Here is a 288,358-nt window from a genome sequence, read left to right on the forward strand (position 1 = left end):
TAACTTTTAAGCAGGATTGGTCAGCATGGCAAAAAGTCAGCCAACAGACAATTCAAAATTGCATCAAGGAAGCTGCAGGTTTGGAACCAGTCATCTCTGTCGTGAAGGATCAGATCTGGTGGTTCACTCATCAACAGTTCTCGAAGAAATGTTGAAAATGAACTTTCAAAACATTGCGACATTACTAAAAGACACTTGAAGCTTTAAATTTCATTTTTCAATTTTGTGGAAATGGACAAGTTCACTACAAACTTGCAGCACCTTGATTGATACTAAAATTATAGAAGAAAATGTATGGCCGATAAGTTAACCAATAATTTCATTAACATGTAGTAAAATATAATATTTATAATATTCATCAATCAAATTTTTCACTATTTTTGGCACGTTTTTCCTTTCTTATTAAAAAAACACTTTTTCAAAAACTCTCAATCTCAAAATTTTTTCGGTCCCATCAGTTTCGAGATAGAGAGGTTTGACTGCATATTTTTTATGGGCAACATTTTTCAGCCATCTCGTTGGGCATTGTGGCTTTTGTGTTTGATTTGCATTTTATTTTTCTCTGTTTTCTGTGAAAGGGGTTTGATGAGGGTTTCTTAACGTTTTGTATTATATGGACAATTTATGCAATAAGTCTGTGCCCTCCTGTTCCAATAAAATGAAAATAAAAATGAATACGCAGACCCAGTTACAAAATAATATTCTGTACATAGGCAATACAAAAAAATGAGTTATTACTCATCATATGAGATACAATACAAAAATTGTTTTCTCATCCAAGCACACAGACCCCTAGTTAAGAACCATTGCTTTTGACAAAGCCAATTTCCTTTTTTGGCTCCCTCAGCGTGAATAGGACGGATTGAATAACAATTACAAGCAATGGGGGGAAAAGAGAACTAGGGCAGGTGATCCAAAGTAGTAAAATTTAAGGATGCAAAGCAAAAGCTAATTATATTAAAAAAAAGCTTTGATATGGAACTATGAAATTTCATGAGTGAGGGAGGGGGGACTTCAGGATTTCAGAGATGCTTTGGTGGGGCATGGGCTAAAAAAGTTTGGGAGCCACTGGCCTAGATATATATATACAATAGTTGGATAAATTACAAAAATAAAGAGAAAGCAAGATTATTTTCTGTAAAAAATTCTGTAATTTTTGATTTTTGATACCCCATAATTATTTTTTTTGATTGAAGTGAGTCTTGCGCGAATAATGTCCCTGGAATTTTAAGAATGCTGAAAAATTGGAAGGCTTCCAGAAAAATCTGAAGCATTGGCACCTATGCAAATACTTCATGGTAAACTAGGGATCACATTAAAACCTTTGGCCAATCTGCAAAAAGTGTTTGTAACGAAAATAATCTGAGCCATGATGAGTACACCAGTATGTGGCCTATCTGGTCTGTAAACTGAGAAGATTGTGCAGACCTATGTTGAATGGACACAATGTTATTGGTTAACTTAATGTGCTTCAAAATACATCAATATCAGTATTTTTTTTAAAATTGCAATTTATGCAATACATTTTGAAATAATTTCCTTGAATTATGTACACCACACCTCAGATTTCTCACTGGGAGAATAAATGTTTTTTATTTCTTTTAAATTAATCTTATACCCAAAAACTCTGACTTAAGGAAAACATTTTAACACTAAAATAGTATTGAAGGTTCTGGAGCAGAGAAAACTTCGACTTAAACCAATATTTGACTTATCGAGAACAAATTGTATATATATATATATATATATATGTATAAATGTTTCCTAAGCTCATATTTTCATGATATTTCCACACTGGAAATTTTTAAAATTGTGTAGAAAAATGTTTAAAAAATTATTAAAGTGAACAAAGAACTGAATCACGAGTACATATCAACAAAATCCACATTTTGACAATTAGCTTCTAATTTCATTTGCTGTATTATTAAAAACATGTTTGTCCTATAAACACAAACAGATGCGACACATACTGTATTATACATCTTCCTTTTTTAAATCTTATTTTCGAATTTAACAAAAAATAGTATTGTAAAACTTTTAATTTTTTTTGTTTAGCTTCAAAAATTTTAAGAAAACGAAACTAATTCCAATTTCAAACTTGATAATTTCGAAATTAAATCATCATGAGATACCTACAAAAAATCACAGGTAAATAATAAAACTCTTAACTACAATCACTCAATAACGATAAACATGGAAAAGATTTGAATGATTCATCTCAATAAAACAATTTTATATTTCTAGTGTAAATAGTAGATGTATTTGAAATAAGAACCAATCAAAAATTTTTACATCAACATTTTCGAAACAAAATGTTATGGATTTTTTCCCCATCACAGTACTAAGATGTTGCAAGTTTTTCTTCTATACACAAATAAATTCAAAAGAAATAACACGTATACCAACCAATATCAAATTGAAAGCTTAGAAATCTATATAATCATAAACACGCTAATATGTGGCTTTGGTTGCGATAATCCACTGGAAAAAAATAGACAACTAGATTTATGTCATTGCATTTATCAATAGGGCAATGATATAACAAAAATACATAATTTTTCTCAATTTTGACTAGCATATAAATTGAGGCTTTGAACACAGTGTAAAATAAAACAACAACAAATCAAAGGGAATCAAAACAAAATTATTTTCCAAACTGCAGAACCCCTCACGCATGTTGGGGGAAGAAAAATAATTTTTGCAATCTAAAAGTTCAGAAAATTTTCTCAATTATGTGACAGTTGTGACCTGCTCTTCTTTTCTGCCTCCCGAGACATTTTTTTAAAATTTGAAACATTTATACAGTTTTGGTTCTTTTTAATATACAGACACAAACATTCTTCAACAATCTGTACAGCAGAAAATTTGAGCCAGAGGGGAGACGATGAAGTCAGATACAAATGTTTTCATTTGTGTTATTACATAAAAAAATTTGCAATTACATCAGATTTGAAATTCTATGCTTCCTTTTTTTTCTCTCAAAATATTTTTGTAAATTTGAAACATTTATACAGTTTTTATTCTTTAATATACAGATACAAATATTTTTTAACGATCTGCACAGCGGAAATTTCAAGTGGGAGAAAGAGGATAAAGTTGGATATAAACATTTTCTGTAATTACATAACATGATTCTATCCTAACAAGACCCGTCTCATTCGACTACTTGGCACATAGCTATCATCATCTGAGCTAGCAGAATCTGATCCAGTTGCTAGTGGTTGCAAGCTACAGTTTGGAGAACAGAGGTATTGCAGTAATGGCAGTCTATACTTGCCACAGAAATCCACAAATTTTATATGTTCAACACGGGCATCAAAGTAAACTCCTGAAGAAAAAAAAACTTTAATAGGTTAGAAAAACTGCAAAATAAAAAGTATGATAAATTTTCTCTATAGGAAAATGCTTTCAAATCGAGAAATAATATAAGAAAAACTTCGGTTTTTGTTATGTGACTCCCTCATCAATTTTCTCACACTTTGTTCCTGGTCTGGAAAAGCTAGACCAGTCTTCCAAACTTTTCTATCTAATAATGCCTCTTCTATAGAAAAAAAAGGCCTCTAATTGCCCTTTCATCTGAGCTAGCCCATAGGATATCATGTTATATCTATATATCCTATCCCCTTGAGGGACAGTATCGGCTATTTTGGATAAAACACTGAGCTAAACTTAATTTCTCTAATAATGATAAAGTACAAATCAAATATCTTGATAACTTATGCCAAAAAAAAAGAAGAAATATTAAATGAAGAGCTATCCTTACCAGATGCAGTATGAAACTAATCATGAATGCCTCTTCATAAAAGAAATGATTTTTACTAAGCCCTTATACTATTTAGATTTTTATAGTTGAAGTGCACACAGCCACCTTGTTTACACGATTATTAATTAAATAAATTACAGATTATTTCTATTCCTGTAAGATACCAAAACCATGAGCTCTGTGCAGCAGTTCGTGTTGCACACCTCAGAAGGAGGAAGAAGGGGGAATCTAAACTCTAATTGCATGCATACTGAGCATTTCCTATCCTAATTCTGTAGGTTTGAATTGGGTGGTTAAAAATAGAACACATAGGTATCAATTCTCTGACTTGAAAAAGCTGCAGTTGGTTACATGATTAAATATTTTGCACCAAAGAAAGCATTTCACACAAATAAAAGGAATAAACCAAGTATTTTTGGGGGATAGCATAGAGCAGCGGTTCTAAAACTTTTTTGACTTGCGCGGAGCCCTTTTAAGTAATATAATTCTATGGCGGAGCCCCGTAGGTCAATTTTTTAATTATTTATCAGTTACTGATTTATTTTTACTATTTAAAAATATTTATAATTATTTTTTATAACTTTACTGTTTTTTATTTTATTTTCCATGGAGCCCCTGGAGAGTGCAGTGCACAAGGAATAAAGGAGCCCCAAGGGCTCCGCGGAGCACCAGTTGAGAACCGCTGGCATAGAGTGATCATATGATGTTGTCCCAGGATAATTCCATATTTTTTGTCGTTCAGATTTCTCCCCTATAAAAATGGCCAGTTTTTGTTTTCAATGAAGCATACTTGGATTTTTCATGATTCACTGAAATCAAAGATTAAAATTTTGCTACCTTATAAATGAAAATTATGACAAAATATGGATATTATACCTCAGATTTTTGTCCTATTAAACATTTTTTCCCTAGATTTTATTTGTTTATATACATTTCAACAGGCAAGTACTGCCCAATTATAAAGATGGACAAGAGAAGAGGAAATAAAATACAAATACATAAACAAGCGGAATGATGACTAAAAACATGAACCGAAAAATATATAAAAACCTGATGTGGAAATCCAAGACAGATTGTGATTCATAGATGCAGGTAAATAATAGTGATGTTCAAGAGAAGAGAAATTCAGTAAAAAAAAGTGTATATATATATATATACACACACGTAAACAAGTGGAATGATGATTGAAAACACGATACGAAAAATACATAATAACATGTTACAGAAATTTAGGGCAGAAAAGATTCATAGATGCATTAAAGTTATAGAGATGAAAGTACAAGAGAAGAGGGATGCAATAAAATACAAATACACAAAGATTAGTGGAATGATAATTAAACCACGATACGAAAAATGCATAATAACATGATATGGAATTACAGACAAAAATGATTCATAGATGCAGCTAAAAAATTAGAAAAGAAATCGTGACAAGTATAGCCCTACATGCAATATATAGGTAGTATGAAGAAAGAAAAAGCAAAATTATAATATTAAAGTATGAAACATGTTTACACACTGCATGAATACTAATAATGATAAGCTTATATTCAAATGTTCAATAGTCACATATCATGTTTTAGAAATTCTCTTATACCTGAATTAAACATATCGGGTTTCAGAGAGAATTGATTAAATATATTACACATCTCAAAAATAGAGGACTGTCTCAAAATATTTGTTAGAGGTTTAGGCAAAGGAAAAGTCTGCCAAACTGACCTATTTCTAACTGGCCCAGAAAACTCTACAAGTTGAAGAAGATTGCAGAGTCAATAATTACACTATTTATAATTTTGTACAAAAAGTGAAGGTAACTTCTTCTTCGGCATTCTAATGACTGAAAATGAAAAAAATATTGCAGTTCACTAGTACTCATGTCATTAATGTAAACGTGGAATTGCCTATAGAAAATGTAATGTAGAAACCTGTTTTGGACTCGTCTAGCATCCGTGAGTATAGACTATCATGTCAGCTCCATACATAATAGTGCAATATTTCAGTTTCAGGAACACATAAGTCCTGAAAAGTGTTGCAATGGATTTGAAATTGTTGCTATTCCTCATGACAAATATCAAAAATTTTAAGCACTTATTGGTGAGATCGTATATATGGTTGGCAAATGTAAACTTGGAGTCAAAGAAAACACCAAGGTCTTAGGTAACGGGAACACGACCGATTGAGACCCCATCAATAGTGTAGTCAAATTTGTTTGATGGCAATTTTTGTATGACGTGGCATTTACAACTATTGAGCTGGAAGAAATTGGCACTACACCAATCATGGAGAGACTCTAGGTCTCTTTGTAGAGCCATGCAATCTTCCAGACTCTCAACCTTGCAATAAATTTTCACGTCAGCAGCATACATCGTAACTAAGATGCACTGAAGCACCAAGGAAGGTGATTCATGAATAATATTAAAAAAAGTAATGGTTCAAGATTTGAACCCTGGGGAACACCTGATCCACTGACATAGTTTGTTGAAATTGTGTTATGAAATACAACTTGATATGTTCTCAAATTTAAGTAGCTGTGAACCACATGATAGAGTTCCTGAACACATTAAGAGAACAAAGTTTGTAGTGTCTGGTGATTTATTTGGTCGAAAATGCCTTAATGAAATTCATATAAATGACATCTGTCTGCTTGTTGCCGTCGATTGACTTGGCAAGACCATGAGTGAGATGAACAAGATTTGTTTAAGTAGAGTGACTCAGCAAAAACCCATGTTGAGACAAAGATAGTTTCAGATGGATATAGATGTACACCCCCAAAGCAGAATATGCCGAAATCTGTGATGTACGTCGCAGAACAATCAGTGCTACTGCAGAACAATCTGGAAGAATTTTAAGAAAAATGTACAAAACACGATTATGGGAACTGCAGAACATTTCCAATCAGCCGAGGGCTCGTTGCAGAACAATGAAAAACATTCTGCTTTGGGGGTTGTACAATGTGATTTTAATCCACTGTGATTTGTGGTAGCACTTCATTTCTTGCCATTGGTGATTTAATGGCAGTTTTGGAAACTTTGTTTACTTATGGCATTAAGTTTAGAGACCGCCAATTTCCCATACATTTCCTGAGAAAACGTGGGCAGCCCGAAATTACAAGGACTGATAGAGTATTTTCTATAGGAATTTTTTATTAAACTAAAGCACAATTTGAGGATTTATAAGGATTTTTCTATAAAGATGTGAAAAATTAGAAAAATCTGGTTTCAGACCGGAAGATTTTAAGACTGAAAAGGTGGAAGGCTTCAAATCAGAAGCATTGGTACCCATGCAAATACTTAATGGTAAACCAGGATCATCAAAACCTCTGGCCAACCTGCAAAGAATGTTTGTAAAGAAAATCATCTAATCCAAGTGACAAGTATTATGTACACCAGTATGGGACCTATCTGGTCTATGGACTGAAAAAGGTTGTGCAGCCCTATGTTAAATGAACACAGTTATTGGTTACCTTGTGTGCTTTTTAAATGCATCAATCAATGGCTGAATCAATTTTTGTTTTGTTCTTTTTAAATTAAAGTTATGTGATACATTTCAAAAGCTACATGAACAACGGAATTAAAAATATCAAAAGGGTACTTATAAACAGCTTTCGTTCACAGACTTACCTTTGCATTTTGGATTAACACAACGGCAAGCAGTTTGTAAGTAGGCAGATAGATTTCCTGGTATTTCTTTTTCATTGTAGGGTACTTTGAACAGCTTTATGCTTCTTGCTGCTAATTCTCGAAGAGATGGAGGATCATATGTCATTTCCTGAATGAACCTCACAACTAAGGGATTGTCTCTTAAACTCAACTGCAGCCACAAGAAAATAAAACGAAAACTATATAGATAACACATTTAAACAGGAAATCATTAAAACAAATGTTCTTTTACAATTAATACTGCAGAGACCCCCAAAGCAGAACATGCAAAAATCTGCAAAGTACGCCACAGAGCAATCAGTTCTACGAGGTACAGCAGAACAGTTTGGAAAAATTTTAAGACAAGTGTAGAAAACACTATTAAGGGAATTTTTACTGCAGAATATTTCCAGTCAGCCAAGGGCTCATTGCAGAACAATGCAAAACATTCTGCTTTGGGGCTGCAGACCTGTCAATCATCAGAATGTAAAAATCCTGTAACTTCCTTACAAAAGATCCTCCAGAAATCCCACAAACATAATTTTGCATGCCAGATTTTTTTATGGCACATATTTACCTTATTAACACACATAAGGTAACCACATTGCTCATTTTTACAGGAGATTCTTGTAAGGGATAAGAAGTTACCGCCTAGCAAGTGTTTTAGAAAAGTGACACATTTTTGTTTGTGCTAGAGATGTTTTGAGTTCACCTAGTCATTTGATCATGTTTATCTTTGCTACATTTCAGAATGGGTAAATGATAGCATAAATGTTTAATGATAACTGAGTTAAGAGAATTACATCGAAGAAAATACGGGATGACACAGATAAAGAAATCAATGTAGAAGATATTCTTTTTAAGATATAAGAATATAATCATACAACATTTGCAAAGCTTTAGAATTTGTGATTTTTTTCGAACATTGTAAGCGGGAATAGCAAAAAATTCAAATGTTGTACTCTGTCACAAAGCTGGGCTGGAAGAGATCTCGACAATGGGATAAGTCCAGAGGCAAAAGTTCTGGCATTCATTTATTCAGTTATCACATTTTTGAGACCACAGGCTAATATCCAAAACAGTATACTTCTATGCAGTCTGGCAGCGACTAGACGGTCTGAAAATGACAACATGTTGAAGGATTTTTTATAGATTAGTTTATTAACCTCATATAGACCTACTACATTTAAAATTTTTTTTTAAAAGCCATGAGCCTAATACAGTGATAACTCGGCTAACAAATGCCTCAGCTTCGTGTGTGCGTAAAATAAAAAGACCTTCAATATCTTTCCTTAAAAATATAATCTTCAATATATCTTCCTGTAGATTCTCGTTTATCCAATTTTGAAGCTGTTCATTTTATTCTTCACTGTTTTTTTTTAATAGCACTCCTTAATGTTTAAAAAAATTATTTTTTAAATTTTGGACACTGAACCTGGAACGAATCAAACTTTTTTCCATAGAAACCTATGGGGAATCACGTATTCGCTTGCAAACATTTTGGCTAACACACACAATTCCAGAATGAATTAGACGAGGTATCACTGTATTCTAAGTTTAACTTGAAAAGAAAAAAAATTACAAGTTTAGTTGTCAAAATTACCATTGATACACATTTTTGCAAACCAGTATGTATGAGCAATTTTGATAGTAGCCTGACACCCCGAACCAGAATATACTGACAACTGTGATTTACATTGCAGAACAATCGATACTGCGGCAAAACCATCCCGGGAAAATGAAAAATTTAGAAAACACTATTATGAGAATTTTTACCAAAGAACATTTTTAGTCAGCTGAGGGCTTATCAGTTTTGCAGAACAATGCAAAAAATTCTGCTTTGGAAGCCTGGCATTCCTACTTGTAATTAGGCTTTTCTTTCAAACTGCGCACAACTCAGATCTATCGCCATGGGCAATTTACTACCTAGTGAGTTGTGGTGCCGGAAGTTTAAGTGCTTATACCTAACAGTCAGAGTGTGTATCTAGTGTTGTTTGATTTTTTCAGTGCCACCATCTATATTTCAGAAGTGAAGTGAGCGAAGTGTAATGATTGGATATTTTTAGTTTGTAGACCTGTTACTCTATGTGGCGAAACTTTTCAATGGGGAGATTAGCTTGTATTTGCACCTCAAAGTTGGGAACCACAGAAAGCCAACTTCAGCCAACCACCATGTGGCTGTGGTGAGAGTGGGGTTCAAACCCGGGACCTCACTATGCCAATTCATCACTATGACCAGTCGACCACAACAGCCACTAATTAATGTGATTAGGCCTAAGATTCAAATGAATTTTTTTTTAAATGCTCCCAGGTATACAAGGCTAGTTTTTTTTCATAGCCAATCAGGAGTTCTGTCAATAACCAACCAGTATTTAAAAAGAAAAGTACCTCCACTAAGCCTCTCAAAGTTACGATTTCAGGAGGCAAAGTAGTTAATTGATTCTTGTGCAGCAAAAGTGACTTCAGTTTCCTAAGACAAGAGATAGAGGAAGGCAAACTCAGCAATTGATTCTCGCACAGAACCAATGATCTCAGTAGATGAAGTCGTCCCATTTCAGCAGGAATTTCTTTGAGGTTGTTGCCTCCTAGATACAAAACCTCCAACCTTCGAATAGAGCAAAAATAAAAAGTTTAATGTTACACATCTGAATCGATACAGTTAAAAAAAAAAAAGCCAATTATAATATTCATATTTTTTTAGCATTAATAAGTTAAAGTTTTAGGTTTATCTATGTATATCGGCAAAGAGCATCAGATGTATGAACATTGACAAGGAGTAATTTTGAAACCCGTCCCTATGAACTGAGTCTTTATAATAGGACTTTGCAAATCCCAGGTGGCCATGTCAACTGAAAATTGAGATTTTTGTGATCTTTCCAGATCTATAATATCGCTGTTATTTGCTAGATAACAGAAACATCAGTGAGTAGCGAAAAAGTAGCCCACTCTTCAGTTTTACTCACTTCAGAAGAGCAAGCTGTGAGTTTGCAATGTCAACATACAGAGCAAATATACTGAGAAATTGAATTTTCTGGATGTTATGCCGAAACTGATATTCGGAAAGAAAAGTGATTTGTCTCCTCCGGGAATCGAACCCTTGCATACCAGGCAAGTGAGCTAACCAATACACCAGAGACACACTTTTTGATTCCTTGTAACACGTATTAGTAGCGTGAAGTGCTGAATGGAGACATAGCCTCCCTTAGCTACAGCAATTGTTGCACCAGTTGGCATGTCTCCACTCAGCACTTGATGCTACTAATATGCGCTATAAGAAATTGAACAGTGTCTCTGGTGTATTGGTTAACGCACTTGCCCGGTATGCAAAGGGATCCAGTTCAATTCCTGGAGGAGATAAATCCTTTTACTTTCCAAATATGTTTCACCATAACATCCAGAAATTCAATTTCTCAGTATATTTCAGGACGAAAAAAATACCATCTCTTCATACAGAGCAAATTTGATAGCAGCAAGTAAAACCTGAAACAAGTTGCTGATAAACTTGCCCTATGTGACCCAATGTAATTGAGCCATATATTTGATTGAGAACTTTGAAATTTACATTTTAATGGTTGAACATGGTGAGTGTTAACTTAGCAACTCACTTCCTCCACCAAATTTGACCGAATCAGTATTTGATAGTTTTGGCAACTCTATCAACTGTATACTTTAATTTTTTTGTTTTATTATTGCACAGTTTCCCGCATATTTCAATTAATTCTTGCATATTACCGTTTTTTGATAGATTCTTGTAATAAATCACATTTTTTGGTGTAATTGTATGTGCTCTTCGTCTGCCATTTTGAATCGACTGCCACAAAAGCGGCAATTGCTTGGCGTGAAAACAGGTAACCTTGGCGCTGACGGCAGTAATGGAAAATTAACCATTTTAACTAGATATCAAAAACGACTTGAAATAAATGAAAATAAATTACTTCTCTAATTTCACAATGTCTCGAGGTATATTTTGGATCTCATTTCCACCGAGATACAAACACTTCAATCCCCTAATCTCCACGATCTCTGGCGGCAGGGATTTGAAACAGTTACCACTCAGATTCAGCTCTTCGAGATTCTCCAGCAAGTGAAGCTTCTTCGGCAAAGAATAATCTCCTAGAAAATTATTTCGGGCAACGAGGTTTTTGAGGTGCTTCAACGCAAATATGGCATCCCCGATCTCAGTCAAGTTGTTGTAGCTCAAATCTAGGTGCATCAACTTCCTGAAATTGCCAACGTTGAAGGGAATGAAATCAATGCGGTTGTGCTGTAGGAACAAAGAATTCGCGAATCTGGCCGAATTTTCGATCTGTGTGGTTACAGTCTCGATTTTCTCGTGAAGTTCGAGACCATCCAGGTCCACGTACGAGAAATCCACAGTAACGCTACACGGCGGTTCTTCCTCGCCGGACTCGGACCTGCGGTAGTGGTGGCGATGATGACCAACACCCGATTCAGGGACCTGACCAAGGACTTTGCCATCGTTACTTGGGATGGATTTACCGTAACCTTCTGCCATCGCCGATTGAATTTTTTGGTTTTATTGGACAGAGATATTTCAAATTTTAACCTTAACTAAAGTGTACGGTTAGTTAAAACATTAACAAGAGATTGTTAAATCTTCAGCATCTTTGGATATTGTAAACAAACCATCCAAGCACTTCAAGAAAAGGAAGGTCTGAGGGTAAAGTTTTTTCATTTATATGAACTTCTATTAGCTCATCATACACTGCTTGACCACATTTTCTCGAGAAAAATACGGGAAATTAGGATTTCAAATACGGGACATAGCCGATTATCCCCAAAAATGATGCCAAAGCATGGGCGGAGATACGGGGGCGCATGGGAGCATCGCCCCCCAAAGCGTCAAAGGTGGAGTCGACTGGTCAGTAATCTCTAATGTATATATGAATTGGCGTCATTATCATCATCTTGCCCCCAAACTTCCATGTCTATCTCCGCCTATGTGCCAAAGCGGGAAAAATTGGCAGTTATATTGCTAAATCCCGAAAAAAAAAGCTGCCAATCCTAGGTTTTGTAGCACATGCATATAGAAATGTCCTCTCCACTCTGTCCTCTCGTTAGTACAAGATTTATTAAAAGACTGGCTGTTTGTGGAGATGAAGATTACAAGAAAGAAAATTCATCATTGCCCCCACGGAGACTCGAATCCCGGACAAGTGTTCTACTATCGAAGCTATGGAGGCAATAGAATGTTTCAGCCTTGGAGCGTAAATATATGTGTTGAAAGGCTGCGTACATGGACGACGGCAGCAACCAACTAATATATGTTGAAAGGCTCCTGGCCTATGTCATTCACGAGCTATTAGCCGTATATTTCTTCTCAATGGGTACGACTGTTTCCCTACCACTGAGCTATAGACACTGACCTCTCCTTATAGCTCATCAGTGTTTCTCGGAGTGCAACACGCCTGAAGAAATCGCTTTACGTAGGGCGAGACTAGCCGACTGCTTCTGGAGGAGTCAAATGCGTCGAGCGAAGCGCGTCTTGCCAAAATCTTTTGTGCACTTTTGTCGTGATTTCTTTCCCCTTTCTTTCTGTCTCTCCCTTTTTGTTTTCATTATGCAAAATGTCAAAAATTAGTCGAACAGCTAATGCGCCACGCTAGGAAAACACAAACGCGTAGCGTGACAAAATTTAAACGTTTCTGCCGACGCGAAATGGGAGCATTCACGCTGTGTACAAAAACCTGCTCCTAGGAAAACCCGGCTTTAACATCATCTAATGGCCTCCGTGTGGCGGCAGCAGAGACAGATGATGGTTGCTGCTGGGCCAAGATACATGAAAAATCAAGAGATTTTCAAGTTTCTAAAACAATTTCATTATTATTTACTTCTCATATTTCACAATACTTCTCTGTAGATTGTGGATTCTCTCAATCACCATTCATCAGGTTACGCAACAAGCCGTTGTAGCATCTCACTCTAGGAATGAAAAATTTGGTCAAAGTCGTCTTGATTTACCCATAGAGTTATCAATAGTTTTTTTCTTCCGTGTGTTTTACCGCTTATTCGGTATTGTTTGTTTTTGTAGTTCGTGTCTAAAACGATCCTCTAATTTATATTTATGGTTATATGAAATTACACTCAAAATTCGCAATGATCAGCTGTACGGAATCAGGTGAGTTGTTTGTACATATTTTTTTGAATGATTGTGTATATTCATTGTTTTTTTATATTTTATTCATCATGGGGTGATCTACATCAGGGCCGCAACTTGATGCTTGGTGACCCGGGGCAAGTGTGCATTTTGGCGCCCCTTTGTAATGTTGCAGGTAAATTTTGATAATAAAATTTGCCCTTCCCCCCCCCCATCTAGTCCGGGGCACGAGAACCGCCTGCTTCCCCCCCCCCCCAGTTGCGGCCCTGATCTACATACAGACCTCGATATAATGTCACCACTGGAGACCGAACAAAAATGACTATTCATAAGCAGGGTGACAATAAAAATAGTCCCAATTCACTAAATATTCTGACAGAGAACCAATAAAAAGTGACGCTATAGGCCGGACGACGTTAGAAGCGATTGCGTTATACCGAGGTCTTAATCTATTTGCGGTGTTATGATTGATATAACTTCAAATAAATTTGCTATGAAATGCCTTGCGGCTAAAGTGTTAAGTTATTCATTCATGTTAAGGCCTGTTTACACGCATTCGTTAGTTTTCTTGTGACTACTCTTTACTCGAATTTGCTACCCTGTGCTATAACCTGCACCCCCTCCCAATTACAAGTACACCTGTGTCATCCAAAGTAGTGATTGCTTTCATTGATCGGGGATAATTATTTATTATATATTTAATGCTTAAACACTGTCATTCACCTTATAATTCATAAATCACATATCAAATTTCCTATTTCATTTGGTCTTGTCTCAAAAATAATCCAACACGACTGTCATTACTACGTTGGCGTTTGCAGTGACGATAATGCTCACCGTGCATGTGCTGAAATGTGATCCACCCTGCTGGATTGTTAAGATTGGAGGTCAAGTTTCAGGCTCGAAAAATTGTCCCAGGATCTCGATTCGGGGGCTACTACTAACTACTAAACCATACGTGTACCTTGTCCATATTCCTCTGTGGAACCTCTGGTGAATTGGTACATGTTGGAATATACGTGCGTGTCCGTGTTGTGAACCTAACGGGAAGCTTGTTACATTGCTGCCATCTACTATATATTTTATGAACTATGAGTGAACAGTGAATACCATTTTTGTATTGAAACACAGTTTGGAACCTTGATTATGTTCTGAAACACGACTGTGAATATGGGCATAAGTCTGTGGTTCTCAACCGGTGCTCTGAAGAGCCCTAAGGGCTCCATGGCTTTTTGACAAATAATAAAAAGATATACTAAAATATATATATATATATATATAAATATTTAAATTAAAAAATAGGGGCCTATGGGGCTCCGTCGTAGAGATTGTATACCAAAAAAAGGGCAGCGTGAGTCAAGAAAGGTTGAGAACTGCTGCTCTAAGTCATGCTTTTATCTCTTCCATACTGTTTTGGTCACTCACATGATTATGCACTGGGTAAATTCCCAATATACGGTATACCACGATTTGGCAACTATTTTATCGGCAAACCCGCTTTGGCACTAGGGTTACTGCTTGAATACCCAAAAACGATTAAAATCAAGTGGAAATAAAATTATATATTAATAATAATTATTTAATCAAATAAAAATCAATAAACACCTGTAGGCCATACTTTGTAAAGCTCATGCCTGTGACACTCAAATAGCTTTGCCACCCTCGTGAACGGTCATGCTTGGTACCCTCGAACGTCACTTCGTGCTGATAAAGAGAGTCCTGTCCCCGGACCTGAAAATATCTACCTCAGACCACTGCAAATGCTATGGCAAGGCGCTAGTGTTAATGCCCGAACACAGGCCCATCTTCATACAGAAGTCGATAATGCTTCTCAGCCCTTTGAATTGTATCCGGTGCAGATACATTAAATCTATGCAATCAGCCATAATGGCAAAAAAAAACAAAAACAAAAAAACAGGAAATAGTGTGAAAAAATGGCCCGGAAAAAGCAAAACCAGCTTTGAGCAAAACGGATAAGTAAAACGAAATGGCAAGAATAAGCTGGAAAAGAAAATCGGGCACAGTGTTGCCATCTATGTTTTAGAACCTAGATGAATTATGTTGGCTACATGTCACTGTTTTGGTGCGTACGGAAATTTGGCGACAAAACGGTGTACAGTATATTGGGAATCGGCCCTATTAATTTTCTTCGGCACTCATTTCTCAAATTTGACGCTATCCTGGGTTATAGCTCGCTAACTAGGGATGGGACAAATAGTGATTTGGATGAATACCAAGTATATTTTTAAATAAATTTCCTTAAAATTCATTGCAATTATAAATAAAACAGACATTTTTAATTGAAGCTAAAACTATTGGTAATTTCAAATGATTGATATTGCATTTTAAATATGTAATTCATTAGTTAAATAAATATTAAAAAACTGGTAATTGAAAGATTTTTATTGCACACGATACTGATGATGAAATTTAACGATGATATATTGTAGTTTAATATTACAGTGATACTTTGGCTGACAAAGATGATTCATCCCAGAATTACGTTCCTTAACCAAAAACTTTGTGAATCCAAAATGATTGATTTCCCATAAGGTTTTATGGAAAATTGTTTGATTCGTTCTAGCTGAAATGAACAGTTTAAAAATTGGGTGAATGAGAATATAGGCCTGCGGGAAGATCAGAGAGAGATATTGAGAATCTTTTTATTTTCCGGTATGTACTCAACCAACACCAGCTTTAGTAGACCAAGCTGGTATTGACACAACCCAGTCGAGTTTGTAGCCGCTGTGGTGGTTGAGTGGTCATAGTGACGGACTCGCATCATGAGGTCCTGGGTTCGAACCCTTTAAAAAGTCTCGCCACAGAGAGCAATAGACCTACAAATAATATAAATGTAATTCAATCATAACACATCACTCGCTTCACCTCTGAAATATAGATGGTTACACTGAAAAATCAAACACAACACTATATACACACACAGTTACACTTCCGGTACAACTCACTAGGTAGTAAATCACCCATAGATGGTGATAGACCTGAGTTGTTGGCTTGGTTTGAAAGAAAAAGTCAAGTTTGTAGGTGTCCCCGTTCATTTGTGATTTGGTCAGCTACATGCAGATGGAAAACATAATCTTCTAGAATGTCTAGACTGTTCAACTTGATGCAGTGTCTTGGGCCTGTATTACACTATGAAAGTTTTATAAAAGATCTTTCACAAAAATGAAAAAAATAGAAATAATCCTATTGAAAATGTTACAAATATGCGTTTTGGTTGCATACATTTTTTTTTTTTTTGATTTGTCCAGCCCTGACCTAAATTACCAAAGGATGTTTAGAGGTGGTGGCAGATTCGATACCTGAGTCTTCCTTGTCAGAAACGTACCCCCTGACAAGGATGTGCAATAGATGCAGCGACAACATGGCCATGGGAGAAAATGTTACTACCGCAGGTTAGTGCACTAACCTATCAGTGAGTATATTTTAAAAAAGGCAGAAATGTGAAATGCTGCTGTTCGGAGTCTGCAACAAATTATAGGTCCCGGTCTAATTAGCCCTCGTAAGCAGAAGATATGGTGCAACAAAAATAATCCAAGTCACATGAATTTTTTTTTTCCAATACTGAATTTCGTAGCTTGTTGTTTCTCAAAAATGTGAAATGGTTAAATTTTTTAAATTGTTTTTATGCAGTTCATTAATTGTGTTTTATTTATTCAATTTTAACTTTTTTCCCTCTGTAATTTAAGGTGTGGTTACAGAAAACAACCAAGTTTTTACGGTTAAAGCCACTGGTCTTTGTGGTTCTCAAATGTTAACATTCATAGATGCAAAGATACATGATAAAGGTGCATTTGGAGTTGTATATCAAGCGCAACTAGCTGAAACCGGAGAAGAAGTAGCTATCAAGAAAGTACTTCAGGACAAGAATTATAAGGTACTGTAGTTTTAAAGCGTTCTATCATGTGAGTCCCCCAAAGCAGAACATTTCACATTGTTTGGCAATGAGCCCTCAGCTGACTGAAAATGTTCTTAAGTAAAAAATTCCAGGATTGTTTTTAGGAATTTTCCAGAAATTTTAAGGATTCAGGTTCGAAGCCTGGCGACGGCACATTGGTGGTCGACTGTAGTTAATTTTCTGCATTTTTTCAACTTTGAGGCACAAATTGAGCTGGTATCTCACATTTGATGAAGTCTTTCTGCAGAGAGCACGCATACCTTCAATAAGATACTTACATAACATGAAAATTCCAGCATTTGCCATCTTTACTTCAAAATATTGAAGGCACAAGGCAAAGCACCAGGGGAGTTCAAACAGTCTGAAAAATTCAAGGGTAAATAACATTGTGATATATGGCCACCGCTTATAAAAATCACTGGTTACAAGAATCAACTGCTTATAAGAATCAAATCCACAAAGCGAAGGCCAAATTCTGTTTTAACATGCGCTTGAAATCTGATCATAATAATCAGATTTCCTCCAACATAATATATTATTATAATTATATGTAAATTAATATATACAGGGTGTCCTGTAAGTGCTAGCATGGCCGTTCTATCATCAACCATCCGTCGTAGAGGTATTATTCCAGTTTAAAAAATGTTTCAACAGGCGTTCAAAAATTACCCTGTACCAGTTTCGAGAGTGAAAATACAGTGTGCAAAAAAAAAAAAAAATTTTATATGGTCCCCCTGTACTCTAACTTCTAATTAGAAAGTTGTTGCCCTGCATCTCCTAAGGCCAACAGAAAAAATTTCATGTTTTAAGTGCATTATTCACAGAGATATTAAAATTAGATGTTAAATGTGGATAAAATGGTTTTACACATCGTATTTTCACTCTCAAAACTGATACAGGGTAATTTTTGAATGTCTGTTGAGCATGTTTTAAACTGGAATCATACCTTTACTACGGACGGTTCATGTGAAAAAGTTCTATCAATTACAGGACACTCTGTATAATATTATATATTAATTGATATAATATAGGTATTGTACCAACATAAGTACTGTTTGACTTGAAATTTTAATATGAAAAAGTCTAAAAAGTTTGCTCGTTTTTTAATTAAACCATAACTCATTAAATCTGTGAAAGAATAAAAATGTGTAAATTATTAAGCAACACCATGCAAGTCAGAAACATCATAATAAATGCATGTATCAATTGCGCAAGAAACAATCTTGTCAGTAGAATATGTTTATCCTTTAGTTGATGCTGAATGACCCATTGGTTGTACATCAAGTGAATCGAAAAACCTGCATCCATATGTGATACTGAATTGCCACTTGGGATTCACTTTAAAGAGTAGGGTAGCACCCTTATGAATATAAAAGCACTTCTCTGCGCAAGAGAAATATTAATTTGGACTCAATGACCTTTCATGTTACACGAACACAGAATTTTGGTGGTGATATTTTTTGCTTGCAGTTCGTTTGTTTATTGTCAATTTGTACTTTATTCATTGAGGCCGAATTAAATTTGAGAAATTAGGTGAAAAAATAGGTAGGTGATATGAAAATATGCATTCTTAAATTATTAACAAAATTTATTTTAAATAAGCAGTCAGTTAATTTTAATAAAAAAAATCTGATTTGAATTCAAAAAACTCTGATTTTTTTAATGCAAGATTTAAGATTATTGGTAACCAGGGCTGGACAAATCACAAAAAAATCTAGGCACCAAAAAATTTTTACCTGGAGATAAAGGGGCGGAATATAATGCGCGCGCGCTTCTTTTGATTTTTTTTCTGGGCCTAGTGACTCTCTTTCATGTTGGCAGATATGCTGTTATGAATTCCAAACATTTATGCTGCTCTCAGCCTACAATTTCGTAACTACACAAACAAACTTTTAGGTGCCAATACCAATTTTTTAGTTGCCATTGCATCTGAGATTGGTCTCAGATGCTGTTGGTAACATTCATGCAAATGATGCTAGTAATTTCATTGAGGGCATGTGCTCGAAAGTGGCACATGCTAAAAAATAGCATGTGTATCACAGGCGTAAAAACACCAGATTACTGGATAGGCCAATTAGCACATGGCCAGATTAGCAAGAGTCTACTGTACTGTATTGTATGTTTGAAGAACATATTAATCATAAGAGTAAAGATTTGTTATTTCTTTTTATTTTAAAGAACATCTTATTTCTATATTTTTTGCAAATTTCTCATCATTACTGAATGCGTTATGGGATAGGCAATTCATGTGAGCATGATTTTCTTTTTTTTCCTTCCTTGCACAGGCTCGAGAACTTCGAATCCTGAAGACACTTAATCATGGTAATGTGATAAAGCTCAAGTATTACTTCATGACAGGAAACCAAGAGGTAGTAGCTATAAATTTAATAATTTTTATAATTTAATTATTTTTCCATTTTCATCTTTTAATCTGAAATAGAACATCATTTAAAGAACAGATATTACTTTATGAGTATTTTGATGTTTCATTTGCCAGAAGGGTGCACATCATGGTAACAATATTTGCTGAGAGTGCTGCAGCAAATCTTGCACTTTCAGATTAATTTTTTGTTATTCCAAAAAAAAGAAAGTTAGCAGACGAGGGTAAAGAATGACAAAAACATAATATTCTTGAGAATTTATTATAATTATTATTAATATTACTTTAGCTACAACAACAATTAATCTTTAAATTTCAAATTTCAGTTCAAAAAATTTAATAATCTCTATGCAACAGTTAGGAAAATTTTGCATTAATAAAAACGAGTGAAATATCGCAGTCTGGAAATATAGTCAACCTGACCCACCAAACAGATCTGAAAAAAGCCATTTTGCAAAAGCCAAGCAAAATTTTTTGGCTTGGTGGCTTGCACTACTAGTGAAGAGCAAGGCATGCCTTGCACAATGCCATGTTTTTCCCAAAGACGGAAAAAACTCTATGATTTTAGTTGATTTGTGAAAAATCCATACTTTTTAAAATGTCCCTTTTATATTTGTTTTTATATAGAATTTGAATCAACAAAAAAATTTCCCTAATTCTCATTCTTCGATGTTGGAAACTATGTGTTTGTGCAAATTAAGCAAAGAAAAAACATAATAGCAGAACAAGAAAATAAAAATTCAACCCTGCAAATAGCATGATATCTTGAAACTGATGCTGTTATCCTTTAATTTTTATTTATTTTTGCTATTACTATGTTTGAAAATATTGTGTTGGAAGGAAATACTTTAATAGTGTTTTTTCTTTTTACAGGGTAATACTTTTCTGTATTTGGTATTTGATTTCTTTGATGATAATGTCTACAGAATAATCAGACACTACAGCAGGTGGAAAATGCCAGTACCGATACCGCTGGTTAAGGTGAGTAATTTAATGTGCAAATACTCTTAATTATTTGTAAAATATTCTGTAAAGAATCTTAAATGTTGGCAATTCAAAAATTTTCTAAATGTCACTTGGAGAGAGACAATGAAGTAATTCATTTACACAAATTTATCTTTTTTTAATATTGCAATGATGCAATCAGTTTCAAAGTTCATCTCATTAGAACCAGGGTTTAAGCTACGGTCACATTTTTTGCAAAATGCAAAAGAAAATCTTAGAATGCGAATGAAGTAAAAGCTACTTTTGCAAAAATGCATACAGGAGGTACAAAACGAGTAGACACATCCAACCATATGTCATTAGCATTGTAGTATTTTGCACAAGTTCCCCCCCCCCCCCATTTTCACTTTTTTGCTAAAGGAATTTTTTATCTAGCTTAAACCCTGATTGGAACACTGGTTCCTAACCAAGTGTTTGTGAAGGCAATCTTGAGGTGTGAAAAAGTGAATACAGTAGAGTCTCGATTATTGGAGTCGCAAAAGTTTGAAATCCCACATAATCTGAAGTGAATTTTTTTATATTTCCTTCTAAAAACCTCTCTGTGTTTTTCTCAAGAATATATTCTATTTCTTTTTTTCCTGCACAAATGTTAGCGATTTCGGTTTGAAGATATTAATACTCTCATAAATACAGTGGAACTTCAGTTAATGAGCAGTTCACGTAACAAGTAAAAATTTTGATCGAATTTTGATTAGGTTAGTGATCGAAGAGATTGTGTCCTTGGGGAAGAATATGGGACTGGCATTGGACATCAGGACGACGTTCAAGAACTAGTAGTATAACATGACCAGGAGGACATAGAGCAATTCCCTGTATTGCAAGCATTTTAACAAAGTGAAAAAATTTAATGATTTTGACACCCAGCGATTGTGTAGACTTTGTAGACGTAGCAGACAAGACAATCTATGCAAAGGCGTTATTTTTACAAAAGATATCAAACTTATTCACAGGCTTATTATTATTATGCTGAAAAGAACCCTTAATTCATATATTGTTTGAGGAACTAACTTCCTTGGTGAAAAAATTCTCTGAGGATTTTTAATCAGCAACACTTTTCTAGATAAAAATCGCAGCTAGTTGAAGGAAATTGATCTGTGTAAAAGTGAAAATCAGTTGAAAAAACCTGAAGTTGAGAGAGATACTTTCAGGGAATAGCAAACTGGAGTAACCCAGAAAAGAATGAGTTCTTTTTAGGAGCTCAAGCTTTTTATATCTCTTGTACTGAACACCTTTTGAAATTTTTGCCACTGAGTAACAAGTTTCTGATGTGGCTGAAATGCCTGCATCCTTTGTTCAGGTACGAGGCATCATCCTTGACATGTGTTAGGCATTTGGTGTCATCTGTACCCACTGTCATAGAACCCAGTAGTTCACCAAGCACAGTAGATTAATGGGTCATCTACCAATTGGATCCTGAAACCAACGAATCAAGTTCTCAAAGAATTGATAGATATTGTCAGAAATATTTTAGTCATGAAGGTACATTGGATAATCCTAAATACAAACATTTGCCAATTTTAGTCAAAGCTCTACAGTAAAGTCACATTTATTCGACCTTCATTTATCTGACATCCCGTATTACCCAACATCCCACCACAAAAAAAAACGACCACACAAAAACAAGCAAAAATTTATCATTGATCGGCAACAAGAACTGCAAGTTGTGAGCGTGAGTGTAGTCTATTTTTTGTTGCTCCAGACTCTACTGCAGCTAATTAGTTACCTGACTGTACAATGGCACATCCGTCTAGACCATGACTATAATGATCAGTATGAAATTACTGATGAAGAAGTTGTCACTATTGTCAATTGCGATGACAACGAAATTGAAGATCAAGATCAAATACCAACAGTTGAGCCTCTCTGAATTTCACACAATGACTAAGGCTCTAAAAACTGTGATTAAATACATTGAGCAACAAGAAGAAGCGACAGAAATCGACATAATAATGCTTCAAAGATGGTAAGACTTGGCAGTGAAAAACAGCACTTGTCAGGAAAGCAGATTATGATCAAAAATTTCTTTAAATGATCACAGGACTTTTAAGTATACTATATTTAACTTCAGAATATTCTGTAACCGTTAATTTTCTGTAACCAGTCAGTTTTTTCTGTTCTTTTGTTCTAAAACATTATTATTAGGTTCATAATGTGTAAAATTTTAACATAGTCTGACTTTTGATAAGCTTTTTCTTAACACCTCCCTATTATGCAACATTTTTGCTTATCCAATGTTCTGCCTTCCCATTTATGTCAGATAAGCAAGATTACTGTATTAACATTAGCCCATTGAAATGCGGATTGTGAACGAGGCTTCTCAATGTGAACAATAACAGCTTGCAATCCAGAAGCGCCATTAATGTAGTAGCAGTATTAGCAGTATTAATGGGATTAGAAAACTCAAATGTGTGACTAAGAAGTGTGGGGAAATTTCCTTAAATAAAAATGTCATGGCGATGCTAAGAAGAAAGAACAAAGTCCAAAGAAAACAAAAAAAAAAGATGAGTAGGACTGACCAAAAATTGGCAGGCTTAAAGAAAAAGAATTGAATAGAAGGTTGAAGACCACACAAATTTTGCTAAAAAAGGCTATGCAATCCATAAGTGATAGACTGAAAAGGAAATCTTTTGTGGATATAAGAATGTGGAGGAGTGAGTTTTGTGTTATCTGATTGTAATAAAAAAAATTGCTAAAATAACAATATAATTACGAACCCATGGAATCCTATCCCTAAACCATTCCATCGCCCACCAGGCCTGTCTTGCTTCGAAAAAAAGCAAAAATGAGCAAATCAAAAGACAGTTGTTTTATTTTGAGAAGAAACTTTCCTGACACAAGGGTACAATAGAAACGGCGACATGACCACAGAAAAATATATCTACTGCAGGGAGTCCCACACCCAGGGATTATCATACCAATCTTTCAGTGAGTATAAAAGGCTGCCGTTCAGAATCGACAATAAATTGTAGATCCCAATCTAATTAGCCCTTGTGTGCAAAAAATCACCATGCTGCAAAAAAAATGATCAGTTGATATTTTGAGGGGAGGAGTTAACGAAAATATTCTTGTAAGTTAATTTCGCTTCTCCATTTTATAAATACCCGCTCTGAACCCTATGTTTTGCTGCTCGGAAATGGACTTCATCACTTCCCACTCCTAGATATTGTATGGGGGTGGGATAGGAAGTGAGCATTTATCCGGCCTATCCAGCTCTTTTGTTATCTGGCCTGCCTTTCTACCACATAAGGCTGAATACTTGAGAGTCTACTGCATTTATTTCTGACCAGAAAGCTTTTATATTTTCTGCTTCAATAAGAAAAAAATACAATATTTGTGAAGGGTTTTTTTTTTTCTTTCTCCAGCTCTTTATGTACCAGTTATTCAGAGGTCTTGCATATATTCATTTGCTTGGCATATGCCACAGAGACATAAAACCTCAGAATTTGCTGATAAATAAGGAGGCAGGCATTCTCAAGATATGCGATTTTGGCAGGTAATAATTTGTATGTATTAATATGTGTAAGTTTTTAATGAATAGATGTCATGAACTCTGAGTCATGAAATGACAGTGTTTTTACAAAAAAAGATGAATTTTTTTTTTCTCAATTTATTTTCACAAATGAAGGTGGGAAGGAAAAAGTCATGACTAGGGATAGAATTTTTTTTTATATATTGACACAGCAATTTAATTAGGGTGTATTTTTTGAAGGTAAAATATACAATTTGTCTTTATTTTACCATCATTTATAAACTGATGAAATCTTATTTAGCAAAGTTGACTAGTTTTTATCTTGAATTTTATTTTCAATCCTCTAAGTTTTGTGTGATTTTATAAATCTCCGGACATGTAAAATTTCAGCAGCTCTCAAAAAATTACACTCACAAAGAATCTACTCTTTCTAAGTAAGAAAGTATCATACTTATGTAGCTGTATTTTGTACTGGAAGTGACACTAAAAAGATGTACTTTTTAAAATGGCAAAAAAATTGATAAAATTAATCGGTATTGTGGGTTTTGTGACATTGCATTTACAGTTCAGATATACATGGGGAAATATAGGGGGTTTAAAAAAATTGGGACAGCGAAAAATATAGGAACATTTGGAGAAAACTGGTCTTATGCAATCCTAAAAATTCCCAGTTTTCTCTGATTTGTGACATGTTTTCTTTGGTGCGAAATATTTCATCATTCAATAAACTACAGACTTTTCAAGTCTAGGAATTGGCATCTAGGCATGTAATTATTGACTTCACATTTGTTTATTAAAGTAAAATTTTTCTGATTCCTTCTCTTCAGTGCAAAGCAGCTTGTAAGAGATGAAACACATGTCTCTTATATATGTGCCCGTCATTACCGTGCTCCAGAATTGATATTTGGCTCAACAAATTACACCAAGTCAATAGGTAAGTTGTTGAACTTGTATTTGTTTTAATCTTGCATATGTTTTCAGTGTGAATGAATGTGAACAGATTCATAAATTTTTTAAATGGTCTGTGGTATTCTGATATGTTGGAATTTTTAACATTAAAATTTTTTTCCCTATGAAGATCTATGGTCTGCTGGATGTGTTGTTGCTGAAGTGCTTCTTGGTGAAATCATGTTTTTTAGCCGCAGAGATCCTTATAATACTGTTGACCAAATGGTTAGCATCATAAAAGTGCTTGGCACGCCAACTCCTGAACAAATAAAAGAGATGAACCCTGTTTATTGTCAGTTCAACTTTCCTCAGATAGTGGCTCCTCCTTTCAAACAGGTTAGAATTTTATTATTATTACAGTCCAACCTTTTAAAGTGAAACTGAAAGCATAATATCTACTTGAGTGGTTCATTCAGTTGTGAGAATATAGTGAAATCACTTCATTATATTTGTTTGTTCTTGATACAATGAAATTATATATTCACTGTAGTTGTACACAATAGATGCACAATGCAAAGAGTTTCACTATTTAGTATTCTGTAGCTGTGTCTATCAATATATACTAGCATCATATGAGTGAGAGACGAGTGTCCAAGTGGCGCAGTGGTAAAGATACTTGTCTGTCTTCTACTATGAAGGTCACCATCAAGGTCCATGGGTTCGAATCCGGGCATAGAACATCAGAAGCATGTTCTTTACCTAGAACATGCCTAGGGCGACCACCGATGGATGGAGCCTTCATTTCCCACCCAACTCCACTGGTTGGAAATTGCCGTATGGAGTTGGTGTGCAGTAAAGTAGTATCATATGAGCAGCATAATTGCTGCCTTGCAGTAAGCGAAGTTTACTTAGACCTTTTTAAAAAAGAGGATAATTAAGACTTTTAAACTGATGGTGAAACAAAGAAAGTACTAATACCACCATGCAGCAAGGGATAGAAGTTGGTTCCACATTACCAAAAAAGCTACATCAGTTCAAATAGAGCTGAAACAATGTAGTGCAACTTCTTTGATATTCACAGACCTGCCAACTCTCCGGATTTAGGCGGGAGATTCCGGGTTTTTCATCCTTCCTCCCGCTCTCCAGATTTTTGCGAGCTTTCGCGTTGTCGTGAAAGTCAATGAGTCAAATGAGTCAATTAAAGTAGTCGTCGTTAGGGAAAACACCCATAGAAGACAGCCGTGGTCATTTCCATCGAGCAGCCGTATAAAAAAGTCTTGGTGACCGCATTTAAGCAACTGGTAAAGACTTTAAGTAGCGTTTATTGGCAATCATTTATCAGGGGCATGACCTTGGTTGCCGAAATTCCTGTATAATCGTTATTGTATTCCATTAACAGCCATGCGGTAAACACAAGTTTTTTCGTCAGCAGCTTTGTATTTTGAAGTTTTTTAATTGTTTCCTTCGATTAAATATGTCTTCAGAAAGAAAATATAAAACTTTAAGCTATATACAGCTAAATATAAAGGTTTTGAGAGTTGATATACTCAAGATTATCAATCACTGATAGCATCCACGAAAAGAAACTTAAGTTTTATGAACAGTATACGTAAACGTGATTTCTCTATTCTGCACGGAAAGGCTGACATGGAATTATATTCTGCTCGGGGGGGGGGGGCAGCAATGGAACTTTTTCATAATTTATTTTAAAAAATGTTTTCGAAAAAAAAAATTTGTGATTTTTTTTTGATCGAGTCTATGAGTGCCGGGGATGGGGGGGGGGGTACCCCCCTTCGGAAGAATCTCCGGATTTCTGAATTCCAAAAGTTGGCACGTCTGTATTCAACAGGGACATACTTGTTTGGTTATGTTTTTCAAGGACAAGTTGAGAAACTCTGTTATCTGACCATGAGTATCATGTTTTATGTTTTCAAACGAAGTCTGTCTCTTATCGATTCACTCTGAAAATCAGCCTAGTTTCAATTGAATCATTAATTGAAAGCCACATTCTTTAGGGTGTGCATAGATGGGACAGGCTACCTTGGATTAACAAAAAAACTTGAATTATCTGAAAAATTCTGATTATTGCACCAGTTAACCATTATAGGGCTGGGGGGGGGGGCACCTTGTCTCTTTCAAACTGAAATTACTGTATAATACATATTTACTACATACTATTCCTGAAAAAAATAAAATAAAGAAGTGGGAGGTTCTTGGAGGGTCAAAATAGAAAACAAATGTGGGTCTCAACAAGGAAATTCTGAAACTTTCAGTGCCTCGTATTATATAGAAACTCAAACTTTCTGGGCTCAGATTTTTGAGACTCTATTGTATCTGAGACAAATATTTATAGTCATAATTATCAGCCTGACTTCAGTGAAGAATAAAAATTCTAATTGGCTTTGTCGAAAATATAGGAAGAAACTGGACAACTTTTAGTTAAAAAAAAAGTCGGGAGGACTGAAAATACAGGAATGTCCTGGGAAAACAATGTTACTGCAAAAAATGTCCACTCCCCCCCCCCCCCATTTTATTTGTTTGACATGTTTTCTTCAGCAGCGAAATGTTTCATCATGAAACATTTTAACTACGGATTTTTTGAAACTGGGAACTGGTACCTATACAAATAATAATGTCATGATCATCTTATTTGCCTTGAAATGAAATATTGGCTTTGGTTTTTCTTATTATTAACACTTTAGGGTCTAAGTCTGAGCCTGACTCAGAATGCTGTTTTTGTTCAAGGGAACTAAGCCAGAGTCTGACTCTGGTTTAACTTATAACTCTAGCAGCTATAAAATAGCTGAATATATATATATTCCCAGTGTTTTTAAACATAACTATAAATCTTCTAGTTCCAAATAAATATATATAGATGTCAGCAGCCAACCGATGAAGTTTTTAGCTTTATGAAATGATGTAGAAGTAAGTGTAGTGGAAACACATTTGTCTTCCTAGGTAAGGTAGCCATGTTTGTTGATGACAAGATGATTTTTTAAATAAAAACCATTTTCAGATATTTTTACAAAACTTGGATAAGTTTTTATTCAGAATTGTTTGAAATTTTATGCTAAAAAATGGTTTCTTATGCGGAACTTTTTTAAAACTCTAAAACATACTTTTTTTAATTATTTCTCATTAAATATTAATTATTAGTACCTTTAAATAGTTGCTATATTATGAAAGAAAAGTTTGAAATTTCTAGCTAACTGTTGAGATGTATATATTCTAAGTATTTTTAAAGAAATCATGAAAAGTGCCAAAAACCCTCAGGCCACAAGGACAAACATAGTCGAAATAGCTCAGACCCAAAAGTGTTAAAGTCTTTCAGCCTCCTAGCTGAGAATTTAGGTTGGAAATTGTTTTTTGATAATTTTGGCCTCAGAATGGTTCCCCTCCCCCTCTAATAGAGTATACCTGTCAACTATAGCAGCATTTTCGCTTCGTTTAGTCATTCATTTGCTAAACAAACATTAAGCCATGGAATGGCTTAAATGTTTTCTGGAAGAGAAATAGAGATGCACCTGGTAAGTCATTCTGAGTCAGATATGCATAATCTGGTTCAAAAGACACTAATTTTAGTGATGATTGCACAAAAATTCAGTTCACATATGATCTGAATTTCCGTGAGTAATCATTGTTATGTGAACATGTGCATCTGTGTCAGCTAAAATGTTCATTAGCTGAGGTGGAAATATTTATTAAAAAACTTCAATAGCGGAAAAATTCATTAGCCAAGAAACCACTGCAGTATAAGGGAAAATTATTGTAACTTCGTGACTATAATTCGCACATACATACAAATTTATAGTTATTGGTCATGCTTTTTTTTCTTCAGAAATGTTTATTCTTCTATTCGCAAATATGTGCATCATCTAAAAATCATTTTATTTGTGAACTAAAAATATATGTTGTTTTTTTATTCTAACCTCTCAGAAGAAAAAGTTAATAATGCATAATATAATCTGCACCAAAAAATTTATTGTAATACCCACTAAATTACTAGCAATATGGTGCGAATATCTTATGTTCAGAGAATTTGGTTCATATCAAATGAAAATGGATCAGGAGCCACACATGCAGAATGAAATTAATAGTTTGTTTCATGCAGCACCCTGCACTGTTTGAGTGAACAATTTAGGCCAAACAACCTGGCCTGTTGTCCTCCGGAGTGATTTTGCTGCATGGAAATGCACGGCCACGTGTGGCTGCTCTTACACAGATCACGTTGGTAAAGTTTCTATGGGAAATATTGAAAAACCCACCACACACATAAAGCCCGGTTCTATCGCCATGTGACTTTTACATTTTTGGTCTGTTGAAAAAAGTGTCAAAGTGTTGGTTGCCATTTTTACTCAGACAGCAAAGTCATGGACAATGTTTGAAACTGGTTTCAATCTGAGCAAAAGGATTTCTACGAGCAGGGTATTAACCTTTTGTTTCACCTCTTGGTGGAAACAGTATAAATACAAATACAACGCCACAACAGGCAAAATGCCCAACGAGGTGGCTGAGAAAAACATGCCCATAAAAATATGGATGTCATATATTTCAAAAATATAGCCACCCAATTAAAATTGCAATTAACAAAAATTGTAAACAATATATACACATGATAAAATATTATACAATGCCCATAAAGAATACTTATGTTTGTCTTTTATTCTAAGTATGGATAGCTTCTCGATTTACCCCAACATCTTTATCGTATTTCTTTTTAAACGTGTCAATTGTTACAATTTACTACCCCCGGGGGTAAGCTATTCCATTTATTAACAACCCCATTAGAGAAAAATTCCCTGCGACACCATAGCCTTGCATTGTCCCTCACCAATCGATACTGGTGTCCCCTTGTAAAAGCAGTCGATTCCCGGTGTACTAAAAGTTCATGGTCCATCCTATCCATCCCATTGAAAATTTTGAACACTTCGATCATATCTCCTCGACACCTGCATTCATCCAATGTAAACATATTCAAAAAATAAAGTCTCTCTTCATAACTCAAGCCCCGTGTGCCAATAAGGGCACGCATAGCTCTTCTCTGCACCCCTTCAGCCAAGTCTATGTCCCTCTGTAGGTATGGGTCTCCAAAACCTTACAGCATACTCCAGTCCAGGACAAACTAAGCCTCAAAAAAGCGGAAGAATGACTTTAGGAGAACGCAAAGAGACCTTCTTGAAAATGAGACAGAGCATTCTATTCGATTTTTTGACGCTGAACAATGTTCAGAAAACCTAAGCCGCTCGTCAATGAGAATTCTTAAATCTGTGACCCTAGTTGCATCCGGGATAGTGTCACCATTCAACTCATAAGAGAACCGTGGGTTGTTCGAACCAAAATGGACGACCATGCACTTATCAACGTTAAACGTCATGCTCCATTCATTTGCCCATGCTGCAATCCTGTTTAAGTTGGTCTGGAGCAACTCCCTATCCTTTTGATTCCTGATTACCCCCATTAGCTTCACATCATCTATGAATTTTCTAGTAATCCCATCGATACCCTGATAGAGTTTGTCGATAAAAAGTGAAAAAAGTATGGGGCCAAGGACACTTCCCTGAGGAACCCCACTTGTGACGTCTGTCCAACCAGAGAATTCCCCGTTCACCATAACTCGTTGCGACCTATCTCTTAACCACGATTCTATCCAATTCAGCAAGTTGCCCCCTATTCCAATCTCATGTAAACGCTTCAAGAGTTTGCCATGTTGGACCCGATCGAATGCCTTGAAATCAAAGTAAACAACGTCGACATTTTTGCTCTTACCCAAAGCCTTAGTCACGTAATCATAGAAGCAAAGGAGGTTAGTTACACATGACTTCCCCTTCCTGAACCCATGCTGATTATCCGACAATACATTATTCTCGTCTATCCACTTCACAAACTGTCTTTTGATGATAATTTCCAAAATTTTCGAGAGGGAGCTCGTCAAACTCACTGGACGATAATTAGACACCACTTCTCTACTACCCTTCTTAAATATCGGAACAACGTTAGCCAGTTTCCAATCTCTCGGGACGATACCCTCAGCAACACTACTCCTGAATATCTGTGCGACTGGCCCCAACAATTCATTAGCACATTCCCTGAGGACCCTGGGATAGATATCATCTGGTCTTGGTGCTTTGCTTCCATATACATTTCTTAGAAGATTTAGGACTTCCACATCGTCTACTTGAATATCGTTGAGGGTTTTATTAGTCCATGCAACACCCGTATATCGAATATCATTATCTCCATTAAAAATCGAGGTGAAAAAGTCATTGAAAGCACTACACATGCCTACATTGCTCTCTAACCTAGAGCCTCCTATCGAGAGGTATGTCAAGTGCTTGTGTAGCTTACTTTTGAAATAAACTGTTTCATTTCATTCTGTGATTCCTGTTCCATTTTCATTTGATCCACCCTTAAATTATATGTACATATCTATTAGTTTTTCGTGCTCTTTGATGGCATTTTAATGAAATATCTCTTTGATTGAAACGAAAATAGGCTTTTCCTTCTAATGTTCCATCTGAAGCGCTTGATCTGGTATCTAAGCTACTCCAGTACAAACCATCATCTCGTTTAACACCTCTTCAGGCTTGTACGCATACTTTCTTCGATGAACTCAGAGATCCTACCTTTAAACTCTCGAACGCCAAGAATTTGCCTCCATTGTTCAATTTCACAGAAGAAGGCAAGCTCTTTTTTTTAATATTAACTTTTATTAATATTTGATCTATAACCTCTTGTTTCCCTTTTTTGTTATTAAACCATGCAAATGTGATAAATGGGCATGTATTTTTAATAACTAATTTATAGATGGCTATCAAATTTCTATATATCATCACCTTATAATGAAAACCTCATACATCAAAAACTCCCAACTTTATAGGAAGAGCAAAAAAGGATGAGACGTCTCATTATTCAACTCACAAACAAGGATTTTTTTTTCAACCATCTGCACGCTCTATATAGAGAGTAGATGGTTGCAATTTTTTTTTAACAGCAGTTATAGGTGAGATAAGGTGAAAAAAAAATTTTGAGCTTTTCATTACACGGTGATGATATAACTTATTTATATGAATAAAAGTCCTTTCATTTGAGAAAATGCTAAAGGAAAGACGGTAGGACCTTGAATATCCAAGCAAATTTTGACATGGCCTACCTTGGATAATATATGAATCTAATCTTGAGATAATATAAGCCTACCTTGGATAATACAACACAATTTTGAGATTAAATGAATAATATCATAATTTTTTTTTGAATATAAAGTGCTGTAATGTATTTACAATTCCCAGCATTTCAAAGATTACATGCAAAACTTTGAAAATTAAAATTTTAATGTCTTCTCTCATTGAGTGCTCTTAAAATACTTCAGGGAACACTTGGGAGCAACAGGTTTTGATGGTACAGTATAACCTTAATTATCCGAACTAATAGTGGGGAAGGTGAGCACACAGATAACACTGGTCTATAAGGAAACATTTTCTTATATGGAAATATCTGTTTCTGAAAGATTATTGGTGTGGGAAATTCAAATCTGAAAATAGAAATCTGCTATCAGGCACAGTTATTCAGTTTTGAAGCCTATCTGAATGGCTTAGTTCATGATTTAGGTCTAAGGAAATGCACAAAGTGTCAATCGCCGATTTTGACAAAAGGGGTATTGTTGGGAATTCCTTGTCATGGGTAGTAAAAAAGTAACTGGCTGTTTTCAAGATGAGGGCCAACTTATCTCACCCGTTTATTTTGGTTACGCCCAATTTAAATGTTAAGTTGTCATCTTGAAATTGTACAAAATAACTGAAAAACAATAACTTATTAGACTATCTATTTTTGCATGAAATTTAAACAAAAACAAAAAAAAATTTGTCAATCTGACTTTTTTTTTACTTTGTGAACTGATGAATTGATTGTATTGTCATTGCAATATTTTCATGTGCATTTTGTAATGAATATGTATTTATATTTTGTAATGGTTTTTATGTCTAAGTTACATAAATTCTGTTTAATGCAACACAATAAAAATGAAAAATAATCTCAAAAACAGTGCAAATCTGACAGGTTGCGGTTTTCTCAAGACAGGCAACTGTTCCTAAAGGACAAGGACCAGTGTATTAGTTGTTACATTACCTCACAGGCATTTTCATTTTCTTCTTATAGGAAGCAGCACATCTCATACTGTATATGACCACCAGGCTTAATATTGAATTCTTTTTTACACATTTTCAACATTACCCCCAGTTATATGACACGACACCTGGCTGCCATGCTCACCTGACAGGTGAACGCTGCTATAACCCTTGCAAATTTTGGCCTTAGGGATACAACATACATTTCCGAAATGTTATGTGCAGTGGTTGGACTGCAAACTTTGGTGAATTGAAAGCACTCAGACCACATAACAAAACAAAACTCATATGTACAAAAAAGAACTACCACACAGTTTCATTGCCCATCACATTCACATCATTACCATGACGTAGGCCCACTCTGATCTGTTGTTGAACAAGCACTTTTGTTCTTCCATCTCACAGCCAGAACATGGTGGACAACATAGTTAACGTTTCTTGTGTAAGTTGTAGTTGTTTGTTTAAATGACTTCATTTTTGTGATGCTTCTATGAATTATTAAATCATGCCACGCTAATAGCATAATCATTTTGTCTTGACTGGCTATCATATCCATTCTGCGAGAAAATTTCCCATGTGCTGGATGAGTACAGCATCATCTATTTTACATTTTAAAATATTTTCCCCCCCTACGCCATATAAAACTACATTGCCTCAGGAACATTCATGCAAATTTTCAAGTCATTCTGACCTTTATATTTTACAGTGTTTTAAAATCAGAACTTTAGTTATAACCACCCTGCATATTGTAAATCATTGGTAATTAATCTTTGTATTAATTATGCTTCATTAAACACATTGTATTTGCCTAGTTTTTATCATAATTTTTTCAAAATAATGTCCTAATTAAGTGTATTGAGTGAGTGAGAGAGAGAGAGTAACTGGGGAAAACTTTATTATAGGGTTAAGAATATAAGAATTATATTAAACAAAATATTTCCTTGAGCTACACTATAACATAACTAAATTGCAAAAGTTGGTTTTTATTAAAATGCAAGAAATATTTATAGATTAATTAATATGGAATTGTGTTAATATTACAATAATAAACATTTTATTTTAATTAATTATTAGAAGTTTGAATGATTTTTCAAAAATTATGTTATTTTTAATGCAAATGCTATTAAAACCAAAAAACCGTGTTTTTTGGTTTTAATAAACTTTTTTTACCAACCTTTGTACCAACTTTACCTTCTGATATTGAGAAAGTAATGCCTTCTGTCCTAGTTGTCTATTCAAATATGACTAAAGGGTTGTACGATATTTCGACAAATATGCTCGAATTAATGAAATACAATGAGCATGAATAGAAAATATGCTGTGATTTGAAAGCAGTTTCTAGGGCATTGTGTATGCAACACGGCTAGGCCAAATATGGTTGATTTCAGTGTGACAGAAATCTCCCTTTACAAAAGAAAGATTTTGTCTAAAAATTAATAAAAAGTGGGAGGAAGAAAAATACACAATGAGAAATTGGCAGCCAGTGACAATGTCCTGCTGCCCCCTATTGCTGGAACAGTATTCGAGAAGGCAAAAATATCACAAGAGAGGAAAATAATTCTTGGGAAAAAACATGAATTTGTTGATACTTTCTTTTAATTTTTATTTTGTTCTGTTCAGAATGTTCCTATACTATTTTAAAAGTGACTAGAATAATGATTATTACATATTTTGCCCATATAGATACACAGCATGGAAAAAGGGAAAAAATTGAAACTGCCTCCAAATTAAAAACTATGCTTGACACAGAGAAACAGATTACAGATTTGAATTCAGGAGGCAGATTTCCATAAAAATCACGGCTGTTATCCCTAAAAAATTGTTTTTCATTTTTATTTGTATAACAGTGTAATAGAAAAACACGGTGAGTTAAACCACCGCGAGTAAAAAGCTTCCTGCTATTGTTTGTAATTATTTATTTCTTGTAAGTGACTCAAGCTAATTTTATTTTATTTTGCTCTCTCTTGATTAAACCAAAAATATGTAGAGCATGTGTATGCAGTGTGTGTATCATAATTTTTCTCTTCTTCACAGAGTTGAAAATTGAGCCTCATTTGAACTCTATTCTGATTCCTCCTCACGAGCTTGGCAGATCACCCGCCGTAAGTGATAACAGGACCTGGGAACCAGAGACCAGTAAAGCAGTTGTTGGTGGAACTAGTTCTGTAAAAATCTGTCCATCTCATGAACCCAATTCTACAGTTTTCACTGTTACATTATGATGTTATGTATAGGAAGATGGGTATTGTTTTATGACGAAAGAGCTTACATCGAAATAATTGCTGTGTTTTCGACGATGCCGTACTAGAAATATTCATCTGGTAAATGGATTACTAATTGTCTTGTCTTGTGTAGTTTCTCATTTATTTATTATTATTATTTTTGCGACTTATTTTCGTTATAGGTATTTTAGATTCTGTTTGGAAGTTTCAAGTGAAATTCCTTCTCTCTCTCTCTTTTTTCTATTTTTCTGTGTTTTTTACAAATATTCAAGCTGCAAGCAATTCTTTTTGGAAAGACTGAAAAGGTATTGAACAACAAATGAAAAAAAAATCCCTTCAAGATTTTGCATTTTGTTCTTGCAAAAGTTCCAGAAATTGTTATGCAGTTGATGCTTCATTTTACGAACTGACTTGTTTTCACAAAATTTTCATTTCTTTGAATGTTTATCCAATTCATTAACTTTTGATATCACGACCCATTGTTTAAGTCTGTTTGAGTTCATTAAAATGAATGTCCGCTGCATTTACTGGATATAGATAATATTGATAAGCTTTATTAAATATTGTCAAAGCAATACCTTTTTTGTAAATATGAAAGGCAATATGTTCAGCAGTGAGCAGATGGTTACTGCAGTTTTCATTATAATGAATGATCATCACCACTTTTAAAATTGTTAGTCTGTGTATACAGTGGTTGGTACCTTAGTACTCATGAGTAATTTTTCCAGAACTTGTTCATACACAGTCAGTTTTCCAGACTATTTGATGAGCATAATTTAAAATGCCTTGAGAAGTTTATTTTTTTGTGAATGGGGTAATGCAAGCTGGCAGTGGTGATACTTCCTATTCTTGTCAAATTGTGACTGAATGAGTTTTAAATTTGTCAAAATCCCAAAATTATAGAGTACTGAGGTATGACTGTATTTCATAGCTACCAAGTCTCCTAAATTTTCTGGGAGTCTCCCGAATTTTAGCTTCATCTTTCGACCTCCAGATAAGCTCTTAAATCTCCGGAATTTTTATGAAAATCACAAAAAATCTCTTATTGTCCGTAAAAATTTCCTTCTTCATTTAAAAAGAATCCCTGCTTCTGAAAACAATCTATAAGGAATTTCTACTCTGTTTTTTTCCCCTTTTGAAATGACGTCACACGTAAATAGGGGAATAGTGGGAAATTTCTTTTTTAAGGAAGTTTTACAAACCATTAAAATTACATTACAAATAGTTACATTACAAATTTTTGTTTTACTGGACAAGTGTCTAATTATAGCCTCTCATCATGATTTCATGCTATTCTTTTGAAAAAAAAAATTGTTTCAAGTATCATCTGCATGCCAGGGACATGTATGTTCAAAACTTCCTTTTTTTATCCACTGGTTTTAACCGCTTTTTTAAATTAATTTTACTATCTAAGGTTTGCCTGAAACATGAATGTGTGTATCCCTATTGAAACACGTCTTACAAAACATTTTAGGAAAATGACTTCCATAGAGTCACATGGGTAGAGTAAAAATTTAAACTTCATTTCCCACATTCATTTTTTTCCAACAACATTGCACATTCATGCTTCTGGCATGAGGGGGTTTGATATATGTTACAGTAAATGTGATAAATCTGGTGATTATGCATAATCACAGACCATTTTGGTAAGTTTGATAAATTATGTGAATTTATCTCATTTACCAATGATTATGTATTGTATTCAGAAATGCCACTGTACTGTAATTTACATGGGTCCGCATTGGCCAAATCTGGGTCCTTTTTGATAGAATTTGGGTCCCTCTCGAAAAAAAATTAAAAGTATGGCATCACTTTATCAATGGCCCCCCATCATTCACTGGCATCCTTGCGAATCGAATAAGCAATGCATTTCTAATGAAAAAGATGAATTTACCAGCTTATAACTAGATTCTTTTACTTTCATTGTCTACTACTAGAGAATGGGATGTGTTAACCACATTTTTATGCATCCCTTTCCGAAGTTTCAGGTATTTGACATGCTATTGTGCATCAGCAACATCTCTGGTATTATATAGATTGTATTGGTAACTAATATGATATATCGCAAATGAATTACTCAAATTTACCAGAGATTTTGCTCTAACTTCAGCCTAGGATGATGGATACAATTGGTGACATTGATTATGTTCAGAAATGTGAAGCAAGCTAACATTACAAGGCCGATAATAATTTATACTTTTTTATCCTCACCAAATTCATTTGGGAATTAGGCATAAACACCAGTAAAAGTAATAAATGTAGGAAAATTTACCAAACTTAGCAAGATGTGTGGTAATTATGCAAAATTAACCAGCAACTATTTATAATCATCTATTTATCATGTTTATCACAACATAATACCATATATACTGGTGCATAAGCCAAGTTTTTTTTTTGTTTAAAAATTCCTTCCTCAATTTGGGGTAGGGGGTGCTCAGTTTGTATATTTATCAGTATTTGATGACATTAAATTCAGCCTAGCTGCGGGCGGGGTAGCCCAGGTCGATAAGATACTTGCCTTGTCAGAAAACTTTCCTGACATAGAGATAAAACAGAAACGGCGACATGACCACAGAAAAAATTGCTACCACAGGGAGTCCCTCATCGAGGGGTTAGCATACCAACCTCTCGATGAGTATAAAAAACAAGACTGCCGTTCGGAATCGGCAATAAATTGTAGGTCCCAGTCTAATTAGCCCTTGTATGCAGAAAATGACTATGGTGCGACAAAAATGATCAAATGATCAGCATAGCTGCGCTGTTTCCAGCTCACAAAGTTTGTTCCACTCTACCTATATACAAAATTAGAGCAATCTTTTGCAGCATCATTGCACCCCCTTTCCCACAAGTAGGTCACAATCGATGGTGACTGCTGTGCAAGGTCATCTAAGGCTCCTAATGCATCGAGAGACCCAGTTTAGTCCATGCATCAATATGGCCCTGCATGAAGTGTATTTAAAAAATATATAAATGCATGCAACATTATAATTACACCAATTTGCAACCTGCGAATGGTAGCCATTTGGCATATCTGGCCAGCTGACAGAAAATATGTACACCCATGCATTTCTTGCCCATGTGGTGACAATTGATAGAAGAGAAAAATGTGTTGTTGCTGTCTCATGAAGGGTGGGCTGAATAAATGAAATGAGGAAAATGATTTTGAAGGTTTTGCTTATTTATCGATGGTAAGTTTTACATCTAAGGGGAAAAAACATATTTTCTTTCTCTAAAATATGCCTAATTTTTTATTTTTTTTTGGGGGGTGGGGGTCGACTTATACACTGGTTTCCAATTTTCTGCAGTTTTTATGGTCTTCAAGCTGGGCAATAGGCTTATACATGAGTATGTACGGTATATAAATTTGTTGCAGCATTATCTACATTTTTTCAATTTGCCAATTTTTGACAGGATTTGATATCAATCCGTTGTTTGCAATTGAGCAGTCATGCTTCAAACTATTTCAGAGCTTTTGTTGCTGACTATACCATTCCATAATACAGCAACTCTCGATTTTTTTTCTCATGTATAGGTAATAAAATCAGTCCTGGAACACATTTGGAGCAGACCACAAAATTTGTGTGTGAATTCATGAAATTTGTTTTGCAAATCTGTCAAGTTTTTTTGTTCATCCCTTTGGGAAAGAGCACAAACCATCCCAAGATTGTCTCTCTGGGCAGTCAGCGGTCATGTCTGTCAAGTTTTTTTTTTCATGAGTTTTAGAGCTTGGTTTTTGTATTGCCAATATAGTAATACCTCAGTATAGTGTCACCACTTTAAACATTGTCCAGCCTATAATGACTTTTTTTATTAGTCACTACTAGCATATTAAATGAATTGGGATTACTCATTATTAAGTCAACCCACTCATGAAGTAATTTTTATTCTATCTCTAGGGGTGACATTGATTTGAGGTCTAACTAATGAAAAAAAATGATTACCAACTGTAAAAAATGACACGACTATAATTTATGGATAATAAATGAGAATATAATCATGATACATATCACTGCACAATGCATATTGTGATTGCTAACTTTTACATTGATGTATTTCTTGGATATGGTGAAAATTTCTTAGTTTAGGAAAATTGAAAAAAAGTGCCTCAAGAGTTTATAAGATGTATACTGTACATAAAGCATATTGTGATTGCAAACTTTATAGTATTGATGTCAAGGTATTGATACATTCTTCCATTTAGTGGAAGTTTGTTGTTTTAAGAAAATTAAAAAGTGCCTTAAGAGTTAGTAACATGCTATAACTGCCAAGTCTTCCAAATTTTTACCGTCTCCCAAAAAATTCTTATATCTCCGAGTTTTTGGCAGTAATTACAAAAAAATCTCTGTTTTTTGCAAGAGTGGGACCCCCAAAATCACATCGCATGTTATTTTTCACCATCATGCCTAATCACAACAGAATGTTGATTTGTTTGTTTGTTTGTTAATTGTTTCCTTTGGCAAGAAAAATAAGAAATTTCCCAAACAGTTAATGCAGATTCCCTACCCGCACAGTTCATGTTCAATCAACAAGGTGACTTGTGTTAGATGGTCATACAACCCATTTTTATGAGTCTGTCCCACTTTTAATCCTGATGCCCATTTTGGTCATTATTTCACCTGAGATGGCAGGGGCAAAAAAATCCCTATAATTTTACTTTCATCTATGAAAATATTTCTATTGTTTACAAAAATCCTTTTTTGTCCCTTAAGTTTTGTATCCATGCAAAGATCTGCCTAATTTTTATTACACAGGGTTGGCAGCTATGGCACGACATACTGTACACAATACGTATTGAGAATGCTAACTTATATTGATGTCAAGGCATTCATATATTTTCGATAAAATTAGTTCAGGAAAATTGAAAAAGTGCCTTAAAAGTTTATAACATGTACATAAGATATTTTTTTGACTACTTTAATTGTGCCAATTGATTTAACACGATAAATGTCCATCATTTTCTATTACTGAATTATAATGCACCATTGGATTTGTATGCTATTAGAAACTAAAGACATTTGGAAAAAAAGTTTGTAGCTATGAGGATGTGTTGTCAGATCTTTTTTTTATTTTTATTTTTGGTATTATCTTTGAGGATTATATTTTTTATGAATGATGACATGTATATATAGGAGAAATATTGACTCTGAATAGCTATTAGATTTAATACTAATTGTGAAGCTATCCTTTTTCTTGGGTTATATGTTGTTATGAAGGTGAAGAATTTCTGTTACAGTAAAATGTGATCAAACTCGTGTTCATTTGTCATGAAAATTAAAAAATAAATATATTTTCATCAATTTTTATTTTGTTATATTTCTTTGTTTTTCCGAATGATTTCGCTGAAAAGTTAAGGCTTTGTCAAACAGAAAAAAAAAAACTATTTCACAGACAACTTTTAAAATGAGAAGTTCATACAGAATAAGATATTTAACATTTCCAATACCATCATATTTGTATGTACAGTATCTTCATGTGCTTTATTATATCATGTTCTAAATTAGCCAAAAGTTTGATTATCTGCCTGCCATGAAATATCTGGTATCGAAGTAGTACACACTGCATTATTTGTGGCTGGACCATAATTTGTATCATTTTCCTGTGAAAAATTAAATCATGAATTATTAATAATGAGTAGAACTTCAAAGTATTTCGGTGCTCTGTTTTTGTATTGCAGTTTGAATTAGTACATCGAAAGAGCAAGAAGGCCAGGTTTATTACAAAGAAAGAAATTTTCTGGATATTAGTGTCGAGATGAACATTGAAAAGACAGGTTTTTTCCACTGGGGAAGCAGGGAAAATATATTATATTATATATTTAATATAAATATATTATATATTTATATGGGAAAATATACACCAAACTATTCTGGGCAGGTGAAAAACTTTGAAAACCCACTGCTCTAAGTATTGGATAGCATGCTTGCTCGACTGCAAGAGGAATCCCTGCTCCTCTTGCAGTCGAGCAAGCATGCTATCCAATACTTAGAGCAGTGGGTTTTCAAAGTTTTTCACCTGCCCAGAATAGTTTGGTGTATATTTTCCCATATAAAAGAACCACTTCAAAGAATAAACAGGCACACAACTCAATATCTCCAGCTTGCCCGAAACCTTGACAAAGGTGTTAGTGACGCCCACTTTGAAAAACACCTCTCACAAAGTAAACACAAATAGTAGTGAAGTATAAAAGACTGGTTACCAAGCGAGATGAAGATAAAGCTGAGAAAGAAAATTCACTATCTCTTTGGGGAATCAGACCATCAACCCTCACAGTTTGGACTAGTGCTCTACTGTTAAGCTACAGAGAACTGACTTTTTTCCCCCTTAGAGCATATATGAGCGCTGAATGGGTCTGCCCGTGGACATCCTCCAGACTCAGCTAATATTTACCATCTTTAATAGGTAACCAGTCTTTTGTACCTTGTATAACAATAGTCTAGAGAATGACATTGTTTCTCTCTGTAAATATACCATCTGGGGGCATGGGCGGAGGTATGAGCCCCCCCCCCCCCCCCCCAGCGTCAAAGGTGAAGTTGACTAATCTAATGTATATATGAAAACTCATATCATCATCATGTCTCCCCCCAGACTTCCAAGTCTATCTCCTCCTATGTCTGGAGGATATTGTCATAAGAGCTATTAGCTGAGTCTGGGTGCTGTCCATGCATAGTCCTACTCAGCACTCACATATAGGAAAGATAGTGCTAGTCCTCTGTAGCTTAATGGTAGAGCACTCACCCAGACTATGAGAAGTTGTTGGTTTGATTCTCCACAGAGGCATTGCAAATTTTCTTTCCAAAGTTCATCTCCTTGGTAAGCAGTCTGTTGTACTTTGTATAACAGTGGAGATTGACATTTTTTCTCTATGCATAGCATTGGGACGTGCTGAATGTAGATGTTGCAGTTCTCTCCCCTTCAACTTCAGCAAACATGCTCCAGATGGCAAGAGCAAAGAAAAATGTAACTTTTCCAACCTGCAACATATCATTGCCAGTGTAGGCAAACGACTTTTCTTTCCGAAGTTCGTCTCTGCTTTAATATCCAAAAAACTCTCTATTTGATAACATCAACAAAAGAGATTTTTTTATATTAACTTATAAAATATTATAAATATATAATAAATAATTATGATGATAATATTGTGTGTTACTATAATATAAAATAATTCTGGTCTATAATATAGCATCTTTCTCTAATGGCCCATTGAAGTATTACGTCAGCATCGATGGGGTGGGGGGAGGGATATTTCGGATTTTCTCACTGGATGACAACAAGGGAGGGGAGTTTGACTGATGCTTACGTCTTCAACCACCTGTTATAAATTTGTGAAGTATTCTTAACACTTAACTGGTGTCGTGGGGTCATTTTGACTCCAGGATAAATTTCAAAAATCAACATAAAAGCAATGGATTTTTTCACATGCCTTCATTCATCTGTCAATTAATTCACTAAATAATTTTCCAAATTTCTTTAATTATTTTCCGAAAAATGGTCTTATTATGACATACATTCGAAAAAAAAAATGGAGGGATACGTGACTTGAAATTTTTTTAAATTATGTATATTAAATTTTTTGAACACAATTTTTTCATGATTAAAAAATGAACAGATATGATTGAAATATACTCAGAAAATAAAATTTACAAATTAAAATAATATTTACTATATTTCACAAGCACCAAAATCAGTCTTATTCTAAGTCGGTAACACAGTACAGTGTAACTTCGGTTAACGAGTGGTTCAGTTAGCAAGCAGTTCGCATAAAGAGCAAAAATTTTGCGTTTTGTTTATTTATTGTCACGTTTTTACAACGAAGGTGATGGTTTTTCGCTTTCTTGCACACGTACTGTGGAATTGATTGTACGTAATATTCTCCCCCCACAGTGTGTCCGGTCAGCGTGCCTCACTGGAAAACTTGAGTGTGACTACTATACGAAACTAAATGTCGCATTGTAATCTCGCGTATGTGCGCTTGTATTTTATATAAATTCTGCTTGGCCAGGAACTGATGGACCTCCATTGCATGCAACAGCAAGAGCTTATATTTTCTGAGGAAGAGAGAAGTCCCTCACTTTTCAAATGTGATTAGAGAGATGTGTAAAATATGGGTATCTGTACAAAATTCTGTAGAAAAGTACCAATGAAATAGAAGCACAGTAAAGCATGCAATAAATCTGTCCAACGACAATGCAATTTCCCATTTCCGAGAAATCCTAAAAAGAGGCAAAATGCAAGTGTCATTGGATACTTTCTTTTTGAAATCACACAAAAAGAATAAGAATGCAAACACCAGTGAGTCCGTAAGTTGTCTGACACGAGAGAATCCTCTTCTCTCTCGTTGTTTAGAGTAAGTTAATTTGTGTACATTATGGTATCTCATGTTTGTTTACGGCGTTATTAAATTATATATATATTATTATAATTATATATATTATAATTATTGCATTGTATTATTGATTAAATGCCGTTCTTATTAGTCATTTTTTGTGAATGAATAATTGTGGAACGAATTATTCGTGTTTCCATTATTTCCTATGGGGGAGTTTGATTCGAATAACGAGCACGTTCGCGGAACGAATTAGCTAGTTAACCGAATTTCCGCTGTACTTGTAAACAACACAGATCCCAACTTGGAGTTCCGAGGCTACAAAAAAGTGGAAAATCACCCTCCCCCAAGGCATGAAGAAGTATTTTCGACCAAAAAAAAATGAAACGAAGAAGAAATATGCGGGAGAGAAAATGTGAAAATCTTTTAACTGGCCCACCCACGGTCGATTTCGAAAAATTAGATTGTAATAACACACAATGCGAATCGTAGTCGACTTAAGCGGGGTTTAACTATCTTGTGTCGAGTTAAAGAGGTTTCTTTCCATGAATTAAGTATTATACCAACTTGCAGGGCCGAATTAACCATTAAGAAAAATAAGCACGTGCTTAGGGGATCAGGAAAAAAGGGGCACCACAAAAACTCAAAATGCGTTTTTCTGTTATGCACAATTTTTTTTCTAGCATCAAGCATCTGGCAGAAAATCATTTTCGATTGATTGATAGTTGAAGACCTTCATCAAAAGGATGACTTAAATGCAGAAAAACTAATAATATTGCAAATTAGAGATACGTCAATGCTGAGTTTATGGAATAAGATTTCGTGAAATTTCTATAAAGTAATCTTGAGTCTTTTTATTTATTTATTTATATATTTATACAATATTGTTTTGGCCAAGGAGTATTTGACATAGGCGATTGATGCTACATACAAAATCAGAGATTGAAGTACAGTCTACAGAATTTGATGGAAGGTTGTTCTAGTCAATAATTGTACGGGGGGGGGGGGGGGGAATTAAATTTAAAGCAATCTGTGTATGCCAAAAAAGGTTTCAATTTTTTGAAGTGATTGAGTCTATCAGAAAAATGTGAAGATTTGATTAGAATGTGGTTATATTGTATCGTAATTTTTAATGATTAAGTATTGTAGGGCCCCACTTAGCTAAAAATACCTGTCTATCAATTTGCATACTAACTGTCGCAAATTGCAAACAGATCACATTAAGAGTACGCCAAGTTCTACAAAATAAGGACGTGAACTTAAAAATGCTCACATCTTTATGAGTCATTGGTGGATCGACTGCGTGGTTTCAGGGGAGTTATCTTATCGTTAATTGTTATTACCTGCTTGAGACAGTTTCGGCGCTCATCTGGCGTATAAGCCGCACCAGTAAAACAACCCCGAAAACTCGCTGCTGTGTTCCTAGCCAGATTATATGCGTCAAAAATCACGGTTTTCTCTGCGAATCGTTCAGTCCAGTACGCTCATACACAGCTTAGAGCTGCTCTTTCGTGGTTCGATCGAGAACTAAAATATAGGTATAAAGACGCTTTTTAGTTCGATCCACCGCAGAAGTAAAAGAAACGTTAAAACAGATTAAACTCAAAAATGTATCGGAAAGAGCAGGTTCCCAATGACTGGGGTTCACCAAAAATAAGGTACCCGTGAGTAATGTCGGCCATGCTAAGACTCAGTGGTTGTTTTTGAAGCTGGTTTATGAAATCCTAACAAAGCAGTCGATGGGAGAAAATATCTTTAAATGTTTTTAAAAGATGTTGAAAAAAAAAATCTAAAAATCTAAGATCTGTCTTTTTGGGAAACACGAAAGGAAAAAACAGAAATGAATTACCTTTTGGGTGAGATAATACTAGGGAAAGACCAACGTGTGTGTAGACCCAAAATTGCATTGAAATAAAAATGGCGAAAAATACAACATGCGAAAAAATACAATATACGACCCGTTGACGTCAAAAATAGAAATGAATGCAATTTTGGGTCAACACACGTTAGTCTTTCCCTAGTAATGAAAGAAATATTCCAAAAACAAAAGAAATATTCCAAAAGAGATATTTTCAAAAACTGCAAGAGTAGAAAAGAAAGGGAGAAAAAGAGAGACTTTCAATGTCCGTGCTTCAAAATATTCAAATCATAATTCTGCCCTAGTTACTTCTGAAATATAAAATTTCATTTATATATTCAATATCGAGTAAAATATACTTGTTGGTACAGGGGGAAAGGGGGGGGGGGTACCAAAACCATTCAAGTGCTTAAGGCCTCCAAACGTCTTAATCCGGTCCTGTAGTCATGAGAATAATAAATGTCTAGTTATCCGTCTAGTCGAGTTATCGAGGTTCTACTGTACTTACCTGCACCATCCACCTGTAGAAATTTCGAGAACATGACCAGTGAGTTGTTGGATAATTGGAAAAATCCCTTTCCAGATAAGCTATCGGTGTACCCGGTGGTGCGGCTAACGTAGCTTGCAATTGTCGAATGTACTTAATCGCAAATCTGAAAGTGAAAATTAGTTTTGTGTCAAACAATGAAATATGAACGTCGAGATTCTATTATACAATGCACGCCGCGAAATGTGTCACTTCGGGAGACAGACTTTCTGATAACAATAACTGAGTGAACTATGTCATAAAAGTCTAGTACTATGACCATTTTTCCCGCTTGGTCCAACGGGACAACTCAGTTTTTCTTTCCCTTACCATCGGTTTCAAAATGTTGAATCGTGCTTTTTTTCCTACATGATATTTTTTTTTCTTTAACTAAAATCCTTTTTTTAAATTCAGAAATCGTGAGGATTCAGAATGAGACCGTCTAATGTGCATCACAAATTACGATACTTTCTATAATACAGTACATGGTATGTAACGTAGATACCATACGTTCCATAGATTTCCTTGGTGAAAGTCTTCCCACCGAGGAACTATGAACGTAGTCAGTTGAAAGAAACTGACCAAGAACTGAGGGAAAGGCATTTATTATAGGAAAAGAATTGCAAAAGAAGCGGTACATGTACGTGAATCAGAGCGGCTATTATACAGCCCAATCATCAAGATATTGTGTGAACCGAGCACGGAAATTTTTATCAAAAAAGAAGCCTTCTGACCTTCTACATATGAGAACTGCAGGTTGATGATAATAATGGGGAAAAATGAGTCTGGTTCAACCTTAGATTCAAAATATGCAAAAAAGAAAAAACTGTCGACAAAAAAAATAAAATATAATAATAACATGAACCGAAGTACTTGTAATTATAAACGAATTTTTTCCCATGTTTATGATATTGGTCCGTTTCGTACTTTGCGAAAAAGATAGCAATACATGAAAGATAACATTATCCGTGAGTCTAATAAGCGGCGCCGACTGTAATAAGTTGCGCTATGCAGTATATTTCAAATTAGTACTGTACCGAATATGTATAGACGATCTATCTTTGGATACGTGCGTGAAAATGATTATTGACAATTCGATTATAACGAGTTCAGTATTTAACAGATTTGAAACTTGCATTAGTGCTATACGAGTCTTTATGGTCGGAGTTATTTATTTACTTATTTAGCAAAAGAAATTTACAACACATTATAAAAGGGTCACACTACAGGAGTTTGATAAAAGATCTTTTATAAAACTTGGAAAAACAAACCAATAAGTGTATCGGTTAGATACGCTTATTGGCTGCATTTTTTCCTTTCATAAAATAATAATTATAAAACTTTTATAGTGCAATACGAGCCTACGAAAATTTTTATGTGACTTATTCCAAGTATCAGCAGGCCCTATCACTTTTGAAACTATGTGATATGGTACAAGCATAATTCAAACAATGAACTGGCGGGAATTAATTATAAAAATGTATTGATTAATTTTGTTAAAGTATTTCTTTAACCGGATTACACACTAAAAGTTATTTTATAAAACTTGAAAAAACAACAACCAATAATCCAATTTGTTACATACAAGGAATGTAACCGATACGCTTATTGATTGCATTTGCTAGGTTTTATGAAAGAAATTTTATGAAACTTTTATAGTGTAATCCCGGCCTTAGAAGCAGTTTATCTAAGTGCATTTTCATTCACTCCGCCAATGGAAGCCTGACAGGACTCTAGCATGGGTGTCTGAATGTTTCTCTTAATTTTGTAGTGAAATAAAATTAAGGGGAAAAAACTTAATTGAGAATAAATGTCAGGAGCAGGTTAAAAGAATTCACCTGGAGATCCACTTAAAATTCTTGACTAGGGATTCGCTGCTGGATGTGGATGGTCATGTTTTTGAAATTATAAATTGTCAAATTAATCGAAAAATGAGGCATTTTTCCCGTTTTCAAGTACGGGCAGGTGCCGTCTTAAGTCGGGTCCACATCAGACGCACGTCGCCACTCTGAACTGCGCAAAACCGGTTTTGGAGGGGTGGCTACGCAAAATCTACCATTAAAATAGCTAGTGTTGTGCTATCTACACCTCAGAATAGTTTTTTCCACGGAGTTGAAGCTACTAAGCTCTTTGGGCCAGTGCAGTCGTAAAGGCATGGGTCCACCCGGGCACGGCCCGGGGGGCTTCAAGAGAAAAGGCCTCACAAAAACGAGATCTGGTTGAAGTTTTCAAGAATTTGCCTGGTAAGGCCTCAGAAAAATCACTTGGCCCGGTGGTCCATTATGCTCTTAAGACGGCCCTGCTGTAGGCGTGGATACTTCTTCAATAGTATCATGGGAGGACACTGGGCAAGTGATTTTTCTCAGGCCCCTAGTTGGCTACCAATTTGCATAACTAGTCAACAATTTTTACCAGCTCTCATTTTTACAAAGCCCCCAGGCAGTGCCCGGGTGGACCCCTGCTTTAAGATGGCAGTGATTAGGGGAAAAATTGGCGTGATATCATTTAATCCCAGGGAGAAAGTTAATTATTACGAAAAGAAAATAACAATTTATTTTGTCTTTTTTTTAGTAGTGTTGGTGGGATTGTTCGTAATGCATTCGCGTAACAACAGGTGGTGACATTTTCCTGTATGTCACCGAGGACCACGCCAAACCATCTGCTAGTGATGAATAGGAAGAGACTCATCAATGGAAACGTTAAATTTGCTGGCGGTGAAAGATATGAAGCAAACAATAGGTTGAGAAATTGGATGATGGAGGGTGTGGATTGAAGACACGTTCGCAAAAATGATAATAAATACATACATCGGCCTCTCTGTTTTATTTTTTTACGTTAAAAACATTCAGAAAACCAATTCACATTGACGTGAGCTATCGAAAACTCGTGGCTGAAAATGCCATCAACTTTTTAATTCTGCCGTGAAGCTGTTATGAATCGAAGAGGAAAAATTACGCTTTAAAGAGCAGGGGGTATTCAACCTTTCAGACACTGAGGACCATATTGAAGCTTCTTACGAAGCCCGCGGGCCATCAACTCGTAATTTAGTGACATATTAGAAAGGGCCGTTGGGGCCCCGTGTTAAACCACCACTGCCTATATTAAAGTTAGAAGGTCGCGTGGTTAAACAGGGATAAAAATAATTGAAGACTTATTTTCTTATTTTTTCTGAAATTATTTCTTGTATTAATAATCAATTTCGATTGGCTTGAAACAATTTGATTTTCCCTATTTCTGAAAAAGTTTTTTATTAATTGCTGAATTAAATTAATTCATTCTGTGATATTAGTTCTAATTTAAAATCACTTTAAATTATTGTTTAATTATTCTACACTCATGTCCATAAATTAAGGATAATGCCAGCTCCGGCAAATAAAGGTTCAGAAACAAAACAAACGTTATTTATTCATAAAACCCATTTATTAAACAAAAGATAAAGAACAAAAACAATGGTGTATTTTTGATACCATTCATAAAAACTACGATTTTTGCTCCCTGGAGCAATTGTAATAAATATCTCCTTTGCAAAAACTTACTATTACATGGTTGGTATGATGGTTAATACATTGTATGTCTCCCATGCGATGAAATACAGTCCGTACAACGCCTAGGCATGCTGAGCATCAAATTATCGATCTGATCTTGGGGAAGATCCCTCCACTCAGCAAGCAATGCTCTCCAAAGTTCCGGTACACATGTAGGAGGTGGTTGACGGGCTGCAACTCGTCGGCCAAGCATGTCCCACACATACTCTATCGGATTCAAGTCAGGTGAGAATGCTGGCCATTCCATACGGGTTATATCCTCAGATTCAAGGCATTCGTTTACGATGTTTGCTCGGTGAGGACGGGCGTTGTCATCCATAAACACAAATTCTGCGCCCATGGCACCTCTAAACAAACGTACAGGTTGTTCCAGAATGATGGCCCGATAAATTTGGGCTTTCATGGTTCCGGTTTGAACATGCAGATCTGTTCTGCCCCAAACGAGCAAATTCCACCCCAAACGAGCAATGCTGCACCACCGTAACGGTGTCGTTCAATGATGTCTTGGTGGTAACGGGTACCTGGCGTTCTCCATATAATAGTCCGACGTGAATCAGACTGCAAGCTAAACCTGGACTCGTCGGAAAACATCACACAAGCCCACTGTGACGATGTCCACATTGCATGTAACTCCAGGCTAATCACTGCCGACAGTGAGTTGCCGTGAGCGGAACACATCTGACAGGCCTGCGAGCATATAGACCAATATCTCCCAAACGTCTGTACACGGTTTGCCTTGAAACTGTGGTACCTGTGGCTGCAGATAGCTGACGAGACAGGTCGGATGCTGTGCTCCGTCTGCTTCTTTTGGCAGTTACTGCCAAATACCGGTCTTCATTCGGCGTTGTAACTCGGGGGCGACCTGTACTGTAACGTCTACTGACATTTCCGTTATCTTGGAATCGTTGCCAAAGCCTAGAGATGACACTTTGGGCAATTCCAAGTTCCTCGGATACTTCCATCTGAGTACGCCCACATTCCAGGCGGCCGATAATTCTACCACGTAAAAAATCATCCACATGCGTCCTCTGTGGCATAACTATTCGCTTATGGCACTGAGTGCCTTACAGAACTCTTGTGAACAATTTTACTTCTTTGCCACCATTCCTTATATACCCCCCCCCCCCTCTTACACTCTCGTCATTGTGACGTACTATCGGCATCATCTGGTGGCTTCCCGAAATTTGCATATCATTCTTGCAGATGTGTGTGATAATTCTACAGGTGAAATTTTTACTTTAGATTTCCATTTCCGTGTGATTCTGAATTATCCTTAATTTATGGACATGAGTGTACTTCGGTAATTCCGAAATTATTTTCCTTCTCAATATATCTCGTAATTTTTTCTTTCATTAATTAAGCATCTACTCTTTTATTGATTGTGCAATAATTTCTATCAGAAATTACGAAATTATTTCTCTCATCGATTTATAAGTTATTTTTTCATTAAGTCTGAAATTATTTTGTTTCGAAAATTCAGAAATTATTTCTTTCATCAATTCTAGAATTAATTGTTTTTTAATGTTTTCAACTATTTTCTGCAAATGATCGGTGGGCCATGACAAAAAGCTCGAAGGGCAAAATGTGGCCCGCGGGCCATGCGTTGAAGACCCTGCTTTAGATCAGAGCTTTTCAACCGGCATGCCGCGAAAAATTTCAAAATCAAATATTTTCCCCTGAAAAATGCCAAAAATTGAATGTCCAAACAAAAATTAAGACACTACACGAGTGATATAATGTATGAGTTACTTACCCCGACCCGTATGTATGTCATAATTTAAAAAAATCTGAAGAATGTTTCTGCAAAAAGAAGTGTCAAAAAAGTACCCGAGTTGAAATACAATTCCTATGCAAGACTACTGAAATTGTTGGAGAGAAAGGGTTAAAATAGGGCCGCACTTACCAGACGGATGATAGGCATATTTGTGCCTATCATCCATCTATGGATGATATCTATTCTATCAGAAGAAGAGTATCTATTTGATCTCTCAGGGTTTTTGTTTCAACTCAGAACTCTTTTGTTCAACTTGATTAGCTCAATCCCAAATCGCAATTTGAATGGAATGTCGGTTATGCATACATTCACAGCGTGCATAAATATTGAGCACTCTCAGCGGTTGCTCAACTAGTCAACACAGTATTCGCGAGCAACATGTTAAAGAATGCTAGTCAGAGTGGCACTTAAGCGATCCCAGCACATTTCTAAATCACTTAAGTGACCCGCGGTATACCTCCAGTTCACTTAACAAGCTCGTGGTACGTTTTCTGATTACTCAAGTGCCTTGTGTGCCCATTCCCAGATCACTCAAGTGACCCGTGGCACACTCTCAGATTACCTGAGTAACTCGCGGTACATTTGCAGATGACTCAAGTGGCCCTCAACACGTTTCTAAACCAGTGAAGTGGCCCTCACTCTCCATAAGGTTGAGCAATCAAAATTTAATGGGTTTTTTATTGTAAAGAGAGGGATAGTTTTTTTTAAATGAAAAACAGAAGTGACCTCTATTAAGAAGAAAAAATTACCTAAAATTTGAAGGAGTATTTCCACTCAATTAAATTTGGAGGATTAAAATTTAATTTTGATACGTGAATCACGCATCGATAAAAAATATGTATATATAGACGCATATTGGGGCATGCCTCCCCCCTCCTCCCAAGGTTGAGGCTGACAGGGTTCCAGCCCTGAGGGCCAGAGACGATTCTCATCATGTTTGTTTTTTCACGCTATAAATTGGCTATTGAGGGGGCTCTTGAAAAGTCTGCCCTGGGGATCGCCGAAGATCCTAACCTGCAGAATGTGGTGGGCCATGCGTATCGGTAAACATTGGGTTGAAGCAACCCTACAATAAGTTAATATGAAGGTTAAATTGCGTGGTTTCCGAAGTACCTAAATTAAAAGTGTATAATATTATTTCACCTAAGTGACTCAATTTTGGACAATTTTTTTCCAGGTGGTTTACAGCAAGGAAGTTTTTGCCTGAGCAAGTCGAAGGCTCTGTTCATGTCCCGCATTCGACTCCTCTCTCGATCGCAAGCGCTCTTTTTCTGTTCTTCTCTGGACATGCCGCCGTAGCATCTTCTCTCACCTATGACCGACGAAAAAAAAAAAATAACCATGGTTATTTATAAATTTGTATATTTCCGGAATCACACTATAAAAATTTAATAAAAGTTATTTTATAAAACTTGACGAAAGAAACCAATAACATTATCCGTTGCATTTGTTCGAATGTGACCGATAATCTTATTGGTTGCATTTTTCAGGTTTTATACAAGAACTTTTATTGTGTAATCCCGGCTTATAAGAAATAGTTCTTACATTGGTGGTGGAGTAACGCAGCACCTCCTAAAGATAGATCTCTATCTCTGGTAGGTGCTGAGTATAAGGCCGGTATTGTATACACTGCGAGAGTTTTTTTACAGTTCTTTTAATAAAACTTGAAAAATGCAATCAATAAGCTTATCGTTTGCATTCGTTCGAATGTAACCGATGAGTTTCATATATTGGTAGCATTTTTAAAGTTTTATATAAGTCCAAAAAATTGGTTGTACTTGACAAATACATTATAACCAATAAGCTTATTTCGGTTCATTTACTCAAATTCAAGTTTTAAAAAGGACTTTTACAAAACGTTTATAGTGTACGCCGGGTTTTACACTATAGAAAGTTTGATAAAAGATCTTGTACAAAATTGAGTAAAAAAGCAGCCAATAAGCCTGTTGATTACATTCGCACGAATGTAATCTATGCGCTTATTGGTTGCGTTTTTTCAGTTTCATAAATGAATTTTTTAAAAGTATTTATAGTGTAATCTCGGCCAAGACCGGGATTACACTATAAAAGTTTTGTAAAAACTCTTTGATAAAACTCGAAAAATTCAACCAATATATATAAGGTCACCGGTTGCATTTGCTCGAAAGTAACCGATGCGCTTATTGATTGAATTTTTCCAGTTTTGTAAAAGATCTTTTATCAAAATTTTATAATGTAATCCCGGCAATTAAACTCAAAATTATATGATTGAAAAAAGTATGGAATTCTTTTATATTAATGCTTGTTTTGCTGCATTTAAGGCCTGTGTGTGTGTATCACACTATAAAAGTTTTAGAAACGATTGTATACAAAACTTGAAAAAAAAAGATCAATAGGCTTAAAAAACGAACTTGGTTACATTCGTTCTTCGTTTCATTTTTCAAGTTCTATAAATAAATTTTTATCAAACTTTTATAGTGTAATCCCTGCCTTAACATGTATCACGCTGAAGAGTATTTCAGAAACAAGCACACCACGTTTGCTACACGTACATCCCATTGAGTTTGTCGCACCATAGTCATTTTATACTTCATATAAGCTGTTAAAACTGGGACAGAGTTTTCAGATCGAATGACTATGAAAATAACCATGTGCTTAAACTTGGACCCCGAGCACCGTTAGGGTTTTTCATGAGGCGTATTCCCAGTTATTTTACCCGTGATAGAGATGCGGTCGTGTCAAGGTGGTGAAACGGCTTTATCAGGGCCGGAACAAGGGGGGGGGGCAACACCCAAGGTGGCAAATTTAAAGGGAATAAAAAACACTATTAAAATCATTAAATTTAATAATGGAGGAGCGACAAAATCACGTTTGCTTCCCCCCTCCCCCAACAACAACAATCGTGATTATGAACCTGGCTTTAGTAATCTTATTTTTCTTATTAGTGCCCATATTTTGACGCATTGTCATTGAAACTGACTATTTATTATATACTGTTTATTCATGAAGATGGGAGTTATGCGTAGTATAGTATTTACTGTAAAGCAGTCGTAGTATACTGTATGTAAAGCAGTGGTTCCCAATCTTTTGAAGCGCGACCCCCTTTTGACCAAAATTTTTTTTATTGTGGCAACCCCCCCCCCTCCTCCACATTAACTGACCATACATCCCAGTTTTTCGAAACATTCTGATTTTTTTCTAGTAAATGTGCTGTCCCGAAAACACTTTTCGGAACGCTTGTTTCAGTTTTAATTAGGCGATATTGACGTTTAACGATACTCAACTTTTTTTAAAAAATATTATTGTATATAAATATTTATTTTGTTTTTTGATGTACTTAGTGTTTCTTATGCAAGATGGAAGTGTAGCGAGAGGTGTATGGTCTTTGATTTTCGTATACAGGATGATTAAAAAAGAATTATCTTATTTGAAAATGATTCTGCACTTGAAATCGACCATGAACAAAAAAAATTGTTCATAAAACGTAGACTCATTTTCCTCCTTATATTCACATATATCACTTTTATCAATAGAGCCGGGAAATTTAGGCACTTAAAAACGGTCGAAATAGGCAGACAAGAAGTCAGTAAAAGTGTGTAAAATAGGCATTAAAAAAAGTTTACTGTTAATGGAAAAAAATGAAAAGTAACTAAAAGCTGTGTCTATTACTTTTTAATGATTGATTATAATTGGTGCGGAAATAGAGCAAGTATAGAAAATATATATATATAGGAAAATAATACACAACACAAATAGGAATGCCGATGAAAATGGTACAAGAAATCTACAATTCGGAATTAGTTCATAATCACGAGCCAGAAGATAATTTCGAGACAAATATAATGCAGTCGATCCGACTTGTAATGTTTTTCAAAAAAGAAAAAAATGAATAAAAGAGCTGTGAGAGAAAACGTTTTAAATGGGAAATTTCGATGAGTAATAGTGAAAGTTGGGCAACGAAAATAAGTCGTACTAAGCGGGGAAAACGTACAGTGGGAACTTTATAAGCGGGATCCACTGTATACAAATGACTTGGACCAGGACTCCACGTGACGCAAACATGACATCGATTTGTCGTTGTACGGTCTACACGACTATAACTTGTGACATCCAACGAATGCGGACAGACCGCCACCAACGGAACTTTGATTATCAAGTAGGTATCGTAGGTATCGTTTATGTATCTTGTACAACGTGCCAAGGATGCTATAATATCAATTTAGATTTCGATTCTTAGATCACGATTCATCATAATTATTCCGTTGATTTATACTCCTGTAATTGGACTTGTTATTCTGTTATACAAATTCATACAGATATATCTATATATATACATATACTCATTTTTTAATAAAATTCCGGATGCACCCATCTTTCGGGAATGCTTCGATATCTCCTTGAGACGGGAAGCGCTGTGTGTCCGGTCCTTCAATGTTCAATGTATACAAATGACTCCAAAAGAAAGCGCGGGAAATCTTTGGAAAATCACAAGTAGAAATCAATGCCTCTCGTCATTCCGAAAATATCAGCGTTAAAGATTTTGGAATATACAGTGCTTTTAGAAAATTTATGTATCGAACTAAGTGAATGTATTGGCATATAAAAAACTGTATGTCCCCGGTCGAAATTTTTACATGCCATGGGCATGTCGGGCAATTTACCCAGCCCTGTTTCCTACACATTCAAACTCTAGAAATACATTACAATGGCACCAAGTTTTTAACGCTATTTTAATGGTTCAAGCTCATGAAAGCAGAGGAAACATCGTATTAACAGATATTTCACTGTATCCGATTATTTTATAAGTGGGTAGTAGATTGATCTGAAAAAGTATAATAAATTATTTTGTAAATTAAATTCAGAAATTGGTTTCTCGGATGTAAGAAAAGGAAAGTTTTCTGACAAGGACAAACCGGGTATCGAACTCGCGACACCTCTAAACACCCTTTGGTACTATTAGGTGAGTATCTTATCGACCTGGGCTACCACACCCCCTTTTCGTGAATTGGTCAAAGCTTGTTTGAAGGGAAGTATCGTAGAAATAGATCATGCAGTTGCAGAAGATGATCAAACTTATTAAGACCAACGTTATTATCATCATGAAAATCAATTCTAAATATTTATTCAGAATGAAGACCGTATATTCAGTCGGTATTATGTGCGTTCTATAGAGCTAAGAGAAGTATAATGGATTTCCAAAGTATTTTTATTTTGCTAATAACTTTTGAAGTAACACGTGAATTAATAATTATTATCGAATTCTTAATTAATAATTGATAAGACATTCTATATTAATGTGTTTCAGAAAAATTGGAAAAAATAAGAATGTTATTTTGAAATTTTTTCGTCTACTGGGGGATTTTATAGCATCAATAATGTCAAAATTAATTCCTGTAGGATTATTGCAGATATTTATCACACATACTGCTCGAAATATTTCTACGTTAATCCGGGGGTTTTTTTTGTGTATAATTACTACTTACACATATAACATTTTTATTCCCCCTTTCTTACCATAATAATGTAAAAAAAAAGTTTTGGCATAATAAAGTGTTTATAATAATAATTACTAATACAGTTGTGTTCAAAATTAATCACATCGGTATATTAGGTCTATATTTTTGCTCACAGTCTCGACATTCTTATATTTTTCATACTAGCTCATTATCAAGCACGCTGTAGTCACGTTAGAGGCACTGTTTGAAAAAAAAACAAAAAACTACTCAAATATGATATTCCTATACATAGGGTAACCCACATATATTTGAATTTTTAAACTATATACGAATTTAATTCAGTCAATTTTTATTAAATTTTAAACTATTTCCGTAAAAATTGAAGGAATTTGTATATTTGAATGCGGTTTGCGAAAAACTTATTTCAACGAAAGGGAGTCTTTTTTTTTTTTTGGTGCAGAAAAAACAAAAAAACAGAAGTGCTAGAAAATTTTTGTCGAAAGAGGGAAACCAGCCCCGCAGGAGTACATTGGACCTGAACCTTTCTTAACCAAGTGCTAATGTATCCAACAATGTCACAAGTGCAGATCTGTAGGGGGCGATCATTCCTCCCAAGAGCGGATGATATGGAGTAAATTTGTCTGATCCTTAAAATACGGGAAGATCCAACATTACATAATAAGTCGATTCCCCGGCTCATCACCCTGCATCATGCCTGTCTCCGCTCCATTCGCAGCTAAAGATGTCTACCTTGACTTCATTCGCAGCTGAAGATATCTGCCTCTGGCCCAGGCACGGATCCAGTGCGGGGGGGGGGCACAATTGTCCTCCCCAAGAGCCGAATAATATGGGGAAAATTTGCCTGCCCCATAAAATACGGGATGATTCAAAGAACTTACACAATTCATCCCTCCCGACACATCACCTGTATCAGCACCTGCAATGTTAACATCACAATGAAAACATTAAGCAAGCGTCAGTAACAGGAAAATTCAGAAATGAGCAGTAAATTATGCACCCTGCACTTTATGGGACTATGATTTGCATATTACCAGTGATTTGCTTTCGTGCATAGCCTTCTATTGACAAAAGTTTGAGCTACATTTTTTCTGCAACATCATAAAGTATACCAATTCCTTCGATTTTTACGAAATTTTTTTTTCAAACTATTTACCAATTAATGGGACTATTTAAAAATTTTTGCCCAACTTCGGTTCAACCGTAGTAGATATATAAAATATTCGAATATGACTCGAAAACAAGAAACATAATCGGGTGATTAAAAACGTACCTCGATAAGCTCTGCGACACCGCATTCTTCTATCGAGCCGGTAAGCGTAACTTTCGTTTAATGCATAGTGACATGACCAACGAAAAGTTTATTAATGAATGTCCAGACAAGTTTTAAAGCAGTTTAGACAGAATGGAAAAGAATCATATACTGAATGGCGTAATATTAAATAAACCGTTTTTCATGTGTTTCAGTGGTGGTATACCACAAGCAAAGCACACCTGCGCCAACATCTGGTGCAGGCCAGAGACCATGTTGCAGTGAGAGAAAAAAATTCATGTATCGAGAGAGAGAGAGAGAGAGAGAGAGAGATAAAAAAAACACACACACACACACACACAGGAGTCTAAAACCTGCGAATTCAGTGTCCAGAGAACTTCGGGTAGTTGCCACTTTTATTCGACAGCTTTTTCAAAGGATACCATGCACGAGCCATATGTGAGCTGCAACACGCGTTCGCCACGTGTCGCGATATACCTCGAGCGTGACGGAATTGATACATACCAATCAAACTGTCTGAAAGAAGAATACGCTACACAACTAGTAGTACATTGTGTGGGAAAAGTGATTGAAATGCCTCTCGAGGTTTATGGATCAAGTAATAAGTGAAACTGATCTCTTATACGAATGCCATAACCTATGGTACTCTGCTCGGTAATTTAGGCTGGGAGAGAACCGTTTCTCTCTCTCTCTCTCTCTCTCTCTCTCACACACACACACACACACACTGCTGATTGCGGACCCGTGGTCCGAGAGAATTTCCCTACCGGTCTGCAAAGCATTATACTTCTTTTAACTACTTTACATCTTTACATACAAGGTTTTGGCAAGAAATTTGGATTATCTCTTCTCTATTTAATGAATCGGTGATGAATATGGTAACCTTGTCTTAACCTAATTGCATGTTGGAAAAAAGAAGATGGTGGTGGGGGGTGGGGGGGGGGGGGGTAAAGGGGAGGAAAAATATAAAAGGAAATAGCATAACATATAATAAAGTCAATTCCTGTTTTAACGAATACCGTTATGACATGAATGTCGCTCTCCACTTGTTAATACAAGATATACAGAAGACTGGATGTTGTGAAGATATTTATTACTTGAGATGTTAATTTTTTAAGGAAGGAAAAAACTCATCTCTGCCTCTACCGGGAGTCAAACCCGGGTCCCTCGATTGACCCGGGTTCGACTCCCGGTAGAGGCAGAGATGAGTTTTTTCCTTCCTTAAAAAATTAACATCTCAAGTAATAAATATCTTCACAACATCCAGTCTTCTGTATATCTTGAATACCGTTATAGCGAAAATCTCGTTTTAACGAAAACTTTTCCAATTCCCCAGATAAGTTAACATAGGAACAATGTAAAAATCTGGAATTCCTTTATAACGAAATTTCGTCATTAAGATTTGTCAGTTGAATTGGAGTTCGTTATAACCGGATTCAACTGTATATAGATAAAGTTTTATTTTTTGAGTCCTCTTTTCACCCCCACTCTACGTGTTCTCTTTCGCTCTTACATGTATATAGTAGGAAGATTCATTATAAAGAAAGAAGGGAAAGAAAAATCGATTTTCGTAGAAAATAGAAAATCCTGATAATAGGGTTGCTTTAAAGCTCTGCAATGATGAAGAAAGAGGAAAGAAAATGCAGAGAACTTATTTGTTGTTTGAATTTATTCCACTGGTGTTTGAACATAATATTACGCCCGTGATCATAAAGAGCTTAATTAAATATTATCTCTATATTGGTTTTAATTTCTGTCTTAGTTACCAGTAGGTCTGTGAACTAATTATGCGTCCCATATATATACTATTTATTTATGAGTGTACTCATTTTGAACATTTTGTAGATTTACTGAGACAAACTATTATATTGTTTAGGGGCTAGGTATATGAAAGTTTGCATAAAATGTTTTTATGAGGTTTAGGGTTCACTGATATCTGGTTTGGTCTCCTTGGATTAATCACTGTGTACGTTTTTCACACATAAACAGTTAGACATATTTTATAGAAATGCATTTTTTTTTGCCGTACCGCAAATTATTTCTCCTATTTACGGTATTTTTTTGCTGATCCATAAATTATATTTTTCCTGTATATTTCTTTTTTGCTGGCCCATAAATTATTTATCGCATTTATTTTTTCACCTGTTTGTTTTTCGCGCGGTCCACAAAATTTCATTATTTTCAACTGCATCCACCAGTTCAACTACGTACCTTCACCGGTTCCCAGTTGTAGAAAGGTGCCGCTGTGATGGTCGAGTGCTCACAGTGGTGGTCAGCTGAAGTTTGTTTTCTGTTGTTCTTCCAACTTCGAGGAGCGAATGCGAGCCGTTGAAAAGTCTCGTCACAGAGAGCAACATGCATACAATGATACAAATATTCAATCGCTGCACTTCACTCACAATTTGATATATAGATGGCAGAACTGAAATATCAGACACTAGATACGCACTCAGACTGTTAGATACACACACACTTTATTCCAGACTCTGCCATAAAGCTGAGCTGGAAGAGACCTCCGCAACGGGATAAGTCTGGTGGTAGAATCCTGGCGTTCATTCATTCAGTTATAGAAAGGCTGAAGAACACAGTTCTAAAACACCTATGCGATATTTGTCTGAACAATGTAATGAATTGACGGAGCAAACTCGGAAACACCCACAGATCTCCCGTTCAACTACAGTATTGCTTGTTCAAAATTACACAGACCCAATCCAAATTTGGTTATTGATTAGTATCTGTCAAAAAAAACCCATCATAGTGCGTGTACGATTCCAAGCATTATTCTATACTAGTGTTTCCCTAAGTGGACAATATCGCCGCTCCCTGGAGGCGGTAATATGGTCTCGGAGGGGTAGCAACTGTGGGTGTTATGCAGGATCTTATGAGTTAGATTGAGTTGGAAAATGATGGGGGAGAAAAACTTAGAGAGAAAGAAGTAGAATTTTTGTTTTTTTAGAAACTAGTGTTCTATATATTATCGCAATAATTCCCAAACTTTTCACATCACGGAGCACTTTTTAAAGAGAAAATTCCATCACGGAGCTTTAATTTTAAAAGCTCTGAAACGATCTTTGGTACATTAAAGTGCCACAGAGAATTATGAATAGATATCTCAAATTTGAACGATATATAATTGGAGTAACAGCGATAAATCTCTGAAACCAGTACCTTTATTTAACATTTAGGAAATCAAGGGGAATAAAAGATAAGAGGAGGCAGGCTTTTCATTGCCTCCTTAGTCCCTATTCTCTCATATATATACAGGATGTTATTTTAATGGACCGACAACTCAGACGGTTGTTAGTAGGCATCAAGAGGAACAAAAATTGCAATGGAACATGGTGTCGCAAACCACGTTGAGAGGGTGAAAAACGCATGCAGGTTTCGACGTCACGCTGGAACGACAAAAGAACAATAATAACTACAAAAAGATTCATTTGATTAATTATTACAAGAGTTGTTGGAAGTGGCGGCCGCTGACGTCATTGCGCAGTCTACAACGATGTAAAAACGATTCCCTGACGCACTCGAAGATACCAAGTATGCTTTTGATGTCTGCAGCAGCGACGACAATCCGCGATATGAGATCGTCCGGTTTGTCTACAGGCATCGCATAAACGAGTGGTTTAAGGCGATCCCACAGGAAAAAGTTACACGGATTGAGATCCGGTGAACGTGGAGGCCAAGCAACGGGTCCCGCGCGTCCAATCCACTTCCTTGGGTATACAACATCGAGCATGCGATTTTCGCGATTTTCACCCTCTCAACGTTGTTTGCGACATGTTCCATTGCAATTTTTTTTCCTCTTGATGCGTATTAATAACCCTCTGAGTTTGTCGGTCCATTAACAGAACACTCTGTGTATATATGTATACTGTATATTCCCCCGTTTGACCAATAAAATGTCTCGATGAAGGAAGAACAGAGAAAGGAAGGCTCGAATATACTTCTACCATCTTCTCTCGGCTTAGATATCTCACTCTTGTTCGGAAAGAGATTTAGAGAGTGTCCAAAATTAATTAAATTGTAGTTACAAATGGAAAAATAACTGCTTCTATTTAGTTGTAATAGTAGTATTACGCGTCTAAAAATTCATAATTTGGAGGAACTTGAAAATCAATGATTTTATGCGATTTATATAGTCAAAAAATGCTGATTGGTTAAATTTGCAACTCTCAATTTTATGCCGGAAGAAATTCATCCCGTTGCATTAAAAAAAAAAAAATACTTTCGAGATATGCATGGTTGAAAGTAGTAGTAAAGGATGATGTAAAATGAGAACAAATTTGACAGTCAGTGTACGCAATCTGAGTAAGCTTTAAATATTATCGTCTCATCAAACAGAATTTCACAAATTTGACTTATAATTTTGTTCAAAACCCATTAATTTGTCAAGTCAAGGTAAAAAAGTTCAAGAATTTTCCACCAGGTGGCTTTTGTCTTGTTATTACCGTGTAGCGCATGGCCAATTTAATATGCCTGGATACTTCTTCCATCGCTCTATCTTCATTCATTCAAAAGTTATGACTACTTGAAGATCTCGTGTATAGTGACATGCATGCCTCTGACAATCATTTTGGGATGTCCGGGAGCAATAAAAGATAAATATTTGGGAGGGAAGGGGGAGAAATAAATAACATTGAAAATTTCACATTATCTTGAATAATTCCTGAAATGTGGCAGATAGAATCATGAAAGTAGCTTAGTGGTAGCGCAATATGAGTACGTGCCAAATGATGAGAGGTTAGAACACCACCTGGTGAAAAAATTAGGAACTTTTTATGCTATCTTGAAATCTAAGCAAGATAGATGAAACATTTCAACAACTCTAGGTCGTAGGAAGGCATTCAGTTAATGGAAAACACACTTGGTTATGAACGATGTTTATGAAGACATAAGAGCGAAAAAATAGCGTACCTAAGTCAGGAGCGATCAAAACTCGGTATTTTGCTGCTCATGAGTAATTAAGCCTTTGCAAGTTGTTGTTATATAAGTGAAGTATCATGCTATAGGTCTGCCTCCTCTCTGTGGAGAGAAGGGGTCGAGGTAATCCACAATCTCCTACCAAAAAATAAATCTCAAAAATGACGCAAAGCAAATGCTTACATACAAAGTACGGCGATCCCAGATCCAGCAAGCGTACGAGGTCATTCTATTTTTTCAATTGTGACAAAAAAGCAGGCCCCACTATATAATATATTCCCTACAAACTTTTTACTTTCTTTTTTTTTTGCCAAATGAATAGGGATCTTAATGGCGAGGGATTTGTAGACGCACAGATGGAAATAGACTCGTCTGGATGGAGAAGTCTGGGTGGGGGGGGGGGGGGGGTTATGTGATGATGATTATGCCAATTCATATATATATACACATATAGTCAGTCCGCTCCTTCTTTGACGCTGGGGGAGGGGGCGATGCCCCCATGCCCTCTCCGTATCTCGGCCCATGTATATAGACGTAAACGTAGCGGCCCATGGGCTAAATGACATCATGAACAGTACTTCAGTTGAGGAGCTCCAAAATGCTTGCAGGAAGTGATTGGGAAAAAATTAAGGTGCATTGATGCTAGTACGTATGTGTGAAATGCTTCGGAAAAAAGTTAAATCTTCCTGAATACATACACAAGAATTTAAAAGAGAAAAAATTAAAGGCCGTGTCAAAGAGTTCGGAGAAGCACCAAGAAGTGTTTTATGTGAAGGAATCTTTTTCGTATTTTTGCTCTACTGAACCATTCATGCACCTCGTCCATATTCCTCGCGGAACTTCTGACAAATTGGTACATGTTGGAATGTGCGGGTCCTTGTTGTGATCCTAACGGGGTTTGTTTCTGTATATAATGCTGCCAAACAAATTTTCTAACTATGTTGAAGTGTAATGATTGAAAATTTTTATCACTGTGTAGGCCTGTTGCTCTCTGTAGCGAGACTTTTTAACGGGGAGATAAGCTCGTATTCATGCCTTGAAGTTGGGAATCACAGAAAACTAATTTCAGCCGATCACCACTGTGGCGGCGGTGGGGTTCGAACCCCGATCTTCGTGATGGAGTCCGTCATTATGACCACTCGACCACCAAAGCGGCCATATTTTGCTGTGTGCTTCATACGAACATATTGAGGTTTGAAAAAATGCTCTGCCATTCAAGCACCAATATCTTCACGGAGCACCAAAAAATCTTTGGCGGAGCAAGCACAGTTTGAGAATCACTGTTCTATAGCATTATTTTTTCGAAATCGCATAAACGATGGAAATTTGGATGCATCTGGTCTTTCAGGTTCACAGGTATAGCATTAATTCCAATACAGATTTTTAAAAAATCATCTGATGTCAGAAATTTGTTTTTTTTTCCGTGGTTTTGAATAATCGTCCCCACTAAGAAATTTCTTGAATCTTCACAGTCGAGCCAACAATGAAAATTCATGAAAGAGCTCTTGTATTTTGATCTAACATGTTCAGGCCAAATGGACATTCCTGTATGGCTATAGGGGTGAGGTTAGAGAGATCTCAACGCAAGGGTCCACTTGGGCACTGCCCGGGGAAGCCTCAAGCGCAGAAAGGCCTCATGGAAATTAGACCTGGTCAAATTTTCGACAGTGAGTAGGTAAATTGGATAGCAAGTATTTCTATCCAGGTAAAGGAAGGTGCCTAGAAAAATTCCTTTTGGTCCTGTTGGGTTGATGCTGTTTAAATGGCCTTGAGTGAGACAGATCAATAAGACATTATAGCCTAACTTACGAAAGAATATTCCTGATGTTTCTTAAGTTCAAAACCGGCTCAGTCCTGTTGAGATTATTCCCTGAACAGAGTACTACTTTGAGGAAGAGAGATGGAGCCAAGATGATCGCACAAGCATAAACTTATTTACTGTGGAAAGTCCATACACTCTAAGCTAGAGGTCTTCAACCTTTTTCTAGTTGCGAGCACTACCTGTACCAGAAGAAGAGCACCATTACGGCAAGTTTGACATACGAATGCATGCCTTGAGTGCAGTTTGTACAAGGTGTTTAACTGTAACGTTGAACAAGTGCTCGCGAGCACAAAATCGGACACGAGCATTGAGCACTCTAGGTACATAAGGGAGCACCGTGGTGAAGATGCCGACTCTAAGCAGTAAAAACAGGGCCAAATATTGAATCCCGTGAATTACGCAGACGCAGAAAGCACGCCAATTGAAGGGCTCGATTTTTTAGGGCGCCAACTGGAGAGGGTGGGGGGGGGGGATTTTTTATCACCGAAATATTAATCGCTCACATTTGAAAAATGTCTAGGACCAGCCCTGAGTAACAGGATCAATTCGATTGGTCGCAATCGCTTTAAATTGAAGAACCCGTAACTTGCATAGAATGTCCATGAAACGACAAAAATTCTCAATGCAGAAAATTCTCGAATAAGGAGCTACATGAAAGTGTTCCGTCAAGTCTTAAACTTCAAAAACTTCAGGATGGACATTCTGAACCACCCATAGACTCCATCAGTGGTTTAATCGTTCCTTCCAAAACCATGCTAACCTACGGGCACTAAGGCACCATTAGTACTAGTCTCAGTACATAAAAGGCGAGTACTTAATTTCCCTTGTCGCACTCTACTGGCCCACCGGTGATCCTAGAGAACAGTTTCCCAAATTTTTTGTTCTCCCCTTCAGAAATTATTTTTTTTCTCTCATCGTCCCCCGACTCAAATGAACTCATAGGATCTTATGTTATACTCTTAGTTTTTATCGCCCCACTGGACAATTCCATCGCCCACGAGGGGCAATATTGCCCACTTCGGGAAACACTGTCCCAGAGGCATATTACCAGTAGAGAAAATTATCCAAATGACGTATATATATATATATATATATGGAACTCAGTTGTACGTCATTCATGTCGCAAGGGGTTGTATAGTTATCCAAACAAAAACAAAAAAAAACTTTTATACTGACACACTCTTCTCAAAAACACAGTTAAAAAGTTGTTCCCCCTGTCTCTCCTAAGGCCGAAAAAAAATCCATCTTTTCTAAGTGTAATATTCGCAGAGATATTGGAATTCGAAAATCCAAGGGAAGATGGGGAAAAAACAACAAACACACAAACTAACGGACAACGCTTCTTTCCCTGATTCATGCTGTTCTTTCCCAAATTTCCTACGGTTTTTGAATTCAGATATCTCTGTGAATATTGCACTCAGGAGAGACAGGGAAGCGAATTTTTAATTTGGCTTTAAAGAGGACACGGTATCCGTATCAAAAGTTAATTTCCATATTTTAATGACTATACAAGCCCTTGCAACACAAATGACGTATCTGCGTTCTACACGTTATTTGGATACTTTTTTCAACTGGAAGTATATCTCTGGAATCAACGGCTCGCCAGTAAAATGCGGCAAGGGGTCAATGGCAACCTATCAAACAGCAGTCACGATGCGGTAATAATTTCTATCTCTCCAAAATTTGGCAGAAAAACTATAGTAAAACTATATGTTTATATAATTATTTTTATAATTTTTTCTCTCAAATTTCACTTCTTTTTTTTCTCGTCACATGCAAAAAACTGCTACCGCAGGGAGTCCCCCATCGAGGGGTTAGCGCACCAACCTCTCGATGAGTATAAAAAACAAGCCTGTCGTTCGGAATCGACAATAAATTGTATGTCCCAGTCTAATTAGCCCTCGTGTGCAGAAAATGACCGTGGTGCGACAAAAATTATCAATGATCAGATGGAGCTAGTCCAATACAGCTGCTATATACAGACATGTATCACACGCTGACGATTAAAAAAAATTGGGTTTGGCTCCTACAGGGCCGTCCTACATCGAACTTTGGCCAGGACATAGGTGGATAGACTTGGAAGTCTTGGAGGAGGGGGCATGGTCATTATTACTGGGGGTCACGATGATGATGATGTCAATTCCTATATACGTATATGCATTAGATCTGTCGGCTCCTCCTTTGACGCTGGAGGGGGGGGGGGGCGTCACCGTATCTCCACCCATGGGCCAGGAATCTCCGGCCACAACGCGAAATGGTCGGCCAAAGTCCAAATCATTTCTGCGATTCAAACTTTGGCCAAACCTCTTGGCTGATTCGTGACGGGGCCGGCCACTTCTCGGATTGGTCAAAGTCATACTTCGGGCTTTGGCAGTAACATATACATTCTCACTTCCACACAAGTGCCTACGATCTAATACATGCCGATTTCATTCTTTGGAGGCTTATTCAAGGGTAAATTGTGTAATTATATGAACATACAGAAAGGCTTGAAAAGGTTTCGGCAAGAACTTCAAGACGTTAGTCGACAATTTGAGTAATCCATCATTTTCAGCACACTATTATGAATGTTTCCGGTTTTGCGCCGTTGAAGATAAAGGTATATAAAGTTATATATTTTTTTTAGTTCGGGGAATTCCTTCTGTATAATTGACGAATACAGTCTACAATACATATGACTAGGAATAGGAATAATTCACTCACCCCTCTCCCTATATCCAGATCGTTTGCTGTGTCCGTAGCCACTCTTCGTCCGAAGATTGCACCGCATTAGTGAATTTTGATAGCCTGTGCTGGTCCCGGAAGTCGATCCGTAATCTCCGAAACCCGATGAAATTGTGTCGAAGGTCGTGGCAAGGAATGGACTCAGAGCTGCCGTCGCTGTAATGGCTTGTTGTTGCTGCTGCTGATGTTGCGAGGAACACGTCATCGATGGACTGGGCCACCATGCTCTTAGTTCGATGTAGTTCGGCTTTGCATCCTCGAGCTGGAATGAACCGCTCTGATCTTCGTGTTTCCAGATGCTGGATACAGAAGCGTGACAACCTTCATCTATGGTGAGTGGCGCATAGTAATTATGATAGGAATTCTCGCCCCGGCTGTCCGCTGATTCGAAGACAATGCATTCGGAATATTTCCCAGGATCTTGCGAGTACGTAGAAGTTTCGGTTTTCGTAGTGTCTTGAAGATCACAACAGGGAATCGACGAAACATTAACCACGGATTCTCGATCGTCTACGGGTCGTACCATCTCGAAGTGAATGAGATCGTCGCCTTTACTGAAGTTCATTGTCGATGTGATATTAAAATATACAATAAAAATTATTAGTGAATTTGTTCAAGGATATTTATGATAGGCTCCAGTTCAGTGCGAAATTCCATTGCAATTGCACTCGAGATGATACACTTAAAGCAACAATATCGACCTTGTTGTAGGGAAGTGTTTGAAGAGACTTTAAATGAAAATTATCATAATAACGATCAAATAAGTTAACTGATGGTGGCTGTCATCGGAACATAATATTCAAGTAAAACATTTTTCCAAACAAATTTCCCAAAGAAGTCCGGAAAAAACTCCTCTCTTGTTTTTTACATCTCTCATTGAGAGAGATAAAGGGAGAGAGTTTTTTTTACGCTTATTTTTCCATTTATTTTACCTCATTATCATTTTTTTTACTCTAAGAGGGAGGAGTTAGTGCACCAGAAAAGGCACTTATGTAACCAACCACCTGTTTTGATGCGGTGTATTTCAACGAATGAACGATCACAGGATGATATTTCACCAAAGAAGACTATTTTCATCTCACTCAGATTGGATGAATTTTAATGCGATTGGTTTATACAAATTTTATGAATTTTGGAACTTGCACTGAGTTGAAATTTTGTTAATCGATATCTGCATTTTTACATAATTATTTTTTTTTTGTTGGGTTCAGGTTTTGGCTTCTTGAAAATCCTTAGACACATGCATTTCGAAAAGGAGCGTATCGTGCGTTTGAACAGCTGATTTCGAAAAAATTCTACAGCTTGCAAAATTGATTCGCATGTGCCAGGGGTATATGCAGGATCGACTTTTGGTGGGGGATACTCCTTTTTTGTTGGAGGAACCCTTCCAGAGAAATTTAAGTTATTTACTAACAAAAGAAGTTAAATTAACAAAAACTAATTAGAAAAGAATACTGAGGTGTTTTCTTTTGTTTTATTTTAACTTTTTTAAGCAAGTATTTTTAGTTTTTGATCATCGTGCTGTGGGGGGGGGGGGATTCGCATACGCCTCTGTCCAGTACCGCAAATAGGAGGAAGCGGGCAGGTCTTTTGCCCAGAGTGCTGGACTGGAAGTAATGCCAAATGAACCCTTTAATTGCTCTTGATACATTTCACAGGTGCGATAAAATGCATTGCTTGCCCCGGCTGACAATGGCGAAGGAGAGGCTAAAAGGGGATATCACTAAAATTCATTTTCGAAAATCTGAAATTTCACAGTGTATAAGCCCAGTTTCCAAATGGGAACAATTCGTTATATGGGAAAATAAGAACATTAATCTTTACCAAGGCGATCCTTGGCACTGGTCTTTTCTGGGAAGGAACTTCAGAAAAGCAACTTGAGAAAATAATATTCGAAAAAGAAATTGAGACATGGTCGCATTTACAGAATTTTGTAAATAACGAACAAAATTTTTGTGTTAATGCAAATTTAATTTCAATGTTTCTATGACTCGAGAACAAATTTTGCACGTGGTGTTGATCTGGAGTAATTACATCGTGTCTCCTAAATTCTTACATATAAGTAAGTTTAAAAATTCATAAAAATTGAAGGAATCGGACAGGTTTTAAAAAAAGTTATTCTCACGAATGGGAATTTTTTTTTGTTGTTGTTGCAGGAAACCTGAGTAGCACACCGGAGTATAGAGCGATGTAAATATTTCGATTCCGTTCGACGTAGAAATGGCATACATTTGTCGACGTAGTTCGACATAGAAATGTTTGGATTATTTCAAAAGGGATCAATTATCGTACAAGATATTCCCCTTCGAAACGAAATGATGCAAATTTATGAGTAAAACTACTTTAGAGAAAAAAAAGATGTTTCGGAGTTTATTGAGTAAATAAATTTTTGCTTTATCGCTCGATATCGGACACCTAAAAATTTCCGACCTCTTTCCAGGGCCGTCTTAAGAGCATCATGGGGCCACCAGGCCAATTATTTTTTCTGAGGCCCTACCTGGAAAATTCTCGAAAACTTCAATTAGTTTTCATTTTTGTCAGGCCCCTCTTCTTTTGGGGCCCGGGTTGGCCCATGCGTTAAGACGGCACAGCCTCTTTCCGACGTTCGGTATTCATTCGACATTCCAACGACGTCGGACCGGTATCGTTACGGTATCCTAACGATATCGTGGCTACTGGAGAAAAGAGTTACTTCAATTTTTTTTGTTGTTGTTCGAGAGCACTGCATAAAAATAAATAATTGGAAATATGTAAATCAGAGTTCTAAGAAGTGCAGGGTGTACGATCATAGTGACTCATTGTGAAGCACCATTGTAAGTTTTGCTCTATGGGCGAAAAGTTGAACAAATCGTTTCCTCTACCAAAAGAAATCCTCCTTAATGAGAACGACTATTCTCAAACCACGGTCAAATTAACTAATTCCTTAAACTTGAATTGTTTTACTATTTAAGAATTAATGAGGCACCCTTCAAAACGTTGGAAAAAAAAATTGAAATTCTTCGAATTTACATTTAGATTAAAAAAAAAAAAGCTTTGCATTAAATTTTTATTTCTATAATTTAAATTTCATCATTGAGTTGACCAACACAAAAATGTGCGAGCATGTTTGGAGGGAAAAATAAAAAAAATCACATTGATACAGATTTCCCAGTTTGAAATTGGCGCCTACAATTTCAATTTCTTCCGCTGATCAGAACCTGTGCTGTCACCTAGTGACATAATTGCTAAACACGAGTGTTTCGATTCGTTATTAGATGGCAGTAGAAGCGTTGCATGACGAAAATAATGTCTATTGATATGCAGTTTTCTGATTAAATAAGCTATTAAAAAAGAAATTTTATAATTAATTTAAGCAAGTAATGAAAAAAAATCATACTGAATTCCAAATCGGGCATCTCATCACTGACACTGAGTTATAGCTAGGCTGACCATATTTCCTCGAGAGAAATACAGGAAATTGGCATTCCAAATACAGGAAAGTACAGGACATCGCAAATTATCGCAAAGAACAACGCCAAAAAAAGTAGAAAGTTGCCAAATATTGCTGAAATTACGGAAAAATTGCAATAGCGGGAAACGAAGCGTTACTGGAAATTGCAGTGGATTAAAATGAATTCCACGAAATTAAACGTTAAACATGACAAATGTAGGAGAAAAATATTTATAGTTGTAATTATCATAATAAAATTGATGAATTGAAAAATAATTTAAATCTTTGACTTCAATGAAGAATAAAAAACCAAATAGGTTTCGTGTAAAATACAGGAACAACCGCGACACTTTTGCCAAAAAGTCGGGACGGCCAGAAAAAGAAAGTAAACCGGGACTGTCCGTAAAATACGGGACGTATGGTGACTTTACTTATAGCTCAGTGATCACTCATACCAAACGATGACTATAAGTACGCCTGGATAACCAAGCGGAGATCGAGATGTTGTTCGGAAAGAAAATTCACATTCCTCTGTGGGGAATCGAACCACCAATCTCTCACTGTCCGGGCGAGTGTTCTAACCATTAAACTACAGAGGACAGACATTTTCAATCCTTAGAGCATATGTATGAATGCTGAACGGGACTGCGCATGGACAGCCTCCAAGCTCAGCTAATAGCCCTTACGACGTTAGCCCCCACAGAGGAATGTGAATTTTCTTTCCGAACAACATCTCGACCTCCGCTTGGTTATCCAGGCTTTCGTACTTCGTATGAAAAGCGGAGAGTGACATCGTTTCTCTCTATATAAGTACATAGTCACAAAAAGTTCCTCGGCCGAAAATTATGCAGTCCGAACATTATTTCTGATAAATGAATTTAGAAATTCTTTCAATGGTAAAAAATGGGGAATTTTACAATAAGGGAAATAATTATCAAGACTAGAAGAATATATTCTTCTAGTCAGTAATATTTATCAGCCACCTCGTTGGGCATTTTGCCTGTTGTGGCGTTGTATTTGTATATTCGAAAATAGTTTAAATCAAAGCGTATCAATAATACGTCTTTAATACGCTTTGGTTTAAATATACACGTGACATTTTTCTTTATAAGGTGGGAAGACCTCTCTGCAGCGGAAGGTCCGAATCGGTGAAGCTATGTGATTATTCAGTGAAAATGAATTCTGTTTACATCTTGTTTGTAGTCGTCAATTTTTTTAGTTTACGTGAGTTTTGTTTTCTCATTTTTGTGCAAATAATATTTCACAGCAACGAATTGTTAATTAAAAACAATTTGTTTGTTGTTTACATCGAGGGTAAATGTGAGAAATCACCTTTAAGTTAATTTCCAGCATTTACACCTCTATGTAAAATGGACATGATAAAAAATGTCTTTTTTAATGGCTTATCATTGAAACTAAAATGTGATTATTAATTATAAAATAACAATTATATTTATGCTGCTATAAATAAGTCTCGCAATTATTTTGTGCAACTATTAGCGCATTATTGTCCGGCGAGATATTGCGCAGCGGAGATTTTCATGATGACATATTGGTGAAACGTTTAAACATGAGTGGATTTTCTGGGGACGGAGAAACTGATCAACAACTGATATCATGTGTAGCCCACCCCCCCTTCAAGTCTTATCTTCATTTTTGTTTTCAACCCACAGAAATTGAAGTAAACAAGGAGGAAAAAAAATTGCAACATCAACAACCTTGGTTGATGTGGGGAGCGGGGGCTACCAGCACCAGCAAAAACAGGGTTTTACAACTGCAACTCGGTTGCAACATAAATATCTTAGGATGATGGGCAGAGACGGGGGGGGGGGGCATACTCCCCCAGCATCAAAGGTGGAGTCGACTGATCTAATGTATATATGAATTGACATTGTGCCCTCCAGCAATAATGACCGTGCTCCCCTCAGACTTCCAAGTCTATTTCCGCCTATGCTTAGGATCAAGCATACACATCCTAACTGAACGATGACCCAATCTTTATTCCAAGGAGTTTCTAATTGAAAGGTCACCACCAGAGTATGAGATCTATCTTCCCTGCTCAAAGAACAGCCACCATAAGATGCCAAAAGCCAATAAAGGGCTGCACCCCCCCCCCCCCCGCAGCCTACCAAACACAAACTGTCAGCTTGACCACAAGCACTCCAGAGTGCCTTTGAATCACAGGATCATTTATTATGCTAGAGAAAATAAGGACGAGCAAGACTAGGCTGTGGTGGTGGTGGTGTGGGGGGCGGTGAATAAGGCCCTTCAGAGGTCCTGAGAGATGATTTTGTTTGATGACAATTAGAGAAAAGAAAAAATAGAGAAACATAGCTGCACATTAATATCGAAGCATAGTTAACCTTGGAGAAAATTGCAACTGTGCCATTAAAATGTTGATAAAAGCATCCCATTTGTCCTTGCTATAGGCAGGTTGTGAGTTGTCCATGCATACACAGGTGAACCCCATAATACCCCCCACCTTCATGCATGCCAAACCCACGTGGCACCAGAAATTTTCAGTGAAAAAAATCTTCTATCTCTAGGCTTGACACATGTTAAACTACAATTCTATATGACATCAAACTAAGTTTTTGTAAACCCCCCCCCCTGTATTTTTGGGCTTCTTCACTATATACGCATAGGTTACATGATGATTTTATTCAACTTTTGCCTTTCCCAAAGTGTAAGGGACTATAACACAAAAACTTCCAGTTGAAAATCGTTTCTGAAAGACTGAAAAAATTGTGCTAAAAAACGCTCCAATTAGTGAAAAAATGTAGGCGAGTCCATGTAGCCCTGGAAGTGAGCAGTGATGCAATTAACTCAGACATTTGATTCTTCAGTTGGTCGATTGAATTGCTTTGATGATATGAAATTCTGTCCAAAAATGTCTGAGAGAATCAACTGCTGTGGGACCAAAAATCAATTTCATGACTAGAGATCTGTTCATTTGTTAATATTAGAAAGAAACGATCTTAAAGACATTTTAATGCCAATAAAGTAGCAATTTTCAACAATTTTATAACCTTTCAGAGCAAAATATGGAAATTTGCTTGTAACGAGGTCTGTTATAATGTTAATTTTCCTTGTGATTGTGAATTGTCATTATAATCAACTTTTACTGTACATATATATTTAAATATGGAAATTTCTTATTTTAATACATATTCTATGTGTTAGTTACTGATGCTGATCGTACGAGACTCAAGATATATGAAGAGATACAGAGTGATATATTCTGCTTCAGGCGGATGAATTCCCAGGGACAAATTGGTTGCGCTTGTAAGCAAATCTTTATATTCTCTAATATACTGTGAAAAATGGACCTCTTCCTTGTTCATTTATCATAGTTTTTTGTCTTAGCTGTTTAGACTATTGATTGCTTTTCATCGAGGCTTTGTTTGGGGATTCCTTATGGAGATTTTAACTGACTGACGTATTTTTCCGATATTTTCACATCTATACAAGTGTTTAATCAGGAAGATTAAGCCACTTAAGTTTGCCAGATGTCACGTGAGGTGACTTTTTGCAAGCAAAAATGATACTAATTCACTTGATCTATGGTAAAATTTTATTTGGGTGCTGTCGATCAGGAAATTTACTACTGTATTAAAATGATATTCAGTGATAACCCTGACTTAGTAACCCTATATTTATCTATAGTCATCTCGTCCTAAAAATGTTTTTTTTTAGATCTAGTGCATTTTGTGCAAGCTTGCAGACTTATGACATTGTGTTCTTAAAGAGTAATGTTTCCCAAATGGGGAGTCCCATCCAAAAGGAAAAACAAAAATGAGTAGAGAAAATATTCAAATTTACCTCCCGTATCCTCCTGAGGAGGGAGGAACATCAGCATTGAAAATTTTACCTAGACTTGTGTCTTACTGTAGATGTTCCGAAGTTTTGTAAGTTTGAAATTGGCGCAGTCATTAGAATATTTTGGGATGTAGAGGCATCACTATTACTTGTAGGAGAGATCTCTCTTCCACAAGTAGATGGTGTGTGGCAAGATGGCAACACGAACGTATGGCTACTTTGAAAAAAATCCTCACATTGAGTGACAAAATGTAAATTTGGGAGATGGAATAAAGGCTGTTCAGAATTGCTTTAAACTGTTCAGGTTTAAGTTGCCTTTAAATGCCCAAAATAAAATTGAGTCGAAAGCAATTAATTGAAATTTCATTAAAAAGTTAAAACATTGAAATAAGATTTATGCTTTTTTTAATGGTATTTATTCATATCGTGACTTCATTCATTTTCCAAATTTAGCTCACAGGAATGGTAATATCGGAGTAATTCAAGTCGTTGATAATGAGAATGAACTGCAGAGTCTTATATCAAGTCCACCCAGGCCATCCTTTGTTGTTGCACTTCCAGTGCATCTGTTTAACATGTGAGTTGTTTATGTTTACTATTACCTATATAATAATCCACATTTAAAAAGTACACACAAGTTAATGTACATTACCCATATAATAATGTAATATTGCACAATATTTATGGCAATGTGTAACTAGAATTCTGCTGCATGTATATGTTATGGCCAAAGCCTGAAATTGGTGAGTTCACGAACTGGTAGATAGATACTGTATTATATTATGCTAACCATAAATATAAATGGCCAGTTGATCTGGCCAGTGTCTGAAATTCTATGAAATTTTGGGCATTGGCCAAAAGTGTGGGTGGACAATCCTATTATATCAATATCAATCTCCTTAGATATTAATATTACGATTCCTTTGATTGTTAGGATTGTCATAGATAACCATAACTATAAATGGCCATAATTATCTCGGTATTATCAAGGAATACACGAATTTGGCAATGACCCCGAATCATGTTTATTTCTGTAGCCAGGGTTTTCTAGTCTCTTTAAAGTGTCGATAGGGTACTCTCCCAGGAAATAGAAGAATTAGAAGACGAAGAATACGACAGAGGGAGAGCAATCGGAGAGAGAAGAAGCGGTCGAAATATGGGAAGACTCTGACTCTGACTTCAAATAGGATGATCCAGTGAAAGAGTAACCAAGAAACAAAGTTCCAATGATCAGTGTTTAAACTGTGAAGCACCCAACCAAAAGCTGAGGAGCTTTTGAATAATCGAACAACCCCCTCCCCTCATGCTGAAAGGACCTGGCACCTGGTCGGACCAATGTGACACGAAGGGCTCACACTGGCCAACAAGCCAACGAGGGAAGACATGCTCCAGGACCTGGCCTGGCCACAGCGGAGGGCTCACCCGAGCCAACAAGCCAACGAGGGAAGACGCGTGGTCCAGGACCTGGCCTGGACACGGCGGAGAGCTCACCCGAGCCAACAAGCCAATGAGGAAAAACATGGTTCAGGACCTGGCGCTTGGCCACAGAGAGGAACAGGGGGCTCTGGCTCAATAAAGCTGGAAAGGACATCAGAAGAGCTCATCGGAATAAATTGTATATTGTATAATAGAAATATTTAAATCTGTATATACTTTTTTTTTTAATAATGTGTTTTTATATTCAGTGTTCATGCATTTTATATTTTATATGCATAATAAAGCACCCGACATCGCCCAGCCCCCTCATCCGGGCAATGGCTAAAATTGACAATGGTCGATAGAGCCTGGGCGGTGCACGGAATGAAATGAAATGAAAGTCTCTTTACAAAAAAAAGTCTCTTTACAAACAGGCTGGTAAAGCCCAAAATTCGGACATTGGCCAGTTCACGAACTGGCTGATTTCAGGCTTTGGCAATAATATATACAATGGTCAGTCAAAAATTGACTGAAAAACCTTTATTATGATGGGAGTCACAAGATTTTAATGTGGGTATATAATGTTAGAGCCCCAAAACAGAATCCTTTGGCTGACTGGAAATGTTCTGCAGTAATCACCATAATAGTGTTTTCTACACTTTTCTTAAAATTCCTCCAGATCGTTCTTTGATGTACGTCACAGATTTCGGCATGTTCTGCTTTGTGGGTTAGAAGAAAAAGTTCAAAGAAAGATGGTAGTTATTACCAAGGCCTAAAAAAAATCCCAGGTTGCCATGGCATTTAAAAAATTAGTATTGGAACCTGAAATTTTCTATGTGACTATCAAATCGGTGTCTCAGGGCAAGACAAAATTTTTATTAGGGACCCCGTTTTATACTAGCGGACACAGTCTTCAAAAAAGCCAACAGAAAATTAGCAGTTACAAAAAAAAAGTATCTTGATTGGGGCAGTAATTAATAATTTCTTCTCCTTCATTGCTTTTTGACAGAGATTAGCACAAAATCATAGCTTAATATCTGTAAATGCTTTGCATTTCACATTTTGCTGACTCAAGAAACATTTGCAGTAAAATCTCCTAACAATGGCCACTAACAGGACCATGAAAATGTGGCCATTATTGGGAATTGCCATTTTATTTCTGAAAAAAAAACTAAAATTTGCGATCTATGTAACATTTAAAACTATAATCTGTTCTGTACTTGATTATGATAATATGAGACATGCTCAACCCATGGCGTCATCTGATGTGGTTCGTGATTTCAAACCTAATTTTTAAGAATGAACTAAGAGGCACATTCTCTGATCACATCAGTGATCTGTAGCACATTTATAGTGCACTTAAGTGACCCACAGTGCATTTAAATATCACTTGCATGGCCCACCTATAGATCACTTAAGTCATTCCTTTTCACTGCTTTCAATATACCCATCTAGCATTTGTACCCAGGAAAAGAAAGCATACACAATCCCCCAATAGAATTTGGGGTGAAAAACTCCCTTGAAAATTATTTTTCTCGTAGTGATATGCATTTTTTTTTGACTCAATGTACAAAGTGGCTGTTATTTAGAGGTTGCCTATAATGTCAATAATTGTCTCTAATATTAAGTCTATGAAACACTTTCGGTTCCAACAAAATGTGGCCATTGTTTGGAGATATTCTGAGGTTGTCGTTAGAAGAGGTTTCACTTTAATACCCAAAGTGGAAATTTTTTTTTTTACAGAGGTTTTTTAAAATGCAAGAACTCAGAAATACATTGTTCAACTGTATTGTGCCATAATATGCACATGGTAATGTTGCAATATGAACATGTCAGTGAATTATTACTATGATTTAATTTACCCTTATTATGATTTATTTTACCTCTTACTTTGTTGTCTTCATTCTGTTAGAGTTCACATTCTTTAATAATTGATCATGATAAAATCAGCTTTTTTGTGATGTACAGCTTTTTTCAAAATACTCAATCATTTTCAAGTTATCGGCAATAATTAGTTTAGTTTGATTAGTGGAACTGATTAGTTTTTCGTTCTGTATCTTGCTTTGAATTTCATTTAATCATATTGTGCAAGTTTCTGCTACACAAAAGTATGTTGAAACCTCTCTTTTGTGGAATGGGACAAAAAAATTTTGTCCGTGAAAGAGGAGTGGCCATCAATCGGGGGTTTGAAAAGCATACTCTTATACAAATACAACGCCACAACAGGCAAATTGCCCAACGAGGTGGCTGACTTAAGAACATCATGGATCCCCGAGCTATTTTTCGGAGGCCCTACCTACTACTGCTACACCACACATGCACCCCCCCCCCCCCCGCGGAACCCCCAACAAATCGGTACGTGCGGGAATGTGTGTACGTGTAGTGAAACCTGACGTGAAGTTTTTTTGTTTCTCTGTAATGCTTGTTATGTGTAGTGCTGCCATCTGCCACCAGTTTTTCAAACTATGAGTGAAGTGTTATGATTGAATGATTTATCGTTGTACGACTGTTGCTGTCTGTGGCGAGACTTTTTAACGGGGAGATCGGCTCGCATTTGCGCTTTGAAGTTGGGAACCACAGAAAACCAACTTCAGCCGACCACACCAACTTCAGCCAACTACATGTGGAAATTTTATTATTTAACCATAAAAGGGGTGACCATATATGTGAAATGTCTTTTAAGAGGCGTTTTACTGCATAAAGACTCAAAAGATTTAAGAGGGAGAATTGAAGATATTTTTTTTTTTTTTTTAAATTGAGTAATCAAGAATTGGAAATATTTTCATTGAAAAATTTTTATATATTGTACTGAAAGTCTACGATTAAAGCTGTTTCATTTTTTTAAAATTGACAGTGTAATATTATTTTAAATTTAGGGGGAATATGTCCCTCCTGAATGGAAGCAATGGAATTCAAGGGGTCATTATACTTTATGACAAGAAGAAAGAACAAAAGCCACCGAAGAACTTCTCTCCTGAGCAGTCCTGTCCAAACAGAGATTTTGGTGAGTTATTTTTGTTCTACACTTGATTAAAGATTGAGTTGTGCTGCGACACAAACCGATCATGCGTCAATACTCATCTGATTATTTAAACAAAGTTTCCAAAATACTATAATTTTTATGTGATTCCACATATAAAAAATATGGAGAACTATTTTGAGAAATGAGATTAATGAAGAACTATTTATCAAATCCTAACCATATCTCAAGGATATTTTTGCTAAGACAAATGGATGTCCTGAAAAACAGAATTAAAATTATAATTAATCTTTTAGAATTTCGAGGTAGTGCTGGTGGAAAAAATGCCATTTTAATGAGCACAATTTGTAGAATCTTTGAGATAGATATTTTTCAAAATTTTTCTATGGTAAAGGGTGGAAGGAATAAGATTTATGAATTACATGAATGAATGTAGAATGTTTTGATTCATATATATATATATATATATATATATATATATATATATTCATTGAATGTAAATAGTGTTGTACTGATAAGGGTTTTTCTTTAAAAGACAGTGCTCAAATAAATGACTATAACAAATAAAACTGGAATTTCATTGATTACATTTTAGAAGCAGAAAGAAAATTATCTCATGATTTTTTTTACAACACCATTTTTGAAATTTATTGGACTATTTATGTAATTAATCATTTTTTTTTAGGATTTTACACTGAATCACTGAATCCAAAATATGCTTCCTGTAAGAGTGTCGAGTGGAATAAGCTAGATGGTAATCCTGCACTTGGCATGATGTACGTGGACTGGGGTGTGCCAATATTTGTGATCACGAATGAATCCAGCATAATCAGTATTCGAGAGGTATGGTGAGAAATATGTATATGCTTTTCTGTTTTAGTGAACTGTTTGTACTTAAATAACTTGGTTCATAATAACTTATGATGTAATGTTATAAACAAAAATTTTCATACATCATGAGAGATTTCCAAGTGGATTTAAGGATGAAAAACTCTTTTTCTAGATTAATAAATTATTTTGCATCATTTAATCTTCAATAATGGCTCAATATTTTATCATCTAGTCATTTTCCTTCTTGCATCACTTGATCATTACGAGAAGAAAACTTCCTTTAAACGTGTTAAAAGTATATTGAATTATTGAGATTAATATGAATCTCAATTCATCATGTTCATATCTATTATCTTATATGATCACTTTTAGAAATGTTATGACAAATTTAACAAACCAATCAATGGCACTCCAAGAACATGGCCTCTGTGTTCGGTTCAGCTCAACAGTGTTATGCTTGGTGCTAAAGACAGTGATACTTGCATGCGCAGGAGCAAAGTTGTGGCAAATTTAAATCAAGGTAACATCTATATGTTTTGCTTACAAATAAATCATTGGTTTAAATTACTGTTTGCTGCATTATGGTTTATCATTAAAATATTTTCGTTATAAATGCTTCATCAAATATAATGACTTCAAATCCTTAAAAATGTAATTTTTTTATTGTTATATAATTTTTGAAGATTACACAATATCTATTCATATTTTTTCTTTTAGTCAAAACATGTGATCCTCTGAGTGACAAAAATGTCATTACAACATTGTTTCCTACAAACAAATCTGAAGGGATGCCAGAAAGATCAGTTATTTTGGTTGGGTGCAGAGTAAGTTGAATTTCAGTTTTTATACAAATGAAAAACTCATCCATTAGTTGGCCCAGTAAATTGTTGGGGAGGGGGGAATGAAACCTTTCTTCTTTTTTATAAATTTTTTTGTCATGAGCTAACATTTTAGCGATGCACTTATAAAAAAATTTCAAGCCTAATTCAAGGTGATGCATAAAATTATCTTGAATATAAGTTCATTTTGTTGCTGACAGTCATTCTCATTCTTATTTTTTGACTGGTCTATGTATAACTTTTTTTAGTTCTTTCTCTTTATCGAAACAATACTTATTGTGCTCAAATAAATATTTTAAATTTTACTTTAGAATAACAATCATGCTCAATCTATATATCTTTTTTTCCCATTCATCTCTGCAATCAAAAGTTTTGATTGTTTCTAAAAAGCTAGTAGAAGCAGATTGCAACTTTTTTATTAAATGATTTTTTTTTTCAGCTGGATGCTTTCTCAATGTTTGACCGTCTAGCACCTGGAGCACATTCTACTGTGACCGGCCTTGTTACCCTCCTTTCAGTAGCAAGTACTATGGCTTCAGCTAGAGATGAAATCCTTTCCAAAATGGGTGAAAATAAAAGGAATGTATTATTTGCCATTTTCAATGGAGTAAGTTATTTTTTTTTTCTCTACAAATGTTTATCATATCACCCAGTGATCTTACTTTTAACCCTCTTACTGTAGAAATGGTTCAGGGTTCCCAGTGACCTGGAAAGTGAGGGAAAATGTAAAATATTTCTCAAAAGTCACAGGAAAATTATGCAAATAAATTGATTTGATAAAAGTCAAGTGAAAATTCTGTGAAGGAAAATTTTTTTTTTCAAAATTTGAAGGTTAAGATTTAAAATTATGTTTCTTCCAGAGTTTTGGTTTTGAGATTTTGTCAGGGAAAATAATTGAGCAGATTTTGCTGGGAACCCTGAGATTTAACACTCCACGCATAAGTGCTAATGTTTCTGATGAAGCCGTCAGATTTTTTAGCCTTATTAAAATCTTCCGGTTGGAAACATGATTCTTTGTATCGTTATAGAAATTTTTTAATATAATTCCCGAATTGCACTCAACATAATGAAATATCTCAAAAGAAAATCCCTGTCCTGTCTGACTGATACATTGATCATATTTCCTTGAAAAATATATGGGAAATTGGGATTCTAAAAATGGAAATAGCAAAAAATGATTTCAAAAGTGAATGAAGTTGCCAGTTATTGCTAAAATTACTGGAAAAAATAGACAATGGCCAGAAAAGAAGTATCATCGCAAGTCATAGTAGATTGAAATTGATCCTATGAAAAAAAAAACTTTTAGCATGCACAAGATATTGCATATATGAGATAAATATTGATATTATATAGACATGATTATCATAATGCAATTTATGAGTTGGCAAAAATAATTTTAATGTTTGATTTCAGTAAAGAATAAAAATTCAAATCAGGCTTCATGCCAAAAACAGGAAATTTTTTATTAAAAGTCGGGACAGCGAAAATACAGAAAAATACAGATCATATGGTCATCCCCATGCAATCTTCAGAAAAAATGTAATTTTATTTTTTTGGTTTTGCATGACATTCTTTCTTTACCACCAAAACATTTTGTCATGTGACAAACCACCCATTTTTCAAGTGCGAGAATTGTCACCTATACCCACACGCACAAGAAGAAATTTCTCTCTGTTCTTCAGAAGTGGTTTAGTGCTTTTATTTTTTCTCCAAAGAGAGATAGACAGCTTCCACATGAAAATGAAAGGTTTGATAAAGCTTTAACCTGCGAAAGCAAACAATTTTTTGAATACATTGAGTTGCAAAAGAACAAAACGTGAGGATGACTAGAAAATATCCACATTTCATCTATATCAGAGGTGTAGACATGAAGAAAACATTGGGAGAGGGAACTGATCCCATCATCATATATACAACACTCAAGTGCTTATGCAGGAGAGGGAAAGTTTTGTATTGTTTTTTCAGAAATTATTGGGGGAGCTCAAATGGCCTCAACCGCTAGGTTCCGGCTCCTATGATCTATATGTTAATTATTTGAACTTTAAAGCATCTACATTTAATCAGATTGTCATGAAAGTAAGCAAAGTTGCCCATTATTGCTAAAATTGCTAAAGAATCTTCAATGGCTAGGAATGAAGTCTATTGTTAATCACAGCAAATTAAAATGAATTTTATGGAAAAAAAACTTAAATGAGACAAATGTGAGATACAACACTCACAAGTCATCATAGTCATAATTTTCTTTTGTAAGTTGACAAAATAGTTTTAATCCTTGATTTTAGTGAAGGATTAAAAATTCAGGAAGGCTTTGTTGAAAAAACAGGATATAAAAGAAATGGGATAACAATTAATATGCGAAACGTCTCAGAAAAACATCATATTGTCACCCCATGAAATCACCAAAAATTTCCCAGTTTTCTCTTATCTATGGCATGTTTTATTTGGTGCCAAATATTTCATTAAATGATAAACTACAGATTTTTCAAGTCTGGTAATTGGCATCTATAGTATATAAACACGTAATATCCACATATAAACATGCATAATTAAGAAAAGAAATCTAATTGTTGTGTAGTCCAAAGGACCATATGTTTAACTTTCAAGGAGTTAGATGAAATAGATTTTTTGTAATAGTTTTCTCTTGGAAATGTAGGAACTGTCTTTTTCCACCTCAAAATGACATCACAATGACAATGGAACAAAAGAAAAAATAAAAGTACTTAATAAATAAAATTTGACTGATGTTATTAGATTATTTTTTGTAGACCTACTGGAAGGACACCCTATTCTCTTGGGGTCACAGAGTGAATATTCCTAATTCATGTATTTTTTGTTTTTCTTTTTGTCAAGTTTGTCTTTTTGTACCAGTTGTAAGTTTTTGTTGAATAATAAAAAAAAAACAAACTTTGTAATTTTTTTTTTATAACACTGATTTTGTTATTTATAATCACATATTTCAGTTTTTGTGTAATAAACAAAGTGGTTCTGTGAATTCCTTCAAATGTAGATCTATATAGAGTATGGTTCCAATTTTGACTCTCGAGAATTTTTGTGTGAACTTCACATAATGCCTTGCGAAGTGATGTTATATGTTCGAGAACTGAATCCTTATTTAACAATAACTGCAGTGTGTTTGAACAGTATGTGATAGTACAGGATTTGTTGAGCTAAATTAGTACAGTAATACATCAAATCATCTTCACTTACCTTATCTCACATTTATTTTGTCTTCCCCTAAAAATGATTTTTTGCAATTAGAAGTACATTAAGCAAATCTTATAAGCTTTAGACACCATATCCTCAGAAGAGAAATGTTTACCCATAAGAGTTGCATGGAAAAGACAAATAAATAAAGAAAAATCTACACATTTAACGTCTCTTCTCTTTCTCTCTTAAGGAGAGAGAGACATATCAATGGGAAGTTTTTTGGCACAATCCACCTGCATCATTAGTTTTGGAACAAATTCCTGATGTAAATCATGTGCTATATAAGCTTTCTAAAAACAGCATTAATGTTGAATACTTAGTCCTAAATCTTGTATGTGTATGAAAAAAAAATGGAAAACACAGTAAGCAATCTATACTTGATTTTGTTGCAGGAAGCTTTTGATTACATTGGATCTAGTCGAATTGTATTTGACATGATGAAAGGCGAATTCCCTATTGTGCCTAGAGGTGAATTACATGATCAACCAGCTGCATTAAATCTTAGCCACATATCACACTTCATCGAGCTGAGTCAGCTGGCTCCCTTAGAAAGTGAACCAGAATATTGGGTACACACAGATCCGGTTTCAACTTCAGCCAACAAGTCGGTAGATGACGAGGTAATTGATAATTTTCTTTCTTCTCATAACAATACAATATAGGGTTAATTCACAGAATTAAAACCCAGGAAAAGTTTATATTTTTAGATAATAATACAGGGTTAGCATAAATGACACAATTTTAAAAGTTCATATTTTGAAAACTTACACATAATTATGAAACATAGTACATAAAAATAAAAAACATTTTTTTTTTCAGTTACAAAATGTTTGATACGTGAACTGATCATAACATGACAAACATCTAACCTGTAATTAAGTTCATTCCACACATTTTCCAGTTTTACACCGTCAATGGTTTAAAAAATGATTCAATATGCAGCACTGATGCGCTCTTCAAATTGCAATGGCGATTGTTTATAAACCACCATTGCTAAAACACTCAGTGAACTAAAGAACGCATCAGTGCTGCATTTTGAACCATTTTTTAAACCATTGATTGTGTAAAACTACAAAATGTGTAGAATGAGCATGATTACAGATTAAATTGAATGTTTTTCTTTATTTTTATCTATCACTGATTTATACTATGTATAATTGTTTTGAAAATATCAATTTTTAAAATTGTTTCATTCATATATGCTAATTCCTTGTATCAAAACATATTTAATGATTTTAATATGCAGTGTTATTTCATTTTAATGTGCTATTTCTATGAGTATATAAATGTGTTTAACGCAACACATTTGTAAAGTTTTGACTCCTGTGCATACCTTATTGGTGGTATTAATCAATGAATTTAGGAGGTATCTTACATATTAATATTTATAATTTTCTGTTTAAAGGTCACAAGGCTTTTTGACCTATTGAAGAAGTCAGTAGAGCAAAGCAGCATGATAAGTGTGGACAGAGTGGACAAGGGACAACCTCTACCACCAGCTTCATTCCAAAGTTTTTTGAGACATGATAGCAGCATACCGGGAATTGTAATAGCTGACCATAAAGACAAATACTTGAACAAGTATTGACAACACCTTTGATTATTTTGATTACGTAGGAGTAAATTTTTGAAACAAAATGTTTACGAGAATACGTTGTTTTACTTTCATTGTATATGTTTACAAAATTGTGAATGGAAATTTTATTTCTTGCACCTGTTTTATGGACCTAACCTATAAATCATTATACCTTGACCTACCACAGTATAAGAATTTTTTTTTTAAATTATTGTCTTGGAAAATGGTCCCAGTTAAAGTTTAAAAAAAAAATTGGTATTTGACACTTGTTTTTATGAACTTGAACAATTAGTTTCCAAATGGGGATGAATGTTAAATATATGGCATTGTTCGAGACCAGAGGACTAGTTTGCAAAAATGTGTCATTTCATGAATTGAAGGTTCATTAAATCGAGCGATGACTGTATTTAGCATAATATCTGGCTTAGGCAGAAACAAATATTGTTCTCAATACAACACATCCAGTAAGGAAATTATCATGCTCACAGAAACTGACATGACTGTAGTCTGGTAAATTCTAATAACATGAATTGCAGTATATTACATAAAAAATTGATGACAGATGGCAGCACTACACATAACAAACATTAAACAGAAACAAACTTCACTAAAGGTTCACTACAGGCACACTCACACATTTCAACATATACCAATTTGTTAGAAGTGCCACAGAGGAATATGGATGCAGTGCATATATGGTTTAGTAGTATATTATATGGAAAGTCTTTACAATTATGAAAAAACAAAATATCTGTCTGAAACCTGAAAATTTTCAAAATTTATTTATAATTTCACATCTAGGAAATACTTATTACTATTCGCCTAATGATGGTTGTGCCCAGTTTAAACTGTATATAGTATTTTATTTATGCATGGAACTTTTTCACTCATCATGAGCTGAAAGTGCACAACACATACTTTTACAAAAATAATGTATGTATTTTTAATTTTACATAATTTTTCTTAAAGGTATTATAACAGCATGTTTGATACCGATGAAACATTGGTTTCTGACAGTATGCCATCAAGGTTGGCTAATCTTACTTCAGCTGTTTCTAATGTCTTGTATGAATTGCTGACAGGCAAAGCGCCAGAAAATAGCCTGATTGGAAATGAGACACTGGTATGTTATTTCTACTTGATTGAGCTATTGATTATATAGCATGACTGACATTTGTATTTCTGTGTCAAAGGTGTTGCATTATATTAGGATGAAAATCTTTTTCTCCAGTTTATGTGGTTGAAATATAATCATTACAGCATTCTATGTTAAATTTTAGTGGCTGAAATTTTGGTGAAATGGTTCAGCAGTCAGACAAAACAAAAAAAAATATAGTACCATGTACATATATATCTTTACCACTTTTTTTATTACAGTATGGTCTTGCTTATTCAACATAAACAGGCTGGCGGAATGTCGGATAATAGAAGTGTTACGAAAAAGCCTATTAAATGTCAAACTGTTATAGTTTTACACATTACAGACCTAATAATTGTGTTTTACAACAAAACAACAGAAAAAATTAACTGAAATGAACTTAGTTACAGAATATTCTGAAGTTAAACACAGTACTTGAAAAGTTCAATACTGTGATGATTTGAAGAAATTTTTGATTGTAGTCTACTTTCCTGATGACTGTTATTTCTGTGCTGCCAAGTCTTGCTATCTTTGTCGCATCATTATGTTGATTCCTGTAGCTTTTTGTTGCTCAATGTATTTAATTTCACGCTCGCAACTTGCAGTTCTTGTTACAGATCAATGTATTTTTTTGTTTTCTCTTTTGCGGTAGGAGATCAGATAATATGGAATGTCGAATAAGCGAGACTCTGCTGTATGTCAATATACAAAAATTATTAAAGTTGTGTCTACTGTTTCTCTGCATGAAACTTGTTTGATTATGTCAGCAGAGAACTATAAAAATATTTTAAGTGTAATGATTGTGCATTTTGTTGTACCAATATGTGTATGTATATATATTATTATTATTTTTTTTTGTTAGATTCAAGGACTTCTTGAGTGTTATTTACGAAACGCAACATGTGATTTGTTTAGAGAGATCGCTGATCCTTCAATGATTGAAAGATTACGTATGTATTTTTTTTACAATTTTTTATTTGATATTTTCATCATATATATTCCTTCTTATTTTTTTCGTTTTTATTTTCTTAATTCGTCAAAATTATTTGTAGTAAAGTAAGTGCTGCTTTTTTATTGGAATCAATGATAATATCATTTGGTATTGTCATCACTTTCACAAAGTACAGAACGTACATCGCAACATGGGAAAACTTCCTTGATAGTTGTCAGGATTTCAATTTATATTGCCTTTTTTTTCCTCTTTCCTATTTCTTTTTTACTTCCTTCCTGCTATAAGTTATTAATTGAAGCCAGCAGATTATTTAGGAAATAAGTGAAATATAACGTAATAGTCCCCCTTCAGCTCTTGGTCAATCCAGGTGACCAGATCCACAGTTCCTCAGCTGAAAGACTTTCTCAAGGGATCTGTGGTATGCATGTATATAAAAAATAAGCCCTTTGTGATCCAGAGGTTTTTGGTACTTCATGCAGTCAATGCTTGTTATAATGACCCCACGTTAGTGACCATTCCATTAACCGATAGGTTAAGTCACAAATTTTCATATAACAAATAACCTGTATGAAAACAAATTACCTTTTGGGTGAGATAGTATACACAGACATGCAAACATTGGCTTGAATCTTGTCCATAGTGATGAATGTTTAGCTTTGCCAAGGGTCCCCCAGGAGAATACAATCATAGTACGATTAAAAAACACTCAAAATTTATTAAATTTTTTTTTGTGTATATAATTAATTTATTCGAATACAGCTTCTCATAGGCACTGGAACTTAGAGGGCGCAGGCCATATGAGTCCTCTACCCTTTCTGAAGCAACTTTTCGAGGTGGCTGAGTCCCTCAGTAATTCATGAATATTCAATGCAATTCCAACTTGCATTGTGGGCCATAAATATGGACATATAGCTACCCTAAATCCCCTTCCCCGTTTTGTTTTCTTTGTATCAGAGCTTCTGCGGTGAAATATTCTTTCTGACACAAGTTCTGCGAGCTTGACCATGCACATGAAGCCGGGTGCAGATCCACTGTGCTGAACCATTCAAAAATCAGTTTTTAGCCCATAGCATAGAGATTCTGACAAAAAACAGGTTCTTGGGTGTTCTGGAATCGAGTAGAGCCAACACCATCTATAGCTAGAGGCATCTATAGTTATAGGAGGTGTTGGTAGAGCGGCGGTTTGGACTGAGCTTTGCAGATTGACTTCTGCACACAGAAAAAATAGATTAGCTCCGAATTTCTTTTCTCTCATATGTGTATACCAATTCATTGTTATGGTACAGATCAATGCTATTTTAAAAGAATAATGAAAATAAGTAAAATACCGCAAGAAACTCAAAGACCTGATTTTTTAAAAACTGATTTTGTTAGTATTAAGAGTATCGCTCATAGCTCCGTAGTTTATTGCGAATGTCCGTAGAAACATGGAATGTAAAATGGAATGAAACGACATGGAATGTCCGTAGAAACTATGGAAAATCCATAGCAGTTGGCACCTCTGTGTACATAGGGAAGCAACGTCAGTACGCCCAAAATATGATTCTCGTATTTTGGGTTTACTGACGTTGTTTCCCTGTGAATAACTTTTTGATATAATGATCCTTGAATATAACATCCATATTGGATGATATGATAGGGGTTGTTATAACGAGCATCGAATGTAGTTTGCACTTTCTGGCCCCCCACAATCATGATTATTCAAAGGTCCTTGAATTTTAGCTTTTACACTTTTTTGGATGGTGTATGAGTTTTGCTAAGAAGCAGAATTCACAGGGGCTTTCTTTGTAATCTTAATATTATAGCTATAACAATGAAATACTGTTTTTTCCTATGTTGATTCCACAAAGGTTTGAAGTAATCCACAGTAAGCAGTTCTATCCCAATTCCTCACAATGGATTTCCAAGCTTGAAAGAGAAATTGCATTCTCACATTTTAGAATAGTATAAGTTGCCAAAAAAAAGAGCCAGTGAAATGTTTTCTCTAAGAAAAAAAATGGTTGTTTCCTGTTTTTCACCTGAAACAGGAGGTATGATAATTTAATACATCTGGGGGTTTTTTTTACATAGTTTTTCATCGATTATTGTTATAAATCTCCTCCCCATTGATGTGATCACATTAAGCGAAGTGCACTGTATATATATATTGATTGCCATTTGGTTTGAATCATTCTTGTTTGGGTGGCGATTTTTAAAAATTATGTTTGAGAGGTTAACATATTTTTTATATTATAACAGGTGTCGAGCCATATCCAATGTATATTAGTGTTCACACCGGTGGAAATCTGAAGGCCAATGCTATTACATTATATACGAGATACATGCTGGCATATCTTACTGGAAGCATATTGCCAGATCGCACAAGGGAGAACTGCACTAGCGTGAACAAAACATATGACTTGGTATGAAATTCTTCCTGGTCATTGGATTGCATTCCTATGTTTTACATAAAAGATTCGAGACTAAATTTTTATTAGTAATACACAGTGGAAGAAATAATCTTCTTCCACTGTGAGCTGAGAGCTTCATATGTAGTGTACATATTTACATAGACTGATGATAGAGAGCTTCTCCTATACTTATACATTCTACTTTTCTTGCATTTTTACCGCTGTGATTTTATTATTTTTCAGATTTACAGTTATGATTGGATGACAGGACCTGAAGTCAACTCTTCTGGTATATGTGTGAAATCTACAGTAACATATACAAAAGCAGAATCGCCGGCTAGTGAATTAGATGGTAAGTTTTCACAAACTTTTTTTGTGAAAAACATTCAAGACACAAGATAAAGAAAGCATTGTTGAAACTTTTTTTTCCCCAAGTGAGGAGCACAAAATTTTGATGCTGTTCACTGTCGCGTTTCTTGAGCCAGTGAAGGGTTATATGCCCTGAGTTTGGGTGGTTCTTTTTTCATTTTATGGAGCATCTTCAATTGGGGGAGTTCTAATGTTTTCTGTGTTGTTGATTCCTTTCTGCCCACCTCAATCTCTCATTTTGATCTGAATGAAGTCAAATGCATGTTAATGAGTTTTATTGAACTTTGTCTAATTACTCATTTGTAGTACAAAATGATGGCAATAAAATTTGTCTAATGTATTAGTGTTACCATAGCTGCCAACTTTGGAGGATGAGAATTAAGGATGTTTTCACATGGATCTAAGTTCTGATTAAAAATCAATATAAAAGGTTTTTGAAAACAATGTAAGGATTTTTTCATTGATTAAAGTAAAATTGTCGGAATTCTTCTCCTTTTTAAAAACGTGACATGGTACAAGCCATCGCTGATTAACGCCAAGTCACCAATCAGTGCCAGCCAATAGGTTTAACCTGCGCTCAGATGGCAAAATGTTAGTCACTTTTTTGAAATTTCACCATGCGATATTGTCACTTTTTGACTTATTAAGATTTGCCTTCATTGTTTCCTCGTAAACTGGAAGATAAAGACAATTTTGCCACCTCTGGAATGCAAACTCCAATTTTTTGGGAAAAGTTAGTTATAGCATTTATTTCATCTTGAGCACTGAAATTACCTTTCATTACTACTCTCAAATCAAATTGTGCCAACAGAAAAAAATCTTCATTGGGTCCGAAACGAGACACACAGATTTAATGGGTCAAAGCAGATATGTCATCTCGTGAATTTTGGAGGTCGAATTGACGCTGGCTGTTTGGCAAATTTTGTCTTTTCCCCCATGAAAATGAAATAGTTTTGTGATTTAACACAATGTGTGGCAGCAATTTACATTAAGCTTGCAACATCATTTTGGGGATTAAAATGAAAGCAACTTTTTTTTCTGGATAAATTGTTTGGGACTATTGCTTTTTTCTCAACAGTAGGGAATTTTTATAATCACTGTCGAAATTCTGGAGATATAACAGTTTTTTGGGAGCCAGAGTAGAAATTTTTTCAGGAGTCCTCCGGCGAATCTGGGAGACTTGGCAGCTATGTCATACATATGTGTATTTTTAAATTAAATAGCAGGAATTGAATTTCATTTTTAATTATTGGTCAAATTGGTGTAATGATTTCGGAAAAAGGAATTTTGATAAATTTTTACCTGTTGCTACTTTCAGATTGGAAATCAACAGAATACTCAACGTGGACAGAAAGTGTGTGGTTTGAAACATCAGCGAGAATATTTCTGCAACCGAGCAGAGAGCAAGAAATAGGGACTCTCCTCGCAGGAATATTCATCTTCTTGTTCTCCATTGGTTGTGTCTATTTCACGAACAAGCGTTCCTCAATCATTTTCAATACGAAACCGTTGATTAGTTGCTAGGAACTCGCCACAAATCACATAGCTTTGGCTGATCTGGCGGGAGGTGATTTACCTCCCCCAGCTAACCTTTGAGTATATCGCTTAATACATTTTTAGTACCTTTGTGATAGAGCACTTCATAGTATTTTCGGTACTTAATTATTAATATAAATATCCCCCCCCCTCACGTTGTAGATAAAATTTTATAGATATATATTTTAGTGTAAGTCTATATAAATTTTCTACACTGTGAATAGGTTAAAAAAGGACCTGTAGATTGTGATTTTTCTACAAGTTGTATAATTGAGAAATAACAATCCACAAGTGCAAAATCCAAAAATAAGTTTTTCTCCCCAAAAGTTGCAAAATAAATGTGAAACCATAATTATTAAAACACTTGGTAGAATTTTAATGATAAAATCAAATTAATTTTATCACTGAAACTATACATGTTATTATAATGTATCTAGTCACCATTTTATTTCATTCTATTCAGTCCAGTCTGAAGGGACCATATCTAGTAGTTCTGTCATTATTATTATTTTTTTCATGTCACGCTCAAATAATATCTCGTCTGTACTCATTCACAGAGGTACTAAAACTGTGTTTAAAATTTTACCAACCGGAATGCATTTTGTAAATGGATGACGCAATCACAGGATTCAATCATTTCAAAACTAAAGCTTGGGAGAATAAAGATGCAATTTTTTCATGACTTCAGTTGAAAAAAAAAAAAGAACACAATTACCATTTTAGGACCCATTTACAAGATATAGTTTGATGATTATTTCATTATGGAGTTTCATTCGGTATTTGAAGGGAAGAAGTTTGAAAGTTTTGTAAATTCCATGAATCCAAGTTTAGCATTTTTAGTGCTATATTCAAAACATGATTTTTTAATGAGAAGGGTATATAGGGTCTAGAGGCAATCAGTTTCTTTTGTAATCCAAAATTGCTAAGAGACCTTTTTTGTGGATGTTTTTTTTTGCAACTCAATATAGATTAATTTTTCTTGATTGCCTCAAATTATTAGGTTGTAACACTGTATTTCAAATTTAATTATATGATTAATTATGCTGTTCCAACACCTGTTTGAAGTGCTATGAGTTAGATTAGTGTAAAAAAAAACCACTTTGCATCTTTATAGTTTGAATGAAGTGTGAAATGTTTTAGTGTTCACTATATGTTGTTGTAGCACTATCACATTTCTTGACTTCATCAAATTTTTCTCCTGCATTCCTGTTAGTAAAAAGAAAAATCCTCCAAGTTTAGCTTGGGTTAAATATTTGTATGCTCACATTTTGTTCTTGCTTTCCTTGCTATCTGACTGCAGAAGTAAAGCCTCAACTGCCTCAGGGTTTTTTTTTTCTGCCATTGCCTCGCAGTTGAGGTTAGGGCTGCCTATACGCGATGAGAGATTTCTAGCTTTTGTGTAGTGGTAAATTCTCTTGCAGTCTATAGGCAGTCCTGAATATTGAAATGAATGGATGTGTTAGTATACAGGTTAACGACCCTTGATCCCAAAGCTTTGTGATTTGTGTGGGAATTGAAAATATTTTTTTTTTGTTTTTATTTTTAATTATTTTTTTACACAATTTGATATTTCGTGTATGTGTTATATTGTCTTCATTATGTTTCCTAAGTTATTTAATTTCGTGAATAAATATTTTTTTCTAAGTAATTAATGCTTTTCACTTTGAAGAAAAATCTTCATATAGGGAAATACATTTCTAAACATGATACTTGCTGGAAATAACATGTACATGTAGTTGTTGACTTATGACTTTTCAGTTTAATGACTGACTGACTTAGAAAATAGAGGGGAGGTTGGACAAAAAATTTCACTAAGGAAATAGTTTTTAATTTTTACTTTAGATGTCAATCATCATTTGTTAGTCCCTTGAATTGATCGATCATTACAACTTTTTTGAAAGGCTTCTGTCAGCTGAACATACATTGTCAACATTCAAGATATGTTAACAATACTTCTACTTCATACATGCACCTCGTAAACATTCCTTGGGGAAATTTTGAATGAATTGGTGCATGCCAAAAAGTGGTGTATGTGTGGCCTTGATGTATTTGTGATGTCAGTATTATGAATGTTTCATGATCAAAAAATGCTGCTACCTATTTTTCACAGAAGTGAAAGTTGTAAATATCAGAATTTTTGTGCTTGAGTGAGTATGATGTTGAAGATCTACCTGCTTTCTGTGGTGAGAAACTTTTTCAAATGTTTGAGACATGTATTGAAAAGCACTACTAAAATGTGTTTTTAATTTTGTGTCAGTATTTCATTTCTTTTGTATTAATTATTTGAACCAAGTGTATTGATATGAAGTGACACTGAATGCAAAATATATATTCAAAGAATTTCAATTATGATATAGATGACAGTTGTAAGTCAACGATTACCTGTATATGTGAATAAAATTTTAGAAATGGTATAGCTATGAGACAAAAAGCTCATTTTAATCATATATGCTAGTGGGTGCACAACCTCCAGCCAGCAGGATTAACGTTCAGCTCACATGAGCTGAATTTTTATTCAATCATCAGAATTGCGGTCATTCTAGCAATTAATGTCTATCCTTAAATTTCACTATAGCTAGATTAATTGATATCCTAATATAAATCATTTTCCAGCAGGGTTGTAGTGATTTAAATCAACTGATTCAAAAAAAAAAAATTGCTGATTTAAATCAATTTATTTCAGATATGAAAAATATCTGTTTTAATGAAATAAAATTATTTATGCAGCTTTGAAAAGTGATTTAATTTTTTATTAAATTATAATTATTATATATTTTTAAATATTATTTATAGTATTATAATATATATTAAATATCAGAGATGCCATAGTCTTACCAATTTGGCTGACAAAGGGTTGCTCAAGATTTACAATGGTGAAGTTATGGAATGTAAAGTTGACTTAGAAAATCACAGTTTGCATGGCGATGGATGAACATCCATAATCAACCAATTGTGTATGCATTATCAAACAGTGTGGTAAAGTCATCCATATTGACACATCTGGCTCATCACATACCGGAAATTATTTATCAAATTTGGTTTTTAGTTCAATGAAATCAACAGAAGAAAAATTCAAATGTAAAATATTAAATTTTGTTACAGACAATAACTGTAAATATGATTTCTTTTAGAAGGACTGGATGAAGAGCTTGGCTTTTCAGGACTTGCATATGGGTGCAGTGCCCACATTTTAAACCTGCTAGCCAAAGATTTGGTTAAAACTGATGTAACAAAGCATGTTACAAGTACAGTACAGTCAAACCTCATTAATGAGTTACTCTTGGGAGAGCAAAAATATGACTTAGTAAGCGGAGTGACTCGTTAAACGGAGTAAGCCATAGCTGTGCCAATTCCTGCCTGAGGACAATTGGGACTTCCAAAAAGTGACCCATTAAATGGAGTGACGTATTAATCGGGTGATGCACTAACAAGGTTTGACTATATATTTTCATAATCACATCTCTCAAAAGCATGGTATCATACGAAAGGTGGAAGTGCATTGATACTTCCTGTAGAGGCAAGATGTAATACTTATTGTCATTCTTTTGAATCTTATGTTAAAATTGGTTAGTTGTTACCAAAGTTTGTGAAGACCGCAGATCTGACATCTCCAGTAAAATCGTAAATATTGGTTTAAACGAAATGTCAAGGACATGATTGCAATTCTGAAATCAATAGCCCAAACTATTGATTTTGTACAAAGGAACAGCTGCTCCCTAGCTGAATGGGTAGTCCTAACTAGCATGGAAAAAGCTTCAATTGAAGATAAAAGAAGCATCAACATCAAACAATAAAAAGGTCTCATCTTCATCATAGAAAAATAAATATGAACAATCATATTAACACTTTGCAGCATTTATTCTAAGCTAATCAGTGTTAATTTCCAACATGGGAATTGATGTCACAAAAGAAGAGAATAAGGGTCTTGAATTTATCAAACAAAACTGTGGCTCTAGGTTTCTGGCAATTTAAAATTTGTTTGGCATTAAAATTTTTGGGGGAGCTGGAACCATTTCATGCTGAAAATAATTTTTTTTTACTCTAAGGTGGTTGATACAATGCCTGATTTTGTGTGGGTGAATAGTTTTTATGTATAATGTTTTGGGTAAAGATTATGGAGAGAGTAATATGAAATTTTTTGGAACCTGCTAACCACATTGCATTGACCGCCTGTGCTGAAAGGATCTCTTCAACATTTGATGTAGTTCATTCCAGATAGCGAAACAGATTAGTAGGCAAAGCTAGTGTTTCAAATAAAGCAAATGAACAATTATTGAGGATAAAATTATTCAATACGATATATGTAAAATATCTATTCAAGAAGTGCAAGCTTTTTTCCCTCTTAATAAAATGTTCTGATATAACTCACAAGTATATGATTATCTTTAGTTTGCAAATATTTTTTAAATAGTCGTTACTTTTATAAATTGAAATTTTTCCTTAATTGTATATTCTAAGAAAATATAGATTAATGACTAGTGTGTTAGTAATATATATATATTGAAATAAAAAAAAATCAACCCTGCTTTTCAAAAAGTTTCTCTGCCATTTAACATAAAATTAAAGATTAAGCCAAAAAAAAAAAAAAAAAATGCATAAAAAGAGCCTAGATACTTGAATGTTTCAGAGCAAGACTCTTAGCATTGAATTAGAAAGTCTTGATGTTCTAGATTTTTTTTTATACGATGTAACCATTGAGCTTATTACTAAAGGGAGCATCCAGCCGCCGCGACATCGAATGCGAGGAAATCATGTGACTGGGTGAAAACACAGTTCCTGTCTGGAAATTTCTCCATTGAAATGTACAGTTCAGTCTCTAAATATTGTTTTTTAAAAAAGGATAGGTAACTCATCTAAAGATGAAAAAAATTTCATTAATTCTGGAATAATTTCCTTTATTTCTTTCATTAATTCTGGAATAATTTCCTTTATTTCTTTCATTAATTCTGGAATAATTTCCTTTATTTCTTTCATTAATTCTGTAATTATCTTTCATTAATGCTGGAATAATTCCTTTCATTAATCGTGGAATTATATTTTTCCTTAATACTGAAATTATCTGTTTCATTAATTCTGGAAGCATCTTTTGTTAATGCTGAAATTATATCTCTCATTAATCTTGGAATTATTTTTTATTAATGCTGAATTAGCGCTTTCATTTATTGTTTTAAACTCCTATTTATGCCATAAGAAAATAACATGGTTGTGTGGGTTTCCACTGAGTCACACGATCTTCCGATGAATGATGTTGCAGACAACATTCTCAGCACTGCCAAAGTAAAGACTTCTGACGTCATACTCCCTCCAGTAATATAATCTCTATGGATGTAACAGAGAAATAAGCTGACCACATATTTTGGGGAATGAACCTAACTAGGTTATGTACATAGGTTGATTTTTTAGTAGTGGCAATAATGCTGTAGTGATGCCATGAAACGGAGCCAGGCAAGGTCGTTCATACCACAGGTAAGTTAAATGCCTAACCTCCCTCAGAGCAAAAGAAATCTTCCACCACTATGCACTTGTGCAGTAATAACGGGAAAAAAAGAGCAGTTGTGAAAAAGGTGTCGCAACGCTTTTAAAGGGAGAGCAGACCTGGTTAGAAATTTATTGTGCTAGAGGTTGTAGTTATTTTTGACTTACCACCGCGCCTGAGTGACGCAGTGGTAAGATTACTCATCTTAACATTGAAAGTTACAGTCAAGGTCCATGGGTTCGAATCTGGGCATAGAATGTCAGAAACAAGTTCTTTACCTACCGATAAATGGCGCCTTCATTTCCCACCCAACTCCGCTGGTTGGAAATTGCCATATGGTGATATATGACCGGGAGTCTGTGTGCTAAAGTAGAAATCACAATGTGTGACTGTCACCAAAGGCTACTGTTCATTGCGGCCTCTGGCACATTTTTTAATTAGCTCCTCTGCTCTTGTTTCGAAAACATTGAGAGTATTCCGACTGGTTTGCCCACAACTGCTATTTCTGTTAACACTGTGCGTGTGGGAGCGAAAGCAAGTTCACTTGCTCAGGGAGGGTAGGCATTTAACTTGTATAAATGACATGGTCTGGCCGTTTTTCACTACAGCACTGTTGCCACTATTAAATCAACTCGTGTACATTAGCTTCCAAGTGCCCCCAGATTTCTACATCTCCCAAATTTTGATTGCGATTGAAAAATCCCTACTTATTGGGGGGAATTAATCCCAAAGAATTTACACAAAAATAGTTGGTCACCTCTAATTTTCTCCCTCACTCCTTCAAAAGACTCAGCTTGTTCTCCATTGTATCAAATTGCAAAGGACAATTTTGCCAAGAAAAAGAGAAGTTACCAAAAAGAAAGCATCTCTGACTGTAGAGACAAGACTTTGTTTAGCCTGAGATTTTTTATCACGATTTCGGTTTGAGTTTAGTAATGACCAGTAATTCAACCTCACGGGAAGAATATAAATTATATACCTACTCTAAGAATTCAATCAGCTGTTGGGCAATTTTGTGCTTTTTTGTGATGTCACATTTTTCCCAAAATAAAATAAATCCAGTTTGTTTTTAAAAAATATATATTGCATTTGTCTTGTGTATGGTTTCTGTTAGGAATTCAGATCGACATAAAAAAATCCCTCTAATTCTCGTCCTTCATGGTTGGCAGCTATGATAGTGTAAAATAAAAAGATCCTTTGAATTCTTCATCCACTACTGAAGTTAAATTTTTTTTTTGAAGTGTATCTTCGTGTTTTATAAAATTTATCTTAAAACTGGGGCTGTACCTGGAGTGAACTAAATTTTCCATAGAATTTCCTATGGGGAAATAGTTTCAGCTGATAAATGTGATCAAATTATATTTGTTAGTTGACAACTGTATAATTAAATCTGTAATACAATGGATACTGTTAATTTCACACGGATAAATCCCAATTTATTTTCATCTTATATACAAATACAAATACAACGCCACAACAGGCAAATTGCCCAACGAGGTGGCTGACTTAAGAACATCATGGATCCCCGAGCCCCTACCTACTACTGCTACACCACACATGCACCCCCTTTCCCCGCGGAACCCCCCAACGAATCGGTACATGAGGGAATGTGCATGTACGTGTAGTGCAACCTGACGTAAAGTTTGTTTCTGTGTGATGCTTGTTATGTGTAGTGCTGTCATCTGCCCCCAGTTTTACTAACTATGAGTGAAGTGTTATGGTTGAATGATTTACCGTTGTAGGACTGTTGCTCTCTGTGGCGAGACTTTTTAACGGGGAGATCGGCTCGCATTTGCGCCTTGAAGTTGGGAACCACAGAAAACCAACTTCAGCCGACCACACCAACTTCAGCCTCCAACATTAAACACCACAATCATTTTAAATATGTGATACCTGAAATTGCAGAACACACAACTCGTCCCAACACAAGATAATGCCTGCCTTAAAAGTTCAATCACAATTCCATGGGCAAAACCCTTCTGACTAGGGAGAGGTAGAATATAAATTTAATTCCCGAACTGTAGGATCAAACTCTGCATCAAAATCAAACCTTGCAAAGGATTCACTCAATGAAATTCAGAGTCATGATCAAAACTTTTTTTAATTCAATTAAATTTGAAAATTTTCATTATAAAAAGTTAAATTTTTCAAAACTTAAATCATGATTACAATTTAGATAAAAAATGTCTTGATCATGAAATATAAAATTTTAATATACAAAAATATTGTCAGATAATATTCCATAAATATATTTCAATGCTGTTGATGAAGCTGCTAGAGTTCCTCAAAGAAAATTTTTGCCTGAAAGAGAATTTTTCAAATGAATTAAATTGTTATAAATTTTTAAGAATGGTCAAAGTTTATAAGACATGGAACAGTATGAATTTGAATCTCTAACATGATGTTAGTAAATTGGTGTCTCAATATTTGGGAAAAAAAGAAGGCTAACGTCAAGGGAGACAGAACTTTATCCCAAGGAACATAAATGTGTGAATTCATTTTGCATGGAGTTGATTTTAGATTTCCTCGTCAAGAAAAAAAATATGCTTCATATTTTTCAAAAACAAGTTCAAAACTGTTTCCTAAATTTTAATGATTTATAATTAGAATTGACTTTAGCTGTAACATTATTCCACTGTTTTGGAATCAGGATCACTACAGGACCATGTTCAACTCCTGATCTATAGAAATAGTTCATAATCATCCATTACAAAACTTTTTCAATTTTGTTTATCAATTGCTTATGCTATCAGGGAAATATACTTTCATTAATATATTACGATCTGAACTTTCCGTATTCTTAATGACAAAAAGATTCAGATTAAGTAGTACACGTTCTCGAGCTGATCAATATATGTTAAAATGGATGTTAAATTATCAAAGAAAGGTTGTAGAGAAAAACAGAATTTTTAAACTTTTGTGTTTTTGAATATTTGTTATTTAACAAATTGATCAAGAAAATCAAAATCTGACTTCTAGAATTTTTATAAACTAAACTTGCTCATACAAAAACTCAGATTTTTTCCCACCTTAACTTTAAATTATCCACAAACTGTGAATTAAACAAGAAATTTTAACATTAAATTAGAAAACTCAAGATTCAGGGAAATTTGTAAAAGTTTGAATTAACTAAGTTCTACTGTAATAGAAAAAGGGAGAAAAATAATAAAAAGCATGGAGGAGAAATACTGTGTTGGAGGTAAAGCATTTATCAGCTGCACAAAATCGAAAAAAAAAAACTTGAAAAAGGTGGTATTTTACAGAGTTTTGTGATTTCTATTGTGGCAGTTATAATATGAATCGGGAAATTGTAAAAACTGCTTAAAGGGTTAAGTATTTTAATTGCTGTTTGTGTCAAGAATAGGTGTGTGCAGGAAAATTTTGAAAGTCATAATGAAGTAATTACCTATTGTTTTTTAATTCTTAAATTCTTCCTAAACTTTTCAATTTCGACAACATCTCATCAACAGATTCAACCTTTGTACCAGCCTCTCTAACAGGAGGATCTTCCACGCTGATTACTTCTATCCGTGGCGATATATCAACTTTTAAGTCTGATGGCTTCTTCGTTGCCATGGGTTTCTTCTTGGCTTTCTGGAATGTGAATAATATAAAATTAATAAACAGCTTTCCTGGGTATATACATTTCAGCATATATTTTTATAATGTAAATAAAATTCTAGTAAAGAAGCTATATCCTCTTTTTTTTAAGATTTTGAAAAATTTCTGACGGTGAAAATCCTAATTATAGAAGTAAAAAAAATTACACATTTTTGACAGATATTGTGTTTGCACAATGTATAGTTAAAAAAATATATAAGTAATTTTCATGCAACATTTTGTATTGAATGAAAAAGTTTTGGAAATTAAAAGGTGATGGTGGTCATCTGTCTTATATAAAAAATATATACTTTGGTTACGAATTGGAAGAGTGGTCAAAAATGGGTTGAAATGCATAAATATATAAATTATTCCATTATTAATCAATACCATGATGTTAGGAAGGGTGGCATATCTGGGTTCATTAAGACGAAGATCAGCGCTGATTACAGCCGGAATCGTGACTTCTATGTCCTCCAATCCACCATCTATTTCTCTTTTCACTTTCAGCTTCCCATCTGCTTTTTCAATATTAGAAGCAAAAGTAGCCTGTTTTTTTAAAAAAAGAAATACAGTTTCAATTCAGGAAGTTCAAACACACATGCACAAGTATTCATTATTACATGTTCCCAATATAGGTATATTTGAAAACTTAATCATGAATATAATATTATCATTTTGTGATATTATGAACACAAAATAACTACAATAATTATAAAATATTACAAAATTTCTATTTTTCAAGGTGGTTGCATCATCTAGCTTATGTAGTTAAGCTCAGATTGAATGGGTTCAATTTTCTCATAAGCTTATATTTTCTTGATGACTCTCCATTCATGTTTGGGGGATCTTCTATGGGGAGATGTTAGTGTCTTTTTTTTAGGTCTTGAGAGAAAATTACACATGGCTTTTACAAAGTTGCGTCATTTCTACAAAAATTTCTTTTTGTCCGCTTTTCTTAGTGAGACGCTTATACATATCTCAACAGCCCATTCACCTGAAATTACTGTATTTTCGCAGCACTGCTCATTTTACAGAAAGAGAGACATTAATATTTATTACAAGAATAATAATGAAATGAATGAAGTAATTTTAAAGGCTGGCAAATAATCATAAACTTAAGAAGGACGGGAATGTTATAGTAAAATCACCCATAACGGCCACTTCAGATTAACCCATATTTTCTTGGAACAGAATGTATCCCATTGAATTAACAGTAAGGTTAACATCCGAACAAGGATTTAAAAAAAAAAACCACTTTTGGAAGTTAAAATGGAAGAAAAATTACGCATTTTATCACATGAGAAAAATAGCCCCCAAAATTTGTTTTGAAGGAGTTTTTTCCTTCTTTGAGCCCTTTAAACCTAAAAATAACTATGGGTTCTTCAAATGGGTCTACAGGTTTTCAAAATGTGGTCTGCAGATCTGGGAGGGGTTCCTGAAATATATGCTAACAGTTGCGCTAGACACATTTAGCAAGTGGGATACATATACCAGGGAGTTCTTGTTTTCCTTGCTGTTTGATCAAGAGTGCTTGGGTAAGCATTAATTGAAAATACTGTAAAAACAAAAAATAGTTGGTGGCATTGTCTGTCACTATGACCACTCGACCACCACAGCGCACCCTTCTACAACAAAATTTGAGGAATAATTTCTAGACCAGTGAGGATGGGAGAATTTGCAGACTGGCTTAAAATAAATGTGAAAAATAATCTACAGACCTCCAAAATGTAAATGGAAGAAATAGTTAGATCGGCAAAAGCACCGTAAATATGAGAAATGATTTGTGGTCTGGCTAAAAATGAACACTAGGGAAAAATAAATGGGAGAACTCTGGAAACTACCACTACTCTCTGGTGCCAGTGGGGTTCGAACCCGGGTCCTCATGATGAGAGTCTGTCTCTATGACAACTCGCCCACCACAGTGGCAAATTCTTAGGGCTGGAGAATTTTTTTTTTCCAAATTGGAGACATACAGATTAGAAATTAGCACAGAAAAAAATACATGAAACTGCAAAATTCTTAAGAAACAAAAAACTAGATAAAAATCCCCTCTGAAATAAATTAGAAAATATAAATTGATATGGACATATGGGAACTTACCTGTGGCCAGTCTAAATTCGCAGCAGTCATTTGTGCTGTTTGATTTGCATCATCATCTATTGCCTACAAATATATAATTTTCAATTTTACATTACTTTTGAATTTAAAAAATTTTGTGTGGATAAATGTTTTTTCTATCCAATCCCAAAACATTCTCACTGCATACAAATTCAGAATGATCAATAGTCACCATTAAATTTTATGAACCAACCCCTTTTTAAGCTAGCCCTCTGGTCCCGATCAATAGGCTATGCAGTGGTATATTTACGGGGGGGGGGGAGATTTAGCAGGTTATAGCCCAGGGCGGCAAATTTGACAAATGATTGACCAAAAAAATAGAATGGGGAAAGGGCGGCAAAATTTGTATATCCCTCAATAATGCCCAGGTAGCAAGGTCAGTGAGTGACTAAGAAAGTGACCGAGGGAGTTTGCACGAACGACAGTAAGTAAAGGAGTGACTTGGAGCATGAGCAAGCATGTGAATGACCAAAACAGTGACCTAGAGTGCGTACAAACATGTGAATGATCAAAAGAGTGACCCAGAAGGAACCATGTCAGTGAGCAATCAAAAGAATGACCTAGAGCGGGTGCAAGCACGTGAGTGACTAACATAATGTGCAAGCACGTGAGTGACGAAAAGAGTGATTCAGCGCAGTCAAGAAAATTAGACTAGAATGGGAGAAGGGCAGCAAAACCATAAATGTCCCTTTGAAGCTGTGCCATATTTTTAGAATGTCTTTCTCATTCATAAATATTTAATTTTACGAACTAATTTTTAGAGTTCATAAAAAAATGAGCCAAAAAAATTTAAGAATCACATATTACCTGCTTTCCCACAATAACTAAGTCGACCTTTTCTTCTTTAGCTAATGCAGCAAGTATCTTTGAAACATGAATAGGTTGTAGATTCTCATAATCTGCTCCGTCCACTTGAACATGGATGCCCCTATCGGCTCCCATTGCCAGAGCGGTCCGTAGTGTTTCCTGTTGATTAGAATTGTAATTTACAGGTGATTGAAATCAAAGTATTGCAGCCAAGAAAAGCAATGCAATTTAAAAAATTAGAGGTATCACCCCTCCCAAAGCATAACTCAAGCCTTAGGCTGAATAACAGTTTATGCTATGTTACATTTTCGCGAAATTTGTTCTTTGACTGAAAAGCATTCCATATAGCTGCCGGTAAACATCCCTCAAGTAAGTTCTTGCAAAAAACGAACAGACGGCATTGCTATGCCATTTCATCAGCTGCAATCCTGGCAAAAAAGGTGTTTCCCTAATTCAGGGATGGCTTCAATTGTGTCTCCTTTAATATTTTGTAAAAAACGAATATAGCGTTTGGCCGAACACTTCAATTTTGTAATCCAGAAAATGAACCAACAAAAATGAATTTTAATGGCACAGCAGTCACTTTCTGCACACAAAGAGCATTTAGACTGGAGTTAACAGTTTAAAGTCTGAACAGCTTTTCAATCTTTGAGCGATCATTTTTATAACAGTGGAACTTTGGTTAGGGAGCAATTCAATTAACAAGTGATGATTCGCATTACGAGCAAAAATTCTGTCTCATTTATTTATTTTTACGTTTTCACAACTGATCCGATGGCTTTTTGCTCTCTCTTACACACTCAATGTGGAATTGTGGGGGAATATTCTCTCCTACATTTGATCATTTTTGTTGCACCACGGTCATTTTCTGCACACGAGGGCTAATTAGACCGGGACCTACAATTTATTGCAGATTCCGAAAGGCAGGCTTGTTTTTTTATACTCATCGAGAGGTTGGTGCACCAACCCCTCGATGTGGGACTCCCTGTGGTAGCAATTTTTTCTGTGGTCATGTCGCAGTTTCTGTTGTACCCCTGTGTCAGGAAAGTTTCCTGATAAGGCGAACCGGGTATCAAACTCGTGACACCCCTAAGCATTCTTTGGTTTTTAGGCGAGTATCTTATCAACCGGGCTACTGCGCCCCATTCTCCCCTACAGTCTCCGGTAAGCATGCTTCACTCAAAAAGTGAACACACAAGGCAAGCTTGATTGTCTAAAATACAAAACAAGATGAAAATTGTAACCACGGGTATGTGCACTAACTTTTTTAAAATTCTGCTCAAGAAAACCATGGGCAAGTTGTATTATGAAACGTTACTTTGAGAGGCTAGCTCATGAACAGGAGCCACCAGTTGTTGAACAGATTATGTGCTTGGGGAACACATGGAACTGGAGGTGAATGAAGACAACGTTCAACAACTAGTGAAGAACAAGAGTTGACCACAGAAGAACTGATGGATCTCCATTGTGTGCAATAGCAAGAGCTTATGGGCGGAATTTCATCTGAGGAGGATGAAGAGAGAAAAAAGGAAGTATCCTCTCATAAAATGAGATCATGAAAGTGTCTAAAATGTGGGAATCTGTGCAAAACTTTTCAGAAAAGAACCACCCAAATAAAACTATAGCAGTGTGCGAGCAATGAATCTATCCAACAGCACGCAATGCAATTTGCCATTTCCGAGAAATCCTAAAAGGAAGGCAAAAGCAAGTGTCATTGAATAGGTTCTTTTTCAAAGTCACACAAAAAGAATAAGTTCGCATATAACGGCGAGTACGTAAGTCATCCTAAATGATAGCTCCTCCTTCTCTCTCTTGTTGTTTAGAGTAAGTTAATTTGTAATCATCGTTCTACTACACCTTTACTTTGTGGTGCTCTATTGGAATTGGTTATAATATTATTGTAATGAATTATTAATGTTATTATTTTGTGTTGTATTATTCCTTAAATACCGTTTTTATTGGTCATTTTATATGAATGAATGATTGTGGAACAAATTATTATCAGACTCAAATTAAATTATTTCCTATGGGAAACTTTGATTCAATATACAAGTGATTCGGATAGCGAGCATGTTCACGCAACGAATTGAGGTGGCTAACCAAAGTTCCACCTCTGCACTTGTGTTTTATGATGTAACAATATATAAAATTTGACTTTTAATATGCTATAAAAATAAATTCGTCACAAGCAGCACAATTTATTGCCACACTTGCGAACAGCATAGAGTCTATGACAGCCACAATAAAAACCTACAAAATTTCATTTAGACTGAATGTTGAAATAACGAAATATACCTGGCATGCTTGAGGTCCACAAGAAACAGCAATGATTTCGCTGCAAAGTTTTTTTTCTTTCATCCTCACAGCTTCTTCAACAGCTATTTCATCGAATGGATTCAGACTATGCTTCACACCTTCTGTGACGACACCACTTTTATCTGGTTTGACTCGAATCTTGAACAAAAATATATATTAATAATGCTAACAAACATTAAATCTTATTTATATTTAAAAAAAATTAAGAGCATGCGGTGGACAACATTTTTGGTAACTTTTTCACTTGTTACTAACTTGAATGTTAGGAAATTTTAGCAAAATTTCCCCCATTAAGAAAAAAAAATTGTCAACACATTGCCAAAACAGGATAATACCATGGCTGTTAAAAAACATCAACGACAATAAGAAAACATTCTTATAGAGATAAGAGATAATAAGAGATCAAAATTAAAAATAAATTATAGGCTAAATCTTAGACCAGATATGAGATTGAAAATAATAAAAAAAACCAGGACTATTTTTTTAATACATTGGTCAGCTCCCGGGGTTTCGCTGAAAACAGTCTCTGGGTTCAGGCTCGTCATTTGTGGGGGGGGGGGGAAGAGATTGCTCCCTGACTATAAAAAATACACTAACTAGAAATGGTATAGGCCTATATGTTACTGTCAAAGCCCAGTTGACCCAGCCAATGCCCGAAATTCGGGCTTTTGCCAGCCCCTATATACATCTATCCCTATGATTCGGGGTCATTGTCTATAAGGGTAAGCTAAAGCACAGCAAAAGCCTGAATTTCGGATACTGGCTGGTCAACTGGGCTGGCCTGGGCTTTAGCAGTAACACATATATATACAAATATATATTATACACATATGCGCATTGAGTGTATGTTCTTTGTCCCCCAGAAAAAATTGAAATGATGGGACTGTCTGGGTTCAATAAAAATCACGATTGCTGGATTAAAATATAACTGCTAGTATGCAAAAAAATTAATAAAAATGGAAATATGAGAAATGCAACCTGATGAAACAAATTCAAAATGAGACATTCCAACTAAGGTATAGATAGGCTTTTTTGAAAATTTCCAAATGATATCAAGCTAATGGGGGTAGTTGGGAATCAAAGCGCTAGAAAATTGCTTTCAACCAACCTAAACAAGACTGTAACGAGGGCAAATAAAGGGAGCACGTCTTTTAGTGTTGACAATGGCATGGTTGCTCATTCTGGTTTGAACAATCCACGTTTCACTTACGAGATGAATGCTATTACTATCCTGGATGCAACAAGGGCCACCGATTTGGGAATTCTCATTGATGAGTGGTTTAGGTTTTCTGAACATTGTCCTGCAGTGGTAAAAAAAAGAGTAATCAGTTTCATTCTCAAAAAGGTCAAAAAGGTCTCTTCGCATTCACTCAAAGTCATTCTTCCACTTTTCTGAGGCTTAGTTCATCTTGGACTGGAGTATGCTATAAAGTTTTGGAGACCATACCTACAGAGGGAAATTGACTTGATTGAGGGGGTGCAGAGGAGCTACGCATGATCTTGTCCGTACACTGGGGCTTGAGTTATGAAGAGAGATTTCATTTTTTTGGAGATTTTTACATTCAAAGAACGCAGGTGTTGGGAAGATATGATCGAAGTGTTCAAAATTTTTGACAGGATGGACCATGAGTTATTAATACACCACCAATCAACTGGTTCGACAAGGGAACACTGATATCGATTGGTAAGGGGCAATTCAAGGTTGTGGTGTCACAGAGTTTTTCTCTAATAGGGTCATTGGTGTTATGCAAAAGGGGGGGGGGGGGAAGAGGAGTTCTAACCCCTCCTCAAGCCAAGATTACAGTCATTTTACAGGAAAAAAATGTAAAACTCTGAAAAAAAAACCCTTTTCGAAACCTTCCCCCCCCCTCCCTTTCGAGAAAAGTCTGCGTATGCCTACGAATAGGGTTGTTAATAAATGGAATAGCTTACTCCCGGGGTGAAATGCAACAATTCATATGTTCAAAAAGAAGTACGATAAACATGGTGGAATAAATGCAGAAGCTACCCATACTTGGATTAAGACAACCATAATATTTTTTATGAGCAGTGCATTACATAGTATCAATTAGTAGCTTTTTTTTCCGTGATATATGCTTTTATATTGGGTTGCTGTATTGTGATTACACTAGACATCTATATTTTTTAGCTTGAGCAATTAGCCTGTTGTGGCTCTTGTATTTGTTTCACATGAGTGAATGATAGATCTAAACCAGTGATTCCCAACGTGGGCGTTAATGCCCCCTGGGGGGCGATGGAATGTTCTAGGGGGGCGCTAGAAGCTACAGGTTTAACATAGAATCCTATGGGTTAGATTGCGTTGGGGGGCGATGGGACAAAAAAGGTTGGGAAACTATGATCTAAACTTATAAATCAACCCCCCCCCCCCAGTCACTGATATTCACTATGGATGAAATAATTAAACTGTTAACGAAAGTATTTTGAGTAGAGATAATATCAGTTTGTGATGGATAAGGGAAAGCTTGAAAATCGCTTTAACGAGCAACTTACCCGAACTGCATAATCAATCACTCTTTTACATCCAACCAGAACCCGCAAAGCCATAGTATCAGCCTAGAAATGAATAGTCAGTGAATTTTTAAAAGTCCTAACAAATTGAAACTAACTATTCAGCCAAAGGTGGAAATCTTTAGGGGATAATTTTATTGTTGTTGATATCTAAATATTGGCCGACCTATCACATGTCTGCACTGCCATCTATTGACAAGCTTCACCAACACCAAAGCCGCTTGAAAGGTAGTCTTAATGCAGCTTTGACCAACACTGAACTATTTCATGGAGAGAATTTCAAGTTGAAATAATATAAATAATTTAATGAATATTAATGAAAAAAATACTTTTTTTCTATCAAAAAAAAAAAATTTGTTTTCATAAAATCTGTTTCCGTTATTTTACTGTATATTGAAAAATTTGTAAAAGAAAGAATGGCAACATGGTATTTATTATTGTTTTGGCGGGAAATCGCGCGCCTCCTCATTGTGTGATCACGTGTTAAAGTTAATCGTAGAAAACAATGCTTTTTTTTCACCTATTCATGTAAATCTTCATGTGAGTATGTTGAAGAATGTTTTATAATCATGTGAAAAAAATTTACATAATAACTTTAATTAAGTCTGACTAGTATTAGTAAATATTGTGTTGTCATTGGTCATGTGCATTTAATCATTGTTTCAAGGCTTTTGACATTTGTTTGTCAAGGTTTTGTTCGGCTGCCAATGAGTACTTGTCAGTGATGAAAAGGACTGCTTTGTTCCGTCTTGCTGTGAAGCAAATACTTAATCCCAATCAAAGCATAGGCGGAATAGACATCAACGATTGTGTGTGTGTTTGAGGGGGGGGGGAAATGATGATGACAATTGATAGACATGCATCTACATTAGATGAGTCCAGTTAGTCATTGATGTTGGGGAGACAATACCCTTCCTCGCTTTTCCACCCATGAATCAAAGGCAGATTTATGGTTTTACATGTTTTCCCACACGTCTCCCGTTTTAGTCTAATTTTCTTGACAATTCATAAAATTTACCGTTTATTGCAAAGGGTGACTCCCAACCCTGTCAATTGGATCTCTGTCTCAAAGTCACTTGTTGGTACACTCTCTTGGTCAATCCTTTTATCACACCTTCTAGGCATAGGCTCTAGAATCTAGGGGCTGAGGTCATTTGAGCCACTCCCCTTATAAATTTTGTTAGAAGGTTGAGCCGCTCAATACTTTTTGATAAAACAATGCAATGCACTCCTCTTCTCCTGCATATATAGAAAAGCAACTTCCAGCCGCCCCCCCCCCCAATGTTTTCTTCGAAGAATACGACACAGAGGGAGAGCAATCGGAGAGAGAAGAAGCGGTCGAAATATGGGAAGACTCTGACTCTGACTTCAAATAGAATGATCCAGTGAAAGAGTAATCAAGAAACAAAGTCCCAATGATCAGTGTTTAAACTGTGAAGCATCCACTGTGAAGGTTGGACCAATGTGACACGAAGGGCTCACACTAGCCAACAAGCCAACGAGGGAAGACATGGGTCCAGGACCTGGCGCTTGGCCACAGAGAGGAACAGGGGGCTCGGGCTCAATAAAGCTGGAAAGGACATCAGAACAGCTCATCGGAATAAATTGTATAATAGAAATATTTAAATCTGTATATACATTTTTTTTTTTTTTAAATAATGTGTTTTTATATTCAATGTTCATGTATTTTATATTTTATATGCATAATAAAGCACCCGACATCGCCCAGCCCCTCATCCGGGCAATGGCTAAAATTGACAATGGTCGATAGAGCCTGGGCGGTGCACGGAATGAAATGAAAAAATGAAAATGTTTTCTTCATGTTGGACCTTCTGCTTCTAGGTCACTTTCCCCCAAAGCAGAATATGCCAAAATATGGGACGTACGCTTTCAAACTGAGCACAATTCGGGTATATCACCATCTATGGGCAATTTACTACTTAGTGAGTTATGCTGGAAGTGTAACTGTGTGTGTGTACCTAACAGTTTGAGTGCGTATGTAGTGTTGTGTTTTGATCTTTCAGTGCTGCCATCTATATTTCAGAAGTGAAGTGACTGATGTGTTATGATTGAATTACATTTGTACTGTTTGTAGGTCTGTTACTCTCTGTGGCGAGACTTTTTAAAGGGGAGATCGACCTGCACTCACGTTTTGAAGTTGGGAACCACAGATAGACAACTTCAGCCGATCACCACTGTTGGACGGTCGGGTTCGAACTCGGGACATCGCAACGAGATGGGACATACACTGCAGTACTATACAAAAGAGTTATGAAAAGTGTCGAAAACACTATTACGGTGATCTTTACTGCAGAACATTTCCAGTCAGCAGAGGGTATGTTACAAAATAAAGCAAAACATTCTGCTTTGGAGCTCACTGACATGCTTGCACACTTTCTGGGTCACTCTTTCCACCACTCACTGACCTGGTTCTTTGCTCTCTAGGTCACTCTTTTGACCAATCATTGACCTAGACTTCCGCTCTCTAGGCTGACATGGATTCATTGTTTTATCCCCCGTGGGTCGTACAAATTTTGCCATTTTTCCCTCACTAGAGTCTAGTTTTCTTGACCATTCATTCCTTAATAAGCCCCACTCCCCCTTCCGTAAATATGCCTTTAATTCCAATAGTGTTTTAATGCAATGGCTTGTAGTGAAAAAAATAGCGAAATGTTGAAATGAACAAAATGTGATAAGAAACAAATGACAAAAACAAAATTATCAGACTAAATAAGGAATTAACATTCAAAATAAAACATTCTTGTCCAGATATGGGATTGAAAGTAATAAACACTAGGGCATTTTATCAAGAGAAGAAAAACAGGTCTCTCCTGATATAGGCCTATAAATAAATATTCTCTGGAGTAGAAATAAAAACCTGGACTCTATTTTTTTTAAATAATATAACGGAGTAAACAAGGATCTCTATGTTCAATAAAAACCATTGTTGGCCACTTTTTGCCATAGTGGAAAAAACTGCAGTGAAAAAATAGTTTTATCCATGTTTTTTCCAGTGGCAAAAATTGAAAGAATTCAAAATTTGTACTTTTACTTTCATGAAGTGAGTTCTGAGAATCTTAACTTACTTCACGGAGGTGAAATATTTAAAGCTTTTTTTTTCACCTCTGCCATCGGCTGTTTTCCTTTCTATTGGACAAAAGTATTGTAGATAAATATGAATTAAAAACCATTTTTACCAAGGAAAAGAAGCTCTTCATAAAGCACATGCCTTTTCTTATAATAAAACCTAACAACATGAATGTGATACAAGTTGTATCACAGAAATGCGAGTGTAGAAAATTGTTTTTCATTTCATTCGTTTTGATAAGGGTCTGTGAAGTTAGTGCCAATATTTATACTTTGGAATGCTACAAAGTTGCATTCCAAAGTATTAAATAGGTCACCATCACATGGACTAAGCACATAGTATTTTAATTTTCGACCTATATGTTAAGATGTTTGGCATCTCTTAAATTAAAAGCAAACGTTACAATAGCTTGCTATTTTAACATTAGATGATGCAAGAACTATTTCAAAGAATTATGGAAAGAAATGGTAAAATGGTCTATGCATATCTCTTGGGGATGACGTCATCTTCAGATAATAACCAAAAGTAAAAAAAAGTGAATAGTAAATAGCAACCCAGAAGCCTTAGAGACTAATAATAATAGTTTATAGAAAAAAAAACATGCACATGAAAGAGAGTGGCAACCATCGCCGACCAGGAAGGAAAGTACCAACATGCTAGAAAGAATATAGTCAAAGAAAAAGGGATAATACTTTTTCAGTGCTCCTTTGCATTAAATCAGGACTGGACAAATCCCAGGCACCAGGTCTTCATGGTGACTATAAAATTGGTATTGGTACCTAAAATTTTCTAAATGCGGTTGCTAAATTGATGTAAATTTCTAAATTTGATTCTAAGGATGACACAAAATTTTCTGATTTCATTACTCTACCTATTTTTATCATGAGAAAAGTGAAAGAAAGAATTATTTAGGACCATTTTTCTTGAACAAAATACCATACCAGGGCTAGGCTCCTTAAAAATTGGGCTGGCGCCTATATATTTTTTCCATTTGTCAAGCCATGCATTAAACCTCTATTCTGAAAAAGGAAAAAATGATGATAATCACATCAGGTCCCCAAAGCAGAATGTGCCAAAATCTACGACATATGTTGCAGAACAATTATGCAGAACAATTTGGAAGAAATTTAAGAAAAAGTGCAAAAAACCTTTACATGTATAGGGGGTTTTTACCGCATAACATTTCCAGTCAGCTGAGGGCCCGTCGCAGAACAGTGCTAAACATTCTGCTTTGTGGGATAGGGTCATGTTCTAACAATATGTTTTTTGGGATGATGATGTCATAGATCAGGAGTTCTCAAACTGTGCGCTGCCAACTTTTGTAAAGGGTGGTGCAAAACGGTGGCCCTGACAAAGGATTTTCAAAGGGATTCTTTGCTAAACTGCTCTGGAGTGGGACAGATAAGCATTGATCGGGGAAAAGGGCTTCACGGGTGGAAAAATTTAAGAACCTCTTCCATAGGCTATTGTTCCACTGTGAAGTACTCTAGATCAGTGTTGACACAAAATGGAAATGAGCACTATTTATATCTGGTATTAGAATAACACCCTGTGTAGTGTGACACATATAAAGATGGACGAGGCATAAACAAAGTGCATAAGCAAATAACATTTAATCACGTAGAACAAAACAATTGCACATATTCATAAGAAATAAAAAGAATAGAAATGTAACAGCATGCACACACTGGCATGACCAACAGTACCATCTCGTTTTTCCTCACTTTCAGACATCGCATCTCCTGCAGCACCATTTCTTTCAGCTAAAACATTAGTTTTTATGAACTGTATTGTGCTAAACTCCAACATGATACTTAGGCCTACATAACAGGAAAAATCAAACATTTACCATCTTTACTGGTTGCTTTGCCTTAATATACATACAGATTACAGATTTGTGCTAAAATGGCTGTGATGTTGCTAGCAATGTTTCCATAGACACAACAATGTTATCTTTTGCCATTTCTTTCATTCCTGTTGAAACACGGTGGCAACGAAAAAAGTTTCAGATACATAAAATAGGCTGCGAAGTTTTCAACCAAGCCACTAAATTCCATTGACTCCTTTATAAAGATTCATTATAGGCCTACTACACTGAAATGGAAACTGATGTTGGCCTATTTAAACTTAAAATCATGTTTCTTAATTCAGCTACTGTGAAGAGTTATAATATTTTAATCTGGATTATGATATTCTTTAATATACATACATATCATAGATCCGTTGAGAGTATTTCTTTTGAGGAATTATGAAATTTTCAAAAAAAAATGTGGTGACAAAAAATTTGCCAAAACACAGTAGGCTAATCGCTGTATATCGGGAATTTCTCCTATTGCATAATTTCTTACTGTGCGTTGGATGATAGTCATTCAATTTTGAGTTCTAATAGCTTGGATGAGCATTTTAATAAAATGTGAATGTTTGTTTATTTTTCCAGGTTATCTGTCATTAAATAATCATATTTTATTGATAAGAATCTAAAATGGTTCGTGAATTTGTGGACGGGTGGGACATAGTTCAAGTTCTTGGAGAAGGAGCTTATGGCGAGTAAGTTTTGCCTTGGTGTTTGGATTTATAAGTTTTGATAAAAATGAATGTTCACAGATTTTTGTGCGTTATTTTAATTTTGTATCAAAATATTCTGTTTTGCTATCCAAAAAAAATACAGGGTGTTACTGATGGTCAATCAACAGACGAATGAAGCGGTAGCTGCAAAAGCGTTAGAATTAACTCAAGCATCTGATATGCTGGCAAATGTTAAAAAAGAAGTAAGTTCAGCATAATTAGAATAATCACAAATGATTTTATAACACTATCAACACAACTTCATCAACGTCTTATTGTTAATTATACAGTAAAACCTGTATAAAATGGAACGTCAAGAGACTGAAAAAATATTCTGTTTTATGCCGATTTAGATTTTGTAAAGGTGCATATCAAAGCACTAATCATTGAACAGACTACTACTACTTAACTGTACATGCATCTGGTACACACATTCCTCTTCAGAATTTCTAACAAATTGGCACGTGCCAGAATGTGTGGCCTTTATGTATTTATGTAGAGTTGTACTTGTTTCATGTTCATGCTGCCATCTGTCTTCCATTTTCTGAAGTGAAGATGGAAATGTTTGAATTTTTATGTTTTGTCAGTATCACGTTGCAGGTCTGCCTGCTCTCTGCGGAGACACCTCTTTGAGTGGAGGCTGACTCGCCTTCACACCTTGAAGCTCATTGAACAGACTGTATTTTGATTCTGTTTAAGACAGGGTTCTGTCTAATACAGTGTCCGCCTTAGACAGGTTTCACTGTATTTCTTTAAATCTATCCTCCTATTCAAAAATCAATTTTCATTACTTTCGAATACATATCGATCCTCAAATCGACAATTTCTGGTCACTACCATTAGTTCATAAAACACTTTTGAAAAAGCATTGTAGCTATGGGGCCATTCAAGTATTACGTAAGCAGATTTTTAGCCATTTTTGACCTCCCCCCCCCAATGTCAGCAAAAGTCAGCAAAACCCTGATCGCCTCCCCCCCTACTTGTCAGCAAAATTTCGTCAGCAGCTTAGAATATTTCATATCCTAAAAAAGGGTGGTTGATGAAGTAAGCAACCTTCAAGCCCCCTCCCCCCCTGTCATCAAAAGTCAGCAAATCCAAACCCCCCCCCCCCCCCCGATGCTGACGTAATACTTGAATGACCCCTATCCCAAAATTCTACAGTATATTACCACCAAGGTGCAAATGCAAGCCGATCTCCCCATTAAAAAGTTTCGCCACAGAGAGAACAGGCCTACAACAGTAAAATCTTCAATCATTACACTCCACTCATAGTTTGAAAAATAGGAGGCAGATGGCAGCACTATAAAGAGCAGTACACAGAAAAAAGCTTCACATTAGGTTCACAACATGGACACACATTCCAACGTGTACCAATTTGTTTGAGGTTCTGCAGAGGAACAGGGATGAGGTGCATATATGGTTTAGTAGTAGTAGTATATTACCACCAGAAATCACTCACAATACTAACTTATCCTATAAAAATCTTCAAACAGTACTTATTCTCAGTTGATGGCATAGAAAATTTGTTTTAATATTTCTCTGTTGCTCATATAATTTTTTTATACCATAATACAATTAGCCCTCTGTACTTGCATATTTAGTATTCCCTGTCTTCTCATTTATAAGAAAACACTGTTTCTGCATTTTTTCTGGTATTGGAACAAAATATAAAGTATATGTGTTAACACTCCAATGTGGCTTTCCAAGCCTTTCTAGTGCTTCTGGAAATTTTTCTGAAAAAAAAAAACCGAAAACTTTTTGAAAATTTTGATACATTGACTGTGCTTAACAAAACTAAGTTGATTGCGTATCATTGAGGTGTCAATATATCTACAGTGCAGGATGTCCTCTAAATGTCTTATAAATATAACACAACATATCCAGTCTCTTGATCAGGATATGATGCGAGCAGTTAAGACTCACTATAAATGTTGCTTAATTGTGATGATGGTGCATCCAATCAAAGAATATGAAACATCTGAAGTTATAAATGAATTATACTATTGCTAATGTTATTCATGTGTCTGCTGTAGCTGTGGGAGCTATAAATATGGAAACTGTCAATTCATGTTGGAAAAACTTCTTTAATTTGTGCCTGAGAACACTTCCATTTATATAGAACCTATTGAAATGATTATAAAAGACATGGGCACGTTAGGTTGATGAAGGATGGATTGAGATGATATGGACATGAAAGAAATCTGGTAATTAATTAAATAGCAGTCTAGATACATTGACAGAGGCGGAATTATTTGAGATGACTGCTTCTGAAACTGAAGTCATCCTCGTGAAGTGGGAGACACAAGTTCACTATGAGCAACATAATCAATGGGTTTTACAAGTTTAAATCGTTAATGGATTTAAACTTGTAAATGTTAAATTACATTGACAAAGAAACAACACAGTAATACTAATTCTTCACTTGTAGATGAAGTATTGCCAATATATTCCAACGTATTCAATTAAATGGGGAAGAAATAACAAGACATTACTGAAATCATCACCTAAAATCATCCCCCCCCTATGTTTCTGTATACTACCTCAGGTATAACCTACTCTTTTTATTATATGCCTACAAAACATAATTTTCTGTTTTTGGTTATTCGCAGGGACTCTCAGAACGTAAACTCCACGAATACCAAGGACAGACTGCAAATAAATTTCTTTGCATGCTGCATTTTGTTTTTGTTTTTATTCCAAAGTTGGTAGCTATGTCATAGTAACCTGGATTCTCATTGAGACGTAGTTGCACTGACAGCAATAAGATAAATGCCAAGCAACAAGTTTTTCATGCCCCATTAATGCCTAATTTAATTAGTACAAACAAACAATGTACAAAATTCGAGATAGATATTCAATTATAGAACATATTGAACTAGATAATATATGGTTGTGTCACTGGGGTAAAAAGTTGTGTACTAGCACTTAAATTGAAGCAGTGACTTATCCATAGATAACATAAATATGACTCACGATAATTGCTTAAATTCCAGAAAAAGGCTAAATATGAAGTTTATGAATTTAAAGAGAGAGATATGACACATTACGCACATAAAAAGAAGTGAGTACATATGAACACATAGAAAATAACATCTTGACTCTACCAGAAACGAAAGCCTTCTCTCTCTTGAACAGCAAAAAGAGAGGTAAAGAAAAGGCGCACGTACGAAAACTATGTGTTGACAGATATATGGAGATATATAAATATAATGCTATTAGGAAAGCCAACACCTGCACACTCTTGCCTACAGCACCGCCACAAATATATCACAGTGGCAGTACATCAGTGCTGGACAAATCCCAGGTGCCGTGTAGCCATGGTGACTTAAAAAATTGGTATTGGTGCCTAAAATTGTCTTTGTGTAGTTACTAAATTGCAAGCTGAAAGCAGCACAAAGTATTTAGAATTTATAGCAGCATATCTTCTGGCATGAAAGAGGGTTGTTATGCCCTGAAAAGTATAAAACAACATCTTTTTTCATTGGGTAAAAATTATTTCTGACACCTAGATTTTTTTTTTTTGCAATTTGTCCAGCTCTGCATTACATTGAAGTTTAAAATCAAAGTTTTAATCAGAGGGATCTCACTGATTTACACAAAAACGCTCCACAGACATTGTAGCAGTGAACCAAGTAAAATTCCATCATGTGTTTTCAGGGCAAGACTGCATCTTTACCTGTTTTGCACCTATTAGAAAATAATGGAGATTATAAAACTTTTTTAGTCTTGTGTTGATAATTTTTTATTAAAATTTCATTGCTCTTTTTTCACTTCATAGATATATATTCATCGTTTACTAAAGCATGAGAACATTATTAAATTCATTGGTCATCGGGAAGAAGAAACTGTTCATTTCATTTTTCTTGAATATGCTCCTGGAGGTGAACTTTTCGATAGAATTGGTAATTTTTAAAATCTTTGTTTATGATTTTGAAAGGTTATTGATGTTTTATTTGTTGTGAAATTTGTTCTCAGTGTAAGCAAAAAAAAAGTTTATGAATTAATGTAAACATAAATTGTGCTAAATTGTTTCTTCTAAAAATTTGTACTTTGAATAGTAGCCTATGCACAGTACAATCTTGATTTTTGGTCAGGAGTCACCTCAGTTGACAGAAAAAGAGCCCTGAAAATTTAAAAACTAACAGCCTGCCAATCATCTGCAAATTTATTTTATTTGATGATAGCTTTCCTCTGGACATAATATCCATAATTTCATACATGCCACTTAAATTTGAACTAACTTTGGTTTGCTGTTAACAACTCGTTGCTATTCAGTCTTTTATTAATCATAATCTTTTTATGTGAAATTCAACGTATGCTTTCAACTGTTTTTGTCAAGAAAATGCTGAAATTGACTGCAGATTTGTTATTGTCACCCCATAAAATTCAAGAAATGATAGATTGCTCATGTATATTGCAGTATACATATTGAAATTTTTGAATTAAATTTTTTTCCTCTAAATTAAAATGTATAATTTTAGACAACATAAATTATTCATCATTAGATTTCTTTTTTTTTTTTTTTCTAGAACCTGATTATGGTATGCCTGAAGCTCAAGCTCATAGATATTTTTGTCAAATAATATCTGCAGTGGTAAGTCAGGGTAGATTAATTAAAATTGAATTGAGTGCCACAATGTGTTTTTTTATCTTTCAAATTTTTAGTATCTGAAGTGAATTGCTTTAAGAGTAGAAAATTAATGCTTGTGATAGAAATTTAAAAAAAGATTTTACTAAAAATCTTTGTTTAAAAGCCTTCTTTTATTGAAAGAACATCACTATATCAAATTACTATCTATTCTACAAAATTTTTGTTACTGATATTTGGGTGGCTGCTGTCAAAAATAATTCTTATTTTTAGAAGTTTGATGTTAGCTTCAGTACAATCAGTAATTCAAAATGAGCTAACAGAAATGGAAGTTATTTTCTTAAAAAAGGCAAAGACTTCCTTCGTTGCAGCAAAACCTTTTGTCTTATGATTTGAATGATGACTACTGTGTCTGTCACTGTAAGCATTATTGTGTCTACCACAAACTAATAAAAGCTGTAAACTATCTGTGAAGAAGCTTCAATTCAGTTCTGTAAGAGTAAAAAGCAGCTGCATGTCTTAAAATTTAGAGTCTGTTAAGTTTAGTCAGTTTTCTAATAAATCACGCTTTAATTGCAGTTATTTATTTCAGTTAGTATATAATGCAGTAACTATGTTATGTCTGTCTTACATATTCACAGGAATATATACACTCGCTTGGAATTGCTCATAGAGATTTAAAGCCTGAAAATGTTTTGCTTGACGAGCATGGTAAGTAAGGAAGTAAACATTTTTTATGCTCATTATTTTTTAATAATTGGGTTTTGTTAAAAAATTTTCTGAAAAAAAAAGTACTTTGGTATAGTATGTTTTGAAGATTTTTTTTTCATTTTGATTATTCTGTTGTATATTACCAATAATCACTTGATTATTCTATGTATTTTCTAAGCTGTTACATTGTGGTTCGGAGGTTAAAATGTAGTAAAGCAACATAGCAAAATACTGATTGGTGTACTTTTCCACCAATGTGTGCTCAAGTTTTTCAACCTTTTTTTTGAAATTTCAGTTTTTTCTCTTTTCTTTTTCACTTTTATTCCATCTGATAATTGCGCATGATAATGGGGCCATTGATACATGCTTTTATGGCTATTTGAGGATGAAACCATTATGCGACAACATGATTACAGAAAAAGATTGTTACCACAGGGAGTCCCACTGAGGGGTTAGCGCACCAACCTCTCTGTGAGTATAAAACAAAAGGCAAAATGTCGAGCACTGCTGTTTGAAGTGGACAGTAAATTGTTGGTCCCAGTCTAGTTTGCCCTCGTGTGCAGAAAATGACAGTGGTGCGACAAAATGATCATATATGAAACTATTGCCTTTTTTTAAGCTTGATTGATATTGTCGAAATTTGAATTTTTTCCAGTTTCTGTCCAAGCTCTTATTCTCTGGCCATTGTTCTCCAATATTATCGGCATTTTTCTCAATATGTGACATCAGAGTTTGAGAAATTATTTTTGAGAAAAGTATTTCCAAAAGAAAAGTTGTCAAAATTATTTTAAGTGGAAAACTTGCCTCTGCAGGAGAAATTTTGGCTTATTCTTATCAGTGATGTATTTGCTTATCTGTTATTTGATTAAGGTGGGCCCAAGTGTATGTTTCTACATTTTTTCAGAACCAGTGCTGCTCTACTTATAGAAAAAACAAATGATTTGAAAACCAGGAGCTTGGAGTTCTGTTTGAAATTAACTTGATCCCACAATAAAATATTAAATTATTCTAAATAAATGATTTAGTGTTCAATTCATGATTATAATTTAATTTGTTTTCTGCAGATAATGTAAAGATTTCAGACTTTGGATTTGCCACACTATTTCGCCACAATGGAAAAGAAAGATTGTTGAATAAAAGATGTGGTACGTTACCTTATGTTTCACCAGAAGTGTTCACACGTGCTTATAGAGCTGAGCCAGCTGATGTATGGAGTTGTGGCATCATACTTGTTGCCATGTTAGCTGGAGGTATTGCTGTTTATATTCACAAATAATAATAAAAGTGATTAAAAAAAAGTTTGGCATATTATTTGAATGCTTAAACTTTTCAGACTTGAGCATTCATTTTTTTGGAATTTTTAAAATTTTTGTCTTTTTGATATTCAAAAAATGCATTGAAAGCATAAATATCAGCAGCTCTTTATTTTTTTTAGAAATTTTCAATTTTTATTTATTTTTGTTTTTTGTGAAGAAATAATTCACTTCATTCAATTTTTTTCAGCCAAGATGATGCACGGTATATTTATTTTGACATAAAATATTTTTTCCAGAATTTTATTGCTAAATTTTATGTAATAAGTCACACTTTTTCCAGAGGCACTTACTCCTGAAAGCCATCTTAAAAATCCCATCTAAGTTCATCTTGAAGTGCTGCCCTCTGATGAAAGCACCTAATGTTCATAATCAAATCACCATATTTCTAGATCAAAGCTTACACAATCCTTTAAGTCAGTGCTTAACTCCCTGATGTCAAAAGAAAAAATGTGAGAAAAAGCAACCCGCATATTTGTTCACGCAAGGTCTGAAAGAGTTATTTGTAATATTTCTTTCATGGTTTACTACAGTAAAACCTCTCTTTTGCAGACACCGGTGGAACAGAAAATTCCATGAAAGAGAGGTGACCATTAATCAGGCGTTTGAAAAGCACACTGTTATTATACACTGGGAAATTATTATTTGGCTGCAAAACTGGGGTGACGGCATCTGAGGTGTGTCCGTTAAGAGGGATTTTACTGTATTAGCAAGGCTAAACAAATTGCAAAAAAAAAAAAATCTAGGCACCAGAAATTTTTTTTTTACCTGGTGAAAAATGTCAAAAATAATGTTTCCTTTGACTTTTTCGAGGCATAGTGAGCCTCTTTCATGTTGGCAGATATGCTGCTACAAATTCCAAACATTTTGTGCTGCTCTCAGCTTGCAATTCACTAACTACACAAAGAACATTTTAGGTGCCAATACCAACTTTTTTTGTGGCCATGGTGACCTGTTACCTGGGATTTGTCCAGCCCTGCTATTAGTATACTTTTATATGAATAACTTCGTTGAAGTGATTATGAAAAAAATCTTCAAGTGCAAATCCCTATTACATAAGTGTGATTAATTAGTGTGATAACATATTTGGAAGTAATTAATATTTGTGATTCATTTTCAGAATTGCCTTGGGATAAGCCCTTGATTGAATGTAAAGAATATGAAATGTGGAAAGATGGCAGGTTTTCAGTTTCGCCATGGACAAAAATTGAGAGTTTAGCATTAGGTGAATTTCAAATATCTTTTTACACCTTTTTTTAGAGCTTTAAGTTTTTTACAGAGTAACCAGTTATTTATTATAGGGGAAAAAGAAAACAAAACTGCCTGTGTGTCCATTGAATGCTGCATGAGTTTTATTGCTCCTGATTGATTAGTAACTTCAAGTTTATTTTTCATCCCCAAAAGTGTGTGTCAAAAATGGCATAAACATGGTTAACGCTCTTGTGGCATCAGCCTTTATTTAAGTGTATGTATTGAAAACATAGAAGAGGCTACCAGGGACTATGATCATAAAATTGATTATTAAAATCAATAAGTTTATAGAATTCTGGATTTTCAGATTTTTTTTTCTTGCATTATGTGTGTGCTTGTACTGGAAACAGATAGATTTGATCAAATTTCACTGTCTGATCACTTATATATAATGGTTCTTGCAGCTTTTGTTAAGAAGATTCTAAATCATTCTCCTGCCAAAAGACCCACTATTGATCAAATAAAAAGTCATATATGGTACAGAAAACTTCATAAAATTAAAGGTAGTTAAAACTTTTTTTTCAATAGACTAGTTTTTTGAAAAAGAAAATTTATTAATTTGTGTATTTTTGTTAATCCAATTGAGTTTCTAAATTTCTGAATTATTTTTCTTCAACATTATAATTAGGTTTCACTAGATGGGAAGGTGAGAGTATTCCTTACAAGCGGCAATGTTCTGATATCGAACAATCAATGGGCTTTGATAGGTAATCCCATGGCTAGTTGTCTTTTGATAATGGAAAATTTTAAATACAAGTATTACTTATGTGTGTCAAATTTCTGGAGTTACTAAAAATAAGAATTTTGTTTTTCTCCTTATGTTTCTATGATTTCAAACAGTGAGAGTTCTCATTTTTTTTGTCTCTGTAATGTAGGGAAGCAAAGGTGGAAAAAATTTCTTGTTCACAACCTGATCCAATTATGAGAAGAGATAATGGGTCTGTAGACATTGCATCTGAAAGTCTTGATGTATTATCTCATGGTGTTAGTTTCTCGCAACCAGCTCATCCAGAACACATGATCCTCTGCAGTCAGCTTACGTCAACACCTGATAGCTCACAAGTAAACTTTTTTTTGAAAAAAAAAAAATTTAAGTAATGTGCATGAAATTATTGTTAAACATAAAATAATTAAAAATAATTTTTAGTCATTTTTTATAGTAGATTAAGTAGGTATCTCATACAGATAATAAACTTTCTATAAGTATTTTAAGCCAAAGCCATGAACATAGTTAATGTTTCTAATGGAAAAAGCCTGAATTTTGGGCATTGCTATTAAAAAAAAATTAAGTTATTTGTCCTTCATTAGATACATCTCAGCCTTTTAATCTGATTCTCTGGAACTGATTCATGTATCCAACCATGTACCCATAATTTCATGGCTACATTATACTGTTGGTATCTCTCAAGTCCAAAACATTTTTACTGAAGCATCTTTCACATGCTGGTGGAATATAAAAATCTGCTATTGATAAATGTATTCATTGTTACTTATATATTTTGCATTGCAATTTTTTAATAAGAGAGTTAAATTTAAATGTGCAAGGAAAATATGGTTTTATATGCCACACGGCTAAAATTTTTACACTTGAAGAAACAGATTTATATCAGTTATATGTATAGTAGATTTGATTAATATGGAGTTGTTGGGTAATATGGAAAAAAAATAGGTTTTCTTTACCCTCAGGTATGGCCTCCAAGTGGAACAGTGATAAACCATTTCAAAATGTCCCCATGATAGTATAGAGTCTGTATCACTTGGTTGTCATCATCATGGCTGCTATAGGAGCAGATTTGTTTATCTGCTTTCAGAAATTTACTTGGCCAAGTTTTCAAAAGTGTTTATTAGTTATTGGAAATGTGCCTAATAATTTGAAACTAAGCACAATGTACATCACAATATTGTATTTTATTGTGCTGTGCTCCTTTTTTTAGGGCGCAGTAGCCCAGGTCGATAAGATACTCACCTAAAGTACCAAAGGATGTTTAGAGGTATCACGGGTTCGATACCCAGTCCATCTTTGTCAGAAAACTTTCCAGACACAGGGGTACAACAGAAACAGCGACATGACCACAGAAAAAATTGTTACAGCTGAGAGCGCCCCATTGAGTGGTTAGCGCACCAACCTCTCGAGATGAGTATAAAAACCAAGCTTGCCGTTTGTAATCGGCAATAAATTGTAGGTCCCGGTCTAATTAGCCCTCGTGTGCAGAAAATGACTGTGGTGTGACAAAAATGATCAAAATGATGCTAATTTTTAATTTTGATTCTTCCCGGTTATATGAGACACTATTTTTTCAGAGATGGTGCGTCAGGTAATATGGAATATTATAAGTATTTTCTGAGTTGAGCTAGAATATCATTTCAAGATAGAAAGCTTAGTAAGATAGAAGAGAAAGGGTTAAAAAATAATGTGTGTCCTGTTCTCTGTGGGCCTACCTTGACGGTTTTTGCGGCAGACTAGGAAGATTACATTTGTGACTCTTGTAGATAGATTATGAAATCGCAGCATCTCCAACTACAAAAACAACAGAATTTATATTTTTTCATTAATCTTGGTTCTGACCAATTCAAATTAGTTTTCTTAATTGTGAACCGTTATTCCATATTACCTGACTATATTCCATTTTATCCCATGCAAATGATTTTTTTAAATGCCTTCTTTCTTAGTTATAATATTTATTTTTAAATATAATATACTTGTCAGTGCAAAAACAAAAAGCAAATTTTTGTAGAAATACAAGTTCTAGATTTATTTATTAAAATTCAAATTGGAATAATTGAAAAAAATAAATGTGGTATTCCATATTACCTGAATGTACTATATATCAAAGATTAAAAAAATTTCTTGAAAACTTTTTCCCAGTAATGGAAATTTGAAACATGAGGGAAAGGTTTCAATTTCTGAAAAATAGGGAGGAAACGTTTTTGGTTATTCACTCCTGATTTTGTAGATCGTAAAATAGAATGTATTTCTATAAGCATATCTGAAAACCTATTTCTAATAAGTTGTTTGTTGAAAGATATTTTCAGTTTCTTTTACAAATACAAATACAACGCATATACAAAATATATATATATTTACATAATATAAAAGTATGTTGATCTGACCCGGTTCACTGAAAATCATTAATTCTCTTGACAGACTTCTCAATCATCAAGTGCAACCATGATAATAACCATATTTTATGTTTTAGAGCTCAATGGATAAATTGATTGTGAAACGTATGACAAGATTCTTTGTAAACATGAAACCCGAAGTTGCGGTTGATGCACTCAAATCAACACTAAAGGATATGAATTATTCTTGGAGGAAAAGTGGACCAGGACAGGTAATATGCACATTTCAAAAAAAATTGAACACTTAATAAACTTGTAAACACTGTTCATAAAATGATAAAGTTATAAATTTAGTAATAGAGTTTGATTTGTCTCTATGATTATGAATGGCACATGGAACAAAATACATGTTTGAAAAACCCAATCTATTACCGGCTTTGATCAAGTTTTACTGCATGGCTCACAGACCTCATTAAAATGTCAAATGTAGGCTACACATTGTTAACGGTTAAAGGTGCCTGGCCTAGAATGAGTGTGAGTTAGAAAAATAGGAAGAAAACTGAACGAAAAGTTGTGGAAGTAGTCAATGTTTAAAGATCATTGCAAAAAACATTTCTAGGAAATAACAGTTTTATTGTAATTAAGGTGCAATCAAAATACATGTGACCATTAGAATAGATAACAATAACATATTATGTGGAATTTTTGTACCGAGAGTAGGGAATTATAATTATAGCATATTCAGCACGTTATTCTTTTTTTTTGTTATTAGATTATCAAAGATTATTCCATGTTCTCTAATTTAGACTTTTCTTGCTAGGTTATGGTGACATGCTTGGATCGGAGGAAGAAGCAGTTGGTGTTTAAAGCCACACTTTTGGAGATGCAAGAGAACATACTTCTTGACTTCAGGTTATCCCGAGTAAGTTTTGCAAAACTAGTTATAAAAATATTTAAAGCAAGTAGAGAGGTCATCTATCTTTTTCAAAGGAAAGGAAAGTTTTACAAGTATCACTCTTACTTTTTTCTTCCCAACACCAATTTCTGGTTACAAAAGATTCTTCTTTTACAGCTAAGCTGATCTTCACGTCAGGTTTCACTACACGTACACGCACATGTACCGATTCGTTGGGGGTTCCGCGGTGGGGGGGGGGGGGTGTAGCAGTAGTAGGTAGGGCCTCCAAAAAATGACTCGGGGATCCATGATGTTCTTAAGTTAGCCACCTTGTTGGGCAATTTGCCTGTTGTGGTGTTGTATTTGTATGTATTATGGCAGTATAAGATGTCCGATTGAAACCCTTATATCTTTCAATCTTTCAAGCCTCTGTGAGAAATTTTTTTTCCATAATTGTTTTTCATCAATAAATGTATTAAACTGCCATATTCCTGAAAAGCAGTTTCTTTAATTTTCTATACGTTTTCTATAAATGATATGTTATGCATTGTCCCCCTCATGCCAGAAGCATGAATTTGCTATGTCCTTGGAAAAAAAAGAACATGAGAAATGACATTTGAATGTTTACTCTACCCATGTTCTATGGAAGTTATTTCCTAAAATATTTTCCAACATGTGTTTCAACAGGGATACACATTCATATTTCAGGCAAAACATAGATAGCAAAAAATAAGATATCCAACTAGCTGAAATGAATCCAACTAGCTAGGCAAGGGATGATATATTTAAATTAGGGTGTCTAAATAGAATATTATTTTTAAGACTGAATGCATTTGTTGATCTGGTTTTCTTTTTCAGGGTGATGGTTTGGAATTCAAAAGGCATTTCGTAGCTATTCGAAATAACATGGCTCACATGATTGTCAAAGGTCCAATCATCTGGCCTCTGAAATTAATGAAAACTTGTGTCGTAAAGTGATTAGTTTTTTAATATTTGTTCCTGTTGAAGATGAAAATCGTGTAATAATCAAGGTGTCAAAACTTTTAAGATAATTTGTTGCTGAATGATGAACATTTATGATCATTTTATTTAGCCAAAGACGTGAGCCATATTTCATCACACATTTTTTTAAAATCTATAATGTGCCTTTTTAGCTCGATCAAACTTTTTTATACATGTATTAATGTTTTTTTTAACTGTATAGTATACTAAACATTTTGTGTTTGTTAAATTTTGAATAAACCAAATCTTTTTGTGCGTGTTTTTAAAAAAAATATTAGTGAGCTTATTGGCTGCTATTCCCTATAATCATGATGACAGATAAATTATATCACATTGTATTTGGTTTTATTTTTATTGTAGTAATAAATGTTTTAAAATCCAGAATTTTTTTATATATACTCAATGAAATGACAAACATTCTATGCTTATTACAAAAAAAAAAAGGTAGATCAGTGATGTTTTTAACCTCTTGGATGTTCTGCTTGAGTGCTAATGGTGAGGTGAAATGAATATCAGCCAACAGAAAAAAGTTGCTATGAATCTATAACTGAGTACTCAGAGTTTTTTTTATTGGCTATCTATGGCAGGCATGTCAAACTTTAGTTTTCTGGGTCATATAAGAAGAAAAAAGAAGGTACCATTTTTTTTCTAGCGTCTGTGGGAGGAAAGCCTTGTTTTGGGTTTATGCTGAAAATGCACATAAATTAAGGTGGGGTGCACACTGAAGTTATTGTGATACAACTTGCAACTAAACATTGAACATTGAAGGACCAGACACACCCCGCTTCCCACCTCAAGGAGATATCAAAGTGTTCCCAAAAGATGGGTGCATCCAGAATTTTATTAAATATGTATATATATCTATATAAATTTGTATAACAGAATAACAAGTCCAATTACAGGAGTATAAATCAACAAAATAATTATGATAAATCATGATCTAAGAATCAAAATCTAAATTGATATTGTAGCGTCCTTGGGGCACGTCCGGACTCGATAATCAAATTCCGTTGGTGGCGGTCCGTTCACGTTCGTTGGATGTCACTAGTCGCGTAGGCCGTACAACAACGAATCGATGTCATGTTTGCGTCACATGTCCTTGTCCAAGTCAGCCAATGTTTGGACACCCAGATGTTTTAGCTCATTCTAGGCACGCATTCCTGTTCCATAAGCATCCTACGTCTTAATTCTCCTGGGCAATTAGGAGATTTTTATCATTCCCGAAGCTACATCGGAAGGCTAGCTGGATTATGGGTGACATTGGTTCACAACGTTAACATGTTAAGTGTTTATAGTTTCTCCAATAAAGTTCGCCGTTCAACGACGTATCCGTTTCGTGAATTTCCAGTACCCCTACGTGGCCGCAAGTTGTAGACTCTCCCTGGTATCAGCTTTACTGGTCTGGAAGGCTGAAATTCATCCTGCTTCTTCCGTAGTCCACCCTTCTTGTCGTGCAGCAAATATAGGTTGCGGTCTAAAAATTGAATCAAATTTTGAATGCGTGAGAAGTTCATCAGACTTTTTAGTATTATTCTTTTTGCAACTAGACATAAATAACCGGAAATTCAGGTTTTTACCAATCCTTGTCAAGTTGCAAGGGTTCCTGAACATTTGGAAGCGAAATTTACCATTCTAAGAGGAAAAACTGACAACTCTTATTTCGATTTTGGTTGCAAAATACACTCAAAATCTACTTGAAACAGTATTAATATATTATAACAATATATGGAGGGCTCCGAAGCTAATCAGTATGTCAATAAATGTTAAAATGAGATAAAAGGATCTTTTTATATTGTTCCGGATAATTTTCCACAAGACTTCGAGATTACAAAACAAGAAGCAGTTCGACGGGCAAACACAGATTTATTTACAGAACAGCAATTTGCACGTATATACAACGTAATCAGAGAGCTAACAACTTTCTCTCAACGCTCAATCGCGACTGACTTTTCATTGAGTTTGTCTCTATTTGAGCCTCCTTGAGCCTGCCATCTTGTGAGCGCCGCACTATTTATAACCCTGGAGAAACTTTGAAAAAAAGAACATTCCACAAAATTCTATCTTACAGTTTCCTAGTCGGCGGTGCCACTGTATGGTCTGTTTGGGGGGGGGTGGACGGGGGTTGAACCATTCTCCGGAAGGGCGGGGCTTTCTAGAATGTTCTTCTAGTCCTCCGCCAATCGGACCTTTTTCCGTTTAACCGAAAGAGAGCAATCAATCAAATTCGAAATCTATCGCCTACAGATCGTAACAATATTGTGGTCAATATAAGTGGTGCTATCTGCTTTTGCAATATAAAAGTAGCTATTTGAGTGCTTTGGCAACTGAAATTTGTAACAGTGAAGTGGCACTTGCAATGCGGAAGCCATTTTCAGAAAATTGACTTAAGGTGCCTACACATTACTCTGAGATGATGTGGTGAATTCTGATTCAAAAGAATTCTGTGACGTGGGAATGTTATTCCTAAGTGATGTTATCACTTGACATCAGAGTAGTGTGCAAGAATTTTTACACTGATTGGCTTCTGAGACACCCTTATATTTATGTGAGTTCGAAGTGAGCATTAATGTAAACACCCTTGATCTATATAGTAGAATATAATATTTATAGGTGCACACTAATGCTTTCGATTTACCCAGAAGCCTTCCAACTTTTTTCAGCCTTATTAAAATCTTCCGGTCAGAAATCAGATTCTTTCAATTTTTTGTTTCGTCATAGAAAAATCCCTAAAAGTCCTCAAATTGTTCTTTGTTTAATGGAAAATCATTAAAGAGAATACTCTTTCAGTCCTTACAATTTCTGGCTGACTGCATTTCCTCCTTACGAAAAATCGGTAATTGTCACTAAATATGATACCAAAAGCAAGCAAAGTGGGTAATTAGTGCTAAAAAATCAGGACAGCGAAAAATGCATCCCAGGAAAGGGGGATGTATAAATGGTCACTTGTCACAATTTCAAAAAAAGTCCCCTGGTTTTCACTTTTTATTTGTGTGTCAGGTTTTCTTTGATGCAGAATGTGCCATCACTTGATAAACTACATATTTTTTGTCTGTGAATTGGCACCTGTGAATATTTAACAGCCACAACAGGTCAATGGCCCTGCTAAATGGTTGTATTGAAAGGTTTTTTCTCCCACCCTCCTCAAAATTTTGAAGAAAAATTAAATATTCCATAATCTTTTCCTTTTTTCACCATTCTTTCACCAATTGTATAAAGACTGCCCTCTTCTGTTGCCTCTCATGCGATTATCATATGTTGTTTTGAATGTATTTTTTGACTGGCAATCGATCTCATCAGATGGCAAACTATTCCAATCATTGACCACCCTGTTTGAGAAATACTTTCTATGACGCCAGAATCTAACCTTATTTTTCGTTAGTCTTAAATGATGCCCCCCCCTCCCCCCATTTGATGATTTCTTGGGTATAAGGTTCAGGTATCTTTTTGCACATGTTTTAGGGACTTGTACTGGAGTAGACAGCAGTAAGAAAAATACACACTTAGTGATGAAAAATGTTTTTTTCTCTCGTGTAAGCATAGTTATGCCAGAGATATTACAGTCGAGACGCCATATTGTGTGCTTGTTTTCTCTGGAAATAGTGTAGCATCTAAATGATTAATATTCCTTATTCAATCATACTATCATTAAATAATATTTCTTTAAGTACATATCTTTTATTTGTAAAGTGCAAGGAAAAACTTTCTACAACTTGCATTTACACATAATAAAATAAGTGAAACCTCTTTGTTGAACAATTCTAAATCATTCAATGGAACTGTAAATTTTCCGATAAAAATTGTGATGAAAAAAATATCAAGGTCAAATAGAGATCTTAGAAAATTCTGTCTCGCTTTTCATTCCTCCAAAAAAGCATAGATGATTGTGATAGGTAAGAGAAGTAAACAAGATAGGCTTCATATATAGGTACAGTTTTGGGCATTGGGACGTAATAACGAAATAATTCAGTTGTTCCTAAGTAAACTTATCTGAGGGGAATTAAAAAATTTTCGTTGAAACGAGATTTTCGCTAAAACGGTATTCGTTAAAACGGGAATAGATTGTATTAGAAAACTAATGGGTGATGTCTCAAGTAAGTGGGAGTGGGGTTCATACATCCAGATATATATATATATACTCATATTTAGCGAGTTGAAAAGATCAACTCAAGGGGTGACATAATTTTGCTCTCTGAGTTCACATATTGGCTAGTATGATACGTAGAGATACGCAAATTTTGCCAATACAAAATCAAAATTACTCAAAAAAAATCCGAAATTATAAATTTCGCCTATATTTGTGAAATATCAGAAATGTTGCATTTATTGTTAAAAAACAAATGGAACAATTTTTCAAAGTTTAAGTTACAGTAATTTGTTAAAAGCTAAAATTGTAGGGGGTGTACATATATATATATTCTCTTCCAATTTCTTCCAAATTCTCTTCCGTCGTTATTACTGTGTCTTTGCCTTCTGTCTATAATAACACTGCGTTATATAGATACTAAAATATCTTCTAACATTCACGCTGTTAGGGACTGTGAAGGTTATGAATAAAAAAGCTTGCAAAGTTCAAGTACCAGCATTTCTTTGCTCTTAAAGCCTGCATGACATAGTGGAAAGTCTCTTAGTTCACTAGTGGAAGTAGCTGCCTGTTGAGAGAAATGATTGTATCAATCCCGTGGCACGTCTTTGAAAAAATCTGGGGAAATTTTCCAACAATAAATTTGGGTGCAGAGATGATGTAAAAGTTGTCATCAGATGGACAAAATACCCATGAGTTGGTAGACTTCATTCGTTCCGTTCGATGTCATGTGTAGAGTCAATTTATTCGAACAATTATATCTGCTACTGTCTAATACAATATTGTGCTGCTTTTCTATATCACCATTCTAATTTTCTGTCTTTTCAAAATTGCCATTGACTTAGGAAGTCTAGAGAAGACTATACTTCATAAAACTTACACTCAACTTCACAAATTATCGATTAATTCTGTAATTTTCTTACAGAACTTAAAAAACGAAAGTCGACTGAACTCGTATTATAGAGTTAGAACTTCATTTTCTGATGACAATCTGGAGGAAGGTTACCTGAACTAGGCACATATTTTGCGAAATTTTCACGTACGGTGATCTAGAGAAGGGAATATTGGCTTTAAAGTATAGCACACACGGCAAAGTATCAAGCAAAATTTTACGACCTTTAAAAAGTGTAAATTATCGAGACACTGGAAAACACTAGTAAATATCAAATTTCCACATTCATTCGTCAAAATTTGCGAATTTCGCATTTGTTCGTGAAAATTTGCAAATTTGGCATTATCGCATTTATTTCGTAAATCCGAAAATTACGTATCCCTAATGATATAGTTTGCCAAATCTTGCGTTATTTGCAATGAATAGTCAAACTTGTGAAGATGACCTTTATTGAGAGAGAAAGAGAAGCAAGTTGACTCGAGCACTCTATTGCATAGGAACACTGAAAGTAAATGAGCAAGAATATTTTACAAATCAGAATTCATTGATGAACGAAAATGCGTACTTCATCTTAATCCGTTGGCTTATATTGCCACGCTATATTGTTGCTATATAATTGGATACTTCATCTTATATAATTAGTGGTCATCTTGTAATTACAAATGAGGCAAAAAATGGCTGACTCTGATGTTTAATTTTGTCATCATGGTTTGAATGAATTCCTTGGTTAAGAGCATATCTATAATATAACTCAGTCTTATATGTCTGGTAAAGAGGGGAATTCCTGCAAAACACAGCACTCCATGGATCCACTTCAGCATGCATAAGGAAACTCATGCATGTGTTGTGTGCTAACAGAGAATGCTTCACAGACAAAGAGATATCATACTGATTTTTCTTCATTAATAAATTCTGATTAAAAAAAAATTGTTCATTTACTTCCAGTATGACTGTTGTACTATTTTGAGTCCACAACTCTTGTGTAACTATACAGAAAATGAGTGCAGACCACCAGATAATTGCTGGAAGTGTGATAAACAAAAAAAAAAAAATGGGTAATTTTTTTTTTAACTTCGTTTACAGAAGATTTGATTATGACTTGCTGAGAAAAGAAGGAAGATGAGATAAACAGACTTTGCTCTTATCTCACAAAATTGATTATCGTTTCAAAACTGAAACTGCTGAAGATATTTATTATTTGCCTTCACATTATCAACACGTCTTCAGGAAAGAGGCGAGGAACTGATAAAATTTGGATCACCCCTGAATTTGTAGTAAACACAGATAAACACTCTTTAGGAAAATTAAACCCAAAACAGTGACAGTTTTTTTTGTTTTTGGGAAAATATTTTTATTGCAATATACGTATCAGGACTTGTCAGAATTTATGCGAACAAAATCTAGTCGCCAACCAAGTATTTTAGGAGCCAAGCATATTTCTTTTGCCCGAGCGACTTAAGTCGCCAATATCAATTCTTTAGTCACCATGGCAACCTGGCTCCTAGGATTTGTCAAGCCCGGAAATATATATTCTGAATTTTGGTGGTGACCAAAAACCTTCTGTCGCCCCCGACTCTTCCAACATTTGAACGTTTAAGTGTGCCACTCATCTAAAATTATTGCTCTTATTTTGACAGCAAGCCATCCTGTATAAACGCGAATGTTCCGCATTTAAAATAAATTTCCCAGTGTCACGAAAAATTTTAATTAAAATTATTTGTTAAATCTTTATTTTGTGACAAACCCTCGCTCGTCATTCATATCGTGCCATGTAACGTTTGCCAAATGTTGGTCACCCCCTGATCTACGCAATGAATTGATTTTGTCGTGCCTGATATAGGATCTGAAATGAGTCAATATCATCATCTTGGTATTCAAGATGACGATTATCTGATACATTGGTGAGTGACTTGGACATATTATTTAATTTTCAAGCCAAGGGTGCTCCACCAAAGGAGGCCAATCTTCACCATTTGAGAATTTTATCCGGATCACAAGCAATTTTAGAAATACTTTATTCATTTGAATTTTACGATATAGGGCGGGAAGTTTAATGCAGTGTGAGTATGTTGTCGAAATTGTTCAATCGATTCAACAATTTCGGCAGTATTAAATTTCTGATTTCGATGTGATGATAGTTGTGCTTCAACCACAGGGCTGGACTTTAACATTCAGCGGCCCGGTGAGGCAACAGCTTTGCGGCTCTCTTCAGTAATATGAGAGAGATGTGGATATAGGGGTCAGACCCAGGGATTAACTCATTTTTGTTCGAAACATCCACCGAAATTAGATTTCGTGGGTTCGCTAAAACTCTTGGAGTTAGGATAAGTAAAATAAATTTCCAGGAGGTTCCAGAAAACAGGACAAGGACAGTCTTAATGGATGGGCATACCGTATTGTACAGGTGGGTAAGGAGTTTTATGTCAACGGAGACACACATGCAAAACAAAATAATGTTTGACACATGAAATAAGATTTTGGATTGGGCTGATACTGTCACTTAAAGTCTGATTTTGTGACGGGCACAGAGAATCCCTTTTCTCGAGGGCTCACAGTACTATTAAGGCCATAGCCGCCGCCCCCCCCCCCCCGCATGGTGAAGGCTGACAGGGCTCTGGGGGTGTCTTAGTTTTTTATATCGATCTTTCGATCTTACATTTTTCCAATATTCAAAACTATAAACTTTCTTGAAAATCAGTATTATTATGAGTTAGGTAAAAATCTTGTTCAAGGATGAGACACAGATTCACTATCATATTCATGTCTGTTAATAAAGCCAAACATTTTTCATCACTACAATCAATGGAACTTCCAGTAGTGACTTTTTAAAGCAGTTAAGCTAAAATATACAGCGTGTATTACACGTAATCAATATGCAGTAGAACCTCTCTTAACGGACACTCCTCAGAGCAATCACCCCTCTTTTACGGCCAAATAATAATTTCCCTCGTATAATAAGAGAGAGAGAGAGAGTGAGTGTGCATTTTCAACCCCTGATTATCGACCACTCCTCTTTTACGGACGAATTTTTTTGTCTCGCCTTTGACCACAAAAGAGAGGCTTTACCATAGTAAAATCCAGTTTTACGGCCCTGTGCGATCGTGCCCTTCTTAAGTCCGGCCCTGTTTAACTAAAACAAGCATTTCACTGTGAAATCCATTTATATTTGCCTCCCAAGTCAGCTTTTCTAAAATATGCCCGATGAGTTTGTGCACTCCGTCTCCTGTTCGATTGTACTTTTTTATGTACAGGGCATCCATAATTAAAAGACCCTATTTTAAAGTAGCCTACAGGCGAATTCAGTCTTCAGAAAATTGTGAAATTTTATGAAGGACTTCATGAAGTGATGGAAATTTGTTTCAGGGGGGAAAAAATTAGTTCATGTCACCTCCAGAGGGCGTTTAATAAGAAATGACACATTTAGGCAAACGTTTACAATTTTAATAATTGTTAAACACTTTTACAATTGTTTACTGCACCACACCATGTTCCACACGATGGCCATCATTTTCAGACACCACACATGATTTTGGGTTCGAACATGTACCGGAATTTCTCCAGCTCTTCTTCTGATAATACATGAAAGCGGTGACTACTTGTAAAAGGTTGAAAACTCCCACGAAACAGCACCGAGTGACAGATGCGCAATGGACGGCATGGAGCTCAATGGTAAATAAAAATTCTTCCATCACTCATCGATGCCACTGTTAACGGAGATTATCGCGTTACCTGAAAATCTTTTCTCTAGCTATTGTAAAGTTTTTTTCCTACTCCCATTCTTTATTAAAAGTTTAACTATTGAGGTAGCGATTTTTTTCCGATGTTCGGTTTGGTGTTCGAACTGAAATTTCGAGCGAAACAAATTCTGTGTGGGAAAAGTGAAAATCGCCAACCGAAATCTACACGAGGAAATAGAAATACGATGAGCCCCTATTTACGTTGCACTAGAAGGAAAATGCCCAAGCGCGCAAAGTTACCGCTGAAAGTGCGTCACCGTACCAACTGGCCGAAGCCGAAGGAACTTTCCAAGAAACCTAAGGAATTGAAAAGAACACCCCTCGCAGCGGCTGTGAAGGACGGACAGTTGAGCAAGGTAAAAACGTTGATTTCAGTTGGATGGGACGTCAACGTGAAGCTCCTTGGCGGACTATTCGAAACCCTTTTGGCCACTGCTGTCTATGGTCGTCAGTCGGAAATAGTAGAGACTCTAGTGAGAGCGGGAGCCGATGTAAATGCTCGTGATACCGGTTGCGACTCCATCTTGTTGCTAGCCACCAAATCATTTGCGAACTTCAACATAGTGAAAGTCCTCGTTAATGCAGGGGCCGATGTCGATGCAAGAGACGAATATGGTTTGATGCCACTTCATCAGGCAGCCTTCAACGAACACGTAAATGTCATGTATCTCCTGATCGAAGCCGGTGCCGACGTCAACGCGAAGACTAGCGCCGGCGAGGCACCCTTGCACATGATCGCTTATGGTGGGTACCTGAACGACGTTGCACCTTCCGGATTAAGGCTTTTATGGTTGGCTGGTAGTGACTTCACTTCCAGAAACAACGCCGGAAATCAACCCGTAGACATAACGTTTCAAAGAAAAGCAGGCGCGTCTCCAGAACTCACTGAAGAGATGGTGAAGCTCACCGTGCTGTACGGTATGTCCAAGCCATGTTGTATTGCCCTCAAAGGCGGCGAATTCGACGAATACTGGGAGAAGTGCGAGATGGAGGTGGAAGTTCTGCGTCGGACGATGTTTGGCACGAGCACTGTATCCATACTTGATTTCCTGCGAGAGAGAGATGGATCGAAAACGGTCCACAAAATGTTGCTAAAATCCGGCTATCCTAATAATCTGACTGCGGCCCATTTGTCGAAGGGTTTCCCTACGTACGCCACATTGATAACAGAGAAAATTATATTCGTGAGGAGATGGGAAAGCTCACTGGAAAAATGCAGAATAGTAATGCAACACAGCGATTTAGCCGAACTGCCGTCGGAGATACGGGAGATGATTATTAATCATCTAGAAGACAGGGTCTTACTGAAAATTGTGAAAGCAGCAATGAGCTGTTTTATCACCATTTGATGATTTTGTGACTCGAAATAATGCAAAAAAAGAAATCCAGATGCGTGATTTGTTTTAATGTTGATAACACAATCATTATTTTTTTGGTTTGAGCTGTTTATTGAAAGCTTACGTTGTTTCATAATACATTTATGTGTTGCAGATTATGTGGCTCACTGTTGTTTCACTGTTTTAACTAGATACATGCAGTGAAACCTCTATAACGGGCATCTCCGGTTATCGGTTTGTTTTGAAGTCTGTGAAACAGGGCTTCAGTGTATATTTCGCCATTTATTAACCAACACCCCCTTCCCCCGTTAACGGACAAAAACTCCGGTCCCATAGTGTTCGTTATGGAAAGGTTCCGTCGTAATTTGAAAAATTTATCCGATTTTCAACTCGGTACAGACACTCACGACTAAAGCTAGGGGCCACATTCACGTGCCATTCGTTTATCCAGACAGGTTCAAAATTAGTCATTGGCAAATATTTGCTCCCCTGCTGCAACGAAGTACCAGCTGGGTTAGACCGGCTACACTCTGGCCTAGCCTGGCCCGATGTTCCGCGGCGAATATTTGTTTCCAGATCACTCTTCAAAGATACTAATACACTTACGTGCATTGTGATCGTTGGCGTTCTTCGACTAATATGTGGCCAGATGGATTGGAAGATTGGGAAGGAATGTGGCTCCTTTGACTTTGAAGGTGGGGGGGGGGGGTTCTGGAAGGTTCTGGTCGTTCTTCGACCAATCTTCCAATACCTTCCAGCCTTCAGTGTGGTGGAGCAGCCACACTACTTGCCCCCGACCAACCTTGGAACGTAATGGGCCAGGCTGGACACGAGTGTGGCTTCGGCTTAATCATATTTCATTGAGATTGGAATTGGACATCCAGAAGCAGGATTTTCACGATACGTATGTAAACTTGCTATTAGCCAATTTATATTGGAACCAGGGGTGGCTCGAGCTCACCTCCCGCTGCCCCCTAAAGACGATCCTGGAGGGAGGCTGAATGGACTTTAGCCTAGGGGACTCTGGGACAAACCTAATTTTTATCCAACAAAATGTATTTGACCGTACGTCATGCTTTTAAACAAACTAGCCCGTTTTATGGTCCAGAGTAATTTCAAATAATAATTACAATTACTCCGTATTCCCAAGAGACTCGTGCAATGCCGTCTTATCGCATGGGCCCACCCGAGCAGGGTCCGGGGGGCCTCAAACAAAGAGAGAGGCCTCACAAAAATGAGGTATAGTTAAAATTTTCGAGGAGCATACATGCAAATTTGTATGGTAGGGCCTCCAAAAAATTCCTTGGTCCGGGGTCCACAGTGTTCTTAAGATGGCCCGGGGTTCATTTATCAATTATGCCAGATAACTATTTTCACATTATAGGTCTCGTTGATGAGCTATTATATTTTTCTTCTAATCTTTTGTGGTTGAAGTTTTTAATTAATCTCATATATCCAATAGGGAGTTGAACTTTGTTATCGTAGAATATCTACTCTGAGCGGTTCCCTAGGCAGAAACTAGGGGCGTGTGAGGCAGTGCCGTCTTAATGCATGGGTTAACCTGGGCACGGCCCTGAGGCCACAAAAAAAAAAAAAAAAAAGCGAAGTAAAATTTTTTGAGAATTTGCCAGGTAGGAAAAATCGGAAAAATCAATTGGCCTGGGTGCCCATTATGCTCTTAAGACGACCTTGGTGTGAGGGGATTTTGGTGTGCTATGAACAAGAGAGAACTCGAATTAGTTCTTTACCTTTATTGACAATAATCACCACTTGCCCCTCAACAGCACAAAAATTCACATTCGCCTCTCGTGATAGAGTCCATTTTTGTTTCTAGTATTATCGCCCAGTCCCTATCTGTTCCCTCAAGTTTTCTTAACATCTTCATGGTCAAGGTATAGCTCATTAGAGTGACAGCGCAGGTGTCGTATAAATTTTTTAAATTTTGAATAATAAAAATTCACAAGTCTAAACGAAAGACCAGGCCGTCACCTTTGCAGCGTGCCGCCCGGGTGCACCAGACCTCTTGCATCCTTGCTTAAGCAGCCCGTGATTGAAACGATCAAACGCGTTTTCAGCTATAAATTTATTTGGAACCAAATCGGCATGTTCAGTAATCACCATGTTGATAATGAAGTTTTTCCTTGAGTTAAATGGTAATTTTAGAATAATCAGAGTGTGTGAAATGCATACAGTGTGATTCAAAACTCATTGGTAAAACATTAAGGAGTAATTGAACACATTTGAACAAGCGATTTTCATCGTACAATGCATGAACGTAAGGCAAGCGGCGAACCCACTGGGAGGCGCTGTCATCAAGTGTTTAAAGCGCAGGTTTGGCACTTATCATTTCCATCGCAAATGGATTGCAAAAGGGATGACTGGTTTCACGAATCATAAATTTCTTATATGGTGCTCCGGATGGAAATGCTGTGGAAGAACAAAGGCTGCACAGCAAGGGTGCTCAACCTTTATTAGGATAGGCCGGGCCACTTTATTGGTTTGAAAACGTGCCACGAGTCACTTGAGTGATCTGTAACAGCACCGCGGGTCACTTAAGAGATCTGTAACAGCACCGCGGGTCACTTAAGTGATCTGGACAGCACTGCGTGTCACTTGAGTGATCTTTAAATGTGCTGCGGGCCACTCAAGTGATGTGGAAATGCACCGCGGGTTACTCAAGTGATGTAGAAATGCACCGCGGGTCACTTAAGTGATCTGGAAATGTGATGCTTAGTTCATTTTTACGAAATTAGGTTAGACTACGAGGGCCACATTTATCCCGCGGGTGATCGGTTGAGTATGTATGCGCTGTACAGGGAGTGTTTTGAGACGTGATGCGTGTCAGATTGTTGATTCGTCCTTTGTCAGCGGAATACAGGACACGGGACGTATCACAAGTTTAAAGGAACCACTAGCATTAACGGAGATAGATTTGAAGGGCGGGGGGGGGGAGAAGATGAAAGCCCAAAGGCTGTACAGCAAGGGTGCTGTACTATATATATATATATATATATATATATATATATATATAAGGTTACTGCGATGTCAATACATGAACACATAATAAAGATCATCTGTACACATCTTTGGTGCTGGGGAGGGGGGGGAGGGGGGAAGGGGGGGGGCTTGTATCTCCGCCCATGGCCATTGGAAGTCCATTTCGCACAGACAACGATACAATTGAAACGATATAATTCAAAGGTTTTTCGATCTGACACACAAGTCTTGTCGTAAAACACTTCCGATGCAGTCTTTCCGGGTTATCCCGTCCACAGCCCCATACACGTGAAATGCATGTTCTATTTTTTCCTAATTCGGGAAACCAGCCACCCCTTCTGCAATCCATTGCAAAACTGGCAAATTATGCAGTCAATAATGACAGCTCCTTCTAGTGGTTCACCGCCACAAAAGTCTCTGCAAGAAACAGATAGACTTTACATGGACATGAAAATTCAAGCATTTACCATCTTCACTTAAAAATATGAAAGACAGGTGGCAGCACCAGCGATAACACTGACACACACAAGCACAACTCTGACAAGAAAGATCAATATACACATAAGGGCCACACATAGATATACAAACAAAACGTTCTGGCGTGTAACCAATTCGTTAGAAGTTCCGCAGAGGAATGTGTATGAGGTTCATATACGTTAAGAAGTAGTAAGCGATTCAGCTTGAGGAACAATCAACCAGATTGTAGAAACTAGACGTTTTTTACTCTATGACAGATGGTAATTTTTTTCCGAATTTCTAGTAGTTTCTTTAAATACAGTATTTCTGAAATTCGGAAAATAAAGATAATAAAGATTTAATAGATAATATAAAGTTTTTTTTGTTTTTAAGCATTTGCAATGCATCTTAAAAAACTCAGTGAGATTCTAGAGCGTGTACTAAAAAACAGTTGGTGTGTATGAATAGGCGTGGTTTTCATTTGAATTTGATGAGGGAACTTTAATTGTAAAGGTAAATTGATGATATTTTTGTATTTATAACTTAATAAGGTAAAAAAAGCAATAACTGAAGAAAAAGATGAAATAATGGGAAAATTTTAAGGGCATATTTTAATGTTTTTTAAGGCCATAAACGTTTGTATATTTTTGAGATTTTTAGGTCATAAAAATCCGAGCTCTAGTTATCATACATTTTTTTGTACGACGAAAATTACTTGTTTAAATGCTTTCTATCACTCTTGAAAGTTTTGCTCATGAGTTCTGAATCCCCACTGTATGCAAAAGAAAAAATATAGTCTGGAAGATTGGCTTTCGTGCAAGAACTACATTTTATTTACTCTGTTCTTAAAATGTGTTATTACAATCAGTGAACAACAATAAAAGCTTTTGCAACGATGAAAAACCAAGAATAAATGATTACATAATCTTTGCAACTTGCATACACAGAAAAAAAGTTTTGATTGGATAGATACTTACACAAATGAAAAACAAAATAAAACATGGAATATATATATTCCATATATTTATTTATTTAATTTATTTATTTACAGACAAACATTATGCATATGATATTTAGTAATCTTCAATTAACTTTGAAAAAGTGTACCAAAGACAAGGCTCGTTTACACGCGTTAAGTGATTTAGTAGTTAACTAAATTTCCAGACCAGACCAGAGTTTAAGCTTACCGCTGATTCCTTGCCTTTTCGGGGCAAACCGCCAGCTTAAAGGCTGCCCTTGTGGGCCTATGAAGAGAGCGAAGACAAGACTATGCCTGAATTTGTAATGTGAAAAGTGCATGTCTGTGTAAGGAAAGGAAAAATTTGGACAAAATTGGGCATATAGAACAACTCAACAAAATCGGGCGGAAATCTTCACAGGGAGTATCTTCCTCATATTACATCAAAGGGCCCATTCGGCCTTTAGGCATGAAAAACATGCCCTTCCTCAGATACATGTCCGTCTGCACCCACCTCCGAAACCAAAATAACACGCAATGAGTTTACTTAATTAAAATTAAATAAAAAAAAGAATTATCACATCATGAAAAATTCTTTGACAACTTTACGGAAATTCCTAAATCAAAAATCATAAAATTAAAACTTAAAAATTAAAATTAAATTAAAATTAAAATTAAATTTTAAGTCGTCAAGTGCTCATAAAAGTGACCACACGTTTAAGTGATTTAGTAAACGCTGATTGGTTGATTTCCATTGGAGGCCAACTGGCGCATGCGCATAGGTCTACTTAACCGAAAAAATAGAATAGGGTTTATTTACTAAACAATTAAATCACTTAACAACTTAACAACTGAACGGCGTGTAAACGACCCTCACCCTTTGCATATATTTTATAGTACTTGACAACTTAAAATTTATTTAACTATTATGGATTATTTAATCACTCAGCATGTGTAAACGGGCCTACAGTATTTGAACTGTGTCCCATCACTAATAACATTCATGTTAACTACATTTTATTATCACATTTATTACATTATTAGCGTAGAAACTAATCTATAATAACATAGATAAGACGCATTATAGATACCATGTACGTCACACTGCTGACGATTATATACAGACTGTCCCAAATCGTTTGCACAGTGGATATCTCTGCAACCGTTGACTTTGAAAACATACTTTCGATCAAGAAAAGTTTTTCAAATGACGTGCAGTTACTCAAAATGTCTTGAATTTTCCAAGAGGTCGAACATACTTAACAAAAAATAGAGAAATTAACTTTTTATGCAGACTCTGTGTGCTAATATTCTCTAGTAATGAAATGTAAATGAGACAGAAGCCGTTCACAAAAATCGATAATGATTGAGGATGTGGTTCGCAAACTGTTAACATAAACCGTGTTCAAAGTTGTTAAAATTCTGTGGCTGTCAAAAAATGGTTGAGTTCATTCTATTTGGTGTACAGTCTCTAAAACGGGCAACCTTTTCTCCAATGAAAACTTGCCTACACAGTGATGAGTTGCCAAAACATAGTGATTTCGTACATTTAATATCTCCCGATAGAGTGTATTTAAAAATATGAAATTTTTTGCAAATGACTTTTAAAGTCGGGATCTATATTTCAATAAATAAAACTTTTAGCACACGGGGACTGCATAAAGATGCTAATTTCTTTTTTTTATGTGTAAAATCCTTCAAACAAATTTTGAGATTTCAACTAACCACACGTCATTTCAAAACTTTAATTGAAAGTATCTTTCTAAAGTCAACGGTTGTATAGAGATATCTGCTGTGCAAACAATTTGAGACAGCTTGTATGCATTATAATAGGAGGGGATTGAAGTCAGAGTGGTGCGAGCCACATTTTCAGAAATGCGATCAAGAAGTGCTAAGCTGTTGGAAGAACAGTCTCAGCTTCAGTTCGCCACAAGATTGCGAAATAACAAAATTTTTAATGTCCCTTTCAGACCCGAGAATTCATTTTTTGAAATTTTCAAAATGGTTTTGTGTGCATTTTTGATACTCAAAACAAAAAAAAAACAAAAAAAAAGTAAAAAGAAGAGCATTTAAAACAAAGTCAGAAAATCTTTATTTTTTTCAATTTTTTTTTCAAGATTTCAATTTTTCTGTTTTTTGTGAAGAAATAATTCACTTCGTTCAAATGTTTCCAACCAAGATGATGCAAGGCATATTCATCTCCGCATACAATTTTTTTTTCTAGAATTTTATTGTTGAATTTTACGTAACAAATTACACTTTCCCCGGAGACACTTTCTCGTTTAAGCCATGTCAAAAAAAATCCTTGAAAGTTCAATGTTAAGTGCTGCCCTCTGACTTTAAGCCCCGGAAGTTCACATCCACCATATTTTTAACTCAAAACTTATACAATTCTTAAAGTCAGGGCTTAACTCCCTGAGGTCAAAAGATAAAATTGTACAGTGAGAAAAATCAACCACCAACCACATTTGTGGTACCAGGGACTACTACTGAACCATACGTGCACCTCGTCCATATTCCTCTGCGGAACTTCTAACGAATTGGTACATGTTGGAATGTGCGTGTACCTGTAGTGAAACCTGGCGTGAAGATTGTTTCTGTATAATGCTTGTTGTGTGTAGTGCTTCCACCTGCCATCAATTTTTCTAACTATGAGTGAAGTGTAATGGTTGAATAATTGTATTGTTGTAGGAATGTTACTCTCTGTGGCGAGAATTTTTAAAGGGAAGATCGGCTCGCATTCGTGCCACGAAGTTGGGAACCACAGAAAACCAACCTCAGCCGACCACCACTATGACGGAAATAGGGGTTCGAACCCGGATAGCACCAGGGACTGAAATCGATGTGGGAACCTTTGACAAAAATGCTAGTATAGTGAAACCTGTCTATAACGATACTGTAGGGACTATATTGTTATAGACAGGTTATCGTTGTTGACAGTTTGAGCATTTGCGCTATTCTCTATTGAATAGGAATTCCGCCGGGACCAAAGAAAATATCGTTATAGGCAAGTATATATTGTTGTAGAGAGTATCGTTACACACAAGTTCATAGTATAAACGTTTTTCTCTAAATGAGGATTGTTCGACTTACACCACTCTGACTTTAACCACCTCATATATAACAGTAAATATTAATTTGAAGAACTATAACGTGATTGGATTTATACGGTTAATAGGTTGACCATATCACGAGAAAAATACGAGAATGTTGAATTTCAGATATATGGGGGAAATTTTCAATTGCTGCTAAAAACGATGCTAAAGCCGAACAAAGTTGGCCAATAATTATAGTTAATTATAGCAAAATTCAATATTCGCCAATAACAGGATAAAATTCGCTAATGGTGGGAAATGAAGCCCTACTGTGAATAAAAAAATATCCCACGAAAATTTTAACATAAAAAAAGCATGTGATATGAATATTTAAAGTCATAATTATAATATAATTAATAAGTTGGAAAAATAATTTCAATCCTTGATTTTACTGAAGTTGTGTTTCGTTCAAAACATGGAAAAAGAAATACAAAAAAGAACACAAGACATGTTTATAAAAAAATTCGGGACGGCCAGAATTACGGGATTACTCCGGTAAATACGGGTCATACAATTACCCAAGTTAAAAACTAATATTTTTCCGGAAACACAAAAACTTAGTTTGTAATTTTGTCATTGAACTCAAACGAAACCGCTTTCCTATTAAAGTCCAAGAAACATCAAATTTAAAACGACAACCGTCAACCAATCACATCGCAATTGATAAGACTTCATAGGAACTAACTTCTACAGGTGTCTACAGGTTACAAAAAAGCTTGTCCATTGCTGTACATCGAAGGCGAAGCCACTATCATAACTACTATATATTGGCAAGAAGAAGAAGGAGATCAATTGGTTGTAGCCTTGTTTTTTTTTTTTGCTGTTGTTTCCGATCGACCGCATTCATTCCGTTTGACGAATGGGGAGTTCCGTTCAATGGGCGACTATGCGCTTGATGGCGTTGCTGAGTCGGAACGCTTCGAGACACAAGCTGTCAGCGACTGCCTGTAACTTTTGTGGGGAATCCAGGACCTGCACCGATTGAGTGATCGGATCGTAACGAACGTCGTAGCTTCTGGAGAGGTGCTGGATCACATATTGCCTGTATAGATATTGAGGAAGGAATAAGAAAATTTATATTCGAAACTGTGATTATTGTTATCAACGATATTAATGGTTTTAGTTTACTTTCACCCACATAAGATTAGTTACATGATCACTTTAAACATATACAAGCTGTCTGCAAACAGGGCTGCAACTGGGGATGGGAGAGCAAGCGGGTCTGGTGCCCTGGGCACTGGAATAGAGGGGGGGGCGAATTCCCCCCCTTTAATTGTTCTTCCTACATTACATGAAGTCACCAAAATGCATGCTTGCCTTGGGTGGCGAAGTTTCTAGTTGCGGTCCTGTGTGCAAATGATTGGATCGGTTTCAAGATTTTATCGTCGGCATATGTGATTTCGATTACATACTGGATCAAGATGTGATCTCGAATTTCACAATTAAATCGAAAGACTCGTTTTTTTTTTGGTACTGCTCCAGTTATCGAAACGCCTGTAAATTGGCTATGAAAAAATCAGTCAATCCTTATAAGGGATTGGTTTAAAGGTTATAAAAAGTCACCGCGCAAATCAAATCACAAGCACAAATAGGAACGCCAGGATATAATCAGAAGCATTCCAATTTGCGCCAATGTGAAAAAAAAAAATCGCTCAATGGTCGTCTCGATAACCAACTTGTATACTTGATGCTATAATCATACTACTACCGCTTCACCGTACACACACCTCGTGCACATTCCTCTGCGGAATTTCTAATTAATGCGGCTAACGCGATATGTATGTGTGAATATACGTGACCCTGAAGTGTTTTTGCTGCCAGAGTTGTACTGATTTCATGTTTTTGCTAGTGCTGCCATCTGTCTGTGGTTTTAAAGTGAAGATGGTAAACTTGAGTTTTCATGCTATGCAAGTATAATGTTGGAGGACTGCCTACTCTCTGTGGCCTTTTCGAATGGGCAATTATCATGCTGTAGGTGCCCGATAAGTGGCCCTTCATAGATTCTGTGATGAATTTACAGCCACACGTGATGTGACATAGCCCTAGGGAATTCGACGAAAAACATAGGATGATTAAAGTCCGCAGTTCTGGTAGTCACAAACACATAGCTCAACATTGAAAGAAAAGCACGGGGACAGTTGTTGCCGTATTTGTAACAGAAATTGGTGATCCTAACTCTCGAAATGACTTCCAAATGTTTTTCTGTAATCAGGTGTTCAAGTATTCAGGAACATCGCGATAGAATTGGATGGAGCATCTTTCTGTATGTCAAGTCCAGTTGGATGAGTCGGTTCTTTTCAACATTTCTAGATAAAAGTGCAATTTCCCGATTGTAAGACAATCGTCGCCCTTTTTTATAGCCAAAAAGCACCGAAAGAAAAGGAAGTATTTTTCTTCTGACACCAAATTCTATCTCCAATATTGCAGACATTAAAAAAAAGAATCTAGAAATCACTTCAATCATTTGTACACACCCTGAATTACATATAAGCTTAACCTGACACGCTGTGCTAAATCTAATATAAACGTCTATGTGGTTGATGATTATTGATTGATGAAATTGAATATCTCAACTCGTGAAAGATCGGCAATACCAGATTATCTAAAAGTCGAAGTGTATCGTGGCTTGGTTTCACGCTAAAAATATTTATTGTTATTTAGAATTTAACTTACAGTGTTCAATAAAAAATTTTAAACAGTTTTAATTTCATTATGATTCATGAAAGGTTATTATTTTAGTGACTAGCACTGATCACGACGTTAAAGGCAGGAACACGCTATTCTGACGTGACGTGGAACCACGCCACGTCAGAGTAGTGCGTAGGCACCTTTAGCATCCCGTTTTTGTATTACAAACCCAAACCATCACCTGAATTTTTCCTTAGCATCATCGAAAGATTCAGCGACATAATAAACGTCTTGATAATCTTGATCCTGGTAAGGTTGTATTGCCGTGAGTTTCGGATCAAATGGACGATGATCTGGTTTATCGGATAAAGCATGCTGCATGAAAATAATATTATATTATAATACCCAGAGAGTAAAAAAGCAAAATAACATAAATACAAATTGTAACATTTCACGAGTTATCTAGCTAAAATCAAGTTACAAAGGTTTTTAACAGCTGGCTGATGCAAAGATATATATTCTTGGAAATAGAGGAAATTCAACTGCCCCTGCGTTGAATCGCACCCACGTCCTTTCACTTTCTGGGTGAACGCCTTAGATCACTAGACTACGAAGGAACGAATAGCACAATCTTTCCTTGGAGTTCGTGTGCACTGAACGGGATCGTACATGGACGGTCGGATACAATTCAGGCCAAAGTTCACAATTGCTGACGATGCCACCAGATGGCGAGTTATCCGAGGATGACGTCACTTTGCGCTATCCACACACACACACACACACAAAGGTTTTTAACAGCTCGCTGATGCGAAGATATATTTTATGAATGACAGTAACGTCATCCTCGGATATAAGCCGTCTTTCCAAAAACATATCTTCGCATCAGGCAGCTGTTAAAAACCTTTGCGCGCGCGGGTAGCGGAGAGTGACGTCATCCTAGGATAAAATCAAATTACGATTTATTTAAAACAATTTAATTGACATTTTCATGAATCCTACACATGAATACATGATATTTGTTATTTAATAATTATATTCTTTCCTTATTCGAATTATTCAAACAATTGCAATTTCCGTACCCTTCGACATTAGTCACAGGATTAGCGTTGGTGATTATTATTATTTTTAGTTGGTAATACTTAGCTGATTCTTTTCTTAAACGAAATGTTAAGCTGATTATAGCTTGGATTCCGTTAACGAAAAGCGATTTTAATTAAAAAGTCGAATGGACTTTTTCCCGTTTCTAACCCCTTTTGTGATTTTCCACGGGACTGAAAATAGCACACGATCTAATCATTTAAAAAAGGTTTTTCCCCCTTACATTGTTCAAACTGAAGAAAAAACACTTCCGATCCGGCTTATCTTTTTTTTTGTACTGTGTACGTACAATGTATAAAATTTTAGTTTATTCAGAAATTTTTGAGAACCGAAGCTGAATCGATATGTTGTTGCCGGTTTTCACTGAATAGACGATTATGCTTGATTGAAATGGGATAATTTTACTGATTACAATGCGTTCGAAGTATTTTTAATGATTAAACAGTACTAATAATTAGCTATACCTGTAGTTCCCCGTATGAAGATAATAAACCAGCGCCATATGCTTTCTTTACTCCATCCTGGAGGCATATACCAAACTCAACGGTAAACCAATAAAGCTGAATGAAGTAAAAAAAAAAAACACATTCAGTTTTATCTGGCATCGATAATAATTGGGAAAACTGAACACTTCCTTACTATATCATGAACCGGGGTTGCCTTGGACCCAAAAAGTTAACATTTTTGTACATTTATTACCAAAGGATAACCTTAAAAACATGAGTTATGCTGATTACCTAATTTTTACTGCTTTTATGATATTTTTCTAAGATTCTAGGCATTTTTTTCTTCAAACCAAAATTATAATTTTATGTACATGTTACGGTAAATGAGATTGATAAGGGTATTATGCATAACCACCGAGCATTTTGTTAAGTTTGATAAATTTCCCTAAATTAATCACTTTTACCAGCGATCATACATAGTACCTAAGAATTGTTGGTAAATTTAATAAGTAATAAAAATTATTACTTTTACTGGAGATTACGCATAATCGTCGTTGATAAACATGATAAATTGTACTATATGATATACTATTCGTGATAATTCATATATGTATTGTATCATTATATCAGGGTCCGACTATATTCGTCACACTTGCTAGAGTCTCATTTGGAATTTTTTAACTTTTATCAAATTCAGCAATTACACTAGGCTGTTATGGATGAACACAGATGAAGGCGATAAATTTCAAGTATTAATTAAATTTACCAACGACATTTAGCTACTATGCATAATCGCCGGTAAAAGTGATAATGTTTTCAGTATTTGTCAGATTTACCAACGACTATTGTGTATTATGCATATTTTCTGGTAAAAGTGATAAATTTATCAAACATACCAATACGATTGGCAAGTATGCATAATAACCGTCTTATCACATTTACCGTAACATGTATATAGTGGATTATTGAAATTTAGGTTCAAGTAACCCCGAGTTTTGGGTTACTTGAACACAAGCTACATTTCTTATGAAATAAACAAGTTGAATCAAGTTAGGACCTGGGATCTGGCAATATAACCCCAGCCAACAACCATAATTTTGATTTAAGAATTTTTATGTAATTTGATAGTAAATTTCAAAATGCATCATAAATTCTGTAATGGTGAATTAAATATTTTATCACCATTTTTCATATCTGTTCTACTTAGTCCTGCTAAAAGTGATTAACGTATGAAAAAGCTTACTTTACATTGTAACTCAAAACAACCTCCATTTTATTAACTTTGATGGACTAATTTTCTTTTTTATATCACACTTCTCTACTAGTTGTTTTTAGTCGTTTTTTCTTCACTAGTAAAAACGATTGGATGTCCAGGTATGTGTTTAATAAACCACTCTCGAATCTACTTTTTATAGTAGATCTACTTATTTTAAAGTGGGCTGATGTGTCTTTCTGAGACGTTTCTCCTGATCTTACAGCATTTAAACACTCTTCTAATTTTTCAGCTGTTAAATTCGCTTACTTTCTGCTACCAGGAGTAGCAGCTCTTGTAATTTTCGGAGGTATTTTTGGTTTCAGATCTGCAAATAAATGTATATGAACAGCGCGGCTAAGCCAGTTAATGAAAGAAAATTGACAAAAAATGATGATATCAACATTAATTTTTACGGTGAAATTCGAAAGTGTGTAATTAAACATATAGCTAGGGGTTGCTTGGAAACACTTGCTGGATATGGGTGCAAGTAACCCCATCTTTAGTTGTTTTTTTGCATACTATTCATTACAGTACTTACAAGTTTTACTGCGTTAAGTTGTTCTCTGTCAAGCTTAAACTATTGTTATTTTCTTAAGGACTACATTTGGAATGTAAATTTCTCTTTGCTCTGCGTGTGACTACAAGGTGCAAAAAAATGAAGGTAAAAGTTTTCGGGTCACAAAAATTTGTGTTTTGATCACAAAGTAACGTGACCTGAACTAAGAAAAAGCGGGAATTGTGGGAACGTAGTTTAGCACCTCAGGCACTAGCAAGTGATGCTACCTGTTGAAGAGATCCAGAATCAGGCCTATATTTGCATAACAGCAGACCCCAGGAGTGATTTAAAACATTTTTTTTTGTCTTGTGTTCAAGTAACCCCAGTTTAAAGTAATCGAATTATTGTGCCGTTCTTATGAAAGATGGATGCTATACGATGATCTACCATTATAACGAGCAGTTGTGTGGCCGTGTGGAAATCGTGAAGGCTCACAGGCGGCTCAGTGGTGGACATCTGATGTTGAATTTCTGTGTGGTTTTCCCATCTTTGAGATGCAAATGGGGGAGGGGGGAGGTGTCATTTAAAAAAAAAATCTCTCAAAGAGCAATCCGGTTAACAAAGTTTATAATTCACGCAAAATCATGAAACAGCAATTGTAAATCGCGTTTCACTTACCGTAGCGAATTTCTCAATTTCTTCATCCGAAGCTCCAAGAGACGCTAATCCGATCTCTTGTGAAAACAATGCAAACACAGGGTCAGCTAACATCGGAATGTGACCAAGTAATTCATGGATGCAGTCCCTGAAGCAATACGAGAAGATTTATGACACCAATGGGTACAATGATAGTGTAATATACAAATTAGAAAAGAAACACATTAAATTAGGAAAATCCTCGAAATTGACAAGTAATTTTCGTAATAATTTATTTAAATTCCGAGCTTTATGAAAGATCTTTTAATGAGGTGATGATTTAATCCTCTAATATATAAAAATTTTAACAGTTTATAGAAAATTACGCAATCATTTTTATTACACTAATTTCTGTTTTGCTTGATTTACTTACGGTTCTGGAGAGTGGTGAGGCGAAGAACTATGTCTTACATACTGCGTTGACTGAAACACTCGGAAAGCCAGACTTGCCAAAAAATCTCTTGCAGTCAGGAGACCTGCAGCAGGGCGGACTTGAAATCCAGTGCGTTCTACATGCATGAGATCGTGACGTGAAAGCGATTGATAGAAATGTTCATTTAATGAGAAACGAAACACAAGAAAGTGCTCCATAAGTCATTAAAAACGTACTGCATAAGGAATGTGAACCCAAAATTAAATTAAAATATGAGAATACAGTGATACCTCGGCTAACGGAAGTCATTCGTTCCGGAATCATGTTCGTGAGTCAAAACGCGATTCCCCATACGTTTTTATGGAAAATCGTTCATTTCGTCCCAGGCGCTGCTCAAAATTTAAAGACAAGTCTTTTAACCCTCCAGTCGCGGGTGGTTTTTTTGAGTTTTTCTGCTCAAAATCACGAGGTGTTTTTATCCACTACTGCTTACACCAGCTCTGGTCATATATCGCCATTCGGCAATTTCCAACCAGTGGAGTTTGGTGGGAAATGAAGGCGCCATCTATCAGTGGTCGCCCCAGGATAGGCAGGTAAAGAACTTGTATCTCAGGATTTAGGCCCGGATTCGAAACCGTGGACCTCGACGGTAACCTTCATAGTGGAAGACGAGCATCTTACCCCTGTGCCACTCGGGCGCTTGTTTTCGTTCACAGTGTATGAGTTACTTACCCCGACCCGGCGAATGTGATTCGCCATATATAGAACGTATATAGAACGCGACACACGCGAAATTTTACAGAATACATTAAACGTGAAATAGTACGGGGTAAAAGTATCGTATAATATGGGAGAAGCTCATATTTTACTGATCGACATTTTTTTTAATGAGGCGCGCATAAATTATCCATTTTTTTAAATGTTTTTCCAATAATTTTCTTACGGAAGCGTTTTTACGTAGCTGGATTCTCCTATTTTTACTTTTTGTTTTTTCATATTTTACGATACGTCCTTACGTCCGATACGTACGATTTTATCTTAGAATAAACAGTAGAATTTTCCCCCTTTTTTTGACATTTTTCCTGAAACCATGCATGTACAGTGAAACCTCGATGTGACGATACTCTACGTACCAAAAAAATATCGGTGTACAGGCAACCCCAATTGGAAACGGCTACAATAGAGAATAGGCAATTCCCCCAAACAGGGTTTGAAAAAATATTGTTGTGTAGTGATTCATCGTTATATCGAATATTGTTGTAGCGAGGGGTTTCACTGTATATACTATTGGCAAAATATTAGTCAGCTGAACAGGTTTCAGAAAAATGCAAAAAATAAAAATAAAATAAAATAAAATACAATAAAATAAATAAATAAATAAAATATTGTCTATTATATAAACTGCAGCTCCAAGAACTTGTACAATAATTATAAAATTAACTCAACAATAGACCTTACTTTTGAGGAACCTGGAAACATCTTCCAGCTGAGGAATATTATCTTCTCTGTAACCACATTCCTTTTCCAGTATCTCAAATACATCATTATACTGCTTGCAAGCGTGCGTTTTCAGCAACGATTTAACCTCTTTATAAACGACTCCCCTAAAAAACAGTAATATTTTCATGAAGATTGATATCAAAGAAACAAATATTGATTTTTAAAAAAAAATACAGTACAATAAGTCTAACAGTTCACGATCACTTAGAAAATTGTCATCATAACGGACTCCTCGTTGTAAGTGAATATCATTATTTTGCTCTGTGAGGTTGTAAAATTGTAGAAAATTGCTGCTTTATCTGAATTAAAACGCCTTTTAGATCCTTTTGTTGCAATATCAACGAATGAACAGAACGCCTAGAAGCTAAACAATAAGCTCATGCTGTCAAATGTGGAATAGTGACAATTATCCTACTATATAGAAACACATATAATTTTATTTATATATGTTATGTAGGAGTATTTTACGATATCTACATAGCACTGAAAATTTTTCAAAAATTTTCTCACCACGTCCGAGTTTCCTCTGATGTATAAATGACTGTCGGTATAATATCGCCACTAGAAATTGGACGAAAAATTAATAAATATGTATAATTATGGTACTTGAAAAAACTAATATTAAGTACTTACTAGAAATATAAATTAATATTAAACTGTAGTTTTTTATATATATATATACTAGAAATTGTGATACTAAATTGCTCTTACTAGAAATTATTATTTGACATAAAATAAAATGCACATTTGTTCAGATTCATGTTAATTTGTCTTCTCAACGTCTTTCGGCCTCTCCGCTAAAATTTTAAAAAATTTAGGTCCTGCACAACTCTGATATCCATATTTACTACGAACACTTTTTCTATTTCCTGCCATATGGCTGAATAATTTGATATTCAAATTCGCATGTATTTGTATTATAAACATCTTATTTTAAAATATATTTTAGTAAACGTTTCGAGTTTTCTTTGAGAATTTAACAGTATGGATTGATCAGATATCTTAATACAGGCTGTCTTATAAATTTGGATGGATCGTAAAAACATCAACAAATTGACATACCGGGAATCGGTTTGAGCCCTTAAACTTTTCAAAAAGTTAATTTTTTTTTTGGCGTGAGAAAAAGAAATAATTTAAATTCTCACAGATATATAGCGCTAAGTTAATAAAGTACATGAAATGCATCTAGATCATGCAGCCAGTTTTCGTTTGAGAAGTAAAAACAACATAAATGTTTGGTGTGTGCCCATCTCCATAATACCTGAAAATCATTATGGATTGAAATAATATTGTCTAAAATTAATCATTAAACGACTTGCGTAACAGTATGTCGTAGTCTATAGTAGAGATCTCACGGTGTATGACATCTTTCAACTCAGACAAGGTGGATGGACTTCAACCTTTTTCAGCTCATGGCCCCCGATGGTTCACATTTTTTTTCTCGTTGCCCCCTGTCCTATCAAGGGGCCCCCATCTACCCTCATCCAAGAGTGTGGTACTTTCTATTTTTTTATTATGAATGAAATTTTAATAAATCAGGTCAATCTCTAGAATCCTGGCTAGGCACAGATGCAAAAATGGTGGATTATCATCCCTCCCAGGAGTTAAATTATATGGTAAAAACGGATCTGTGTAAAATACGGGACGATCCAACGAACATGCATAATAAATCGAACCTCCCAACACATCAACCGTTGCTCTGGCGGCCCTCCATACTAAGCTGGTACTAGATCTGGTACTATGATTTTCACATGTAAGCTGTTCTTTCATATGAAAATCATAGTACCAGATCCCATATAGTGCAGTCCCTCTCCCTCCATTATAGACATGAAGACCAGGGTGACATTGATAATGAGCAAGGGTTAAGATGCTCCTGGTTCTATGGACGGATCTGATGAATTCTGAAAGTAGTAATATTTTTTAACCATGTTTCCCTTTTAAAGCTTTTTTCTCTTCACAGCTCTCTATGACTCCTTTCACTACCTGTCGTGGATCACCTTTCTTCTGATTTTCTCCCGTGACCCCCCCCCCCCGCACAAGAATATCCCAGGACTGCAAGGGAGCCATATGGCCCCAGGTTGAGAACCACTGATCTATGCCATGCTATCGACAATGACATGCTGCACGCAAGTGTAAATGGTTTTCTAACGCGATGTCTTGCGTATTTTCTCGCATATGATGGTGGACACATTGAACATTTGTGTCGTTCAATATCGTTCCCAAGTAGTGTTTTCAACAACCAAAAAGTCTCTAACTGGATTCTTCATTGAAAACAACTAGAAACCGTGCTTAAAACAACCAGAATTGATTTTAATCATTGTATAGATGACCATAAAACGAACCTCCCGTGTTTTCACGAAATTTACTAATAGACACTATAAAACAGTATTTGTTTTTTTTAAAAAGACTAGAAAATAACTAGCAACTAGATGGGTATTTTTTTCACCCAAAATGGCTAAAAAAAAAAAAAAAAAGACCAGATCTAGTTGGAAAATAACTACAAAGCAATACGCTGTTCCTATGTGAAAACGAATGCTTGCTTCATAATCCAGATGCATTTCATGTATTTTGTTAACGTGGTGCTATAGGTGAGACTTTTGATTATTTCTTTATATGTCAAAAAAAAAAACACTCTTTGACAAGTTTAAGGACTCGAACCGCTTTCTGGTACGCCAATTGGATGATTTTTTGTGGTTTTTTTTAGAATCCGTCCAAATTTATCGAACAGCCTGCGTGTATTATCTTTTCCATCAAAAATTCTTTTATCATCTTAGATTTAAAAAAAAGTCAAATCTTTTCACGCGTATTTATGATAAGATTATGACCCTAAAAAAGTAAATAAAGAGTGTGGCTTACGTTTTCATCATGCGAGCAATAGGTTTCGGATAGAAGTGATAAAGATAATACAGAAATAGCTGAGTGCCATCAGATAGAGTTCACGGCGACACACATAGATAACTTCTTTAGATATCAACCACGTTTCTGTCCTGGTGTCGATCGATATTTAGCGATTAAAATAAATATTTTCGAATATAGGAATGCTCGTGGGTTTTGATTTTTAATGAAATGAATAAATTTTGAAAAAAATCCCATTTAACGGGTATCTTCCGGAAGTCGGGATAGATGTACAGTCGGGCCCGGCTTTTTGGGTAACGCGGATACCCCGCTTATACGGTTAAAATCCTCTGGAATCGAACACCAACTATCGAGCAACAATGAAAAGTAAATCTTTTCCCCAAGTCATGATGGGGAAGACAGGTAACGAGACAATCCTAGAAGCGGCCACCCGACAACTTCAAACAATATATCCAGATGTCCCAGTCTCTTCAACCCAATCCACACAAGATTCTCATAAGGTAGCAGCACATCCCGACTCTCCTAGATATCGTGATAGACCAATTTCCAAATCAGAGATAAGAAGGATTATAGACAATTTAGACAATAACAAGGCGCCTGGATTGGATAGAGTGAATAATCGAATGACCAAGGCAATCAACAGATCCTTTCCAGATCTACTGCACACCTTATTCAACAAGTGCTACTCGATCGAATGTTTCCCAAGTCATTTTAAAATCGGAAAGATCCTCTTATTTCTTAAAAGAGGCCGTAACCCCAATGACTTGAGGTCATATAGGCCAATATCTTTACTCTCCTCTGTTGGTAAAATATTGGAGCGAATTATAGTTCAGCGCATCATGTATTACACGGAAAGGGTTGACTGGTGGCACATTCATCAGTATGGGTTCCGACAAGGCAAATCAGCTGAGATGGCTTTGGAAGATATGATGGTAGAAATTAAGTCTCAGCGAGACAAAGGAAACGATGTAGCCGTCATATCTTTAGACATTGAAAGTGCCTTTGATAACATAAGGTACGAATCTATCCTTCGCCGAATCGTGGAAATGCCTGTCCCTCCACAGCTCAAGGCAATTTTGTGTGACATTCTTCACGATCGACAAGCTGCGATTGTGACTGACGCGGGATCGACTACTAAATATCTGCAAAAGGGAGCACCACAAGGGTCGTGCTCGGGTCCTCTTTTATGGAATCTAGTTCTCGACGAGCTGTTGAAAATGGAGTGGCCAGCCAATATCCGTGTCCAGGCCTTTGCCGATGATATACTTGTTATTGCGTCTCACCAGACGATCAAAGGAACTGCAGAGCTAGCGGAAAAGGCGCTCCAATCCATCACAAATTGGTTATTATCCCATAGCCTTTGCCTGTCGGCGAGCAAAACGAGATTTCTCTGGATCTCAAAGAAGCGCCCCCCATCGATTTGGATGATGGGAAAGACAATAAAAAGAACTACGGTATTGCAGTATCTAGGAGTTTCCATTAGCCAAGATCTCAAATGGGAGTCCCATATCCAGAAAATGAAGGATAAAGTTGCTGCTACCCTGCAGAAGATGCGACTTATGGCCGGAGCAAAGTGGGGCATTAATCAAGAAATGCGCAGAATCCTCTATTTGACGGTGGCAGAGCGAACTATGGCTTACGGTGCGTCAATCTGGTGTGCATCGCCTCAGGTACAGCTTTCAAACAGACTGAACTCAATTCAGAGAGGATACCTGTTGTACACCTCAGGAGCTTATAGTACAACCCCGACAAATGCTCTCCAGACTATCTTGGGCCTCCCTCCGTTGAGCCTTAAAATGGAGTTTCTAGCTAAGTCGGCTCGCCTACTCCAGCTCCGCAAGACAGTCTCAACGACGGAAAATACATTGGATCCTCAGGCATATGAACGAAAAATAAAGGGTTGGTCATCCCACCCGTCAGTCGGGCTGCGGAACAGCCAAATACGTTTTGACGAACCAGAAAACGAAGGTGAGCTGCTTCAGTCATCCACACTTATATACTACACGGATGGATCAAAGTCGGAAAAAGGGACTGGAGCAGCATACGTTAAGACTAAAGGTAAACAAGTAATAGCCCGATGGTCGGTCAAGCTAAAGGATGATAACTCAGTGTTTCAGGCTGAGCTTTTCGCCATCTACAACGCAGTCTTAGATGCTTCTTTACATCGAAAAGCTGCCCTAATTAGATCTGACAGTCGCTCTAGCATACTGGCGGTCTCTAATCCTCAGTCTAGTCATGAAATGGCTAGGACAATAAGACAGCTTCTCTGCAATCACACCAGAATAAGCCTCTCTTGGGTAAAAGCACATATAGGCCAATGGGGTAATGAATTGGCGGATACCACGGCGAAGGAAGCTACCGAATGCGAAATCATTACAGGTGATCTGCTGCTTCCCGCATCACACGCCAAAGCAATCCTATGGAAGGATCTAATGAATAAATGGCAACAGAGGTGGGATGACAACGCAGAGCCCGGTCGATCAACTCATAGGATCCTGCGACATGTAATGCCTCGGAACCATAAATGGTCACGTGAGATGATTATGTTCGTAACGGGCCATGGTCCATTTCCGGCTAACCTTCATAGGTTCAAATCAATCCCCAGTGATAAATGCTCATGTTTGGCCATAGGCACGCCTCTTCACTACGCAACTCTATGCCCCAAGACAACGGCTTTCCACTTCAGAGAGCCAGCTGAACATCTGCGAATACCTTGGCTTGAGTGCATCCTGAAGCGGGAAGATTCGAAAAGTAAAATACGTAAACTGGTCCGCTTTCTAGAGCAGCACCCTGAGGATATCAGAACTACAGTCCCGGAGCCAGAACCAGATAGAGAGCCACCTATGCCAGTTAGGAGATCCACTAGACTACGACGTCAACTACACCCAGACAGCGATCTCGTACATCTGTTTAGAGAAGAGGAAGAAGAAGAGGAGCCTGAGTAAGTCGAGAATAGTTTGATCCACGCTGGCTTATCGAAAAGCTGGATACAGGCAGCAATTACTGACGAATGTCTTTGGACTAAATCAAACTACACGGTGCAGTGATTAGATCAACCCAGCAGTAGATTGACAGCTTTCATTGATGTGATAGTTACTGATCCAATGGAAATCCCTGAAGAGAAGCAGATCAAATTTTATCAAGAACTATTCCCGATTATGACGATTATTATGAGATTTATAACCTGTGATTTACAATTGTGATTTATTTACAGAATCACCATTTTTCGATTACAAATTTTATACTTGTTTACTGGCGAGGTGCGTAATGGCACCTGCCCATGTATGTAATATATCTTTCTCAAGATCAATAAATGGTTAGGTTTCCCCGGAGGCACCCGAGTCCCCAGGGACAATGTGCTTATATCACTGAGTGTGACAGAGCCTGGGTGTCTCTCGGTTCCTATCACTATCACTGTTGCATGAAGCTATAGCGTTTGCGCAGATATAGTTAAATTTTAACTTTTCGTTAGTGCCCTTTAGAGGCAAAAATTAGGATTCCCGTGCAAATTCTCGGGAAAGTCAATTTCGGGAAGAAACGGATTACTTTGTCTGACACGGGCATGTCAGGTAATTGTTCAATAGGGCAATTTCAGCACCTTCTCCCCGCGATCGTTGAACATTACGCAGAGCGCCGAGCTCAAAAGAGCCCTATTTTCCTTCATATTGGAGTAACACAATATTGCATTGGCATAAAATATGGCACAAAATGATAATATTTGAAGGGGCTAAAAGAGAAAAGAAAATAATGTTTAGTTGCGGAAAATTGCCTTATCCATCAATTCGTGAGCATCATGATTGGAGATCTCTCTCAGATGTTGGTGACACGAGCTTTCTTGTTTCTTGAAGTAGTCTCAGCTAGTTTCTTGATGTGGGAATCTCGGATGGATATGAGAGGGAATCGAATCCATAACCTTCGTTATGTGCGTCTAATGATCTAACGGCTGCACCAATTGCGGATGTGGGCTTCTGGTAAAATTATGTATGTCTATTATTAAAAGTCACAGGAAATATGTTGGCACCAACCAACAGTCACCAGAGAAACGTACGTCAATCACGCGCATGCGTATTTTGACAATGTTCAAAGTGTTCAACACTGCAGTGAGCCGCTTCTCAAAAATGCGTTCACCAATGGTGCGGCTGCCATGATCACGCATGCACGCACTCACACAAAGGAGAGAATCGCCGAAGGTTTTGAAAAGTGTGAAAATTTCTGCTTCAAAAAGCTGGTTGCACAGATGGCAGTAAAGTAACAACATGATGTTTAAGGCACTACAAGCTATGCAGAGGGTGATTCAGAGAATATGGGAAAAACTTTAAGAGGTGATAGTACACACCAATACAAACAATTATCATCAACAGAATGCATGGTCTAACATGAAACGCAAACGCGCTAGCGCGTTTCGAAACGGTCGCTCCGCAAACGTTAAAACGGCATTCCTGTTGAAATTCATCGGGAGAAAAAGAACACCATGCATGCAAATGTAACCTGGGGAAGAAGAAACAACCATATCCAAATCTGCGTCCCAGTGACTAAAAGGCGCTGACGCCAGCCAGCTCTGTGAATTTATTCCAGCATGCAACCGTTCTAACAGTTGTAACGCACGGGATAATGGCGAACATTAGTAATACTGAAAAAGCAGACATACATTTCATTTACGGAGCTGCAAATGGAAGTACCACAGAGACAGCACGAATGTACGGTAAGCGTTTTCCCCACAGACGGGGGTTGCCCAATCCGAAAACATTTGCGTCGGCAGCTGTGCTAAACGGGATCCTTTCTTGCTTCCCGGTCCAATGCAGGTACGCACCTTTTATTCACTGTGACACACTTTTGCATACGGTTTCTTCTTTTTTTCCCAGGTTACATTTGCATACATGGTGTTCTTTTTCTCCCGATAAATTTCATCAGGAATGTCGTTTTAACGTTTGCGGAGCGGCAGTTTCGAAACGTGCTAGCGCGTTGGCGTTTCATGATAGACCATGCATTCTTTGATGACAATTGTTTGTATTGGTGTGTACTATCACCTCTTAAAGTTTCCCCCCAACTTTTCTGAAACACCCTGTGTAAGACTTTTTATAAACTATATTAACGGTATGAAACGGCAATTGAATTATTCCCGATAATCGTATACCCCATTTAATCGGATATTATTTGACACAACCGTTGATATCTCCGTTTAAGTGGGGCCGACTGTAGATATCAGAAGATACGATAGATATTTTCAAATTTTAATATTAGACGAATGGAATCATCATGACAATTGAACGGACTGTACACTGAAAGATCAATGCATATACGTAATTTAATTGAACAAGAAAACGTCAATAATTCGTGATGATCTTCAAAAGGAACTTACTATTTGTATTCGAAAGCTATTTGTGCGATTTCTTTTCTCCGAGCTCGATAGACTTTGTCACAGAAACCCTAATAGAGAATTAAGCCAAAGAAGACACATGAACAGCTTTTCTTACCACGGAAAATAATCATCTGACATCACTGTTATTTTTTAATTACTATTGGAAATACGAGGGCTGTTTGGAAAGTAGTGATACGTAACGTATAGGCAAAAAAGTAATTTTTTATTGCTTACTTTTGCAACGTTAAGTTTGACCATGATTCTTCAGCTTTTCTCCTCGTGGTCTTTTGCCATTGCTACGCTGTCTTGTTCGGATAGTAAGTGACGCGAACAGCGGTGATGAGAATTGGGAAGTGCGTCTGGCATACATTTTTCTAAAATGTGAGCGCTCGTCAGATATTCACAAAGAAATTATCAATGTTTATGGTAACTGAATCGAAAAAATGTAATGATGGCGTGCTGGTATTTCTTTGGAGGAAGGACTGAGTAGCAATCATCAGCAATCGTGCCATACACATTCATCAAAAATCAAGAAGCTCAGAACCTTGATTTCAGAAGAAGAAAATCACTTCTGGAACAGTGACGGCATTTTTCGGATTTGCTTCATGCCTCCCAGAATCACAATAACTTTGGTCTCAGTGACTTCCATTTCTTCTGAACGAAGGGAATCTTAAGAAACAGACAGCATATAAAGGAGGACGATTTTTTATCGAAAAAATGAATTTAAAACGTGGTTCCGGTAGTAAGCGACAGATTTCTACCGGGCACCGGGTACACAAAGTGGTGACCCAGACCAAATTAGTGTTGGGACAATGGTGGAAATTATGCAGTTAAATATCGCATAAACTAACGAATAATTTGAAGTAGATGTTTTGTCAAACAAAAATGTTTTGAATAAACACTAGCAGTCGTATCTTTACTTTCCAAACACCCCTCGTATATTAAGGTATGCAGGGCTAAAAAGAAATTCGGAGTAAGTGGAATCAAATATATTTTGTAAAATTCAGTTACCTTTATGGAATCGTTTCTGGTGGAAACTATTCCTTTTCTTTTTTACTCACGCTATTTTTCAGTAAAAATGTGCTTAGTGTACTGATTGTGTTCGTACAAAGTTACAAGATTTCATTTTGAAAAGTTACTTTTTTTGATCACGTTACTACCTGTGCTCTTTCCGTTGCAACTATTCCTGAAGGTATGAACCAGCCTGATATCGGTTTTTCAAAGTCATATCCATCCGTTCTAGTTTTTTACATTGCAATATAATTATGATATTTCTTAAAAGAAAGCAGGTAAGGTGAGGGTGAAAAGAAACCCAACTTTGTACCTACATTCTTATCACCTTATCTATTACACTATCTTACTCTTTTATTTGTGTTCTTTTACTTTTTTTTCTAACGTCCGGTTAGGTTAGGACAAGGTTACTACATTTACTGCCGATTCGTCAAACAAACAGCATTCAAATTTCTTGCTAATTTGCTTGTAAGCGAAGGAGTTAAAACACAATCAGCCGTAGGTTCCACTTACCCCACTTAGTCAAGATAAGTGAAACCCATTGTTCCAACAAAACGTTAATCTCTTGAAAATAGGAAATCGCAAAAAATAAATTCTTAACATTAGCCCTAAAAAGAGCACAACTTCTACTTATATTTTGCAGAAGTTTTGTTGACATGTTCAATGTAGACGCTAGATTGAATTAGCACTAATGAAATTGAGGGTTTCACCTACCCCGATGTACTACTTTATACATTCGAAAGATATACATAATTACCGGATGATCACTATCCAGTTCGGGTTCAAATTTGGTCATAATATGAGTGCAGTAGTCCAAATCGCTTATATGACGTGGGAACCATGGATCTGAAATTATACAAGATAGAAACTGATGTCATTTACACGCTTATTTCTTGTCGAAATTTACTATGGTTTATATCAGTGTTTCTCAAATTGGGACCATATGTCCCGCTTGCTGCCCTGAGCTATAGTCCTCTAACCACGAGATGAGACTTGGCTATGTCATGTCATTTGACGTCGAATGATTTTATTCAATTATTTTGGTAAAACCATTGTGCAATCGAGAATAGCTCGTCAACGACTGAGCATTCACTACTAGCTTGTCTTAGAAGGGAATAGAATCATCCGATATGACATGCGTGCCGTAGCCAAGTCTCAATTCGTAGTTGGAGGATTATACTCCGGGAAGGGGTCTACGGGGAAAAATCAAGTTGAAGGGAAGCCATGACAGGCTGTTAAATGGGGGAGGGGGGGAGGGGCACAAAGCGCTGTGAAAAAAAAAAATGCAGATGTAAAGAAATGAATCTTTAAGTGAAATATAGTGAGAAAACATGCGACTACTTTCAGAATGAAGCGAAACTGCCCATAGAGCGAGGACCGCCTTAACAAATGCACTCAACCGGACACTGTCCGTGACCCTTAAGTGCGAAGAAGGCCCCCCCCCACTATAATGAGATTCGATATATATATTTGATACCACTTTTTTTTTCGAGAATGAGTATGTAAATTTTTACACAGGCACTCGCAGCCAGGTGGGACCCCCCTGGTGCTGCTAAAATGACCTTGCATAGAAACGGGGCAACCTTAACACATGGGCTCGGCTCATCCAGGCACGACCCCGAGCCTAATGCCAATAGGGGGGTGGGGAGAGTTAGTACATGATGAGATCTGGTATACTATCATTTGCGAGAGTAAGCAAATACGTAAGCTGTTGCTTCCACCTAGAGAGAGGGGTTCCAGAATAATTTCGGTTTGGCGGAAATACCTGCGATTAGCGGAGAACTAGTGGGAACATTCTAGAAGGTCTCGCCCCTTCAGCACCTCCGTACGGAGCGCCGCCAACTTGGAAACTGTAAAGTAGAATTTTGTAGAATGTTCCTTTTCTCGAAGTTTCGACAGACCTATAAATAGTAGGGAGAATGAGAATAAGGGATGCCAGATTCCAGAATAGAGAGAGATTGCATGAAACGTCAGTTGTGATTTAACTTTGCGAGAAAGTTGTTAGCTCTCTGATTAGGTTGTAAATACGTGTAAATTTCTGTTCTGTAAATTAATCTGTGTTTGTCCGTCGAACCGCTTCTTGTTTTGCAATCTCGAAGTCAAGAACAATATATTTTTACCAGAAGGCTTATGGTGTTGAGACGGCACTGTATAACCCTCCCCCCCCTCGCCTCACGAAAACCATCACTGAATAAGGGGTCGTCGACCTTACTCATGAAATTTTTCTTCAATATCAATTTGCTAAAAAAATCAATTAAACAATTAAGAATGGTCTCACTCCTTTATGGTGTAAGGAAGCCCCTGGATAAGATAAGGGGAGGAGTACGAAAATAAATATAGTACAAAGGGGGAAGGGAGGGCCCTGAACGAAAAAATATTAAGAAACACTGGTCAATAAATACTGCTCAATGTCAAATACAATCAAATGTCAGGATAATGAATCGAATCGCGAAATATATTGATTGGAATTTTAATTGCTTGCCTTTGATGCTTATTTTCTCATCTCGTAGGATGCTCACTTCTTGAATACTATTAGCCTTCAATGTCTTGATCAGGTTGAGCAGTTTCTCCTTTGGAGCTTCGATCTGAACGAAGACGTCAAAGGGAATTCCCTTCTTTGGAGAGCTCCTTGTCTCCAAGTGAGTTACTCTGCCGTGGCAAGACTACAGATATTTTGGAAGAAAGAAAAAACTCGTTCAGTTTTGCCCACATGTCTACTCCTACTAATACTGAATATTTGTTGTTACTACTACTACTCAGTCGTACATGTACCTCATCTAGTTTACATTCCTCTAGCATTTCTAACCAATCGGTGCATGCTGGAATGTGTGTTCTGAGTGTTGGCCTATGTGTGACCCACCTCCCCCGCAACGTATTTAAGTCGTCAGAGTTGAGCTTTTTTCGTGTTAACACCTAATGCTGCCACCTGTTTCACTTATTTTGAATTGAAGATGGTAAATGCTTGGATTTCTGAAGGTCTGACTGCTCCCTGCGGAAAGACTTTTTCAAATGCAAGACAGTCTCTCATTCGTTCCTCGAAGCTGGAAAACGTCGAGTAGTGCTGCATCTACTGAATTATTACTGATACAGATCCAGTAATGCACATTCCAACATGTACCAATTCGTTAGACAGAGGAATAGGGATGAGAGGTGCATGCGTGATTTAGTAGTAGTAGGGTGTTCCACGAAGAGTTTCCGAAACGAATAAAAATTTTACAGTTGATTCCAAAATTAAAATTAAACATGGAAAATAAAAAATTTCAATCATCGGTATCTCGTTCAATTTTTATCAAAACACATCCCGAGGTTGATGTTCTGAGTACAGTAAAAGAAAGTGCGAAATTTATTAATTGAAGTCTTTTTGATTGAGGGTCGTGCATTTCTTCCCCCCCCCCCAATAATTATTTTCTGGAGATTATATTATTGCAACTAATTTTCATCCATTTTTCGAATAATTTTTCATACAATTTAAGGGGGGTTGGTGCACGTAAATTTTGCAAAAAAATCATTTTCGAATTTTTCAGTTTTTAAATAAATGAAATTTACTGAGTCTGTGTTAAAGTTTCTGTTTCACTTTTACTAGAAATATTTTAAAATATTTTAATACAAACATCTGGCAGGCATTATATATGCCAATATTTTCCACCACATAAAATGCTCTTTTCTCAAAATTACGGTTTTTGTTAGATAAGGAAAATTTTTTCGAACACCACTCATTCAAATGTCTTAGAAATTTGTGTGTGTCTCTCACCACTATGGCGTTATATACCTTTAATACGAATATTTTTTAGTGAAATTACTTAAAAAAATTTTGTAGCACAAAATATGGGTAAATTTTGGTGATTTTTTTAAAAAGTTGCATGTTGTTGAAGTAAAAATTCGAGAAAAAAAGACAAACAACTAAATCCTAAAATCTCATGTTAAACTGTATAAAAATATTCATAACATTAGAGAAAAAAAAATTGAGTGCCTAATGTGAATAGAAAAATTTTGAATGTTCCTTAAAGGAAAGAGATTTTTCCCATAGGAAAGCAGCCAAGGAGAGAATGGAATCTATGGGAAGCCAAGATCGTGCAACACACAACCCCCCCTTAAAATTTAGATCCAACCATAGAATTTCTAGTTCTCTCCGTGTATGTGCCATCCGTATACGTGCTTTAAAATCACTGTATTTATGTAATTACATAATTATTTTGATATAGTCAAAATAAAGACGTAGAACAGTAAGTACCTCGATGATTTTGATGGCTTTTGGAAGTGCACTCAGTCCTTCTTTGAGGGATAATATCAGTATAATTTTTTCCAAAACGGTTTCACTCTCCTCAGGTATGTCGCTGACGAGGAAGACCTTCATTTGAATAAAGATACAAATGCATTCAAAAACACCCAAATATTATAGTCACTTAAAACAAAAGATCGTAAAGATTAAACTTAATTTATTTAAACAAAATAGCTAGATGATAACGGAAAAAGATGGTGATCAATGTCATTCGGTTATGGAAATGCTATTTAAATCTTATATATAAATGTGAAAGTATGTATGTATGTATGTATGTATGTATGCTCTTTATACAAATCTACAGTTTTAGACCGATCGTCGCCAGATTTTGCATATATACCAAACAGGACCGGGATTGAGCCGTAGGCTACTTTAAAAGTTCGTCAGAGCTGGGCAAATGCCCGAAATGGGCGAAAAACTGTCGGGCAACAATGGTTTTGGGGGCCTCAACAATCACTTTCGGAACGTTTACTTTGGTTACCGTGGTTCCCAACAATGCGTTTCAGACGTGTATATGTCTTTACAATGGTTTGCCACATCTTTAACGCTGCCATCATTACAGTTTATTCCTTTATAATGGTTTGGCTCTTTTCCAATCCTCCCAGTAATTGAAGAAAACCCGGGAAGCGCCGGGTATTATGGCTAGCCTATATACAGGTTGTCCTGTAATCCTGTAAGTGATAATGCGGCCTTTATCTCATCAACCGCCCATCGTATAGGTATAGTTTCAATTTAAAAAATGCGTAAAAGGCGTTTGAATAATATTCGCTGCACAAGTTGGACGTATGACGTCACTAACAACAGAGAACAACAACTACGCTGACAAAACTGGGAATAAAAATGTTCAACGCCAACTAATGAACTCAATGCTTGCCTCAAATCATCAACACACTGGCACGAAGTTAAAAAATTATCATTATCCACCAACATGCGAGTTCAACTGCAAAATGACTCAGCACTGCTATCATTTTCACATCAGTTGACCAACCAGTAGACCCAAGCACTGGACCGATTACGTTCCCAAATGGATATTGCCAGTTGTTAAACTCAGTTCAAGAACTTGCAGACAAAGTCTTCCCAAACATTCAACAAAATGATCAACAAAAACCATGAGTGGCTTTCTGAGAGCGATTCTGGCACCGAAAAATGACAGTGTGAACAAGATCAACGAAAAAATCCTAAAAATAATTTCCAGGAGACTCCACATCTTACAAATTGGTTGACACTGTCACAGACACAGCGCAGACATTTAGTTCTGTATCCTGCAGAATTTCTGAACTCCTTTGGATATTCCGGGTGTGACACCACACAATTTGACCCTCAAAGTCGGAGCACCTATAATGCTTTTAAGAAATTTGGACACACCGAGACTCTGCAATGGCACCAGACTCTGCGTGAAGAAATTGCACAATTGCATCATTGAAGCGACGATTCTAACTGGACGTGCCAAAGGAGAGAAGACGTCTTCGTTCCATGTATCCCAATTATCACTGAAGAAATGCCATTCACTTTAAAGCGATTACAGTTCCCGATTCGTTTAGCTTTTGCCATGACAATCAACAAAGCGCAAGGCCAGTCGTTAGCAGTGGCAGGTATCAACTTACTTGAGCCCTGTTTTTCACACGGACACCTTTTCGTCACCTGTTCACGTGTTGGTAATAGCAAAAATTTGTACATCTACACACCAGATGGACAAACAAAAATATTGTGTATCCACAAGCGATTGCCTGAAGATTTTAATTAAAATATTTAAAAATAAAAGTAATTTTTTCTTACTTGATGCAGAAATTTTTTTGAGTAAGAAATAATTAATAAGCTATACATATATAAATTTTTTACGGGGCGGGCAACGTCGCCGGGTATCAGCTAGTGTACAATAATCAGGACCCGGATGTTGATGACGTATGAATTTTTTTTTATCTTTTGCATTTTACGCTTTTTTTTTCATTGTTCGGAGCATTTTTTTCAGATTTGGGGGATTTCTTGGCATTTTCACGATATTTTTACTTTCTGAATTTTTTCAAAATGGAAAAGATTGATTAAAAAATTATGTGAACACTGATTGCATTGAGCACTTATGAAAAGATGTTTTTTGGCTTCTTAACCATAGGCATACGCAGGATTTTCTCGTAAGCGGGGGTTCATTTCTCATTTTTTATTGCAAACCCCCCCCCCCCATTTTTCTCTCCCTCCCAATCTCCCAATACGCCAGTCATGGTCCTCACATCTGACAACAGGGTCCCCTGATCAGATACTTCACGGGCCTCTCAATACCGAATTCCTTGTGAAAACAAAAAAAAAGATAAGAATCGTCTCAGGCCCCCAAGCTGGAGAACTGTCAGGCCCCACCATTGTCGGGACCATAACATCAATGTGTTCCTAATCGATTCATGAATTATAACTCGTTTATTAGAAAAATTAGCATTTTCGATGAAATCCAAATGAGGGAGAAAACGTTTTTTTATATGATTTTTTTTTGATTATGTAAAAACTTCTTCCTACTTTCGAGCACAACCGATTTTTGAAGAAAACTTTGTTTTATTATTTTGATTGTATTTTTTTTTCAATTTTTAGGGCAGTTTTTCAAGTGTTTAAGGCATTTGTTAGTCATTTTTCACGACTTTTTAGGGCAACAACAACCAGGCCTTGATAGTAATCAATAATCATAGTTAATGAGCGTACTAACCTCCTCTTCGGATAACTCCTCATCTTCGGATTTCTTTCTCTGTTCAGAGATCCAACTGGCTTTGGCTTCTTTGTTTTTTATTGTCTCAAATTTAGCATCGCCAACGAGAGACCTTCGTCTTGAAGGATACCCATGCTGAAAAGAGAATGAATTAACAAAAAGAAAACATTAAATTCAAAACACTGCTTAAGAAAGAAAGATGGGAATCAAATTAATTAAGGAAGATTAAAATGATATTTACTAAGAAAGACTAAAAAAATTGAAGAGAAGCAAAAATTATCTAGAGCATACACGTCCAACCTCTGTCCCGCAGGCCAAATGTGGCCCGGCTCCGGTGTCATCTGATGCGGCCCTCGGCCTTAATAACTAAGGTGCAAACCTAATTTTGTAAAAACGAATTAGGCGACACATTTACCGATCACTCAAGCAACCCATCCGCGGCACACAGATGTAGGAGGGAATACGTCCATCTCTCTCAGTAAGATAAGAGCGCCCTCTGACGGTGTGTACGGAGCTGAGAGACGCAGACGTCGACGTATACGTGGGTGAGACCAGACGTGGCCTCCCATACTGATGCTTTTGTTTTATTATTATGTTTCATATTTGTAATCAAGATCAACAGAATAAACTATCTTAGTATCCCGTTAAATGTGTTCAAGTGATAATTCCCCACATTTGGGGGCTCGCCTTTTCAACCCAACTATCCCCTAGATAAATGACGAGTGCAGTGGAAGTTCGTAGATGAGACAAGAAACCGTCCAACGTGAGTACTGTACTGTACTGTGTGTGTGTGCATCTGGATTATTTAGCCGCTTTTTGTTTCATCAGACGGGGTGAGTTCTTTTTCTTCATAATGGAGATTTCTCTCGGAGAAATTCCATCCATTGCTGAAACTCTAAAATTTGCGAAATCATCAGTCATAAAGCTCTTAAACGACATTATTTTTGATAAACCCTTCGATCGAAGCAGCAGTAAAAAGCTTCGAGCTTTCAAAGGATTTCCTTGGAATGTTGATGTTCCAGAAAGAAAAAAAAATAATTCTTGAATCATTTAATTTGTCCCAGTTAATTTCAGTCGGAAATGCCCAGCATTTGGAAATCCCAGAAACAAAGGAACAGATTTGCGACGAAATTTTTAATTTTTTGTAAAAAACATATTAACAACAAACATACTGCGGAGGCAGTATGTTTGTGACGTCAGTAAGTAGCCCATTTTCCCACAGAATATTCAGGGGAAAAAACTCCCTGCTCGTGCCAGTTATCATCGTCGTGAGGAAAAGAAATGATCGGGCTCAGAATTGGCGATTTCTATGCCCCACATCCAATCACTATGCGGTATTTGTGAGCCAATCAGGAAGATTCTACGCCAAAATAAGAAGAAACGAAATAGGATGTTGTGTTTAATGTGGTAAACTTACTAGATAGTCTGAATGACGTTTGTGGCACTCAGTGCAGAGACCTATCTCTAGGAGGTGCTGGTTCACCCCACGCGATTCCCTGCATGTAACCAAAAGTGCTGCAGTGACGACGATTTCGGACCCTCCTGTCGAAAACCATCGTAGCTGTCAAGACGGAAGTTTTTTGCTGGTTTTGAACGACTTAAAAGAGACGACGAGGTCTTTCTCGAGGAAAGACACATATGGTGTGAATGCTTTCATTGGGGACGTGGAGGAGAATTTTTCGCTTTTTCCTTCCCTAAACGAACGGAAAATGCGCCCATCAGAAACCCTTTCCGAATATTTTATAGCTATTCGAGAATTAGCTAGCCATGGCAATGGTATTATCGATGATGCGTCGATTATAGAGTATTGTATAAACGGTATTTTTGATTTACCGGCAAATAAATTTCTACTCTATGGGTGCCAGACGATTGCCGAATTAAAAAAAAAATTAATGATGTATGAAAAAGTCTTTAATGAAACAAGCCATAGCCGATCCTCAACTGGATTTCATCATCCACTTTCATCATCAGCTCTTGACGTAAACAATCGGTTCCACAAGCGTGACCCGAAATTAAGCAGTCAAAAGCCAAACCCGAATTTCGAAAACTTTCATACACCTAGGCAATCAAAGCAGATGATATGTTTTAATTGCAATGGAAATGGTCATATTGTTCATCAGGAACAATTCTTTGATACGCTTGGAGACAATATTGATGATGAGAAAGAGATGAGTCCTGTGTTTGATAAACTGGTTGTACATATGATCAACACCGATGACGAGAATGTGGTGAAGCATTCAACGGCGTCCGGCGTCATGGAATATGAACCCGATAACAACACTGATGATGAAGGTTGTTGCTGTTTCTTTTCTTTAGTTGCCGAATTGATGCATTGGACAGATGTGAAAGAAAGTGCTATAGTGTTTGTGTTGGTGTTACTCCTTCTATTATCTCTAAAATAAGTGTTGCAGCATACCTCTTCTTTGCAGTTTTGGCCGTCACTATGTCTTTTCGGACATCCAACAAAGTTCATCAAGCTGTTCGGAAACCTAATATAAAGAATGCCAAACCAAGTAGTTTGCATCCTCATCAAAAAGACGATACCCCCTTTGAACACCTACAATACCAATCACCTTGGACGTCTGCCGACGTCCAACAAAAACTTCAAACATATGTCAAAAGTTAGAAAGACGTATAACTATCGTAGAAGACCTCCACTCAAATACAAACTGAACCAACGTTGTCACAATAACATGAATATTCGACTTTTTGATTTTATTGTATCAATCGGTTATTGTTACCTCAAATCGGGAGCCCTGATGTGGTCACATTGAGCGGCGTGCACTGTATCAGCAAGAATTATCACTTTTTGTTTGATCATACCAAAAAATAATCTTAAATTCGAATTAAATAAATTTAAAGAGACAATTTAGAATAAGTGGAATTATTGAAATATTAAAGGTGGGAAAAAGAGAAAGAGATATTCAATTACTTGAGTAAAACGAAACTTCTCATGGTAATGTATAGTTGTTCGAGCACTCCCAAGAGGGTCTCCAAGAGCAATACTTTCCCAACTGCTGCTCTTTCCATCACAGATTACTTGTGCTAGAAAATAACTGCTGAACCGTTACGAGTCGGACCATAAAGTTTCCTCGTAACTTATTTTCCATAAAGTGAGATTCCCCTTTGGTGGGAGAAAAACAGCAAACATGGAAATTCTTTCATCCCGTCCAAACTATTAAGTTGATTGGACTTTTGCTCTTTTACCTCGTATCTATATTTCATTGCAATACTTATACGGAAGATTTCAGAGAGCGAGGTATTTTGGTCATTTTGAACAGAAATAATTTTATCTATACTGAATTTTAAATTTCGTTTTAATTATCAGCTATGAATTTCTAGGTTTTAAATCATCCATTTTTGACGTGATTGCGTCGTATACTTTAAATCATCACGATGTTTGAGCGTAACGGAAATAGGTCAGACTTTGAATCCAAATTACTTCTGGACAACACTTGCGAAGACAATTTTTAATATCTCGTTGAAAAGGTGAAGTTCTGAAGTTTTTAATGATAAAGAATTTGATCTCGGTATGACGTCATCAGATAGCACAATAGTGTCGCAAATAGGAAGTTGAAAACAAACGCTCATGTCCAAAAGTTATTGAGTTTCTCAAAATAACGTGGGATATAACTAATGAATTGTTTTTGAAATATAAAAAACAATTTGAAAAGATAGAGAAATTTGTGGGAGGTATTAAAAAAATTCAGATTTGCTCCTGCTTTACTAATTAACATATTCACGTTAAAAACTTGCAGCCGTGTCTCAACACACAGCCTACCCTAATTTTTTTCTATGGGAAAGCTCTAAGACGCAGAACCTCCAGCCCGTGAAATGTTTTTCGTTTCATCATTTCCGTGTGTTGGTTGGTGATGAAACGATACGATGGTGACGTTAATTATCGAATCAACAGGCGCGGATCTATAGGGGGTGACCATCCCCGCTCAAGAGAAATGTGAATATGATAATTTTGCAATTGACAAATCCGTTGAAAATTATTTGTATCAATGTTTTTGATTAAATAACAAATTGAAGAAAAATTCGACCAAAAGAATAGAAGAAAAGCCCGAGTACTTTTTTCAAAAAAAAAAAGGTCAGAAAAAAGAATAAACCATGAGACTGCTCCAGAAAATACGGGACAATGCGGGACATATGGTCACCGTACTCACATTGTCAAAATTTTATTCCTTCCAACAGCGAGCTCTGGATCCGACTCTGATTAGAAACGGATCAAGACAAAACATATGGCTATGTTACACGATCAACTAACACGTCACACCCCGGCGCGTCGTGCTAATGCGCAAATGCAAGCGGCGAGGACAGCGCTATCTCTTGACATTTACAGCAAACGTAGTTTAAACATAGCGAATGTATTTTCTAATAGGAAAGTATAAATATATATACACAAGACAATATACAGGGTGCATAGGAACGTTTCTTTAATAGGGAATAACTCGTGAACCTTTAATCCTAGAAGCATACTTCCAAATGGGAAAAGTATCCAAATTAGTATCATAGTTAAAGTAGGCCACAGATACATCATTAACTATTACTGGATGGAGTTTTATAGTTATTAAAAAATAAAATTAACTTTTTATTTGGTCATCCTATCCTAAAAAAACCCAATTACATAATAGAAAGTTGTTGCCCTGTCTTTCCTGAGCCCAACAGAAAAATATCACGTATATAAGTGCAATATTCGCTGCGATATTTGAATTCAAAAATCACTTATATATAAAATGAGCGAAAGAACAGCATGTGAAGCGTAGAGTGAGATTGTCTGTTAGTTTATGCGATCCCCCCCCCCCATTTTTTAGGTCATTTTAATTTAAATATCTAAGCGAATATTTCACTAGAAATGCAATTGTTTTTGGTTTGGCTCAGGAGAGACAGGCAATAACTTTTTAATTGGTTTTTTAGGACCAGTATAAAAAGTTAATTTCTCATTTCAAGAACTGTACAACCTCTTGCAATATGAATGGCGTATATGAGTCTACACGTTATTTGGATGCTCTTTAACTGAAAATATGCCTCTAGGATCGACGGTTCGCAAGCTATTCCAGGATAGAGGGACTTTCCTATTTACCCTGTATATCTAGGCCGACTATATTTACTCGATTAATATGTTAGGTATGTGAAAATCGATAACCGGAAAATACGAGACATCGCCAATCACCGCCAAAAAAGTTGTCAAACGTAAGGAAAGTTTCCATTTGTCACTGAAAAATCGGCAGTGGCGGGAAATGATCGCTACTGCAAATCGCGGTTAGCTAAAAAAAATTCACAAAAAAAATACAGTTTTGTTCGACAGACATATGAAACGAATGTTAATATGACTATAATTAATTATAAAAAATTATGATCATCATTACCATAATATAATTCATAAGTTATGAAAATAATCTTAATCTTTGATATCAATAAACAGCGAGTTATAGTAGCGTTGTTGAAAGTCCGGGGGAAAAAACATTTTTATTTTAAAGGATCGGAACGGCCAAAATTACGGGAACGTTCCATAAAATATGGGTTATTTACATACGGCTTTCTTAATATACCCATATCTGGCCCGCGGACTGAGAAGTTTGTGCACACTCTTGCTCTAAGGCTTTTATTTATCCATACGAAGTGATCCAAGAGTCAATTTTATTGAACGTTCTATTTCTATCTGTGACAGTCTTGCGTTGGCGAGAACTTTTCTTATACTTGATTCTGGTACTTGACCACAGCGTTTCCGCTAGAAGAAGAACTTGTGGCTAACGATTTCCTGATCCATAGAACTCAGGAGGAGGAAAAAATGGCTTTCCGGAATCTCTGAAGTATTTACTTCAGATTGCTGCTATTTCATCGGAATGAAAAGAACGTCTATATCGAGTGTATCGCTTATATTGTACGTCGTATATAACGTGAAAGATAAAAGTTAAGTTTTCTTGTGGTGTATAAAGATAATGGAAATAATTTAAAATTCTTACTAGAATAGCAGATCTTTATGCAGATCAGCCGAGACGGTGCTGAAAAAAGAATGAATGTAATGCTGCTCAAATTTGTATTTTTAAGTAGTTATGAAGTCTTACAAATTGATGCTTTTCGTGAATCAACAATTCGAAGGATAAGTGAAGTTTAAGATCTTTATTCAATAAGGATCGAAGTGTAGTTACAGTAGAAAATCAATGTAGAAACCGGAAAAAAAAGAACGAAATTTGGCAGAATTTAAAAATTCTTAAAATTGTATTTCCTAAACATTTCGTGAAAGTGATCGGAAGAAAACTCCGTGAACAATATTCATTGTCACATCTTCTGAAACGCGGAGAGAGTGAGAAAGATAATTTTTTTTATTTTTATAATCAAATTATTTGTCTTATTATTAATTATTAAATATTTGATTAAAAAAATTGAATATTAAATTTAAGAAAATTAAATATTATGTTAAAATAAATTAAATATTATGTTAAAATAAATTAAATATTATGTTAAAATAAATTAAATATTATGTTAAAATAAATTAAATATTATGTTAAAATAAATTAAATATTATGTTAAAATAAATTAAATATTATGTTAAAATAAATTAAATATTATGTTAAAATAAATTAAATATTATGTTAAAATAAATTAAATATTATGTTAAAATAAATTAAATATTATGTTAAAATAAATTAAATATTATGTTTAAAAAAATTAAATATTAAAGGAAATTCTTTACGTGGAAAATAATTCTCTGGAACAATGCTGTCAAAATACATACAGATGAAAAATTCCCAAATTCGTAAATCTACAAGAATGAAATTTGAAAACTCAAAAATTTGAATTAGGTAAAAAAAAAGTACGTCTACGAATAAAGATCTAGAAATATTCTCACATAAAAAAACTTTCAAGAAAAACGTTAAGACTTTTGAAAATACCCATCCAATGCAATTTTTCGGATCACATGTCCATTTAACGGAATAGTCTTTTTATAGAGAATTCGGGGTTTTTTCCCTATTTGTTTTCACTATGATGACATTTTAAAGTCCATTAAAAATGTCATTATAATCCCATTAAATTTTAATTTTCATTACGATTCTGTCATCAATATTCACGTGATAAAACTTTCATTAAAAAGCCGTATTGTGTTTAATTAGTATTCTATGAAGTACTGTTTATGTACAACTACACTGCATTATAATTTATATGGATATTTCGACGAGTCAGTTTCTATGCCAGTAAACTGTAGGTAAAAGTTGGTCTTGGAGGATAAGACGAATTAATATTACGTGACATGTAGCCTTGATGAATGATGAAAGATTTACACCAAATGCTTATCACTTTACCCAGCGATTGCTTCCAGTTACGGGAAAAGTTGCGCTATTGATCGAATTCATGTTTATCCTTGCGATATATCAGATAAACCTACTTCAATTTATCATTTGATACCTACAGAATTGTTCACACTTAGTTTGTGTAAATATCGTTATAGTTGATGTAGTATACGTCAATCTTCAGGCATTAATAAGTGCGCAGTAAATTTCATAATTTTTTTTTGTTAAATTAAAGGAAAAAAAAAATGAAAAGAAACGAAAAATGTCTTGCCATAATTTTCTACGGATTTGCATATTTAATGCTTTGAAGTTAACATATGATTCGAAAATCTTTGAACTGCAATGGGAAATGCTGTCTAATGCTTATTATAAGTCGAACTGTTCAGTTCATAAAATGGTGGAAAGATTAAGATTTCGTTGATTCAATCTTATTAAAAACTTATTATGTTTTCAATTTTAAAATGAAAAAAAAAATTGAATATATTTTTCTGTAACACAAGTATTTGCAAATGAATCTCAAATCTTTTTCGTCATTTTATGAACCGAACGATTTCTTTTATTTTGAATCAAAATTTTTTTTTTTTTTTTTTACAATTAGATTGATATCATGCTATTTTATCATAAGATGTTAATAATGTGTTTTTTTTGAATTTGAAAAATAAAATGAAATGAGTAACTTAGAGCAGGTCCGTAACTAGAGGGAGGCAGAGGTGGCCCCCGGGCGGAAAAATTTAGAAGGCGGCAATTTTATGTGGGAACAAAGAACACCGTTATAAAATTATCGAATTTTAAAGTTGTGGCGGCAAAAATCCTAATTACGGCTCTGGCTTAGAGTTATGTACGTAAAACATTCTATTGGCATAGAATAGCGTATGCAAACAAAATTATATGAACCACATTTGATGTAAATCAATGGTTAAATATTATTTTTAATGATATTTCTATTGGACCATAGTTTTTCGTGTCAGAGGATGACGTCAGTCTCCTCTATCCTTACGAAGGTTTTAACAGCTGGTTGATGCGAAGAGATGAATTTAGAAGAGAATAAAAGTTCAACCGCCCTTGTGAAGAATCGAAGTCACCTGTTCCCAGTTGTCGGGTGAGCACCCAAGCCACTAGACTACAAAGGCAACGAATTTTAATCTTTTCTTAGAGCTCGTGTGCACTGAAGGAGATCGTACATGGACGGTCGGACCTACCTCAAGCTAAAGATCACAATTGCTGACACTACTGGCGCTCACTCTCACTTGCCGGGTGGAAGGGCACTCACACGGCAAATGAGAAGACGTGGGTTCGATTCCCTGCAAGGACAATTGAATTTTCATTCTTTCCTAAATTCATCTTTGCATACCCCAGCTATTAAAAACCTTCTCTCATAGTTTTTCACTATATTAAAAGGCAGTGAAACCCCTTTATATAGATTTGAAGTTATTCTTAACTCTAATTTTCGCGATTGAATCTTTTATCATATTTATTGAGATGAAATCGTTGTTATCGTACGAAAATTTAGCTGAAAGTAGAATAAATCTGCTTTTTATCTATGCAAATATTCCTAAACATAAGCAGTGAAGTTGAAGATTTAAGAAGAAATAATATGTAATGTTCTTACATAACATTGTACAATAAATGTGTCTAAAGAATAAAGGATGTTTCGTCTGAGAGAAGATGAGTAATGGTCCGGTTTAATGTGAAGCGGGGCATTCAAGTTTTCCTCCCAGTCGCGCGACTACACATACGCATAATATTCACAGTGAGCGGTCAGTTAACTGTTTATGTCGGGGAAATCACTAAATCTTTATGGGAAAAAGCACATTTCATATGGCTTCCCGTGGTGTCATTGAAGATGCCCATTACCAGACGTTCAAAGCTTTTATGAGACCCTGTGAAACTTATTAAAGGGGGGGGGAAGTGTATTTTTCTCTTAGTCGAAACCTGCCAGATACCGTGATTTTGATTATACCAGTATATTATACAGTAAAATCTTATTAATACGTCTCTCAGTTATACGACTTTCACATTCATACGATATTCGGCTTTGGCCAAAATTGGTTCCTATACATATTAATGTTAAAATAATTTAACCGCAATAATTAATAATAATAATTAATAATAATAATTAATATCCGCAATTTTTTGCAGATAATGAAACCGCGTTGCTGAAACAGTTCTTCTTACATATTGTGAAAGCAAAAGCCATAAATTTCAAGGTGATCGTTGGCATATACGAAAACAGCCATTGAGCTGGCTGATATAACCATTTAGAATGTACTTAATATTTAACTTTTTATTGCTTGTTGCTGAGAATACGCAGACGCGGCGAGCCCCAAAATAATGGGCTTCAATTGTTTTAAAGAGGGCCATATATGCCCTTTTAGTATTTTTTCCTACCAATGTTTCATGCGTTATCCTCAGGGATGGGGGGGGGGGAAGAAGTCTATTGCAAGCAATTGGTTAAGCCAATGAAAATGAATATGATGCATATAATGTTGCTGGGAAATGAGAATCAAAGTGTTCAAAGAGGGATGTTGCTGGTTTGAAATTTGAAAACTTGGGAAATAAAGAAAAGTGGGTCCATAATCCGGAAGATCCCATTAATCTGGAATCACCTCACAAATTTTATTCATCAACACAAATTAAATATAAAAAAAGACATATCAACCGATAACTAACTGCATCACATTTCTCTAATTAAAGAGAATAATAAAGTTAATTGACTTAACTGTAACAAATTTTATCAAAATAATAACTCACAATATGAATATATCTAAAAAAACAGATAAATATATCGCTAAAATATGCATCGATTCAGAAACTGGTGTGTTCTAAGTCAACAGCAGATGACGCTAACAAATGTTTCTTTTTTCTTTGTAATGCACACGCAATAATTGAAACTGAAATGGTTGAAGTTGAAAAGTCAATACAGAAGACAATATTATAGGAAAGCCCTCACATATACTACCAGGTAGCATTTTCTCCGGTCTTATCATGTGGCACCTACCCCATTTTTAAACCACAAAATCACTCTCATGGCTGTATTTACCACATTTTGAGTTTATGCGGAATTCTCATGCTCTATATTCATCTTTTTGGTCTTGGGCATCCCTAAATGATTTGGAGAAGTATGAAATGACTGTGAGAGGCTGCGCACAAATCACTATATGGGAAACCTTCAAATATTCATAACTTGAGAATGGATAGAGATAGAGCTATGGAACAAAGCTGTATCTGTATTAAATCAGACATGCACTGCAAAACCAGAGCAAGAAACGCCTCCTGGTGGAGAACTCTAGAACTTTTTTCTTTTATCTCGACAAAAAAGTAAGCCCTGAACGAAATTCCAACGTTAATGGAGTTTTCTGTTTATTGAAGAAACCGAAAAAAACAAGGTTCACTCGGTACGTGCACACTGATGTTAAAAAAAGTCGATGGCTTCTTGATGTTTATAATCAGTCAAGTGTAGAGCAGATTCCTGATAGTGTAGGAAGCTGCTCTTTTCTGCAATGCTGCACAATAAATAGGCAACATGCTAGAGGTGAAGGTAAGATTTTGCCTGACACAGATGATTGTAGATGTTCCAGATTGAGAACCTGGAACTAACTGATTCCGAAGGAAATATTTGTCCCGCGGAACGTGGGTTGAACATGTAGGCGCTAGACCATACTAATACAGTAAAAGTCCGATACAGCGAGTACGGCTTATAACGAGAGTCTCGCTATAACGAGTGATTCCCAAATGATAAGACAACGCAGTTCGAACAACAACTAACATTGACAATAGCCTTTTGATACCTGCCAGTGACCACTTCTCAATCCTCCGAGAAGTGATGCACCGCCGCTGGCAGGATCACTGGAATAACCAGATAAATAATATATAAATTACATGCCATAAAGCCCCCCCCTTGGCCATTGGCATTCGAGCTTGAACTTGAACTACCAGACAGATACCCAAATGGCATTCGAGCTGCAGGACCAACCGAAAGGAGGAAGTCTTGCTCGCCTGGTAGCGCATAGGACATAGTCGCCTCACACAATCATATCTTTTACTACGACAGAGTCAACCGGAGTGCCCGGCATAGTGCATTTCTATTAAAGAATGGACACAGAAAAGTCAAATTTTTTGACCACCCCCTCCTAGTTTTGAACTTCCTCACTATACACACAGAGGGTATGTGATGATTTTATTCGACTTTTGTCTCCTCCATTGACTATGAGAAAACGGGGCCAAATCTTACACATTTCCAAATGTCGAGTAAAAAATCATAATAAAAGAAAGATCTTTCGGTTTGCGGAAAAATGTAGTCATGAAGAGGGCAATGATATAATAATTGAGAACTTTAATTGTTTAGTTGGTCGATGAATAGCTTTCATCGAAATTCCTTTCAAAAAATGACTTGGAGAATCAAAAGCTGTGTGACCAAAAATCAGTTTCATGACTGAGTTCTGTTCATTCGCCGGGCATTAGAACAAAATGACCTAAAAGACTTCTCAATGCAAATAAAACTGCAATTTTCTACAATTTTATAACCTGACAGAGCAAAAAAAATGGATCTTCACTTACAACGAAAATTTTATTCGTGGTAGTGAACTGTCATTATAACGAACTTTTACTGCATTTACCACAAAAGGGGATGATATATTCTGGGTGATGGGTTAAATCCCCCTTCAAAATATTTACACTGATAAGTTTTTCTAACTTATCAGTGCTACACAGCTGTCTCCTTATACTTATTTGACATCAAGGCGATTTTGTGAGAAATATCACGCATATCGTTGTAGGTGTTTCCAAATTTCCTCAAAAAATATCATTATAGAGGGATCTATCGTTATATCGAAGGTAGTTGCGAGGTTTCGTCGCATTTATTTCAGTGAAATACGGACGAAAGTAGTTATATAATGGGGATAACATCAGAAAAATCTATTCCGACGGATTCTGCATTTCTTAAAAGCTGAACAAAATTTCCGACGTCATTAAAATTATATTACCTTGTTATCAGACTCGGGAATGCCATCTTCATTTTATGTATTATTCCAGTTGTCGGTTGCGACGTATTACATTTCCGAGAAGGGAGGTATTACGTCGAGTGCTATTTTCAGCGACTACTTTTATTATTCCTTAATAGATGCAGATCAAGTACACGATTATCTTCATTTCCGATTATGTTATAGGTTAAATCCACCTTCAAAATATTCACTTTTCTGCTTTTCCAACTTATCAGGGATATACACAGCTGTCTTCTTATACTTATTTGAAATCGATTGCTATCTCAAATTGCCAATTGGACGTAATTTTTTTCATTTTTAGCTGTTTTTTATAACCGCTGAACATTTTAAGAGGAGAGATATGTGGCAAGACTCAAAATAGGACAGATATTCAAGTATCATTAATTAACTCGACTGAAAGACCAGCCATTAACAAGGCATATTTTTTTTTATTCTTGCCACATATCTCCCCTCTTAAAATGGTCAGCGGCTCGCTGTAACTGCTTAGAACGACTCCTCGTCAGAGGTCCAGGAAGATTATGAATACTTGCTGAAAGTCGGCTTGCATTGGCTTGTGTAAGGCTCTGCTTCTCGGGATGTGGATCTTCTTATACAAAATCCCATCCCGTATCTGGAAATTTCGGTAACTACCAATTTCTTCAAGCTTCTTTCGGATAACTTGTAACTGACAGTCCTTTAATTGTTCGTCTTTAAAATTCGAAATGGCATTGAGAAATGGGATGTCGTCAGCTATTTCTTCTTCTTTTGCTTCAAGTACTGGGTGCCTAGAAAGACAGTCAGCATCGCTATGTTTCTTCCCACTTTTGAAAACAACCGTTACGTCATACTCTTGCAGACGTAATGCCCATATCGCTAGTCGTCCAGAAGGATCCTTTAGATTGGCGAGCCAACATAAAGAGTGGTGATCGGATACGGTTGTGAAAGGGCGTCCGAACAGGTATGACCGAAACTTGTTTATAGTCCATACAACGGCCAAGCATTCCTTCTCGGTTATTGAATAATTCTTTTGTGCTGTTGAAAGTGATCGAGAAGCGTATGCGATCGGCTTTTCATTTCTATCTTGAAATTGTACAAGAACCGCACCTACGCCATATCCACTTGCGTCCGTATGTATATGGGTTTCTGCTTCGGGCTTGAAGTGGCCAAGGACTGGGTGTTTCGTGAGACATGATTCCAATTGATCGAATGATGATTGTTGCTCCTCTTTCCAAATGAATTTTGCATTTTTCTTCAACAACCGATGTAATGGTGCAGCTATGACACAGAAATCCTTGATAAAGCGCCTGTAGTAGTAACAAATTCCCGAAAATCCCCTCACGTCAGAAATGTTTTTCGGGATTGGAAATCTTTCGATGGCTTCTATCTTGGCTGGATCTGGATGAATTCCATCTTTATCCATTAGGTGACCAAGAATCTTGAGTTTCTTCTGTCCGAAACAGAATTTCTTATGGTTTAAAGTTAATCCATCTCTTTTTATACATTTCATTACCAGTCTCAAAAGTGAAAGATGTTCTTCAAAAGTTGATCCATAAACTATTACGTCATCCAGATAACATAGACAAATATGCCATTTCAGTCCTTTGAGTAAACTGTCCATCATTCTCTCGAATGTAGCGGGTGCGTTGCAGAGCCCAAAAAGCATGACTTTAAACTGGTAAAGACCATCGGGAGATGTTCCGATATGTTTTTGTGTTCTTGTTGGATTGTGACTCTGTTTGTAATTGCTCTGTAACGAATCTATATATATAAATGGCATGAATATATATATATAAAATTGATTTAAAATTTTATCTTATATATAAATGTGAAAGTATGTATGTATGTATGCTCTTTATACAAATCTACAGTTTTAGACCGATCGTCGCCAGATTTTGCATATATACCAAACAGGTCCGGGATTGAACCGTAGGCTACTTTAAAAGTTCGTCAGAGCTGGGCAAATGCCCGAAATGGGCGAAAAACTGCCGGGCAACAATGGTTTTGGGGCCTCAACAATTACTTTCGGAACGTTTACTTTGGTTACCGTGGTTCCCTAGGAATGCGTTTAACACGTGTATATGACAATGGTTTGTCATTTCTTCAACGCTCTCAGTATATGTATAATATTTATGTCTTTATAATGGTTTGCCACATTTTCAATATTCCCAGCAATGAGGTTTTATGAATGGCGTCGTAATCATCATCAGCATCGCTTTGACGGTCAGGAAAAGGGTGATCCTCATAGAAATCAGTGTTAAAATTGCCGATTTTAATATAGAAATGCGGAAATTTGGTGGGGTTTTCTGTCACATCAATAATTTTAAAAATTGTATAGAATTCTCGATTTTTGAAATATTGAGTTCGCTTAGAGATATACGAAGCCCAGGAGATTAAATATGAAGCAATTAGCCTAGGACCTGCTTTCTAGTTGGATATCCAGGCAATAACATTGATTTCAAATGTTTATTAATATCTTCTCAAGCATGAAAATTAATGTCTCCGTATTGTCTTTTAATATTCAACTGCATAAATTCATATAGTTCAGGTTGTTTTAAAATTAACTAAAAATTCCACAGCTTTAATTAAGCATTTTTTGAAGCAGAAACAGGCAGAGATGGATAACTTGAAGTTCAAAGGGGGGGGGGGATCGAAATACCTAGCACCCTTTAAAAAAAGAGACAATATATATATTTATTTTTACGTTTCTTTTTAAATCTAGATTTGTTTCTTTCATGAAGTCGCGCAGGAAGTCGCCATATTGGTTAACTTAGACACGGTTTGCATGTCCCTCAAAGAAAGAGGGAGATATCACCTGATCCAAACAGTCTCATTGAAGAAAAACCGGGCAACGCCGGGTATTATAGCTAGCATTTAATAAAACTACGCGACAATATTAAACACACTCGAAAGAACAAACACCGATGAGGAACTTCAAAATACATGTAATTAGAAGGCGAATTTTACGGGAAATATATAAAGTATATAGTTGTAGGTGTTTCTGAATATCCTGAAAAATATCATTATAGAGGGATCTATCGTTATATAGAGTGTAGTTGTTGCGAGGTTTAGAAAATTATGTTACCGCGCTATCAGACTCGGGAAAGCCATCTTCATTTTATGTAACCAGCTGTCGGTTGCGCTATATTACATTTCCAAGAAGGGAAGTATTACGTCGAGTGTTATTTTCTATGACTACTTTTATTATTCCTTAATAGATGCAAATCAAGTGCACAAGCGTCCCTCATTCCCGATCATGTGATGCGTTAAATCCACCTTCAAAATATTCACTTTTCTGCTTTTCCAACTTATCAGGGCTACACAGCTGTCCCCTTATACTTATTTGAAATCAATTGCTATCTCAAATTTCCAATTCCAATTGGTAAAAAATTAAAACGTAATTTTTTTTATAATTATTTTTTAGCTGTTTTTTATATCACAATTATGTGTCATAATTAAATATACAATAAGGTTTTGAATTTTCATGACCACTTCAATGATTTGGAATTTTTTCTTTTAAAAACCATATTCAAAATTCTGCCAAGTAATGATTTAAAGCAGCGGTTCCTAAATACTTTTCGTCATGGATTCCGTCCAGAAATCCGGGTGTCTGCTATGGACCCCGATTTATACCAGCAGAAACTAGAAACATCTACCAGCGAAAATGTTCTCAACAAATGGAGGGCATTTTATCCAGTATGTATTAGTAAATCTGATGTTAAAGCACTGGACTAAATTACTGGACTGCAAAAGGAATAAAACTTCCAAATCATAACAATATTACTGGTGCAGTCTACTAATGTGGCATCGGTGCTTTTGCGCGTTAATTTAATTAAAATTTTTCTTTTTTTAGCAATTTATTTATTTTTTCAACTTAATATTAGATTATTTCTATAATTCTTCAATTGGCCAGTGGAGGGTCCAGGCACCCCATTTGAGAACCACTGGTTTAGAGGAGCAATAACTCAATTATTTTATGAACTTGGAAAACTTTTCAGGATTTTGATTCAATTGTTTCATTCAAAGTTACTGAAGTTTTTCAAATATTTTGAAACAACAATATATTCGTTCTTTTGTTTTCATACTTTTTCAGGTCAAAAATTTAAATATCAAATAGGCAGCTTTATCTGGAACAATTTTATAAAGTGGTTTATCACGCAATCATTTGCTGATAACCTGCATGTTTAGTTCCAGGTGCTTCAGTTTAGTTCCAAGGTATATATCAAGCTGTTTTCATCCTTTTCGCTTAAAAACATTTGTATTTGATTTATTTGTATCTATCCACACATATTTTCGTATCTAATTCAACACCAGGGCCATCTTAACGAGTTCAGAAACCCGTGCCCTTGTCGCGGTAGAGAGAAAAGGGGTCGAAAATAGATATAATTTATTTATTTATAAAATATTGTTGTCCTTGTAGGCCTATACAAGCGATTGCTGTTGAATATGACATAGATATTGTTTGTTATAGTACAAAGAATTAGTGATAGTGGGAGAGTCGACAATATAGCTGGGGAATTTGTTCCATTCACCAATGGTATAAGGAAAGAAGCTGTATTTAAAGCAATCAGTAGAAATTATCCAATATATAGCCAATCACTAAAAATAAAACGGATCAGCCATGTCATCTCAACAAGTGGGTCTAGAATTCCGAATCTCAAATAGGGACCTGCGTCCCAGAAATTTAAAAAAAATGTTTATCCTTTCTGAACTTCTGGTAGTTTTTTTGACTTTTCAAACTTTATTTTATTGTTGAAAAAATTATGTTTTATCTCTGAAAAAAAAAGTTAAATTTTTAACAGAAGTTGAAAAGAACCTGTCAGTAATGTTGAGGGTGTGAGGATCCGGTGTATTATTGCTAGAAAGCATGTTTTGGCCCAATGTCGCGGTAGAGAGAAAAGGGGTGGATGATGTTGACAAATATATTGAAATCTCTCCGCGAACATAATAAAATATTTATTTGAACAATCATTTTACCACCAAGACAAGAAAGGGTAATGATACATCGAGAACATACGAGCGAGCTGTCGCTGGTCGTGTCAGCCATTGAGAAGAAATATAAGATATTATTATATAATTATTATTATTATTATATAATTCAATAAATACTATATTATTTCTCCTCTAAGGTGTCAACCACATGGCTTCGTATGAAAACTCTCTAGCTCTATTGTACAGCTACAGGTTATTCGGCTCTCTGGTCCAAAACATGCTTTTTAGCAATAATACACCGGATCCCCACAGTACTCCCCACTGAGACCGTAAGCCGGTTAGGTTGACAGATTTCGTTTTCCTGTGGGGATCCGGTGTATTATTTCTAAAAAGAATGTTTTGGCCAGAGAGCCGAATGGCCTGTATAATAGAGCTAGAGAGTTTTCATACGAAGCCACGTGGCTGACACGGCCAGCGGCAGCTTCTCGTATGTTCTCGATGTATCATTAGTAATGATACATCGAGGACATACGAGCGTCGTAATAATTGTTCAAATAAATATTTTATTATGTTCGCGGAGAGATTTCAATACATTTGTCAACATCATCCACCCCTTTTCTCTCTACCGCGACATTGGGCCAAAACATGCTTTTTAGCAATAATACACCGGATCCCCACACCCTCAACATTACTGACAGGTTCTTTTCAACTTCTGTTAAAAATTTAACTTTTTTTTCAGAGATAAAACATAATTTTTTCAACAATAAAATTAAGTTTGAAAAGTCAAAAAAACTACCAGAAGTTCAGAAAGGATAAACATTTTTTGAAAATTTCTGGGACGCAGGTCCCTATTTGAGATTCGGAATTCTAGACCCACTTGTTGAGATGACATGGCTGATCCGTTTTATTTTTAGTGATTGGCTATATATTGGATAATTTCTACTGATTGCTTTAAATACAGCTTCTTTCCTTATACCATTGGTGTTCCATTCACCAATGGTATAAGGAAAGAAGCTGTATTTAAAGCAATCAGTAGAAATTATCCAATATATAGCCAATCACTAAAAATTATTAGAAATTATCCCCCAGCTATATTGTCGACTCTCCCGCTATCACTAGTTCTTTGTACAATAACAAACAATATCTATGTCATATTCAACAGCAATCTCTTGTATAGGCTACAAGGACAACAATATTTTATAAATAAATAAATTATATCTGAAAACTAAGCCTATAAATGTATTTTCCGAGTCATGTGAAACTTATTATATTCCTCATTCGAAATACAACTATACAATCATACAATAATGCCAATTTACCATGATTAATTTATGCAGTCACACTGACTAATTATAACAGGATATATAATATCGATTGATACCAATTTCAGACGGGTATACAAACATACGTGTATCAAAGTTGATCAGATTTGAATAACCCTTTCAGACTCGAGCATTCATTTTTTGGAATTTTCAAGATGTTTTTATATTTTTATACTCAAAAAACATGTAAAAAACATAAATGTTAGCAAATATTTTTTTTCAGAATTTTGAATATTTTTTTTATTTAGTTATTTTCTTATGAAGAAATATAATAGATGATGCAGGGTATATTCATCTTCACATACAATTTTTTCCATAATTTTATTACTAAATTTTATGTGATGAATCACAACTTTTCCGGAGGCACTTTCTCCTGGAAGCGATCCTAAAAACCCCATGGAAATTCAACTTTTGAGTGATGCCCTCCGATGGAAGCCAACAAAGTTTTTGTTCACCATATTTCTAACTTAAACCATATGCAATCCTGTAAGTCAGGGCTGAACTCCCTTGGGGTTAAAAAAAATTTCTACGGTGGAGAAAGGAGAAAAGCACCCACTACATTTGTGCATCCAGGGTCGCAATTTACAAAAATACTCTATTACTATCAAGATATTAGGGTACAGAATTGTTTTAAAAATACAAGTGATCCCGTTTTCCCCCAACAATCAGATTTCTTTAAAAAAAATTTTATTAGTGAAAACTTTTAAAAAATTTCATTTGAACATATTTTTTTTATGTTTGCGAATTTTATTTTTAGATCATTAATTTAGAATTCAATAATAATTCGCCGCTCGATTAATTAAATTGACTGATGATAAGAGTTAGGGGCCATTCAAGTATTACGTAAGCAAATTTTTAGACATTTTTGACATCCCCCCCCCCCCGCCGTCAGCAAAAATCAGCAAAACTCTGACCCCCTCCTCCCCCTTGCCAGCAAAATTTCGTCATCAGCTCTGCCCCTCCGAATCCTGACGCATATTGGTGGGATCAGAGACGACGTGCACGGGGGAATAGAGGGGCTCGTGCCCCCCCCCCGACGATTAAAAATGAACTTTTTCAATGCAAGAAATATTTTTTTAAATTAAAATTTCAAAAGAAAATACTTTGATATGTCATTATAACCAATTTCTGTTAATTTCAATGTTATTTAAAGGCTATGAACTCAAAATTTATCTTTAATAAATTCATTGCGACCCATCCTTTAAGCCATATAATGACAAATCGCATAAAGGCAATTGGCTCGCGGACCAAATACGACTGGGAGTTATCTGATGCGGCCTGCTCTCCTGAAACCTAATTTTGTAAAAATGAACTAAGCGGCACATTTACAAATCGCCCAAGTGTCCCGTGGTACATTTCCAGCGCATTTAAACGATCCGTGACACATTTAGAGATCTCTTGAGGGACATGCGACGTAGTTTTACAGCACTTAAGTGGCCCCCAGTGCGGTTCTACATCACTCAAGCTATCCGTGGCACATTCTCAGATTATTTAAGTGATCCACGGCATATAATTACGGAGCACTTGAGTGATGAGTGGTGCAGTTCCAGAGCACTTAAGCGGCCCGGACACATGTCCAGATCTATTGTATCCATGAAACATTTAGAGATCACTAAAGTGGCTCTGTAGGGCACTTATCAATAGTGGGGGAATGTTACTTCAAGGGCCCACAAACTATCGAAATTTTTCTAGTTTTAGGCGCACCGAGTAAGATGCCAGTAAAAAGAGTTCATATTTTCATAAAGGGGGGTTGATGACTTAAAGCATTATCCAAACCCCCTCCCCCGTTGTCATCAGCAAATCGGAAACCCCCTCCTCCCCATAGATGCTGACGTAATACTTGAATGGCCCCTTATGAGACTCATAATTACGTATAAAAAATTCCAATAAAAATTATTTAGAAAAAAAGTAATTTTTAGGATATTTATTTTCAGTAGAATTTGTTTGGAGTAGATTTAATTTATTTTTAGTGGAATATTTATTAGAATTATTTCTATAGAACATCTAAAAAAAGTTTCTAAAAGTCAATTCGCTAAAAAAAAAAGATAATTATACGTATCGTCCCTCATGCCAGAAGCATTAATGCACAAATTTGCACTTTTTGTATTTATCAACTGGTTGGATCCCTTATATTTGGCGATGTAAGTTCTGTCAGAAACGCGAATATTTAACGCCTTTTAAAACTCGGGATTTTAGGGAAATGCCACTCGTAACATGTGAGCGTCATTTCCCACGTCTTGGAAATTCGCACATTCAAGCTTCTGGAATGAGGGACGATATATATATATATAATAATTATATATATATATATCATTTGACATATATTGTATAATTACAAATTTTTGAAATCAAATAATTCCGACTATGTGAATATAATTAGGTAAAAAACATAGCAATTATTTCAGAATAAAGACTGAATCTATACACTTATTGAATTTCAAAATTAATTTATTTCCAAAATAACATCTTGAAAGTGAGTAGAAATTTAACAAAAAAAATGAATATAAATAACTGTATAAATTGAATATAAATTCAAAAATTAAGTCATAATTACCTCAATACTGTAACTTTTGATGGAAACAAGACGCTTACGAGGAGCCACAGTTGCCACACTCATGTTTTCTTATATATGTATTTTTTTCCTTTCTTCTTGAGATCAAGGTTCCGAGATGTTGAAAGAATGTTTGGAGAGATTCGGAAGAGCTGAGATATCTTAAGAAGAGCAAAAACTATTTAAGACGAAGGAGCAACAGATTCCCTTGAAGAGAAAAAGAGAAGTAGGAGGAGCCTAATCAAGTGGCGATGGCCAATCACATTTCAATCTCCCTGATCTTCCATATCCAACCTGTTAGATTAAAGATCAATCTGAGGCGGGGATCACACTCACGTCAACATAGGCGTAAGTAGAATATTTCTCGGGGGGGGGGGGGTTGTTAATATTTATTTTTTCATCTAAAACATGTTTTTATCATAGGTGTCTTTGGGGGAGAGGGGACTGGTCCCAAGGCCATAGTGTGCTTTCTCGGGCCCAGGGTCAGACTTTTCTTTGGGGGCTCCTCTTTATACAAATACAAATACAACGCCACAACAGGCAAATTGCCCAACGAGGTGGCTGACTTAAGAACATCATGGATCCCCTGAGCCATTTTTTGGAGGCCCTACCTACTACTGCTACACCACACATGCACCCCGCCCACCCCCCCCCCCGCGGAACCCCCAACGAATCGGTACATGCGGGAATGTAAAAAATTTTGAATAAATACTTAACGGGGAGGGTACTTACTTGAAAGGGTTATTATTATGCAAAACAAATGTAAACCTTTTTGGGGCCCCCATTCGGCTTGGGGCCCCGGTTTCCCCAGCCTAGTTACGGGTCTGCAGGCCCCCTCTCCCAAGATGATAAAAATAAATTCTGTTGTGTTCTTCCGGTACCCTTTTCCTTTACAAAAAATTTAAAATATTTTTTAAATTTTTTGTAAAGGAAAAGAGTACCGGAAGAACACAACAGAATTCATTTCGTCGTTTCCCAGCCCAATGAGGCTTTCTGACGACTTACAAATTACCTTTCTCAGGTGTTGTGAAGAAGAAAGACAAGTTTGTGGTATGTGTAAAGCATGAGTGTGTGGGCGTGTTTGCGCAGAGGAAACAACCGATGCACTCCGAAAGATCACAATTAGGGGAAAAACGTATAATATACAGAGGTAACACATACAACACATATAAGATATAGAGGTAACACATATACGGATATAAGAATGAGTATGATATACTAGTGGCAAAGTATAGATAAAATAGGATATAAAAGGATATAAATTATTCACACACAGAACAATCGAAATAGAAATGCGCAATATAAGTATAAATTTTTTCCACTATATCTTTTTTCTATTTATTTATTATTATTTTTTATAATTCTCTTTTTTTTACATATTCCTTTTTTTAATTTGTCTCAAAAACGACTCTAACAAAAACAATAATAGAATACATAATTCACTTTATAAGATCAGTAGAGTGCCCAGTCAGTATGCGATACTGACTGGGTTTCTAGTTTGTAGGTAGCTCCTTGATGAAGTCCAGTATAAGGGGTACACCCAGGTCTTTCCTGATGTCAGCTCCATGTAAAAATTTAGGTGCCCTCACAAGAGACCTTAGGATCTTGTTTCACTGAGATTGTAGCTTTTGCATGTTGCTATGACTTGCGTAGGCCCAGACGGGGGCTGCATATGCCATATTTGGTCGAAGTGTAGATTTATATATTATGACTTTATTCTTTAAAGAGAGATGAGCTTCAGGAAATGTGATTTTAGAGAGCATGCCTAGGGCTTGGGTGGCCTTGTTCCTGACATAGTCAATCTGCGGACCAAAAGTCATTGGCCGGTCCAGAATACAGCCTAGGTATTTTACTTTTCTTACTGGTTTCATGGCCTTGCCACCGATGTAGATGGGAGCGTTTCCTGGGTCCGCTTTTCTCGTGAACCAAATAAATTGGCACTTGTTGTGGTTCAGTTCAATGGCGTTGATGCCACACCAATCCTCAATATCCTCTACGATTTCTTGAAGATTTTTACGGCATTTCTTAGATTTCCCATGATTGGTGAGTATGATGACATCGTCCGCAAAAAGTGCTATGATCCCTACCTGAGGAGCAGGAATGCCAATAATATAAAATATAAAGAGCTTCGGTGCCTAAACAAGACCCTTGTGGAACCGAGGCTCTCACTGGGTGCACACTTGATGTTTTCCCATTTTTGACTCTGAAAGTTCTTTCTGAAAGATAGCTGTGGAAGATTAATATAAAATGCTCCGGGAAGCCCAGGTCGATAAATTTGACCAGTAGTGGTTTCTGCGTGTACTCGCGTGTATTAGACGTCACCCAGATGCGACAGTTATGGATATTAATTGTATGTTTAAGCCATGAAGACTGTTAAGCCACTAACTGTTTAAGCCATGAAGTGAAAAATGAGATTCATTTGTCAACAAGATGTTAAAGACTCGGGTGGGATTCTGTTCGATTTTGGAGAAAGTCCACCTCGCAAATGCTTCCCTCCATACAGTATCCGCTGGTAAAAGTACATGACACGACTACTACTACTACCACTGAACCAAACATGCACCTCGCCCACGTTCCTTTGTGGAACTTCTAACGAATCGATACATCTTGGAATGTGTATGTATGTGTAAAGAAAAAACTTTAAGTCCACATACATCTAATAAAAAATAGAGTATCGTATCGTATTGTATTATAGTATCGTATCGTAAGTATTCACACTCGCAACGTGTGCTAATTTTCCAAGTGAGGAATGCTTACCGGAGGCTGTGGGGGAGAATATTACCCACAATTCCATAACACATGTGTGGGCGAAATCATTAGCTCAGTTAAATAAATAAACAAAGCGCATCAAAACTTTTGCTCGTTAATCAAACCGCTCGTTAACCGAAGTTCCACTGCACTGGGTAAAATGCCGTGCATTTGTTGAGAACATTTTCGCTGATAGATAGTTGTAGTTTCTGCTGCTATAAATGGGGGTCTATAGCAGACACCCAGATTTCTAGAGGGAATCTCCGACGAAAAGTATTTGGGAACCGCTGCTCTAAATAATTACTTGGCAGAATTTTGAATATGGCTTTTAAATGAAAAAATTCCAAATCATTGATGTGGTCATGAAAATTCAAAACTTTATTACATATTTAATCATGACAGACATGAAAGAAACAGCTAAAAATAATTATAAAAAAGTTACGTCTAATTGAAAATTTGAGATAGCAATTGATTTCAAATAAGTATAAGGAGACAGCTGTGTAGCCCTGATAAGTTGGAAAAGCAGAAAAGTGAATATTTTGAAGGTGGATTTAACCTATAACATGATCGGAAATGAAGAACGCTCGTGTATTTGATCTACATCTATTAAGGAATAATAAAAGTAGTCATAGAAAATAACACTCGACGTAATAGTTCGCTTCTCGGAAATGTTAAATAGCGCAATCGACAGCTGGTTACATAAAATAAAAATGGCTTTCCCGAGTCTGATAGCGCGGTAACATAATTTTCTAAACCTCGCAACCACTACACTCGATATAACGATAGATCCCTCTATAATGATATTTTTCAGGATATTCAGAAACACCTACAACTATATACTTTATATATTTCCCGCAAAATTCGCCTTCTAATTACATGTATTTTGAAGTTCCTCATCGGTGTTTGTTCTTTCGATTGTGTTTAATATAAACATCGCTATTTTGAAATATTTATCCTCCGCAAGCGTTAAAGAAGTTGCCATCCATGTAGTGTTTTATCCCCATTTTTCCACCCAAGTGTAGTGTTGAACTGGTCTGTATGTTGAAATGGTTGTGTCATGTGTGATGAACTGTTCGTTGAGGATGGCATTGTGAGGTTGTGGCAGCACTGTTCTCTAGTCTGACGACCTAAATTGGACTGTACTCATCTTCTCACTCATTACACTTCCACACTAATTAACAGTAAATACAGTGTCTCACATTTCTCCTCTTCATAGACCTTCCTGGTTATTCGCATACCGACCGTCGGCCCTGCAGGGCTGGTTATCGGTTAGAAATTCAATGTGGTCTGGCTAGTAAAGAAGTTGCCGTGAAGCTACTTTCTTCGTTGTACCAAAAATTGAAATGTTGTGCAAAAACTACTTTACACATTGGAACCACCAGCTGAATTTTATTCATCAACTAATACAAATACAAAGGCCACAACAGGCAAATTGGCCAACGAGGTTACTGAAAAAAAGATGCCCGTAAAAAATATGGATGCCAAATATAACCAAAACACAGCATCCCAATATAAAAGCATATATCTAAAAAGTAATTAATAGTATATACTAATCTGCCCATAGCAAAATTATGGTCGACTTATCTAAGTATGTATAGTTTCCCGATTTATCCACTATGTTTATCTTACTTCTTTTTTAAACTGTTTATTGTGTTAGAATTCACGACACCCGGAGGTAAGGTATTCCATTTATTAACAACCCTTAGTGGGAAAAATTCCCACTTACACCTCAACCTGGAATTTTCCCTTACTAAACGATACTGGTGTCCCCTTGTCGAAGCAGTTGATTCACGGTGTATTAACAACTCATGGTCCATCCTATCCATCCTGTTGAAAATTTTGAACACCTCGATCTTATCCCCCTACCGGTAAATTTTTTTTTTTTTATACCGAGCACAACTCAGGTCTATTGCCATAGGCAATTTACTACCTAGCGAGTTGTGCCGGAATTGTAAGTGTGTGTACCTAACAGTCTGAGTGAGTATCTAGTGTTGTGTATGATTTTTCAGTGCTGCCATTTATATCTCAGAAGTGAAGTGAGTGATGTGTAGTGACTGTATATTTGTACTGTTTGTAGGCCTGTTGCTCTCTGTGGCGAGACTTTTTAACGGGGAGATCGACTCGCATTTGCTCCTCGAAGTTGGGAACCACAGAAAACCAACTTCAGCGGACCACCACTGTGGCGACGGTGGGGCCCGAACCCGGGTCCCCGCGATGCGAGTCCGTCACTATGACCACTCGACCACCACAGCGGCCCCTACCGGTAAGTGCATTCCTCCAATGCAAACGTACTCAAGAAATCAAGTCTTTCTTTATAGTTCAAGCGTTGTGTGCCAACAAGAGCACGCGCGTGGCTCTTCTCTACTACTACTACTACTACTTGACCGTACATGCATCTCGCATATATTCCTCTACGGAATTTCTAATGGACTTGTAGATGTTGGAATGTGCTTGCACGTGTTGTGAACCTAACGAGAAATTTGTTTCTGTGTAATGCTTTGTTATGTGTAGTGCTTCCATCTGCCATCAATTTTGCTAACCACGAGTGAAGTGTAATGATTGAATGAATGTATCGTAGTAGGCCTGTTGCTCTCTGGGGCGAGCCTTTTTAACGGGAAGATTGGCTCTCATTCTTCATGGCACGACTGCAATCTGTATGGGTACAGATCAACAATCCCATGAAGAATAATGCGTACCGAGGATGGTGGAAAGCCCAAGCGTTCGGCAGCTTCACGAGCACTGCTGACTCCTGCAGCTGAGTCGGACGATAACGCTTCCATTTCGGCTGCAACACGCGGCGAACGTGCCTTTCTTAAACGTGGTCGTCCGGCTATTACACGATCCTCTAGCCGTTCCAGTTTACTCAAACCGCTAAGCAAGCTTTATGAGGCCTATCGCTATTAAAGGTCCTTTTCCAGTCCTCACATTCTTTTGAACTCGGAATTTACGCAAGGCAATTTTTGTCTGATTCCTGGTTCACGTAAAACAACTTCGCTAACTAAGCTTTATCCTTCGTACTCAGCATCCTTGTTCATATACACTGTTTACAACGTTGAACTGGCTGTGGATTAGGAGCGCAAGTTCTTATAACCGTCTCATTTGCATACTTCCATTGAAGTCGCTCGTACCAGCTTCATCTATCGGCTGTTTTTTGAGTTATTCTTTTTTCCTGTCTTAAAAAAATTCCCGTGACCTAGTGATGCTAACCCTGCAAACCGTTTTTTTAATTTGGGTAATTTTTCCGGTTTTTATTCATTTTTAAAGTATCTACGGACTTTTTTGTATCCATCCTGTATTCATTTTATGTCTGTGTCTGTAGGTAATATATTAAACTACTGTTTAAATCTACTGTAGGTAATATATTAAAATATGATCGAAGGATTTCGCTCTAAATGAGGGAATGTTCCCGTTAGTTTTATCAGTGATATTTATATCAGTTAGCTCTTATTTCCCTAGATTTTTCATTTTTATGACAAATGGAAGGATACACACGTAGATAATAGTAAAAGTTATGCTCTTTGGGGGGGGGGGGTGGGAAGAATGCTGTAATCATGACCGAAATCATCCTTTAATCTCAGCTGATAAAAGTTTTCACAAAATCACCAGATGAAATCTTATATATAAATGTGAAAGTATGTATGTATGTATGTATGCTCTTTATACAAATCTACAGTTTTAGACCGATCGTCGCCAGATTTTGCATATATACCAAACAGGTCCGGGATTGAGCCGTAGGCTACTTTAAAAGTTCGTCAGAGCTGGGCAAATGCCCGAAATGGGCGAAAAACTGTCGGGCAACAATGGTTTTGGGGGCCTCAACAATCACTTTCGGAACGTTTACTTTGGTTACCGTGGTTTCCACCAATGCATTTCAGACATGTATATGCCTTTACAATAGTTTGTCACATCTTTAACGCTACCATCATAACAGTTTATTCCTTTATAATGGTTTGTCACTTTTCCAATCCTCCCAGTAATTAAAAAAAACCCGGGAAGCGCCAGATATTTTTGCTTGCATGTATACAGGGTGTCCTGTAAGTGCTAATGTGGCCTTTATCTCATCAACCACCCATCGTTGAGGTATAGTTTCAATTTAAAAAGTGCTTAAAAGGAGTTTAAATAATATCCGCTGCAGAAGCTGGACATATGAGGTCACTAACAACAGAGAACAACAACTACGACGATAAAACAGGGAATAAAAATGTTCAACGCCAGCTGATGAACTCAATGCTTGCCTCAAATCATCAGCACTCTACTTCACCAAACACCAACTCTGGCCATATCGCTACATTGCAATTTACTGCCATTAGTGAGATGGGTTTGAAGTGAAGGTGCTGTCTATCGGTGGTCGCCTCGAGTTCGTTAGGACATCAACACTCTGGCACGAAGCTAAAAAATTATCATTATCCACCAACATGCGAGTTCAACTGCAAAATGACTCGGCACTGCTATTATTTTCACATCAGTTGATCAAACTTGGCAATGGAAGAATTCCCGTAGACCCAAGAAGGCAAGGGCGTAGCGAGGGGGGGGGGGTCTTGGGGGTCTGGTCCCCCCCTCCGAAATGTGAGAAAATTACCGAAAAAAGGGGAAAAGATGGCCAAATCCATTGTTCTGTCACTTTGGTCCCCCCCCCCCTGAAATGAAAGTGGTCCCACCCCCCGAACGAAATTTCTGGCTACGCTCCTGCAAGAAGGACTGATTACGTTCCCAAATGGATTTTACCAGTTTTTAAACTCAGTTCAAGAACTTGGAGACAAAGTCTTCCCAAACATTCAACAAAATCACCAAAACCATGAGTGACTGTGAGAGAGTAATTCTGGCACCGGAAAATGAGTGTGAACAAGATCAACGAAAAAATTCTAAAAATTATTCCAGGAGACTCCACATCTTACAAATCGGTTGACACTGTCACAGACTCAGCGCAGACAGTTCTATATCTTGCAGAATTTCTGAACTCTTTGGATATTCCGGGTGTGCCACCTCACAACTTGACCCTCAAAGTCGGAGTACCTATAATGCTTTCAAGAAATTTCGAGACACCGAGACTCTGCAATGGCACCAGACTCTGCTTGAAAAAATTGCACAATTACATCCTTGAAGCAACGATTCTAACTGTATGTGCCAAAGGAGAAGACGTCTTCATTCCACGCATCCCAATTATCACTGAAGAAATGCCATTCACTTTCAAGTGATTAGTTCCCGATTCTTTTAGCTTTTGCTATGGCAATCAACAAAGCGCGAGGCCAGTCGTTAGCAGTGGCAGGTATCAACCTACTTGAGCCCTGTTTTTCACACGGACACCTGTTCGCGTGTTGGTAATAGCAAAAATTTGTACATCTACACACCAGATGGAAAAAGAAAAAATATTGTGTATCCACAAGCGATTGCCTGAAGATTTTCATTAAAATATTTAAAAATAAAAGTAATTTTCTCTTACTTGATGCAGAAATTTTTTTGATTAAGAAATAATTAGTAAGCTATACATATATAAATTTTTTACGGGGCGGGCAACGTCGCCGGGTATCAGCTATTCAATTTAAAAAGTGCTTAAAAGGAGTTTGAATAATATTCGCTGCAGAAGCTGGGCATATGACGTCACTAACAACAGAGAACAACAACTACGAAGATAAAACAACCTACTTGAGCTCAGTTTTTTACACGGACAGCTTTACGTCGCCTGTTCGCGTGTTGGTAATCCTAAAAATTTGTACATCTACACACCAGATGGACAAACAAAAATATTGTGTATCCCCAAGCGATTGCCTGAAGTTTTTAATTAAAATATTTAAAAATGAAAGTAATTTTTTCTTACTTAATGCAGAAATATTTTGATTAAGAAATAATTAATAAGCTATATATATGCACATTTTTTACAGGGCGGGCAACATCGCCGGGTATCAGCTAGTCTTATATATAAATGTGAAAGTATGTATGCTCTTTATACAAATCTACAGTTTTACACCGATCGTCGCCAGATTTTGCATATATACCAAACAGGACAGGGATTGAACCGTAGGCTACTTTAAAACTTCGTCAGAGCTGGGCAAATGCCCGAAATGGGCAAAAAACTGTCGGGCAACAATGGTTTTGGGGGCCTCAACAATCACTTTCGGAACGTTTACTTTGGTTACCGTGGTTTCCACCAATGCATTTCAGACATGTATATATGCCTTTACAATGGTTTGTCACACCTTTAATTCTGTTAGTATATGCATATGTATAATAGTTTATGCCTTTATAATGGTTTGTCACATTTTCATTACTCTCAGTAATGAAGGTTTTTGAATAGATGTCATAATCATCATCAGCATCGCTTTGAGGGTCAAGATAAGGGTGATCCTCATAGAAATCAGTGTTAAAATTGCCGCTTTTACTGTAGAAATGCTGAAATTTGGTGGGGTTTTCTGTCACATCAATAATTTCAAAAATTGTATTGAATACTCGATTTTTGAGTTCGCTTAGAGATATACGAAGCCCAGAAAATTAAATATGAAGTAATTATCCGGATCTACTTTTGAGTTGGATATTCCTGCAATAACATTGATTTCAACTTTTTATTTATATCTTCTCAAGCATGAAAATTAAGTTCCCCGTATTGTCTTTTGATATTCAACTGCATAAACTGATATAGTTTAGGTTGTTTTAAAATCAATCATTGGTCCGTAAAGTACATCGAAGAAATTCCACAGCTTTAATAAAGCATTGCTGGAAGCACAAACAGGCAGAAATTGATAACTTGAAGTTCGGGAGGGGGATCGAAATACCTAGCGCCTCTTAAAAAGGGGGGAAAAATTTGTTTCTATGTTTCTTTAAATCTAGATTTGTTTATTTCATGAAGTCGCTATATTGGTCAACGGTTTGCATGTCCCTCAAAGAAAGAGGGAGATATCACGTGATTCAAACAGCCTCATTGAAGAAATCCCGGGCAGCGCCGGGTATTATAGCTAGTACAGAATAAATACGCGTGGTCCGTAAAACAGTGTCAAGTTCATTACTGCTCATTTTTGAAGTGTTCATGGCACTAGCTAACAGTTATTCCCGCAGGCCGACTTTACATCGCCATCTCGGAACACATAGCGATTGTCTAGAACAGTGATTCCCAACGTGGGCGGTAACGCCCCTTGGGGGCGATGGAATGTCCAGGTGGGGGGGGGGGGGCAGTAAAGCTACGGGTATAACATAGGATCCTATGGGTTAGATTTCGTTGGGGCGATGGGCGCAAAACTTTTCTGAAGAAAAGGGGATGGGACAAAAAAGGTTGGGAAACACTGGTCTAGAAGAATACGTATGGGACATTCCAATCAAGCCATATATTTTAAGAGTGCAGTTTAGAAAACATATGCTTGCCACTGATATTCTTCTTGTGTTCCGGATCTTCAAGTATTACAAAAATAGAATTCTCGTTACATTTTTGAAACATTCCGAAAATTTTGATGTGTCAGTAGATGAAAGTGCTACCTACGAATACGTTCAAAATTTCAATTCTTTCTTTCCCATTTTCAAATTACAACAGAGGTTAGCAAAAGAAGTTCAACGTTTAATACAAAGAAGTTCGCCTCAACCATTCGGTGTAAACGACGATTATTTTCTCGACCGTTTGAACGGATTTTTGATCTGTTCGTCAAGTATATTCAGCTGCCAGGTGTTATCGTGATCCTGTTAATGATGTGGATAAATGTCAAGTTTTCAAGATTTCCGTTTTCGAAGAGATGCACTTAAATAAATATATATATATAATTGATTTTCTGTCTGTCTGCGTGTCTTGGTGTATGTGTGTGTGTATGTTCTCTATACAAATCTAGAAGTTTAGATCGATCGTCGCCAAAATGTGCGTATATACCAAATGGGGCCGGACTTGAACGATACGTTACTTTAAAAGTTCGTCGGAGCAGGGTAAATGCCCGAAATGGGCAAAAAAACTATCGCCTCACAAGTAGCATTTGGGAGGAGTTTCCAGGAAAACAAGCAAAACAGTATAATCGAAAGTAGTTTCGAAATCAGTAAATAATAATCAAAAATAACCGATTTTTTTCAAAAAACGACAAGATCGAAATGAAGAAATCACAGGTTTAGGCGGGCAGTCCCTATTTTTCAATATATTCCTATATTTGTTTACATCTACCTAAATAGGCAAACCATTATAAAGGCATAAATACACTGGTGAAATAAATTAAGAGAATTTGCATATTTTATCGAATTTCATGAAAAGAACTGAACTGAAAATAAAACCACTGCTTCTAGAAAAAAATGCAAATCTTGTACGTCAAATACGTAAGCGTACACGTGTGTGTAGGCGGAGCCAGTGGAGAAACAGGCTTTATAAGCGCGCGTAAGTTAAGACGCATTTCGTTCGCTAGCACACCTCGGCGAATTTCTTGGTGTTATTTTGCAGCAATCGGTTAATTTCAAATTGTAACAGTAAAAATGGGTAACCACCAACGTTTAGATGATGGAATAAGGTGGCGAATTGTGGGGAGGCTAGAAGCAGGCCAATCTCAAGTCCCGATTTGTAGAGAGTTCAATTTAACGCCCAGCGTCGTGTGTCACTTATGGAAACACTTCCAGGATACAGGATCCATAGAGAGAAAGCCTGGGCAAGGTCGTCCAAGAGCCACGACGGCCAGAGAAGATCGCCATTTGTCGATTATAGCGAGGCGTAACAGTAGTGCTACAGCTTCTCAGCTCTCTCGTGACTTGTATACAGCCAGGAACCCGTGTATCAAGGGTGACTGTTTCCAAAAGACTTCATGAGAGAGGGTTGTTTGCAAGAAGACCTGCTGTTTGCGTCCCGCTCACTTCTACGGACAGGAGAATCCGTTTATCATGGAGCAGAGAGCATAGAGATTGGAGTATGGATCAATGGGCGACCGTTCTCTTCACTGATGAGTCCCGGTTCAGCCTAAGCACCGATTCTCGCCGTACGTTCATATGGAGAGAACCAGGGATCCGCTACCTACCCTCCAATGTCCGCGAAATCGACCATTATAGCGGAGGAGGTTTAATGGTGTGAGCAGGCATCATGTTGGATGGCCGCACACCTCTCCATGTCTTTGAAAGAGGCACTGTGACTGGTGTGAGGTCTTGGAGTCTTATGTTCGCCTTTTCAGGGGTGCAGTTGGCCCTGAGTTCATTTTAATGGACGATAACGTGAGGCCACATAGAGCTCCTCTGCTCGACGATTTTCTAGAAAGTGAGGATATTCGTAGGATGGATTGGCCAGTCAGATCTCCAGACCTTAACCCTATACAGCATGTCTGGGGAGGGCAATTGCAACTCGCAAGCCCCCTCCGGGAACCATCCAGGGAATGAAAACAGCGTTGCTGAACGAGTGGGACCAATTGCCACAGGAAATGATAAACTGTCTTATTTCAAGTATGAAATCACGCTGCGAGACTTGTATATCTGTAAGAGGGGACCATACCCCCTATTAACCCATCTATTAACCCATTTTTTTGTTTATTCTGCAACCGCTGTTTCATACCTTCCGACTTCAACGAGTGTTACACACGATCATGCGTGTGTATTACAATTATTGAATGGTTATTTGTTTTGTATTGTATCAATGTATGTACATATCAAATTTCATTAAAATCGGTACAGTAGTTCTAGAGATAATCGACCAAGTCTGCAAATTCTCTTAATTTCTTACACCAGTGTATTATTTAGTCACAAAAATATTCGATTAAAATTCGATTTATCGGTCGATTAATTGATTAAAAAATTTTTATTAACCAGTTAAAAATTTTAATCGATTCCCAGCCATAACAAAAATTAAATTAAATTAAAAGCAGTGTGAAGAACATAAAAACATTCATAACAACATTATTAGTCTTATATTGTTGGTTTTTTTTCACACGCATCAACACGCACAAACAACATCAACATTGCGAATTCGCAATCCTGGACCATAGTTATATGCTCAGTTAATTTAATACTTAATTAACGATTTATCATATTTACCGAAACGAAATTAGGGTTTATGCATAATCTTCGTTGAATATAATAAATATGTATCTCTCGGTTTGTAATAGAAAATCATCACACTATCAAAAAATTAGAGTTTGCCTAATTTTACTGACCCATAACACCAAACATGGCCCCCCCCGCTCTGTCCCTTGTGAAATATAAGCGGATTACGGGCCCGGCGAACATCCCCGACTCGCAAGCCACCTGGTCCACCCCCGCCGGGTCCCCCACTCCATTCCAAGCAGCAACATCTGCACTCCAGGAAGCTCTTGGAAACCCCCGTCGGCTAAGGAGCACACGTGGACCGTCCGCCAGCATCGCACCACCAAATCTCCGACCCAGCAAAAGCATCCCGGCGGCCCTCGGCTCCACCAGCCCACGAAAGAACACCCCCGTCCGCCACTCATCTCCCAAAGGAGCAACAGAATGGAACCAAACGTTCGAAACCCTTCCTGCAGCTCGTGTCTGTTCATGTCATCGTTGCCAATTTTACTTACCCGTATCAAGAGTATCGACTAACGGGGGGGGGGGGGGAGTTAAATACATTAAAGCCCTATAATATAAGCCCTATTTCACGGGACCGGGGATCAGAAAAATCTCCGTTAACGGGAGGTGTCCGTTAGCGGAGGTTCCATCATATCATCGTCTTTGTCTTTGGAATAGCTAACAAACGACACCAATCTATACATATGAAATACCATGTCCTAATTGGTTCATTGACTGACCGGGCGATTCATCATCGCCAAGCAGAAACCGCTGAAGCTATAAACATGGAATTAGGTCAGTAGTTATATTTCGTGACGAAAAAGGGTTTTTTTTCGAAATTTGACCCCCGTCATAAGCCCCGTTCACATGTGCAATAAAACATCCCGGGGGAAGTTCCCGGTAACGGGGATTTTCGCTACAAACCATTCACATGACGTTTAGTTTATGCCGGTAATCCCCCTCTTCTTTCCGGAAGTCGTCACTGGTTACGTGGGTTTAACGGAAGTGGTTGATTCAAGATGGCTGACGAAGGAGCTTTCTCGAAAGTGTCATTTCTCTACACCGGGAATTGAACCCAGGACCTCTTGTATACCGGGCAAGTCGATATGCAAGAGGTCCTGGGCTCGATTCGTGGTGGAGAAAAATGACGCTTTTTTTCCTGTTCACCTTGGCACAATATCCAGAAATCCTAATCCATTTCAAATAAGGGGTTTTTTTTTTCGAAATTCGACACATAAAGGGGTCATAAAAGGATTCAAAGGTCGTACAGAGAAATCCCGTCGAGTCAAAACCGCTGAAGTGAAAAATATGAAATTTGGTCAGTATTTTTATTTTGTGATGTACAGACGCACTAAAAAAATCGAAATTCCACCCCTAAGGGGGGGGGGGGTTCAGTGGTTATGTGGAGCAATCACCGCTGAAGCTATAAATATGAAATTTAGTCAGTTGTTTTATTATATGGTGTGAAGACTCATTAAGGATCGACTTTTCACATTTCAACCTCTAAGGCGGGAGGGGGGGGGGGTCATAAGGTGGTTCAAAGGGGCACTCATGGTGCCGAGCTGAAACTGTTGAATTTATAAATATGAAATTTGGTTAATATTATATTTCATAATGTAGACACCCACTAAGACAGGCTTTCTGAAAATTCAACCCCCAAGCTGATGGATCATGATAGTTTCAAATGTTGTATTGGGGGGGGGGGGGGGGAATCACCACCGAGAAATTTTCAGATTATCAAATTCACGCGAGCGAAGCCGTGGATAACAGTTAGTGTTGTATATTTTCGTTGTGAACTGCTCGAGATATAGCGGATTTTTTTTTATTACGAATCAGGGCAGCACCCTCTAGAGAAAGGAGGAATCTGCACTGTTTGCCATAAACGTCATTCAGACTACCAAGCAAGAGTTTGCCCCATTTTGGAACACAGCATCCTATTTCGTTTCTTCTTATTTTGGCGTAGAATCTTCCTGATTGGCTCACAAATACCGCATAGTGATTGGATGTGGGGCATAGAAATCGCCAATTCTGAGCCCGATCATTTCTATTCCTCAAAAAGACGGTACTAGCACGAGCAGGGAATTTTTTTCCCCTGAATATTCTGAGGGGAAACGGACTACTTACTGACGTCACAAGCAGACTGCGGAGGTCTTCTATCTCTTAGGAGGTGCTGGCCTAGTGCCTAGATGGGAAGAAATATTGAAACCGGAGTGATTTCATTGGATGCACTTTCGCCACGTGCATTTGCCGATACTATTGCTTTTTGACTTGGGTGAGGTACTTCCTGAAATATGAGACTTTAATGAATTTCGCCACGCAACTTTTTGCGAATGCTTCCAGTATTGCCGGGCGGACTGCGTAAAGGACTTGCGTAATTTTTTGTGCTCCACTCGGATGTTAATGCGGTTGGGGGGAGGGGGTACGTACGTCAATGCATGTCAAAGTTGAATCGAAAAAAATAGAAAGTCACTACAGAACGTCAGGATGGGAAAATACTACGGCATTAGTAAGGCAAGGTTATTGTATCATAATATTACAGTTTTATCCGAGTAAGTCTCAGCAATTAGAAAAGAAATGAAAGAGTGAACCTCATTTTTATTTCCTTACATCGTTTAGCTTATCACGCAAGTTTTTTGTTTCACGCTGACATTCCTTTTTGATTATTTCTTTGCTTTTGCACCCGACCTATTAACAAGGGGTTAAGGACAGAACTTTTTCATGCACTCACTTGAGAATATTCAGTTCAAAAGTCAATAGTAGGCGTGAGAATTCTATCACATTATTAAGCTTCCTCACTCATCTACTTAAGATCAGAAATAAATACAAGGTGGTCCAGAAATCTGGACCTGTTTCGAAAAAAAAAAAAAAAAGCTATCAAAGATAGAGACAAATGGCGTACAGCGTTTGAAAGACAAGGTTTAGAAAGACAAGATATTTTTTATCATAGTTCACGCCGCTTAATGGGATCATATCGGGATTCGAGGCTTCTGGTAAAAATAACTGATTGATAACTGTATCCAAAAAAAATATATATATTAATTAAATAAAAACAACATAAAAAAATATCTTGGTTATAAGCGCGATGACCATATCTCCCGTTTGTTCGAACGGGACGTATGGAAACGCTACCAATCCGTTTCCCTTTCCCATCTAACTGGTTTCAAAATAAATTTTAAATCGTGCAATTTCTTTTTTAAATTGTTCAAGCAAGATTTTTTGAGTACTCATCTCATATTTGTTAGGTTTAACGTTTTGTCCTCAATTTTCTTGAAATTTTAATCACGATTGGTGATTGGGGCTACTTCTGACAATGTTTTCGATGACAATCAGCGACGTCCCGCATTTTACGGGGTACTATTTAAGATCCCAATTTACCGAATTTTATTATTATTTACAATGAAATATGGTCATCTGATAATTTGAATTTTTTTTTTTTCATTAAATACATTTTTATTCACTGCGGTGACAGCCTTTTATTTCCACACCTTCCGCAATTTTATCAGTAATTAGCAAATTGCATTTAAAACAATAAATTACAATTTTTGCAAAATTTTCTAATATCTTGTATTTAAGATTGGAATTTCCTACATTCTCCACGATGATGTGTGATGAACCTTTTTTATAATAGTGTGAAGTTCTCTATTTTATTTCACGCAACCCATATGGATATTACTAATATCAATTACAACGGGTGAATAACTTTTACCAAGTCAGGATGTAAACCATCTATACTATCGTCGAGGACCACCTATGGTCTATGGACCATAAGTTGAGAAACCCTGGTCTAATGAGTATTACGGATTACGATAATTTTTGTAATTTACGGTACGTTCCATTCGTTGTGTGTGTGAAAGTCTCTCGGCAGAGGCATTGTGAGGAAGAAAGAGAGGGGGAAAAAAAAGACCTTGTAGGCTTGTTTAGTGTGACATCTCTGTACGTGGTATATGTAATAATTTGCTTCGTAGTTTATTAAGATTTTTTTTTTGGGTATTAGATTATAGAATTCCTCGGGCCTCTCTCTCCACAGAGTGCAAACAGACCTACAAAATGATACTGCACTTAACATAACAACAGCATCAAAGCCTTGATAACCCATGAATAAGCAATGCACGAACGCCAAAACTTTGCCACTGGACTTAACCCGTTACCGAGATCTCTTCCAGCCCAGCTTCGTGGCAGAGTCTCATGAATAAGCAGCAAAATACCGAATAGTGATCACGTATGACTTAGGTACACTAATTTTTTTTAAATGTTTTCATGTATATTATTCATAACCAAGTGTATTTGCCATTAACTGAATGCCTTTCTCCGATCTGGGTTTTGAAAATTTTTGTCGATCTTGCTTAGATTCCAAGATGACACAAAAAGTTGCCTAAAATATCCGCCAGGCGGCGTTCTAACTCTTCTTATCATTTGGCGTATACACGTATTGCTATAACAGTATGCTACTTTCATGATTCTATCTGGCATATTTCAGGAGTTATTCAAGATTATGTGAAATTTCTAATGTTTTTATTTCTCTCAAATATTATCCTTTTTACTCCCGTGCATCCTAAAATGATTGTAAGAGGTGGCGCATATGCCACTGTAAACAAGATCTTCAAGTGGTCATAACTTTTGAATGGATAAAGATAGAGCGATGGAAGAAGTGTCTAGATGTACTAAATTGGACATGTGCTACCCGATAATAATAACCAAAATGCCACCTGGTGGGGAATTGTTGAACCTTTTTACCTTGTATTGACAAATCAACTGGTTTAGAACAAAATTACAGCTTGAATGTGTGAAATGATATTTATATGTAATAAGATTGAGATGATAATGTATAAAGTTTACTCACAGAATGTGTGTTCACTGGCTGCCAAAATTTTTAACATACAGTACCATCTACTACAATTTCAACTATCGATGCCTCTGGAAAATTTTCTTCAATTGTTACGGGGGTCTCTTTCGGTATAAAATTAAGAGTTGCAAATATAACCAATTTACATTTTTTGACTGTAAATAGAATGAAACATTTTGATTTTCACGTTTCTTGAAATTACAATTTTATAGAGTTAAGACTATTACAATGGAATTGTGGCTAATAATTATCCACACGCAACTTGTGCTTTGAAATGCTCTATACAATTTTAGTACTTTTGGAGAGTCTCTGAGCCACTTCCCGTACAAGAGCGAGATACCTCAGCTTAGAGTATATGGTAGAAATACATTTGAGCTCTCTGTCTGTTCTTTCCTTCATCAAAACGCTTTATTGAAAACCCTATAAAAGGGAATTGATTTTTTTCTTTACCCTCGTTATTCTTTTTCTCCCTTGACGAGTAAAAAAATGAATGTATAGATGAGGGTTGGCTGAGGAAGCGATGGAATGCTTTCTCTCTTATCATTTTTCCCTTGATTTTCAAAGTGTTAACTAAAGGTACCGGTTTCAGAGATTCATCGCTGATACTCCTAGTATATATCGTTTAAATTTGTTACAGAAAAGCCTGTATGTAAAGAGCGTTACGCAGGTGAGTAGTGCTGCTACTACTACTTAACCCCACATGCACCTCGTACACATTCCTCTACGGAATTTCTAACCAATCGGTACATGCCGGAATGTGTGTTGTGAGTGTATGTGTGGCCCTAACGCATTTATGCTGTCGAGTAGCGTTTGTTCATGCTTGAACTTGAACTTGAACTACCAGACAGATACCCACGTTAATATTCCTTACGGAACCTCTAACGTAAAGGGTATCTGTTGGAAAAGTAGCAACACCTTCCCCAGCCCATCAAATCCATCCAACCTACCCGATCAAACATGAGAACACTTTTTCAAAGTACATGGGGGGGGGGGAGAATTAAAATATATATAGTAACCACAAAGTAATGTGGAAATTAAACATTTGTGGAAGCACAATGCACGTCACAGTCCAGGCACATATGTATGAAAAGGGTGGGGGAAAACATCAGTTATATATACTATATATCAGTTATATAACACTGGAAAAATAATAACTCAGAACAATGAAAAATAATCATCTGTGGTAAGCACAATGCACGTCACAGTCCGTCCAAGTACATATGTATATGAGGAATAGAAAATAAACATCAGTTAAATCACTATGGGAAACACAAAAAAATATAAAATGTAAAAATGTAATGTAATGTTTGTTCATGCTGCCATCTGTCTTCCTTTTTCGGAAATGAAGATGGAAAAGCTTGAGTTTTTTAGGTTATGTCAGTATCGTGTTGTAGGTCTGTCTGCTCTCTGCGGAGAGACTTTTTTTAAATGGGAGACCGCCTCGTATTCGCTCATCGAAGCTGGAAAATCACAGAAAACCAACTTCAGCCGACCACTACTGTGCCGTCAGTGGGGGTTCGAACCTGGATCCTCAGGACGAGAATCCAGCACGATGCCCACACGACCGCACAGCGTCGGCGAGTAGTGCTACAAGGTATACATATTGTTGTCTATCCCTAATTCCGAAGCACTCTACCTAGTATATCAAGGTCATTCAAGTGTTTTCAAAATTAGTGCTTCGTCATGAAATTTTGTCCTAAAAAGTTCTCCCTGACGTAAAAAGTGTGGGAACCACTGATCTACCACATTATGAGAAAATGAAATAATTGTCATGTAATTTTTCTGGTAAGCCATTTGAATTCTAATTAAAGCCTAAGGACAAAGAAAACAATTTCTTTTGAAAACGTTAATCATTATTCAGTCCTCGGCGAATTAATTAACCATTCACTTGAAAGTTTCGTCAGCGCTACGCTCGCATTAACGATAAAAAAATATCAATATTGAAATATGCTGAATAATGCATAATAATTTCATATATTTTTTTTTATTTTAACGCAAAGAAAAAGCCATATTTTGTTTAAAAATTTTTTAGGGAACATTTTTTAAAAGCAATGTTTTACTGCACACTTTCAGTGGGGGCGAAACATCTAAAATGGATTTTATTAATTAACATATTGAAGAAAACAACAGCCCCCCCCCCACATTTGTGCTGTCACCTGGAAATATCGTAAAATAGATATACAGCCTTTATATATACTTTAAAACAGTGTTTTTTAAAATTTTTTTGCCCGTGGTCCCCTTCAAACCACATATTTTTTCTCGTGGCTCCCCTGTCTTACCCAGAGTCTTCGACCCTCATCTATAAGTTACTTTATAAGTATTGGATTTTTTCAGTCAATTTATACTGAACGAAAATTTTGTCAAATAAGATTGGTCTCCGAACCATCATCATCATCATCATCATTTGGCGTCCCATAGGGGAAAAGCTTAGGCAAATTTTGCCCATTGCTCTAATACCAAGTGGTTCAACATGGGTTGTGGGTCATGTGAGAATGAAGAAAAACATTATTCTGTGGAAATACCCAGAGTTTGGTGGCTGCTCCGGGGACGAAAGTTATGGTACCTGTTACCACATTATATTGAATCTCGGTATATGGGAGATTATGGAGAACCGCAACCGGTAAAGCCATGTCAGAAAATTTGAGGCTGCTCCTGTCTGCGGTGCCCTTTTAGAAAAGGAGCAGAGAAGGTCTCAGAGATATGGCTGAGAACTCAACATGAAGTTATTAAATAGTAATGCATGAAAGTTCAAGTTAAAGCAGAATTGAAACTCACCATGAATTTAGGTGTTTAGTGTAATTGAGAAAATTTACCAGGTTGTAAATGCTGGGAGCATTAACAACTTCACTTAGTGTCACCTGATGATCACCGAAGTAGTTCCTTCTCGGGATAGAGAAGGCGGGACATCGTCCCACATAGTGGAGTGGAGTTTCGTCTTCTTCTCCACACGCAGGACAAATAGGTGAATCTGTATAGCCACAGTTGTGTAGGTGTTTCGCTAGGATAGCATGACCAGTGATGATCTGTATAACCTGTCGAATTTGTTTCCTGTTCAATGAGATAAGTTTTTTGGCAATATTCGGATGGGTTCCCAAGGCCAGCTTGGCCTGTCTGCAGTCCTGCCTTGAGTTCCATTGCCACATGTGTTTGTCTTCTATCCATTGTTTGACATCTCCTTTGATGGTTGACATCGAAACAGGATAGAAAGGTTCAGGTCCAGATAGCTTCATGTTCGCTGCCTCTTTGGCTATCTGGTCTGCGAGTTCATTTCCCTGGAAATTTACGTGACCAGGGACCCAGTAAAGGTTGATGTTGTTGCTCAATGCTGCCAAGTTATTCAGCATGTCAGTGCAGTATTTTACACACAGTTGAAACTTGAGGAAGTTGTCAAGAGCCAATAGTGCTGCTTGGCTGTCAGAGAAGATAACAATTTGTTTGCCATGATACCCTTTCGTAATCAGACTTTCAGCCAGTATGGCTATTGCTAATACTTCAGCTTGAAAGACTGTGGACGTTTTGCCTATATACAAATGTATGGTCTCCGAACCATTGGGCTAGAATTTATTGAGCTCATCGCTAGTCCGAGTTCTATTCACGGCCGTCTCAACATCATGGGCCCCCTAGGTAAAGTGATGCTATGGCAGTCCCACATTTAAGTGGAAATAAACAGCCTACATATTCCCTACTTATTTTAAAAATTTATTGTACTATAAAAAATATCATGAGGGGGGGTCACTTATGGACCTGAGACCCACGGGCATGACCCCTTCACAAGAGTGTGGCTGACAGCTGCACCTGGGGGGGGCCCTGATATGGTTTTCTACATTTTTTGTTTTTCACACTATAAATTTAATCTAGAGAGGCCTTGCGAAAAACCCCCCATCCTAGGGAACCTGCTGCAGAATGTAGGCGGTGAGTCCCGGGTGGGTCCATGTCCTAAAATGGCCCTGGTTTTATGGGTAGTTTTGTTGGATTCTGTAAGTGTCCAGTCACTAATATAAAAAAGCTTTATATATTTCTTCACACCATCATTTTTCTTCTGAACTCTCTGCAGCCCTCCAAACCGCCTGTTATGGTCCCTTTCTTAATTTTCTTCCGTGGCTCCCCTTGAAGTATCTCAGTACCACCAGGTTGAGAACTACTGCTTTAAAATACCAACACTCAATTTAAGAAATGCCACGGGGGTTAAAAAGTTGAAAGTACCGAGTATATAAAGGGTTGAAAATTATGATAGATTTTTCGAAATTTCTTTTAGAGCGTAAATTTTAATAAATATATTGTGCTTAAACACTATATAGTTTATTAACCCTTCAAGTGGCAATGACGAGATATCTCGCGTCCATAAAAGCCTCTTATTGCCAGCATTGACAAGTCCATATGACTTGCAAAGTTGATTTCTCAATGAAAAACTTTTCTTTGTACCTCCTCAGTTTGTCCCTGCTGAAAATATGAAGAAAGGCCACTTCATTAAAGAAGATATTGCATTTTAAAGGGAGGGGGGGGGGGTTTAGTGATTTCTAACTGCCCCTTATAAAGGGTTACACAGACGATATACAAAGCAACGCTAATTGTTATTGCATCGTTTATTTTTCCAGCACATATAATGAATATGAATTTATTTTGAAGTTTTCAGTGCTTTTTAATGTACAGGGAGGTCATGAAATAACTTGACGAAAAACGAAATCCTGGCGGCCGCAAAAAACGATGAACGCGAATGAAATTCGAGATATAATTGTTCCAAAGTGTGCGTTGAAGCAGTGGTTAACAAACGTTTTCAAGCTCGACCCATTTTTGACAAAAATGTTATTGGTAATCTCCGCCTCGCCCCCGACAGAAGGTTACCACGTGTCCCGGTGTTCCGGGGCATTTCTTTGTCAATGAATATGCTTTAATTTCTGTAATCAATGATGAACGAAATCAAATTATTTTTCAATATTTAGTTTGTTATATTCAATTTCATTATGAATTTTTATTATGTATTTTATTGTGAAATTTCAAAATTATTTTTCACTTGCAGTAGTATTTCCCATTATAACGAATACTCTGTGTATTCCCCACAATATTTTTGATTCCCCCTCCCCTTTTCGATATTTTTGAGAGCTCCCATTATATATTTTTTTAACTTCACTCATCATTAAAAAAGAGTTTGATAAACGACACACTAGCGTTATTAGTTGTTCATAATCTGAACTGTAGGCATTTTCCCTATACAATCGCATATTGATCATCACATTCTGTGTTTTTTAATTTTTAAAAATATATCGAAATATTTTGAAATTGGATGCATTTTTCTGAATCCCTCTTGTAAAAATATTGACTTGACTGTTGTACACCTAGAATTTGATAAAATTACATTATATGAAACACATACGATAACTAGCTGTTCAGCTAAGTTTTGAGACATTTTCTAGTTTTTCAATATTTTTTACATTCGTTGCGAAAAACAAAACTAAATTTCTTACACGAACGCTCTCATTTTGGAAAAGTGACATCCCGACCCTCCAATTCATTAACGGGGACTCCCCCCCCCCCCGGTGGTTCATGACACTTACTTTGGGAACCTTTGCGTTAACGGATGAAGAGAGAAAAAAAATAGTAGCTTTCCGGTTAAGATCATAGCAACAGAATTTCAAAAAAAAATTCAATTGTTAACCCTCACTTTTAGGTATTGCTTAGTGTTTGGCGGAATGAAAAACCATGAATATAGCGTTGGAATGGTACCTGTAGCACCATTAACGTCGGAGCAGGACGCAAACAAAGAAAGAAGATCTCACCAAAGTGTTATCGCGCGCGCGCTAACCCCTCGGTGGGAGACTTCTTGCGGTAAAGTAATGTGATCTGCATTGACCATTTCCTCATGTGTCTTTGTCTGCGTTTAGCGCCGGCGTTTATCATGCTACAGGTACCGTTCCAACGCCATTTATGGTTTTTTACTGCGTCGATCATTTTTAAATGCTTAAAAGTGAGTATTGTCATGTGAATTCCTCAAAATTTTGTTACTGTGACCATAAACGTGAGAGATAAAGTTACGTTTTTCTTCCATTCTCGAGCGCATACTCTGAAACGGTAATACATTATCTGGAATTTCATTCGAATTTGGTGATTTTTGCCGCTAAGGGCACGAATATCGGCAAAATTATTTCATGACCACCCTGTATATGCAATGTTTTTAAGCTTCGAAATGACTGATAAATAAGAATATTCTAATTTGATAAAAGCGATCGATAAAAAGAAAACCGATTAGAAATAGGAAGATTGTATGTTTAGGAAATGAATATGAACCATAACGGGAAAAACAAATACATTAAGATCAATTTTCAAATCATTAAAGAAAAATTTCATCCCGTTGGAATGTATGAGAAAAGTTGAATTACAGGACTTTGATATTACGGCATATCTAAATAGTGCTTCTAGATGGATCATGATTCTCTTCACTGATTAGGATGATCTTGAAATAAAGAGAAAATCGCCGCACGTGGAGTCAAAGTCCTTTGTACGGTACTTCGCGGTCTGGCGGAACCTTGAAGTTGGACGAAAGTGAAGAGATGAAAGGGTTAGACCACAACCAAGCAAACGTGATTTCGGAAAATGATGCGGCGGGGGGGGGGGGGGGAAAGATGATATTTGATGAAACTCTTGGCATGTGTGATAAGATCAGAGATCAGAAATAATGGGATTTCCCACTGAATAGAAATGTGGAGTTTCATCGGAGCACTTCAAGATAACGTTTTGTGATAAGTGGACATCAATTTATAAACAAAAAAACAATAATGATCCAAACCACTTTCAGTTTCTCTCCCCCCCCCCCCCCCCCCGATAAAATAGAACCTCGAAATACATCCACGCCGCTTAATACGATCACGTCGGGACGCGGGGTTTCTGATATTAATATTCGAATGAAAATGTTATCCGAATAAAATTCCCGTTTGCAATACGTGAACTATAGAGCCGGTTTGGTTGAATGGCATCTATGATAAACGGGATTTATTGGTAAGAGACTCCTAGTTACAGCCCTGACCCACCCCGAAGGGTATCCAGGTTAAATTCGTAAACCAGACGCCGCTATCCTACTCAGTACAGGTCTGACTGGGCGAAAAGGAAAATACAGGGTGTTTCAAAAAGAAAAAAAGAATCCCTCGATTTGAAATGCGTATATTATGAAAAATATTGAACACATAGAAACTTTTAAGATTAATTTTATATTACATGGGTAATCATAAAGTTTTTCTACAAACCAAATTAAAGGTGCAGCAGGGCCGTCATTTCAACTTTTTCCGGGGGGGGGGGGAGGGGCGCAAAGAACATGTACTCAATGTATGTATATATTTGTATATATATATATACACCATTTTTAGTGTATTTTCAAAAGCCAGAGGGGGGCAACGGCCCCCCTGCCCCCCCCCTAAATGACGGGCCTGGGTGCAAGGATGACGTCACTCTCCGCTACCATACGAAGGTTTTTTTAACAACTGGCTGTTGCGAAGATGAATTTTTGGAAAGACAAAATTCAACTGCCTTTGTTGCGGGGAATCGAACCCACGTCCTTTCACTTGCCGGGTGAGTGCCCTAGCCACTAGACTACAAAGGCAACGATTTTCAATCTTTCCTTAAAGCTTGTGTGCATTGAACGGACGGGACAGTACATGGACGGTCGGACCTAACTCAAGCTAAAGATCACAACTGCTGACACTCAGTCTCACTTTGCCGGTTGGAAGGGCACTCCCCCGGCAAGTGAGAAGACGTGGGTTCGATTCCCCGCAAAGGCAGTTGAGAATTTTCTTTCTTTCCAAAAATTCAGTAGGTTGTTAAAAAACCTTCATATGGTAGCGGAGAGTGACGTCATCCTTGCTTAAGTCGCCATCTGGTGGCAGCGTCAGCAGTTGTGAGCTTGGCCTGTGAGTCAGGTCCAACCTTCCATGTACGGTCCCGTTCAGTGCACACGAGCTCCAAAGAAAGATTGAGAGATTCGTTGCCTTTGTAGCCTAGGGTGTTCACCCGGAAAGTGAAAGGACGTGGGTTCATGGGAAGTTGAATTTTCTCTTTCCAAATATTCATCTTCGCAACAGCCAGTTGTTAAAAAACTTTCGCAAATTAAAGGTGTTCAATATGTCCACCTTGGGATGCACGACAAATGTCTATACGGTAGTCTAATTTGTCCCAAACTTTTGCGAGCATGTTTGCATCCGCTGCTCCCGCGGCTGCTGTTATGGACATATTCAGTTTGGTTAATGTAGCTGGAACATAAACGTAGTGTTTTATAAACCCTGCACAAGAAGAAATCGCACACTGTGAGGTCCGGCGATCTTGGAGGCCAGTGATGTTTAACTGAATCGTCAGGTCCCGGTATCGTTTAGGAATGCGATTGCTCAAAAATTCTCGAACGTCCAAGCTCCAGTGTGGTGGTGCCCCCGTCCTGCTGGAAAATGAAGTCATCCGAATCGGTTTCTCTGGGAAAAGCCAATATTGTTAAACACTCAAGTGGCGGCCGAAGGAAGAGCGTTAGCGCTACCTGTCGGCAACTGCGTAAAACTCGAGATTTCCCTCTTTCTACCTATGCATTATTACAGATCCCGAGTCGAGATCCAGCCCAGCGGAGCCAGGTTTGAGGGGGGTGGTGCCGCCAACCCTCTTAATGTCCGTCGTGTGGTTTTTGCTAAAGCTACCGAGCTATAGTCTTCGACAGCAGGGCTTAGTGCTGCAAAACGGCAACACCAAGCTGAAGCCTCACCCCACTGTATCAACTTAGAAAAGCCCAGTCTATCAACAGTAGGGTAAAACTAACCTGTTTCACGATGGTTGGGATCTATTGGTAAAACGGCGTTGTATTTGTATTTGTATAAATAATACAAAACTATTTTTTCTCCAAAAACAAAAGTATTTTTCTGCCTAAGAAGACTCACACTTCATAGCAGGTGTCTTTGTATCATGGTGAGGGAAATTAAAGTGAAGGGCGCGGAGTCAATTTTTTCTTGTTTTGAGTGGGGAGGGGCATGTATTACTTCGCAACTGGGAAAAAAATTCTTGAAAATAGGTGGCAATTTCTAGGAAGTTTAGTGATTTCCCATGTGGCAGTTATAATGTGGATCAGAAAAATGTTAAAAACCGCTTAAAGGTGAGCCGTTAGAATGGAACTGTTTAATGTGTATTACGAATTGTGATACTTTTTATAATATACGGTTACGTTTTATACATTATCTTGAGAAAGTCTCTCGGAAAAATAAATTTAAATCTGGTCAACTGAACGGAAACAAGTTTTTTTTTTGTGCGTAATACATTTTCCCTCATTGTAGGAAGGCCATTGCAAAAGCAGCTCCACACGTGCACGGATCGTAAAAAAAAAAATACTACTCAGCGACCGATCACGACATTGAGCAGAGGAGGATTTAACGGCGGGCGCGCGAACGGGGCCCTGACTACTAAAGGGCCCGGAAAAATCCAAACTTTACACTTTTCTCTAATTTAAGGGGCCCAATATTTTCTTTTGTGCCCGGAGCCTCAACTGACTTTAATCCGCCACTGGCATTGAGCATGGAAATGGAGGGGTAGGGTTAAGAAGAAAACCTTCTAGCCTCCTACATAGCCTTACAGCGTGATAACGGTTACTTAGGGGTAAAAAATCCGTTTGGTAAACCTTAGCTTCTCAGAATGCGAAAAAAAAAAAAAAAAATTCAACGGAAGAGGAAAAAAAGATAACATCACCCGACATCTTGATAACTAGAAATGAAATTTTCCCAGCTGCGATTTTTATGACATGCCATATCTTTTTATGACAAGTCATATTTGGGGCATTTTTGAGCGATCGGTCATCATATTTTTGAAATTTCAAGAATTTCAAAAATATATTTTGAAATTTCATTTATTTTTTTCACTATGTTTTGAGGTAAAAATGAATTTTTTTCAATTATTAATTTTTTGTTGAAATTGCTTTTTTTTTTTTTTTTTTAGTTTCTCTTTATTCCCATATCGATAAGATACTCAGGCAAAATTACCAAAAGATGTTTAGAGTTGTCGCGAGTTCGAAACACCTTTCCTGATACAGGGGTGTAACAGAAACGGCGACATGATCACAGAAAAAGATTACTATCGCAGGGAGTTCTCCCCCCCCCTCCCCGAGGGGTTAGCGCACCAACCTCTCGGTGCGTATAAGAACAAAAAGGCTGCCGTTCGGAATCGGCAATAAATTGTACGTCCCGGTCTAATTAGCCCTCGTGTGCAGAAAATAATCGCGGTGCGACAAAAATGATCAAATGTGTTTCCAGCTTCGGGCGCAATTGTGAGTGTGTTAGGTTTTTAATGGAAAAATAATACTATAATCTCAGCCTGGAGGTCAGAACTCCCTTCCCCCTTTGCGTACGCCAATGTTTACATTGTATTGTTTCATGTCATTGTCTTCTCTTTATTTTTTCATATATCACTAATTTTTTTATATAGCATTTTGTTGTGCTTCTCTCATCATCATTAATAACCATTATTGTTTTCTGAGCAGATTTTCTTGTGTGTATTTCACAGACAACCCGTTCGAAGCGCCTAACATGAATATGTATGAGCAAATCTTGCTGGCTCATTTCAGAAACCAATTTTCTACTTTGCATCAGCAAAAAATTATTGCACGCTCATGTCAACGAATTCGGTTTATAAACATATTGTGACACTTCGTGTCTCACGAAAAAGTTTCAGAATAATTGCATCATTGTTTTTATTTGTACTTGCGCACATTCGCACCAGCTTGAAAGCAGCTACAGAAGAAATATATTACAGGGTAGTCAATAAAATAACTTTGTTGATATACGAGCCCCCCACCCCTCAGCAACCGCAAAAAACCAACGAATGGGAATAAAATTATAAATGATGCCCTAACGGGACCTCCTACGGAAGAAATATGATTCGAATTGGTTGCTTCCACATGCTTTGTCTGCGTTTATCATGCTACGGGTACCGTTTCAACGTCATTCACTACGCCGGACACTGCAATTCATAAAATATGAATGTATATATATGTATCTCTAGTTTTCTCACCGTTCTACAGAGCATGACTCCAATATGGGTAAGGCTGATGGGTCTGCAAAGCTCAGTTGGGGATGAGGGAATTCGTTAAGAGGCTCGCCTCCAGGATGAAAGGGACAGTGACTAAAATTCTCAGTTTTTATCTGACCTTGATGAAAAATTTTACTAAAAAAAAACTGAATCAAAAGAAACAATTTTTGGAACGGTGGTAACGAAATTTTTCTCTACTTTGTTTTTGGTGTAAAAAGAAAAAAAAAACCCTAAACCAGGGGTTCTCAAACTTTTTCCACCCGAGGCGCACTCTTGACGAACGCTGGAGGCGAACAGTTTGAGAACCCCTGACCTAAACTATTATAGAAAACAACAATAATTTTCTTTGGAGAAACTTATGAAAAGTTTTCTATTGTTGTGAAAGTGTACTAAAAGTTGTGATATTTTTGGGTCATTAAAACGCATACCGTAGTTTCCTGCATATGATCCGCGGATTATCTATTAAAAGATAAAAAAGAGTGGTTAAACATTAAAAAATGCGGATCATCTACCGCCTGCAGAAAATTATGTTGCTCTCTTATATTTATGCATTACACTGATTTCCTCTCTTTCGTTTGTTTTGTTTTTCTTACTTTTCTACTTTTTCTTTCCTTCCTTTTCCCAACATGCAGTTAGGACAAGGTCCATATTTATCACCGATTCCTCAAACAGAGATCATCAGAATTTCTTGCCAATCGCTTGTAAGCAAATTATATGTATACACAGTATATCATCTGACGGTACTGGGTGGATTCGCCAAAAGTTGCATAACGGAATATAATTTAAACGCTTATATCTTTTTCCCTAATAGGTTTGTGAATAAATGGTGGAATAGCTTACCACCGGAAGGGGGGGGGGTCATGAATTCTTACACAATTGACACATTTAAAAAGAAGTATGATAAACATATTGGGGTAAATCTATAAATATAGGCTATTTAAATCAGAGTTGATACGCTAAGAATATTTGACGTTTTCAAACGGTTCTCTTATCGATAAAATGATTCAAATAATTATTAATATTGTTTATGAATAAATTATTTATTTTTTTATGAGTATCACTCGAGTCAAGTGCTTTCAATGAAAAAAAAAAAGGAAAGTTCTCTTTCGTAATCAAGAGATAAGCACTCGTTTAATTCCAGTCACGAAATACGTCATCCGTTTTTCTCGTTTCTAAAAATATACATTGGCTATTGAATGTGTGCAAACATGACCATGACCCTTCCGTCATGGTCATGTTTATCATATAAAAATAATAATGTGCGTAGTATAGACCGGGGCAGGTTTACACACTTTTTAAACTATTGTTTTTCTACTTTTAGCCATTAGATAAATTTTCTCTCATTTTTATTACTAATTAATTAGTTAGGCTTTAAGATATATGGTGCATAAATTTATGTACCTTAAATTATTCAATTTTTTCAATTAAATTATATTCTTTACCATGATGTCACCTGTGCATTTTTTAAATTTGCCCCGTGACCGGGACAAGATTACACAAAGCCTGGGGTACATTTACACACCACTGAAAATGATGAAATATGGGGCTTACTGTGAATAAAATAATAATCATCATCATCAGCAACCATTTTCAATCCACTGCTGGATGAAGGAAGGTCTCCTCTAAATTTTTCCATTCTGCTCTGTCTGATGCTTTAGCCATCCAGTTGAGTCCTGAAACTTTCCTGATCTTCCTTATCCAAGTGATTCGTTTTCTGTCTCTCCTTGTGATGCCTAGCATACATCTTTCCATGCTCCTTTGTGTTGTTTGTAGCCTTTGTATCGTCTTGCTTATGAGTGTCCATGTTTCAGCTCCATAAGTCAGTGCTGGTAGCACTGAATAAAATACAACAAATTATAATCCCAAAGAAACCTAGTTTATTTCAAAAGTACGTAGTACGATTATAAACATTAGTTATCGCGATTCTTCATCTGTTTCGAATTCGCTCTCACAATTTATACAAACAAAAAAATGGGAATTCCCTGTGGTAATACAGTCCACATGTGCCCACCTCTTACATTGGGTGTATTTTACCCACTGTCCGCCAGGCCTTTCTCAGAGATTGCCCACTTCTTACATTTTCGACTGCCATCTTCATCACGTCTGGGTCAATATTTTGACCTCGATTAGTTTTCTTGTTTGTAATTCCGAACCATTGTTAATCTGAAAAAAAAAAACAAGTTTCGAACGATAAATACTCCATATGCTGCTACGCGAGTGTTTGGATTTAGTGCTGTTAAAAAATGAATAGTTTTTCATTTTAATGGAGGTGAAAAACCTTTTTTTTTATTACTCTTCATTTTAGTGACTTTATATTCGTGATTGAACGAATTTATACCATATTATTTATACCATAATTTATTTCAAACGATGTGTCACAAAGCAACTGTTTGTAACGACAGTTTCATCAATTTAGTAAAAAAAAAATTCCGTGGAACATTGCACTATTTCATATTATAATTTTTTTTCATTTTGCAATTCCTCAATTCTTAATAACGCTAAAAAAAAATTCGGATGAAACGAAATGCCGTGGTTTTAGCACCAATTGCCACCAACCCAAAGTTTGGCACACACTAAGATGATTTACGCTATCGGGAGAACCGTTATTTATTGATTATTATCTCCATAAATGTTAACATCAATCTAATTGCGTGGTATTAATTTATGAATTCTTTGCACATCATTATATTTACCATACGTACAAAGCGAGATCTATCATTCCTTCACGAAGTTCTCCACGGCAGAATCGTTGACTATTATCTGACGAGCCTAATTAATATCTCCGCGCCATCTGGCGAGCGATGGGTTCATAGTTCCCAAAATGTTTTTTATTTACCTCGTGCACGCACGAACATTTTGAATGCTTCACCGATTCTTGCAAAAATTATAATACGGGTGAATTCCCAGATATTTTTCATAAGGATTCCATGTTCTACTAGCTGCTAAATGAATTTGTGTAATATTTTCTTGTTTTCTCATCTATTTTCGGTTTTTCATTGTTTATTTTGGACGTTTTTTGTCTCTTCCTCAAATTGAATTCTCAATGTGTGCTTTCGTTGCGCATACATATTTTTGTATTATATGTTTGTTGATGCTCTTATTTTTAACGTGTAAATTCGATGAATTATTATTATTATTTGCTTTTCTATTAATTTTCATTACTTGTATTTTTCGTATTCTTATGTCCGTGTGTTTCCTATCTCTGTAATTGGGCTCAGCCTGTTGAGATGTGTAAATAAATTTCAGCTCATGAATGTTGTCTAAAGAATGAAACGGATTTCTGAAATAGTGAAAATTCGCAAATTTTTTTTCGTTGTTTATTTGTTTACTCGAATACTTAAAAAACATGTTCGAAAAACTGGAGGGATGACTTATTTATCCGTATACTTGAAACAATAATTCTCATTTCAGTAAAATTATGAGCTTCGTATTTAAACATTTTCGCATAATTTGTCATGAGAAATTTTTCAATGAGTTATTAAATTTATATTTAGTTTATGGTCTCTGAAAGTTGTCATTTTCATATAATCGCTCATATCTTGCGAAATAGAGGTCAAATTGGAATGAAAATTGATTCTGTTAGGCTTGACACTATGTTGATTCGAATGAAGCAAAAATTATTGTACGCTTCTATTCATAAATGTTTAAAATATGTTTCAATAATTCCTAACTCATATTTAAAAAAAGCCAAATTAAAAATGATTAATAAAATTGTGTTTAGCTCGTTAGAATCTATCATTTAAAATAAAAAGTAATGAGATATCTGTATTATTTCAGCAATTATGCTCTAAAACAAGATGTTTCTGTTTAATATTACGACACTCTTTCTTTTTTTTTTTTTTTTTTAGTAATTTGTATTTCACTAACTGTTAGTTCAAAATTGATGAAATTTGTTATTTCGGCATTTCTTGATATACTGAATTTAAATATGGAAGAAAAAGAATGGGGTTACCATTGGACTTTCAAAAGTTGGATCTAGTTTAACATTTGGATGGCCCCTTAAGAAAAAATGAACTTGATGCACTTATGGAAGGTCATAAACAAAAAGGAATGCTACCTTTTTTTTTTACAACAAATAGAACCCAAGATATCGCCATCGTTCAGTTAAAAGTTGTGCGTACTGTACATTGTTGAGTCCTGACTTAGAGGATTATATGTTTTGAGTTAGAAATATATATGGTGAATGTAAACTTTGGGGACTTTCATCAGAGGGCAGCACCCGAAGTTGAACTTTCGGGAGGGGGGGGGGGGCTGCATGTATTTATTACATAAAATTCTAGAAAAAAATTGTAGGTGTGAAGATGAATATACCTTGCATCATCTTAGTTAAAAATATTTGAACGAAGTGAATCATTGAATAGTACGTCATTTTCTGGGATTTCGTCGATCAAGTACTTTTTCATTAACTTGATTATGGAAAAATTCCGGTGATTTGTTTTCTTCAGCACAAAAGGATCGAGGCTTGAGCTTTTTTAACTCTTGGAGCAGCTTCTCCTCACGCATGAACTTGTAGGCCTCTTTAGTGAAGTTTTTTTCATCATTTCCAGACAAAAATAGAGTAAATTGATGAATGGCTCCGTAATCATTGTCTTCATTGGAAAACGTACTAGTGTGACTTCCCGCAGCTGTGCCGAACAATAAATTTGCGAATTCTTTTACCTTCCCGCAAGATTTCTCGACTAAAGACTCTATCGACTTGACAGTTTTCTTATTAAACACGTTGTTTATGACTTCGTCGACGGATGTGAAACAGTCGGTTATCATTTTGATCTCAAATGCACCAGATTCATCAACGAACTGTAGAATCACCTTGATACATGAGAAAACATACCTTATACTTTTTAAGGTGTCTCTACGGTATTTCAGCGAATCACTTCCCACTTTCTGCAGTAATGAACGTGATTGTTGATTTAAATTATCCAGATGTCTTTTGAATTTTTCTTTATGGTGGATTATTTCATCTTCGATATCATTCTGCACTTTTTCAAGTTCCCTTCGAAATTTTGGCAGGTCACTGCTACTCTGATCGTCAATGGTTTCACTTGTGTTAGTACATCCATCAACTATGCCGTATGAAACGCATTGCTAGGGAACCACGGTAACCAAAGTATACGTTCCGAAAGTGATTGTTGAGGCCCAAAAAACCATTGTTGCCCGACAGTTTTTTGCTCATTTGTGGCATTTGCCCTGCTCTGACAAAATTTTAAAGTAGCCTATCGTTCAAGTCGGGTCCCATTTGGTATATATGCAAAATTTGGCGAAGATCGATCTAAAATTGTAGATTTGTATAGAGAACATACACACACACATACACCCAGACACACAGACAGACAGAAAATCAATTATATATATATAGATTTATGTGCATCTCTTCGAAAATGGAAATCTTGAAAACTTGACATTTATCCACATCATTAACAGGATCAAGATAAATATATTTGAGATGGCAGATGAATATACTTGATGAAGAGATCAAAAATCCGTTCAAACGGTCGAGGAAATAATCGTCGTTTACACCGAATGGTTGAGGCGCACTTTTTTGTATGAAACGTTGAACTTCTTTTGCTAACCTCTGTTGTAATTTGAAAATTGGAAAGAAAGAATTGAAATTTTGAACGTGTTCGTAGATAGCACTTTCATCTACTGACACATCAAAGTTTTCGGAATGTTTCAAAAATGTACCGAGAATTCTATTTTTGTAATATTTGAAGATCCGGAACACAAGGAGAATATCAGTGACAAGCATATGTTTTCTAAACTGCTCTCTTAAAATATATGGCTTGATTGGAATGTCCCATACGTATTCTTCTAGACCAGTTTTTCCCAACCTTTTTTTGTCCCATCCCCCCCACCCCAAAAAAGTTTTTCGCCCATCGCCCCAACGAAGTCTAACCTATAGGATCCTATGTTATACCCGTAGCTTTACTGTCCCCCCCCCTGGACATTTCATCGCCCCCAGGGGGGCGTTACCGCCCACGTTAGGAATCACTGTTCTAGACAATCGCTATCTGTTCCGAGATGGCAATGCAAAGTCGGCCTGCGTGAATAACCGTTAGCTAATGCCGTGAACACTTCAAAAATGAGCAGTAATGAACTTGACAGTGTTTTACGGACCACGCGTATTTATTCTGTATTTTATCTGGTGATTTTGTGAAAACTTTTATCAGCCGAGATTAAAGGATGATTTCGGTCATGATTAGAGCATTCTTCCCCCCCCCCCCCCAAAGAGCATAACTTTTACTATTATCTACCTGCGTATCCTTCCATTTGTCATAAAGATTAAAAATCTGGGGAAATAAGAGCTAACTGATATAAATATCACTGATAAAACTAACGGGAACATTCCCTCATTTGGAGCGAAATCCTTCGATCATATTTTAATATATTACCTACAGTAGCGCTCAAAAGACTTTTGACAACAATTAATTTGTCTAGGAATTTCATATTTCAATTTTTTAATGAAATATATCCTATGAAACACAAACAGTGAATCTCATTACAAACTATTATGACCAAACAATTGCTTATCTGCACTGTGTGAAATCGGAAAAAAAAATTAATCTCACTTGTATGGTGGGTAAAAAGTATTTTGACACAATAAAACAACAATGCAAAGAACTAATACATAATCAAATCCGTCATGTCATGGGCATTATAAAAAATTAGAATGAGTCAACTCTCCATTGGAAAACCTGGATTGCATAGCTACTTGCCGTGTTTTGGTATGAACCCAATAAGTTTGTCTCTAGGTCAGTGGGTAATTTTTTCCACTCTCTTTTCACACAATTGAGAAAACCACGGAATTTACATAATTTCTTTCTCTGACATGTCTATCGAACTCAATCCACAAGCGCTTGATGGTATTCAAGTTATAGCTCTGACTTCACCAACCATAAAATTCTTATTTTTTTGCCTTCCAGGTAATGTTTAATAACTTTTGAGCTATATTTATGATCATTGACTTGCTGGAATATCAGTAATAGCGATATCGTTAAGGATGACGTGGTTATGAAACACATTTTCATAACGAAACCTGTCCCCCTTTTTTTTTTCAGAAGGTAAAGAGGGTCGATAAAACAGAGAAGTAATTCCCAATCCCACCTTCGTGTTTAACGGTAAGAACCTATAACACCTTCATAACTACAAGTACACCTATAGTACCTTATATGTTTATTAGATATCACCTATTTGTATGGATTGCTTCTCTTGTCAGTGGGGAAAATGACATAATTTCCTCTCACCCTTCTGGTATTAAGTAATAATGTTTTTTTTTTTTTTTTCACTTGGAAGACAACCAAACAAGCACATAATGTTCAGCCAACGTTTTGCAAGTGATAAACTCACATTCAGTCGGTGTTTTAAATTAAATTCATCAGGTTTTTTACCTAGTGGACATTTTGAGGATCTCTCTTTGCTTACATTTTGGTTTTTCTATCTATCCAAGTTGTTGTCTTTTTTGATTGTTTTGAAAAAAATTACTTTTTACATATTCCTAAGATTATTGAACATAGATTGTTGAACATTTGATAAATTGATCATTCATTTATTATCAATAAATAGAAAAAACAGCTTTGCATGTCTTATAAATATTACTTAAAAAGTTCATATCTCGAACAAAAGACCGTATATATTTCACATCTTCTTCAATAATATGATTGAATGAATAACATTTAAGCCAATACTATGTAAACAACGTATTTGGTTGATTTTAAGTTTTCTTACTTGTTAGTGATTAGAAATCTTCGAAAAATTAATTTGCTTCAAGGACCGTTCAGAGTTCTATTGTTCTTTTGTTTGTCATAAGTTTTCGTGATTAACATATAATTTATCATCGAATACAAATCATATTATGTATTTTTTGGTTAAATAACACTATTTCCACACAATTTTTTTTTTTTTTTGACATCCAACGTACTATTATTGCTAATTTTTCTTTTTTCTTCTTTTTTTCGATTTCTTCTTCTTTGGTAACAAAGACAAGTACTTCTCGATTTTTTGGAAAACACCGTCCGGTAAATCTTTTCGGTTCGTTACAACATCTTCAGAGTACAGAAAGTTTTTAGGATCATCGGTTCTTTTTTTAACTAAATGTTCCAAGGCATCAGAATCCTTCATCAGTTCTATGCATTTCGAAGCTATATCTTTAGCTAAATCACCAGGGTCTATTTTGCCTACAGCTTCGAACAGAGTATCTCCATGACCCATAACGTTCCTAAAATTTATGCCGTTGAAAAGCAGGTCTCTTTTTTCACAAATTTTCTTCCAATCTTCGCTATTATCCCTGTTGTCTTTCATCATATTCATGCAGTCAAATATAAGAGTTTCGATAGCTGCCTGAAAGCTGGTATCAGAGACGCACATGTTTGCAATTGTGTCTCGAAGAAACTTTTCAATGCTTTCGTCTTGGCTGAGTTCCCAAAACTCAGCATTTCCTGGAATGTCATCTATTAAATATTTTTTCATTGTTTTGACTTGACTGTGAAAGATTTCAAGGGAAGTGTTTTCTTCCTCGTTAAATGACCGTGTAGTGAGTTTCTTCAGTTCAAGTACCAGCTCTTCATCATAATCACATTCATTGCATATGAACTGGTAAACGTTTTCCGTTAGTTTCTTCGAAGTATTTGTTAAAGAATCATTCAACTCTTCGCAGATATGTTTGGTGGAATTTAGTTTCTCGATATCATTCTCACTAAAGCTCAACTCGAATTCTTCACGCTCGCTTCCGTCAAATTTGAGCTTATCGAACATCTCCTTCACTGTTTCTTTTTCCTCATTGTCATCTTTAGCAGCTGTTTTGAAGCTTTTTCTTTTCGTTGCAATTCGTATGAGATCGCTTTTGGCTTTGATGTGATCTCGATATTTTTCGGGCAGCGAGGAAAGCGCCTTCTCTTTGGCTCCACCGCGGATCTCATTCACTACCAGACATAGTCTGAATCGGCGGATAGCTCCGTACTCCTTCTCGCCATCAGAAAAAGTGACAATGTGATTTTTTGCGACTGAAGTTACTCCAGCCCATGAAGATAACAATTCTTTTATTTTCTCGAAAGAAGTATTGACTAGAGTCTGAAAAATCGCAAGAGTTTTCCTATTACACACTTTGTTTATGACTTCATCGACGGATACCAAACAGCAGTTTATCATTTCGATTTCAATTGCACCAGATTCTTTAACAAAGTCTAAAATAAGTTTGATAAATTTGAAAATATGTTTTATCTTTTCTATCGTAGATTCTGGGTATTTTGAAGAAGAAACAATGTCCGTTTTCCGCATCAGCAAATATACTTCGAGGTATAAATTATGCAGATGCATTCCGAACTTTCCTCTATGATATACTACTCTTTTCTTGATATCGTTCTTTACTTTTTCAAGTTTCTCTCGGAATGTTTGTATGCAACTTCTAATTTTGTTCTGTGTGATTGTGTTGTTTTCAGTATTTCTACTTGATCTGATGAGTGAAATTTTTAAATTATTTTCAAGTGCTTTGATGTCTTTTTCAATACAATATTTTTCTAGTCTTCTAGCTTGCAAATCGTAGATATGTTCAATAAAGCATTGTATTTTTTGCAGATCAAATAACATTTCCGGGAAATAATTTTCCTTCGACAGGTAAATTTTTGAGCGAGTGTTAGCCGTGATTATATTCTTATTATTCTTTTTCAGGATTGCGTGAGATAAACTTAATCTTATCAGTCGTAGGTCGTCCACAACTGAAAATGGCAATGAAGAGACCAGAAAAGCTTTCATTAATGTTGGTTCATCTAATAAATCGATGTGCATCGTTTCACCAGTGACTTGTAAAGTTCTGGTGATAACAAGACTCATGTTTTCGAGATCTTGCGCCAATCGATCTGCCAGAGACAATTCTAAATAAAGTTTCAGTCGCTGTAGTAAGAACTGATCATCAGTGACTTGGTTTATGGTTGATTTTCTTATAGTTTTTGAATCTGAGTTTTTACCACCGTAGCATTCTAACTTTGCTTGAGGATTAATGTCTTTCAAAGCGTTGTTGAACCTGTTGGTAGACTTCATTAGTTTGTCATGGAACTTAACTCTTTGAACGTACGCTATCAACATTGAACAGTCGTCATCATTCAAATCACATATACTTGGGCGTTGATAGCACAAGAAGAGGAACTTCAGAAAAGTGGACTCAATCTTCTCTACTACACTTTTTAGGTACTCCGAACAATTTTTAACTGAGAACGAATTGTCAAAGAAGAGTAAAACAGCATGGAAATCTAAGATTTTAGAGTAATTGCTAAAACTCTTGTACTGATTAAATGGCTGTCGAGTTTGGTTCGTTTGACTTTTGTTTGGTGTATTGGTGTCATTTTTGTAGAAGTGTTGCTGATATGAAATTAGAACTTCTTTTAATTTTTTCCCGTTAGATTGCGTTGTCAAGCCAGAGTTTATAGATACAGATTTTTCAGCTTTACACATTCGTTTGTAAATAACATTTTGAAAAAAATGATATTGGATAATTTCCTGTAGATTTCTTACTGCTTTCGGGAATTCATAAGGAGGTGCTTGAGACTGAAAACTCTGTAAATCTTCCGAAAAACCATTCATTGCACTCTGCAAGTGTTTCAAAATTTTTTCATAATTTTCTGGTCCAGATTTTCTCCACGTTTTTATGAAAACATTGTACATTGCAAATATGATATCGAAATCGTGAAGTGCAGCCATGTAAAACGCATTAACTGGACGGAGCCCATTACGAGTAACACTATAAGCTCTAGAGGATTCGACAGCACTAGTAGTGAATCCAGCTTGGAACAGCGCTCTAATTATGTATTCTGGCCGGGCCAGTAACATCCTTGCAAAATCCACTTCTGCTGTACTTAATGACGAAATTGTCGCAATTCCATATCCGCATGTTGTTGCTGTCGGCGGTAACTCACGATAATCTGTACTCGAAGACAATAAGGACCAAAAAAAGTTCTCTCTGATGAGAGGATGATGAAACACTTTCTCTACGTATTGGTAGTCGCATATTCTTGTCATTTTCATTATCTTGTGGAGCGCTTCGTTCTGCAGCTCGTTCCCAGTTTTATCTGGCAAATAATAGCACATATACTTGTCTTTTTTTACATCATCAAATAATTTTTTGATTGAAAATGTGACTTTACCCATCTGCACATGGTTTCCGAAAAAAACGCATTTCTTGTATTCAGGACAAAAATCCGGATCTCCAACGCAGTCTAATAAACAGCCTTGAAAACACAATGTTACTTGACATTTCAATAGATATGATGAGAATTTTAAAAACCTGTGCAAACATTCGAGATAGAAATCATCTTCAGCATCGGCTGTTTGTTGACCCGAATCTTGGGCACTGTAGGGTTCGGTCGAAAACATTTGTTTAGTCCTCCTGACGAAACATTGCACTTCTCTTGTTAACCGTTGGTTGACTGGGAAGATTGGAAAAAAAGGATTGAAGTTTTCAACATATTCGCAGATAGCACTTTCTTCAACTGGCACATCAGATAAACCGGCTTGATTGAGAAATAATCTGAGTATTTCTTCGATATTTGGAGATTCTGAACACAAGGAGAAAATTAGAGACAGGCATATTTTCTCCAGACAGCAGTTCTCAAACAGATATGTTTTGATTGGTATATCCCATAGATATTCTTTTATATCACTAAAATCACCCGACTGTAAGCGAATAATGTCAGTGAAAGCCGTACATCTGCCACGGCCAATTCTATTCGGCCTCCATGAATAAGCGTTTGTTGCTTCCATATCTGGTTACGAACTGTGAAAAAAACATCAATGAACGGTGCAAATCAAATAAAAAGCTTGCGTTCGGAACAATGTGCATATTTCATCTGGTAATTTTTTGAAAGCTTTATCAGCTGAAGTTTAGAGACCAATTTCAGTTGCGATTAAAACATTGTTTTTGTCTCTGGAGAGAGAGAGAGAGAGAGAGAGAGAGAGAGAGAGAGAGAGAGATAAGATATACAATTTTTACTGTTGGCTATTGCTACAGTATCCTATTTTTTCATAATAACCACATGAACAGAAAGTGAATGATTGATAAGAATGATACTAATGAAATCAACGGGAAAATTCCCTTATTTGTGTAAATATATTTGAACTACGTGAGCCGTTCTAGGCTACATAAAGGCCAATAAGTCATAATAACAGGGAAAAAATAGGAGAAATAAAAAGTACATATTAATAGTTGTTAAATACTTATCCGAATCAATCAGGACCCAGACCTGTTCAGATAAACGAAAATTATTTCAAACATTTAATGATAGTGGGCATCCATACATGTCATAATTCTTGTTTTGAAAAAAATGTCTTTCAGTAGTTAAATATACTTCTTAACTGTACATGCACCTCGTACACATTTCTCTATGGAATTTCTAACTAACTGGTACATGCTGGAATGTGCGTGTAAGTATTGTGAACCTAACGTGAAGATTACTTCTGTGTAATGCCTTTTTTATGTATAGTGCTGCCATCTGCCATCGATTCTTCTAACTATGAGTTGCACACATGCTATTAAAGACATTCTGTAGTTATAGGTCTATACTATTTCGTAGGGCGGTCATTCTCAAACTTTTGTCACCGGCGACTCACTTGCTCAATTCAGGGTTCATCTGTGGCTCCTCAGAATAGTTTAGTAGGTATTTTCATTTATGAAAGAACCACTTCGAATCGTAAATAGGCACAAAAACCTATAATTTCAGCTAATCGCAACGTCCCTGACAAAAGTATCCTAGGAGCCGTGACACACACTTTGAGAAACTGCCGTAAGGGACTGTACGAGATGCATGTACGAAATATTAGTATTAGTATAAGTAGTAGTTAAATACTTCTACGGAATTTTTTTTTGTGCATAAGATGGGGAGTGGGGTGTAACTGGTTTTTCTAGTAGTTGAATGCTGCAGTAAATTGCAAATAATAAAATTCTGAGGGAAGAAGAAGGAAAAACTAATAGGAAAAATATTCAGTAATTTTTGGGGGCCCCTGTTTGACTCGGGCTCTGAAAACGGGTTCCGTCTGGTCAACGGTTAAGACACTATTGCGCTAAAAACGGTCCTGCGTCTGTAGGGCCAAAGCCTCTTAGATACTAGAGTCTATCTGGGAGGCTTTAGTAGAGCCCGGTGCTCACCATTCATCCTCAGAAATACAGCGCATGGCACTGAATGTTCTCATAACCTACATATGGCAGGGCATAGCGACACGGTATTGGGTGCCCTTGGTTTGTAAAAGACCACATCATAACATTTATTACACGGTTAATATCAATTCTGGGAAGATTTTTTTTTGACAAAAAGCAGAACCTTATAATTGCCTCTATGAGGTCGTGAAAGCATCATGCTGTACTCTCATCCTGAGAATCCAGTTTTGAACCCTGTTGGCAGCCTAGTGCTGGTCGGGTGAAGTTGGTTTTCTGCGGTTTTCCAACTTCAAGGCAAGAATGCGAGCCGGTCTTTTATTTGAACATACCCCTCCTCAGAGAGCAGGCAGACCTTCGACACGATACTTACATAACATGAAAATCCAAGCATTTACAATCTACACTTCAAAATATGGAAGGCAGATGGCAGCACCAGCAGAATACGATACAAGCACAACTCCGGCAACATAAATACGTTAGAGCCGCACACAACACGTTCCATCATGTACACCTATTCGTTAGAAATTCCGCAGGGGAATGTGTGTACGAGATGCATTGTACGGTTAAGTTAGTAGTGGTATTTTATGAATTAAAATGATGGTACTCCCAGTTGGTAACGTCTCTCCGCAAAGAGTGTAGGCAGACCCTCAACACAGTACTTAATCCCTCTGTTAGCACATTATGGAAAATAGAATGAGAAGAAAATGATTATACATATGAATAAAAATGTGGAAATAATGATAGTAAATAAATATATAACTATTATTTTTTGCAAATTATTTGGTACGTGATTTCAGTTCTAATTAAAGGGGGGAAAAAGATGTTTTTCAAACGGTTAGTTATTGCATAAAATATTATCTAACCTGGCACTTTGAAGTCAGTAGCTAAAGGATTAAATAACATGAAAATTTAGACATTTGCCATGTTCATTTCAAAATATAAAAAACTGGCAGCACTAGCACAATGCGGAACTAGCATAATTCTGACAACAGAAATAAATACGTCATGGCCACGCCAGAGGCGTACGCTGGAGGGACCATACCTGCTCCCCCAAACCCACCAAAAATTACAAAAAAAAATTAATATTTCGGTAAAAAATCAAAATATATCGAAAGAAAATCGTTTTATATGCTATTTAGACCAATTTCTGTTAATTTAAATGCTTTTTTTCAAAGGTGTTTTCTTGCCCCCCCCCCAAGCCTATTGGGCTCCCCTCCAAAGGTCTATCCTGCATATGCCCCTGGGCCACGCTTTTATATTTAACTATCGACCGCCCAATAATTACACACGTGATTCCTTGTGAAAAACTGATACGGAAGGGTTTTTTACGTTTTTTGATCTAACCCATAATTAATGAGTTATAACGCTTTAAAAACTGATGGCGTCACTTGAAAACCCTGCCAAATTCACCGAACGAACACCAAACGTTTAACTTGGCGTTTTTTAAAACTGAACAATGATACAACCCTAAGAAATCAAAAAAGTAAACCAGTTTTTTTTTCCTCTTTTGTTGTATGTGTGTGTGTGCACTTTCCAAATTTTTACACGGTTGTTAATTTTTACGATTTTCCAAGATTGCAGAATTTTTGAAAATTCATCCGTAAGATTAAAAAAATAATACTGCCGCCCTAAAAATTCTGAAATTTTTCTCAAATGTGTTACTCGCCACGTGTTAGTAAAATGAACCTCAGCTTTAGGAATTTACCCAAGTATTTTTTAAAACAAATATTGAATTCTCAGATTTTTGAAATTTATACAGTTTTTCAAACTTTATAAAATTCTAACCGGATGATCAGACATCGAAGTTCGAGGTTCATCATCATCATGCCGTACAAATATTCTTACAAAATTTTTCTTCGTATCTGAAACCGATAAGCTCAAAAACTGCAATTTGTGAAAAGTTTTTGGCATTTGATTTTCATGTTTGAAGTCATGTTTGAAAAATCGACTTCAGGGGTCATGAAACCCCTTAAATGAATAAAGTATCTCCAACAATTTTAAAATGAGATTTTTGTTTCCAGTTCCGATTCAGAAATTTTGGAAGATTTACATGTTGCATCAAAGCTTCGGATTGTAATTTTGCAACACAATTAACTTGAGTAACACAACAAGCACAATGAATGAAATCGATCACAGTTACAAATTGTCACGATGACGTCTAACAATTTTTACGGCATCTCATTAATGTTATGAATGTGTGTATGAAACAATAGGCCCCTACTCAAAACCATATTTGGAACAACACACAGCAAAGACATGTCTTTCATTTCAAAAATTGAGAGCTGGGGGGAAGGGTGGGGGGGGGGTGTAAGCATGATTTTTCGGAATAAATTAAGAAACAAAATACACACACATATAAGAGCAAAGGGACGGCAAAATTAGTAGTGCCTAGGGCGGCGACATCCTGAAGTCCATCTGTGTGAAGAGGGGGCCCGGGAGCACACAACTGCCCCCTTATAAATACACGCCTCTTTTGCTGACATGACAAGCGCAGTTATTTTTAATTGGTCATTTGTTTTGGCGAGTTTGACCTAATTGGTCCTTACGCCACAAAATACATAATCCAATTCAATAAATACACCCCAGAATAAACCTTGATATGTTCTGCGTGAATCCTGCAGGCTGGAAAAAATTACAAAGTAGTCCAAATTTTTTTTGTGAAAAAGGTAAAGTAAAATTTATTAATATTTCAGCGCGACAAAAATCAATTGCAGTCAAAAAGGAAATGAAAAATCTTCATTGCACATACAGAAATCGGTATGAAAATGTGACTCGATAAATAATTGATAGAAAATATTCGAAAAACGACTAATTATTTTGAATATGCCAATTCGTAAAATGCCTTAAATGTTATTATTTCACTGTTTTTACGTCACCTTCGTCAAGCTACCATTTTTGCAATTTTCGTTCAAGTTTTTTACACGTGACTGTTTCGATGAAGTTTTAAAATAACTCAAAAATATTGCCGTTTCATTGATCAACATGCAATCTGATTAAAGCGACAGAATATAAAAAAGATCGCGTAGTAAACACAACGCACTGTATGCATCTTTCCTCAGAAAATTAGACTTAGTAGTGAAGTTAAAAAAATTGCACATTTTGGCAAAATAAAAAAGTTTTCAAACAGATCTCATTTGGCTAACATGGTACAAATCTTGCGATAAATTTGCCAACATAGAAGACGAAGCTAACACGTGAGAGGCTTTTCCCACAGAGCGGATGCGGACGCGGGTCCGGAAGAAGTTTTAACAATTGGAATATACTGAGCCTTTCAGACGAGCCGAAATATCTCAGCACCTATTAAATGTTCATGCGGGTCCGGACGTCGTCCGCATGTGTCAAAACCTAAGTGCGGGCTCCGCATCCGCACATACAAGTTTTGACAATAGGTTTATTCCGAGCTATTCACACGATGCGGATGCGGAGCGAATTCGTCCGCATCTTTGGCTACTTTTTAACGGAATTTTGCACTGAATTTTTTTAATTATTTTCCATAAATACCCTAAAAAACACCATATGAAGGTCCCTGTTCATCAAATATGATGTACCCACACACGTCTATCCCTTTGTTTCCTTCTGAGATGGAGATATAGCAACTTCAACTGCCTTTTGTCCATATTTCACAATTTTATACAAAAAAACCTGTCAACAACGGCCACTGACGGGACCAAAATTATAAGCAGTTCTGTTCATTACGAATATTTAATTGACTAAATGCTTTAATAACTTTTAAATTTCATTAAAAAAAATTTTTCTTTTTAAATATTAAAAATTATTTAAAAAATATAAATATTTGAAATATTATTTTAAATATTTGAAATATTATTTTAAATATTTTTATTTTTTTTAATTTTTAATCTTTTAATTTTTTTAAGCTTTAAAAAAATACTTTTAATAAACAACGTTATCCACGTACGGTGTTCACTCAGGGCCGGATTAAGACGTTTGAAGACCCTAGCACTTGAATATTTTTGGTGGTTCCCCGGATACCTACAAGTATATTTTACTCAATATTCAGTCTATAAACTGAAAAAAAATGAAATTTTATGTTTCAGAAGTGACTAATCTAAGGATGGGATTTCACTATAAAAGGTTTATAAAAGTTATTTTATAAAACTTGAAAAAAGCAACTAATAAATTTATCGGTTGCATTTGCTCGAATGCAACCGATAAATTTATTAGTTGCTTTTTTAAAAGAATTATTATAAAATTTTTATAGTGTAATCCGGACTTAAGGCCGGGATTATACTATAAAGTTTTATAAAAGATCTTTTATAAAAGTTGAAAAATTTAACTAATAGGCGCATCGCAACCGGTGATCTTATTGGTTGAATTTTTCACGTTTTATCAAAGAGCTTTTACAAAACTTTTATAGTGTAATCCCGGCCTAAGACAGAATTGTGTTGTGAATATTTCTAAGCACAGGCATTTTGAAAGTCTCTACCCCACCCCTTTTTTACTACTTGCAAATTCTTTGATATCTCCTGAATTTTTTTTTTCTTTTTTTTTGGAACATCGAATGTTTTGGATTTTTTAGATTTGATTTTTCGAACATTGGATGTTTTTGGAATTTTTCTTCCATATTTTTCCGAAAAGACAGATTTTTTTTTCAAAATCTTTTGAAAATATTTTAAGACATTTTCTCCCATCGACTACTTGTGAGGATCAGAAAGAAGACATCTTTAGATCCATATTCTATGGGGCTCTAGACTAAACCACCAAAGAATGCCTCTAGGCTGCCTATGGGCGCTGAATCAGGGGTGAAGGAGAAAAATAATTACAAAAATTGCGAAAAAATAGTTTTTATGCACGAATTTCAACCTAAAGACTTAAGTGCTTCAGTGCACGAGACTTCAGTGCTCGTGCGAAAGGGTATGCGAATCCGCATCCGCTCCGTGTGAAAGGGGCCTAAGTGATACGTAATAGCAAGATCACACTACATAGAGAGAAAAAGTGCCAATCGTGAAGGAAGAAGGCCGAACTTGGCTTCTAATGGGATTGAATATTTCAGTTCATTTTTTAGAAGTGAAAACCCGCTGCTGGCGAAGAAATGCACTTTAGTTCGGTGTTTGGCATATAACTGACCGTTAGTAAAATGACGCGTCACAAAATTTTAAAAGCTTATAACTCACTTAATATTCGTCCGATCGAAAAACGGAAAACACTTTTCTGTATTAGTTTTTCACAAGGAATCACGTATGTAATTATTGGGCGGTCGATAGTTACCACCCTGTATATATAAATATGTATTGTTAAAGTTTCATTGTTTATATATGAAAAACTAAAAACAAATTAACTATGTGAACAACTGAGAATTGAAAATAATATACATGAACATTGAAAATTTCAACAAAAATTTAGAATTAAAAAAATTGAAGAATTCAAATATGAAAAAAGTCGTAGCCAATGTCTAGGGCTCTTATCAGAAGGGAACACCCCGACATTGGCTTAACACAGAACGTTTCTGAGAGCATCCCGTGGCCTTCGAAGCATAAATAGATGCTCGATCCGACTGTTTACCGATTCTTTATCATGACATGATGTCACCTGTGTATTTTTTAAATTTGCCCAGTGACTAAAGATTACACAAAGCCTGGGGTACATTTACACACCACTGAAAATGATGAAATATGGGGCTTACTGTGAATAAAATAATAATAATCATCATCATCAACCATTTTCAATCCACTGCTGGATGAAGGTCTCCTCTAAATTTTTCCATTCTGCTCTGTCTGATGCTTTAGCCATCCAGTTGAGTCCTGAAACTTTCCTGATCTCGTCAATCCATTTCACGAGGGGACGCCTTCTCGGACGTTTAGCAGCACGAGGGTACCAATCTAGAATACTTGTGGTCCATATGTTGTCGTGTCTTCTTGCAATATGTCCAGCCGATTTCCATTTCTAGACGTTTCATTCTTTCCATGTTATCATATACCGTTGTGGGGTTCCTTATCCAAGCGATTCGTTTTCTGTCTCTTCTTGTGATGCCTAACATACATCTTTCCATGCTCCTTTGCGTTGTCTGTAGCCTTTGTATCGTCTTGCTTGTGAGTGTCCATGTTTTAGCTCCATAAGTCAGTGCTGGTAGCACAGATATAATACTGGGAGCACTGAATAAAATACAACAAATTAATCCCAAAGAAACCTAGTTTATTTCAAAAGTACGGAGTACGATTATAAACATTAGTTACGGCGAATCTTCATCTGTTTCGAATTCGCTCTCACAATTTATACAAACAAAAAAATGGGAATTCCCTGTGGTAATACAGTCCACATGTGCCCACCTCTTACATTCGGTGCATTTTACCCACTGTCCGCCAGGTCTTGAATTATTGTATGGTCTTAAACAGTAAATGCACACACAGTCAGTTTTCATCGTCATGCTCTTCATCAGAGTCAAATGTTTCATTGGTTTTTTGTTTCTTTTTGCGCTCAACATTTCCTACTTGCTCATTTGCTTCAGTATTTCCTTCCTGCGCTGCGAGGTCGTCCTCTCGTCTTGACACAGTCCCGGAAGACACACCAGGTGTTGGTTCTAACCCCGTAGCCTCCGCAGTCTTCGTTTGTCGCCCCCAAAGTATCCATAGGCATTGTTGGCTATTGGCTGTGCTTTGACATCATCTGAAGGTCCAGACTCCTCGCCCAAGCTCTTAGCAGACACTGGTTCCGGTACCAAAGTTTCAAAATTTTCTACAGACTTCCTTGGTCATGGTGATGAAGGAATTGTCAGCGTCACATCTTTTGGAACATTTGCACCTTTTTCTGTGGCATTGAGCCCCAGAAGAGATTCTACCTTTCTCAGAGATTGCCCTCTTCTTAAACTTGCCCACTTTCGACTGCCATCTTCATCACGTCTGGGTCAATATTTTGACTTCTATTGGTTTTCCTTTTGTAATTCTGAACCATTGTTAATCTGAAAAAAAACTACAATGATTAAAAAATTACATTAGTAGGCCTACAGAATATAATTACGAAGAGGGCAGGTTTATACAGACACGAGGCAAATTTACACAGCCGTGTGTTATGTATAAAGTAGCCCCATCGCCATTTTTTTGTTTACTCAGCGCATAAGCTTTATTCACAAGTCAAATAATCAATTAAATAGCTTAAAATAATCGCAAAACAACAATCTAAAAGGATAATTCATAATAAGTTACAGTTTTCTAACAGTACGAGCTCTATTAAAGCCAATAAATAAGGGTAAAAATTGACTTACCTGGTACAAAATCAGTAAAAGTTGTCCATTTCACTGCCCGCTCTAGTGACTGACTCCAGACTGGCGTGAGTGCAAATGGCGTCCGAGGCGATTCCCCTGACCCTACTGGTGGCATGCTCTCTTGGGTTCTAAAAGTTGTAGAATGAAGCGGTTTGCACCGAAAATTATGGTCTGTGATTTTCTACCCGACTATGTGCAATTCGTCTTGATGAAGGGTCATCTACATATTTATTATTGTTCAAACTTCAAAAAAAAATCTTCAATGCAAGCCCCTTTTTTCCATCTTATCTGATTTATCTCATTTCATTTACCTTAAAAATAAAATTTCATCGCTGTAACTATAAAAATAAGAGAGATATGAGTGAAAATGTGTTTGGGGACACTCTAAACATTGAGAAACTGAATTTTAAGGATGATTGTAGGGGGGAAAAACACACTCGAAAAACAAGTTTCGAACGATAAATACTCCATATGCTGCTACGCGAGTGTTTGGATTTAGTGCTGTTAAAAAATAAATAGTTTTCCATTTTAATGGAGGTGAAAAACCTTTATTTGAGGAGGTGAATAAAACTTTTTCTTATTACTCTTCATTTTAGTGACTTTATATTCGTGATTGAACGAATTTATACCATAATTTATTTCAAACGATGTGTCACAAAGCAACTGTTTGTAACGACAATTTCATCAATTTAGTAAAAAAAAATTTTCCGTGGAACATTGCATTATTTCATATTATAATTTTGTTTCATTTTGCAATTCCTCAATTTTTAATAATGCTAAAAAAAAATTCGGATGAAACGAAATGCCGTGGTTTTAGCACCAATAGCCACCACCCTAAATTTGGCGCACACTAATATGATTTACGCTATCGGGAGAACCGTTATTTATTGATTATTATCTTCATAAATATTAACATCAATCTAATTGCGTGGTATTAATTTATGAATTCTTTGCACATAATTATACTTACCGTACGTACAAAGCGAGATCTATCATTCCTTCACAAAGTTCTCCACGGCAGAATCGATGATTATTATCATTTCTTGAGATACGGAATTTAAATATGGAAGAAAAAGAATGGGGTTACCATTGAACTTTCAAAAGTTGGATCTAGTTTAACATTTGGGTGACCCCTTAAGAAAAAATGAACTTGATGCACTTATGGAAGATCATAAACAAAGAGGAATGCTACCTTTTTTTTTTACAACAAATAGAACCCAAGATATCGCCATCGTTCGGTTAAAAGTTGTGCGTACTATACATTGTTGAGTCCTGACTTAGAGGATTATATGTTTTGAGTTAGAAATATATATGGTGAATGTAAACTTTGGGGACTTTCATCAGAGGGCAGCACCTGAAGTTGAACTTTCGGGAGGGAGGGGGGGGGGGCTGCATGTATTTATTACATAAAATTCTAAAAAAAAATTGTATGTGTGAAGATGAATATATCTTGCATCATCTTAGTTAAAAATATTTGAACGAAGTGAATTGTTTCTTCACAAAAAGGATTGAAAAATTGAAAAAAAATATATATATTTACTGTCATTTATGTTTTAATGCATTCTTTTTTAGTATCAAAAATGTAGAAACATTGTGAAAATTCCAAAACAAAAGTGAATTCTCGTGTCTGAAATGGTTAAAAATATTTGAATAGTTATTTGTGTTAAATAACTGATAATTGAGGAGATTGACACTTTTCTTTAGTCAAATCATAACTAAATTCATGTATTTCACCATTATTAAATTGGAATATTTTCTTACACAAAAACTAAATTAAAATATTTTCTTACACAAAAACTAAATTAAAATATTTTCTTACACAAAAACTAAATTTAAATATTTTCTTACACAAAAACTAAATTTAAATATTTTTTTCACAAAATGATTAAATTGAGAAGTATTCTACATCATATACTTCAGTTTTCGTACCATGAATCTATGACATACGAATAATATTCTACGTCATTTTGCTTCAGTAACAGTGTTTCTCCGCCATAAAATATGTGAGTTTTCCTAGTTTCATTCATAGTCACTGTTCAATTTCTTCTTCATTTTTTTAATAGATTTTCTATCTGGCAACAAAAACAAGTATTTCTCAGTTTTTTCCAAATCTCTCTGACTTTTTGAAACGTCTTCAGCGTACAGGAACTTTTTTGGGTTCTCGGATCTGATTTTAACAATATGTTCCAAGGCATCCAAATCACTCATCAGTTCGAGGCATTTGGAAGCGACGTCTCTTGCCAAATCACCAGGGTCTATGGTCTTGCTTACAGCTTCGAACAGAGTATTTCCAGTAGACATGACATTTCTCACGTTCATACCGTTGAAAATTGAATACGTCCTTTCACTAATTCCCAACCATTCTTCTCCCTCGTTCTTTTTTGTCATATTCATACAATCGAATGAAAGAATTTCAATAATTGCCTGCAAGCTGTTATCAGAAACGTACATACTCGCTACTGTGTCTCGAAGAAATATTTTAGAGGTTTCATCTTGGACATAGGACTCCCATAGAACGTCATTTTCTGGGATTTCGTCGATCAAGTACTTTTTCATTAATTTGACTTGATTATGGAAAAACTCCGGTGATTTGTTTTCTTCAGCACAAAAGGATCGAGGCTTGAGCTTTTTTAACTCTTGGAGCAGCTTCTCCTCACGCATGAACTTGTAGGCCTCTTTAGTGAAGTTTTTTTCATCATTTCCAGACAAAAATAGAGTAAATTGATGAATGGCTCCGTAATCATTGTCTTCATTGGAAAACGTACTAGTGTGACTTCCCGCAGCTGTGCCGAACAATAAATTTGCGAATTCTTTTACCTTCCCGCAAGATTTCTCGACTAAAGACTCTATCGACTTGACAGTTTTCTTATTAAACACGTTGTTTATGACTTCGTCGACGGATGTCAAACAGTCGGTTATCATTTTGATCTCAAACGCACCAGATTCATCAAAGAACTGTAGAATCGCTTTGATGCATGAGAAAGCATATCTTATATTGCTTAAGGCGTCTCTACGATATTTCACAGAATCACTTCCCACTTTCTGCAGTAATGAACGTGATTGTTGATTTAAATTATCCAGATGTCTTTTGAATTTTTCTTTATGGTGGATTATTTCATCTTTGATATTATTCTGCACTTTTGTAAGTTTCCTTCGAAATTTTGGCAGGTCACTGCTACTCTGATCGTCAATGATTTCACTTGTATTAGTACATCCATCAACTATGCCGTATGAATCTTTCAGTGCTTCAATGGCATTTTCTATGTAATATTTTTCCATTCGTTTAACTTGCAGATCGTAGATATAATCGAAGAAAGATCTCATTTTTCGTACATCAGCTACCAATCCAGGAAAGTGTTCCTTCTTTTGCTGATCAATTTTCGAGCGTGTTTGAGCACTGTGTAACTCTTCTCCCAGTTTTGCGTGGAATAAACTCGATCTTATCTGTTCTAGATCATCAAGAACTTGCATTGGCAGTGAGGAAATCAGAAGTGCTTCCATCAAAGTTGGTTCAGTTGATGAATGGAATGACATAGTTTCACTAATGATTTGGAAGGTTCTAGTGACGATTAAGCTCATTTTTTCGACATCTTGCCTCAAATCTTTCTTAAGAGACAAATCTAAATAGTGTTTCAGTCGCTTCAGTAAAAACTCATCTACCAAAACTTCATCCATGAAAGATTTGAAGGTTTCTGTTTCACTGGCGGAAGTTACTGAACTCGAGTCTGCATTCGCGGGAAATCCCGATTCTGCTTTGTGGTGGATGCCGTTCGAAATGTTGTTGAGAATGTCTGTAGATTTCACGAGTTTCTCGAAAAACTGAATTCTTTGAACGTATGCTATTGTCATTGAACAGTCATTGGCGTCATCATTTGAATAATATTCACGTGGAATATGATAGCACAGAAAAAGGAACCTGAGAAAGATGGACTTTATCTCCTGTACTATTATTTCCAGCTCCTTCGAGCAACTTTTAACTGAGAAAGAATAGTCAAGTAAAAGAAGAGAAGTGTGAAAATCTAAGAGTTTAGAGTAATTGTAAAACTTTTCATACTTATGAAATGAGTGTTGAGTTTCGCTCAGACCATACATGTCATTGGTGTAGAAGTGTTTCCGATATGAAATTAGAATTTCTTTTAATATCTCCCTTTCACTGCATAGCACTGACAATTCAGAGCTTGTAGGTGGCGATTTCTTCACTTCACACATTCGTCTATGAATATTGTTTTGAAAATAATGATATTGGAGGATTTCGTGTAGATTCCTTTGAACTTTTCGACATTCAAAAGGTATCGCCTTCAACTGAATTTCTTCCGTACATTCCGAGAAACCTTCGATTGCATCCTGCATATTTTTGCAATATCTGTCTTGATTTCCGTGCCCAGTCTCTCTACATGCATTTACGAAACGATTGTGCATTGTGAAAATAATATCGAAATCAAGAAGTACAGTCATGTCAAACGTACTGACTGGGCGCACTCCGTCACGAACTAGATTGAAAATTCTAGAAAGCTCTACGGCGCCAGTAGTGAATGCAGCTTGGAACAGAGCTCGAGAAATATAATCTGGGTGGAGCAGTAACTTTCGGACAAAGTCTTTTCCTACTCCATCGAAAGACAATAATGTCCAAAAAAATTTCTCTTTAATGAGAGGTAAATGAAACAATTTTTCCACGAGCTCCGAATCGAAAATTCCTGCCAATCTCATTATCTTATGGAATGCAATTTTCTGCAGCTCGTTCCCAGCATTTTCCGGAATGCAGTAACAGATATACGAATTTACGTCCCCTTTGATCTTTTTAGTTGAAAACATGGCTCTCTTCTTGTTTACGTGCATCCCTTCGAAAACAGAAATCTTGAAAACTTGACACTTATCCACGTCACCAACAGGATCAAGTGAGCACCCATCTAGAAAACACGACGACACCCGGCAGTTGAATACATTTGACGAAGAGTTCAAAAATCCGTTCAAACGGTTGAGAAAATAATCGTCGTTTTCACCGAATGGTTGAGGCGCAGTTCTTTGTATGAAACGTTGAACTTCTTTTGTTAACCTCTGTTGTAATTTGAAAATTGGAAAGAAAGGATTGAAATTTTGAACGTATTCGTAGATAGCACTTTCATCGACTGACACATCAAAGTTTTCGGAATGTTTCAAAAATGTACCGATAATTCTTTTTTTTGCAATATTTGAGGATCCCGAACACAAGGAGAATATCAGTGACAAACATATGTTTTCTAAACTGCACTCTTTTAAAATATATGGTTTGATTGGAATGTCCCATACGTATTCTTCTAGACGATCACTGTCTGTTCCGAGATGGCGTTGCAAAGTCGGCCTGCGTGAATAACTGTTAGCTAATGCCATGCCTACTTACAAACTGAGCAGTAATGAACAGTTGCACTAGTGTTTATTCTGCATTTCATCTGGTGGTTTTGAGAAAACTTTTATCAGCCGAGATTAAAGTATAGTTTCGGTCACGATATCGACATTCTTTCCCCAAAGATAACAATCATGAATTTTACTGTTATTTACCTATGTGTCCTTATTTGTCATAGAAATTAAAGATCTAGGGAAAGAACAGCTAACACTGATATGAATATCACTGATAAAACTGATGGGAATATTCCCTCATTTATGGCGAAATTCTTCAATCATTTTATGTACAGGGTGGGCAAAAAGTCCGTAGAAACTTTATGAATAAAACTTAAAAATGAATAAATACTGGAAAAATAACCGAAATAAAAAACGGTTTGTAGGGTTAGCATCGCTAGGTCCCAGGATTTTTTTTAAGGTGGGGAAAAAAATAACTAAAAAAAGCAGCCGATAGGTGGCACTGGCATGAACAAGTCAAAGGAAAGATATGCAAATAACGAACAGAATGCCTCCAAATCGTTTATTACAGCAGTATGTGTCCCACATGACCACCACCACCACAGGGGAACAACACATTGCAGGCGAGTAGCAAATCCAGCAACGGCAGAGTGCAGCACATGCACGGTTTACAACGGTGAACTGATTGTGGATTAGGAGCTCAAGTTCTTATAACCGTCTCATTCAAAGCGTATCAATAATACGCTTTGGTCGTCTTTAATACGCTTTGGTCTCATTCGTATATTTCCACCGAAGTCGCTCGTACCAGCGCCACCTATCGGGTGTTTTTTTCCTGTCTTAAATAAATTCCCGTGACTTAGCGATGATAACCCTGCAAACTGTTTTTTATTTCGGTTATTCTTCCGGTTTTTATTCATTTTTAAAGTTTCTACGAACTTTTTGCCCACCCTGTACATTGCCTACTTATTATACAGGGGGAGTCCAAATTATTGGGACTAGTTTTGACAGGTGATATAAGACACCTAAATAAGCATTTTTGGTCATAGAATGTGCCGCTGAATCGCAATAACAAAGGTGGTAGAGGGAGTTTTTAGAGAGTGCAAAACAGCATCACACCAAAAACAAATATATTTTTCCGACGGATTTGCTGCGATATATGCTACCAACCATTTGAGGGTGCATATGCACTTTCGAGTAATGGGTTATGAGTTTGTTTTTTTATTGGTGCAAGGACCATCAAAGTTATGGTGCGCCAAACAATGATCAAGTGGTACAATGACTTGTGGTGGAATTTGTTTCACCCAGGTTGCACCACGAAAAAACCTACCACGATACAATCCTGCGCCCTCGAATGGTTTATTGCACTTAAGCCGGGTTTTCGTAGGAGCAGGTTACCTGCACCGTGTGCAGCGTGAAAACGCTGATTGGTTAAAAAACGTGAATTTCAGGTTTGTAACCAATCAGCGATTTCACGCTGCACGCACCGTAGAAAAATTTTTCCTAGGAAAACCGGGCTTTATTGCAGCTAACTCGTCAGAAAAATATATTTGCTTTTTGGTGAAGTGCTGCTGCTACTACTACTACTAAACCAAACATGTGTGCACCTCGTCCACATTCCTCTTCGGAACTTCCAACGAATTGGTACATGTTGGAGACCAACCGACCACCACTAAAGTGGTCGACTGAAGGGCTGTTTGCACTTGGTGAAGAGCGGTTGTGCACTTTCTAAGGGTTTACGGAAAATTCACCGCCGGAAAATTCACCGACAACAATTCACCGCCATGCAATTCACCACTAGGAAAATTCACTGCCATGCAATTCACCGCCATGTAATTCACCACTAGGAAAATTCACCGACCAACAATTCACCGCCATGTAATTCACCGCTAGGAAAATTCACCGCCATGTAATTCACCGCTAGGAAAATTCACCGACCAACAATTCACCGCTAGGAAAATTCACCAACCAACAATTCACCGCCATGCAATTCACCGACGACATTTCGATGCGAGTCAGTTAGCGAGGGAATGAGCGATTGAGTTACTGAGTGAGTGACCCAGTGAGTGACTGAGTAAGTGATTCAGTGAGCGAGTGGGTTACTGATTCAATGAGCGAGTAAGTCAGTCCGTGAGTGAGTGAGCGAGCGATCTAGTGAGTGAGTGATCTATTGAGTGAGTAAGTGCCATATCCTAAAGATATGGCGGAAAGTTTAAATAATGACTTTATGAGAAGAAATTCAGATGATACGGATTCGGGTTGCTGTATTTTTGAAATATATGACATCCATATTTATTGTGGGCATCTTTTTCTCAGCCACCTCGCTGGGTGTTTTGCCTGTTGTGGCCTTGTATTTGTATAAATTACAAATTGCTGTTGCCCAATACAAGATAGTATATTCAACAAAATTCCATTAACTCTGTTTTACTCAGAAACTTCTAATGAAATGTTAAAAGGGATAATAACAGAATTAAAAGATAATAAAGTAAGTGGATACGCGATGAATTAACTTCCTAAAAAAAATGCTTAAAATCATCTCCTGTTATCACTTTGATGTTATAAAAAACATCGCTGATCATCAGTAACCAATGGATTTTTTTTATGCTGAACTAGTGATTTCACGTGATGAACTTTCAGGAATCCCGCCTTAGTGCGTATCTGTAAGTACTCTACATTTACTATGTACGTATATATATATATACTTCCTATGCAACGGAAATTAGTGCGATTTTTTTATTACGGGAGTCGGTGACGTTTTTTAAGTGATGGAAATCTGTTACGTTTTTATGTTACGGAAGTCGGTTACGATTTTGGGATCAAGTTTTCATTTAACTCTTGCATATATCGGGACCCATTTGACACATCGGGACCAAGTTATGTGCATGTACCCATAGGTTCCCACATCCTACAGCAGGTCCCCTAAGCTGAAATAGATGGCGGGCCCCCAAACCAGCTTTTTCACGGGCCCCTCTGTGCTTAATATATAGTGTGAAAATATCAAAAAGCGATAAGAAACGTTCCGGCCCCTGTCAGCCCTGCCCTCGTGGGGGTCATGCCGAGAGGTATGTATACGTAAAATATACATATATCACCAGTGCTCCCAACATACAGGGTCGGGGTACCCGGGGATTGCACATATACCTTCACGGGGAAGTTAAAAAGTTTCATTTCCAGGGGGTCCTTAATGGAACTCATTCTTTTCTTGCTGGTTAAACAGTGAAAAATTTGCGATAGCGGAAGCTCATGGTATATCCAGTCTGGGACCCCATAAAATTTGCGAATTCGGTCAAGGCTAATTGCGCGGGGGGGGGGGGGGGCTGGATTATATTCGTTGGTAAAATGAATATTTGCAGTGGCCCTCGCAGGGGGGATGCCCGATTAGCTTCCGAGTCAGGGGTCCCGTTTCATTTTGGGGGCACTGGATAAATCTCATTCTTTTCTGTCGTTTAATATTGTAGAATTTTCAACAGCGGAAGCCCGAGATAAATCCAGTGTCTGGGTGCCCCACTAAATATCTGCGTATTGGGTCCCCGTTACTGGATGTGGGCCCTGGATTTATTCGTTTTTAAATTGATAAAAATTAAAAATTTTCGTGGCCACTCACAGGGGGTATGTCCGACAAGCCTTCAGGTCGGGGCCCCATGGAAAAGTTGACAGGTTTCATTTCGGGTGTCTCTGGATGAATCTCAATGATTTTTGTTGTTTAACATTGTAAAATTTGCAACACATCGGTAGCCCGAGATAAATCCAGTCAGGGCCCCCACTAAAATTCAACGAATTGGAGTATGGGGACCCCCATGGGGAAGTTTTCTGGGGTTACTTGATGAATCACATTTGTTTTTTGTTGCTTTATTATTATAAAATTCGCTTCTTCAGTAAGCTGGTGCTTTCACGTGTCCCTTTCCATAGCACGCTGATGAAGTAGGACGAAATAAACAAGATATGTTGTGAGGAGAAAAGGGGGGGGGGGGGTTGGCCGCCAAAGGTGGTAGGGGTGCAGAGCCCCCTAGTACTGTATATAAAATACCATGTCCTGACTGATTCATCATCGCCGAGCCAAAACCGCTGAAGCTGTAAATACCAAATTTTGTGAATAGTTTTTTTCACGACGTAAAGACTCACTACTCACTAAGAAATGGTTTTTCTATATTCGACAACCTAAGGACGTCATAAGAGGGGGGGGGGAGGGGGGTCAACGTTGAAATCATGCCGAGCCGAAACAGTTGAAGCTATAAATATGACATTAGATCAATATTGTAATATAGACTCACTGAGAAGGGATTTTTCCAAATTCAACCCCCTAGGGGGGGGGGGGGGTTTCAAAAGTTATATGGAGCAATCAACACTGAGCCGAAGTCGCTTAAGCCATAAATATGAAATTTAGTTAGTATTATACAGTAGACTCTCGGTAACTCGACACGTGGATAACTCGACTATCCGGATAACTCGACATCTCTTATTCCCTTGCTTGGCACAATACTAATTTCAATGTAGGAAAACCTCTCTAACTTGACACATATTTGGCTTAATTCCGCTTAAGTCGATTACGATTTTTGTCCCTTCACCACGACTGGTTTTTATAATTGGCCTTCTATTATCAGTTATAAGAATTTTTTGACATTGTTCATGGGTACTTTGAGAATCCTTTGTTTCTTTGTTCTCTATGATGGGTCCCTTTTTTGCATTGGGGGCGTGTATGTGAAGAATGAATGTTTGAAATCTGTTGGCTTGCTTATCATTTTAGTGGAGTTTCCAAAAAAGGTCTTTCATTCTTTTCATGGTCAAAAAAACGTGTGGATATTGTCCACATCCAAAATTCGATGAAAATCTTATCCATTGGGAGTTTTGATATCGTCTGCTGTAAAGAATGTTTTCGGTGGTACTCAGTTTCACGATTTCTTGGAAAAAGAGTAAAAGAAAAAGAGCTAAAGCCTAGTTAGACGCTGTATATGCCATTTGGTTGTCATCTTGATTATCGACGGCCGTGAATACAATGGCATTCAATGGCTCTACGCAAACATCACACTTTAAGTTTAAAATCAAAAGTTTAAATTAAAAAACTAGAATCGGGTAAAACTCAGAGTGAACTCGCCAAAGAATATGGAGTTGCACGGAACACTATTTCAACATTTGCCAAAAATAATAAAATTTTTTTGTCAGCATTTGAATCTTATGAACCAAGCAGAAAACGCATAAGAAAATCAGACTTCAGTGACGTAGAAGCAACTCTTTTGTGGTTTAAATCCACTCGATCTCACTCAATCCCATTACCCGGACCAATAATTCAAGAGAAAGCAAAAGATTTCGCAAAAAATCTCAATCAAGGTATTTTACAGCGAGCAGTGGATGGTTGACCTGATTCAAAGAGCGCCATGGCATTGTTTTTAGGAAAGTTTGCAGAGAGAGAGCACATCTGCATCTCAAGAAACTGTTGAAAATTAGAAGAATGATATTCTGAAGCCAATCATAGAAGGGTATAAAGATGTAGATGTGCTTAATTGTGATGAGACAGGTTCATTTTTTCGCCTAACCAAACGCTTGCCTACAAAGGCGAAAAATGTAAAGGAGGTAAAAACACACGTTTGACAGTTCTTTTGGCTGCACACTATAGAAAAATTGAAACCGTTAGTTTTATCGGAAAATCAAAAAACCCGCAGTTCAGATGAAGTATCTACATCATCTCGCCATGATGCATTGAAAGCTGTAGATGTGATACGTCGATTCCTACGCACTCAGGAAAAAGCCGAACAATCGCGGGATAAACTGAACAGTGTAGAATTTTTGTTTTCTCTGCGGAAAGAAAAACAAGCAAATATACTTGATTATTTTTCATGAGGTTAATTTTTTTATATGTTTTGATTCTATTATGAAACAACCCCAAATTAAAATTAATGAGAGAATTAGCATTTTACAAGGGGACACCAGTATCGATTGGTGAGGGACAATGCAAGGTTAAGGTGTCGCAGGGAATTTTTCTCTAATAGGATTGTTAATAAATGGAATAGATTACCCCCGGAGGTAGTAAATTGTAACACAATTAACACGTTTAAAAAGAAATACGATAAACATGTTGGGGTAAATCGAGAAGCTATCCATTCTTAGAATAAGACAACCATAAGTATTCTTTATGGGCATTGTATAATATGTTATTATGTGTATATATTGTTTATAATTTGTGTTGATTGCATTTTTAATTGGGTTGCTGTATTTTTGAAATATATGACATCCATATTTTTATGGGCATCTTTTTATCAGCCACCTCGTTGGGCATTTTGTCTGTTGTGGCGTTGTATTTGTATTTGTATTTGTATTTAATCGAATTGTTTGAATGCGTATAATTACGTACACAAAAATGATCGGACAAAAATTTATAGCGAAACCCCGCTAACTCGACATCCGCTTAAGTCGACATGTTTGTCGATACTTTTAGGGTGTCGAGTTACCGAGAGTCTACTGTATTTTATAATGTACATACACACTAAGACAGAATTTCTGAAAGTTCATCACCCATGGGGGTTATGAGGTAAGAGAGATTGCAAAATCCACGCGAGCGAAGCCGAGGATAACAACTGGTAATAAAATATAATGCTTACTAAATTTTATATTTATGGCTTCAGGGATTTCGGCTCAGTGATGATTACTCCATATAACCTTTGAATTTTGACATTTGACTTACAGTCTTAGACTTAAAACGAACATTCGATTATGTTGATTTAAATATTCTAACAAATAAAAACACCTCTCAGCAGGCAATGTACTATATTGGTTTAAAACATATTACTACAATAGGAAACAAGCTGTGCCATAATAAATGGTAAAATCAGCACATTTGAAATATAATGAAAGGAGTCCCACAAGGATCGGCCCTTGGGTCATAATTATTTCTAGTTTATATTAATGATTTATGTAAAATTAAGTAGAACGGTAAAATAATTTCATTCGCAGATGACACAAGCCTATATGTTGAAGACGGGGGTGGATTTAGAGCTCACTGTTGGTAGGGGTGATTTTACAAATCTTTAAAAATCTAGTCTAAGCATCGGTGACCACATGTCCTGCATTTTGTCTCGTATTTTCCGTGACAGTCCGGTTTTTCTGTTTTTTCTTCTCCATCCAGACTTTTTTGAAAAATGTCATGGTTTTACTCGTTTATAGTCGAAGTTTTCTTGAATTTGTTGTTTAATTTGTTGTTGCAATATTACCATATAGAAGTTCCGAAAATTTCATAAAATATCGCATTTCGTTTGAGGGGAAATCCAAGGAGAGCACCTACATTCAGCAGTGGATTGAAATTGGTTGTTGATGATGCCACACCTATTAAAACCAGTATTTTAAATACAGTTAAACTCGGTTATAACGACATCGAAGATTCCGCGGGATTTCGGCGTTATAACCGAGTCTGGCTGTATTGCTTTCACTTTTAGAATATTGTTCTAGAGCTCTTTTAGTTATTTTCTAACATTTACCGGTGATTATGTATGATCCCCACCTCATATTAGTTCGCTACGACGCAGTTCGTTTTGTAGAGGCCATATAATTATGTCCTACTACGGATGCTGGAAAACAAATTAATGAAATAAAGTGAATATAAAGATAAGTTTAATTTTCTCAATCAGCAAAACTGGTAAAAGAAAGCCATAACCTCATATTGTTTAAAGTTATATGCGTGAGTTCAAAAATCGTATGAAATTATCTCGTTTCAAACATCCAATTCTTGGACATAAAACCTCTTGGGTGACAAATAACATTTTCGAAAACTGAAACTCACGGAACCACAGCTTCAAAAAACGATATAAAAAATGGCATTCTTTTTGGGCAATGTTAGAGGAGTATTTTAGAAGGATAATTTTCACACAGTTTTCATTATATACATATTTAATTGGTAATTTTCAATCAAAACTTACAATATTTAATTAGTAATATCTGACATAATTTTCATTCAAAACATACAGTATTTATTTAACAATTTTCGACATGATTTTCTTCCTTACATATTTATAATTAAAGGGTTCCGATCTACTAATCTAGAAAAACAGATAACACGCAAATGTAAGAAAAAACGGGAGAAAAATATTCATTTCTCACAAATATTGATATCATAATTAAAATGATACATTATGAGCTATACCTCTCAACTAGCATTTAATGTCACATCCTTGATGATACTTATCAACTAAATTCTTTAATCTCTGCGCCGAGTCCCGGTATTTCTCTCTCCTAATCAATGTGATGGTTTTGTCCACTTACAATTTGCTCCATCCAAACTTCATTCAAACTCTGTTCTATTTTTATGGCACCGATGAACTTCCATATATCTGTGTAGATATGTGGAAAACTTATCGGAAAAGATATATGGTGAGCAGATAATTGCTGTTTGAACGCTCGATGCCATCCTTCTATAGAATTGTTGGTATTAGGGAAACCGTTACGCGTTCCTTGAAAGCAGTTCCAAATGTCGATGTCAAAGCGCGGCTGACGACGACCACCACGACGAAGAGGACGCCCGATCCAAGTGTCTTTAAATCTATACTTCATCATAAATACGTTTTCGGAACAATCGGAGTTTTAAATCATTTGTGACACTACTAGGTTAAAAACTAACTAACCAATTCATTCACTCCCTCACTCACTTACTGACCATTCACTCACTCCCTCACTAACCAATTCACTCACTCTCTCACTAACCAATTCACTCACTCCCTCACTCACTAACCAATTTACTCGCTCGCTCAATCACTGACTCGATCAATCACTTACTCACTCGGTCACTCAGTCACTACTGGGTCACTCACTCACCCGCTCAATCACATACTCACTCGGTCACTCAGTCACTACTGGGTCACTCACTCACCCGCTCAATCACTTACACTCGGTCACTCAATCACTTACTTACTCGGTCACTCAATCACTTACTTACTCGGTCACTCAATCACTTACTTACTCGGTCACTCAATCACTTACTTACTCGGTCACTCAATCACTTACTTACTCGGTCACTCAATCACTGACTCGGTCACTCAATCACTGACTCGGTCACTCGCTCAATCACTTACTCACTCGGTCACTCGCTCAATCACTTACTCACTCGGTCACTCGCTCAATCACTTACTCACTCGGTCACTCACTCACTCACTGGGTCACTCAATCACTCAGTAACTCAATCGCTCACTCCCTCGCTAACTGACTCGCATTGAACTGTTGTCGGTGAATTGTTGGTCGGTGAATTGTTGGTCGGTGAATTTTCCGGCGGTGAATTGTTGTCGGTGAATTACTGGCGGTGAATTTTCCGCACACGCTTTCTAAGAACACCCTCTACCGCAGGGGTCTGCAACGCATGACCCGCGGCCACATTTCTGCCATGGCCCACCGGTCATTTTCAGGAAAATCGTTGAAAAAATTGAAAAACGAATAATTCTGAAATTATTTCTTTCCATAATTTCAGAATTAGTGAAAGAAACAATTCCAGAGTTAATGAAAATTCAGAATTAGTGAAAGAAACAATTCCAGAGTTAATGAAAATTCAGAATTAGTGAAAGAAACAATTCCAGAGTTAATGAAAATTCAGAATTAGTGAAAGAAATAATTTTATAATTTTTGAAGCAAATAATTGCAAGAATTAGCAAAAAAATAACTTACAAATTAATGAGAGAAATAATATTGCGATTTCTGATAGAAATTATTTCACAGTCAATAAAAGAGTAGTTGCATAGTTATTGAAATGAATGATTTCAAGATACAAATTGAGAAGGAAAATAATTTCAGAATTATATCCAAATAAATAATTAACGAATCATTAAAAGTGAATTCAGATTAAAATTAACCTCAGAATTCATTAATTTCTTAAGTAATTAATCAAAAACTTTTTTACGGAATCAGTGAAAAAATTATTTCAGAACCAATTAAAATTAATAATTAGTAAAAGAAATAATTAAAAAATAAATAAAAGTCTTCAATTATTTTTACTCGGGGGTCCTATTTGCCCTTTTCTATTGAGATGTCACTAAATCACATGAATTAGTGGCCCGCAGGCTTCGTTGGGCCGAGGGTGCCAATTAGGCCCGCCGTGTCTGAAAGGTTGAAGACCCCTACTCTACCGCCTTTGCTATCGTGCTTCCACCGCGAATTCTACGATCAAATATGCTTGTTTAGGAGTCATATCACCTGCTAAAGTTTGTCCCATGAATTTAGAATGACTCTGTATTACGGCCATTCCTTGATTTACAAACAGGATGCGTTTCTAGCATCGTCCGTAAGCAACGGCTGGTTATATAACTGGCACAGTTGCAAATCACTTGACTCTTTGTAAATTGCCAAATACTTTTTTCAAGAACACGACTTTTTTAGACATTATGACATTTTTTAATTATTCTTCTAGTTATTAGCACCCAAAAAACACTAAGTATACTACTGAAAAACACTATATATATTATTATAAAAACACTAATTATATATATTTTTAAGAAATTTTTTTCACCGTAGACCTGTGTTTTCAGCTATTTCTCAACTCAAATATTTCAGAGAATAGTGTACTTATAAGCGTGCAATTCTATTTTTCTTGGCATCAGAAGAGACGGGAAACAACTTTTTTATTGGGTTTTAGGGGTGACTTAATAAAAAGTTAATTTTTTTTTATTTTGATAACTATACAACGGCTTGAAATATGAATGACGTATCTAAGATCTACTGTTATTTGGATACTTTTTAGTAATTGGAAGTATGCGTCTGGGATCAACGGTTCACGAGTGTTCCAGAGTAAAGGAAATCCAATGCACCCTGTATACTGACGAACAATTCACATCGAAATATTTCAGTCAAATAATGAAAAACAATAATTTGATACAATTTATAGTCTGTAAATATTCCTAGTGTTTGATTGATATTGCCATACGTGAGCATAGCGTAAAAAGTACTTCAATAATTAATCTGTGCAAATCAATTGATCATTAAGGAATGATACTTTCTTTTGCCACATCATTTCACATTTCAAATGTTTTACATCATAATCTTATTATTTTACATTTTTCACCTTATTTTTCGCAAATTACTTACGAAATGTGTTCCACGTCATTACATCAGTAACGGTACATCTGCGTAATAAATGCAGAAAAAAAGGTCATTTGGTTTTCTGTGTAGTTATTATTCATTTTTTCTGTCCTTCAGTTTTCTTTTTTCTGTTTGGCAACAAAAACAAGAACTCATTTTTTTCCAAATCTTTCCGACTCTTTGAAACATCTTCAGCGTATAAGAATTTACCAGGCTCCCTGGCTCTGATTTCAACTAAATGTCCCAAACTATCTAATCCACCCATAAGTTCAAGACACGTAGACGCGTTCTCTCTGGCTAAATCACTAGGGTCTACGATTTTGCCTACGGCTTCGAATAGAATATTCCCATGAGCCATGACGTGCCTAAGGTTTATACCTTTGAAAAGGAAATCTGTCTTTAAACAAGTCAAGTATTTTCCGTTACGATCTTTTATCATGTTCGTGCAGTCAAATATGAGTGTTTCGATGGCTGCCTCCAAGCTGAAATTAGACACGAACATGTTTGCGATTGTGTCTCGAAGAAACTCTTTAGTGCTGTCGTTCTTGTCACGTTCCCAAAACTCAACATTCTCTGGAATCTCGTCGATTAAACACATTTTTATAGTTTCGATTCGATTATGAAAAAATTCAGGCAATTTGTTTTCTTTGGGATTAAATGATCGAGGTTCAAGTATTTCTAGCTCTTGGAGTAGCTTTGCTTCACCACGGTAACAGCCAAGCATGAATTCGTAGACGTCTTTCGTTAATTCCACTTCAGGAGCTTTTAAAGAATCAATTAATCTTTCGCAGATATGTTTAATTGATTCTAATTCTTCGGTATCTTTCTTTTTGAAGCTTGACTTGAATTTTTCAAGATCTTTATTGAATACGAGCTTACCGAATAGCTCTTCTAATGGCGTTTCTTCACTGTCTTGCGTGGCATCTTTTTCCGAGTCGTTTCTTTCCCTTGCGATTCTTATGAGCTCTATTTTAGCTGCGATGTGGTTTCGATATTTTTCAGGCAACTTTGAAATCACCTTTTCTTTGGTCGTACTGCGGATCGAATTTATAACCAAACGAAGTCTGAATTTACGAATGGCCCCGTAATCATTCTCGTCATTAGGAATCGTGTCGTGACATTCTGCAGCTGAAGTTGCGCCGACCCATGAAGATGCCAGTTCTTTTACTTCCTCGCAAGTATTCTCGACCATAGCCTGTATCGTCTCATTGCTTTCCTCGACACACATGTCGTTTATGATTTTGTCGATGGTAACCAAACAGCGGGTTATCGTTTCGATTTCGAATGCACCAGATTCTTTCACAAACTCTAAAATAACTTTGATGCATGAGAAAATATATCTTATATTTTTTATAGTTTTTTCACGGATTTTCGGAGCAGCGTTTCCCAAATTCTGCATTAGTGAACACGCTTGCAGATTTAAGTTATTCAGATGCTCACTGAATTTTTTATTACAGTTTCTTACTTCATTTTTGATAGCATTTTTAGGGTTTTCGAGTTTGCTTCGAAAGTTCGGTAGACAACTGCTACTTTGATCGTCGGTGGTTTGGTTTTTTTTAGCATTCCTACAAATAATGACATATAAATTTTTTAAGTCTCCATCAAGTGCTTTAATGACGTTATCAATATAATATTCCTCTGCTCTTTTAAGCTGCAATTCATAGATATATTCTAATAAGGATTTTATTTTCTGCAGATCAATTAATAATCCAAGGAAATACTTATCTTTTTCCTTATCAATTTTTAAACGTGTAGGAGCCGTGATTAATACTCTTTTCTTCAATTCCGAGTGGGATAAATTCAATCTTATTTGCCGTAAGTCTTCGAGAACTATCACTGGTAGCGAAGAAACTAAAAGTGCTTTGATTAATGTTGGCTCGATAGATGAAGAGAGGGACATACTTTCACCAGCGACTTGTAAGGTTCTGGTGACGACAAGGCTCATTTTTAAGTGATTTTGCTTTAAATCATTTTCAAGTGACAAGTCCAAATAGTGTTTCAGACGCTGTAGTAAGAATTCATCTTTGATAATTTCGTCCATGAAAGATAAGGTGTTTTTTGATTTGCTAGTAGGCGTTTCTGAACTCGAGTTTGAACTCGCGTAGTCTTCCAACTTGGTTTCAGAGTCGATGTCATTCGAAATGTTTTTGAGCGTTTCTGTGAATTTTTTGAGTTCTTCGAAAAACTGAATTCTTAGAAGGTAAGATATTTTTATTGAATGGTCGTTGTTGTCGTCGTCACAACCAAATTCACATGGACAGTGATAACATAGGAAAAGGAACTTAAGAAAAGTGAACTCAAACTCCTCTGATCCAGCCATGTTTTTGACTGAGAAATAATTGTCGAATAAAAGTAGAGCAAAGTGAAAATCTAAGACTTTAGAGTAATTGCGAAAATACTCATACTCATCAAATGAGTGTGGGGTTTCAGCATTTTCATACGATGCATCGACATCATTTTTGTAAAAGTGTTTCCGGTATGAAATGAGAATTTCTTTCAATTTTTCCATTTCAATGCATTGCTCTGAAACTTCTGAGCTTGCAGTTATAGATTTCTCTAATTCACACATGCTTGTGCAAATATTTTTTTGAAAAAAATGATACTGCCTGATTTCGCATAGATTCCTTTCTTCTTTCTGATATTCAAGAGGTAATCCCTTCAATTGAAAACCCTTCAAAGCATTTGACAAACTTTCCATTACATCCTGCATATGCTCACAAAATTTATCTTTGTTTTCTGATCTTGATCTTCTCCATGTATTCACGAAACGATTGTACATTGTAAAAATAATATCGAAATCACGAATTGCAGCCATGTAGAACGCATTGACTGGGTGCACTCCATCACACACTACACTAAAAACTCTAGAAGGTTCTATCGCATTAGTAGTGAATGCAGCTTTAAATAACGCTCGAATAATATATTCTGGCTGAACTAATAGCTTTCGGGCAATTTCTACTCCTTGTCCACTGAAAGACAATAAGACCCAAAAAAGGTTGTCTCTAACAATAGGCAAATCGAACACTGTTTTGACAAGATTTGAATCATAAATTCCTGCCAATCTCATAATCTCAACAAATGCTTTCTTTTGAAGTTCTTTCCCAACTTTTGCAGGGATGCAATAGCTGATATAATTGCTTGCATCTCCATGGATTTTTTTAGTTGAAAACTTGGCTTTCCTCTTCTTCTCTGGGTGAGTCCCTTCAAAATCATATATCTTGTATGAAGCAAATTTATCCACGTCACCAACACAATCGAGTGAGCAGCCGTCTAAAAAGTATGATGCCACCTGGCAGTTGAATAGATCTGTGAACAATTTAAAAAATCTGTGTAAATGGTCCAGATTTTTGACTTTGTCTGTTGGCAGATACTCAGTTTTTCGGATGAAACACTGAATTTCATCTTTTAGCTTTTCTTCTAATTTTAAGATAGGAAAGAATGGATTGAAATTTTGGACATATCCGTAGACAGCACTTTTTTGAACCGATACGTTAGGTTTTTCAGCATGTTTGAGAAATAATTTTAAGATTCTCTTACTTTCGATACTTGAGGATCCCGAACACAAGGAAAAAATGAGTGATAGGCATATGCTTTCAAAACTGCAATCTTCCAAAACACATGGTTTGATCGGAATGTCCCATGTTTCTTCTACTGGATAAGATACTATATTTTCTATGGGATAGCGATACAAAGTCGGCCTTCGTGAATAAGGGGTAGCAGCCACTGCCATAATCTCTTTCGAACTGCGCCGAACAGTGATGAACCTTTCACATCGTTTGATGAACCTTTCGTTTGAAGTACGGTAGATACTAAATTTTTCGTGTGATATTTTTGAGAGAGCTTTATCTGCTGAGATTTAAGAATGGTTTCTATCACGATTACTACATTCTTTCCCCTTAAAGATAACAGGAATGGCTTTTATTGTCAACTACCGATGTGATTCCTCATTTATCATAAAAACGGTATCCAGGGAGCAGAACTAACTGATATGAATAGAATTGATAAAACTAACGATAATATATATTCACATGCCTAATTCGTGTCGATATCTTTGAATTATATTAAGTTATTGTTTACTTATTGTGTTATTCTGTATTTATAAAACATGGTTTTTCCAGGACGAAAGCTGAGGCTTTCTTATTTTAGGAAATACACCGAGGCCTACTCAAGCCAGACAAGTGGTGAGCAGGCCGGATAAGTCAGAGAGCAGGGTGGCCAGATGAGGTACCTGCTACCGGGCCAAAACACGGAATGCATTAATAAAATCTGGGACAAAACCTCATTTGGCGGGCATTACAGAGTAAAATTGCCAACTACGATGAACGTTATACGAAAATATTATCACGCTACTTCTACACAGCTGCGCCCAAACGAGTAAAACAACAGGATTAGGCTGTAATTGTCATACGTCCCGTATATATACGGGATTGAAGAGCGTACGCTATTGGGTGGGGGTTGCGTTACATGTTATATGTTCATAAATTACTTTCAGGGGGGGGGGATTCGAGTACTCTGAGTGCTATGTTCAATGTTTGTGCTTCCACATATTATTTAATTACTGTGGCGCCTCACTACAACAATACCCTTATTATATACAATTATATCTCCCATTCTTTTTCACTGCTGTGTGTGTCCTTCTGCGTTCATATATATATTTCTCCAACTATAAAACTATTTTTTTAACAACAATCTGAGCTTTCTCTGGCGCAAGAAAAATTTCCATCACCGACAATTAATGCGATGATCAAGTGAAATAACATTTTAAAGTGTAACTGCGGAAAAAGCAAATGTAACTGTAAAATACTAAATTCTGGTCAAAATAGCTAATATAGCTGAAAGTACGAGTGGAAATAGGTAACGAGAAACAAAAAAAGATATTACAAGTCATGTAGAATCACATTTGTACACCACACGGATACTTACGTCCTCTAGTGTGTGTGTGAGAGCTGTTACATACAGTACATGTTCACGAAGCACTTAAAAGTTACCGTTGGATTTTTTCTTTCTTTTTTGTAACACTGTATATACCCTGAGACAGAACACGTACTACCAACACAAGACTGTTCTCAATTAAAAAAGCAAGCATACAGTTTGAAACTTGAGATTTAAATAGTTCAGTGTAAAAGAATATTGATAAAATAATTATATTTCTTTGATCTTTGATTGCGCAAGGAAAAACCGGGACAAAAAATCGTCCCGAAAGCCTTTTTTTTACGGGACAGTGAATTTGATAGCGAAAAACCGGGACACTTGGCCACCCCTAATCCATAGTGATGTGTGTGGATTCGTTGGATCTTTCGGTCTTTTACGAGACAGACCGATTTTTCACATATTCATTCGGCTATTGATACAAGTTTGCTTATATCTCTTCATTGAGAAAAGGCGGCGGGCCATGATCTTGTTAGGAGGAGGAAGCTATTGACAGAAGCGAAAGTACTTTTCACCCACTATTAAATCTTTCTCTGGTTTAACCAGAGTCACATTTATGGTTTTGCCACCTATGGGCTAAACACATTTTGCCGCCTTTCTAAAAGCAATTTTATGTCTGTTTTCTTGACTATTATTTCCTCAAATTCGCCACCCCGTAGACTTTCCCCCACCTCCCACCACTTCTGCGTCACTCTTTTAGTCATTCACATGCTTACAGTGTTTTGGTCATTCACGTTCTTGCACACGCTGTTGATCATTCATTGACCTAGTCCCTCGTTCTCTAGGTCGCTCGTTTGATCATTCACATGCTTGCTCACGCTCTAAGTCACTCTTTCGCTCACTCACGGGATTGCAAACTCTTTAGATAATTTTTTTTGGCCACTCACTGACCTAGTCCCGTGCTGTTTGGTAAAGGTGAATTTATTCAGGGTTATACGAATTTCGCAGCCCTGAGCTCACGCATACCCTGGACTAGAGTTCAGTGAGCTTCCTTCTTGTGAGAGTTTTATGCATGGTCGTCTCATAAGCGGATACAGGCTCTTCGAACGGGGGGGGGGCGAATTTCCCAGCTCCACCTCCCGCCTATGTTAATAATATATAGGTAACAATATATTATTAACATAGATATATAAGACAACCATAAGTATTCTTTATGGGCATTGTATAATATTTTATCATGTGTATATATTGTTTATAATTTTTGTTAATTGCATTTTTAATTGGGTTGCTGTATTTTTGAAGTATATGACATCAATATTTTTTTGGGCATCTTCACCTCGTTGGGCATTTTGCCTGTTGTGGCGTTGTATTTGTATTTATAATATAATAAATAAATACAGATTTTTAGGGAACGGAGGAAGGGGAGGTCACCCCTACCGTCCATGGCCATCTCAAATCATGGGTTATCAGGCAAAGTGATGTTCTGGGCCCTATACTTAGATGGAAGTAACAGCTCACATATTTACAGAGTGCACGCCGTTTAATGTGATCACATCGGGTTTCTTTGTGATAGATCGGGCTATACATGCCAGTGTATTAAGGAGTTCTAGATCGGGCTGTCGATCGATGTCGTTGCAATCGCATTGGGTTGCCGATAACAATAACCGATTGATAACTATATCTAAAAAAATCCCGGTTGTTAGGATGATGACCATATGTCCCGTTTCATCAATCGAGGTGTATGGAAAAAACAACGCCATTTTTTCTCTCCCACATAGCAGGTGTCAGAATGTTAAATCGTGCATTTTTTGTCAAATGTTCTGAAACAGGATTTTTTTCCGTTTAAACTGAATTTTTTTTTCATTCAGAAATTTTGAGAATAGAACGGTCTAATGTGTATTACTAATTACGGTAATTTTTATAATGTACGTTCTATAGATTCCCTTGCGAAAATCTTCCGGCAGAGAAACCGTGAACGCGGGTTCGAACCCTATCGTCACCACAGTGGTGGTCAGCTGAAGTTGGTTTTCTGTGGTTTCCATCTTCGAGGCGTGAATGTGAGCCGATCTCCCCGTTAAAAAGTCTCGTCATACAGAATAATAGAAAATAATACAATGGTTGAACATTTATTTTAATTGATTGTTCCTTCATTGCCAACAAATAAAAAACTGCTTGCATGTTTCCATGTGTCTCCTATGTTAATTAAGAAAATTTGAACACTTCGTTCAAAAAACTATATGTTACGGTAAACATGAAAAATCTGGTCATCATAATCACCTTCCATTTTGCTAAGTTTGATTTATTTTGCGAATTTATCACATTTACCGATGATTATGTATAATCCCCAGTTCGTATTGGTAAATATGATAAATCTCGTCAATGAATCAGTTAAATTTACCGGACATTTTGCTCAAACTTTAGTCTAGGATGATGGATTATATCGGCGATGTTGATTATGTTTAAAAATATTGAGAAATGTGTGAAGAAAGCTGACATTATACGAGATTGATAATAACTCGCACGTTATTATCCTCATAACGCGTTTTTTATTTTATTTAATTCCATAATTTTTATGGTACAATATGTATAGTGCACTCATCAAGTACGAAACAAACTGATAAGTGGTTGAATTTAAGCGATATTTCCGCACAATTCCTTCCAAATTTATCATATTCGCCAATTTCATTCGGGAATTATGCATCATCACCGATGAAAATGATGAATGAAGGAAAATTTATGAAACTTACCGAAATGATGGTGATTATGAATATTCACTAATCCATCACATTTACCACAACATGTATATTTCACATCTTTTTCACTAAAATCATCCAATGCATTAAATTTAAGCAAATACTTGCAATTAACGTATTTGATTGATTTTAAATGTTTTTACTTGCTTGTTAGCGATAGAAAGCTTCGAAAAATTAATTTGCGTTAATGTTCCTTCAAAATTCGGTTATTCTTTTGTTTACATTATAATTATAAGTTCAAATATTTCTGATCGTAACTTTCGCGAATTCCATATTCATTCACAAATTAAAATCAAATTTCCCACGTACTTATATTGCTAAAAGTTTTCGTAATATCTTCTTTTTTTACATTATTTCTTTGGTAACAAAGGCAAGTATTTCCCAATTTTTTTGAAAACGTCGTCCGGTAAAGCGCTTTGGTTCCTTAAGACATCTTCAGCGTACAGGAACTTTTTTCGGTTTTCTGCTCTTATTTTAACAAGATGTTCCAAGGCATCAGAATCCCTCATCAATTCAACACATTTCAAAGCGACGTATCTGGCTAAATCACCAGGATCTATGATCTTGCCTACGGCTTCGAAGAGAGTATTTCCATGAGCCATAACGTGCCTAATGTTTATTCCGTTGAAAAGTAGGTCTGTCTTCTCACAAATTTGCTTCCAATCTCCGCCGTTCTTATTGTCGTCTTTCATCATATTCATGCAGTCAAATATAAGAGTTTCTATAGCTGCCTGGAAGCTGTTATTAGACACGAATATATTTGCGATTATGTCTCGAAGAAAGTATATGCTTTCGTCTCCATCGATTTCCCAGAATTCAGCGCATTCTGGAATTTCATCAATTAGATATTTCTTCATTGATTTCACTCGATTATGGAAGAATTCAAGTGACTTGTTGTCTTCCGCATGATATGACCGTGGTGTAAGTTTCTTCAACTCTGAAAGCAGCTCTTTATCATAATTACAATTATTGCACACGAACTGGAAGACGTCTTTCGTTAATTTTCCTTCGGGATTTTTCAAGAAATCATGAAATTTTTCGCAGTTATGCTCGACTAAAATTAGACTTTCGATGTTATTTTCATTGAAACAGGACGAAAATTTTTGAAACATATTTTGTTTGAAGACGAGTTTATCAAGCATCTCTTTCTCTGATTTTCTTTCCTCACTGCTATATTTTGCAGCTATTTTGGAGCTTTTTCTTTCCGTTGCAATTCGTACGAGATCGCTTTTGGCTTTGATGTGATCTAGATAATTTTCGGGGAACGACGAAAGTGCTTTCTCTTTAGTTCCACTACGGATCGCATTCTCTACAAGACCAAGTCTGAATTTACGGATGGCCCCGTAATCATTCTCGTCATTAGGAATCGTGTCGGGACTTTCTGCAGCTGAAGTTGTCCCGACCCATGAAGTTGACAGTTCATTTACTTCGTCGCAAGTATTCTTGACCATAGCCTGTATTGTCTCATTGCTTTCCTCACCACACATGTCGTTTATGATTTTGTCAATGGAAACCAAACAGCAGGTTATCGTTTCGATTTCGAATACACCAGATTCTTTTACGAACTCTAAAATAACTTTGATGCATGAGAAAATATATCTTGTATTTTTCACGGTTTCGTCACGGTCGTTTTGTATATTCTGTATTAGCTCAAGCGCTTGCTGATTTAAATTATCCAAGTGCCTTCCGATTTCTTTTTTACCGTCGATTAGGCCTACTTTATCTTTGATATCATTTTGTAAGTTTTCAAGTTTCCTCTGGAAATTTTCTGAGCTATTCCTAATATGGTCGACCGTAACAGTTACATCATTTGTGCCATATGAATTTTCAAGAGCTTCAATGATGTTTTCAATGCAATATTTCTCTATATATTTTCCCTGCAATTCGTACATATATTCTAATAAGGATCTTATTTTCTGTAGATCAGTTAGTAACCCTAGGAAATACTTATCTTCTTCCTTATCGATTTCTAAGCGTTTGGGAGCCGTGTGTATTCCTTCATCTAGAATCGCGTGGGATAGACTCAATCTTATCTCTCGTAGGTCATCGAGAACTATCACTGGTAGTGAGGAAACCAGAAGTGTTTTCATTAATGTTGGTTCGGTCGATGAACAGAGGGACATAGTTTCACCAGCGACTTGTAAGGTTCTAGTGATGACTAGACTCATTTTTTCAACATCTCGACTTAAATCTTTTTCAAGAGATAAATCTAAATAGTGTTTCAGTCGCTTTAGTAAAAACTCATCTTCGATAACTTTGTGTATGGGAGACTTGAAAGTTTTCAATTTGCTAGTAAAAGTTTTTGAAGTTGAGCTTGAATCGGCGGAGCCTTCACAATCTGGTTCAGGGTCAATTGCCTTCAAACCGTTATTGAGCGCGTCTATGAATTTTACTAGTTGGTCGAAAAAATTAACTCTTTGAACATATTCTATTCTCGTTGAATGTTCATCGTTATCATAGTCAAGTGGATAGTGATAACATAAACAAAGGAACTTGAGAAAAATGGACTCTATCTCTTCCACTGTTCTTTTTAGGTCTTGTGAGATATTTTTGACTGCGAATGAATTGTCGAAAAAAAGTAGAGCAGCGTGGAAATCTAAGGTTTTAGAGTAATTACGATACTCCTTGTACTGACAAACTGGTTGTCGAGTTTCATCACTTTCATTGCCATCATTTTTGTAGAAGTGTTTCCTATACGAAATCAGAACTTCCTTCAGTTTTTCAAATGACACTCCACAGCTTGTAGTTATCGATTTCTCAACTTCAGACATCCGTTTATATATATCCTCTTGAAAACAATGATATTGAATAATTTCCTTTACATTTCTTACTGCTTTCGGAAATTCATAAGGGGCTGCCTGCAATCGAAAACCCTGTAAATCTTCCTGAAAACCATCCATTGCATACTGCAAATGTTTCAAAATTTTACCATCATTTCCTGTTCCGGATTTTCTCCACGATTTTACGAAAACATTGTACATTGCAAATACAATATCGAAATCGTGAAGTGCAGCCATGTAAAACGCATTGACTGGAAGTCGCCCATCACGTGTAACGCTATTAACTCTAGAGGATTCTACGGCACTAGTGGTGAATCCAGCTTGGAACAGCGCTCGAATTATGTATTCTGGCTGGGCCAGTAACTTCCTTGCAAAATCCACTTCCGCTGTACTAAATGACGAAATTGTCCCAATGCGAAATCCGCAGGTTGTTGCCGTCGGCGGTAACTCAAGATAATCTGTACTCGAAGATAATAAGGACCAAAAAAAGTTCTCTCTGATGAGAGGAAGATGAAACACTTTCTCTACGTATTGGTAGTCGCATATTCTTGTCATTTTCATTATCTTGTGGAATGCTTCATTCTGCAGCTCGTTTCCAGGTTTTTCGGGCAAATAATAGCAAATATATCTGTCTTTTTTTGTATCTCCAAATAATATTTTGACTAAAAATTCGATTTTACCGATCTGTACGTGCTCTTTTCCGTAAACAATGGGTTTCTTGTACGTATTGCAAAAATACGGGTCGCCAACAGAGTCCAATGAACAGCATTTAAAACACAATGTTACTTGACATTTCAATAGATATGATGAGAATTTTAAAAACCTGTACAAACATTCGAGATAGAAATCATCTTCAGCGTCGGCTGCTTGTTGCCCCGAATCTTGGCTACTGTAGAGTTCGGTCGAAAACATTTGTTCAGTTCTCCTGACGAAACATTGCACTTCTTCCTTTAATCGTCCGTTGATTTGAAAGATCGGAAAAAAAGGATTGAAGTTTTCAACATATTCGCAGATAGCACTTTCTTCAACTGGCACATCAGATAAACCGGCTTGATTGAGAAATAATCTGAGTATTTCTTCGATATTTGGAGATTCTGAACACAAGGAGAAAATTAGAGACTGGCATATTTGCTCCAGACTGCAGTTCTCAAGCAGATATGGTTTGATTGGTATATCCCATAGATATTCTTTTATATCACTAAAATCACCCGACTGTAAGCGAATAATGTCAGTGGGAGACGTACTTCTTCCACGGCCAATTCTATTCGGCCTCCGTGAATAAGCGTTTGTTGCTTCCATATCTCGTTTCGAATTGTGAAAAAAACATCAAAGAACGTTGCAAATCAATAAAAAACTCGCGTTTGAAACAATGTATATTTCACATCTGGTAGTTTTGTTAAAGCTTTATCAGCTGAAGTTTAGACACCAATTTCAGTTCAATTAAAACATTGTTTTTCTCTCTTATGATAAGATATAGGACTTTCATAATGTAACTACCGCTACAGCATTCGATTTTTTCCATAATAACCACAGGCAGAGAAAATGAACGATTGATAAGAATAATACAAATAAAATAAACAGGAGAATTCCCTTATTTTTATGTGAATATCCATGGCCTGAACCATACATGGCATAAATATATTGGTTTTTATGTACAGTGCTGCCATCTGCCATCAATTCTTCTAACCACGAGTTGCAGACGTTACTAATAAAGACATTTTGTAATTGTCGGTCGTTCTCAAACTTTTGTCATCTGCGGCTCCCCAGAATAGTTTGGTAGGCATTTTCACCTATAAAAGAACTACTTCGAACCGTAAACAGGTACACAAACCAATATCTTCAGCTAATCACGACGTCCCTGACAAAGGTTGGTGACGCCCCTAGGCCCCGCGACACACAGGGCCGCAACAGGGGGGGGGGGTGAAAAAGGCGGGTCTCGTGTACCGGGCGCTGGACCAGTGGGGGCACAAATTTTATTTTCAAACCTTTCCTTTAACGTTACAGGGGGGGGGGGGGGGGTTGCCCAAATCCGCACTTGCCCCGGGTGACAAAGCATCTAGTTGCGGTCCTGGCGACACACACTTTGTGCGAAACTGTCGTAGGGAACTGTGTACGAGGTGTATGTACGAAATATTAGTATCAGTGTTAGTAGTAGTTAAATACTTCTACGGAATTTGCATAAGAAGCTTTGGCTCTTGGTAAGGCACCTTGATAAGCTATTTAAAGTGGCTATAAGGAGTTAGAATTTCCTTCGCTGTTTAGTGACGTAATTGTGATCTTGGCCAATGAGCGTATCCCATGGCATCCAAGAGCTATAGCCACTTTAAATACTGTAGATATAGCCACTTGATAAATCCTTATCAAGGCACCTTAAACTGAGCCTATCTCGTGACGTAGTAGCCGAAGACCCGAACCTTACCGATTTGGAGCTACGGAGCTAAGGGTGTTACGTTTGGCAACTTATCGCTAAACACCAGGGTTCATTAATAATTTCGCTTTTATTCTGTCATGACTGCTCGCGTCATAATATTACGATATATTATTTAACAGTAATATAATATAACGTAATGATCATAATAACAGTGATACATAATGTAACACACACACACACGCACACACACACACACACGCACACACACGCACACATACAAATACAACGCCACAACAGGCAAATTGCCCAACGAGGTGGCTGACTTAAGAACATCATGGATCCCCGAGCCATTTTTTGGAGGCCCTACCTACTACTGCTACACCACACATGCACCCCGCCCACCCCCACCCCCCGCGGAACCCCCAACGAATCGGTACATGCGGGAATGTGCGTGTACGTGTAGTGAAACCTGACGTGAAGTTTTTTTGTTTCTCTGTAATGCTTGTTATGTGTAGTGCTGCCATCTGCCACCAGTTTTTCTAACTATGAGTGAAGTGTCATGATTGAATGATTTATCGTCGTAGGACTGTTGCTCTCTGTGGCGAGACTTTTTAACGGGGAGATCGGCTCGCATTTGCGCCTTGAAGTTGGGAACCACAGAAAACCAACTTCAGATGACCACCACTGTGGGTCAACACACACACACACACACACACACACACACACACATACACACACACACACACACACACACACACACACGCACGCACGCACACACAAGACGTTTCCGACTACTTTATTAGTAAATACACCTGGGGCATGGGGCGGGACTGCGGCCCACAAACGGCTTCGCAAACCCCCGTCCCCAATCCTTACGGTTCGGACGTTGCTTCGCTCCTCGGGCAGGTAAACGGGGCCCTGCACCCCCAGACTTGAAAATATCAACTCTATTTTCACCACAACCGGAAACATGGCAAAACTGATAAGTTCAAACCGGAAGTTCCAAAAACCGGCCGCGCCCGTTGCCCCCCCCCCCCCCCCGAAATTGATTAGTAGTGAATCTGCGATGAATCTTTTCAGGACACAAAACATTGTTTCCCTGATCTTTATTCGAGATTGAGTTAATTTGCTCGAATTCGGTCTTTTCTGTATTCTGGAAATTTGATTAGTGAGCGGATTTCTAGATTGGCGAGACTGTTGAGTTCACCACTGTGGTAATCGAGTGGTCATAGTGACGGAATAAGTCATCATTCCTGTCATCGCGAGGACCCGAAACCAACCATGACCCCAGCTCTGTCTCCATAGGGGATATAAGCTGGTCACCCAGAAAGTTCGGGCCATGGTGGAAGAGCGATGCGACGGAGGATCATGGCTCGACCCCCACCGTCGTTTCAGTTGTAGTAGGCTGAAGTTGGTTTTCTGTGGTTCCCAATTATGCTAATTCGAATTATGTTTATTCGAGGTGAGATTGCGAGCCAATCTCCCGGTTAAAAAGTCTCGCCACAAAGAGCAACAGGCATACAACGTTACAATTATTCAAGCATTACACTTCACTCATAGTATGGAAAATTGATGGCAGATGGCAGAGCACTACATAAGCATCACACAGAGACGAACTGCACGTAAGGTTCACAACACACGCGCGCATTTTCCAGAATGGCGCAGCTTATATCTCTGCATTGAGAGACAGATCTGGTTAAGGAAGAGGAAGTTCTTTCAATTCACTGAAGACAATTCATGACTACCGTCAATTATTGTCCTTTGAAATTGAATATGATTGTTGAAAAAATAATTAAAATATTTGAGTTTGCATGCGCAATGGTCCAGTTCAACTAAACTAAGTCATTAATCAAATTCGGAAAAATGACTCAGGAAAGACTCGGGAAAAATGACTGCCGATAACCCTTCCTGACGCTGTACGCATAAATATGGGAGGGGGGGGGGGTGCTTTTCACCTCGCTTTAGGTATTCTTTTTTTTTTTTTTTACCTCAGGGAGTTCAGTTCTGACTTAAAGATTATGTGTGTGCGTGTTACCGTTGAAGTCAAGGATAAACTTGAATTAACAGCATAACCCTTACGTTATAATAGAATACCTACAGCGAGGGAAAACACCAACCCCCTCACATTTGTTAGTACTGGATCCGAAAGGGACAATACACAGCAGCAGATAATTCCCATCGAAAAATGATGCTTTTTAAACATATAATCCGAGTATTATTCGCAGGAAATTACTGTAATTTCTAATTTTATAATGTGAATATAGTATTCGCGAAGAGATTGGAATTTTGTTTGCCGTGGAGAAAAATGCTTAGAAAATATAGGGGAACCGGTGAGTTTTCTTTTACGATGGAAAGCAATACAAAACTCTCGTAATTTCTGGTAAATGAGGAGAGCGGTGATACAAAAGCCACAGCTTCATATAAGCCACACATAATTTTTCATTCAAGACCAAAGAACCACAACTCAAACAGACGCTACTACTATTTGAACCTCCGGTAAACATTCCTGTGGGAGATTTTTAACGAATTGGTACATGCCGGAATGTGTGATCTGATTGAATGTGTGGCCCTAACGTATTTATTTTGCCAAAGACACACAACAAGCATTACTAACGAAAGAAATTATTTCCTTTTTATCATAATGCAATAGCATATATCCATCAAGTAAACCTCAAATGCTTATTACTTTTGTATTGTTTTCTACCATCACAAAGCACTGTCACCGTATCATCACATTTCCGAGCTAATTGTTTTTTTTTTCCCCGTTGCCACAGGAGTTTTTAAAAACTTTACAACTATTTGACCAGTGTGGTTCTAATTTCAGACCATTTTGGGAACAGAGCTACAACTACTGTTAACGTATACCATACATCAAATACCATTGTTCACGAACTAGCTCCTCATGAATCAACATTAAAAGTGATCTGTGATCAAGTAAAAATATATGTTGAAAAATCCTAGAACAATACTCTGAATGAATTTGACCAGCCATTGAAGAAAATTTCTCAGACGATGTAGGCTGAAAATCTATTAAAAACTGCCTTAAAATGAGTGAGGATTTTCAAACCGATTACTCGTAATAAGAACTCACACGTTCGTCATCGTTGTAATTCGACCTCTTCTGTTTAAGATTAGATCTGTTAAAATGTCTTTTCACTCGGTTTAAGTGTGTCAGTAAATTTTATACGATTATGAACAGTGTATACCTGCTTATACTGTATTTACTGAAATGATGATAAAAAACATTAAATATGGCAGCAGTAAAAACTATGCAAACTGTATTAAAAATCATTTGCTTGACAGATTTTTTTTTTTTGTTAATTCTCAATAAAAAATCAATATAACTTTCCTGTAACACATATTACTTCAGAGATTTTACATTACACATATTCTATCTTTCTATAAGGGACTTTAGTTTATTTCAATTTTTTAATTTTTCGATAATATGAAAAATTCAATAATACATGAACAATATTAAATAAACAACACATTTGATTGATATGGTGTATTTTTTAAATTGTTTGTCAACATTAAGTTCTAACGTTTTCAATTATTAATTTGTGTCATTTTTCGATCATTCAAAAGATAATATTTCTCTTAATTACAACATATTACAACACAGTACAGCACAGGTAAAATGATTTATCAGAAATTGCTTCATTGAAGAAAAATAGCAAAATAATTGTTGTTGCTTGTTTGCACTTACGGAAACCTCTTCGGCTTAACTGACGCCCTCAATTTCATCGGCAAGGGAAATTTAGATTTCGGTGATGATTTCTGCACCACTGAAAAGTTCATTATTTCGAGAAAAAAGGGTTCTCCTATAATCCGCAGCGGCGTGTAATCAAAATTATCACTATGATGAAACAGACATTGATTAGTGCTAAAAATTTTACATCGTACTTTTTAATAATTTTCATAACATCAATTCACAAATGACAAATTATGTTTGCGGTCAGTATCATTATTTCTGCACCGTTAAAGTACGTGACAGAGCTACTCATACAGTCATAGTTCATTCTTCTCCTCTATCTTTTTGCTTCGATTTCTTCACAGGCAGCAAAAACAAATATTTCTCAATTTTTTCGAAAACCCCGTCCGGTAAATCTTTCTGGTTCATTGAGACATCTTCAGCGTACAGAAACTTTTCACGCTTCTCTGCTCTGATTTTAACTAGATGCTCCAAGGCATCGGAATCCTTCATCAGTTCAAGACATTTGGAAGCGATGTCTCTGGCCAAATTGCCGGGGTCCGCGATTTTGGCTATGAATTTGAATGGGGCATTATCACCAGCAAAGACGTTCCTGAAAGTAATACCGTTGAAAATGAAATTTGTCTTTCGGAAAATCTGCATCCAATCTTTTCCATCTTTTGCGATAGTCATGCACTCGAACATGAGAGCCTCTATGGCTGCCTGCAAGCTGTTATTAGACACGAACATGTTCGCTATTGAGTCTCGAAGAAACTTTTTGGTGCTCTCGGTCTGGTCGAGTTCCCAGAACTCTACGTTCTCTGGAATTCCATCGATTAGATATTTCTTCATTGATTTCACTCGATTATGAAATATTTCAAGTGACATGTTTTCTTCCGCACGAAATGACCGTGGTGTAAGCTTCTTCAACTCTAAAAGCGGCTCTTTATCATAATTACAATGACTGCACACGAACTGGAAGACGTCTTTCGTTAATTTTCCTTCGGGATTTTTCAAGAAATCATGAAATTTCTCGCAGTTATGCTCGACTAAAATTAGACCTTCGATATTATTTTCATTGAAACAGGACGAAAATTTTTGAAACATATTTCGATTGAAGACGAGTTTATCAAGTATCTCTTCCACTGATTTTCTTTCCTCACTGCCATATTCTGCAGCTATTTTGGAGCTTTTTCTTTCCGTTGCAATTCGTATGAGATCGCTTTTGGCTTTGATATGATCTAGATATTTTTCGGGGAACGACGAAAGTGCTTTCTCTTTGGTTCCACTACGGATCGCATTCTCTACAAGACCAAGTCTGAATTTACGGATGGCCCCGTAATCATTCTCGTCATTAGGAATCGTGTCGGGACTTTCTGCAGCTGAAGTTGTCCCGACCCATGAAGTTGACAGTTCATTTACTTTCTCGCAAGTATTCTTGACCATAGCCTGTATCGTCTCATTGCTTTCCTCACCACACATGTCGTTCATGATTTTGTCGATGGAAACCAAACAGCAGGTTACCATTTCGGCTTCGAATGCACCAGATTCTTTCACAAACTCTGTAATAACTTTGGTACATGAAAAAATATATCTTATATTTTTCAATGTTTTTTCACGGTACTGCCGAGAAACGTTTTCTATATTCTGCAGTAGGGAACATGCTTCCTGATTCAAATGATCTAGATGTTTGCCAATTTTGATTCTATAGCGTTTCACTTTCTTTTCAATGTCCTTTTCTACCTTCACTATTTTCTTTTGATAATCTGAGAGACATTTGCCAATAAATTTGTACATTTTGTTTTTTTTTCCAACCGTACAACTGAGTTTCTCCAAGTCTCGTTCCAAAGATTCTACAGCATTGACAGTGTAATATTTTTCTACCAATTTGACTTGCAAGTCGTAGATGTAATAAAGAGAAGTATTTATCTTTCGTAGATCAGCTGCCACCCGTGGAAAATACTCCTCGTTCTCCGGATTGATTTTTGAGAGTAGATGAGCCGTGTATATTCTTTCTTTACGTTTCGCGTGACATAAACTCAAATTTATCTTCCGTAGATCGTCTACGACAGGCAAAGGTAGCAAAGAGACCAGAAGAGCTTTCATTAACGTAGGTTCGGCCAATGAATGAATAGACATCACTTCACCAACTACTTGCAAGGTTCTAGTGATGACGAGATTCATTTTTTCTAGTTCTTGCTCTAAATCTTTCGCTAGAGACAAATCCAAATAATGTTTCAGTCGATGCAATAAGAACTCATCTGTGATAGTCTGGTCTATGAAATATTTGGAAGTTTCCAATTCGTTTGTTGTTTCTGAATTCGAGTACATATCTGCGGAATATACAAACTCTACTAGAGGGTGAACATCTTCGAAAGCGTTGTTCAGCATGCTTATAGATTCCCCGAGTTTGTCAAAAAATTGAACTCTTTGAACGTATGCTTTTCGCATCGAATAGTCATCGTTTTCACATTCGCGTGGACAGTAGTTACATAAAAAAATGAACTTAAGAAAAGTGGTCTCAATCTTCTGTATCACTTTTTGAAAGTTCTCCGAGCAAGTTCTGACTGCAACCGAATTATCGAAAAAGAGTAAAGCAGCATGAAAATCTATGAGTTTAAAGGAATTACGGAACATCCTGTACTGACGAAATTGGCACGAAGTCTCCTCACTTTCCTTCAGCTCAATTGTCTCATTCTTGTAGAAATATTTCTGATACGAAACAAGAATTTCTTTCAGTTTTTTTCTCTTGGGTTCTACTGGTTCTTCAGCGTTTCGAGATACACATTCATCCACCTCAGATATTCGCTTGCAAATATCACTGTGGAAAAAATGATATTGGATTATTTCGCGTAGATTCCTTTCAGCCTTTCGAATTTCAAGAGCTGTCGCCTCGACTTTAAAATCCCTTAAATAGTCTGAAAAACCTCCCATTACTTCCTGTAAATGATTATAAATCATATCTTCGGCTCCTAGCCCCAATTCCCTCCACGTACTCAAGAAACGATTATACATAGCAAAAATAATATTGAAATCTTTCAGTGCAGCCAGGTAGAATGCGTTGAGTGGCCGCACTGCATGATGAACATCACTGTAAATTCTATAGGGCTCGATGGCGTTCGTATTGAACGCAGCATTGAACAGTGCTCGAATGATATTGTCTGGCTGTAACAGTAACTTATGAGAAACATCTACCTGTCCTGAAAACAATAAAGCCCAAAAAAAGTTCTTCTGAATTTGAGGCATGTGGAATAACTGGCTTACATACTCACGATCACATATTCCTGCAATTTCCATTATCTTCAGCAGTGCTGTTTTCTGAAGCTCATTCCCATCAATTCGAGGTATGCAATAGCTGATATATTCGTTTGCACATGATCCGATTTTTCTGATTGAAAAGTTGACTTTTCCCATCTTTGCATGCTCCCCTTCAAAAACACATTTCTTGCGAGAAATACAATCGACCACATCTCCAAAATAATCCAGTGCACAGTACTGAAAGTGTAATGTCAACTGACAGTTCCACAGATTTGACGAGAAATACAAAAACCTGTATAAGCGATCGAGATGATGCGAATCTTCCTCATCGGATTCATCTCCTCCCATTATAGTCTTCAAATCTTCGGTTCTACGAGGAAGTCGGCTGTAAGGTGCAGTTGAAAACCGTCGCTCAGTCCTCCTGACGAAACTTTGTACTTCTTCTTTTAACGGTCGGTTGATTTGAAAGATTGGGAAGAAAGGGTTGAAGTTTTTGACGTATTCGTAGATAGCACTCTTTTTAGCTGCCACATCAGATATTCCCGCTTGCTTGAGAAATAGTCCGAGTATTTCTTCGGTATTTGACGATCCTGAACATAAGGAGAAAATTAGAGACAGGCATATTTTCTCCAGACTGCAGTTCTCCAAAAGATATGGTTTAATTGGTATATCCCATAGATATACGGTTGGCCGATTGGTTTTTGCGTCGAGATATCCATGCAACGTCGGCCTTCGAGAATACGCGTTTGCTACTGGCATATTGGCATTGAAACGAAAATAATTACTGATTATAATACGCTTGAAGCTAGGATTATCATGGAGACCTCCATAAGTCGTTTCAAATCAAAGACTAATAACAAAATTACCCTGAGATATTTGAGAAGGTGTTATCACCTGAAATATTGCAGACTAGTTTTTGTTACGATCAGTCAATTTTTCAAAGATAAGATCCGCGAATTTTTTTTCACATTAATATTACTATCGATATAACCTTTTGTTTTCATCGAAACCTAAACCTATAGCCATACATATATATTTATTTATTCAACATTGATGCAAATAACACTGATAAATCTAAAGGGAAAATTCCCCTCATCGTACCTTTGTCAACATATTTGAGAATAAACGTTATCAGATTGTTTCTGTTGATATTGAAATAATCGGGAAATTAGATATTGCTTGAATATTTTTATAATCTTATATGCAATTATGATAAAAAAAAAAAGCGGCTTGCTTAAATTAGGGCGTTCATGATAATTTCTGTGGAGCTGCGATTAAAAATTTCCATGTCGATGTTAAAGAATACGTATAATAACGTGTTTTAAAAAAAGTTGGGAGAAAAAATCACCAACACCTATATACCCAGTGGCGTCGGAGCCGGGGGTACTGTGGGTGCTCGAGCACCCACGGAAGTTTGTAGAATGGGTCCGAGCACCCACAGAATTGATTCAAAAATCGAAATTTCCTACATGAATCTCAAGATGGGCACCCACAGATTCGAAACGCTTCCGACGCCCTTGTATATACCCGTATTTTCTGATAATTTGAATAGTGGTTTTGGGGTCACTCAAGTAATACATAAGCCCCCCATTAAAAGAGGGGGGAGTTCCCCAAAAAATCCATTAGATGCTTATTCTCACTCATATTTCTATTACGTTGAAAGTAAAAGGGTATCTTCTCTGCTATCTTGGAGACCGAAGGAATGAGAGTCTGAACTGCAACTAAAAATATTTCAAAATCCAGGAGACTTACGGTTATTTTACTTCACCCACCTTTATAAGATCCTAAGAATATATAGAAATATTCCACTCATATAATTTCCTATAACTTAGGTAGTGATGAGACCAGAACTCCAAGAAGTCATCAGTCTACAGGGGTCTTGTAGATTTTCCGCAGTCACCCCAACACAATATACACAATATACTATAACAATACCCCTATACCTACTCGAACGATTGAATCCCCCCCCCCCTCCGCCGCACAAGCGAAGTTGAGATTCTAGTTTTTTTTTCAGTACAAAATAAAAACTCTCTCTCTCCCTCGGGAAAGGAAAAACAATTGTCCCTCCCCACCCCTATTTGCCTTAAGAAAATGCTGCGTACGCCACTGATTGTGCTAGGCGCACGTAAGTGCAGTGGCATAATTTTTTCCCCTTGAAATATCTCGTTGCAACCGCGAAAGATCCGTAGTATTTTCCTCAAAATTTCTCAAGGATTTTCTAAACGAAATTAAACGAAAGTTTCGTTTCTAGCTGTAAAAATATCCCATGATCTCGGCTCAAGTGAGAGGTTAAACTCCTTTATGTATGCTGCCTAGGCTTGGAAATTACTCAGATGACCGTAGGATCCGTATTTCAAATAACATCCGGTGTTTTCAATAATTTCTTAGGGTCCTGAATTTTTTCTTAAAAATTCCCTGTTTATCCTTATTTTGCAACAGAGACTATGGGCACGGCCGCGATCAGAAAAGAAAATTTACTCTCTCGCCCGGGGCCTGTATTCGTTTTGGCGCAGCTTTTCTTATCATTTTTAATGTAAAATGAGTGAACTCAACATCTTTCACGTTCGGTCAGTGCCATCTTAACGCATGGGCCTAACCGGGTACGGCCCGGGGCCTCAAGAGGAAAAGGGGCCACCGAAAAATGAGATCTGGTAAAAATTTTCTAGAATTTACCAGGTAGGGCCTCAGAAAAACCACTTGGCCCGGGGACCCATGATGCTCTTAAGATGGCCCTGCGTCCAGTGCTCATGACACCAGAGCCCCCCCCCCCCCCCTGTTTGCAGCTCTGCTGACCACTGGGAATTTTTTTTATATTACTTATGAAAATCGAGGAGAGATGGAGATAATCACCATACATCATAACTTGAGGATCTTTATATTCTGTACGCATCTTCCCAATACGGCAGCACGTATTGGATATATTCTATATGTTGTTGGGTATTCTACGCCAGGGCCTCCGATTTATTTTTTTTATTTTTACTTATTTCATCTGTGCAGTCCTGCACTTTTGTTTGAATATTTATATTTGATCATGTTTGTCGCACCACGGTCATTTTCTGCACATGAGGGCTAATTAGACCGGGACCTACGATTTATAGTCGATTCCGAACCTCAGCCTTTTTTATACTCACCGAGAGGTTGGTGCACTAACTACTCGGCATGGGACTCCACGCGGTAGCAATCTTTTTCTGTGGTCACGCCACCGTGGCTGTTGTACTCGTGTGTCAGGAAAGTTTCTGACAAGGACGAACCGGGTATCGAACTCACGACACATCTAAACATCATAAGGCCGTGCACATACTGGAACGAAGAGGTACGCTGTACAAGAATTTCGACTAGGAAGAAAAAATCACATAGGGTTGGGGGGGGGGGAGATTCCCACACATAGTAAAGAAGGAGGAGGAAGATAGAGAAAGTGACCGGGGGAAATGAAATGTAAGGGTCTGATTATGATGATGTTGATGATGATCTCTTCTCCAGAAGCTACTTTTTTAAAAAAGGGAAAGAAAAAAAGGGGGAAGATGGACCAATCAACAGATAGTGAAAATCAGCAGATCGAGTTGAAAACAAACATGTTTGTTCAAGTCGCGCGCCTCGTTGAGTGACCTCTTTCCCTCCTTCATTTCGCCAACCTTTCAACAGCCCTTCTAGTAAACTTTTAGCGTAAAAAAATAAAAAAATGACAAGAATTATCGCAGGCAATGTCCGGGCTGGAACTCTTGAGGAGTGATGATAACGACAGAATAACTTATCAAATTTTTTTGGGAGATATATACCTTTTTCTATTTAATTGGTACTATCAACAGTTTTTATTTCAACAAAATTTGGAGAACAGTGAAAAAAAATTTTCAGGAAAATTCTTCATAACGAATTTACAATCTCACGTTTGAGGAAAAATCGCACGTGTTCGGAACACGTAATGAAGGGGTGGGTAAAATTACAACCAGTAGAGATAAAGGAGGCGGAGTGATATCAAAAATTGGTACAGTGGTTGATTTACATCAGGACCCAAGTTAGAATGAATAGAGTATAGGAGTAAAATTTCTGCGCAGTGTAAAGCGGAAAAACGCTGATTGGTTTAAAAACCTGAAATTCAAGTTTTTTTGACCAATGAGCGTTCTCACGCTGCACACAGCGCAAAAGTTGTACTCCTAGGAAAACCCGGCTTTACGGTATCTTTCTATGTCCCGTTTTCATTTTGTTAAAATATGGTCCACTCCAGTAGAGAGGGGAAAATATCTTGACAAAGGAAAGGGAATATCACAGGACGTAGGGAATTTCCCGAAGAAATATCAAGAAAATCTGCCAGCAGAGAGAAAAAAAACAACGGTCAAGACCGTCCGCATGACGGTCCGCTTGCTCCAAAACACTGTTTGCAAACTGTCATTTCCAGCATGAATGATCCTGGATATGATGTGGCGTATAATAAATTATTATTACTAAAAGACGCCAAGTACGTATCGAACTTCTTGAGAACATCATTATTTCGTGTTATGCGACGCCAATTTATTTGCAATTGGGAATTTTCACCCCCTCTATACCCATTGAAACTCTATTAGAGATGAAAAATATGATTTCGAAGTGAAAAAGAAGTGATTATACCTTGATTATGACCTAGTAATATTTGATATTAATATTTTGTTATTACTATTATTTACAATGATTAATATTTATTTTTTCCTTCGTAAAGGGGCGTCATAGATCGTTTAACGAGAGTCAAGAACAAGCTTCAGCAAAACATAGATGTTGCTGCGAGGGAAGAGACAGACTTACCACTGTACAAGAAGGAATTGATGGCGCTTCGTAGGGAGAGAACAGCTTACATGAAGTATGTCAAAGCGGTGGAAGGAAATATGGGTGTTGTGAGTATTTCTATTGGGTCTTCAATCAATTTATCATGATAATTAACTTAGTGATTCAATGCCATAAAAAAGCATTCAATGTTGAGGAATTTTTGGTTTGCATAAGGTAAATTATCGAACTTATTCATTTATACAGTTGAAATCTGTTACAATTGATGCTGTATTTAACGATTACTCTGTCCCATCGAAAACAAACGTTATATTGGAAGAGTCATTGAATCAGAAGGGCCATTATATCGGATATAAAACATATGGTAGTCATTCTATGAAAACATTTGAGAATTGCTCTACCAGTCGTTGTAATCGCATGGCTGCTATAACGAACATAGACTGTATAATGATCACTTACGATGGCAGGGAGATGGTGTCGCTATAATGGCTGTAGAATGTGTCTTCAGTATCAGCTTGTTAATGGCTCGCTGTGAATGACTTGTGATAACCAGATTAACATAACTGCATCCTTTCATTGAAAATTGTGTATATACATTGAGTATTATATGGGGTATATGCCATTGTGTCCCAACCTTTATGATAACTGGTATTGAAAGTCACTGTCTCCATGAACCTCTAGTAGCCTCCGGTAAATTTTGACATTCCTTCTCCCCCCCCCCCCCATAAAATCCAAAATGTATTGTTTTTTCATAATTTGCATATCATAAAAAACTTGGATAACAATTTCGTGTCGTAAAATGCGTTATTCATTGGTAGTATATGTGAATGATCATGAGGTCCCCTTACAAAGCATTCATAGACATGGACCTCTGGGAGGGGGGTCTGTACACTATAGGTTGGAAAAATACTGGCATATTCTCAGACCTGCCAACTCTACAGATTAGGTGGAGATTTAGGTGGGTGCAGACTTTTTACCCTTTCTCCCACTTTCCGGAATTTTTAGAAATTTAGATTGCAGCTGAAAAATTGCAAGTGATAACTGCACATATGCCATTTTTGGCATACAATTTGCAGGATGAAGAGTAAATTGGAGTTGCCAGATGATCATGGACGGCAGAAATCGTGCAGCTCTTGACAGAAGGAAGTTTTTTTTTCGACTAAGAAATGACTACCTCTGTCAAAAAATGTTCAATTGACAACTCTTTGTACTTTCCATCTTCTTCAGCAACTGCAATAATCACGCTTGTCTGGCATCATTCTAAAAACTGATTTTCCCCCCTTTATTTTTATATGCATTGTTATGGAAAACCAGTTCACCAGCTCATGTGAATTTCTCTCTTGTGAGAACGCTAGATTCAGCATACATGTAGATTTCCTTCATCCTCGTTTCCTTAGTTCTGTCACGCCATCAGAATCACCCGCGCTGTCCTCAGCCATGCTTGCAAATCGTTTTTTTGTTCGGTTTGGTAGGGCGCAGCTCAGCCGGTCAACATTCTGCTTTATATTAGCAACTGAAATTGCTTTGGGTTATGGTAGCCGCCATAATCTATGGGAACTCTGCACGGTCACTGTTGTGCGTTGAATGTGTGAAAAAAAGCTTTGAGCGATATGGTTATATTGGAAATAATACTGAGACATTCCAAGGAGCATTAAAATTGAGCGACAAAATGTTAAAGGCATTGTTATATCCTCTTCCCTGTCTACTTGTGGTGGTGGTGGTGGGGGACTTTTCTTTAACCCCTTTTATACGGGCGTATATTTACGCCTTTGGATGTTCATATCATCTCTGTCTGTTACCCCTAATAATTAGCAGCAAATCGGGTCTAGCGATAAAAGAATAAAAAAAATAACCAAACACTGGTATACCATATTTTGGGAATTTACCACTGTTTGGATTAGAAGATTAGTTCATAAGAATATGTGTGTTCGTGAATTGGAGGTTTGTAAAATCAAGTACCAACTGCAATTGGATTAAGTGAAAAATATTAATTGATCTTATTTGACACGAAGATTATTCATCCACCTCTAACCAGTCACATGGCCAATTAATTTCCCTCTAAGCTACCATGACGGGCTAACAGGTCATGGCCAAATGACTGGTTAATACATGAAAGTTACAATTTCTTTCATCTTGGTGTAATGATGCCTAATTGGTTCTTGCTCTTTTCTCCTATTCTATGTGATACTGAATAAATAAAAAATTGTTTTATAGATGACTCGTGTGGTGAGAGACTCTGTACGCTTGCGCAAGACTGCCCTTGACAATGCCAAGAAGCTGCAGAAAGTTGTGAAGGCTCTTGAGCATCAAGTTGAAGAATACAAGAAAGAACTTGGTTATGTTGAACCAGTCACTCAAAGATATGGCCGAGATGATGAAACAACCAACGAGTAAGTAAGACCTGATTTATATCATTAATGATCTTTGCAATAATTTTTTGCACTCGTATTTTCCATTCATTTTTATGTATTGTTATGTTTACATTATTTTCACATGACCGCAATGTGTAAATGAGGGATGTTTACTTAAATAGAAATTTTACCACATATATTGTTTCCCTGTGTATGTTTATGTGACTGCCAAAGCCTAAAATTAGCCAATTCGCTACGGGGCCAGCCACATTGTGAATCAGTCAATTTCGTTAAATGTTGACCCAGCCAATGTTGGAATTTCAGATAGTGGCTGGCCAGTGATTCCTGGGCAAAGTCAGATAAAGACATGATTCAGTCTCATTGTCAAGTTGGCATATTTTTTTGTGATAATTATGTCCATGATAGTGGCCGTCTCTGTCGCGAATTGGCCACACTTCTGCAGAAAAAAAAAAATTAAATTTCTTAATGCAGATCATTTGGTATTTTTTCCTAGAAAAATATGAACAACAACAAACCTTTCTGGTCCTTAAGGGATTTCATTGTTCACAAATGAAATAGGTAGGCCTATATCCAGATTACATGCCACTGCTTAATATATGATGAGATTCCCCCCCCCCTCCTAAAAGCATTGAAATTTGCGTTCAGGCCCGTCATTTAGGGGGGGGGGCTGGCTTTCGAAAATGCACTAAAAATGGTATATATATATATATATATACACACACACACATACATTGAGTACATGCGCTTAGCCCCCCCCCCCCCCCCCCCAGAAAAAGTGGAAATGACGGCCCTGTTTGCATTTGTGGATTATAATCAGGAACTTACGGTGACAGAATATTATATTTCCCTCAACAGTCTTCTCCCTTTATGTCAAGAAAAAAAAAGTACAACGATATGCAATACAACAATAAATCGCTCTTCAACAATATTTACTAAGTCTTGTTTGAAAATGTCTACTCTCCAATATTATACTGCTGCCTTTCTATATAATGATTATCCTCTACAACCCTGATTCCCAATGTGGGGGGGGGGGGGGGGGGCAATTTGGTTTTTTTTAGTGGGCGAAATCAGGATTTATAAAAATTCGTAATTAACGAAAAAACAACTTGGAATCGAGGAAATATATAAAAAAGCAAGCCTGCTGTTTGGAATCGGCAATAAATTGTAGGTCCCTGTTTAATTAGCCCTCGTGTGCAGAAAATGGCAGCGGTGCGACATAAATGATCAAATATTCATATCCAACAAGGAAGTAATTTAAGAATCAGTAAAAACTCAAAAAATAATTTCATAATTAATGAAAATTCATATTCAATGATCTCAGAATAAATAAAATCCTCCAATAATATAGGGCTCTCTATTTGACTCAAAGCCCTTTCTCCCACCTGTTAGGATGTCACTGTGTGGATAGAGATACCATGGAATGATTTATTAGCCACACTCTGGGCTTCATGGAATTTTTTTTTTGGCCCGCTCAAAAATTGAACACCCCTACTTTAGACCAGGATGATGAATTTTTAGCTTTTTTCATGTGTGGATCAGAGATACCTTTTCAAATAACGAAAACTACAGTAAAGCCTCCTTGAAGAAACACCCCCCCCCCCTTTAATGGACACCTGATAATGGAAGTTTTTTTTTAAAAATACAATAATGTGTCTCAGTGTGTTTTGCTATCCATTAACAGGCACTCTTTGTCAGCAGTCAAAATTTGGTGTCTAGGCTAAAACCCATGGGTGCCCATTATGAAGAGGTTCTAATGTATATCATGGAAAGGGGGGATGGGAGCATAAGTAGGACCTACTTCGTTTTGGGGGGGGGGGTTCATTGGCTAATTTGATGTTGGAAGAGAGCACAGAGAATCTCTCCAAAGACATTATGAGTTTTTAACATTGAAGAAGCGTCTCAAATTCACAGAAACTGATTAAAACAGATTTAAAGATTTTTATTATATATTTTAACTTTTACAATTTTTTAAAATCGCACCCCCCTCCATTCCTTGTGTGTCTCTTAAGTGGAGGGGGCATCAGGATTTTGTAAAATGCTTAGGTGTGGCATGGTGGAAGAAGAAAGTTGTGAACCACTACTGGGGGTTCACCACGTTTACATGTGTGCAACTTTTCAAAATTTACTCTATACATTCAAAGAATTGTACAAAACAATACCACCAAAAAAAAAAAAAAAAAAAAAAAGGAACTCAAGATAAGATTTTGGCCAGAATTCCAAAAAGGATTAAGTATGAAAAAAAAACCAAATTTAGTATTTAGATGGAGCACAGGCAGCCGACCTGAAGTCTCATTCTCATCTAAGAGCTTGAAGACCCCACATTTCAAATGAGGGAAACAAACAAATAAATCATCCAGTGACGGTATGCTAGCAAGACCTTTGCGATTTCCAGTAGGCGGGAGGTTCCTGGTTCCTAAACGTACACATCTCTCTCAATAATTAGAAGTTAGAACCCAAAAACGACAGGTCCCAAGCCATCGCATTACAAAACTGGCATATGCACATGGGTAGTGTTAGTTTCAAACTTCCCAGTGAATCCAAATTTGAGTGTCACTTTGCAGTAAAAAACAAAATTCTTCATTTTACTAATCTCATCAAGCGAAAATTTCCCTCAAAAAATTCCCTTTTGTGTAAGTTTTTCCCTACAAATTCAGAATTAATTACTTCCATCTGTAAGTGAAAATACCTAGCCTAAGCATGACATTTAGCTTTAGAAAAGTATTGTACAAAATTGAAAAAAAAAAAATTTTTTTTTATTTGATAAAAACAAAATTTCCCACAAATGCAAAAAATTTTTCTCCCATTTACCAATTTTAGCCAATTTTTCCCTCGAGTTACCATCGCAGACACCGATTCAGATGATTTATTTACAGCCACACACTAGTGTTGTTGAAGGCCTAGTATTTTTATGCTCTAAGAATTCAATGTCATTGCTAATTGGTTGAAAAAACCTGAATTTCAGGGTTTTTTTTTACCAATTAGCAATGACGTTCCATCCCAGCCCTAAGAGCTATTGTCAGAGGCAGGAACTTCAAAAACCAGTCTGAAGCAGGATTAGAATAGCGAGGAAAAAATTTACTTTTCATCGAAAATTATAAAATATGCAAAAAAAATTTTAAAAATATTCAAAGACATAGAAATCTGAGTCCTAGTAATGAGCAAAGATTTGTTCTATTGTAGGCCTGTTGCTTTCACCGGCCCTACAACAGTACAAATCTTCCCAGATGTACCTGGGAAACTTTTTTTTTTCTATTTGAAATGACATCATATACAAATGTAAATTATCACCATTGTACAAAATCATGAAGAAATTTTAATTTTGGTGATGAAAAGACAAAATTTGCCAAACAGCTAGTGTGTCAGTTCTGCCTCCCCACAGTCAAATCGGTTAGATATCCTGTATTCTTGATAACCATATGCCCTGTTTTCTTGATAACCATATGCCCTGTTTAGTCTGTTTTTTAGTCCCATTTTTTGGCTTGATGGTGTTTTTTTTGTTGGCATTATTTTGATTTGAGTGTTATTATGACTCATAATTTTTACTCTACATTTGGTTCTAATTGACTATGGCCAGCACAATGTCACATTTTTCCAAAAGAGGAGAAAAATAGCAATTTCAATTACATTATTTGTTAAAATCTCTCTTATATTTGCCTGTTTATGTACAAAATTCAGATCTGCTTAAAAATCTCCTTCTTTTTCAAAGTTTTCAGTTTTGACTTGTTTAATAATTCATTGAGAAGAATACTGAGAGTGACTTAAATGTATTACAGCTCATCAAGATTGCTTTTAGGACCATCATCCTCACACACCGATGTTAGATGCATTGTTGAGAAGCCTGAAGAAAACCCTTGCAGCTCATCCGGTCGACAAACAATTTCAGAAGTATGTTCTAATTTTCTTATAAATGTATTCAATTCAGTTGATAACATAATAAATTATACATGTATATAATTGGTAACCTATAATCTATATATATATAATTCTTGGTGCTAAAGTGATTGGATAAAATTTCACTTGGAATAAAAGTTTTTAATGAATTCATGCATATACAGTCAAATTCCTCTAAGATGGCCACTCAGCATTGTGTAAAAAAGCAGCCATCTGCGAAGGTGACAGCAATAGAGGTTGTATGACAGGAAAGGCATGTTCAGGGGGGGGGGGGGATGTCAAAATAACGGTTTTCAATGCCGCAAAATAATCTTTTGGGTATTTAAAATACCCAAAAATAACTAATATATTCAGTGAAACTTTGCTACAACGGTGCTCGATATAATGATAAATCTCTTTACAATTGTCTTTTTAAAAATCTTGCTTGGAATCACCTAGTCTGTAATGTTAAACTCCTGTTGATACAACAATATCCTTTAGTACGATAAACCCCTCTATAGAGATAAAAATATGCTGGGAATGTGAAAGTTTTCCGAACAAAGACAATAATTCATTGTAAGTGCATAAAATGCCTACAGATTAAAATTTTTGGTGATAAAAAAGGACCGAAACATATGACAGATTGCTTGAAAATCCCTAAAACATGACCGATCGCTAAAAACCTTCAAAAAATATGCCCAATAGCTCGAAAATGTCCAAAATATGACCTACCATAAAAATCTGAACCAGTTATTACATTGTACAAAAATTCAATAAACTGTGATATTAACTTTTATTGATTGCCTAGAATTGTAGATAATCTTAATTTAAGAATTTTGTCAAATAGGGCCATAGTTAATGTAAAAGTATGAATTGTATGTATAATATGTAAAACATTCATATTATGTCGTAAGTGCTTTTCAGCTTATTGGAATGTCAGCTTACATAAGACAAATATAATCGCACTCACTTATAATGGACACTGACATTATAAATTTTCACATATAACAAAATTTTTTCATTTCCTGTGAATTTAGTATTTTGGATGCTTCTCAAATTGATATAATGTAGTTGTTCATTTGTAGTGGATATCTCCACTGGTTTTTCTTTTTTTTTTTTGATTCTGCAACAAACAGGTCTGATTGTAAAAATTGTCTTCCGACATTTACACAAGACAAGGGCTTGAAAAATTTCAAAATAATCTGGATGCCAGAAAATAATTTTTTCTTTGTGCTCTATTTAACAACTATATGATTTTTTTTCCTACATAATAACAAAATGGATTCTATTTTTAAAATTTGACAATTTCATTTCTTTTTGATAGATATTCACTATTCACTGTATTTATTGCATACTTTTTAGCCCGGCATCCATGAAGATATAGGGGATTTGAACTGTGATTCTTTATGGTCGCACAGGAAAAAAAGACGAAAATAGATTTTGAATGATTAAAGTTGTTACCTTTTTTATATTGAATTTGT

At 36.3% G+C, this 288,358-nt stretch overlaps 8 protein-coding genes across 9 annotated transcripts in view; 4 read left to right on the plus strand and 4 right to left on the minus strand.

Annotated features, from left to right (window-relative positions):
- Nucleotides 1–2,218: 2,218 nt before the first annotated feature.
- LOC149075730 (leucine-rich repeat-containing protein 58) lies at nt 2,219–12,078 on the minus strand. The gene is made up of 4 exons (XM_089243239.1): nt 11,337–12,078; nt 9,790–10,006; nt 7,384–7,573; nt 2,219–3,328 (listed from the first exon to the last, which is right to left on the minus strand). Exons 1-4 carry the CDS (start codon nt 11,915–11,917, stop codon nt 3,135–3,137), a joined length of 1,182 nt encoding a protein of 393 aa, XP_089099365.1. The 5' UTR covers nt 11,918–12,078; the 3' UTR covers nt 2,219–3,134.
- Nucleotides 12,079–13,391: 1,313 nt separating this feature from the next.
- LOC149075731 (glycogen synthase kinase-3-like) lies at nt 13,392–40,818 on the plus strand. Of its 2 annotated transcripts, XR_016194020.1 has the most exons (10): nt 13,408–13,540; nt 17,227–17,414; nt 19,721–19,804; nt 20,689–20,796; nt 24,183–24,313; nt 25,117–25,223; nt 25,368–25,573; nt 31,670–31,856; nt 35,332–35,618; nt 39,052–40,818. XR_016194020.1 is itself a non-coding variant. In XM_089243240.1 (9 exons), exons 1-9 carry the CDS (start codon nt 13,495–13,497, stop codon nt 35,517–35,519), a joined length of 1,245 nt encoding a protein of 414 aa, XP_089099366.1. In that variant the 5' UTR covers nt 13,392–13,494; the 3' UTR covers nt 35,520–36,820. The 2 variants fall into 2 exon arrangements, 1 of the variants encoding a protein (XP_089099366.1); XM_089243240.1 differs by lacking the exon at nt 39,052–40,818 and having other exon boundaries at nt 13,392–13,540; nt 35,332–36,820.
- Nucleotides 40,805–68,670, minus strand: sage (salivary gland-expressed bHLH). The gene is made up of 4 exons (XM_089243241.1): nt 67,720–68,670; nt 52,689–52,857; nt 46,209–46,353; nt 40,805–41,115 (listed from the first exon to the last, which is right to left on the minus strand). The coding sequence occupies exons 1-4, from the start codon at nt 68,303–68,305 to the stop codon at nt 41,017–41,019; spliced, it is 999 nt and encodes a 332-aa protein (XP_089099367.1). The 5' UTR covers nt 68,306–68,670; the 3' UTR covers nt 40,805–41,016.
- Nucleotides 68,671–72,307: 3,637 nt separating this feature from the next.
- Nct (Nicastrin) lies at nt 72,308–94,637 on the plus strand. Its single transcript, XM_089243243.1, has 15 exons — nt 72,308–72,394; nt 74,354–74,455; nt 75,443–75,566; nt 79,282–79,409; nt 80,071–80,228; nt 80,589–80,736; nt 80,934–81,040; nt 81,495–81,662; nt 84,655–84,882; nt 85,668–85,843; nt 86,808–86,961; nt 87,839–87,926; nt 90,167–90,330; nt 90,562–90,670; nt 92,006–94,637. The coding sequence occupies exons 1-15, from the start codon at nt 72,346–72,348 to the stop codon at nt 92,209–92,211; spliced, it is 2,109 nt and encodes a 702-aa protein (XP_089099369.1). The 5' UTR covers nt 72,308–72,345; the 3' UTR covers nt 92,212–94,637.
- A 4,921-nt stretch (nt 94,638–99,558) lies between these two features.
- On the minus strand, nt 99,559–109,255 carry Etfb (Electron transfer flavoprotein beta subunit). The gene is made up of 7 exons (XM_089243244.1): nt 109,055–109,255; nt 106,523–106,681; nt 104,228–104,386; nt 103,403–103,465; nt 101,690–101,848; nt 101,106–101,293; nt 99,559–100,000 (listed from the first exon to the last, which is right to left on the minus strand). Exons 1-6 carry the CDS (start codon nt 109,106–109,108, stop codon nt 101,123–101,125), a joined length of 765 nt encoding a protein of 254 aa, XP_089099370.1. The 5' UTR covers nt 109,109–109,255; the 3' UTR covers nt 99,559–100,000; nt 101,106–101,122.
- Nucleotides 109,256–109,508: 253 nt separating this feature from the next.
- On the plus strand, nt 109,509–127,927 carry grp (serine/threonine-protein kinase grp). Its single transcript, XM_089243245.1, has 14 exons — nt 109,509–109,612; nt 114,598–114,707; nt 114,829–114,928; nt 118,504–118,627; nt 119,255–119,319; nt 119,955–120,024; nt 121,089–121,274; nt 122,458–122,562; nt 122,993–123,091; nt 123,217–123,295; nt 123,464–123,650; nt 125,786–125,920; nt 126,469–126,570; nt 127,402–127,927. Exons 2-14 carry the CDS (start codon nt 114,643–114,645, stop codon nt 127,519–127,521), a joined length of 1,437 nt encoding a protein of 478 aa, XP_089099371.1. The 5' UTR covers nt 109,509–109,612; nt 114,598–114,642; the 3' UTR covers nt 127,522–127,927.
- A 17,975-nt stretch (nt 127,928–145,902) lies between these two features.
- Nucleotides 145,903–191,047, minus strand: ple (tyrosine hydroxylase ple). Its single transcript, XM_089243246.1, has 13 exons — nt 190,861–191,047; nt 169,782–169,916; nt 167,048–167,164; nt 165,299–165,479; nt 163,574–163,662; nt 161,806–161,873; nt 154,101–154,151; nt 153,549–153,694; nt 152,091–152,226; nt 151,700–151,826; nt 149,289–149,384; nt 147,968–148,101; nt 145,903–146,140 (listed from the first exon to the last, which is right to left on the minus strand). The coding sequence occupies exons 1-13, from the start codon at nt 190,921–190,923 to the stop codon at nt 145,972–145,974; spliced, it is 1,512 nt and encodes a 503-aa protein (XP_089099372.1). The 5' UTR covers nt 190,924–191,047; the 3' UTR covers nt 145,903–145,971.
- Nucleotides 191,048–280,201: 89,154 nt separating this feature from the next.
- LOC149075737 (uncharacterized) overlaps nt 280,202–288,358 on the plus strand; it is a 10,084-nt gene continuing 1,927 nt past the window's right edge. Inside the window, exons 1-5 of the mRNA XM_089243247.1 lie at nt 280,202–280,336; nt 280,574–280,745; nt 282,850–283,025; nt 286,781–286,892; nt 288,240–288,358. The exon at nt 288,240–288,358 is cut by the window's right edge and continues 1,927 nt beyond it. Of these exons, the coding sequence (XP_089099373.1) occupies nt 280,278–280,336; nt 280,574–280,745; nt 282,850–283,025; nt 286,781–286,892; nt 288,240–288,314 (594 nt within the window). The 5' untranslated portion in view covers nt 280,202–280,277 and the 3' untranslated portion in view covers nt 288,315–288,358. The remainder of the gene's footprint in view (nt 280,337–280,573; nt 280,746–282,849; nt 283,026–286,780; nt 286,893–288,239) is intronic.

This window comes from Pholcus phalangioides, unplaced genomic scaffold, assembly GCF_987345545.1.
Source record: "Pholcus phalangioides strain wild (caught in Gottingen) unplaced genomic scaffold, Ppha-v1.0 ptg000015l_1, whole genome shotgun sequence".
NCBI classification, from domain to species: Eukaryota; Metazoa; Arthropoda; class Arachnida; order Araneae; family Pholcidae; genus Pholcus; species Pholcus phalangioides.

Excerpts from the sequence above, each read along its gene's own strand:
- ple (XM_089243246.1), bottom strand. The coding sequence starts at position 190,923 with ATGAGTGTGGCAACTGTGGCTCCTCGTAAGCGTCTTGTTTCCATCAAA. Across the intron at positions 148,102-149,288 it reads CTTCATACGGGGAACTACAG|CATGCTTTATCCGATAAACC; the intron begins GTATAGCTAATT and ends ATTTTCATGCAG. Across the intron at positions 146,141-147,967 it reads GATGCTAAGGAAAAATTCAG|GCAATATGTGATCCAGCACC; the intron begins GTGATGGTTTGG and ends ATATCTATACAG.
- LOC149075731 (XM_089243240.1), top strand. The coding sequence starts at position 13,495 with ATGAAATTACACTCAAAATTCGCAATGATCAGCTGTACGGAATCAG. Across the intron at positions 19,805-20,688 it reads TCATGACAGGAAACCAAGAG|GGTAATACTTTTCTGTATTT; the intron begins GTAGTAGCTATA and ends TTCTTTTTACAG. Across the intron at positions 25,574-31,669 it reads TGGCTCCTCCTTTCAAACAG|GCTTTTCCTTCTAATGTTCC; the intron begins GTTAGAATTTTA and ends AAACGAAAATAG.
- Nct (XM_089243243.1), top strand. The coding sequence starts at position 72,346 with ATGAATTCTGTTTACATCTTGTTTGTAGTCGTCAATTTTTTTAGTTTA. Across the intron at positions 72,395-74,353 it reads CGTCAATTTTTTTAGTTTAC|TTACTGATGCTGATCGTACG; the intron begins GTGAGTTTTGTT and ends TCTATGTGTTAG. Across the intron at positions 87,927-90,166 it reads TTCAATGATTGAAAGATTAC|GTGTCGAGCCATATCCAATG; the intron begins GTATGTATTTTT and ends ATATTATAACAG.
- sage (XM_089243241.1), bottom strand. The coding sequence starts at position 68,305 with ATGAACTTCAGTAAAGGCGACGATCTCATTCACTTCGAGATGGTACGA. Across the intron at positions 52,858-67,719 it reads ATCTGGATATAGGGAGAGGG|GTGAGAGAAGATGCTACGGC; the intron begins GTGAGTGAATTA and ends CGTCGGTCATAG. Across the intron at positions 46,354-52,688 it reads TCCAAAATTGAGTCACTTAG|ATTTGCGATTAAGTACATTC; the intron begins GTGAAATAATAT and ends TTTCACTTTCAG.
- LOC149075730 (XM_089243239.1), bottom strand. The coding sequence starts at position 11,917 with ATGGCAGAAGGTTACGGTAAATCCATCCCAAGTAACGATGGCAAAGTC. Across the intron at positions 10,007-11,336 it reads GACATTGTGAAATTAGAGAA|GTTGGAGGTTTTGTATCTAG; the intron begins GTAATTTATTTT and ends CTCTATTCGAAG. Across the intron at positions 7,574-9,789 it reads CTTTGAGAGGCTTAGTGGAG|TTGAGTTTAAGAGACAATCC; the intron begins GTACTTTTCTTT and ends TTGTGGCTGCAG.
- grp (XM_089243245.1), top strand. The coding sequence starts at position 114,643 with ATGGTTCGTGAATTTGTGGACGGGTGGGACATAGTTCAAGTTCTTGGA. Across the intron at positions 119,320-119,954 it reads GTCAAATAATATCTGCAGTG|GAATATATACACTCGCTTGG; the intron begins GTAAGTCAGGGT and ends ACATATTCACAG. Across the intron at positions 126,571-127,401 it reads TTGACTTCAGGTTATCCCGA|GGTGATGGTTTGGAATTCAA; the intron begins GTAAGTTTTGCA and ends TTTCTTTTTCAG.
- Etfb (XM_089243244.1), bottom strand. The coding sequence starts at position 109,108 with ATGGCTTTGCGGGTTCTGGTTGGATGTAAAAGAGTGATTGATTATGCA. Across the intron at positions 104,387-106,522 it reads GTGGACCTCAAGCATGCCAG|GAAACACTACGGACCGCTCT; the intron begins GTATATTTCGTT and ends TCTAATCAACAG. Across the intron at positions 103,466-104,227 it reads TAGTTATTGTGGGAAAGCAG|GCAATAGATGATGATGCAAA; the intron begins GTAATATGTGAT and ends ATATATTTGTAG.